This window comes from Nyctibius grandis, chromosome 3, assembly GCF_013368605.1.
Source record: "Nyctibius grandis isolate bNycGra1 chromosome 3, bNycGra1.pri, whole genome shotgun sequence".
Lineage (NCBI taxonomy): Eukaryota > Metazoa > Chordata > Aves > Nyctibiiformes > Nyctibiidae > Nyctibius > Nyctibius grandis.
Window position 1 is genome coordinate 108,947,821 of NC_090660.1, and position 288,358 is coordinate 109,236,178.

General features: G+C 41.4%; 1 protein-coding gene across 1 annotated transcript; it reads right to left on the reverse strand.

Annotated features, from left to right (window-relative positions):
- Positions 1–76,377: 76,377 nt before the first annotated feature.
- FAM135B (family with sequence similarity 135 member B) lies at positions 76,378–235,375 on the reverse strand. Its single transcript, XM_068396461.1, has 19 exons — positions 235,299–235,375; positions 200,243–200,322; positions 162,977–163,116; positions 155,049–155,119; positions 152,998–153,171; positions 142,413–142,539; positions 108,589–108,742; positions 105,050–105,099; positions 101,553–101,708; positions 99,383–99,456; positions 95,794–95,948; positions 92,674–94,747; positions 90,772–90,938; positions 89,424–89,515; positions 81,970–82,067; positions 81,521–81,672; positions 80,617–80,727; positions 78,084–78,197; positions 76,378–76,734 (listed from the first exon to the last, which is right to left on the reverse strand). Exons 1-19 carry the CDS (start codon positions 235,373–235,375, stop codon positions 76,529–76,531), a joined length of 4,272 nt encoding a protein of 1,423 aa, XP_068252562.1. The 3' UTR covers positions 76,378–76,528.
- Positions 235,376–288,358: the final 52,983 nt, after the last annotated feature.

The following is a 288,358-nucleotide window of genomic DNA, read 5'->3' on the forward strand; positions in this document are numbered from 1 at the left end:
GGACTTCCCAGTTTAACTGGAAAATTTCACTGTTGTCAGGCTTGTGCTTGAGTTTTTTTGTATGAGTTGAAGCACTGCTTACCTTTGCAGTGAAGTCATATCCCATGACCTCTGATAGATTTTTCTGAGGACCACTGGAAATAAGATTAGGAAAGTCTGTCCCCAAGAAAGAACAGGCTCTAGTAACACCTTACACAAACATTTGCACAGATTTCATACTGGAATTCTGTCTCGGTGTATTATTTTGTATGAAAGAGCGTGGGAAAAGTGCAGGACTGATTGACTCTCCAAAGTTAGTGTATTCACTAATGGAAGCAATACATGCCATTGTGAGTAATGTAATAACCTGTTTCCCAGCTGGATCTAAATAAAATGGAAGAATGGATGAACTGTGGTTCATAAAGCACACCAATTACTAGCAACTTCCTGCTCAAAATCAAAGAGTTAGGACTAGTCCAAGTCCAACTCTTCCTCAGGAAAGACAGAGAGACAGGAACCACAACATTCCAGAAATACAGAGGTTTCTTCAATAGAGAAAACAACAACGCAGAAAGAGCGCTCACTTATAGAAATGTCCAATATAGGTAAAGAAGTAGGTGGACTCGAGAAGCAGAGTCAACTGAAAATGTGCAGTAAGTTCTGAGAAATGATTCAGAGGTAGAGTCAGGGATTGATAATTAAGTGCTGTAGTACAATAATAAGCTCAGGAGTTTGGGTTTTGTTGGGGTTTTGGGCAGGTTTTTTTTGACCACCATTTAGAATATGTACAATTGTGCAAATAATAACTTCACAGTTTAATATTCCAGACTGTGGCTCAGCCAGAACTATCACTGAAGAACCTTTGAAATTCAAGCTGTTCTCCTGAGAGGCTAGAATTATATATCAAACTGAATCTGCTAAAATTAATATGAGATTGCTTGCATATTTCTTTCCTTTAATATATATATCTCCCAGAATTTCAGATCAATTGCTGACTTGCTTTACTTCCTTCTTTTTTTTTCCCCAAGAACTTGTGTCCACCAGTTTGAATACACAAATGTTCTCTTGTTGATCCAAATACATCCCTTCACTTGTTAATAGATTTAAACACTTATGCTCCTGATGTTTTTTGTTTGCTCTTGATTCAGTCCCAGAAATTCATGTGTAGCAAGGAGTCTGAACAGAACATGTAGCTGTTTGCCAGGCAGATAAACTGACACATCATAATTTTATGCTTTTGGCATCCTCCTTTGATTTAATAGTAATGTGGATACCATGGCTTTATAAACAAGTACTCGAAGGGCTCGAAGTCCATTTCACTATTGACTTTCCCATTTTTTTTCTTTTTTTTCCCCTTTTTTTTTTTTGTCTGTAGACATATTTGTGGTCTTTGGAACAACCTAGTGCTGTAGCAATCATATCACTTTCAATTTGCACAGGGTTCTTTTGCTGTAAGACTTGGTAGTGGCTCTTCTTTATACCATGGCTGAAATGTGCTAGAAGCTTTACAAGCAAATAAACAAAACCTAGCCTTGGCTGTTAAACTGGAATCAGTCCCGTACATAATCACTCTAACTGAGCACATAATAATAGCCCGTAATTGCACTGTCTTGTTGGTAGTGTTTAGGTGCCAGCAGGCTGAATTCTGATTTGGTTACTCTGGACTGTGGTGGTGTAACTAAGAGCAGAATTCTGCTCTTGGGCCTAAGAGTTTAGAAATCTGCCAAGCTCCTGGCTTTTTCAGTAATTCCTATGGATTTATTTATCTTAACAGAAAATACAGTTTACAAATTGGTTTTGTTGCAGCTGCATGGCAAATATTTTATATACAAGAAAATAGTCTAAATGCTAGCTGACAATGAAATGAGAAGTTACTAACCTGTATTTGGAAGTACCAAAATGCTTCCCAGAAGTAACACCTTTGCACCTAGGGCTGGGGTGAAAGAGGGCCCTGTACAAAACAGTCTTCACATTGTGCATCAGTACTAAGCAAAGGAATAGGCTGCATATGAAATTGTAGGCACATCAGCATTGCTTGGTCTTTGTGACCACAACTGTGCTCCTCTATTTGGTGATCCAAGGGCTATCAGTAAGGACTGAGTCATGTCCTTCACCTCCCTCCTTTTTGCAATGCCCCTTTCACTTCGTAAGTAGTATCTCACATACATTTGATTCTGTGAGATTCTCAAGATATGACCAAATTCCAGCATACAGGAGTCCTGAATTTAGCAGTCCAAAGATCTACTGATTTCTTGAGCAGGATAATCTTGTATTATCCTGGGATACTATCAGTCAACTCAAGAGGTTGTAGATTTGAGCAAAAATCTAAAGACGTGCACTGCTTCCATGGTTAAACTTATAACCTGTAGGAAATCACTCCAATGCCATGCTATTTCTAGAAATGTTTGCAAGGGATACAATTAAAAAACAATAAGAAGCAACATGTGCTGGCTTTTCTTGAGTTTGCTTTGTGTTTTTTAGATTTGTCCAAAGATTAAACTAGAATGAAATAGTTTCCTAACTGAATCAACAAAAGGGTTTTTCTTGAAGGAGTCTATCTGCTGATCCATCTCTAACTGCAACCACACCCTCAAATGGCAAGCACAAGAGGTGGTAATCTGCTTTCTCAGTTTCCTTTCATGCAATTTTTCAGTACCAATAGGGGAGTAAATATTGCCTTTTAGTGTATAGCATATCAGTCCCTCCATCTCCACTCAAGCACAATCAGAATAAATAATTACCGATGCAATATCGTAACAGAGCTGTGCTGTGCCTCACATCCCGTAATTGTTTAAATATCTCCAAACAGTAAGAACTCTCTCCAGAAAGCATCAGCAAATTGCAGTCTCACTGTGAAAACTGAGCACACAATTTCCTGTAATTTTATCAGCTTGTCAGTCTCAACAGTAAATGAACATTGGCACCAAGCTGTCCCCAGTCCGTTAGGGTCATATTCTGTCTCTAGATGTTTCAGCTCTCCATTCCTCCTCACTGAGAGCTGCATGCCTGAATACTACAGAAATCACAGTGGCTAATAGTAAGACATCTGTTCTTCATGTCTAGAGAGGGAAAATGAAGGTAGAGCTTTCAAGGTGCTATATTTCTGCTCGTTTGGAAGGAGCGTATGGTTTTTATTAGTTTGAAGGCACAAGAGTGGTGTCATTCCTGTGTCTGAAGTGGCTGCCTAACTTTCCAAGGAAATACAGGATTTCAAAGAAATGCAGAAATACAGGTTCAATCTGTTGTAGAATAAATTAATGCCTTCAAAATGTTGGGGTTTATACTCCTTATATAATTGATGGAAAGAGTTGGACACCTCCACTATATGACTCAGAGCACACAATTTAGGAAAAGCCACACATACAACCAGGGCTCCTGAGGCTCAGACAACTTTAAGGCTAAGACAACTTTGTCAAGTCCCTGAAGCTAAGCAGAGTGAATATCCCAACCCTCATCTTCTTCCCAGGTTCAAAACCTCCTTACATAAGCCAAGCAATCTCAGAAAGTTACTCTTGTAAATAAGAATTTACCCGACCTCTTCCAAAGCATGGATTTCCACCTATTCTGATCATGATCATCTAACAATTTTTCATGACTGATAAGATATAACTACAATCCAAAAGCTGGACTTCCTTGAAATACTAGTAAGCACCCAAAGGATGATGATGAACTGAGGGCTGTATCTGCCTCAGTCAAGCAAACGATGAAAACACATTTAATGCAAGTAAGATGCTGTTGTAGTGAAAGGAACCGTACAGCTTCCAGTTAAAACATTTTAACTTCTGGGTCCAGTTTAGAGCTCAGCATGTCTCTAGATTCAACTAACAACTGACTTCCTAGATTAAAACCTGCATCAGTTCATCCCACTGAAATACTATTTAGGCTTGGATGGAGCCTTGTGTAAATGACCTCCTACACAGCAGCACAAGGTCAGTGAGGAGTGCTCTAGCCACTAGTTTGGTTCCTTCAGGAATGCACATTTACCCATTTGGGAAAGAAGGGAGATATCAAGTGATTATAGGATTAAATTCAGTTGATGAGCAGGATTTAAACTTTAAAAATCCAGCTCAGTCTTCACGGAAGTGGGAGAAAAGCATCTAAAGATCATACATATGTCTGAGGAGTTGTACACCCAGGCTGGGGATGCCCATGCCGTGATTCAAAAGACTTGTGGGAATTACCTTGGTAATCGGTTGTTCCCATTGGGAACAGAAGAACGTACAAATCTAAGGGGGAAGCTCCCCAGTCATTGAGCTGCAACTGTCTGACCTTCCCAGGGAGTGCACAGGGCATGGGACGTGGCATTGCCCCGGCTCCGCACATTGCATGCAATGGCACCACACAGTAACAAAACCATGAGCCTAATGCTGCTCATTTCTTTTGTACAATTTTATAGCATTAGCTCATTTTTCTGTGTTCCTCTCAAGTATCTATATCAGTTCATGAATGTCTATACTTCAGCAATAGCCATAAATAACTAAACCTGCACAACGATGAAGAGTTTATGGAGTGAATTCAGTCCCTGTGAATTATTCACATATACCATCAAAAGAGAAAATGAGTTAGTTGGTTTTAAGTCCTTAATATTAAGGATAACAGTAAATGATTAGCTTTAAACATGCAGTTTCCTGAAAAAAGGTTCGCTCTGTTATCAAGATGACATTAAAAGTGGCCATGGGTATTTGAAAGCCTTACCACCAGATCAATTTAGATTACTTACTGTAGTTAAAGAAGTGTGAGAGTTTCTGACATGGCCACACATTTTGTGTATCTGTCTTTGCATGCCATATACACATCTGCCCGCATGAAATAAAGTTTGAATCAGTAGCCACACAAATTACTCCAAACCTTTATTTTCATCACCAGAGTAAGGAATACTGAAGCATCCTGTTTCTTGCTGATTTCAAGCAGTACAAATAATGGCTATTTGTTTTGTCTTTAAAGAGAGTATAACTTTTAATTTCTCCTGGAGCAGTGTCATATACCTATTAAACATAGAGCCTATATGCTTGTTCTACAGAAAATAAAAAATGAACCATGGGATTGTTCTGGGAGTTTTCACTGTATTTTCCATATCCACAAAACAAATAAATACAGGAAAGACAGAAAGTGTCATGATGAGATAACTACTTGTACTACAAAATTAGCTCTCTTACTCCCAGTGAATAGCTTCTTTACAAGAGTAGTTTATTTCAATCTCCTCATCTTCCTGAAATGAACCTGTAGTGAAAAGCAATTATAGTGACTATTTCTCTATTCTCAGTGCCTCTAAATGTACCTATATTAATTTGATGAAGCTATATTAGTTAATATATAGTTTTTTCTCATATATTTTCTTGTATATATGTTTGTGTGCCTGTGAGTATGTGTGTTTGTGCACGAAAATTCCCCAGCCAGGGCCAGATTTGTCTATCAGGATGATTGCCACTGACAGAATCTGGGAAAGCGGTTGCAAAGACGTCTAGTCCCATTTCTGGAGCTGCATTGACTGCTCTCCATGGAATTAGACTGGGAATATTGACATTTCCATCCTGGCCATCACAGAGCTACTCAGGAGATCAAAACATATCATTGAAACCATCCTCACCGTTCTGAGGATGCTGTTGTCTCAAGGTGTTCCTGAAGAGGGTCCATTGCTGCATCAGCTGCTGAATAAAGAGATTTTACACAGTGGATGCAGATTGAGTTAAATTTAAGAATCCTCTAAGGATTTACCGAAAGCAGCTTGACTGAAACTGCATGAAGGGAGAATTATGCATAAGTGCTTAAATTCTGACTCTCATCTGGAGGACCACAGAGTAAGATGTGGCATTAGAAAAGGAAAGATTTAACTTACAAGTGCTAAATGAGCATGAAGGTAGTGAAAATTTCCCCAACTTCTTTGAATATTTCTCTCATATCTATGTGTGGTTTAAATGGAGGTTTTTAGGTGTACGACGACAGCACCCAGGCTCATATAGCCCCAATGTAAAGGGCATGCGTGGCTTCAATCTCATATCAGCAATAACATTAAAAGTAATGGCTGAAGGCATCTGAATTGTCTGAAGGGGTAAATGATACATATAAGACTGTAGTCCTACAGATCTTATAGACAGATGGGTATAAAAGACAAAAATTTCTAAATGCCCCTATGGAAAGTAAAGATTTGGTCGGAGTTCATACCTCCTTAGTCACCAGAAAATGCAAGTAAAGTGTGTAGGAGAAACAATATTTTTGATTATGTTGTATGGGGCAACATTACTTTTGCATGAGCAAAGCTGTTGAGTGAAAAGACTGAAGAAAAAAACAGGGGAAGGATCTGACCTCTCCTATCACTTACCTCATCAATATTTACAAAACATAGTAGAAAAGGGCTTTCTAAGCCCTGTGAGAGGTCTAGAAATGTCAAAAAACAATGTTACCCCAGGAATAGCACTGACAAGGATTTGCTTATGTTAGGAAATGCTGTCAGGGCTCGGTCACGCGAGTAGCCCATGTCCCTGCTCTGATCCTCAGAGCTTTTTTACCTCCTCAATAGCATATGGGTATCTCACTGCTACTCTTTGCTCTCTCACCAGATTTGCAAGTCCCTTCTCTGGAGGTAGTTTGCCTCATTCTTAAGCATCCTCACCTCACTGTGTTCTGCAGAACAAGAGCAAAACTTTTCTTGTCTGCAATCAGGCGAATCTAACAGAGACGCAGAGAGCACAAAGATAATTACTTTCCTACAAGTTTCACAAAAACAGCAATCTGAGTAGAGAAGGCAGTTCAAATGTTCATAACTTTGTTTCTAAAAACTTTCCTGGGCTAACTTCTGTAATCAAACATGGCAGCCTGCATTTCACCATCAAACTCTACATTAAGAGACTGAGATATATAAAAAACTCTTTAAACAGTTGATCAGCTCAGAAACACAAGTCTATACAAACCAGGCTTCATTAACTCTGCCTCTCACAAACTACTGAAGTTCAGTTTGCTTTATTTTTTTGCTTTTAAAGCAGCATTATTAGAGCATGATGTTTCTTCATTTTGCTCTTGTCTTTTTTCTGGTGAATGTGGTAAAAAGGAAAATGAAATAAATAGAAGTTAAAAAGTATAAGGGAAAGGAATTTATCTTCTCCTGTGAGAAAAACTCAGAACTGATGCCCATTTATTTCTGATAATTTTGTTGTTTGTTGTTAAATATAGTGCTTTTAAAATCAGCCGTCATGGAGCCCACTCTACCTCCACGCAGCTGCCAAAAATATTCCTGTTCAATCTGCTTTTGCGTATTTTGAATGTTTGCTCTAACCCACCAATTTTCCTTCACAGAGCTATGCACTGGCAGTATTCTGCAAAAACTTATGAGGAAAACAGGGGCATCTGAGACTGGATTTTTGCTATTTGTTTGGGGGGTTTTTCAGGGACAGAGCAGTCAATTGCTCATTTCTTTTTAAGCACACTCTCTGTAATGACTGTCCTTTTCATATAAGGCAGCCACACATAAGGGGAAGTAATAGAAAGTGCAGAATTAATCCCACTGGAGTCCAGCCAAGAGCCAGCTGTACAGTAGGTTCTGTACCTGGGAAATACCAGATGTCTATACATTCAGGAGGGCAGAAAATACTGTCGAAATTACGTCTGTCCAGCTACACGGATCAGAGGCAGAAGTGACAATTGCAGGGGGGTATTAGATACATGGAGTGGTCCCAACTCCAGCCAGGGGAAGAGAAAGCATCCATGCAGCTCTGTACCGACTGGTCCCTTTGTCCCTGACTCCAAAGGACTTGCACACAGCCCAAATCTGTTGCAATTTAGCTCTCCCTTTTTTTTTGACCCACTTATTTCTAAAAACTCTGCAGGTGTGATAGAGGGAAAAGCTGAAACTAACAGCACCATCTACTGGGTATATGACATTATTGCCTAATGGAGCTAATTTTGAGCATTAATGAACAGAGAAAAACAAGAGTAACAGATCCTCAGAGGTATAGGTTGTTCAAAGTCTCTTTCCCATAGGCTGGGATTTTTTTTCGAGGGAATATGAAATACGAAAGGAAACTCATTTATCTCTGTTATTTCTCTGAGAACAGCCTGGACTGCTCAGCATTGCTGCATTTTGGACAATTATTCTTGTTGGCACTAGTAATATAGATCAAAATTACTTTTGAAAATGGGGAATGAACAGCTGGGTCAGGTTCGTTCAAAGCTTTGTTTTCAAATCCAGATTGCTTCAAAAATGAAGCAAACAAACAAACTAAACCCAAGCAAAACCAATCAGAAGTTGCCTCTATTGTATGGTCTTGATCTAGTTCCATTAGAAAGATGAGGAAGCTGTGAAAAAACAAAAGCTGTTTACAATGAAAAAACTCTTGGAAACACTGGACTCCATGCTCCTCTTACCTGGGTTTGCAACATGAGCTTGGGAGGCTACTTGAAGACATCTATTTTCAAGAGAGGCTTTTGTCTGTATTTTTTAGCCATATATGATCAGTATCTCTTAATTGGAAGGCCATGGGTAGGCATAAATTGAAGCAGTGGAGAAGTAGCGTTCATTTTTAAATACTCATTACCAGTCAGTTGACTGTCTCAAAAATGCAGTTTTGTGAACTTCCTTACAAGGGGCTTTGCAGACATCAGAATATTTTTCTCAGTGCAGATTCATACATCTAAAAGTTGTTGCTCCACTAGGCTTTTTTTTTGCAACAGCCTACTTGTGTGGTAAATGCCTGTTATCATCAAAATAAGTCACTGAGCATTTTATTCCCTGTTGGTGCCTTCTAAGATGCAGACCTGGAAATGCAGACTGACTTCTGCCATCTCAAACCCTTTCACTGAAAGGCATGTTTCTTCACATCACACCCACTAAACTCACTATGCCAGCAATTTGCTACAATTGCATCCCTACCACAACGAGATGAAACCAAATTAATTTTATATGCCATTTCTAAATGTTAATGATATTATGGTACTGGAGGTATAGTAGTGTAGATACAGAAAACAGCAAACAACTAGTGTGCATAACATGAAATTGCACAATACAAATTAAACTCCCATCTGCCTTTGGCTAGAGGCAAAACATCAGAGCAGAAAAATGAGATCTGAGGAAGCTCTGATGCTCCACTGGCAGACAAGATCTTCCTCTAGAGGAGATGAGGCATCTTCTGAACATACAGAAAAGCTTTTCTGACAAAGTAAATGAAGACACAGATCAGATTCTTCTTGTTCAGCCTTCTGGAAAAATATATTTTATACCAGCTCATTTAGCTCTTCGTACTTCTAAAATGAAAACCATCAACTGTTAAGTCCTTACATTAGTACGAAAACATCCCTCAACCTGGCTTCCTTTAGCAGGTTGTATGTAAGAACAGCCAACCCTCCCTTGTTTCTGCCCCAAAGAGCTTATGTTTTAAAGAACAAACAGGTTGCCTTCCTCTTTCCTAATTCAAAACCAGCCAGCTGTCTTAATTACAACAAAGTGTATTGTAATTTAGAAAGGTTTAGAAAGAAGGGCCGCAAAGATGATCAGAGGGCTGGAGCACCTCTCCTATGAAGGCAGGCTGAGAGAGTTGGGGTTGTTCAGCCTGGAGAAGAGAAGGCTCTGGGGACACCTAGTAGCAGCCTTCCAGTACATGAAGGGGGCCTACAGGAAAGCTGGAGAGGGACTTCTTACAAGGGCACGTAGTGATAGGACAAGGGGCAACAGTTTTAAACGGAAAGAGGGTAGATTTATGTTAGATATTAGGAAGAAAGTCTTGACTGTGAGGGTGGTGAGACACTAGAGCAGGTTGCCCAGAGAAGTTGTGGATGCCCCCTCCCTGGCAGTGTTTAAGGCCAGGTTGGATGGGGCTTTGAGCAACTGGTCTAGTGGAAGGTGTCCCTGCCCATGGCAGGGGGGTTGGAACTAGGTGATCTTTAAGATCCCTTCCAACCCAAACCATTCTATGATTCTACAGTTCTATGAAGAGTTTCCCACCTGCACAGGGCCAGACCCTGGGGCAAGTATAGAGGACACTGGACACTGATTATAGGACTCTTCAAAGAGAGGATTTTGAGACACTGGGCTCAGTCTATCATATCCTAAGACAGCACTGACTTCCAAATTGAGAGCAGGGTGGAGTACCAGAGTCATAGAGGTGGTGATCATTCATGTAGCTTCATGCTTGTTTTTTCTGTTTTGATTTTGTTTTGCTGTTTCCATTGAAGTTGCTGTCATTGCCTGTAATCAATTTAACTTTTCTCTTTCCTGGATTTCAAGGCAGGAAATTATACTAACACCCCTTGGAGACGGTGATGTGATTTTCACTCTACAGTCCTCAGTCTTTCTCCCAGATTCAGCTTCGTTCACAGGGGAAATCGACACTGAAGTGATATTTTAGTGATTTAAATAGTATCAGATCAGTTTTGCTGGAGAAAAAAAAAATCACAAGCAACAATTTACCCTCCACAAGAACAAATCTGTTCTGTGTAAACAATAGCTTATTTCAGGATTTTATATACACTGATGCCTGGTTAAAAGGATTTCCCAGGTGGCCACAGTGAATGTAGATCCTTCCATTAGCACTCCTGGTGTGGTGGGAGACTTTTTGTAATGTGAGAGGAACATGTATTTTGTTGAATCACCTCTTTTCTATCCTTATCTGCATGGCATCTTGCCCTGACATAGCTAACAAACGTTAAAAGTAATTCACGTTTTTGAATATCAGTTGGAGTAGGTGTCTGCAGCAGAATCTGTTACTGCACACAAGCATGGAGCTTTCATTAAAAAACACCAAAAACTCAGTGACAAGATAAAATCAAGCTTCTACTTTGGAAAAGCTTTAAAAATCCTTTTGAGAAATGTTCTTATTCACAAAGCTCTATGTAAAGAACTTCCCATCCTGGGGAGACTGGAAGGGCAACATGAGGGAGTCATGCAGGTTACTGACACATATGCTGGTTTCTACCTCCTGAAGAATGAGCCTGCAACTTCTCCCAGTCCTCCTACAATAACTGTTGATTTTGTGTTTACGAAGGAGCTGCTTACTATCAATCCATTCATGAATCCAACAGGGAATGTTTAAGCCAGAAGTATAAAGCCAAAGTGATATTTCAGATATTTGGTGATGGTCTTGATCTCACCTAAAACTATTTCTATTCATTGGAAAAGATGAAACAACTCTAATGCCCAAAACTGTGGTCTTGAAAGTCCAAATGACATACTGAGCAGAGCACTCATCAAGAAACGGTTCAATAGGAACGTTATCATGTTATAAAAGTTCTGAAGTTGTATACCTAACACCTGGATTTTGAGGGGGAGGAACTGGTCTCTGAAACAGATCTGTGGTTATAGTGGATGAGTTCTAATGCTCAGATACAGCTGATTGTCCCTTGTGACCCTGAAGTCTCAATGAGTCTCTGAAGTTTGGACACAGATAACATCTCTGTTATAAAAATAGAAGAGGGAATGAGCATATTGTTGTGTGTGAGAAAACTGTCCTTATCTACAGCAGCACAGCCCATGTCTAAAGCTGGAAATGAAAAACAAGAGAGGCATTCTCCTTATCCTTCTTCCTTTTCCCAGCTCCAGCACCAATCCTTTTTCAGAGATGATCCTTGAACAAGGAAATAGGGAGAAGGAGGACTGAAGCCAAGCCAGGGTCTCTTCTCTGCCTCCAAAACCCTCTCAGCAATGCTGGACAAGAAGAGTGGGCAACTTAACCAGGGCCCCAAGGATTCAGGCCTGACCTTAAAATCCTCTGTGAACACTACACATAGGGCAATGCGTCACTGAGAACCTCACAGCCTCTTTTGGTTCTTCCATGACTCTGTTAAGTCATGTTCTTTGTTAATCACAGAATCACAGAATGTTAGGGATTGGAAGGGACCTCGAAAGATCATCTAGTCCAATCCCCCAATTAATGCCATTGCTTTAATTCAACTGGTAAGCACATGCTGAATTTCAAGCCATCTGCTGGACATGGGGTTGTCTTCCATGCCTCTGAGGTGGGCACCATCCTTTAAAATAGTGCCTTTAACAAAGCTATTCTTCAATTTTTAACCCTATCTTTAACCCAGTTGGATTGATCACTTACTTGATCTAATTCTGTTCTGCTCTTTGAGGTCATTCTGCCTTTCACGGTGCAATTAGTATTTCTTATTTGAATATATGATTCAGACATGTTGCTTGAAGGGTTGCTGGCACCTGCCCTCAATGATCCCACCACACTCTCTCTTATTAAAACTGCCATCACTCTCATTCTGCTGTTTTCAGGTGTTTCTTTCAGCTTTGTTCAAGTATCAGACTCCCCCGATATGGATTTAATCCATAGGATACACATCAGCATCTGTCAGTCCTGATCTAGATGGTGGCTCAGAGATGCCTCCAAATTAAGGGAAATCTGTACATATTCACTGACGTGCTGCAACTCCATTCCCAAACTTCTGCACATTGTATTCATTATTCTGGTGGATAGCTGAAAAATAATCACCAATGACTAGTTTTGGCAGTGAACCATAAAGAGTATCATTTGAGAGCCATTACAGGATATCTGAGTCACAGCTACACTGTTTTGTGACTCTGCTTGTGTTAAGCTAATCAATCAATATGGTGTTCATAAACCTAGAAGGAGCTCACTCTTTTTCTCAGTATACGTCAAAGGCAAAGTGTGTGGAAACCTGCTCTCTTTTCCAACACTATTTCAGTCTTAGTAAGATGTTGAAGCAGGAGATCAGAAAAGAAGAGTTAAGAATCAAGTTGGACAGGGTTTACAAGTATGTTAGAAAGTGAGGACAACGTAATGAAATTTGAATTTCATTTAGGAAAATCTGGGATGTATGAGTTGTCCAATAGACCAAGTGCTGTAAGTAGGATTCAGGGTTGGTCCCGGTGGACTGGTGGAATTCAGGACATTGCTGGCAAGCGCAGAGATGTAATCGCACTCCTTTCCTAGATGAATTACAGCAACCCAGGGTTGAGGTCATTCACAAGACAGTATCTGGGACACTTCTGCTTGGTGAATAAAACCAGTACATCTGTTTCCTGCAATGATAATTCCCTAATCTTGCATTAGATGTTTTATGCTATTAAAAAAAAAAAAAACAAAACTCTCACAAAATTCTCAAAGTATAAGCAGTCATTTCATTTAGAAATAGAAAGAAATCTATTCAGTCATTTCTGTTCTTAAATAACCCCCAGCCAACTGAACAAAACCCATCTGATACAATTCAAATAATTTACATGCAAAGGTTTATCAAGGTAATTCTGGATGTTGCCTATCCTGAAGGTAAAAGCTACACTTTGCAATGTGGCTTTATTTCACCTTCCCCTTCTCTCCCCATCCTTCCCTTTCCCCTCCTCATCCTCTCTCCACCATGCTATGGAAGTGGGCTCTGATTTATCTTGTCAGAAGAACCACTGGAATGGGAGTACAATGCTGGGCCTTCTTTTCCTGTTAATAATAACATAAGAAAATGTGAAAATACAACTAAAGGCAGGTTAGCTTGGCTTTGGGTCTTTTCTCTTTCATGCAGATCAGGGTTTAACTAGGAGGTTTCCAAAACCTGGTCTGAAGTATAGTCTGTACCATGTTTCCCTCTGAGGAAATGCGGGAGAGATGGTGCCTTGCAGTGGCAGAGTTTTCTGTGTGTCTATGACTTGAACATCAGTGTTTTGCACTAATAGACTGGTCCAGCAAACAGCCATAACAACCCCAGAAGACTTCACATCATCCCTGTAGTATGCTTGCTCCAAAGGAACATTAGATACTAGATGTCCACCTGGAGTGGAAGTCCAGGCCACAATTCAAGACTGATCCCGTCCCAATGGGATGTCCCATCCCACCTTTGTGCTGGGCCCTGTTTTGTGACACTTGTCCCAGAACTGCCATCATCTTGGCTGAGCTGAGCATCCCTGGGCTGTTCCCAGCTCTGGAACTTGGATTAATAAACTAGGCATCCCCGGCAAGATTCCTTCCCAAGAAATTTCCAGTTAATTTTAATTCGAAAATACCTTATGTACTCAAGGGATGGCTTTCACGCATGCTCTTGTCAGTACTTCCTATTAGCTGACTTAGTTCTTCCCTCACTGTGGAGCAATTTTAGGCCTCTCATGCCTAGTTCACGCATTCCCCTACATGGCAAGAAACATAAAAGTTAAGCTTTTACATGGTTCAGTGAACCTCACTGCTAGAACATTAGGCGTACTAACTCTGAAAAGGTTGCTCTGGTGCTTTCTTTTAACATAAAAACCAGAGCACGTTGAACACTTATTGCTACAGTGGATTTTAGTGTTGTGGGTGGAAATAAAAGCTTTGCTACAAGCTTAAGCACGGTGAGAAACCTCTACTGTCGCTGCACTGTATCCTCTGGGCACACTTTCTCTATGGCTATTCCCTTCTATTTTCCACAGGGTTTGTGCCAGTCCTATCACCATAGCATCTGGATGCCTTCCAGTAGAGGATTAACAGCTGTCACACAGCTGCTTTCTATCTTGTTCTCATGTCTAAGAAAAAACAGGCTGTCACCCTTGCACAAGTACCAGATCTGACTTAAATCATCATTTCCCAGAAACAAGATCACTACTTTTGTATTTAAATTAGTGAACAGAAAATTATACTCTACTAAATAAAACAGTCTTTCTTTCTTCCTTTCTCTTCCTCCCCCTCTTCCCTCCCTCCCTCACTTCAATCCCTCCGTCCCACATGTACAGGTATGAACTGCATTGTCTATTCTGTCTGCAAAACCTTTTGTAAGCTATCACCTGTATAGAAAGAAACAGCCACATAGTTATTATATGTTTAGTGATATCAGTGACAAAGTAATTACACACAACCCTAAACAGAGAAATTCCTAAATTTGCTAAAAGATGCTGCAGGACTGGGATGGGAATCTGGACATGCAGCTGTGTTTTTTTCCTCTTTTTCGGTTTTCCCCCTGAAGTCTTTCTGTGAAGACTGAGAGAAAATAGACTGCTCCATTCACAGATGTAGCTGTTTTATTAAGTCAATCTTCAATCAGCCACGGAAGTGAAATGAATTCGCCCTTCTAAGATAGACTTGGCAGTTCAAGAAAATATTCAGGGCTGACTACCGACCCAGGACATTCATGCATTCCACCTTCTGCAATACGCTCTTTATTCTTGAAAGTCGCCACCCCTGACCTAACCCAATTTGTAGAAAAACATACCCAAAAGTCAGCCTAATCTGGAAAGGAGGCATCATCACAGAATCACAGAATGTTAGGGATTGGAAAGGACCTCGAAAGATCATCTAGTCCAATCCCCCTGCCGGGGCAGGATTGCCTAGACCATATCACACAGGAACGCGTCCAGGTGGGTTTTGAATGTCTCCAGAGAAGGAGACTCCACAACCTCTCTGGGCAGCCTGTTCCAGTGTTCAGTCACCCTCACCGTAAAGAAGTTTTTCCTCAAATTTAAGTGGAACCTCCTGTGTTCCAGCTTGCACCCATTGCCCCTTGTCCTGTCAAGGGATGTCACTGAGAAGAGCCTGGCTCCGTCCTCTTGACACTTGCCCTTTACATATTTATAAACATTAATGAGGTCACCCCTCAGTCTTCTCTTCTCCAAGCTGAAGAGACCCAGCTCCCTCAGCCTCTCCTCATAAGGGAGATGGTCCACTCCCTTAATCATCTTCGTGGCTCTGCGCTGGACTCTCTCTAGCAGTTCCCTGTCCTTCTTGAACTGAGGGGCCCAGAACTGGACACAATATTCCAGATGCGGCCTCACCAGGGCAGAGTAGAGGGGGAGGAGAACCTCTCTCGACCTGCTGACCACACCCCTTCTAATCCACCCCAGGATGCCATTGGCCTTCTTGGCCACAAGGGCACACTGCTGGCTCATGGTCATCCTGTTGTCCACTAGGACCCCCAGGTCCCTTTCCCCTACACTGCTCTCCAACAGGTCTGTCCCCAACTTGTACTGGTACATGGGGTTGTTCTTGCCCAGATGCAGGACTCTACACTTGCCCTTGTTATATTTCATTAAATTTCTCCCCGCCCAACTCTCCAGCCTGTCCAGGTCTCTCTGAATGGCTGCACAGCCTTCCGGCACGTCAGCCACTCCTCCCAGTTTTGTGTCATCAGCGAACTTGCTGACAGTGCACTCTATTCCCTCATCCAAGTCATTAATGAATATATTGAATAGAACTGGTCCCAGAACCGACCCTTGCGGGACTCCGCTAGACACAGACCTCCAACTGGACTCTGTCCCATTGACCACCACTCTCTGGCTTCTTTCCTTCAGCCAGTTCACAATCCACCTCACTACCCGATCATCCAGACCACACTTCCCCAGTTTAGCTGCGAGGATGCTGTGGGAGACCGTGTCAAACGCTTTACTGAAATCGAGATAGACCACATCCACAGCTTTACCATCATCTATCCACTGGCTAACAACCTCATAAAAGGCTATCAAGTTGGTTGAGCATGACTTCCCCTTGGTGAAGCCATGCTGAGTGCCCCTAATGATCCCCCTATCCTTGATGTGCCTAGAGACAGCACCAAGAACAAGCTGTTCCATCCCCTTTCCGGGGATGGAGGTGAGGCTGACCGGTCTATAGTTCCCCGGGTCCTCCTTCTTGCCCTTTTTGAAGACTGGAGTGACATTCGCTTTCCTCCAGTCCTCAGGCACCTCTCCCGTTGCCCACGACTTAGCAAAGATGATGGAGAGTGGCCTAGCAATGACTTCCGCCAGCTCCCTCAGCACCCGCGGGTGCATCCCATCAGGGCCCATGGATTTATGGACATCCAGATTGCTTAATTGGTCCCTGACCCAGCCCTCATCAACCAAGACGGATTCCTCCTCTATCCTGACTTCTTCTGAGGCCTCAGGGGTCCAGGGCTCCTCAGGACAGCCTCCAACAGTATAGACAGAGGCAAAGAAGGCATTCAGTAACTCCGCCTTCTTTTTATCCTCTGTCTCCAGGACCCCCACCTCATTCATCAGTGGGCCTACATTGCCTCTAGTGTTGGCTTTACCTGCAATGTATTTGAAGAAGCCCTTTCTGTTGTCCTTGACCTCTCTTGCAAGGTTTAATTCCAAGGAGGCCTTAGCTTTCCTAGTTGCCTCCCTACATCCTCTGACAACAGACTTATATTCCTCCCAAGTGGCCAGCCCCTCCTTCTACGATCTGTACACCCTCTTCTTCCACTTGAGTTTGCCCAGCAGTTCCCTGTTCAACCATGCAGGTCTCCTGGTACCCTTCCTTGACTTCCTACCTGTTGGGATGCTCTGATCTTGAGCTCGGAAGAAGCAGTCCTTGAATGCTAACCAACTATCTTGGGCCCCCTTACCTTCTAGTACCCTGTCCCATGGGATTTCCCCTAGCAATTGCTTGAAAAGGCCAAAGTTGGCCCTCCTGAAGTTCAGGGTTGTGATTCTGCTAGCTATTCTGTTCCTGCCACATGAGATCCTGAACTCTACCATCTCATGGTCACTACAACCAAGGCTGCCCTCAACCTTCACCTCTTCAACCAGACCCTCCTTGTTAGTGAGGATAAGATCCAGCAGTGCTCCTCTCCTAGTTGTCTCATCCACCATTTGCATCAGAAAGTTATCATCAATGCACTGGAGGAACCTCCTGGACTGGGGATGGCTGGCTGAGTAGGTCTCCCAGAAAATATCAGGGTAGTTGAAATCCCCCACGACAACCAGGCCCTGTAATTGCGAGACTGCTCTCAGCTGCCTGTAGAAGGCCTCATCACCCTCCTCATCCTGATCCGGTGACCTGTAATAGACACCCACAACAGTATCACCCCTGCCAGCCTGCCCCTTAATTCGCACCCACAAACTCTCAACTCGCTCCTGATCCGCCTCTGGACAGAACTCAATACATTCTAGCTGCTCACTCACATAGAGAGCAACTCCACCACCTCTCCTTAGCGGCCTGTCTTTCCTGAACAGGACATAGCCATCCATGACCACATTCCAGTCATGCGAGGCATCCCACCAAGTCTCTGTAATTGCCACTAGATCATAGCCCCCCGACCGAACACGGATCATGTCTCTGATGAGGACGACGACTTCTCAGGGAGGAAGGAAAAACAGGCTGACTTGTCCTGCCACATGAGCAGCAGTTGCACATTCCTTAAGCAACAACTGACATTAGATGTGTGGAAGGGAAACACAGGATTTGTTCCCTGTCTCCCCTCTCCTGACAGGTGTCACAGCAAAGTGTCAGAAGACTTTGGCTGCAACAACATCTGAAAGAGAAGTGGGAAAAATCTGTCAAGGAATTAGAAATGGGAGGATAACAGATATTTTTTGGTTTTGCCACAGCTTTGTGCATGTGTCTGTGTCTGTGTACAAGGGACTGACAGAAACAAAAAAAAAAAAAAAGGAAAAGAAGAGACACTTTCTTCTGCTTAAAGCTTTTCTAAAACATGCCTCTTGAAAACCCACCCCCGCACACACCTGGTATCTTGTAAGAAAAGTGTTTTTCCCTCACAGTGTGATCTCAGAATTAGTGCTTACCAACACAGCACTCATCATCAATCATGTATTGTCCATTCTTTATTGAGCTAGTGCCTTTACCACGCCAATATTTTCACATTTTATTAATCCCTGTTGATGTTTTATTATTCATCCCCTCACACACTCATTTCCCCACAGTTTTGCACTGGTTGTGGTCCGCAGCATTCAACAGAAATAGCACAAAACCTCCAGCATGTCACAACCAAAGAGCTTTCTTTGAAAAAAAAAAAACAACGCACAAATAAAGCCCTTCATACAATACCTTTTATATTCCCCCCATAAGAAATTCACTGTCATATAGTGTTCTTCACTCACAAATTATTGTAGTTTGGATGGAGAAGGACCAAGCGTACTTCAATATCCCAACTTTAATCTCCTAAGATTAAGCCTTAATCATCAGGCAATGAAGTATCCTAGAGGCAAGGGAGGGGGAGAGAGGAGGAGGACACGGGCAGCTCAGTTGTTTCCTTGAAACTCTTGCATTTTGTATTAAAATATTTACATAGTAATTGAATCTCCATTCTCTGTTTCACGAGATGAGTCTTAACCACATCGTAAAGGTCTTTCTCTCTCCATGAAGAGGCACAGCAGGACCTTGGCATTACTGGTATCCTGTATCTGCTGGACATGGGAAGGGGGGGAATTGAGCCTTCCTTGCAGTTTGTTAGAGGGTTTTGGACATTAAATTGCCAAAATTAGTGAATCCTGAGAAGAGATGGATGTGTCTGGGAAGCCCGGAGCTAAATTCCCATGGCTTTGAAAGAATGATATTTTCAGCTGCCTTCTCAGCACTTGGCTTTTGCTACTCTCTGTTCAGGTTAATGTCTTTTGCAGGTCCCATTTTTACATTCCTACCTGTTCATCTTCACTGTGCAGGGAGTCCAAGTACCTCATTCAGGGTCATGGTTTAATTTAGGAACTGGGGAACCTGAATGTCTTAGGTGCCTCATGTTCATTTCCTCATGCTGAAGACTAGTTCACCTTTGCTCTGTCCTCGCCAGGAATACGCACCAATTTAATTATGTCTAAGACTTCAGAGTGTACCAGAAGTATTTGGAGTCATGCAATATATTAGCTCATCCATAATTTCTGACAGAATTTTACTGGTTTGTGGCAGTGACAAGAAAAGAGAAGACATACCTGATACTGGTGTCTGTCTAGAAGAGGGCAGTGAACACTGGACTCAACCCAAAGCTTCTCAGAAATATAGGTCAAACCTATATTCCCACCACCACATCCACCACCACCATTATAAAGAAGTACCAGCATCCAGCCTGACTTTCCTGGGCTCCCACAGGGAAGCAATGCTCCCAGCAGTTTGCTGTTGACTGTAGCTGATGTGCCTGGAGCACTCCTCAGTGCTGAGAAACTGCCAGCCCAGGGGGTAGGACAGGACTTCACACCCACTTCACAAGTACACTGACCCCAGCACCAGTCCAATTGTACAGAGTGGGCACAGAGAGACTAAATGTGCACATAGATTTGGCTTATGAAGGCAGAGGCAGAGCACAGTCAGCCAGAAGGAGAGTAGCAGCACATGTAATTACACGAACAAATTGATGCATCCTCTTGCTTTTTGACCCAAACTGGCAAGGATCCTGCAACAACTAGCACGTAATTTCTCCCACTAACCGACCATAAGAGGCAGATAATATCAGCTCATGAAAGACAGGATACTGCTGCTTCTTTCAGATCATAATTTAATTAACTGTGATTTTCCTAACAAACGCTTTTTTCTTTTTCATTGCTACAAAGGAAAGGACCCAGGGCTGATCCCACAGTCTTCCAGGCTTTAAGGACGACAGCGATTTAATGAGATGACTTATGTTGTGTTTATCCTCCTGCCACAGGCACGAACACTCCACAGGCTCATGGGCACGAGTGGAGAATGGAGCTAGCCCACCTAGGACTCGAGATGCAACTCAGACCTTTTCTGTGAGTGACGTCCAAATCAGAGACAAATTAGCCTGGGGCTTTTTTCTGTTGTGGTTTTAACAGTTTTGGACATTTTTCAGACATGTAACTGTTTAAGAACCTGGCAAAATTAAAAATGTAGATTATTTGCCATTGGCCTCCACTCTGCCTCCCTTTCTTCTCCCCAAAGAGACCCTCTGCTATTTCTTTTCTATGTTTGAGGCTTGAAGGGAGGCTCCTGAGAAAGCGTGCCATCATTTTAAGTTAATAGTGCCATCTAGTGATGTAAGGGACACATGTGCCTCTGAGCCACCAGGCAGAGCTGCAACGCACAGGGCCTTCCCCAGGAATTAACCATCTCGTATAATATTTAATAACGTCTCTGTGGCATCAGGGTTACTTGTCCCAGAGGCAGGCAGAGTCCGCACACGCTCCTGACAGCTGCCCTGGAGATGGAAGCAAAAGTGAGGAGACAGGATCCAGAAAATGGGAAAAAAGGAAACCCACTCAGATGTGTATGTGAGGTTTTAGGAAACTCACACCTACAGGAGTGGGAGAAAGGAACAAATCTGGTCCTGTGATGCCCTTGAATATCCCTGGTACATATATACACCTATATTCCACACATATATATAGTATTTGTGAATATATATATCTATATCTCCCCAGCAGCATATATAAATGTCTGTTGAATCCTCAACATTTAGCAGCCTGATTCCCAGAGGTTGTATTTTGTTGCTTTATTTACAAATAGGAGAAAAAAGTGCACTCACACACACAGAGGAACCAATCCCCAGTGACAGCCGTATATGTATATGCATGATCATTTGAAATATTTTACTATGGCAACATAAGCAAATGTATGTAAAATCTCAAAGACTCTTTCATACACTCCAGAATTTGCATTTTCAAGAGCAGGTACAATGAAAGTTTATTCTCACTCCCATTGTGAAGCTTTTTCTCTATACTCTCTCCATGTGCCATTCAGAGTTTGCCTTCGTGCCTGTCCGTTAAGATATGAATAACTACCGGAGGACTTATTTTTGAGCTGTGAGCATGCAGTGACAACACTTTCTGTGATTTATTTTAATGAGAAGGCAAAGTACTATTATGAAGCCGGACTCCAAGCAAATCATTCATTCCAGCTGCTGAAGGAGTACGCTGGATGACACATTTCGGTGCCTTCTTATAGCCGAGGGAATGAAATGGAGTACAAAGGTGTTTTCATTTGCCTGAATAAAAAATAGGAAAAGTGAGTCTTGAAAGAAGGTCTGCAGGGGTTTGTACCAGTATGCTTGTGTCAAAGGTCTGAAAGGAGACCTGGCTGCTCTTTGCTTGGCTTGTATTTATTCTGTTCCTCATGTTTTGCAGTTTCCCTTAATGACTTCCAACAGTTGAGGCAAAAAAAAAATCTGTCTCTTTTCCTTTCCCTGCTCATAATTTCTTTCTGTTTTTAATTATTGGTGGGGTTTGTTTGTTTGTTTCCCTCTGACACTTCAGGGTTTACCCAAGGGTGCAGGGTGGGTTGTGCTTATGACAGGAGCAATACAGAAATTCCTCCAGTATCTGGATGGCATTTCTTCAACACACACTCAGGGTTGAAATGATTTTCATGCTGCAGGCAGAAGGGAATTTGTGGGACAAAGCTCTGCAGACCTGCAAAGTATGGTCTGCTTCTAGAATCATATATGAATTTTTCCTAAATCATCACTGGCTTTTTCAGGAGGTGAGTATACTGGCAATGCCCAACCTCTCTCGCATTTTTTTCTTCTGACACATCATATTTATAGTGAAAGATTTTGGTCTTTCACTATAAAATTTAAGCTTCACATAGGCTGTTTGAAAGTATTTTATGCCCCAGGGCTTGAAGTATATGTTCTGTGCACCGAACATTAATTGCATTATTTCCCATGAGTTTGAGGACTGGACTTTATGACCCCAAAAGTCGCCTTGTACTCCTAATATAATTTTCCTTTCCTATTACTTTTTTTCAGCGTTGCTTTCTTTAAGTCTTAAAATAGCTACAAAATTTCTAACTTGAAATCAAGTTGAAAAACTAGGATACGATCAAAAAAAAAGCCTGGAGATATATATCCAGGGACTTGCTTTCTGTCTCTTCCCTCACCATTTGTTGCCCAAGACTGCAGAAAGTAAATGCACTTCTGGAAGACTCTGTCTGAAAGGCTTGTCTAAGAAATAGCACATGGCTACAGTGAGGAGCTACAGGGCCTCACTGTTTTTTGCATGATTCAGGCAGGGAAATGATGTCTATATGTGACTCACAAAGGCTAACAGCAGCCCTGCAGCCTCTAAAGATCCTGTGGAAGAACCTTCATACACCCTAGTGTGTATAATTTATTACACAGTGGGCTTGGGTTTAATGGCTATGTGTGTCTAAAAAAAAAAAAGCCTCTCAATTATACTCATCAGTGGGTCTGTTGGATGTAAAGATCAGTTTGAAAGCTCTGATGTTTTTTCAGAAGTGGGAGACAATTTCACACCATTCTGAGCGCCATTTGCCTGCAGGTAAAGTATGTCACCGTACCAATTAGACCCAATTATGAACGGACTGACCTGCTGTGACAAGGAGACGTCAGGCAGGATTTAGCTTGCCTTTGCAGAACAGAGAACGTAGAACCCACACTGGTGTTCAGGTATCTGGATTTTCTACAGCCTTTGGATATAGGTAGCCTGGCTTTGTCTTTACAGTGTCCTTATTTGCACCAGGTGAAAAAGTACCTGTGTGAGTGTCCTGGTTTGGCCCAAACCAGGCCAATTTTCCTTTCAGTGATTTTTACTTTCGGCTAAGTCTCTTCTAAGTAACTGCACTTTCTGAAAGTAACTGCATGTTTTGCAGACAGTGTCTGCTTCTAGGACTGATAACACTCGAAGTTTGTAGTTATCACTGAGGCACAGGTAGGGATGTTATGCAGAAAGGCTCTTGCTGTACTTGTTCTTAGAGAAACCAAGGTCACTGCTAAATTCCTCACTGCTTACAAGTGAAGAGCCGAAGGGGGGTCGCACCTGCAGGGAGGAGCGGACAGGGCAGGTGACCCAAAACTGACCAACGAAGGTATTGCATCCCATACACGTCATTCTCAGTATAAAGCGGGGGGATCACGAGGGTCTCGCGCCTTCTTCTGCCCGTTCCCTTTCCCTTGCTTCTTCTGCTGTGTTTGGGTGTTTTCTGCTGCTTCGGGCTACTTCTGCGGCTCGAGCCTTTGGCCAGTGTCCAAAGAGGACTCTGTGCGTTTTCCTGCTGCCCCCGATCCCGATCCGTGCATCCCTGAATCCAGCTCTCGACCATCGCTGGGCCCAGCCTGGTCCTTCCCGGAGCCTGCCCTGCAGTGCCGGTGGTGACGTGGCCGACAGCGGGGGAGCTCGATCTTGGTTTTGTATATATTTGTATATATTTGATTATTACAATATTATTATTATACCTTTTTTTTTCATTATTATAGTTTATTAAAACTGTTTTAACTTTCCAACCCGTAAGTCTCTCTCCCTTTTCCCTTTCCCTTTCCCTTCGGGTGGAGGGGAGGGTTAACAGAGAGCGTCTGCCACAGGTTTAATAGCCAGCCCAGCTTTAAACCGTGACAGTGAGATCTTGGGGAGGATCATATTTGCATCAGGTGTTGCAGTGCGTTGTGTTGTGGCCATGGCTGTGCAGCAACACACTAATTTCCTTCTCTTCCCCTTCCCAGTATGGATCAACACTGCGTCTGTCCCTGGTGAATAGACATATAAATGTCTGGCTGTATTTCCTGAATATTTTTACAGTTGATTTTCTATATAAAGTCTAAACTGAGAACCACGCCCTGTGCCCCACACAACCTCCAATCCCATATTCCAATCTATTTTGTCAAGATTAGTGGCAAATCCGTTATGTGAGGATTTGAGTGGGGGAGTTATCTAGATTATAAGGTCTCGGTACTTGGGGTTATCTCGGTTTTTTTGATGCGATGCCCCCTTCTGTTTGCTCTTCAGAAAGAAAGGCAGACTAATAGGTTGGTAGGGAAATGCCTGTAAGCATGTCAGCTCTGTGGCTGTGGCACACGTTGCTTATCCCTGAGTGTAACGTGTGTGCTCAGTAACTGTTGTTCCCTGCCTTTCACAAAGTACTCGTGTCAAGTTTCATAAGAGGAATGTGCTGTCACGGAACTGAGCGAGATAACACTTGTGTTTGGAGCAGTGGGTGTGAAACGTGTCTGCAGAGATGAAGTCACATCTCTAAGATACAGAGCACTTGATTCCTCTATGCCTGTGCTTTGGCTTGTTGATTTCTGTATTAATCAAAAGATAAGGGACTGAACATGGTCTTTCTGCACACCCTTGTACGTATAGCAATCCCCCATAGGCTGTAAGCGAGGGGGGCACTTAAAGTTGTGCTGTCAGAGCAAACTGGTGGTGGAGCAGTTTGAAGGCCAAGACAGATCCAGATATTTCCACTCCTATCTTAGCCTGGGGTTTTCCACCACTGCTCTGCACCCTGCAGGTTTCTCTGAGTGTAAGGCAGGCAGGGCCATGTCCAGGCTACCTTAGTCTCTTTTGGGAGAATCACACTAATTAGCATTCACAGGTCTGGGCAAGGACCCTTTCTCATGCTCACAGTTGACTAGTGGCCATTGTAGCTTGCAAGTCACGCTATCATGCCCCAATGAGAAAGAAAAATGTCTTTTCACAAAAAGTCTATTGGGTTCGGAGGGGTAGCATTTTATCTACTGCCTCCAACAGCATGGCTTAAAGAGTTAGATATCCATCTAAGATAGTAATTTAAGAGGGTGTTTTCAATATCAGTCTTAGGATGAGATGATTCACCTTTTGAAGGAGCATGTCTGTCTCTGACAGACTGCTGAGGAATATAGACACCTAGCTGGCATCTGCTGAATGAACATGTGTGTCTACTGTGCTGGTATCTCCATATGATCAAGTCACAGTATGCTCCCTGTGCGGTCAAAAGAGTCAGCAGAGTTTAGGGACCTCCTAAACTCCACAGATTGTATTAAGTTTTCTTTGTTAACTATAATAACAATGCAGATTCCTGATGCGGATGGAGATGCCTGCACTGTAGACACAGAGCACTGGATGAGATTAACCTTGCACTTATTTATACTAAATCCCACATCTTTAAATGGATAATGTTACGTGAGAAGAATCCCACTCTTCGCAATCACCCACCAACCATAACTAAGAGCCCAAATATTTAACACAGAAGGCTCTAAGCAGGACAATGGTCTTTAGTTCACATTTCTACTAGCCTGTGCAGTTGTTTCATATGCTTTATGGAGAGGGTGAGGTATATATAACACATGTATAAAGATGTCAAGAGTGCTATGACTCATATCTTTTCCCATTGACTTCAGTGGGAGCATGAATTGCAAAAAAAAAAAAGAAAAAAAAAGAAAGTGAAACTGTAAATAAGTAAAAAGCTGAGTGAACACAGAATCTGTTTCTATGACTGGAAAAATAACGGTCCTTTCAATAATGCAGTATCTTTGGATCATCAAGTCCATTTTTTGAAAAGAAACCCTCTTTGGAGCCATTTCAGATGAATGTTGTTAGTCTAATTAGCCATGGGTTTGTCACATTCCCAACTTATTCATGGGAGAATACATTCCAAAAGGCTGCTGCCTTTGTTTGAGCTCATTAAGACTGTATGTGCCATTACAGTTACAAAACTTATACTTTTGCTTATTTTTTGGAAAAAAAGGTAGACGTCAATTTGGAATAATCTCTGACACATTCAGACTGCATAAGTTCTTTTATGCATTCACACTATCAATAGCTTGTCTCATTTGTTCTACTCCTACCTACATTTGTAGGAAATACCTTCAGCCCAGAAACAACAAATACTACAAATGTAACAATTTCTTTACACTTTGATAGCTCATGAAAGAGAGCATTTACCAGCATGAGTCTTGCTTTTCATAAGACTCTTGTCTTCAGTTTCAGCTATGACGTCAGACTGAATTGCAGCTGAGCAGGGGTACAATTCTTCCTAATCCAAACTGTTTCCCAGCATCTTGGAACCAGTTATATAGAACATAATGGAAGGCAGCGGCATGAACTGATGTGGATCAAGAATGCAGCAAAAGACCTTAGTCTTTAGTCTCAGTGCTTTTTTGCCCTGTTGCAGACTAGTGATCTTTTTAGACCAAAGTATCTTCAAAATATCCATGTAAATCCAAATCAGCCATTTCTTTTTGTCATTTTCCTATCTTTACATTTTTTCAATCTTTTCCTCAAGAACAGTACAGTATGTACAGAACATTGCCACGGAGACCAGCTTCAGGGCAGGTAAGACTGTACTGGGGAAGGGATCTGCAGCAAAAAGGGCTGACGAAAAGCTCTTTTTGGGGCTTTTTTGAAGCCGGGAAAAGCTCTTTGCCTTTGCTGGGGGCTGTCTGTTGGTGGGCAGGTTGCTGAGATAGCGGAGCCAGCACCCACAGTTGACCAGGTGATAAGAAGCCTCTGGGAGGGCAGGGACTAGTCACAGGGCACAGGGCGAGCAAACAGTGATTGTGTGTGCCCCGGGGAGGAGGGGGGGCCACAGCTGTTTGCAGCTCGTTGGGCAGTTACAGCTGAGTTGCTGTTTTCAGCTCGTTGGGCAGGGCGCTGAGTCTCTGCCAGTGCACGAGGTGAGTTGGATTGCTCTAAGAGATCGGCCAGCGCAGGTGAGGGGAGAGGAGGAACAGCAGCCTGCAGGGACGAGTGAGCAGGGGTGTGTGAGCAGGGCGTGTGGGAAGCAGCAAACAGTGGTTGGTTCCCTCCTGGCCAGAGAGAAGAACATGGTCACAACACAGCCAAGAGCCACAATGAGGAAGAATGTGGGAACTCAGACTGAGCTCCTGCACAAACACGCAGCTGTGCAGGTCTCTGGCTGCGGCGAGTGCCTGAGCCAGGCACTCGAACTAGAGGGAGTCAGAGACATCGCTTGTGTGCCGTGTGATCAAGTAAATGACCTGCTCAGGCAGGTGGTTGAACTGAGAGAGGAGGTAGAAAGATTGAGAAGGATAAGAGAGCGTGAAAGCGAAATAGACTGGTGGAGCCACGCTCTGAGGCAAAGGCAGCAGGAAGAGACTCTACAAGAAGTGGAGAACCCCCTCCCATCCTGTCACCAGGCCAAAGGCGGGGACATAAGGGACAAGGGGGAATGGAGAGAGGTCCCTCCTCGGAGAGGCAAGAGAAAACCTTCCCAGTTGCCATTGTACAATAGGTATGGGGTTTTGGGACTTGACGGCCAGGTGAATGAAGATGGAGATAAAGATCCATCCAGTGAGTCGCCCACGGCTTGTCACTCATCCCCACATCTTATGACTTCTTCAACTAAGAAGAAAAGGAGGGTAATTGTAGTAGGTGACTCTCTTCTGAGGGGAACAGAGGGGCCCATTTGTTGACCAGACCCGTCCCACAGGGAAGTCTGCTGCCTCCCTGGGGCTCGGGTTAGAGATGTTAAAAGGAAGCTCACTGCTCTGCTGCAGCCCTCTGATTATTACCCTTTGTTAGTTATCCAGGTTGGTAATGATGAGGTTGTAGAGAGAAGTCTAAAGGCAATCAAAAAAGACTTCAAGGCACTGGGGCAACTAGTTGAAGGTTTGGGTGCACAGGTGGTGTTTTCATCAATACCTCAAGTGGCAGGGAAAAACACTGAAAGAGGCTGCGAAACACACCTGATTAACACATGGCTCAGAGACTGGTGCCACCATTGGAACTCTGGGTTCTTTGATCATGGGGAAGTTTATATGGAACCTGGTCTGCTGGTGACAGATGGAGTGCATCTGTCTCAAAGGGGAAAAAGGATCCTCGCACAGGAGTTGGCGGGCCTCATTGAAAGGGCTTTAAACCAGGCTCGAAGGGGGAAGGGGATAAAACCAGGCTCACTGGAGATGAGTCTAAGGACAGCCTTCACACTGCTATCCTACTTGAGGTGGATAATGGTGGTACATGGGGCAATAATATCACAGGGCTCACTAATAAGTTAGTAACCAAGGAAGTGGCCAGGAATGGTCAGATAGCAAGAGGGAAAAATGGTGGCTTAACTCCCTCTCTGAAGTGCTTATATACCAATGCACGGAGTATGGGAAATAAACAGGAGGAGTTGGAGATCTGCCTTAGATTGCATGACTATGATATAGTTGCGATCACTGAAACATGGTGGGACAGCTCCCATGACTGGAATGTTGTCATGGATGGCTATGTACTGTTTAGGAAAGACAGACCAACAAGGCGAGGAGGTGGTGTTGCTCTTTATGTGTGAGAGCAACTGAAATGTATTGAGTTCTATCCAGGGGGGGAGGTAGAACATGTTGAAAGCTTGTGGGTAAGAATTAAGGGACATGCAAAGGGGAGTGAAACTGTTGTGGGGGTCTACTATAGACCATCAAACCAAGAAGAAAATGTTGATAAGGCCTTCTACAGACAACTGGAGGTAGCCTCTAGAACACACTCCTTGGTACTCGTGGGTGACTTTAATCACCCTGATATTTGTTGGGAAACTCACACAGCTAGACATGTTCAGTCAAAAAGGCTCTTGCAGTGCATCAGTGATAACTTCTTAATGCAGGTAGTGGAGGAACCAACGAGAAGAGGTGCACTGCTGGACCTTGTATTAATGAATAAATAAGGACTAGTTGGGGACATTAAGGTTGGGAACAGCCTTGGCGACAGTGATCACGACATGGCGGAGTTTAGTATTTTACAAGGTAGAAGTAGGGTAATAAGTAGGATTACAACCCTGGACTTCCGCAGGACCAACTTTGTACTCTTCGAAGATCTAGGAGGGTAGGAAGGCCCTACAGAGGGATTTGGACAGGTTAGATAGATGGGCCGAGACCAATGGCATGAGGTTCAACAAGAACAAGTGCCGGGTCTTACACTTCGGCCACAACAACCCCATGCAGCGCTACAGGCTGGGGGAAGAGTGGTTAGAAAGCGGCCCAGCGGAAAGAGACCTGGGGGTGCTGATCGACAGACGGCTAAACATGAGCCAGCAGTGTGCCCAGGTGGCCAAGGCCAATGGCATCCTGGCTTCTATTAGGAATAGTGTAGCCAGCCGGTCTAGGGAAGTGATCGTCCCTCTCTACTCGGCATTGGTGAGGCTGCACCTTGACTACTGTGTCCAGTTCTGGGCCCCGCACTTCAAGAAAGATGTTGAGGTGTTGGAGCGAGTCCAGAGGAGGGTGACCAAGCTGGTGAAGGGTCTGGAGGGTATGACCTATGAGGAACGGCTGAGGGAGCTGGGGTTGTTTAGCCTGCAGAAGAGGAGGCTCCGAGGTGACCTTATTGCAGTCTACAACTACCTGAAGGGAGGTTGTAGTGAAGTGGGATTTGGCCCCTTCTCCCAGGCAACTAGTGATAGGACAAGAGGACATAGCCTCAAGCTTTGCCAGGGGAGGTTCAGGTTAGACATTAGGGAGAATTTCTTCTCAGAAAGGGTCATTAGACATTGGAACGGGCTGCCCAGGGAGGTGGTGGAGTCACCATCTCTGGATGTGTTTAAGAAAAGACTGGACATGGCACTTAGTGCCATGGTCTAGTTGCCATGGTGGTGTCAGGGCAATGGATCTCCAGAGGTCCCTTCCAACCCCTAACATTCTATGATTCTATGATTCTATGAACAGTGTATATACATACATGCATTTACAGTGACACCATATATTCTAAATCTACACATCTCTCCTAGAAAGCTGTGTTGGGATGATAAACACTCTTTATGCGTTGTGTCCTAAGACAGATAGTACAAAACGAAAGAGGAAGAGAAGGAAAGTGTGATAAAAAGACATCACCAAGAGCAAATTAATTCCCTAAAGAAAGCTGTTGATACAGGGAAACTGAAACCAAAGCACATGTAAAAGAAAAAAAAAAAATCACAAGCATGGCATGCTGTTTGTATTAAGTCCCAGGCAGAATTTATTTTCTATTTATTTGAGTGGAACTGGCATTTCAGAGCAGTCTGCTGCCACTGAAGTCACCAAGAAATCTCATAGCAAATGGGAATATAATTAAACAAGGTAAGGCATCATGGGTTAACGAGGACCATATTAGAGGACTCTACAAGGATGGATTTGCAAGCTCCTTTTAGAAGGAAGAGGTAGTAAGGTGACCATGACAGACAGCTAAACCAGACAGCAGGGTAGAGACGTGCATCTACATAAAGGTGTGAGCAGTACTGAGATGATGGTAATACCCTTCAACACATCCCTTGCTGGGCTAAAATTCTGTAGGTGGACAGGAAGCTTCCCAGAATTAGCAAATGAATGGCAGAGAAGGGAGGAATTATAATTATTTAGCTAAGTGTGAAAAAGAGAGAGAGAAAGAGAGAGAGAGATGAATACATAAAGTTTAAGAAGAAAGGAATTCCAGAGAGCATTTTTTTATTTAAAACTAAGGAAAGACCATATTGTGAACAAAGAAAAGGACACAATTAATGCAATTACAGATTTAGACTTGCGTTGTAGACAGAATTGGGCCAATTGTTACCAGAAGATCCAGCATTCATTATAATTCATTTAGAAAGGAAAATTGAGCTGCTGAAAACTCAGCAAGCCAGTGGAAAGGAATTAGGACCAATGAAAAATAGGAAAGGAAAGATAATCAAAGACCCTGTCAGGGCTTCATGTTCCTCTTCTTTTCTTCCCTGTCTTCAGATTCAGATTCCCAGGAAGAGACACCTTCTCTGATTAGTACTCACGTCCCCATCTTGTACCCTGGAAAATTAGGTAAAAGATTGCCACTGAGAGAGGGAAAGCAGGCATAATCTCTGTCAGTTCAAAGGAAAAGAACTGAAGATATCCATGATAAGTAAATACTTTATCAGCATTAAAACGGCTATCTCCGCCCTTTTCACCAGTGTCACGCAAGGATACACACAAATGCTCCTCTTCATGACAAGCATAACGATGGTTTTAAAGTCAAGAGCATTGTTTAGGCGGGAACTGGATAAAACTGGTCATGTGTTGCTTAGCGTGTGGAATAACAGGTCCCTACTACTGTTTTTTGGTTTGTGTTTGTGTGAATAAATGCAAAGAACCGCAAATGAGTCATGAAATGGAAAGGCTGACCAGATAATTTAGAGGAAAACTAGTTGATTTTTGTTTCTGTTTGTCTAAAACATGACTTTCTTTTTAAGTTTACATTATCCACTTATTTACTACTCATTCATGCTACCACACTGAAATCAGATCGAATAGGAATTTCTCTGCATATGATTACAACTCTTTTGCCAGGTGTTAGTGGCAGCAAAGACAACAAATATCACTCTCAGGGTGGGTATTTTATTTTTAAAATAAATATGATGAGAGGCCAGGCCATTATACAGCCAGGTTCCCTTTTTTTGTTCCAGAGAAACTGAAATTCCACTTTCTTGATAATGTTTGTGAGTCTCTCTTTCTCAGTCACTCACAGCCTTTGAAAACATGAGAAATAGTGATTTTTTTTTTCTTTTTTTTTTTTTTTTTTTTTTTCAGGGTGGGGGGAAAAAGATAAAAACAGGCAAGAGAAATAGGGAACCCATGTGGATGGATTTAGGGATGATTTCAGGCATGGACACCTCTGTTCTGCATTGATCAAAAGGCTTGCCTTCCATGAGCAGAAGGCAGGCAGAACTCTTGTTGACATGAATTCTTTGTATGGCATTATGGGACATTATTTGTGACACAATCATCAGAAATTATTAGAATTTCAATCATCTATGCTCAGTTGAGCATGGTAATTATTTCTCTTTTCACAGGCAAATTCTAATTTGAGTAAATTATTTTCCTTAAATTCTTCAGCCTATGTGTTTTCAGATAGCAACCGAAGTCTTTGCTTCCTTTCAGCCTTTTTTGCTAGAGAGCAACTGCTGTCAACTGAAAAATAACTGCAAATGCTCCAGAAAAAGAGAATGAACTCAAACTATGTGGGAGCCTGGTTGTCTGTGACTATGTTCATGGCTGTTTCTAAAAATGACCAGAGGCTCCATGCAGTATGACAGGTTTCAGCACTAAGCAGACCAATGTGTTTTGTGCTCCATGCTGTGCACGAGTGTGTGTCTGTGTGTGTGTATGAGTGTGTGTTTGCACACCTGTAAGAATGGTTTGGCTAAATTTGGGCTCCAACAATAGACCACAGAGTGGTGGTAGTAGTTCCATTTAGAGTTCCTTCAAGCCCTTCAGGAGGGTTTGTTCCCCCTTCACTACTTTGCACTGTGCGCAACCTCATACCAGCAGTACTGGTATCTTAGGGTCCTGGTATGGTCTACATCCTAACACTAAATACCTGGGGAAATCATAGCTTAACTTATCTAAAGCAACATGAGAAAGAACTACAGCTTTTTCACCTATATTTACCAGACGTGTTGATCCTTGTGTAGTAGATGCTGGATGGCTCATGCAGTTATCTACATCAGAGTACTCAGAGAGTTGGAGCCATTAGCCTCCTTTTGTGTAAACTGTCTTATTAAGTAAATTTGTGTTGCTATGAAAACACAATACCTAGCACATGAATTGTGTTGGTAAGGCAAAAAAAAAACATGCATTCCTTTAAAGTTTCTCAGGATTGACCATTCCCTTAGGGATGATCTGCTGTGGCAACATCTCTGACTCATTTATTTATGTCATTGAAATCCCTACAAGAATCACAGGACTGGATGCTCTGCTCCTGAGCACATTTTCCCCCCTACCAATTGTTTGTCCTTCCCCTGTTTTAGACTCACAGTTAGTTCTGAGAATTGGATCTTCTTGTTAGACGTGAAAGTCATTGACTACAGCTACTCTACCCTAAGGCATATTTCTTTTTATAAACTTAACAAGTCCACGGCAATGTTTCTTTTCAAAGGAAATTGAGGCAGAGACTTCCAAAGTATTTGTTTCCTCACAGTTATCAGATACTGTGGATGGAGTGAAAACATGGAAGAACTTGCAGACATCACCCCTTCATTATCATATCCACATCTCAGAACACACCCCTGTTTTGTTCCAGCAAGTAAAAAAATTGCCATACCTCCAGTCACCCACGCAGTACACAAAATATGCATCATGAGAGAGTACTTATCAAATCTGAACAGAAGTTAATGTAAAATTCTGGAGAAACAGTAACTGACTTCTTTTAGTGTAGCACAGAAATAGCACAGGCAGCACAATGCAAGCCTGGAATCCAGAAAGCTGCTGAGACATTAATGTAGCAGCAATGGCAATGAAAAGACTCTGCTTAAGTCTTCAAAACATAAGAAATTACCTTAATACTTATGTTTACACATTAGTAATGGATTAGAAAGTGAACTACTTCATTATTCATTATGACAGCTGCATGCATTTCTATTTATCATGTTTTATCAGTTGAGAGCAGACAGTGAAATAACTTAAGAAACTGTTTAAGAACGTGCAGCAAGCCAGTGGCATAGCCAGGAGCACAACTTGGTAACGATATTATGCTACCAGAGACCCAAGCTAGCAGCTGTATAGAAATATACATAGAATCATAGAATGTCCTGAGTTAGAAGGGACCTACAAGCACCATCGAGTCCAACTCCTGTCCCAGCATAGGACAACCCCAGAATTCACACTGTGTGTGATATGATGTGCTTTCTTCAAAGAGTTTGCACTGTGTCTTCCTTTAGCCTGCACCCACAGATGAACAATGACAGTTGCTCTCTCACCCAACGTCCCTTCCCTGACTGATGAAGGGAATTGGGAAAAGGAGGGAGACTCATTGTTTAAAGTTAAACAGATTCAGTAAAATAAAGAAACCAATATGAATTATAATACAAAACACACAAAATTATACTTAGCTACAGAGCACTGGCAAGTTGCTTCAGGAGTAGCAATCGTTGAGAACGCAAAAGAGAAAGGAGAGAAGAGAGGAGTGCAAAAATCTCCCCTCCTACCCCAGCAAGCCCTCCCTTTGTAGTGAACTTGATACATCTATGGGCCAGCCTGGGTCAGCTGCCCTGGGTTTAACTGCTAATGGCCTTGATCACCATGGCTGGCCACAAACTGAAACAAAATCTAACAGAGACTTGATTCTATAAATTTTATCCAAAAAAAACAATGATAGGTGAAGGAACAATAGTAACTTAATCAGTGAAAACCTAATCAGTGAAAACCAGAGCACTGAACCAGCTGCTCCTCAGACCATCAAAGGAGAAGGACCAGACCATTGTCGTGGTGTAGAACCTACCATGAGGAGCCAGCTAAAGACAGTCCGTCCCCAGAAAGCTATGCAGACTAGAGAGGTTATTGCCTAATGGGGTAATATCACATTGAGGAAATGTTGCTTTATCCAAGGTTTCCTGAGAACAGGTTGCCCAGAGAAGCTGTGGCTGCCCCCTCCCTGGCGGTGTTTAAGGCCAGATTGGACGAGGCTTTGAGCAACCTGGTCTAGTAGAAAGGTGTCCCTGCCTGTGGCAGGGGGGTTGGAACTTAGATGATCTTTAAGGTCCCTTCCAACCAAAACCATTCTATGATTCTATAAAAGTGCTGAAAATCTGTTATTTCCAAAATTTCTAATTGGCTTCATCAAATGGGACCAGGTGACTGCAATGACATAAATTTTAATGTATGATCAGATCATTCTCCACACCATGCAGTCAATACTGAAAATTTTTGATACATGGCTTGGAGCTCACTCAAATATGAACCCTTCCCCCCAGCTTCCCTATTTTTAGCTCTTAAGATTATCAATGGCAAATTTTGGAAAAGGCTGGTGATTCTGAGTTTCCCAGTTTTCTGGAGAGCCTGCCTTGCATCAGCAGACCCTCTTCAGCCTAGCTTCTGTTTTGAAGTTGTGCCTACAAAGTCATGAATGTACCCACACACAACTCAGGAAAAGACTAAATTCATTTTATATCAGCTGAGACTTCTGCATCCCAGTGCTGGAGTGACCACATCTATTTGGGATTGCCGTTGACTATGAAAGCATACATTTATGTCTACTGAGCAAAAGAATCATACTTTAAGTTGTAATGGACATTCAGCATCTTCCCTGTCCCCAGTAGCTACACTTAGCTCTCAGGGAATTGCCTATGCTGCAAAGATGAGCATCTATTTCCATCTCTGTTCTGGAGGCAGATGCTGATGGGGTAGAGCCTGGATTTGCATAGATGGTTTAGAGGAAAACCTAGGTTCTTGAGTCTTGTCCTTGTTTTATTAATATCCCGTACATTGCTGGTACACGTGTACTCTCAAAAATAAAAGCAAAATCACTAATTTTCTTCATAAAATATACATAAAACATTATTTCAAAAATAAGATTTTCAGATATTAAACTCAGGACTGCTTCCTCAAATAGTTCTTCAACAGCTTCTTCCACGAAAGTTTATCCTTAAGCATTTAATTTCAGATTCTGTGAAGCAGCACAATGTCATAATCACCATTTAATTGACGTTTTAATCCTTCTTTTTATCTGAGTGACAGTAAAGGGAATGTCAATTAAACAGCAGTTTTGTTGTGATGATAGTATTTAAAAGCCTAGTAAAAGAAAAAAAAAAGACTGACATTTAGCAGCACTGACGCATACCTGAAAATATAATATTTCATATTTTAGTGAAATATGCAGTGAAAATGCATTTTTGATGCATTATATGGTTCTCACTTGAATTGCAGATTTTTTTTGTCCTTTGAAAAGAAGATGCCAGGACCTGGTTGAATAGACCAGGGCTTAGGTCATAAGCTTAGTGCATGTTATTTGTCAAATGCATGGTTGAATTTTCTTGTATAAGTATGAGGAAACTTCTTTATTGCCTTTTTCCACATACTTTCCATGTATAAAATAGAGAAGAGACTGTCCTGGTGATGTAATCTAGTGACACATATTACAGAGAAGATAAATAATTTTTGGACGAGAGACTGAAGAACAGCCCCGTGAAAAGAGATCTGGGAGTTTGCGTTGATGGCAAGTTGAACATGAGTCAACAGTGTGCCCTGGCAGCCAAAAGGACCAATCATGTCCTGGGATGCCTCAAGCACAACATGGCTAGCTGGGTGAGGGAGGTGATAGTCCCACTCTACACTGCACTGGTGCGGCCCCACCTTGAGTACTGTGTGCAGTTTTAGGCACCTCAGTGTAAGAAGGACATCAAATTATTGTTTGAGTGTGTCCAGAGGCAGGTGACCAAGATGATGAAAGGCCTCAAGGGCAAGACTTACGAGGAGCAGATGAGGTCACTTGGTTTGTTCAGCTTGGAGAAGAGAAGGCTGAAGGATGACCTCAACGCAGTCTACAACTTCCTCAAGGAGGGCAGTGGAGGAGGAGGCACTGATCTCCTCTCTCTGGTGACCAGTAGTAGGACATGACGAAATGGAATGAATCTGCATCAGGAAAAGTTCAGATTGGACATATCCTCTTCATTGGAAGGATGGTCAGTCACTGGAACAGGCTCCCCAGGGAAGTGGTCACAGCACCAAGCCTGTCAAGTTCAAGGAGCATCTGGATGATGCTCTTAGTCATATAGTTTAGCTTTAGGTAGTCCTGCAAGGAGCAGGGAGTTGGACTCAATGATCCTTATGGGTCCCTTCCAACTTGAGATGTTCTATGATTCTATGTTTTTCCTGTAGGCAGCAACTGAAGTTTTTCCCTGATGTTAGCCTTGGCTCAGAAATTAACATATTCCAGTTATAAAACACTTCTACATATATATTTGTTAAAATCATCTGATTGTAGTGATATTTCAAAATAATCATTCTGCATTTGTTTTCTTTCTTGTCAGTGGAGTGCTACTCAATGTCATCTGGTTTCAGTTCAGACCATCCTGGTTGCTTCTATTTTATCAAAGAAGATTGAAGAAGATTTTTTTTTTGTCCCTGCAAAACATGGGATAAGAAAAGACATGATTAATGACTGAAGAAATGAATATGTAGTTAACTTTGAATTAATGTAGGATACTGTTTCTGATTATGAGACCAATATTGCCCTGGAACAGCCTTTAAGTCATTATAGGGAGGCAGGACATCTACCGAAGTAGAGCTCTCTACTCTGTTGTGGCCACTCTGTTTTGACTAAGTTGGAAAGGTATAATGTGAGAATTTGGGTAGGAGAAAGGCAGTCATAGTGATAAAATAATGACCCTAATGGTTTAACATAAAGACTAATACAGTCCCTGAACAAACTGCTGGTGGTTAGTGGGAACACTTAGTGTGGCCTAATCTGCAGTTAAGTCTTATCTCCTCTTTTAGATGAAGATGGTGACTGACAACACACTTTGAACCTTAGGGCACATAGAGGCAAAGAGGGATGAAAGACAGAAAGCAAAAGTGGAGAAAAGGAAGTGAAGGAAGATAGCTCCTACTGTTCTTTGAATATGTGCATCTCAATGGGATTGCTCTGACCTGTCTTTGAAGGTCCAGCTTGAGTTTCCCTAATTAATTTAATTTACTATTGTTGTTTCATTTTGTCCTTCTCCTTCACCTATCAAGATTTCCATTGACAGATTTTCACTTGAAGTTAAGATTAACAACAGAGAGAACTTCCTGGCTGCATAAAAAGAAGCATGTCCAGCAGATCGAGGGAGGTGATTCTCCACTGCTATTCAGCTCTTCTGAGACCCCATCTGGAGTACTGCACCCAGTCTGGGTTCCCCCACACAAGAAAGACATGGACCTGTTAAAGCCGGCCCAGAGGAGGGCTATGAAATTGATCAGAGGGATGGAGCACCACTCCTATGAGGAAAGGCTGAGACAGTTGGGGTTGTTCAGCCTGGAGAAGAGAAGGCTCTGGGTACACCTTATTGCAGCCTTTCAGTACTTAAAGGGGACTATAAGAAAGATGGGAACAAACTTTTTACTATGGCCTGTAGTGACAGGACAAGGGAAAATGGTTTTAAACTGAAAAAGGGTAGATTTAGATTGGACGTAAGGAAGAAATTTGTTACGATGAGGGTGGTGAGACACTAGAACAGTTGCCTAGAGAAGTTGTGGATGCCCCATCATTGGAAGGTCAGGTTGGATGGGGCTTTAAGCCACCTGATCTAGAGAAAGATGTCCCTGCACATGGCAAGGGAGTTGGACTAGAGGAACTTCGAAGATCCCTTCCAAATCAAACCATTCTATGATTTTATGATTCTGTGAAATATGATTTCCAGAGCTGCTTCCTTTAAGTCTTTCTTTAGCAAGTTTCTCTCTGCAATATTCACTAATTTATTTTAATCAGTGAGAATTCTGTAGCTCACCACAACAAACAAATAAACTAGGAAAAAAAAAACACCAACAACCTGGTCAACCTCTTTCTTGTAACTGCATTTTTTAACAATTTTCCCCCAGTCCCTCAGGAGATACAACATCCACAGCACCAGCCCACCTACTTGATTGACATATTTCAATTCTTCATTGCAGCTCTTCAGCTGACTTGCTAAAATAGTAGTTGATCAGGAAGCTGAGTCTCCAATAGAAGCAACCTCACTCCCCCCTCTTTTGTTCTGTATTAATTTATTATTATTCTCTGTCAAAAGGAAGGAATTACCATCTAGTAGTCTTTCGGTTTGCTTTCTTTTGGTTTATTTTTTTCTTAAGGTATGTTCTGGTGTGCGTAGCTCAACTCTCAGGTACATCTCGCATACCTATTTCTCATGTACATAGATGAGAGACTTTCAGACTCAGTGCACACTTCACTCAGTACAATTGATACCTCATCCTCAAGTAGGCTATTCAGTAAATCCATCAAAGTAATAAAAATAGGGATGACAGACCATTCTCAGGTTGACTCCTATTCCTAAGACAAAACAGAACTCCAGGATGCCTCTTAATGATCTTGACGAATGACAAATCAAATTTAGAGGTGATGAATTGCTATTGGTTTCACCAGCCCTGTAGGGGAATTTTCAGGAAAATAATGAATACCCACTGCTGTGTTTACACTCTGAAAGTCCTGCTGTTGTTTTTCTGAAGTTACTTGTGATGACATGTATGCTTCTTACAGAGTTGCAATTGATTATTTCTCTTTAGATATGACTTAGCAAATGGTAAGGAACACTTTCTATAAAAGATAGGCAGATTGCCCCAAAGCAATATGTAGAAAAGTAAGACATCATCTTAGACTTCCAGGACAGGAACAATGCTGGGAGAAGGGCATACAGGACCGAGGAAGTAATGAAAGAGAAAAGTTCACTGTCTGGCTGCCTGCTGTAGTGGACACAGATAAGCAGTGACCTGTTGCCTTTACTTTGCACAGAAAAATTATTGTCTTGGGCATAAGGGATGCAAAGAGCAGTGAAAGGGTTTATTCTGAGCTATAGCTCTCTGGAGCATAGGATGCTCCACTTGACCTTTTGGGTTCCCTGAGCTTCACATGTAGCTAAAGAGGAGGTACAAGTTGGGGGAAAAAAGGAAAAAAAAACCCTGAAAATAAAGGATAAATTAGGAGTGTATGGATAGGGTGACTTCAAGGATCAAAACTGATAGGGGCTTTGGGGAAGGCTATTGAACTGATATTTGCAAATCTGCAAAGAGACTGGACTACAATTCCCTGATAGCAATAAACATGAACATGTGAAGCTGGGTAAAAAGATACTGCTTCACTTCATTTTGGGCTGCTTGGTGACTCCAGTAATGCATATTACATTGAGATACATTATTGAATACTCAATACTTTGAAAAACTTGAAATGTACTTCCTGCTTATGAAAGAAACCTTGATCCAAGGTCCTTGCAAATTATGAAATGAAAACAAGTAGGTTTGTTCTTTGTTTTGAAATAAAGATCATTTGTTGAAATGTGAAAATGCAGGCTTATATCTCAACCTTTTATTTCATTTCTGAATGTAGACCACTCTCAGGCAGATAAAATGCAATGTACTTAATGTCTCCCTTTTCAATTTGTATTTAAAAATTTTGATACATTTTACTAACAAATGTGGTATTATTTAACCAATACAAACTTATTTTTTAATTAGTCATCTTGAATATCCCTCTCTCTTGAATGAATAATATAAGCCTAATGCCATCAGTAGGACTGCAGATTTATGAGTAGACTGACCGTGGGATGCATCCAATACAGTGGTTTTTCCTTTCGCATTTTTTGCAAGCTATTTTTTCCTTTATCTAAACCCCCAGTGTCAAGGTGAATCAGTGAAAGCTTCCTGATTTAAAAGATCAATTATTGTTAATAGTGTTTATATACAATTTTAATTGTTTTCCAGCTATCTATTCTTTCATGGTTAGCTTTTTTCATTGGGCTAGACCTTGAAATGCACTGGCATGATGCTTTTAAGATCCTCTGTGTGCTCAGCAGCCATGCAGAGAATAAGAGGATGGGCTTTTTTAGCAGAATTGGACATATGTAACTAAGACTACATCATTCATATTGGACAGAATGAGAACAGCAGTTTTCTTTTTTTTTTTTTTTTCTGAAAGAAATGTTCATGTAATGGGAAGTAAAAAAATGTACCAATTGAATGGACTTTCAGGATGTCTTGGTAAAAGTAGTCAAAACACTTTTCCATCCTCATAGTTCTTATTCCTTTTCTATCTCCCACTCCCTGAATCATACAGCAAATAATACTAACAATACCAATAACAAAATCAAAAAAGGCAGCCCTCTACAAAGATCATCCAAACCTCTCCCACACACTGCTGCCTACTCCTGCTCTCCCCTCACTCCAATAAACAATGTTGATCTCTTTATGTAAGCAAAGCCTTGTATCTCAGGAAATAGCCTGGCTTCTAAAAATCAGCTGAGCTACTTACAGCAAAGTGGATTTGACTTTATCACTAAATCGTAAAAAAAGCAGTATTAAGGATTGTTTCCTTTTCAATTTCTCAGGCTTGTGCTTCAAAGCATGTAGAAGCTTACCATAAAGCATGACTTCAGCTTTGAGAGCTAATCCCTTTCCTTCGTGCAGTGGTAGGGGATGTTTTTTGCTCCACTCTGAGATACTGCTCTGTATTTACCCATCTCCGCCAGTGTCACTAAACAAGTTTTGTTCCTCCTCTCATCCCTCACCACATTGATTGGAATCTTGTCCTCCACTTGCTTCATTAGGTACCAGATAGCTCCAGTTGGGGTGGTTTCTTTCAGGGGGGAAAAAAAAAAAAGAGAATGTCCTAGTGAATGAAGTAAGGAAAGAGTAATTCTGCTGTTCTGTCCCTGAGCAGGGGTTTGAGGGATGGGGGTGGCGGGGGGGAACAGAGGAAGAGCAGCCATTAGGGCCATTCAGAGCATGCAGACATCAAAGTCTCCCTACACGCTCACGAGCTCTCTGAGCCAGAGCATGCTGTTAGCTCTCTCGGCTTCATGTATTATGCAGACTGTGGAGACTGCTCTTTGATCAGGGGGAAACCGAGAAGAAAAAGCACAGGAAACAGCCCAAGAGGGTTGCTTTGCAAGTGAATAGCTGCCTTGCGTGCTCTTCTGCAGTTACCTTTGCTGTCAAGGCTCTCCCTTTTGTCTTACCAAGTTTCAAAGGATGGAGAGCAGCCTTGTGTTTGATTCCCAGGTAAGACCTCCTGGAAAAAAAAAAAAAAAAAGCAAGGAATAGGCAGGAGGCTGAAGGCCTACTTCTGTGAGAGGGTTTAGTTAGCTTCTTTGTTTATATGTAGTGTCCTAGTTTTTAGCCAAGGCCTTAACAACATGTAAAAACAGGCACAACATAGAGCAGAGGGGAGCAAAGTAACGTTTCCTGCAAGAATCACTGTGCTATTGTTTGTTGTTGCCCTACCTTATTGCCTTGCCTGGGCAAAGAGCAGGAGGATATATGGGGAGGGAACAAGACTCTTTTGAAGGATGAATCCCTTCTGTCCTCCTGTCATTTCAGCTCTGCATTTTCTATGGTGTGCCTATTGCAAGAGGAGGACTCCATCTGCAAAGGAAGATGCCTGTCTTTTGCTCAACACTGGTCTGATAAACCTCGTGAAGTCTAAGGATTGTTGAAGTTGGGTCCATTTAAGAGCCACCTCCACAGAGCTGGGTCCATTTAGGGCAGGAAAACTTCTGGTTGCCCCAGATACTTGGCAATCCTAAGAGCTACAACAGATAGTCAGGCCACCGGTGGGCAAATATATATCTGCTTTTTGGACCATTTGACTATGTCTGTATTCTACTTAGGCAGTGACAGCAACTTGCTGTATCATACTGTTAATTTGTTAAAATAGTGCCTGGCACAGTTTTGGTCAGGACCAGCTAGCACTCTCCAGACAATTCCCAGGCACTTAACCAGTCAACACAGGCTATGGACCATTTCCAAGAAGCATATTAGATGCAGCCATCCTGTTTTGGAAGGCAAAAGAGTTCAATAGTATAGATATTGACCACTCCATGCCAGTAGTATCAATGCCAGAGGAAAGTCCCAGAGCATTTAATTTAATAGTGTACATGTAGCCTTCACTTATTTCTGCTAAACAAGCATTGCTACAAATCTGAAATAATCCAGGAGCAGAGATGAAAACTGGATGCTCCCATACCAGCTGATTACCCTCCCTATGGGTTTGTTCTCTTTCATGACTGTTTTCCTCCCGCACCCATATACTTTGCATTCCCATGTCTGCAGTAGCCCAGATTCCTCCGCTGGAAGGATGGGAGCATCTCTGCCCAGGCTCTGTCCAGACTCTGGGATAGCTTTGGGATTCTCCCTTGGTATATGGGAGATCTCCAGGGAAAGAGGGCCTAGGACTCATGTCTTGCCCCTCTGAGCTTTCCCTTCTGAATTTTTTTGTACAGGGTCTGTCTGGGATGGAGTTAATTTTCTTCATAGTAGCTGGTATGGTGCTATGTTTTACACTTGTGACCAAAACAATGCTGATAACATGCTCATGTTTTATCTATTGCTGAACACTGTTTGCATAGCATCAAGGCATTCCCCGTTTTTCCCTCTGCCCCCACAATGTACCCATTGGGGATGCACAAAAGGTTGGGAGGCACAAAACCAAGCAGATGACCTGAGATAACTAAAGAGATATTTCATGCCATATAATGTCATGCTCAGCAATAAAAAGAGAGAGGAGGGAGTTCAGGGAAGTTAGTCATCTCTTGCTCGGGAACCGGATGGGCATCAGTCTACCCATGGAAGGTGGTGGATGACTGCCTTTACATCACTTGTTTTGTTTTGTTTTCTTTTTCTCTTCTTCCACTTCTCCTTTGCTTATTAAATTTTATCTTGACCCACAAGTTTTCTTGCTTTTACTTTTCCTTTCTTCTTTCCCTGTCGCACTGGGGGTTGGAGCGAGCAGCAGGCTGGTGTTTAGCTGCCACTGGGGATAACCCACAACAATTTTACAAAACACAGATGAAATCAACACCTGAAACCCTACTGCAGGCTCTGTACTGTGAATGCCACACTTGGAGCTGGGCTCATAATTCCTGACTGTTTGAACAGAGAATGACTTTTTCTTTAAATTCATCCATTCTTTTCTGAATTCAATCCCTTTTCTCTCAACTTCCCCCTCCTTTTTACAAGAGTAACCCTGCAGAACTGTGGCAGAAATAAAGCAAGTATGGGTTATGAAATTCTGAAAGCAAGGACTCTAGATATTCAACTTCTACCAACTTATAACATATCTTTCTTGGATTGTTTAGAAAATTCACCTTAATCAGATGTTCAGCTATGATAAGTAATAAAATGAGTAGAATAAATGCTATCCAACTCATCTGGAAGGCACTGATTGCAGCAAATAGCGTATGCCAACCTACCCCAATACTAATATGTAAATTTACAAAAATAAAAACCTCTATAATGTTATTTATGAGGCATATCTACAGGAAAAAAACGCGGTGTGTGCTCCCCACTTATTTATATTTTTAAAAGGACTTGGCGGCTTCTTTGCTTGCTGAGAATAGTCCCACAGCAGATGCTTAATGGCACTTACCGAGGTCCTGGAGACAGAGTCGATAATAACTAAGAAGTGTAATTACAATAATTTTCTCAGAGTGCCACCGGGTAAAATCCTCCCTTCCTGTTACTGTGCACATGCTTTTAAGCAATTTTCAATCTGTGCCTCATTACACAGTTAGCAACGTGTTCTTTCTCACCTCCAGCCATTTGGAAGGATAAGCAGGAGTGGAAGGGCTTTTACCTCAGCGCTATTTCCAGGGTTATTTTCCCATTTCATTGTGCTGATGAGGCTTTTCTCTCAACGACTACAGATTGCATCCTGTTTTGGTCCCAGTGAAGTGAAATCAAACTCAAGAAGTTAATTCAATTGCATGTCTAGCACATGAAAGCTGACAGTTTTCTCCTGCATAGATTGTTCCATTTCTGAAAGTTCCCAGTTACCTTTTGGTCATACTTTGAAATTGCAGGGACTCAAGGGCAGAAGCTGCCAGTTATTCTTTGTAACTTTGTTAAGTTGCAGTGTTTAGTACAATGTGGTACAAGGGTGGATGAAATCAGGACATAATGCATTTCAGCAGCAGATGAAATTCTGCTATTGGTAGAATATTCACTGTAAAGTCTCAGTGGTTCCTTCTGGGCATAATATTTGTCAGTGGGTCCAGAACTCAGCTCTTTGAGATTGATTTTGATGGTATTGCATGCATGACTGGGTGGTAAATTACATATCCTAGTTGATGACTGATTCAAAAGGGAAGTTAGACTTTCAGATCATGAGAAAAAGATTGAAACTTGAAAGTCCAGGGTGTCCATGTTAAGTGACAGATCAATAGCCACGGTACCATGTAGTCATACACATGTTTTTGGCAGGCATTGTGATTTTCTTCTTTGTATATTTTACTGCACTAGTGTAGGTTGAAATGACTGTAAATATGAATTTTTCTTAGTGGAAAAGGATTAGGAATATTTCAAGTCAGTATCTCATATTCTCAACTTTTATGCCCTGATACAAGGTGCTCTGAAAGACAGCAGCAGAAACGACAATTTCTTTTTAAAGTATTTGAACACATAGGTTTCTGGATCTTTTTTGCAGGCAAATGGAACTTTGATTTTCAAATAATTTCTTGAAGACAGGACTTAAGCTAAATCATTTGCAGACTTAAGCCATTAATATCTTTCCAGAAAAAAATCCTACTTTTCTCTTGAAGCAAATCTCATATTTCAACTTGCGAAATTTGTTATGTTTGCCAACTGTGAATGTTACTATTCTTTCTTCTTCAATTGTAGCTGACGATGACCATTTTTGTAAATAGTCAGTATTAGCTTCCACACTCACTCTTTTTCCCTATTCTTGACCTTTCTTTTAACGTCTGAAAAAAAGATTTGCTGGATGGAGAAAAGTCACCGCTCCGAGAAACGATGAGAATCAAACTGTGATTGGGAGACACAGGTCTGTTTAGCAGTATGATATTTGATTGAAAGGGATTTCTTAGCTCGCAGAGCTCATCTCACTTTTATTGCAGAAAATAGTGCCCTGGAACCTCAGTTATAAAATCACTGACCAACACCTTGGGGCAAGCTCACCAGAAGGCTGTTTCAGACCGTAGTGCTTGGTAGCTGGAAGCCTTTTATTTTCAGCCAAATTGCATTCATAGTTTATCAGAGTTTCTTTTTCACGTTGTATCATTTTTCCTTCAAAAAAAATTGCTATTCTTCTCCCTGTCACCTCAATGTTTACAGGCAGCATTCCTGCCCCTTATACCCCCCTTTACTGTACATTCAGTTTCAGATGAGATTTCACTAGTACCTAGTATGACAGATAAGGTCTATGATCTTTTCTCTTTTATATTAATTGTTGTGTCATTTTGTCTTGGCTTTTTGTTGACTTCTGTTGAATTTTATCTCAGTTTTGCAAGCTCCTCTATCTTTATTCTTAATCCTTCAAACACTGCATGTTAATCAGATGCAAGAAATTGATTTGTATCTATCCAGAGTTAATTCTTTGCCTCCAGACTCGCTTCTGTCCTGTGAAGACATTCATCAAAGATGTACAGTCTAGCACTCTGTGAGCAGCTATAAGTACTCCTCTGGAGCATGCCAGAAAAATGCTACAAGGGAGAAAAGCCAGGTGCTTCACACCCATTGCCTTTCTGTTCCCATAGGAAAAGGAGAACATAATGCTGCTACTAAACCTGCTCTTCTTCCTCCAACCTGAGAATTCAAAAGAGAATATTTTATAGCCCCATCGTCCTGGACTTTTTTATATGGCAATCTCAATAGAGTAGAAGCTGTCTTCCTTGGTTATCAGCTATCATCCTTTACCTGCTCCTTTTTCCTCCCTGCCTTCCTCTCTTCCTCTCCTTCCTTTTCTTCCTTCCTTCCCTCTGTGATTCCTTTTTCTCCTGCCAGAATCATATAAGTAGTTCTTCTAAACATGCATGAACCATGAGAAACCTTGACATTTTGATCAACTGCTTCTAATATATGAATCCTTACAATGAGAGGAATTGCAGAATCAGCCATCTGTTTGGGATCTGGTTGGCTTCCCAGTCACATCTTGTGTGGCCTCAGACACTGACTGACTTATGAACTTCCCGTTGTATTCAAAGATAAGTCTGCAGGAAGCCTGATAGCATGAGGACCAGGGCCAGCTGGGACTGTTGAACAGACTAGATGCTATAACTATTACATAGCCCTTGTAACAGCAGGGATGGGACAAAATAATTCTGCTTCCTGGTCAGAGGAGCAGGCGCAGACCAGGTAGAGTCGTATTCTGCTCTGCTGAAGCAAGCATGCTCTATAATTTAGATCTAGTGCTGGCCAACTTACAATCCTCCCCCAAATAACATTTCATTTGAGAGGAGTCCCAGCCAGCTCTGTCAGAAAGCACAGTTATTGCTAAGCATAAAAAGCCTCAGAAGAGAAAAAGATAACACGGACAATTTGCTATTCATCACACCACAGTATTTTAGAAAGTAACGGCCAGGAAAGCTGAACTAACTGCCCATTGTACAAACACCATGGTGCCCATGCTATGAGCTTATCAGGAGTCTTCTGCATCTGAGAGCTTTAGCAGACACAGGCACTTTGTCAAAAGCCATCAGTTACAGTTTGACAGCAATCAAATAACAAAGGAAGAGTGGGTTTTGTCACTTAGCTCTGGTTTGGCTCCAGGACAAAACCTCAGCCTGGTGGGGGAGACAGCAGGTCATGCTAAGAACCATAAATATATGTCTGACAGTACTGACCTGCCTGTGGTAACAGCAGAAGATGTGAAATGAGGTTTTGGTTTCCATCAGCCTTTCCAACACAAAGTAAACATTTTTATTGAAAACACAGAGTGAAGAGAGTTGGTACCCTGAAGGGACAAGTACCTTGGGAATAATTTTTCTCCTGTTTACATCTGATGTACTTGTTTACAAGCCCATGAAGTGCATGTGACACACTGATTAGTGAGGACATTATCCACCTTTGCCACTGGTGAAGATGGAGTGGATGAACAAGATATTTGGTGAATTTTGTAGCCTTTTTCTTTACTGCAGAGTGAGAACCAGCCACCTGTGAGCCCAGACTGAATGCAGCACTACAGGTCACCAACCTGAGACAAATTTTGGAGCTCATCTTTTGCCTATACCTTTTACCTCTTCTATCTTTCCTCATGGCACATAAATTTTAACTTCGTAGCATCACAAGGTTTTAATTCCCTCAATACATATAGCATAGGTTACGGTTGGTTTAGTGTTCAGATGAGCACAATGGCAACTCAGTTATTAATGCTAACTCCTTTCAGATGGAAAAAAAATATTGCCTGGTTACTAACAAAACAGAGCAGATGTGGTTTTAAAATTTAAGGGGAAAAAATGAGAAAAAGAGGAGCTTCTCACCACAGTTCACTTCATCATTTAAGAACCCCATCAACTACTCAATAAGTTTAGCTATCTTAATGTTAGTCCATTTCAAAAGGAATAAATAATCATTATAAACTTTAGTCTATACTAATGCTGAGACACTCTGCTGTTAAAAAGAAAATGAGCAGATCAACATATCTAACAAAGACCAAGCTCGCATTTCAGTATTTATTTATTTTTTTTTCTGATGGGTTCTCCTGCTTACAGGAGTGAGAACTTAATACCTTAGTGAATTCTATCCCCCCATCAAATTTAGATGAAATTGGACTCCTCCTGAAATGCTTAGCAGGACTATATGAACCTCATTTCCTCAAGAAAATAGTCTACAACGTAGCTGAGGGATTATTGAAACACTTTTACCCTGAGAGAACAAGTGGAGCATTAATACTTCTTCACCACCACACTACTCCTTTAGGATAGATTGCAAACCTCTCCTTCCAACATTGGCAATCAGAGTATGTGTTTAACTGATTCCACTTTTCCATCTTGTCATGTTCAAAGGAGGGGTCAATATTTGCACTGATTGGGGAACCATCGAAGAATTTCTGTGAAAAGCCTTTAAACTACAAAATGTATAAGCACTCTTGCCTAATAGGAACATTTAAACTACAAAATGTATAAGCACTCTTGCCTAATAGGAACATTGCTTCAAAACTGCCTCAGCGAAGATTAATCAGATGGTTAAAACATTGTGACTCATATGAGTGTTTTCAGGGTCTCTCAATTGTTTTTTTTGTTCCTACTTTACTTGTTTCTTTTAGCACTTCAGCCTAACAATGTGTCTTTCCTCTGTGAAGGGTTAGCACCGCAGAGATATCTGAAATAGTTTTGATTAATGTGTCTGAAGCTTTAAAAACCTCTGACAGAGTCTTGACTGAGTGCTCTATAAACAGACTTTTTTTTCCACATGAATATTCCTTATTAATTTCCCCTACTCCATGTATTTCATTCTGCATTAGGACTGTACTTGGTCTGGCCTCTAATATCTTCTCTCAGCCATTAGCCAATTTGCCATCTGAGTTGGAACAAGTAGGATGGTGCACCCGACCCTTGAGGACATTGCACTTGATTGGACCTACAAGAATATCCTGTTAAATAAAAGTTAAGGGAAGCAGAGCTTTCTCAGTGCAGATCTAAATTTGTACAACAAACTCTTGCAAGAGCCAAGGACCACCATGCAGAAATGGTACTCCTGGGATCTGCTTCTTCCCATAGTTCAGGATGGGAATAAAAATTATAAACCCCTTGACAGTGAAAAATATTCCTCTCAACATACTCAGTTCCCCTCTGGAGAATTAATATTAACAAGTAATTTGCACTCCTATGGGAAGTGCCCTGGACAGGAGGGCATTCAAAGACCTCAGTGTTTCTAACAGCCATTAATTTCCATCCATTTTAACAAAAAGAGAAGGAGACACATAGATAGCTGTTGTGATACCCTTAGAGAATAGCCAAGGTGGTGGTTGATGGCAGCAGAGGAACAGTGAAATTTGGCCCAATTGCTGCATCTCTTTTTCCAGAGAGGACTACACTAGAAGACTTTTAAAGAAATGTCATGCAAAAACCATCTAATATTAATCTAAAATAGAAACTTGTTGCTTAACTATAACAACTCCAACAGCTGGCTATGTACTAAAGGGATTTAAGAGGATTTCAGTATTTAACTATGATTTGGCTTTTCATTGTTGTTGTTTGTGTTTATACTGTCAAAAATATGGCAACAGAGAAAACATGAATTTATATAACATTAACAACACAGTTGTTCTAATGCAGTGCTAATCTTTCTCTGTGTATGAATCATCTTGTAGAAAAGGAAGTGTAGAACACCAGAAACCCAGAAACCTAAGAATGTTTACAGAATGTATCTAGCATATGCTTTGAGCTGAGCTTTGACATGTTACCAGTAGAATGGTAACATTTTCAGTACAAGCTCTCCAGCATCATTCCTTAAAAAGGTTAAGGGTGTTCAACCCTGAAGGAGAAATCCAGGAATGGAGTAGCCAAGTAACAGACCTGCTCCATTTCCCATTCAGTATGTGTATGTTCTCCAATGGAAAAATACATCCAAGCTTTTATAAAAAACTTCATGTCAGGCAAGTATTCCCTTCTGCTGGAGGACATGTCCATACCACAGATTCACTGACCATTTTAATGAAAGCCTGTAAGAAGCACAAAGGTGGTATTTGACTAATGCCTCATGGCAATTCCTGTGTTAAGAGCTTGATCCGTTGAAACCTTCCTCTTAAATTCCCCTCATGCTTTTTGATAGTACAGTAGACTAATCTGAGATCACCGTTTTGTTAATAAGAAGCAGTGAGTCCTGAACAGCCTGTAAAAGAAACCAGATTTGTAAGAATGCAATGGACAACTTCTAAGAAAGTCAGGAGGTAAAACACAAAGCAAGCCTGTGGGCACCAAGCCATGTGCTGGGTCTGAACCTCCAATTTATGTCACAGAATCACAGAATCACAGAATCAACCAGGTTGGAAGAGACCTCAGGGATCATCGAGTCCAACCATTGCCCTGACACCACCATGTCAACTAGACCATGGCACTAAGTGCCATGTCCAGTCTTTTCTTAAACACATCCAGAGATGGTGACTCCACCACATCCCTGGGCAGCTCATTCCAATGTCTAATAACCCTTTCTCTAAAGAAATTCTTCCTGATGTCCAACCTGAACCTCCCCTGGTGAAGCTTGAGGCTGTGCCCTCTTGTCCTATCGCTAGCTGCCTGGGAGAAGAGGCCAACTCCCACTTCACTACAACCTCCCTTCAGGTAGTTGTAGACTGCAATAAGGTCACCTCGGAGCCTCCTCTTCTCCAGGCTAAAAAACCCCAGCTCCCTCAGCCGTTCCTCGTAGGTCAGACCCTCCAGACCCTTCACCAGCTTGGTCGCCCTCCTCTGGACTCGCTCCAACACCTCAACATCTTTCTTGAAGTGCGGGGCCCAGAACTGAACACAGTACTCAAGATGCGGCCTCACCAGTGCCGAGTACAGAGGGACAATCACTTCCCTAGACAGGCTGGCTACACTATTCCTAATAGAAGCCAGGATGCCATTGGCCTTCTTGGCCACCTGGGCACACTGCTGGCTCATGTTTAGCCGGCTGTCGATCAGCACCCCCAGGTCTCTTTCCACCGGGCCGCTTTCTAACCACTCTTCCCCCAGCCTGTAGAGCTGCATGGGGTTATTGTGGCCGAAGTGTAAGACCCGGCACTTGTTCTTGTTGAACCTCATGCCGTTGGTCTCGGCCCATCTATCTAACCTGTCCAAATCCCTCTGTAGGGCCTTCCTACCCTCCAGCAGATCGACACTCCCACCCAGCTTGGTGTCATCTGCAAATTTACTGAGGGTGCACTCAATCCCTACGTCTAGATCATCTATAAAGATATTGAACAGCACCGGCCCCAGAATGTCATCTGCAATTGGAAAAACATAAGGAAACAGTGATTCATATACCCTCGGGATACATGATGGTAGTCTAGAAAAGAGAAATGATTTACCAGAGGCAAAACTGCACATCAGAAGAACACACAGCTTTGCCTTTATGGCCATCCCACTGTGTGCCTGGTTCTGTGCTTGGGCATGGTGTGTCACCTACCTGGAGTTGCTTCTAACTTCATATCCTTAGCCTGTCATCGTCCTGCCGGGGTGCACAACGACAATCAAGGAAATGCACAACCCATTGTATTTGTATGAATCAACACTGACATCATGTGGCTGCCTGGCAATGGGGGCAAGACCTCTTCCTCTGGCTTCTCTTGTGATTGTCCACTGACTGACTGTAGGACTAAAAATCTCTGTAATTTTTAAAAGCATCTGTTAGTGATTTGAAGCTTGGGAAGCCAACATAAATGTAAAAAAAAAAACCACACCCCTGAGTCTTTGTTTCTGATTTCCTTTTGAAAATTTCCAGTGGAAAGGGCAATCTTTCGTGTTATGCACAAAATGATGGCGAAGGTTATTCAGGGCTGGTAATGACACCCCACGGATTCACCTGTGTAGTCAGCCGCATTTCAGCTATGGAGGAAATGACAAGGGCATTTGGATTCAAAGTTTACTGTTGAGAATAGAAGCAAAGGTTTGCTTCCTGTTTAGTTCTGCCAAAGACATTGCTTGTCAAAGACATTCACAAAGAGACAAGGAGGCCTGCCAGCTTCACAATCACAACTCCATGTAGCACAAAACACTCTTGTGAAAGTTCACATCTAACCCAGACACGAAGAGTCTCCAGTTGCTATTACTGGTGATTCAAAATAGCTTTCATTTTGACTAGCTGTGTCTCCCTGCCATGTAGAGATTGCTTTTATGATTTATCAAAGCTTCTTAAGGATGTTCTTTCTGAGCTGCCTGCTGCTTCCTTACAGTTAGCACAGTAGTGTGCAGCACTAGAGAGTTATTGCTGTATATGTTCCACATTAAGGACCAGACAGGGTAATCCATAAATAACTCTGCAGCTAAAAAAGCTTGTGGCAGCTTTGGATTATACAAGCAGGCAAGATACATGTTTGTGGCAAGGGGTTGTACAATTTAAAGTGAGACGATTAGATGATTTTCATGTCCAAGTCTACCAAAATAATGTGAAATTTGGTAGAGAAATCACCAGATTTGTCTAAGAAATCGATGGAGCATAGTCAGTACTTCTTGAGCTAATCTATCCGTACTGCACAGTGCAAGGCAGACTTCCTGTATTTCTATAGAATAATACCACCACTCTGCAGTCCCTGCAATGAACATTGTTTTAAAACCCCACCTCATGATGCTTGTGGGATAAACTTGTTCGAAATGCCAGAGCAACAATTGCTGTTAATGATTAATTAATAGCCGAGTTTGAATACAAAATGCAGAAGACATGCAATGAGAGGGAGAAAAGGCAAGCAATGATGAAAGATAGCATTTCCGTTTTGGGTGTTGATTCTTATTTGTAATTTCATGGCTCAAGGAAGAAAAGCATAGCCCAAGTTTCATCTGCTTCTCCAAATGTGTGCAATTTGGTATGAATATGAAGCTGTTAGTTGTCCATTTGGACAAAGGCCTACAGCAGAATTAACTGCAAGTAAAGTAGATGCTAATGTTATCTCTGCGTGCATGTGTATTGGAGTGTGTGTGAATATATGTCTCACTCCTTCTCTGACTCAAATTAGAGAGGAAACCTCTTCGCAGCATGATAATGAAAACCTGATCGGGCCGGCATGAGCTCTCAGGAACCATCCAAGATGAAGAAGAGGTTACTAATACCACCACTCTGTACGTATCAGTGCCTGATCAATGACACCTGCAAGGACAAAATGCAGAAAGCCCAAACTCTGTCTTTTCTTGAGTAATTAGGCCTCAATTCCAGCACAGTAATGAACTCAAAGTCCAGCAGACCAGTTTTGGCTTATTTGTTTGCTAATTACAGTCTTAATTGTGTCAATAGATGTTTGGGTCTGCACTAATTCAGTCTTTTTAGTTTTAAATTTGCCTCCTGATTTTTACAGCCAATTGTCCATCATGATATGTACTCTCTTTGGTAACGGGAAGGGAAGAAGGATGTGTTTGTGTTGGGGGCACAGGTTAGAGGAAAAGGAGAAATGGGGATATCAAGATTATGGGAAGGGACACGGGTTGCCGTCACAGATACAAGTTACATCAGAGAGAACAGGTCTGAAGCCCAGCCGTATGAAGGCTGGTGCCATGCAGAATGAACTGTGCTTCCAGGTGTTTAAGAGGCTTTAGATCTGATTCACTTTGGGCTATATAGAGTAACATTTTACTAGCCTGCCTACTTGCTTTTAGCTCTCCATCCATAAAAGAAAATAAACACTGACTGGTCCTAGTCTTGAAAAGACAATAAAAGCTCGTGTGACCTGTTCTCTACTTCACATCACTCATGTCTGCCATGGAGTTATTTGTGATTCACCCTGTGTCTCAAGGGGATACATGACCTTTGCTGTTATACTCCCCTAAGGAGGTATCCAAAGGGCTGAGCAGAGCCTTTGCCCCCATACAGGCATCTAGCTATTGCCTTTTAGAAAATGGAGACCTGTCTTTCGAAGTATTGCTCTCATATTACTTTACTGATCTAGGAAACCTGTGTGTCTCTGAAATGTAGACCAAAATCTAAACAGGGTGTGGACTGCACCATAGACCTTTATGGAAAAGACCTACTTCATCTTGGACAGTCATGGCAACAAATCATGGCGTTTCTTCATTAGGAGTCCCCAGCACAACACGAGAGTCTGATGAGGATATAGTTTACCATATGATACTACAATTTGACTTACAATAATAATAGGTTGGATTTAGCATTTGTTTTTAATAATGGACTGAAAATATCAATTTGAACCAGACATAATAAAACTGGCATTGGTTTGGCTTTCCAGAATAGTTGTGCCAGTGAGTTTGTCCTGATATTGACAGGAGAATCTGCTTATCTGTTTATCCTGATTGCTTTGAGGTGCATTCTGCCAGATCCCAGAAAATATGCCAACTCCTGTAACATTTTGAGGATGGACAAATGACCTGTTTGGATTGAGGTGACAGCAATTCGTTTTCTGCCTGTGAGAGTGGAATGTAATGATAAACAAAAGTAAAATGGAAATGCATTTAACCGATGCACTAATTATCCCCTTCCTGCTGCTGGTCCCTTTGCCATTTGATATGATTGAGAAGTGAGTCAGAAAAAGACCTATCTATACAGACACAGGCACAACAACACAGCCCTTTGTTAGCTACTGTTCAGTTTGCAAAATGAAGGCAGCACTCCCTTCCTGCTTGTGGCCAGGCTTCCATCAGCTACTCCGTGTATTTACTGTCTTTTGGAGTTTCTGTGGAAGACACTGTTGAACATCTCTTTTTCCACAAGAATTGTCTTAAATAGCATAAAGATACACCATTTAGGGCCAGGAAAGGTCTTCTGGGACTGTACTTTGCTCTGCTTCACTTCCTTCCTTGCCATTTCCCAAGATAGATACCCACCAATGGATCCCATCATACCACACTATACCACTGATGCCATCAGCAGTCCGTAAATATCTCTTGGGTAAAATTAAACAAATAGAGAGGGATATATCCTTGCTACTAGATAAGAATAAACAGATGCTTGTGTTGTTGATGTACAGCTGTGACTAATTTTAAGTACAGACATATTTTTCTGGAAATCTTGTGGCTGAAGTCTCTGTTCATTTGACTACGCAAAAAGCAGAAATGTCCTTTCCTTGTTCTGTTAACTGGTATAGACATTGCCATAGAGGCATGAAGAAACAGCAAATGCCTCCAATCCCACCCCATCAATTTCTGTAACCTCCTGATGACAGTGTACAGCTGGATGTAAGGAAGTTCACAGTCTCAATATATGGGGCCAGAGGAACTCCAGTCTACTTATGAATTATATTCCTGAAATAAGTTCTTAAATATTAAACACAGAAAGACCTACAATAAAAGTGTTCAAGCATTCACTAATTGCTACCTTCAAGGTTTTGCTGCTTCAAGGTCTCATTCATTTGATCGGAGTTCCATGTTAAAGGGCTTTTAGGCCATGATTAGTTTATTTAATAACTACTGATTCAGTAAGTCAGAGCTGTTTTGCATTCTTCAAACAGAAGGATGGTCTGAAACAGCCACAGTCTTTCATATAGCTCATCTATTCTCTTGCTTCATACTTGAGAATATTTTATTCTACTTCTCTTTGTCACTGTCATCATGTTTGCCCCATACTACACGGGCAAAAGGAGTTGGGGAACCTCCTGTTTAAGTATCAAGAACCACACAAGTACAGACAAAAGAAAGCAGATTTTATTGACATTTCTTTACACAGAACACAAGCTACACAAAATGCCACAATAAAGCATATGTAGAAAAATAGTAGAATCATATTGGCACTGATGACTATTCATTATTGTTGTTATTATTATTATCATCATCTTATTATACAGGTTTCATCATAACCATAATAAATAAGCATTAAAATTTCACAGTGGCATTATAAGCTTTACATTCATGATCTTGTTTATACAAGGGACCATGTCAGATTTCTTCAGTTTTTTGTATGATCATGATTCAAAGTAGTAGATTTAAAAATTAAAAGCCCTTTCCCTTAACCTATAAGGATCTGTCCACATTAATCCATTGACTTGATCCCTTGGAGAGGTCTGCATTTGTCTAAAAAGACATTACTTTTAAAACACAATCGACCAACTGAAAAATTGGCCTTAAAAAGAACACAGGGTGTTTGCTGTCTTCTGGTGGTCCAACTGTGAGATGCCATGAATGCTACTGGCTGCCATTTGGCAAGATCCTTAGGCTGTACATCCTGCTTTATCAGGTTAATCCACTTGGGGATCTGGCCTATTATATCAAAAGTACATTTGAGCAGCATTTCTCAGGATCAGACCTTTAGTCAAGACCTTGTGAATACTGTTGAGTCAGAACCTACATTTTAGGAAAATTGATTTGCATCTGTGTTTTCCCTAAAATGTCATGGAATTGACTCAGCTTCATTTGTTTCCACTTTGTGAGATCAGTTTTGTTTTTTCAATATAAACCTCACTTAAATCTTGACAGACATAGTTAAAGAAAATTGAAGTGTATGGCAGTTAAAAAATGTTCATTAGGGAAAGGGAGGTAAATTAGAGAGAGGCAGAATGGAGCATGTGTGGTAAATCTTGCTATCTTAAAAATAAATAAAGAAACAGTACAGAGTTTCCAAGCTCACAGCCTCTAATTATTGCCTCTTCTGTCTGATTTGAAATGTAATTTGCGAGAAACATAACTGCCTCAATCAAACATCATAATGTTTCATTTAAAAGTACAACCTCTAGTGTCGCATGACAGAATCAGTTGTACTCCTATACAGACCACAAAAATGGTTATAACTAAAAAATACCATAGAGTACTCATCTGCAAAGTTCAGCCTCGGTATAAAGTTACTATCTTTGAATCCAGATTTGAGAAAGGTTGTACTTGCTGTTACATGCACCATTTATATCATGCATATTGCTTGCCCTGAACAATCAGAATTAAAGGAAGTTCTTGGAGAACAACATATCTCTGATGCATTGCTTTGCAGCTTGTGTGCACAAACATGGGCATGTATACCAGTGCTAGTATTTTACATCCACTATGCATGGATACAAATGGTTAGTAAGTCCAGGGGTCAGCCTCTTGAGTTTTTATAATTTTTTATGAAAAAAAAATTGAACCGCTTAAAGCTGAAATTAATTACTTGAAACTCAGTCCAATACTATTTGTCAGTTGATTATCTGAAAAAACATATTATTTCTTTTTAAAAATTTTCTAGCCTTATCCTTGTTAACTAAAAACTGTAAGAATATGCTTAAAGAAAATCTCTTTCAGAGCTAATTACTTACAGGAAATAGTAGGTTTCAATTCCAAGGGATATTTTCTTATCATTTAATACAATAAGTAAAACATAACTCTTTGAAACATAGGATAAGGATCTTCACAGACCTGTGCTCCTGTCCACTGAATTCTATTCCACATGTCAGTTGAGGAACAGTGAAGGTCCAATTTTAGGTGTTACTGTTGAGCTGAGAATTAATCCAGCAGTGTAAGGTGTTCCATTTGAATAGATACTGAACAACTGAGAAGTTATTTCTGATGGCCTTGCTAACTTTAACTATTGAAAGTTAGAGCCTAATTTTGACAGTTACAATTTGAGTACACTTTGAAGAGAGTTTCAAGATTTCCAAGACTCTCAAACAAAGATAATGCTCCCAGCGTCAAAAAGAGAGTAATTGTGTTTGTATATTGCATACAGGGAAAGAGATGACATCAGTCAAAACCTGCCTCACAGCTATGTTTTGTTTGGAATATAAACCAGAATTTTCTAATTTTAAGTGCCTGAGTGTAAATTTGCAGTGTGGAACAGAGGGATAAAAGAGAGGACGGGAATCACCTCTTTCCCTGATTTGCCTAGAGACCCATTACCATAAGCTCCCCCTAAACAAGAAAGAAGGTCTCCCAGCAGGCAAGTGTTTCCAGTTAAGGCATGTATTGTTCACTGAAGGTAATTCTGTCTATAGAGAAAGCTTAATTTTCTGATATTTCAGATGCTGTGCCTAATTATTTAAGCATAAGTGGAAAGATGGAGATTTAAGGTCACATTTTTAATTTTTTTAAAAAAGGACTTAAGTATATGTTAGGGGATTTATGAAGATGATTGAGGTCTTAGTTTAAGACTGTGGTTAAAAAAATCCCTCAATAATAGAGGGATTCATTGTTCAAGTTCAAGAAATTCAGTCCTGGGTTAAACTGTTCAGCATTTAAAAAGCTTATTACTAGAGACAAATCCAAGTAACAAAACATAGACATAAATTTCAGTTTATTACTTAACTTTTTGGTTTGGAATATACTTACCTATATTTTGATTTTGACCTGATACTTTTCCCAAACATACAATAATATTCTGGAATTATTTATTTCGATGAAGTGGATAGGGTTTGGGAAACTGTTCTTTTTGCTTTCTCCATCATTACTGCCATCTTGGTGGGGGTGTATTCTTGTCACATATCCTGAACCTTTGCCTTCTGCCATCCTTAGTCTACCAGAGCTATATCTGGACTCTTACTCACCTGGAGACCCTAAAAGCCATGGGACAAAACACCAGTGTATCTTCTTTCTTGGCAAAACAAACACGGTGGAAAATAAACCTAGAAAACACTACAGATTACTAGTGGTATTTTGGTGTGTTTTTTTTTCCCAGACATGCAGTCGCACAGGAATACCATGACTTGTCTAGATTGATCTCCCTCATACTTCATAAGAAGATTTAATGGCAGAAAAAGGAAATAGCTAATTTCCCAAACTGAATGCATAGTCAAATATACACAAGACTAAAATTAGTAAGAAGAGTGGCAAAGCTGATAAATCATTGGTCTATCAGCTTAAAAATGAACGCTTGTTTGAAGAGGATAGATGTCAAGGAAAACTAAAAAATGGCAACAAGCTTCCTGTCTCAGGAGATAGGGCAGCTCAGTTTGACATGTTGCATTGACCATGGAAACCATGGAGGTGGTAGATAACACACATCAAATTCGAGACTGCTTAGATAAGTCAACTAATAGTGTGCCAAGAGGTTGACAAATCACTGTGCAAAACAATCTGTCTCCTCTGCTGAGGTGGATGAAGCCAGCAAACTGCTCCTTTGCAGGAGCTATGGAGGATAACCAAAGAAAACTCCCCCCAAAGGAACAGAAATCTGTTAGACTCAACAATCACTACTAGCTTCCAAATACGGTATGACATACATACATTGTGCATGGGGACATACATTCATTACATATGTGAACATAACATACATTCTATAGGGAAAAAGACATTCTGTGTATACATATAGATGTAGGTTATACCACACATATGGTATATATGGATACAAGAACTACATTTTGTATTATCATTTTTACTGAAAGGGATGACTCAACTTAGATCAAAAAGGTTCCCAGAGTCTCTTCTTCAACCTTTCCTGTGCATGTAGCTGCATATATGATAGTATATCAGAAATGCCTTCACATCTTTCCACAATTGGGAATGATGCAGGTAGTCTTATCCATATAAAAATAACAGAGAGTAAGTGAGCATTTCTTCTGGATTGGGACAGGTAGATTTCTACTAGCACTTATGATTTCAGGAAGTAATGAAAAACTTCTTAAATCATTTGCTAGAAATTGCCATGAAAATTGAAATATTGGGGCTTTAGCACCGGAAGCTGTTACACTTATTAGCATAACCCTGTTTATGGGAAGTATGGAATAAGTGAGGCTGTCGCTTATTCCCTACCCACTCCAAAAAAAAAGAGTTCCTTGAGACTGGACTTTTATGTGGAGGAGGTTTTTTTGTTCCTTTGGATAAGCTGCTTGTGTTTGTAGCTGATAGCTTTCAAAGAGTGAAAGGCATGCTGGATTGCAGTAAGAGTAGTCCTGTTCACTGTGTCACAGTTTCATATTTTCAGATGCAGAAGCTACTTGAAGATGTGCAGCTCCATGCATATAGCCAATGGCTTCTGGCACGTATATGTATGTGTGCAAATCAGTTTCAGACAGATGTGGTTAGTTTGCTACGCAGGTAATAAGATCTTGCAGCACTTTGGGTGAAAGTAGAGTTTTGAATTTTCAGAAGTAGAGAAATCAAGTTTCAAGGTTGTAACAGAATTTAATTTAGTCTGACCTTTGCATAGGAAGAGTTTATACATATTTACATTTCCTATGCAGGAAAGTCCTGACTCATCTGCATTTAAAGTAGCTCTACACTGATTAAACTGTTTTCATATGCATTTCTGTTCAGTGCATGGATTTCTCTTAGGGAGGTGCATATGTATTATATAGTCTTATTAAAATAAAGAAGAAACAGCAGCAGCAGCTCTTTCAGACCAGAGACTGTCAGAAAGCAGCATACCATGGACCTGATGATCACAAGGTAAGTGATCATCCCTGTCTGTCATGGAAGGGTGGAGAAGGCTCACATCAGGCTTCCTCACTATTTGTGCCTAAAGCTTATCAATGACTCAGAAGCTGGACGCTTGCAAATTGTGGCAAACAGAGAACAGCTCCAGCTCCTCAGTTTAGCAGCTGAGTTAGGAAAAGGATATAATGAGAGCCAACAGTCAGGGAGCCCCTCCTGTGCAGGAAAATGGCACCAGTCTGCACCAGAGCTACCATCCAAGGAAGTCTGCCAGTACCCGGAGCCTCCTAAACTCAATTCAAGGTTGAGAAACAGGAAAGGGCCCAGCAAAGGGCTACGAAGCTGGTGAGGGGTCTAAGCACCTGGCTTCTGAGGAGAGGTTGAGACTTAGACTTGTTTAGTCTGGCACAAAGAAGACCAACTGACAATCTAAGAGCTGTTTGCAGGTATTGAAAAGGGAGTTACAAGTATATCAGAGACAAGAACTTCCTCATGGAATAAAAAGGTGGTATAATAAAAGGTAACAGCAAGAAGTTGCAGCTTGGAAAGTTCGAATTGGATTTTTTTCTTTATTTTAGTTTTTTCCTTAGGAGTGATGTACAGAAGGTGAAAGGGTAATCCAGAGTAGTTGTAGTATATCCAGCATCAGACATTTTCAAGACTCAGCAAGACAAAGACATGGCTGACCTTACACGATGCTCGTGATAATCCTGCTTTGAACAGGAATTAGACTGTGAGACTTCCAGCTATTCCTTCTGAAACACAATATTCTGTCATCTGTAATATGTTCGGATAGGTGGGTAACAGTTCTGATATAAAGGGCTGAGAAAATTGACTGGAATGAATGTGTGAACACAATGTACCACTCCTGGATAAACAGAATGGCAGCGCTGAATATATTTGTGAATGCACATCCGCACTGATTTCACAGTCTCTGGAGCAAACCCTATCAACTGAATATTCACTGTGGCAAGAAGCTCTGTGTCTGGCTATATGTGGCACTCTTAAAGGTACTGAGAGCTTTTGATTTATTTCAGAATGAGCTGGACCAGGCCTATAGTATATTTTAAGTACAAATAATTATCTTTTTCTTTTTTTCTTTAAAAGGGCATATCCCTCACTTAGTTGTCTTGTTAAAGAGATGCTAATCACCTACGTGACACTTTTTTCTTTAATTTCAAGAGTTCTGTTCTGAGGAAGGAAGGAAGGAAGGAAGGAAGGAAGGAAGGAAGGAAGGAAGGAAGGAAGGAAGGAAGGAAAAGTAGACTGGAGTAAACCAGTATGAATTGAGTACAACACCTATCCAGAATCAGCAAAATATCTTCTGTCCATCACAAAGCCCAAATTAACCAGGAGATCTGTATTTCAGCTTCCCACTAAGGATTCATGAAGGATAAGCCTGAATTCTGGGGAAAGTTCTGTTGGGTCACTTAATCAAAACCTCACACCGCACACATAAAATGCAGTTTGAAGGACTGGATTTGTACAAATCTGTCATGGTTTAACCCCTGTAGGCAGCTAAGCACCACACAGTTGCTCACTCACACCCCCTCTCAGTGGGACAGGGGAGAGAATAGGAAAGGTAAAAGTGCAAAAACTCATATGTGTTGAGATAAAGACAATTTAATAATGAAAAAAAAAGAGGGGAAAAAACAACAGAGGGAAAAAAAAAAACCTAAACTAACAAAAAAAACCCCAAACAATAAGAAAAACAAGTAATGCAAAAAACCCCAGTGGCTCATCACCAACTGACTGATGCCCAGCCAGTCCCTGAGCAATAGCAGGCCCGTCCAACCTCCACACACACCCCCCACCCATGTTTATTGCTGAGTACAATGTCATATGGTATGGAATATCCCTTTGGTAGGTTGGGGTCAGCTGTCCCAGCTGTGTCCTCTCCCAGCTTCTTGTGCACCCCCAGCCTACTCGCTGGTGGGGTGGTGTGAGAAGCAGAAAAGGCCTTGACTCTGTGTAAGCACTGCTCAGCAATAACTGAAATATGCCTGTGTTATCAACACTGTTTTCATCACAAATCGAAAACATAGCCCCATACAACCTACTGTGAAGAAATTTAACTGTACCCCAGTCAAAATCGGTACAAAATCTAAAACCACTGACAGTACTTCAGAGGATGGGAGAACGTAACTGCCTTTTTGGGATAGTTAGACTATTTGGTAGGTTTGCATGATGGTAAGGACTGAGGGATAAAGAGAAAAGGAACTCATGGAAGACAGAGGCAAAAGAAAAGCAGGACTTGTAGTCAGATCATAGAAATGTGACCATGTAAACTTGGGAATGTCTGGGCAAAGCAGAACAGTAGCTTAGGGCAATTCAGGCTACTCAAAGGAGAGAAAATCAGGGGAACCATGAAGAAACAGAGCAAAAGGTACAATCTTGCTGTGGTCGCATTTGATCCAAAAGGCAAAACCAAACCTGAGAAAAGTGAGCTTCTATGTATTTTATGACTCCAAACATTAATGGGCTATTATCCAGTCTATATATTTTATGACTCCAAACATTAATGGACTAATTTTTACTTCAGTAATTATCTGTGCACAGAGTTGTGCTATATTTCATTAAGTTCCTGAGGCTCTGGTACTAGAGCTTGCCATAAAGCAACTGCATTGAAGAGTGAGAATGGGTAGGCTGAACTCTTGACTTCAACAGACCTTGATTTATACTGATTTATACCTCAAAACAATTCAATGATTAAATACACATTGGAAATTGGAGGAGTGGGTAAATAAATATTGAAGACTGAGCTAGAAATTGTCAATTACTTAACAACATTCAACACCAAAATTGCTGAATTTATGTATTGAAATAAAGCAAAACACTCCATAAGAGTTCTCCATGGACATGACCTTTAGCATCTAAATGACCAGCTGGAGTGAAATATGTTAGGCTGTTCTGATGATAATTTTTAAATGGAAATTCAAGTCCACAAAGAAAATAATCATTCAGCTAGGCTGACACATATTGGCATGCTGAGACTGCTGCAGAAGTGCCCCATGACTATTCATTATATATAAAGTTTCATGGGATATTTGCATAAACCCTCACAAGGGTCTAACCCTGTTATTAGAAGTTTCTCCTGCATCACCACTTAGTTATTTCAAATGCAGAGGCAGAAAGGAAGAGATATTTTTTTAACATGCAGAAAGTACCAGAGGAACCTAAAAATTCTAATGAAAGCTTTGGCTTGAATTCCCAGTTTTCACATAGTCTTGTGATAGCTTTCTCTCTCAAGCATGGCTCTCCTCTGGCAAGAGAACAGTGAAGAGGATCGGTCAGTGGATATTTATGAAATGCTCTGAAGAAAAATAGTGCTCAGCATTCCTGTTAGCAATTTTCAAAGCTCTGTGCTAAGGTTTCAAGCCTTTAGAACACAATCCTTTAAAGCTAAGCAATTTCAACTTCCTTTACTGTCAGTGGACAGACCTGACTTTGAAATCAAACTAACAATTTAGTTAAAGAGAAAATGAGCATTCATTAGAGGCTAGGAAAAGACACATTTCCTGCCAAATTTTAAAGGAGCCTGATTAATCTTTTCAGTGTTTGCTTTTTATCAAGCTGTACAGTGAAAACTTGCATCTAAGTATGAAAAAACGAAGAGCTAACTGATGTCGTCCAGTCCACGAATGCTGGGCTGCTACTTTTTGCCTACATCTTAGGCATTCAAAAAGTGAGTCTTATATAATAAGTTCCCTGGTCAGGGAAGAGAGGTAAGTAACCCTGAAGGCCACCAAAGCAGAAGGATCACTCTTGCAGACTTTCAGTAGCACCTACCTCTCTTCTTTGACTACCTAGAGAAATTCAGGTTTTATTTTAGCAGAACAAATTCATTTTGCAACTAATTTTTAAGCAGAAATTAGCCAATGAAATTAGACAGGCTAAATTCTGCCCTTGAAGTAGAAACATCTCCAGAGGTTTCTCTAGGTTTTAGGCATGTCAGCATGCAACTATTATCAGGAGATTGAAAACCACCCTCTTGAAAATCCTCAGACCAGCTGCAGAAAGAACTAGCTCTTCTGTCCCTCATCTACTCACACTTAGTCACTACTGCAATTTATTTCCATCCGTATTCAAGAAACAAATCTTCCATTCCAGAAGAGATTAAATTCTTTCAAAAGTGGAGCTCAATGGGCTCTAGGAGCCCCAAAACTGTGGAAAAATTTAATCCAGCTATTAATAAAGGCATGGTACCCACTGAATTGTTGTAACCACACTGTTTTAAGTGCTTCAAATTTTTAAAAATAGTTAATGTCAATCCTTTTAAATAATATACTGCTTATACATAATTTTTACTTAAGGATGAAATAGAGATTGAAAACAAGTCAAGATATCTTTCTGTCTTTTCACCATGTCCTCTATGAACTTGTCAATAAAACTGGGTAAGTTTTATTCTTCTTTCTTCCAGAATTACTGTGCCATTCCAAGCTAGATAACTGTCACTGAAAAGGAAATGGCTTCAAGGGCCAGGTGCTATTTCGAAGTACAATATTCCTTCTTTGGGCCTTTGGGGTGGGAATAGAGTCCCATAAGAGAGATCGGGGGCTGATCTACTGGAGAGCATCTCTGCAGAGAAGGACCTGGGTGTTCTGGTGGACAACAAGTTCACCATGAGCCAACAATGTGCCCTTGTAGCCAAGAAGGCCAATGGTATCCTGGGGTGCATTAGGAAGAGTGTGGCCAACAGGTCAAGGGAGGTTATCCTGCCCCTCTACACGGCCCTGGTAAGGCCACATCTGGAGTACTGTGTCCAGTTCTGGGCCCCCCAGTTCAAGAAAAGTAAGGAATTACTGGAGAGAGTCCAGCGAAGGGCTACAAAGATGATCAGAGGACTGAAGCATCTCTCTTATGAGGAGAGGCTGAGAAAGCTGGGTCTGTTTAGCCTGGAGAAGAGAAGACTGAGAGGGGATCTTATCAACACTTACAAATACCTTAGGGGTAGGTGTCAAGAGGAGGGGGCCAGACTCTTCTCAGTGGTGCCCAGTGACAGGACAAGGGGCAATGGGCACAAGCTGAAACATGGGAAGTTCCATCTGAATATGAGGAGGAACGTCTTTACTTTGAGGGTGGCAGAGCACTGGAACAGGCTGCCCAGGGAGGTTGTGGAGTCTCCTTCTCTGGAGATATTCAAAACCCGCCTGGACGCGACCCTGTGCAACGTGCTGTAGGTGACCCTGCTTTGGCAGGGGGTTGGACTAGATGATCTCCAGAGGTCCCTTCCAACCCTTATCCATTCTGTGATTCTGTGAAGAGTTCCAGCACTGTGCGGGATTCATCTGATCAAATGTGGATGTCAAGTAAATAGGTAGTTAAATCTGATATCCTGCACAGTCAGTGGAAAAGAACAGGCTTAGCGAAAATTAGACCAGAAAAGTAAAATATACCTGTCAAATCATACCCAAGTGCATCTTTCCTTCCCCTGATCATAAATGGAGTTAAACTCCCCCTATTAGGCCATAAACAGACATCTATACCACAATTGCCTAAAGTTAAGGGAGATGATACTACTCTGTGTTGAGTTTTTCAATTCTTTATAGGTTATTTTTTTTATGATGAGAGTGGTGAGACACTAGAACATGTTGCCCAGAGAAGTTATGGATGCCCCATCATTGGAAGTGCTCAAGGTCAAGTTGGATGGGGCTTTGATCAGCCTGATGATTGATCATGGCAGGGGGTTTGGAGTAGATGATCTTTATAGGTCCCTTCCAATGCAAAAACCCAAACCATTCTATGATTCTATGAAATTAACCCTTGCTGGTGCACCTTCCTGTCTTCCTTCCTCCCTCCTGTCTTTGCCCCTGTCTTTCAAAGCCCTGAGATCCTCTGTCTTTGCTGCTCTTTTCCTACATGTGGGCTATCATCTTTCCTATAGCCCATTCTTCATCTTTAACACTGGAAAACCTCAACAGCCACATGCACTTTACCTGTTGGAGTCAGGAGATCCTCCATGCTGGTTGTAAGACTTCTAGATGCTGAAGAAACAACCATGCATTGCTGGCTTTGTTTTTTCTTAACTAAATAATCCCATAGAAGTGAAGGGAGTTTCACTTCAAATACAGCTAACACTAAGCCCAGAGCTGGCTCTGGGCATTGACAAGCTACAAAAATTTCATGGTTGTCCCTTCTCTGTCCAAGTTCTTGAAAAACTATCTTATTCTCTGTGAATATGAGAGCTTCACTTAGGATTTTAAGCGCTGCCCCCATAGATATATCAAGGCAAGAGGAGCTTGTGCAGTTTGAAGGGAAATCCTTGTAGCAACACTGCTAATGTACTTAAATGTATTTAAAAAGGCTTTATGTGAAAGGCAATACATTAAAATTCCTAAGGTCAAGACAGAAACAAAAGATGCTAACTGTGCAGTTATTTGTTATGAAGGTAATTCTTAATATATATTTCTCTCTATATAAATAAAAAAAATCTGAAAATAAGTGCATGTTGTTGCTATAGTTTGATGAAGTCCAACCCCTTAGACGTTATTTATATTATAATGACAATGAGGATTTCTTTGCAATATAGTCTACACAATTAGAGTGGGTTTACCATATTGAGAGTCACTATCAAGGCAACATCCAACTAAAAAGAATAAAAGAAGAAGAAGAGGGGGGAGGCTGTTCTGAGAACCTTACAATGAATGCTCAACTAGACCGTTACCGCCAATATTTCCCACAATATTCTGCCAGCATAAGGAAGATAAAATCTGTGTCTCATCATTTCACAGGAAAGACATCTCCCAGATTTTTCTGAGGCTCCATAGAAGCTCTCTGACATACCCCACAAGGAGCAAGTCGTATGGAGCTAATCCAACTCCACGTACAATTCATCTGCAATTCTGAAATCAGACTCTGAGCAATGGAAGAATATTTTATGTATAGGAACACAAAAACCTTTAGGTATATTTATCCATCATCCAGAGCACTGGTAGCAGTACAGAATGTGAAAGTGAACATACTGAAAGGCCCACCACTGTCTGCAGCAATACAAGAGACCTTTTCATATTTCCCTTCTCTCACAGTCATGCAAACAGAAGGCTGGGAATGCTGTCTAATGTACAAGGCAAGGCAAGAAACGACCAATCTGAATGTAAGAACAGCTACACTGGTATGTTGTCAGACTCAGTATACTCAGGATTGAAAAAGCTGGTGCGTGAGACCTTGAAATAAGCACACTTTTTTGTACAGACTGTACACATATACACACACACATACATTAGGCATGTAGATATGTGTAAACTAACCTCTCTCTTAATGTTTTTCAAAATTTTCTGTTGGCAGACTCCTGAACATTTTCTAAAAGAGGAGCAGACCCACATACAGCACACTGAAGTCCATGTCTGTGGCTCAAAACCACTGCACTGTATAACAGCTTAACCTACGTGTCCCATGATATTTGAAATTCTGTAAACAATTTCCCAAGGAAGAATTAAGCTGTGATATGTAAGTGTAGCTGGCACTAAAACGTTGAGGCCGAAAAGTGATAAAGACTTCCCAAACAAGAAGCAGGAACAAAAAGTTCTTGATTCCTGACAGAATTTATTTGTTAACTGGGTAAATCTGGCTTTTAGCTTTAAACTGTCAATTTATAAAAAGAAAAACAAGAGAAAATATTATATACCTGTAGAGGCTTGGCTAAGTGAGAAGGGGCACAATCTTGTGCCACTGAGCAGTCTGAGCAACCCAGGCTTTGAGCATGAGTTAAGTCCAGAGCTAGCGACCTTGGACTCCCCTTCAACGGTGCAAAACAAGGAACTCCACGGTGCCTGCATCCGCAAGAAACAGAACTGCGTCCGGGGGGGGGGCGGTCATGGCTCTGAGTATGTAAATCTATAGACCAATCACAAGTGTGATCGGGACGCGTGATCAGCATGTACTCAGCTTACAGCCTATATACCCGCTGCATGCTTAGCAAATAAACGGAGAACTTCCATACTCACATTGAGATTGTGTCGTTACTCTGGACCGTCGCCCAGCACCCGCGAGCCACACCCCCGTTTTCCCCTTCTTCAACTGGTAGCAGAGGATGGTTCCCTTCGGCGTGCTCTCTCTGAGACTGCGGTAAGCAGCGATCAGGAGGGTGTTGGGAAAAGGACGGCTGGGAGTGGTGCTGCTTGGGTCAAAGAAGGCAGAGCAGACACTGGTTGAGTTGGCCACTCAGCTCCCAGGGTAAAAAAGGGCAGCCATGGAGACAGAGGCTGCAGCCGCGTTACTCGCAAGTATCCTCTCTAAGAGAGGAAGCGAGACAGCAGGAAAACAGCTAATTAAGCTGATAAAGTTGGGCCAGCGCTGGGGACATTTTAAAGACACAGCGCTTGTATTTTCCGTGGAGGAATGGAGAGAAATGGGAGACACTATGTGGGAAAAGACTATTGAGAGTGACCCTGAGGAAAAAGAAATTAAGGAGGTGCATGGACTCTGGCAAAAATTGATAGAGACTTTAAAAACTATGAGGGCAGAAAGAGAGGTCGCCCGCGCGGCTGCTCAGATGCTGGCGGCTCCGGCGTCCACCCCCACTGCTAAAAAGGAAAAAACTTCTGGGGCTCTGGCTCGTTTCTTCGGGTTACCAGCAGTTAAGGGCATGTCGGCGCCAATACAACCGTCTGTAGCCGAGGCCCGTGCTGTGGTGGAGGCGGCAGCCTCTCGGGAGCAGTGGCGCAGCAAGAATTTAAAGGAGGAAGTTACAAGCAAAGAGGAACTTGGCCCTCGGAGAGCCACGCGGCAAAGGGAGCGGAAGGCGGAAGAGGAGGAGGAGAAGGAGGAGTGGTCAGCTCCTCCCGACCCTGCCCAGTTGGTGGGCGGAGAGGGGGGCCGGCCCCCTCCCTCGGCACTACCAGCGTACCCACCCCTTCCGCCCTTGCCCTGCCCATCAAGATTGACGTCATCTACCCCACCTGACCGTGAGAACCCGGAAGCCGACCCCACCGGCCTCTTACAGCAGGTCTTGCGAGAATTAAAGGATTTAAAGGTACAGCAACTACAGCCAAGAGCATCCGCTCATGGATTACAAAACAGAGACAACGCCAGGGATGCTCTGCTTCCACCTGCACCTCGGGCACCGAGGTGGAGTGGGGTGATTCGTGGTGCCATATTAGAAGGACACTGGGGTGCTGCTGCTGATCTAGGTGGAGTGGGAGCTTTTCCAGTGCTACAACAGAATGGAGTAGCTACTTGGGAACCACATGATTGGAAAATTCTTCAACAAGCAAAAGCTGCAGTTACACAGTATGGAGTAAAATCAGATGCTACGAGGAATATAGTCTCCTGGATTTTTTCTGCTGATCTCCTATGCCCGCATGACTCCCGGAATTTAATGAAACTGTTGCTGACACCTACTCAATTCCTTTTGTGGGGTTCAGAATGGGCACAACGAGCAGCCAATGAAGCTGTGCGAAGAATGAACAATCCAAATGATCCTTTACATGGAATTACTATGGACATTCTCACAGGACAAGGAGCTTATTCTACGGTGCAAGCACAGTTACAGTTACCGGCATTAGTCCTACAAAAATCTGCACAGCTTGCATTTGAAGCATTCCAAGCCTTGCCTGGCTCCGCGATCCCGTCATTCGGATCGGTGGTTCAAGGAGCTACGGAGAAATATGAGAACTTTATTAATAGACTATGGGAAGCCGTAATGAATCATCCTGATCTTGATGATGATAACAGGCAGCAGATGTTAAAGATTTTGGCTTTTGATAACGCGAACAAACTAAACAGTTGCTCGCTAGCTTACCTAAAGGTGCAGGGGTGGAGGAAATGGTGAAGCGAGTCGAACGTGCTGATGTGCAAAGGGCTAGCAATACCGTTGCTGCTGCCGTACAAAGTGCTGTTAAGGAAGTGGTTCAACCTTTGGCAGCGATGGTACAACAAAGAGGGACATGACGACCAACACGAGCGGGACAATCCTTTCAAGGAAATTGCTATCGATGTGAAGAGAACGGACATGCCAGAAAAGATTGCCGAGCTGCTGTCTGGTGTGATACCTGCCAGAAGAATAATCATACAACTAAGGCGTGTCAGGGAAACTTCCGAAGGAGCGCGGAGAGGGGCCGCATGAGGAGACAAGTCAACCCATCATGCGAACCAAACGCTTTTTACAACAACACCAACCAGCAACCCGAGGAAGCCTGGGGTTCGACGTGGAAATCACAGTAGATGTCACCTTGCGGAGTCAAGAAGTACAGAAGGTCCCTACTAATGTGCAGGGTCCGCTAAGCGGGGATCTCAATCCCATGGGAGGACTTTTGGTAGGACGATCTTCTGCCGGTAGAAAAGGACTTATAATACTTCCAGGAGTCATAGATGCAGACTATACCGGCATCGTATATATTATGATGTATACACTTAATCCACCTATGTTTGTACCAAAAGGTAGTCGAATTGGACAAATAATCCCCCTTTCTGCTTACCGACAAGGTGCTAATACGACTACCTACAGTGGAGATCATGGATTTGGCTCCACAGGACCAGCGGTATGTTTTACCACGAGAATGGATGACAGACCAAATATGTCTATCACAATGTCTCAGAAAAACACTTGTATAAAGGTACAGGCCTTGCTGGATACAGGTGCCGACATCACCATTGTCAGTCGACACGTCTGGCCAAGGAATTGGACACTAGAAACACCTGATTCACATATTGCTGGCGTTGGCGGGAATTCTATGACAGCTGTTAGTCGTCACCCTGTGACCTTACACTTTCCAGAGGGACAGCGTGTAACTTTGAAAGTTTATGTCTTGTCCTTACCTGGGGTTTTGGAAGCACTCATAGGGCGAGATGTCTTAAGTCAGATTGGTGCGATTCTTACAACCACCCATTTTTGATAATGGCCGCTGGAGAGCAGTCGCCCAATCCATCTTTGACTTGGTTATCAGATGAGCCTGTGTGGGTTGACCAGTGGCCTATGACTGAAGAGTGACTGCAGATTACTAAGGGACTAGTAGAGTTAAAAGCAGGACATATCAAACCCTCAGTTAGTCCTTGGAATACACCCATTTTTGTCATCCCTAAGAAAAGTGGAAAGTGGAGATTATTACATGATTTACGGAAAATTAATGAGCAAATGCAAGCAATGGGAGCATTGCAACCAGGTATTCCGTCACCTAACATGTTACCAGCAGGATGGCATATATTGATTGTAGACTTGAAGGACTGTTTTTTCACCATATCTTTACATCCTCAGGACACCATGAGGTTTGCCTTTTCTATTCCTGTTATCAACAAAGCGGAACCAGCTCAAAGGTATGAATGGGTAGTTCTACCGCAGGGCATGAAAAATTCACCTACGTTATGTCAGCTCTATGTAGCATGGGCGCTGAAACCATTGCGCCAGCTATGGCCACAGACTATCATCTATCATTATATGGATGATATTTTGTTATGCCAGGCCGATCCTTTTTCAGAAGAAAGTCTCCACAAACTAACAACAACGTTGGTGGAGAAAGGTCTCGTGATTGCACCAGAAAAGATTCAACGAACTGATCCCTGGAAATATTTAGGATGGACAATTTCGGATGCTCAAATCCGACCTCAAAAGGTGGAGCTACATACAGATTTGAAGAACCTGAAGGATGTACAAACACTTCTCGGAGATATTCAGTGGGTCCGTAACTGTGTCGGTATCTCGAACACCGAGATTGCCCCCCTGCCACCGAACTGCTGCGATGATCACACCCCGCTGACACCATACAGCTGTCTGAGACTCAACAAAGTGCGTTGCAGTCAATCATCGCCAAATTACAAACTGCATGGTCATCGCGACGCATTCGTGAACTACCTGTGTCCCTACTTGTCATTAACTGCGAAAACATGGTTTGTGGTGTCATTTGTCAGTGGCAACACAAAGCGGGGGAACTCCCCCAAGGCTGCAACCGATGCCACTACAAATGCCACGATAAAGATGAAGCTTTTTGGGTGTTGGAATGGGTATTCCTTAGTGTACAACCAAAGACAAGCATACAGACTAGACCAGAAGCCATAAGGGAACTAGTGAGAAAGGGTAGATCTAGGATTATAGAATTAATGGGACTGGACCCAGCGGATATTAGTATTCCTGTTAATGCTGCAGACCTAGAATGGTGGTTCTGCAATTCTCGACCCATTCAGGAGGCGTTTTTGGGGTATGAAGGAAGAGTCCATTCACAGCAACCGAAAGGCAAATTATGGCAGATATTATAGAAAAATCAATGGATAGAAAAATCTAAAGTACAGAAAACACCAGTAGTGGAAGGGTTAACGGTCTATACAGATGCAGGAAAGAAACAGCGCAAAGCGGTGTGTGTGTGGCAGGAAAAAGGGGATTGGGTACACCACATGCTGTATGGTCAGACCGATGATACCTTACAGACTCTGGAACTATCTGCCGTAGGCTGGGCCTTAACAAATTGGCTGGATGGGGCTATAAATATAGTCACAGATTCTATGTACGTAGCAGGTGTCATCCCACGCTTGGAGGAGGCATTGCTCCGAAACACACAAAATCCCCGCCTTGGGCAGTTATTCTTGCAATTACAGTCTATTATGCGACAACGCAGTGCGCCTTGTTGCATAATACATGTGCGGAGTCATCAATGGGATCTTGGTCTGGGGAAGGGCAATCAGGTGGCAGACTCCCTGGTTAGTCCTGCTTGCCATATTCCTCCTTTAGACAAATTTCAACAAGCCAGACAAAGCCATGAACATTTCCATCAAAATGCAAAAGGAATACAGAGACAATTTGGAATAACAGAAAATGAGGCAAAATCTATTGTTCAAGCATGTTCGAGGTGTGGGGCTCAGGGACCAGGCATTGGTATTGGTGTAAACCCGAAGGGTTTGGCAGCACTTGAGCTATGGCAGATGGATGTAACACATATTCCGGAGTTTGGGAGACAAAAATATGTACATGTCACAGTAGATACTTTTTCGAAGTTAACCTGGGCATCCGCGATGTCCGAAGAAAAGGCGCAACAGGTTTGTAAACATTTGTTGGCGTGTTTTGCCGTTATGGGGGTGCCAGAACAGATCAAAAACAGATAATGGACCAGCATACACCAGCCAAAAGTTTCGTCTATTTTTAACACGCTGGGGAGTGAAACATGTTACTGGTATATCACACTCCCCGACAGGTCAAGGGATCATCGAACATACCCACAGAACCTTAAAGGAATATTTGAGGAGACAGAAGGAAGTAGATACTGATCCAACATCGCGGTTGCATAAAGTGTTGTTTACTCTGAATTTTCTGTGTTTGACAGGGGACCGAGAAGAACCACCGGTTGTAGTACATCACCAGCAGTTGAAATTTAATAATAACACCATTATACCTCAGTTACAGGTGGTTTATCGGGAACCTGCTACAGGGGAGTGAAAAGGACCAGTGCCAGTGATCCTTAGTGGACGGGGATATATGTGCGTGGCCACCGACCAGGGACCACTTTGGGTGCCGAGCCGATCAGTAAAACCACACCTCCCCGAGAAATCGGAGGGGCGAGGAAACGCGACAGATGTAAATGACTGCCCATGAATGAGCCAAAGGAAACTTCTATTCTAGGAATCAAGTGTCCACTATGCCGAGGGTGTGACCCCTGGGTATTGTGCACGTGTCTTACATGTGGTAGAAGGCTCTGGAGACGCGCAAGCCTCTCTGGGCAGTGGTGTGGTAGCTGTATACAACAGGAATTAGAAGTATCTAGGGTATTACTGGTGACGGGGCATGTCGCATTTGATGAGGAGTGTGAGGATGAGGTAGAACTATGGTCAAAAATTGAGACAATCTTCGCATCTATCTTTGCCCCCAGGGTTGCTTCGGCACATGTGATCTCGCAGATACGAAGGTTGGCCTGCCGGAGTGGAAAAAGCGTCAATAAAACATCCCGGGTATTAGAAGCTTTAGCAAATGATGTAGACAGTGGTAGGCATGCAACTTTGCAAAATAGAGCTGCTATAAACTTTTTTGCTTATGCATGGACATGGGTGCCAAGACTTTGATGGGATGTGTTGTATGGATTTAAACGATTCTTCTCAGTCTATTCATAAGCAGATCCAGGATTTGATAAAATCCACAAACCGGTTACGTGAACACCATGGATTCCTGGATGACTGGGTTGGAGACCTGGGAATTGGCGGATGGGTGATGGAACTGGTAAAAATGGCTCTTACGGGAGTTTTTGTGATTGCAGTTATCTTATTGGTGTTACCATGTCTATTTTCGTGCCTGCAGAAAGCTTTAATGAAACTTGTAAATCAGGCCTGGCTTGCTCACAAACAAGAAGGGGGAATTGTAGAGGCTTGCTTAAGTGAAAAGGGGCACGATCTTGTGCCACTGAGCAGTCTGAGCAACCCAGGCTTTGAGCAAGAGTTAAGTCCAGAGCTAGCGACCTTGGACTCCCCTTCAACGGTGCAAAACAAGGAACTCCGCGGGGCCTGCATCTGCAAGAAACAGAACTGCGTCCGGGGGGGGGGGGCGCTCACGACTCTGAGTATGTAAATCTATAGACCAATCACAAGTGCGATCGGGACGCGTGATCAGCATGTACTCAGCTTACAGCCTATATACCCGCTGCGTGCTTAGCAAATAAACGGAGAACTTCCATACTCACATTGAGATTGTATCGTTACTCTGGACCGTCGCCCAGCACCTGCGAGCCGTGCCCCCGTTTTCCCCTTCTTCATCTACCTATTTAATTCAAGTACTGAGGTAATATTTAATGTTTAAAAAACTTGAAACACTCCATGTAACTGTTTCTATATAATTTCCGCCCCTTTGAGGGGCAGACGATTTTTAAGTGCAATATATCTTCCTACCTTCAGGTGAACTTAATCTCACCTTCTTGTATATTCCTTCTTGCGCCCTTTTATTTTAAAAACATGCCCACAATATCAAACCAGCTTTGTTCTTTAGTGGCCTTTACCAGTCTGCTAGCAACTCTTTTCTTGAACTAATTCTGTGTAAGTTTTCCACTTTTCTTCTTTTGAAAAAAACAAGTTTTACAATTTTAATGAAAAGTTGAAAAAAAAAACCTGAAAAACCGAAAAACGGGTTATCTTCCAAACCCTTAAAAACAACTTGGATATCTTTGTATGAATAAAGTTTTAAATGTTTCAACCAGCTGTAACCATATAATAATTAGGACTGTATATAGCACTGCAAATGGGCATTAGTAAAACATTAACAGAGCATTGCAGAGGAGCCTAAGAAGACATCCTTATATTTTTTAAGGTTTCCACAATCCTTACCACTCTATGTCTCCAGCCTGTTTTCATCGGAGTGGTTTATTTAGGGGTATTGCTGGCTAGATTTTGAATTTCATATCAGAGTAACAAACCTAAAAAAAATAAAAATCTGTAGGGGTAAATGTGCTTAGAAATGTAAAAGTAAAAATTTTACCTCTAAGATTATAACAAGCACAATAATGATCCTCTATAAATGTAAACAGAAGAAATGTTAACAGATGTCACTGATATTTTACAAGTAATCCAACAGAGTCCTCTTGGTTTGGCAGCTTCTAACCTGAACAAAATTCTTTCCAACTTAAAGTTGGGGTTTTTTTAAAAGAAAAATATCAAGATTTCTTCTTTCTATGTTAAACATTTCACTCCTTTCCATTATTTGAATGTACTTATGTTAGAAATTATTACCAGTAAACGGAACCATTCAAATATTTTCTTTCAACAAATGGAAACATTGAAACTTTCATAAATGTTTTTCAGACTTCTCAGTTCATCACAAAGGAGATTTTAACCTGAGTTCATACCTGCTTCTTTTCTCTTCTGTTAAGTACCCCGAAAGTGCTACAAATGTATAGCTTTGTTAATACATGTACAAGCATTAAATCAAGGACAACCAAGTTCCTGGGTTGATATTCAGGAGAAATGGGAATCATATTGCTCCAATCACATTTAGAGAATTAGTTTTCTTATTCTGATTCTGTACTTCAGAAGTGGCTCATGCCTTTATGTGGACAAAGAACATAGAAACTGAAGAGGAATATTTATTTCTTCCAAAAGCACCAATATTTGGAAGCTTGAATGCCTTCTAGCCATAGCACTTTATTCTTTGAAACAGAAATGGAAATTGAGAGTTTGAAAGTCCCACCTGATCTCATTTCTAACGCTGAACTCTTTTGGCTAAGGGATTCTCCTCCACTCATGAAAAGGTTTGCCTCTGTTACCCCATGCTTCAGGCACTATTTGAAGTAGTTGAGTCCTGCCACCAGGAAAAACTTCTCCAGGAAAAGTTCAGAGTCCAGCACAGCAATGTGGGCAGCCCGGCCTATCAACGTGTTGGCGGTGTTTGGCAGAGCATGGAACACGTTGTGTCTGATCAAAGTGCAGTCCTTCGCCCCAATCAAAGGCTGGAGCAGGTTGTTAATCATTTCTGCATAAACAGGACCTGCAAAAGAGTTTAGATGTCACATCTACATGCCAAAGCTGCCAGATCCCTTCTTTCCTTCCAGTATTGTTTAATTACAGTTGCAATGAGAAGGAAAATAGAAGCAAGGCCAAAATGCAAGAGATAGCAGTCCATTTCAAGGATTTGCCAAGTGCCCAGATGCTGTTCATCTAACAGAGGCACTGGCCATCTGAAGAGGTCTGCTGAAGCTGCTAGCATGAAGAGTGGGACACTCCTCAGCATTTAGCCTCATTTCCTCTGGGGTGGAAGGAAATGCTCTTGTTTCCTTCAGGGGAAAAGGATTGGACTCATGCTGCCTGTAAATGCAAATTCAAAAGCACCTGGCAAGACACAGAGGTCCATTTGGGTTTCCCTGGGGAATCTAATGCAGGAAGGACATCATGCAGATAGTTGAGGAGTTTATAGGGCAAAAGCAATGGTTCAGGAAACTTGTACTCATAAATGAACTACACTGAATGTAGATCCGGCTCCTGCTATGTCAAACATCTCCCTGAGAAACAACCACTGGAAGAGAGAGTTAGAAAATTACCTTTTAATTTATAACTGAAGTAGGATAGAAAGAGCTGTAATTTAGGTAAGAAGTGTGAAGGCAACCATGTTGATTATTGGGACTGGGTGTCTCTTTCTATTCCCAAAGAGTACCTCCATTTCTAGGTCATCACATATGTGAAACGAGTATGAAATTCCACTGAACATTATTTCTGGAAGTGGTATCAAACTGAAGTCACGAAACATTTTATAAATGAGGGAGACTGCTAATAACAAAGGCAATACTTGGGAGAATACACAGCGTGAGCTCACAGGAGGGCTAGGCCTCTGATGGCATTAGTCCTAATGTGCTTTACAGATTTTATTATAAACCAATATGATTTTAGATCTGTCTCTTAAATTACCTAGCAATCATCCAAACACCATTGAAAAAAAGGGAAAATCCCCTGACTTTGGATGTGCTAAGAGAGATTTCATTATGTGAAATAAAGGTGAGACAATACTAGTAAATCAGTAGACTACAGAAAAAACATTGTCAAGAGCTAGTTCTATTATCATCACTTTAAAAAGAAAAAATTGGAGGGAAGGGGAAGAAGCAGCAAGAAACCTTTGATTATGACTTGATTGAAATTTGTTTTCATCAGGCAAAGAGCTTTGTAAAAAGCTTCTTTTGTTGATTTCAATGATTTCCTGTGGGAAGTGAACACTTTCTTCCTTATCAAATAAACATTTGAGTTTTCATCATGCTGATGAAAAACGCTTCTAATGCAATGACCTCAGTTACACAAAAACACAATTCCTCGACAGATTTGTAAATATAGAAAGGATCTTAAACATACCTGTGTGTCTGTCCTTAAGTGCATTTTTGCACATTTCTATTCTTGCTGAATGAAAGGGTACATATCTGTCTTGGGGTGAGGCCACTAACACAACATTTTTAAAGTACTGAAGACCTGTGGCAAATGCATTAAATACATTTATCACAATGATTCACAGCAATGAAAATACATACAGTGTCAGCATGACTACTTCGTGTTCAAACACATTTGAAAATCTACAGTGCAAACTAGATGATAACTAGAACATGCAACACAAACTTAGATTTGTAACTTCTTAAACCCATTTCTGCTGCTTCTGCAAACTATTTGTTACTTATCAACACTCATACAGGTTAATTGTATGTCAACAGAAAAAGTAAGAACTGTCTCTGTTCAAAAAAAAAAGTGTTTGATTAAAAACTTAATCTTGGAAATATTTATGCCTCTAAACATTGGAAACACACGTACAGCCCTACCACTGTCAATGAGTGGTTTTGGATAAGAGAGTCTTCACAGAAATGGGGATCACATTCAAAAATAACACAACAAATCAGTACAATTTTCGAACAAAATAGAGAGAGGTAGGAGAAGAGGAACCAACTTCACTGCTATGATGTCATATAATTACATCAGTGTTGAGGGAGCCTTGGGATCCAGTCCCTGCATTCAGCAGTCCCTTGATAAATGCACACTGCTGGTACATGGACTGGAAACCAGGAATCCTCCCTCTTCCCTGGAGGCAATGGGGCCACTGATGGACCACAGAAACAGGCTCCCGCTGTTTGCCCTGACTGTGGTCTCTTGAGTCCCCCATATCCTCATTCAGCAGAAAAGTAGGAAAATGGACACAGATGATCTAATCTACTAGTCCAGAGAGTACCCTGAACACAGAAGAGCTGTGGGTTTGACCTTCATCTTTCCCTCCTCCTTAGGGGAAAGGGGCCCAGAACCAAGTCCTTTGATTTCTAGATTTTCATGGAAAAGTTGATCACCACCACAAAGAAGAGTCCTGGTGGCTGCCTTTACTAAGCCTGGCTGAAGCTGTCTGTCTTCTTGTACAAACAAACCAACTGAGTTTGTGACTTCAGTTTGAGGTAAAAGGTAGGAGAAGCAACAGTGAGGGTTAGCATATCTAAAATTTTACATGAAGAGGTTCAATAGGGAATAATGTTTATTTTTTTCTTTCAAGACAAGCACAAAGAACTTAGATTAAAAAGTAGCAGGGACTTCTACTTTAAGAAGAAAGTAAAAAATTGCTTGAGGCTTAAAGAGTTATCTGGGAAAGTAGGCACAACACTGCTTCCGATATTTCTCCTTCTGCAGGTTCTCTCAACTACTTTTGGGAGCAGGGTGCTAGACTAGGGGCACCTCTATTTCGACTCAGTATAGCAGCTCATATGTTCACATCTGGACCTACCTACTTCAGATTTTTCACCTACGCATCTATCTGGATCGCATTTAAATTTCTGCTTTCTGCTTTTGCAGGGACAACACCTTCATCTATAGCCTATTAGATCTCCCGTATACCAAGCTAACAACCAACCAATCGCTTTGACTCACAACACATGCTTGGGAATTCTTTGCTTTGGAAGTTACAATGTGAGCGTCCTGTGTAGACCCATTTTATTTGAACATGAAAATAGTAGAGCAGACATCAACTGTACTCCACAGAAATGAGAGCCAGGGAATCAAAGGGAAAAATCAAATAAGGAAATTCAGATAATGCCAAGATACAGCAGCTTCCTGTCATCAGTTATGTCATGTAGTGTGTTCATAAAATTATGAAACAGCTCTATGTCTGTCAGGCTAAGAACTAAGAAGTTATATTCATCTTAATATAGTCTTTGTTTCCTATTAGCAATGTACTAAAGTATGAGAAAAAAATTAAATATCAAGTAGTGACCTTGTGACTATATACTTAGCACGAGTTTGCTCACTCACAATATTAAAAATAACTCTTAAAAGAAAACAGAAGGATCATGCTTGCTTTCTTTTCTTAAGAAAAGTGTGATTCATTTCATTTATTCATGACAGACCAAGGAAGGGGTAAAAAGATCTCTATTTAGACATCGTTTTTCCAGTGTGAGGCCATACATCTCTCTCTGCAATACAAAGGTGTCACAACAGACATGAATAAAATTTGCTTTTCATCTCACAGAGTCATATTTCCTAGAGACAAGAGATGTTAAAAAAATAATAAAAAAGGAAAAATGGTTTTCATGTAGTAGCATAAATTAAGCAATGGTGGCCTGTCAAGTATGATATTTCTTGCTTGCAGAATATAAACTTAGGTGAATGTTTCCTACAGAATGCAGGTCTTATTTGGTGCCAACAGTTTCGCAAATATATTCGCTGATAACTGCCACAGAAAAAATGCACAGATAAAATAGATATTAGATTTTAGACAGAGCAGCCCTTCTCGAAAGCAAGAGTGTTTAAGGAAAGATCATTAACAAAATGCAGATTTCCTTTACTCACTGGAGGACATGGTAATCCAGCACAATCCTTTGGAACAGTCCTTGATATTTACATAGCCACATCAAGCCCTACTCACCTGTTTTTTGGCTGAGCTGATAGAGGAAACACTTGCGCAGATCTGCATTGTCCCTGAAGGTCAGTTGCAAAAGTGACCCTGACTTTTTCAACTTCTGCATGAGCCATAGACCTGGAATGAAAATTGGTTCATATTTTTATCCTGTTTGCTAATTATCAACCAAGAGGATTAAAGACGTGCCTACAGTAAGGGTACCACTGTAACTGAATATATAAGTCTCTGTTTCCTCTTGTATTGCTGTTCAACAAGGAGAAAAGTCTAAGGGTCTCACTGGATAGGGGTAATGGTTTTAAACTAAAAGAGGGTAGATTTAGACTAGATATAAGGAAGAAATTTTTTATGATGAGGGTGGTGAAACACTGGAACAGGTTGCCCAGAGATGTGGTAGATGCCCCATTCCTGGAAACATTCAAGGTCAGGTTGGACGGGGCTCTGAGCAACCTGATCTTGTTGAAGATGTCCCTGCTTATTGCAGGAGGGTTGCACTAGATGACCTTTAAAGGTCCCTCCCAACCCAAACTATTCTACGATTCTACGATTATCCATGTCATGGTAGCATAAACACTCAGGAAGGCTGAACTGTGGGACTTCTTCAGCCTTGGAGATGCCTCTCTTTATTGGCAGTATACAGTAAAATGGAAGAACACAGTGGAAGCAAGGTCACCTCTCACTGCTGCACACCTTTGGGTTTTCCAGTGAGCACTGTGCTGGACCTTGTAGTAGATACTGAAATCCCCTCTCATTGCAGTTTTTTTCTGTGTGGGTTTGAACTCTCCAGCAAATATTCTCCACAAGTTCAGTGTACAGGTCATGTTGTTACGATTTATTGCTACCTCCATACGTTGCTCTCTCATGCACTCTGCCATGGACTGCAGCCAGTCATAGCTTTCCCATCAACTCTTACCTGTACTAACCAAAGTACTGTTGTTGTAAAGGGTTCCCAGGTGAGGCCCAGAGAGGGACAGGAAGGTGTGTAGCTTGTTGAGGTAATAGCGAAACCTGGGGCGAGTTAGTACAGATCGAATGATGACGTTACCAAGGGAATGTCCAATAAAACTGTTGGGAAAGAAAGAATTACATTAACACAAAAACCATCTGTATTTTATTTAAATTAAGCATAAGGGTGGCATAAATTGCTCTTGAGGGGACTCTATCAGGGCTTTCAGTAACATTCTTTAGTTACCATTTCTCATTTTTTTCAGCCTAGTAGATACTCTTCCATCTATAACAATGTAAAAATTCATCTCCGATTCAATGGCTTTTGACACAGGGTACTTTTGGAAAAGCTAATTTCACTGAATGTTGCTCACGTAACTCAAACAGTCACAGACTATTAACTATCAGAACACTTACCTTATTCGGGATACGGAGAGGTTGTACAACTGGATATGCTGAATAATTTCATCCAATAATCGGTCAGTCATTGTATCAAAATCAGCAAAAGTATCAGTCTGGTGAAAAATTGAATGAGTTGGCGAATTAAAATATATTGCACTTACTGAAGACTGATGTTATTTTCAAAGTAAAATGCAAGCAGAAACTTAATAATCAGTCCAAATTTTCTTTATACATGCTCAAGTGGGGAGAGGGGGGAATTTTTCTCAGTCTCCAGGTCCTCTAAATATTGAAGTTCTCCTTTGAAAACGGTCATAAAGTTTTACTTCCATTTTATTAGCAAATAGCTTCCAACTAATATTGCAAACTTAATCAAGACAGGTGTTTTCTTTCTCTCATATTATCAACAGTAACAACAAAACCATGGGTCAGTGTGGGTCACACAGCTACTGTTAAAGTCCATGTGGAAATTCACTGTCCTCAGTGAGCTCATAGGTAAGGCAAGGCAAGATTTTCTGTCATAGAGTCTCTTTGACTCTATATTGTATCTTTTAGCTTCAAGAACACAACCTGAAAATTCAAGTTAAGACTAGAGTATTCCTATACTTACTAGAGCGTGGAAACAGGGCCCTCTAGAAGACAATTCATACTTTAAAGAAATTAATTTACCTCCTGTGGTTGCTTCTCCTTCTCTACTGACTGTGCCTCTAACTTTGTCATGTGTCATGACAGGATAAACCCAGACCTACAATTTAACTAACAGTAAGATTAACAATATTAGGCTGACGGATTCCAGAGTCATAAGTATGATCTTAAAGCAGCCTGACTTGACACTTGTGAGAACTGCTAATGCTCAGCTGCTCTAGATACCATACTGTGCACATGGAGGAAAAGCTTTTGGCAACCCCCGGACCTGGACCCGGAGGTTCCCGGCAACGAATCAGGAGAGGAGGGGGCGTAGCCGGAGGCACCGCGGGCGATTTAAATGCGGTGAAACCAGAACAAACAGCTGACAGCGGCGGCAGCAGCGAAAGCGGCGGCAGCGACTTGAGGTTAGTGCGGGGGCGAGGGCGACATTGGGCTTAACCGGGCGGTTTTTCGTTCTCTGGGCCCCCCCTGAGCCCCCCGCGAGCATCAGCCCCGAGCTGCTTCCTCCTGACCCCGGACCCGGACCCGGAGGTTCCCGGCAACGAATCAGGAGAGGAGGGGGCGTAGCCGGAGGCACCGCGGAGGCACCGCGGGTGATTTAAACGCACCACCCCCTGTTGACTGGGTGATAAAAAGCCTCCTGGAGGGCAGGGACTAGTCCCTGGCCAGAGGGGAGAGGGAGATTCAGCTGTGACTGTGTGAGTAAGCAGTGACTGGGCGTGTCCCAGGGCAGGAGAGGTTGCAGTTGTTTGCAGCTCGTTGGGGAGGGCACTGACTCCCTCCCAGTGCACAAGGCGAGGAAGGTGCCAAGGAGCTGTGAACCAGGGGTGGCACCAACAGGTATTTCCCAGCTCAGAGGAAGAACAATGGTATCTACCCGGTGGAAGAAGACCAAAATGGATGTGGGAACCCAGACAGAGCTCCCACGGAAGGAGGCGATGGTGCAGGTTGCCGGCTGCAGGGAATGCTACACCATCTCTGTGGTGTCAGGGGGCTGTGTGCGCTGTGAGCAAGTAGATGATCTGCTCGGCCGAGCGGCACAGCTGCAAAGCCAGGTTGAAAGGCTTCAAGCCGAAGTAGAAAGGCTTAGGAGCATTCGGGAGGCTGAGATGGAGATAGACTGGTGGAGCCAGGCTCTGCCCTCCCTGCAACAAAAATGGGAGCACCTGCCAGAGAGCTCCCAGGATCGAGGGACCCCTGTACTCTGCCCCTCTCAGGTGGAAAACGATAACCAGGATCGAGGGACTCCTGTACTCTGCCCCTCTCAGGTGGAAAACGATAACCTAGAGGAGAGGAGTGAGTGGAGGCAAGTCTATGGCCGTGGCAAAAGGCGAGTGCCCTCCTTGCCTACCTTGCCTCCACAGGTGCCTCTGAGCAATAGATATGAAGCCCTAGTGGAATACAGCCGGTCCAACGGGGATGTGGTGGAGAGGCAACCTATATCAGAGGTCCCACCACAGTCAGAAAAACCTGACGGGCGTATAGCTACCTCCTCCACAAGGAAGAAGAGAAGAGTTTTAGTGGTTGGAGACTCCTTCCTAAAGGGATCTGAGGGCCCAATATGCAGAGCTGACCCCCATCACAGGGAGGTCTGCAGCCTGCCTGGAGCCCGAATCAGGGATATCACCAGGCAACTCCCCAACCTGGTGAAGGCCACAGATTACTACCCCCTGCTGATCTTCCAGACAGGTGGGGAAGAAGCTGCATCCCGTAGTCTGAGGGGGATGAAGAAAGACTACAAGGCCCTAGGACGGTTGGTGAAAGAGTCTGGGGCACAAGTTGTTTTATCCTCCCTCCTTCCATTTTCAGGTGATGACGTGGGATGGAACAGTAGGATTCTCTCTATTAACGCCTGGCTACGAGACTGGTGCTACAGGCAGGGCTTTGGGTTCTTTGATAATGGCTGGTTTTATAAGACAACAGGTGTGACAGTGATACATGGGAAAGGTTTATGTCGTAGGGGCAAAAGGGTTCTGGGACAGGAATTAGCAGGGCTCATTCGGAGAGCTTTAAACTAGATTCGAAGGGGGATGGGGTGGTAGCTGGGCTTGCACCACTGGGGCAACGCTCTAGTGTTGAGGTAGACCAGGAGGCCTCCCATCCCCCTGGGGTGAAATCGGTGTGCCCAGCTCGCTCCCTGAAATGCCTGTACACCAATGCACGCAGCATGGGGAATAAGCAGGAGGAGTTAGAAATCCGTGTTCGGTCGGGGGGCTATGATCTAGTGGCAATTACAGAGACTTGGTGGGACGCCTCGCATGACTGGAATGTGGTCATGGATGGCTATGTCCTGTTCAGGAAAGACAGGCCGCTAAGGAGAGGTGGTGGAGTTGCTCTTTATGTGAGTGAGCAGCTAGAATGTATTGAGTTCTGTCCAGGGGCGGATCAGGAGCGAGTTGAGAGTTTGTGGGTGCGAATTAAGGGGCAGGCTGGCAGGGGTGATACTGTTGTGGGTGTCTATTACAGGCCACCGGATCAGGATGAGGACGGTGATGAGGCCTTCTACAGGCAGCTGAGAGCAGTCTCTCAATTACAGGGCCTGGTTGTTGTGGGGGATTTCAACTACCCTGATATTTGCTGGGAGGCCTACTCAGCCAGCCATCCCCAGTCCAGGAGGTTCCTCCAGTGCGTTGATGATAACTTTCTGATGCAAATAGTGGATGAGCCAACTAGGAGAGGAGCGCTGCTGGATCTGATCCTCACTAACAAGGAGGGTCTGGTTGAAGAGGTGAAGGTTGAGGGCAGCCTTGGTTGTAGTGACCATGAGATGGTAGAGTTCAGGATCTCAGGTGGCAGGAACAGAATAGCTAGCAGAATCACAACCCTGAACTTCAGGAGGGCCAACTTTGGCCTTTTCAAGCAATTGCTAGGGGAAATCCCATGGGACAGGGTACTAGAAGGTAAGGGGGCCCAAGATAGTTGGTTAGCATTCAAGGACTGCTTCTTCCGAGCTCAAGATCAGAGCATCCCAACAGGTAGGAAGTCAAGGAAGGGTACCAGGAGACCTGCATGGCTGAACAGGGAACTGCTGGGCAAACTCAAGTGGAAGAAGAGGGTGTACAGATCGTGGAAGGAGGGGCTGGCCACTTGGGAGGAATATAAGTCTGTTGTCAGAGGATGTAGGGAGGCAACTAGGAAAGCTAAGGCCTCCTTGGAATTAAACCTTGCAAGAGAGGTCATGGACAACAGAAAGGGCTTCTTCAAATACATTGCAGGTAAAGCCAACACTAGAGGCAATGTAGGCCCACTGATGAATGAGGTGGGGGTCCTGGAGACAGAGGATAGAAAGAAGGCGGAGTTACTGAATGCCTTCTTTGCCTCTGTCTATACTGTTGGAGGCTGTCCTGAGGAGCCCTGGACCCCTGAGGCCTCAGAAGATAGAGGAGGAATCTGTCTTGGTTGATGAGGGCTGGGTCAGGGACCAATTAAGCAACCTGGACTTCCATAAATCCATGGGCCCTGATGGGATGCACCCGCGGGTGCTGAGGGAGCTGGCGGAAGTCATTGCTAGGCCACTCTCCATCATCTTTGCTAAGTCGTGGGCAACGGGAGAGGTGCCTGAGGACTGGAGGAAAGCGAATGTCACTCCAGTCTTCAAAAAGGGCAAGAAGGAGGACCCGGGGAACTATAGACTGGTCAGCCTCACCTCCATCCCCGGAAAGGTGATGGAGCAACTTGTTCTTGGTGCTGTCTCTAGGCACATCAAGGATAGGGGGATCATTAAGGGCACTCAGCATGGCTTCACCAACGGGAAGTCATGCTCAACCAACTTGATAGCCTTTTATGAGGATGTTACCCGGTGGATAGATGATGGTAAAGCTGTGGATGTGGTCTATCTCGATTTCAGTAAAGCGTTTGACACGGTCTCCCACAGCATCCTCGCAGCTAAACTGGGGAAGTGTGGTCTGGATGATCGGGTAGTGAGGTGGATTGTGAACTGGCTGAAGGAAAGAAGCCAGAGAGTAGTGGTCAGTGGGACAGAGTCCAGTTGGAGGTCTGTGTCTAGCGGAGTCCCGCAAGGGTCGGTTCTGGGACCAGTTCTATTCAATATATTCATTAATGACTTGGATGAGGGATTAGAGTGCGCTGTCAGCAAGTTCGCTGATGACACAAAACTGGGAGGAGTGGCTGACACATGGGAAGGCTGCGCAGCCATTCAGAGAGACCTGGACAGGCTGGAGAGTTGGGCGGGGAGAAATTTAATGAAATATAACAAGGGCAAGTGTAGAATCCTGCATCTGGGCAAGAACAACCCCATGTACCAGTACAAGTTGGGGGCAGAGCTGTTGGAGACCAGTGTAGGGGAAAGGGACCTGGGGGTCCTAGTGGACAGCAGGATGACCATGAGCCAGCAATGTGCCCTTGTGGCCAAGAAGGCCAATGGCATCCTGGGGTGTATTAGAAGGGGTGTGGTTAGTAGGTCAAGAGAGGTTCTCCTCCCCCTCTACTCTGTCCTGGTGAGGCTGCATCTGGAGTATTGTGTCCAGTTCTGGGCCCCTCAGTTCAAGAAGGACAGGGAACTGCTAGAGAGAGTCCAGCGCAGAGCCACAAAGATGATTAAGGGAGTGGAACATCTCCCTTATGAGGAGAGGCTGAGGGAGCTGGGTCTCTTTAGCTTGGAGAAGAGGAGACTGAGGGGTGACCTCATCAATGTTTATAAATATGGAAAGGGCAAGTGTCAAGAGGATGGAGCCAGGCTCTTCTCAGTGACATCCCTTGACAGGACAAGGGGCAATGGGTGCAAGCTGGAACACAGGAGGTTCCACTTAAATTTGAGGAAAAACTTCTTTACGGTGAGGGTGACCGAACACTGGAACAGGCTGCCCAGAGAGGTTGTGGAGTCTCCTTCTCTGGAGACATTCAAAACCCGCCTGGACGCGTTACTGTGTGATGTGGTCTAGGCAATCCTGCCCCGGCAGGGGGATTGGACTAGATGATCTTTCGAGGTCCCTTCCAATCCCTAACATTCTGTGATTCTGTGATTTAGGATTTAACAGATGATTACTACGATAAAATAGTTTACAGCATTATACACTGACACATAGGTTATACTGATACTAAGGATGTAATCACACAATTATTTGACCATCTTAATGAAATGCTGTGTGTTTGTTATTCAACAATTATCAGTAAGAGAATGAGTACTACAGAGAGACAAACAATTTGTTGCTTGCAACAGTACTGCCAGTTGCGATACAATAAACAAATAATATATTGTCCAGTCTATGTAATTGCAGGAAGATCTTATTCAGAATTGTGTCATTTGGCAATCCAACAGGACTCTAAATCAAATTCATAACTAATGAGATGCCACAAAAACAATCATCAAATGTTGGAACAGCTATTCAGAGCAAACATATCAGTAATTAATGCTTTTGTGACACAACTCATCTTGCTAATTGAAGCTCTTGCAAAGGAAAAGATGAGCATATTCACTTTGCAATACAGCCTTAAAATAAATGTTCTCATAAACTACAAACAGTTCACTAACCTTCTGCTTGTTTGTTTTGTCTGCATTGATAATTAATGATTTCCTCCTAGGCTCATTATCCCAAATCTTTCAGGTTGTTTAAAAGTGGAAGAATACCAGCCTGAACATTAATCATAAACAAAACACATCAAGCGTCCTATTTCACCTGGTTATATCTCCATCCTTTCGTATCATCTTAGCCTGATTGAGCTTGTCAAATGTATCAATATGAATGCCTAAAAAAAGTTATTTGCATTTTCCTCTATAAGGCAAACTTAAGCTAAATGACTGATTTCTTGGGTCATTTCCAGTGTGGTTCTCAGAGCAGGGAAAAAAGGGTGACAGGATACTTTACAGCATCCAGATAGTCATCAAACCACGAGTTCTATTTCCAGTGCCATGGGAAATTCCTCACCTTCCCAGACTAGAGGAGCACTAAAAGTTCCCACTATGGGCTCTGGATAATGTTAAACAGAGATGTAAGATGTTTCATTCTCTGAAAACAGGAGAAGAGCCTTTGATGCAAGTCTGAAGTGGTGTCCTCATTATTTTCATCTTGCTTACGGTCACTGTGCAGGTCTGCTGCTGACAGAGATGTGCACTGGAAGGTGGCAAGTTCACATACTAAGACCAACTGGCCACTTCAAAATATAAAAGTTGTTAAACAAAGAAGGTTGGAAAGTTTTGACTCAAGTTTCTCAGTTGCTCATAAATCAGAATAACGTTTCTGACTGGGCACTGGAAATCCTTATCTTGCGCATAAAGTTAGGCTTCTGCATCATAAATATGGGTTCATTGCAGAGCAAAGCACAGAATTCATTTCTGTTTCTCTGCCTAGACTAGAAATGAATTTTTCTGGAAGACATTTCTTTATCATTCAAGGAAATAAATCTCGCAAACATTGCAACAGGAGAAACAATGGTTGATGTGGCAAAGGAAGCTGACAACACCTGCTGGATATTCCACATCATCCAGAGAATTTAGCATCACTAAACTTGCTGCTTTCTGTCAGTGCTGTGTTCCTTGGCATCCAACAGGCAGAGGAACCAGGCTGCTAAGTTTGCAAACTGACAGGATAAATCAATTTGCTTCTTCTAAGGTCTAGTCCTGTAAGTGCTAATGTCATTGCCTTTGACTTTAATGCTAGGAATACTTTCTGGAGGGTTTGAACACCCTATCAAATCACACAGGAACGGGACCAGGCCTTTGCACTAAATACTACATAAAATTCCCTGAATTACCCAGTGCTTTTACTTCATTTAGCTGGTGAAAAGGCTTTGCTAAAGGCCCTGTTTCAGCAATGTCAACAGCTTGTAGCAGATCTAAAGGAAGACATAAATCAGCTCTGTACTACCTGATTTCTTTCAGACATTAGGAAGTCCAGTTTTCCACCAGGGAGTCCCAGTTCTATAAAAGTCTTCACCAGTCGCAGATCTGCACTGTTACCTAGAAATAAATGGTACTTTATAAGATGTAATTTAACAGAAAAATAACTAATATAGAGTAAATTTAATACATTCATCTTCCTATAAACCTTGACACCAGGGAGCTCTTGCTAGAGTGCTGCTAAGACAGCTCACCACACCATAGGATCATGCATTGATTCAGCGGGAGAGCAATACCCACAGCCTGCACAAGGTAGGGCTGGACCTCAACTGCTGCTGGGGACTGCATAAATGGTGGGGAAGAAAGGGCAAAGATCAGGCCCAGAATAACTCTGTCCCTTATTTGCTGAGCAGCAGAGGTAAGACAAAAAAACAAAAAGCTGAGGTCTGTCCTTCCACCTTCACAGCTGATGAGGCTCCCAGGGTGCCTGCAGCCCTGCCAGGGACCTTAGCACATGTGCTAGGGTATAGGGCTGCACCTTCAGATGTAGAGTAGCCTGCCTCTGTATATTCACAACTAGAGATGGTGCTGAAATGCTCTCAGGCTCCTAATATTTTGGAGGATTCCCCATTCCATACTAGGAAGTTCCAAAGTCTTCTGAAATGTTTTGTTGGAAAAGGAGGCACCTCCACCTTGTACGAAGGACATTACTGCCACTGAGATATTGAACAGCAAATGGTCCTTGCTCAAGCCAGGAACTGTTTGTTTTCCACCTTTCTGAGAATGCCTGAGATTTCAGACTCTCTACTCTCTCCTTCTCTGTAGTTTCAAGGTTAACATCTACACCTTTCCCGTTGATACCACTAATTTGTCAAGAGAAGTTTCAAGTTTAACGTATCTGTTTTCTGCTCTAGAAAGCATACATGTAAAGGACCATGCTTCTTCTGCAGTGAATAATGATTTTTATTCTCTCACTTTCTAAAGCCGGCCACTATCTACCCTGTAACAGTGTTGAGGGGGTTTAAATAACGTTTTTATCCTGGTGACATACTGCAAAACAACCAAGCATCTGCGGAAAGACAAGAAGAGTTACTGTAATGCACTCCTCCTCCATGTAGGAGGACTGATATACTTCGGTGTAGAATTCTGTTTAAACAAAAACAAAAAAAGTTGCAGCACACATTTCTTAGAGCAAATATTTAATATTCTCCTAGATCCTTAATTACAACGGACTGAATAACATAATAAGCACTAAATACTTAGCTAAGTTAAATACTTTCCTTAGACTCTTCATTCTTTCATACTTGCTGAACATCTGCCCTTTTGTTTTGTTTACACCAAAATCACTTGCAAACAGCGATTCCTCCTGCCCTTACCATCCAATCCATGGACACAGACAACCAAGTGAATTCCATCTTCCAAATTTTCTTCCTCTTCCTCTGGTGGAAAATATGGGACATCAGAAGCTAGTACAGATAAGTCACTGTACAGAAATCCTTCAATCTTCATTTCTTTTTTAAATTTTTCTTTGGCCTGATAAAAACTGGAGAATACATTAATTAATCACAATAGAACTCGGTGTTCAACAACAAACCTTCAAACTAGAAATGAGGAGGCTGGTATTTGCAAAAAGTTCTGTTTGCAGCTTTCAAGTAGAGACCTGGATACTATTCCTTATCTATTCTGATTGAGAGAAATCAGAATACAGGGAAGAAAATCTGTTTCTGAGTGATTTGGCTACATACAGGGAATCGCTAAAGCCCGTTAGCACCTCAAATCTGCCAGAGGCATGAAGGATTTACAAAAAATAATTTTCTGGTGGCCCATAACAATGAGACTAAGATACAGAATTAGCAATTTTGCATCTTAACAATGATGTCATCAGCCTTATAGATACTGAAATGCAAAATGTATCATTTTGCTAGAACCAGATGCATTTACAGGCAGGTAGAAGGTGTTCTCCCCATTCCTAAGACTGTGGAGTTAAAGTATGCACCTCGTATGGTTGCTATTTTTGGTTTGGTTTGGTTTCGGGTTCTTTTGAAAACATTTAGTAGCTAAGAGGAAGAGCAGCTCAGTGCTGAAAGAATTAAGCTAACCCCTTCTCTACTCAAGGCCTAAAATTTGACACAGGAATTCACCTTGAAGCATTCTGCTGGCTAAAGATGCCAAGCTCTTCAGTGTTTTTTTGACTTGGCAAAACTTATCCAGAGCTTTTAGGAATTAATAATCACAATGTAAGTGTAGAATTAGGTAGAAAACTGGGAAGGACTAGGTTAGGAGACAGAAACCGTTAAAGCTTGGGGATAGCATAAGGCCACTTGGTATAATGGTGATCAATTACTTACTACTGTAAAGGGACACAAGAAGGAAAAATCTAGTATTCGGGCCATGGACCTGGCAGCCCTGGATTCATGTGCATGAATACATGCTTAAACATTTTGCTTCACAAAGAAGGAACAAATTTTGTGCTTAGATTAAGCAGGACTTACAGCAGGGTCTATAAAATGAACCTCGAGATGCTTTCAAAAAAATAAAAATAAAGCCTTGGGTCACAAATGAATGCAGATGCAGAGAGCCAACATTTTGGGCAGTTGAATGGGATGAGAAATTCCCATGCTACTGTTCTCTCTCAGCACAGCAGAGACACCAAAATATAATGGAAGTACACATGTGCTAGTGGGTCATTCTGTGAAAGGAGCCACTGTGACATCAAGGCCATAATGTGGCACTTTTGCCATGGGCAATGAAGCAAGAAAAAAAAATAATGCCTCTTCATCAGCTACTCATGATGCCAATTATCCCATTTTTCCAGTTTGAGAAGCTGAAGCTGAGACTGTACCAGCCAATCTGTGCTCCTGTTTCGTAGTTTAGCTAATGAGTGCAATTTTTTAAGCAGAAGAAAAAAACAAGCTATAGCACTGCCATAGTGAACTAACTATCTGGGATCAATACTCAGTTCTGGGTAACTGACTTCATGAAGGAGGGCCAGATCTTAAAGATTCTTTAGACACCTAAATCCCACTGTTTTTCATGAGGATTAGGGACCTACCATCTTTGACAATCTCAGTCTCTCTGTTTTCATCCTTCCTGTCTATTTAGATTATTTATTCTATGTAAACATTTGTCTATTTGGATTATTTATACTGTAATTCCTCAGGCAGCAACTGTCTCTGAATGCAAGCTTACAGTACACTACTGTATTAGGTCTCTGAACTTTGTCAGGGTCTCTTGGCATTACAGTAACATTAATGAAGAAAGTAATTAGACATTCTTACTTCAACATCCTTTCATTGGTCTCTTCATCCATCTCGTTTGAATTAGAAGAGACAACTCCGAAAGAGCCCAGAGGCTGGCGTGTGATGGGGAATGCAGCCTGCTTTGCAGAGAAGCCAACCATAGCAGGGGTCTCTTTGAGGACAGAAGAAAAGGGAAGACATGTGGCTGTGCAAGAGACAGACAGGTTAACAACATCAACAGCCTTTCTGCTTTCCAGGGCTACTCCCTCCGTTGTCACCAAATGAAACCCCGTGCCATTAGCTACAAGGTTATGCTCTTGGCTGTTGGGTTCCTGAGGACATTCAGCCTGGTAGGACCCTGCAGCAGGGTCTGCTGAGGCAGGTAAGTCGTTGAGCTCAATTTCTTGTAACCCCTGCATTTCTGCATACACTGCTGGGCTCTCATCAGCAAGAGAGCTACCACACTCTCCTTGCATTGAGCCAAATTCAGTTGAGGTCTCTGAAGGAGCTAGAACAGGATAGCAAAAATCTGGTACCAGCTTTATGCTTTGTGAGAAACCCTCCTCTCCTGAAATTCTGCTATTGGAGTAAAAGTCTTGTTGCATTTTTAAACTGTCCGGCTTAAGTTTATTCTTTGGATCCTCAATGCATGTATCAAACTTATTTGTATTTTTGTCCAAGTAATTAGAAGCCCTTGGTGTTTTTAAGCTGCATTCACCATTGCTCTCCAGTGACTGCCACTCAGAGACATTATCTCGGAGCTGCTTTGGACAAATGAGTGGTCTTGCATTTTCCAAATTACAGTAAGTGTCTGGAAAACCTTCCTTCTCCTCCTCTCCTTGTAACTCAGTGTTACTGCTACAGTGTTTGACACAGGGTTTGGGATGTCCTCTTGGTTCTAGTTGTCCACTTTCAGTGGTGATTGGACACTCAGAAAAGTCCACGATTAATTTTCCATCTCCACCCTCTGCTTCCGTGCAACTTTTTAAGTTTCCTACTGCATCTCTTGAGGTTGCTTCACTGTGTTTGGATATATCCACTTCCTCTGCAGGCTCTTCTGGGCTACTGATCTGAGGAGCTGAGACAGATTTTGTCAGTTTGGTAAGCTCCACTTCCCTCTCCTCTTCCTCAAAGGGCAAAGAGCTGATGGATGTGAGCGACGCTTGGATCCCACTGGGCAAGCTGGTATTGCTTTCAGTGTGGCCACCCTCCAGGGAATTTCGGTGGATGGCATGCCTTCGTACCAAGTGGTGCAGGATCTCTCGATCGCTGGGCAGCTCCAGTGCCCGACTACGAGCATCAGACCACGCCACTGAACTTGGTTCGCTTTCAATGCCTGAATCGGATATTAGAGAGGAGGATCTTTTTATAACCCCTGACATCAGGGTAAATTCTTCACACTCCTCACCTCGTTGCTCCTTTTTAAACAATTTCACCTCAAAGCTGTGTGTGGGCAAAGCTTTCAAAACAGGGAGTAGAGCCTTGGCTTCTGGATCTCCGTTTTTTTCAAGACTGGTTAATTCATTCAGTGCAAGCTCAGACGAAGTGAAATTATTCTCGGGATGACTAGATTCATCTGTTCTATGTATTTCAGTCCTGTCTTCCAAGCCATCAGTTCCACATGCTCCACACTCATATTGAGCACTGACAATTAACACAGGCTCACTTTTGTGGGAATCCTTTTTGCTAGGTTTCATATCTCCATAGGTAACGTCCGCCACAGGTCTACTGTCTTTTATTAAAACTTCCTTGGGTGTTTTAAAGTCTTCTGATGTGTATTCTGTATTGCCTGGCTCTGAGTCAGAAGCAGTTTCCTTACTTGAAACAAAAATATTTTCAGGTTTCCTTTGGCCTTCTTTGTTCACTGTACATACCTGAGACATGGAGTGCTGGTTTAAACCCTTAGCTGTATAAGCAGCACCTTCAGTACCGCTGTATATGCAGGAGGGATTCCCGTTTATCCTGTCTGTGTGTATTAGCAGAGTACCTTTCCCAAAGTCTCCTTTCATTACTGCAGTGGCATCATTTGATGCAAAATCTTCGTTGTCATCAATTACATCCATTTGAGTATTTGCAGGAACCTCAAAATCTGGGAAAACTTCCAAATTCTGATCTGAAAGAAAGAAAGCAAGAAAAAAAGAAGTAGTACATGCAAGAACACAAAAAATTACCCCAAGGTCATGAGGGACTTTGAAAAATGATTGTAAGGCCTAAAAAAGTATGTATACTTATATTATATAAATCATACATACATTAGAGACATATTACAAATGCAAATGTCAGAGTGCATTTAACTAGAATTATACTTACTAAACAGTTATAGTTAGGCCAAAGAAGACAATATCAATAAAATATACCTTCCTCAGTATAATTGTATCTAAACTACTAGTTTTTATAGCATAGGTAAGTGAAACAAAGCTGACGCTTCTTTGTATTCCTGCTGTCACACGACATTCTTCATAGTACTGCTCTTGCTTGTGAGTCAGTTTAATACTCAGTTTAATAGTTTAAATATCCGTATTGAGCATTGTCAAAATTCAGGCGGCTGGATAATTCTGGAAGAGTGGAGATTTTGGATCACAGACCATATTTACTAGACTATGGTCAACTATAATATTAATATATATTGCTTCCTTGCTAATCTTAATAGTTGAGTAAAAAGAAAAGGGAACGAAGGGCTATGAGGTTTTACTACAAATCTATCGAATTTTGATTTGGGTACTCAAGGGGAAAATACTTTTTTGGAAAGCAATGCTGCCTTTCAGGGACAGTGTTGGGCTTTATGCTGAAATGTGTTTTTTGTTCTGAGTTTTCGTACCACTAGATGTCACACTGGGGATGAAATTCATAGTGCTCTTTTTCCTTTAAATTTGTACTGTAGCAAAAATCCAAAAGATTTTGTTTTCTTTCTAGATTTTGCCTCCAGCTCTTGTAACTAAACAGCTTAATTTGAAGATGAAAAATACAAAGCTACAGGCAATACTCTAGTTTTCTACTAGGGAAAACAGAAGAATTCAGCTATATTACATAGTGGATCATGCTCTGGTCCAAGCCAGAGTCAGCCCAAGGGATTTGAGATCGCTTACCTTGGGCTGGGGAAGTGAGCCTCCCTCAGTTCAAGCTGCCTCATGAAGCTATACCTTGTAGTGTTTCACTCACCTTTGCAAGGCATATCCATGTACCTATCTTCAAAGATAACTGGGAGCGTGTTCCAGTCCCCATCTATGTCGAGACATTCTGCTGGAAGCGGGGGCATGCTGGTGAAGTACTCTGAATTACGAATTTCTGTAGAAATCTGTCCATGACTTTGGATCCTGGTAGCAAAGTACAAAAGATATTGATTGTTTGAGTAGTTACCGTGCTGTTTCTCCATCTCTCCTGCAAGCCTGGCAGCAAAGCTGGATGTGTAGGCAGAGGACAGAGGCAATGTGCTTAAAAGGAGAGGAGGCAGTACTGCATGATGAGGGGGTACCCAGCACTCCTAGGAGGTTTCCCTTGGGTTGTTTTCTGTCTCTCGGTTAGAGATACCTACAAGTTGCACACCCCCTCACTGCAAAACCTCTGTCTTTTTGAAATTGTTCCAGCTGCTACTGCCACAGGCTCCTGTTAGCTACCATAACACATTACTGTCCTTCCAGGGGTCACTGCAGCTGACTGAGACGGGATCCCTCAGCTGGCTTTCTGGTCAGGAAAAGACGTCTGTCACTCTGTCTGTGGCAAGAGTTTCAAAACCCAGCTGCAGGAAGCAATAATCAAAAATTTGGTTGAGTAACACAGGGAAGAACAAGGCCAAGAAGGATACATGGCAGACCCTCCATCTCACTTATACCAGTCCTCAGTGCACTGTGATATCTCACATACATATGCATCTGGAAGAGCTAAGACACATCAATTCAGCCACTGCCTGTTGGCAGAACCAGAAGAACTGTCTGTTTCTATCTTTTGGGTCATGTAAAATGCTACCTGGCTTTCACCAGTGAATGTGACATTAAACTGGCCCATGAATGTGGGTTCACCTATAACAAATACAATAATTTTTAGTTCTGATGAGCCTTCCTATGTAAGTATCTTCCTCAAAAAATGAGGAAAACATCAAATACAAAGTTTGTTTATTTGTGTTGACTCTTTGATGAATTAGTCTGTTTGTCCTAAGGAATAAAGATGAAGGCAACAAGCTTTTCATAGATGGCCAGCGGAAAGCAATTCTGCACAGATCCCATAGGACAGCAGAACGGCAATTTCAGATAATCATTGGCAAAAGACAGGTAATCATCATGTGGCAGTTAACTGGAAAAAACACACTTTACACATTATGAAACAAAACTCAAACAGCAGGTTTGTAATTCATGCCAGCATGGAAGATTCCTATGTCCAGACACAAATAACTTGTTCAGACCAGCATATCAGCTTCAACTTCAGAACATAATTGTTGCTGTCTATCACTTGCTCTTACCTGTAGGCCAGTTATTTTTTCCTCAAAGATAAACAAGTTATTGGTTGCTAAAACATGACTCAGAGAGAAGTCACAAACAGCTAACTGCTCATTCTTGCCTGCAGCAACACCTGGGTGTTTAGAGTTAACTCTTAGCACCATAATAAAGATCTCACTGAGATATTAATTAATATCTCCAACATTTTACTAAAGACCACATGTAAAAATAATAAACTAACCTTGCTTTGAGACCAATCTCTGGCACAAAAGATGAACCATTGATATTGAAAGGTGTGAGAAAAAATATTTTTTCTGTAAAATATTGGGAGGATATGTCACCTGCTACAGGCTCCCACCCTGTGTGATACCCAGCCTCTTGAAAATGGCATGTCCTCTTCTGTCTAAGCAGTCAAATTCTGCCAGGCATGTAGGTGTATGGCCTCACACAGAACTCACAACAATAAAAAAAAAGCTCTTGTCTGGTAAGAAAGAAGAAAGAACTGGGGAAAAAACTGTTACTGTTGGAGGTAGTTGTACAGCACCTGGCACACTGAGAGCTGATCTCACCTGGAGACTCTGTGAACCCAATTAATACTCCCTGCTGCCTCTCCCAACGTTAGTGATACTCTGTCAGTCAAGACTCTGTTTTTCCAAATACATCATCTAGCAACATCAAAAAGAAAACATGACTCTGACATGAGGCCTGTACAGATTGAATTTACTACATAGAACAACTTTTGAAGTTTGTAAACTATTTACTTTTTTTTTACTCAGTCTCCTTGATAGTCTCAAGGAAAAACTGTGTTTATCTGTAGGAAATGGGCTAGTGCTGCGGCTGCCTGGAGAAATAAAAGCACTTCATGCATTTAGGCTTCACCCTGTGCAGGGTTATATTTGCTTGAATGGGGCCACAAGTGTCTGTGCCCTCACCCCAGGATCTTGACATAAGGTTTTCCTTGTACATAGTTCACTTAAAACCTGACATGGGGGGACTAAGTGAGCACTGCTAGGCCCCTGCAGCCATGGTGCTGCTCTAATTTGGCACAACAAGGTAGCCTTGTACAACCCATCCACTATTGAAGTCATGGCCCTTTTCATCAACACTGAATCAGCCCTAACGTCCCCAGTGACAGCTCTGAGAAAGTAATTTTCTTCTTTGCACTAGGTCAAAAGCAAGTGTCTCACTTAAGCCTCATCATCTTGACAGGACCTGACACCATGACCTTTAAGCCCTTTCTGAAAAATGGGTTTCCACACTGGTAATGCTGTGGTCCTCCCATGGTGACAGGCTATTTCAGTGGAAAAATAGTCTGGACATCTCTCATTATTCAGAAATTCAAATCTGATCATCTTTCTTTGAACTCTGCCTTCAGGAGTCAGGTCCTGAGTATTATCCATGTGCTCCACTTGGGATCATTGGCTAAAACTGAAGGCAGGATTTGCCCTGGCATAGCTTTAAAACTGGCTCCTCATATTGACCAGCTTGGTTCCAAGCAAGAATTGTCAAGCAGAAAGAAATACTTACCTTGCCAATATTTTATAGCATATTTTTATGAATGTAGCCCAGTGCAACGTTTGTTTTCCCAGACTGTTTTGCACTGTTGATTCTCGGTCAGTTAATTATCAGTCCTGAGCTCACATCACTCCCATGGTTCCTCCAGCTAATGTGGTTGTATTCCCCATTCCTGTCCTCCACTGCTGCATCTAGTGAACATCTGTAGTTTGCATTGACTGCTTAATGCTCCTGTCTGCATTTAAAGATCCTTTCTGCTATAGAAAGTAGGGCTGGACTAAACACCAAAAGAAATCCATGACTCCCTACCCCCAGAAATGTATATTAGGGATGGTAAAAAACAAATTTTTAAATGTTAAGCTTTTGTTGCTTGTCAGCAGTTATTTCCCATTAAAAGTACCAGTACTGGATCCAATGTAGTGAGTTTAGGAAGTTAATTGAAGAAAGATATAAATAAATATTTCTGCCTGCCCTGAGGCTGGTGGTGTTGGTGCAGATACAATCTGAAGAGAAATGCATGCAACTGCGACTGAGAAAAAAGGCGGGGAAAGAGGATCTCCTGCATCGTATCCCTAGAGTATAGGAATTTTGAAATGAATACTTTCTGGGGTCTGAGCAGAGTCACTTACTTTTGACACTGATGTCAATGGTTTTACAATATGGAGCTGGAACAGACCCAGTGACTTCTCTCAAACCAAACTCCTCCATATCCAGAGGAAAAAGACCTCAGTCTTGATTGTAAAATGTTCTAAACTACACTTTCAGTTATTCCAGTGACAGGGAAGGGTCCATGGGCTACTTACAGGCTTTCCTGGAACGAGAGCACAGCAAGTTTCTGGTGCTCGGTGTAGAAGAAGGCCTCTGAGAATCTCCTCACCTGAGGGAGAAACACACAAGTTAAACCTAAGATCTGCTGAAAGGCGCCAACTACCATCAGGCTAATAACAGAGCAGTGACTGTCAGGACCAGATTCCTTAGTATGGTTCGTCTGTGTTGCACCGCTCTGGTGACAGAAAAAAAACAAAGAGCTCAATTCTGCTTCACTTTCCCAGTCCAGCACAAAGCAGCTGGTGATGTGTACTTTACTGGGATGTGAAGCAGTGTCCCTTGACAGTAAATCAAGTTTTGCTTACGTGCATCTTCTGACTACTATTCTAGAAGTTGTTCAATTTACCATTTTCCCCCTTATTCTTAAAGTGGGGAAGATTTCTTCCTTTCCCACCACACAAACCGTACAGCAGTAGTGGAGTGAGTTACTAAATTAGAACAATTCATAATTGATCATCTCTTCTATGGCCACATCCACAGTGACTCCCAAGAGAGTAAAGGAAGTCTTATATATCAGCCCAGAGGAGAATAAGTCTTATCATGATAGAAACACATCTGCCTATGTCATGATACTTACAAATGAGAGCTCTTCAAATCTCTTCGTGGACATTAGATCTCTTCAGTGTTGGATAATCAGTTACAAAAGAGCCACAGATCTGAAGTGGCTGGCAGAGCACAGAGTGTGAAATAAGCTATAAAAAATTCAGTGCTGCTGTCTGCCCTGGAATACGCTTTGAGTTTAAATGAATCAAGCATAATATGCAATCATACGTACTAAGCTGTTAAACTGCAGACCATACATTACTAATAATATTTGTAAAAGTGACGTCTGTTACAGTGTCAGAAAATGGCAGTGAAAAGCATGTGTCATAGCATCTCAGCATCTCCCTAAATCCCAGCTGCGCTTTAACAAATGGCCTTTCTCAAAAAAGGACTAGTATCCCTTCAAAAAGACTGTATCTTAATAGCATGACTTTTCATCTGGGGCTCTCAAGCTGTTTTCCAGAGCTGGGAAAGTATCATTACACACAGTTTATGTGAGGAGGAACTGAAACACGCAGAGGTATGATTACCAAAGGTCAAGCAGGCAGTTGGCATCAGTCAAGGTTGGAACAAACCACAGGCTGGGATTCACCTTGCTGGAGCTGGGAGCATACAGAGTTGGGCCCTTTGGCTGAAAGCCACCCAGATCCTCTCAGAGTCAAGGCAGATCTAATCAAACTAACCAGGGGAGTCTCAGCATCAGTCACTTCTTCCTGAATTTTATGCCTCCTTTTTGCAAGCTCAACCATGCTCTTGGGGAGAGCAACCTGACAGTTGTTCTGGTCATTCTGGAGAGTAATAGGACCTCCACTGACTTTGACAGGAACCAGAACATAAGCTGAGATGTCAATACCTACACTGTACACTTCTAAAGCTAAGCAAGGTGAATCCTATCCCTTTCTCTCTGTCCCTACTCTAATGATTAGATCAGACTATGAGTTCAGTTCAGGTGATGTACTGAACTGATGTGTGGTCAATAACCAAAAACGTCCTAAGGGAAGACACAGCACTTGCTGAACTAATCAGATAAGCAGATCTGCCAAAGTTAGCTCAAAAGACAAGTGCTTTTATGCCTTCTTTATTATTAAGTACAAGAAACAATTCCCACATGAACAATATTAACATTTTGCTGTGTGCACCTCACTAGGAGAAAGGCAAGAACTAGCTATATATACATATGACATAGTGAAGAGAGCAAATGTATATTTCTCATGGTAGTTTTGTGAAAGAAGTTGAGATAAAATCATCTTTTCGGTTATTTGTCATTGTGATCCTTGTGCTTTTTAAAACAAATGTTTATGATTTGTGGATATCTAGCAAGTATAGGCAATATCTACCTCTTCTCACCCACCTCCTGTTCCATGTCTGATCCTGGTGGTCAAAGTGCACTCATTTTACACAAGATCCTGGGTCCCATAAAAGCAACAGCCTTCATTCCAGAAATTGAAATGTGTAATTTCAAATCCTGGGCTCCACCTCTTCTTCACCTCTTGTCCTGCTCACCCCATTTCAAGTAAATACTCATATGGGCAGAATAGTATTGGAAATATAAATCCAGATAAATCATTAATGTCTATCAGGAGTTTTAACTTCTAACATTACCCTTAGCATGTGATGTTCCTGAGTCAGATAAGCTGTGACTTCTGGATGGAGTGTTGCCACCTCCAGGAACTGGGTCCACAGGGCCAGGAGGTGGGAGCAAAGCCAGGCGAGGTCCTTGCTTATCTGTTCTGCTATCTTCTCTGGATTGCTCAGCAGCTGGAGGAGAGAAAGGACATTCTGAGATCAAGACAGTGTCATGAAGGACAATCGGTTCGTATGTTAGATTACATCCTTTTAGGAAAAACAACAACAAAAAAAATCCTCTTGATTTAGAATTATTATTAAAGCTACCATTTTCAGTTATTTTATCCCAAATAAAGCTGGTTAGACTTTCACTTTTACTCTTTAAAAGCCACATAATTTAGCACAAAGGATCTCAGCTACACAACTGGAGAGCAAGAAGTGGGAACAGCCTCAGTTTTTGCAGATGCTTTACTGCAGATGTAATTGGGGAAAAAAACAAAGACTGTGGGTTCCATATTATCCACCAGATGGTGCTGGATGCTCTGAAATAATAAACCATGGCCTGTCGTCTCCTTTCTGATAGCAAAAGAAACCTTCTTAGCCATGTCACACTAGAATAACAGATGGGTGAGGGAATGAACAACAAAACCAAAACTCGGTGTCCTCAACACATGGTGAAAACAGACATCCTGGTGTCTGCTGTTGCTTCTCTCCCACACCAGGACATGCCAGGGTCACTCCATGTCCTCCAGCTCTAGGCTGCAATTCTGCACTAAAGCTCTGCAGCCCAGGAAGTGCTCGTCAGCAGCAAAATCTCTGCATATCAATCTCCCTGGTTTCACAATTTCTTTAACAAGAGACAGACATTGCATTTTGCCTCCACGTTTTCACACAAAGAGTACAGAACTGAGCCTTCATCTATTCCTAGGGTCCCTACCTGCTTCCATGAAACTGGTAACTCTACCAGAAATACCACAGAAATAATATCAGTTCTTGGCCAGCTCTTTTTTTTTTTTTTTTGATTAGGACTGCAGTCTAGATGAAAGCCTTCTTATTTTTCACATTTCATTATGCAGGTGGTTTCTACACTGGTGACACTGAAAACTAAGACATGATTAAAAGCAACTTGTCTGTGTAAGAGAGAGAAACAGAGAAAATGCGTATATGGATAACACAGATATTGTCACTGAGTTTACACTGTTTGGGTGTTATTCTGTTCTAACGACTTGTCCAAGATGGCACAAGCTCCAGTTCCCATTCTGATAATGGAAAAATCACAGGGATACTGGTAGGCAAAAGATCCTGCCCAAACATTTATCTTTGCAGAGTCAGGGCACTACTTTATTATACTGCACTCAATTTTACATGCTGTATGTCAATTTTTATTTTTTTTATTTAGTCAGTAATCTGCCTCTTACATCACAAACTGAAAGCAGAGTCTTCAAAGAAAATGTATTATTAACGCAAGCCATACTAGGAATAAGTGTATGATGCCTGGTTTTTTAGTTTATTGGTTCTTAACTGTTTGAACATATTAGAGGGGAGAGGGGGGAGGGGGAGGGAGGGAGGGAGGGAGGGTGGGAGGGAGGGAGGAAGGAAGGAAGGAAGGAAGGAAGGAAGGAAGGAAGGAGGGAAGGAAGGGACAACGCCTACTTCTAATTGCGAGTCTTACTGCACTGCCACACACAGGACAAGAGCTTAGCAACACTAGCGACACAGGTCAAATCCCAGGGTCTCAGTTCCACAGAGCAAAACCCAGCAATTAAAATCATCACTGGCTACTCCATTCACATACCTGCTGCTGGGCTGTTCCCTGTGACTGCACCTTTCAAGCCCCACTTGGGGTAGTCTGGCTTTGACAATACTGTCATGCAAAACAAATCGAGAGGGTTTTTCCCTTCCACTTTCTCCTGCATTGAGTCTCTGCTGTGTTCTTTGGTTGAATACAAAGCTACGGCAGGTTAAACTCACTTTTTTCCTTCTTTTGTTTGTATTTAATTTTAAAAATGGATCTGGCTTTGGTAACACAGTTATAATGGGAAACTAACCCCACAGGCTTCTCTCTGTATGGATTTAATAGCATTTTCTTCCTTTATAAATGACTGGTTTTCGTAGGTTCTGCTGAAAAGAAATGGTTTCAGTTCACATACTCCTAGAGGCATAATACTGAGAGAGCACTGCCAATACTAATCTGTACATCATACAGAGGTACATATGACTTTAGCACTTACACTGCAGGGATGGCCAGCGCTGCGCCTATGTCCCACCAATATTGTACAAGATCTCAACATTTATGTCTTGAGAGTCTCTGAAAATTCACTGTCATTATCATGAAATTATGCATAGATGGATAGAAAGCTATCATCATCCCAGCATGCTAAGGCAAAACATTTTCATGGCATATAGGAAAAACAAAGTTTTTATAACACCCCAGAGAACCAGCTGTTCTAGCTGTTGTGTTCACCTGTCTATTGTTACTCTGTTTCCAGCAGCCTTCAAACAACAGTCAGAGCATGGCTTTATTAATATTGCCATACAAAACAAGTCAATAAGCTTTTCGGGAAAACAAGAATTGGACATGAATTAGAAACTACAGAGAAATTAATGCTGGCATTTTCTGATTTATGCCAAGCCAATTTGGACTTTCCTAGACTCATAGAAAATAAGTCCAAAGCAGACTCTAGATTGTGCTGTCTGACCTCTTATACCCTTAGAGCTTCTAAATCTAGTAGAGCTGAACCCAATAACTTATGTTTCTCTAAATCAAATTTATATGAAATCAGATTTCTTGCAAAGTATCCAAGTTCATGACTCAAATTAAGAAATTTACCATTTCAAACATTTTTCACCCATGGCTGACAAACATTAGCCCACCATTCGTAACTGGAGTGCGAATGTACTTCCAGTTTGGTTTGGCTTCAATTTCTCTCCATTAATTGTTATTTTGTCATTCTTCCCTATGCTATCCCTCTTCTAATAAACTGAGCAAATAAAATTTATTAAATCTCTGACTATAAATCATTTTCCCCAGTGATCAGCTGACACTTGCATTTCTTTCTGGTACCCTTGACAACTTGTCTGTGTCTCACTTGAAATAAACATGGCAGAAGCAAGTTGAAGAGAGTTCAGTCACTTCTGTGCCAAAATCACTTTTTACTCCCATAAGCCTCCCTACACATTTAGGCATTTTTATTTGAAAAGATATGTAGAAGCTGCCAAAGTATCTTTTCTCCTGTCAGCATAAAAGGTGTAATTGCAACCTAGCCCCAAATATTTTTTTTCTGATACTCAAGGCTAGGCTTACTGAAGGATGTTAAAGCAATCCAGCTGGTGATTCCTTAAAAGTGAAAGAAACATCTTGTAAGCGACTAATCAAAATTATGTGAAATTGATGGTGGAAGAAAAACATTCAACAAACTTTCTGATGGCACCAAATTCCCTTTCGTCCCGTTCTGATACATGACTGGGCTGTCTCAGTGCACATGAAAAATGGACTTGAAAAACGTATGGGCAGATGCTGTTGAATAAAATACCTGCAGCTCCGTACAAAGCTGAGATAACGCCTCTTCCACAGATAGCTCCTCTAGGGAAAAAACACAAAGAAAGAGATCAAGTTTGAGAACGGTATATGTGAAATGTTAATGTTCTGCTGTTTATTCATGTGAGAAATAGGTCATATTCTTCCCTGACAGACAAGTTTCTGTTTGGATGTGGACACTCCACAACCCACCTTGTACTGCTGCAGATACAACTTCCGCTTGTGTAACCTGGACCACCAAACCTGTACAAGGTCTGGCATGTTGTTGTCAGGACAAACACAACAGAATTTGGCTTTTGGTTGTCTACCCTCTCTTTTACTAGAAGTTTCTTTATTAGCCTTTGGTATTTATGGCCAACTCCAGAACTGAATGCAAAGTCTCACCATTGCAAAGTCTGAGCAAATGACGTGCAAGAAGTGGTTCTCCCTATTGTGCTACACAGGACTGTGTAAGCGATACCAGGTGTCTGACTAGTAAAAGATTTACTGACTAGTAAGAGTCTGTACTGCCTTGTGGAGTGTGAAGTACCTCTCCACTCCCACAGCAAGTAGCAGTGCTTTGATGTAGCCCTGAGAGAATCCAGCACAGAGATACTCCACTTTAAATCACAGACTATAAGGCAAAGGACATAAATCAACTCTCCAACTTTGGCAGCTTGATTTTGCAATGCAGAACTTTTCTAATAGTATCTGTAAAGAAACAAAGCAGAACAACCAACAGGTCAATCCCCTCCCCAGTCCTCAAATGACTCTTCTTAAATAGTACTAAGGAATGGGAAAGGACAGACTAAGATGGGTAGCGCCTTGAAAAGACCCATCCTCAGCTGGTAAAATCTGGGAAACAAACATTCTCAGTTTTAACGTCTAAACTAGGCTACTATTTTTTTAATATACTACTGAGAGAGCTAAAAAAAAAGAATTAAGAAAGTCAGCAATTTATAATTTATACAGCAATTTATAATCTTGGATTTATCTTAACTATCTTTAGAAACCTATGACAAGATTAATCTGACCAACATAGATGTTTACAACTGAATGAGTCATTTACATTCTCCCCCTGGTCAGTGGAGAAAAATGAGCTAAGTACAAGATGCAGTTCATGCCATCCCAAGGTAGAAAGCATTACTTGTCAGATAATAAATATTATTGTCCTAAATGGGCCTGTTTCTCCCCAATGATGGTAAGGAAACAGATACAAAAATTTGCTTCATATTCATCACACTGGGTGAATCTTACACCCCATGATTCTGCTGAGTTTTGCAACAGGCATAAGAAGATTAGCCTTAAAATCAAATCTTCAGTAGATTTTCAGACTGTGAATAAGATGATGCAAATAGCACTCTGCTCAAGAGGCTAAAAAGGATATTTGCATTTAGCAAATTTGCATGTGTTACAAGAAGTACATTTGCAAATTAAGTGCCTGCTTCAGTACCAGTAGTCATTTAAAAAACAAGCTAATTGTATTTAGAAAACCAATATGTGCTCTGGGATAGTTCTCAAGTTGTGGTCAATCAACCATACATGACTCTGCCATCTCCCAACCTATAAGCCTGTCCAGGTGAGGCATAAATCATCTATTATATGTGCCTGATAACCAAGATGCCTGAAACATGAGTTCTGTTGCATGTTGGAACCTGTCTGAGAGCTCATAAGTTGCAAATAAAAATGCTGTAATTTTTTTTTTTCTCGTAGCTGGATTGAATAACACAGTATGTGCTCTTTCCACTCTATGAGCTTTAGGCTGCCTTGAAGGGAAATATATGTTGGGGAACAAGACTGTGGCAGATGCACCTGCCCGGACAAAGACCTGACAAAGACCAGGGCTTTCCAAAGACCTCATAAAGACCAGGGCTTTCTGACTCCTGAAGCCTGATTGCTTTGTTTTTCACACATTTTCCTTGCTTTTTTTGCACGCTTACCTTGCTTTTCGCGTGCTTATGGTGACTGTTGCCAGGATCACAGCCACTGGAAGATGGGGTACCCAGCCAATTAGAATTGGTCAGAAATCAGACTTGACTAGGGTATAAATGAGGTCCTGCTGGAGGTCAAGTTGAGTCAGTCCTCCTCAGAGCAGCGGGTCTGCAGTCAGGGGCTCTCCCCTTGGATCAGGAGGTCGTCCAAGGTAACTTCCCTGGGATTGAGAGCCCTCATGACATGGGTGAGTGATTGTGCATTTTGGGTCATCATTCTAAATGATTGTTCACGAAAACTTAGGAATTCTGAAGTCGACTGTGTAGTATTATTCCTGCCTGGCATCGGAACTTGTGGTTCACGATTGTTCATTGGAGTGCTGAGTAATTTTGGTTAGAATAAATCTCATTTTGAGTGCTTGCTCTGTCTATTTTGTGGGTGCCTCCGTGACAAAGACATGAAGTGGAAAGTAGGAGCTATCAAGCCCATTGGTCTGTAGAGTATAATGTATTATATTTGATAGTTCTTGTATACAAGCACTATACATTGAAACTGGAAAATGTTTTTTGCTCCCTTTTTAAATCTGCTGGCCAATGCAATCGACTCTCCTAATATACTTATCTCCGCAACATAACAAACTAATAACTTCAAAACCTGTATACAGAAATACAAGTATACAAAAACACAGGTGTGAAATCATGAGCCACATTCCTTGAATTCAAAGAAACAGGTGGGAGAGCAGGAATTAGTCAGGGATGCACCACATTTTCACAGGAGCTCATGCTATCATTACAAACATGACTAAACACAAATTACAGAGCTCCATCCCTCAAATCCAGCCAGCCAGCACTTGCACATTGGACCTAACAGGCCTGACCAGCCAAAAAAATCTTCTGCCAAAACCATAAAATCTATTAAACAATTGAATTAGGAAGCAAAGCAGAATCATTTTAAAAAGCAAGTTGTAATTATGTAATTGGCAGGAAGAAATACATTGCAAATTCTAAATGAGGGAGTATGTTTCAAAAACACTCATATCACCTTTCAGCTTTCTCTTTTCAGTTTTAAATAAATGTTTGCTCAAGAGGAAAAAAATATGCTAGAGTCTTCCCCAGATTTCATGGCAATTCAGAACTGGAAGTTCAAGTCTTCAAAAAGCAACTGAGGAAAAATCACTGAAAGGCAAATATTTTGATAAATTTATCAAAACATTTTACCCCTCTACACATCAGGCCACATCCTATAAAAGGATTTCACAGAGTCGCAGAACCACAGAATGGTTAGGGTTGGAAGGGACCTCTGGAGATCATCTAGTCCAACCCCCTGCCAAAGCAGGTTCACCTAGAGCATGTTGTACAGGGTCATGTCCAGATGGGTTTTGAATATCTCCAGAGAAGGAGACTCCACAGTGTCCCTGGGCAGCCTGTTCCAGTGCTCTGTCACTCTTTGCAGAAGCTGAGAAGGCAGTCATCTTTAACGGTGTGCCAAAATAAACACTTATCAGAAAACAGGGATAAAAATCCTCTAAAATCTCTGAACAGCCCAAGAATTTTGGTACTAAAATATGTATTGAAGATGAGGCACTGTAAAATATTCAGTGATTTTAAATGTCTGTTCACTTACCCAACTTCAGCTGTGGTAAATCAGGAATCTCCTTCATTATGAGGGTGTAGTACATGTGAATTCCTCTTTGAGCATTCAAGAGCAGAAGACAGAGGTCCTTATGCCATTTGTATGCATGCTGCATGCAGTTTTCAGATGGGACGTAAAAGCTGCCCTGTGTAACAAAAGTATCAAGAATAAAATACAGAGGTTAAAATTCATGGTCTCCATTTGTCCTAGAGTTTTCCACAAAAATCCAGTTGCGAGAAGTCTTTCATTTCTAATCAAGCAGTTGGCACCAAAGAGAGATTTAACCATCTCTACCTCCTAGCCACCTAACTACCTAGATGTGTACTCATTATAGTATCTCATTCTACAGGTACATTTTGCCCAAACCATACCAAAACTCTTCGGTCCCAGCAATGCTGTCACATGTAGAAAGATCCTCAGTCCAAACAGTCCAACAAAGAAGTCCATCTCTGTCCTTCACACATGTCCCACTGTGGAGCCAATGTCTCCCCACAACATAGATAGTGCTGTGCAAAACACCCCCTCTCTGCTATAGGAGGAGGAGTGGAAAGGACTATAAAGATGATTACATTCACTTTCCTTTTTCCTCATATCCTCTTATCCCCTTCTGCAAAGGTTGTAACTTGATGGTATCGTGTTATGTTTTATTATGCATATTAGTGAAAAAAAAAATGCAGATGGCATTGTAATTCTATCAACAAGTATAAGCCACTTTGTACTCCAGGATCAATGTCTGGATTAGTATATCTCTTGTGGGAGGAGATGTAATTGAATAGATCACAGCATGTTTAATACAAAAATTTCCCAAACAACACATTTACACTTAGAACATAAGCTGAGTTTGCATTAGGGCACCATAAATCAAAAGTTTTTGCTTCTGTCAAAAAAAACCACTTGTATAAATTACTTGTGTTTGAAATTTGCACTGCTCAGATTTGAAATAGAACTGTGGTTTTGTGCCCAGGATTTCATGGAGAGTTGCAAGGACTAGCAAGACAACTATCAGTAACAGCTCGTATTTCTGAGGTCTCTGCAGGCATTTTACAATTTTTATCCAACGATGCAGTGGAAAAGTGTGTGAGCACTTGCAACCAATTATTGTATCTGAATGTTGTTCCCCCAAACAGAAGTTAGTCGTATTGCAGGAGAATAAAGGGTTATGAAAACAGAGAAGTGAGAAAGTCACCTAGGCACTCTATCCTTGAACTCTATGAAACATCAGGTAAATTGAGAATATATCTAGATCTGCTTTTTACAGCATATGGGCTGCACAAAGACACCAGGATAGGACTCTCACTGTTGCATGGCTATGGAGAAACATGAACAACTTGCAACTTAGCCCACTGCTTATCACTGATGGGTTAAGAATACAATTCCTACATGCCAACTAGGTACTGATTGCCTTTTTGGACACTGACAGTCCCAACAGCTATGCATCTCCAGGAGCAACAGTGAAGACTCACCAACCACACACCAGTGCATCATCTCCTGTGTTTTCCTCCCTTTGACTTCCCTAAAGCCTGTATTTCATGCCTCTTAGCTTGAGCTGGAATGTTTCCCTTGGCTTTCTCATGCAAATCTTCAAGATGTTAACTAGCATTCTGTGGTAGACACAAAGGAGACTACTCATCTTGACCCACAGAGAAATGGCTGATGATAATTGATGGAGTTGGTTGTTCTTGGAAGGTTTCAAAACCTCCAGCCTTGGCATGAATCTATTTTATTCTCATCATGGAATATAGAAAAAGGGAGCATAAAGAAATGCTGATGGAAACAATAGCAAATTGAAAGTGGATTGATACAGAATGTCATGACAAAATGTCCTCTTTTAAAATCCATTGCTGTTTTTTTTTTTTTTTTTTGCAAAAATTACTCTGGCATTTAAATGTTACACTGATGAGCAGAAGGAAAAATGTGAGATAATTTCATAGATCATATCAATACTGTAACGTGGTATTGTTGTGCAAGACTACACTTTAATAGGTCTATTTTCAGCCTTTCTTGGCATAGATTACTGTTTAAAACTAAAAATAAAAAGTAATAGGAAAATGCAACTGCAGGTTGGCTCAAAAATGTGTGAATTAAAGATGTTGAGAACCTTTATAATTTAGCTCTAAGTTCTTTAGCGTTTACTCGCTTCTCTGATGCTGCTTTTTGAAATTTGTCCTCAGCTGAATTAATAAAAATTCTTAGAGATCAGATAATTCAACTTACTGAAGCACAGGGTTTAGGAGAGTATACTTTGTAAAGATTTACACAGTGGCAAAACATAGAATGGTGAATAAAAGTAATAAAATAAATCCTGTTCATTAAGCATTGTATGTTAGCAGCATAACTTGATCATTAGTGTAGAAATTTTGAATAATTTAGGGTGGAAGGAACCTCTGGACATCATCTAGTCTAACTGTCTGCTTAAAACAGATCTAATCAGATCAAGTCGCTCCGTGCTGTGTCCTGCTGAGTCTTGAACATCTCTGCAGGCGTAGATTCCACCATCTCCCTGGGCAATATGTTCCAGTGTCTTATCTCCTTCACAGTATTTTTTTTTCCTTCTATCAAGTCAGAATTTCCCAGGTTTCAACTTGTGTGTATTGCCTCCCATCCTATTGCCATGCACCATCAAGAAGAATATGGCTTAATCTTCTCTTTGTTCTTTAATCAGGTAGTTGCAAACGGCAGTAATATTCTCCCCTGAATCTTCTCTTCTCCAGACTGAACAAGCCCATTTTCTTGGCTTTCCCTTGCACATCATGTGCTCTAGCCCCTCAATATGTTGGTGTCTTTTCCTGGACTGGCTCCAGTAAGTCCGTACTTCTCTTGTACTGGGAAGCACAGAACTGGACCCACTACTCCAGATGTGTCTCACCAGTGCTGAGGAGAGAGAGGAATGATCACCTCCCTCAAACTGCTGGCAATACTCTCAGGGATGCTGCCAAAACTTCGCTTTTTTTTGGCAGCACTGTTACCTATATCAGAGAGCTCGAAATGTATCTGCTTTTGTTGAGAAGGACCTCAATTTACTTTCTCTTTTGTAGACACAAGAATGAGAAGAATTTACCTGCTTTGTGTCCTCTTTCAAATGTTTCTGACAAATAACTCTATAGATTTACTCAGGATTTCAGGAAATAAATTATATTAGTATGAATCCAAAAATCAAAAAAAGGTCAAATATTTCTGAAGATCCTTTAACAATTGGTCCCAAACCAATTATTTTCAGAGACACTGCCACGAAAAAAGCAAACAGCACCTAGAATCATTGCCCTACTAATCTGTCACATGAAGATTTTAAATGCCAACCTAATTTGATTATTTACTCTAAAGACAACTCTAGGATTGATGACACTGTGGGGTTTTTTAATGCATGAATAGCAAGAGTGTATGTATGGGGGACTAGGTTGTTTCTTTACTAACAGAGACAAGTCGCCTCTTGATTAAGCATTTCTAGGGTCCTCTGGAATGAAGAGAAAGAGAAGAGCGTTTGTCACCATTTCAGCCATACCCTATACAATTCAGTCTGGATCCTCATTTTGGAAAAGGAGATGCTTTAGGATGGAAGAAGTACAGCTAGCAAATGCTGCAGTCCTCCAAAGTAATGTTGGTTTTCTGCATAAGTAGGATCATGCTGAGTCCACACAAGCTATTCTTCCTGCTCCCTCCTTAAAGGAGTGCCATCTTCTAATATTAAGCACTAAGTGAATAAAGACTAACTGTTGCATTTCAGAGGGCTAATTTGGCAGAAGCTAAACCCCTTGAGTTCCAGCTTGTCCTCAGATATCAGAGGGGCTGGAGGCAGCTGAGCTTAGCCTCTGAGTGATGCCTGATTTGACACCTTAAATTTTGTCTGAGATAGGCCAAAGTCAGCGCTATCAGTCCAGCTACATTCAACAGCTGATACTTTGAACTAACACAGGTCCGGATGCGCTCATAGTGCTGGGCCCAGTCGCAGTCAATGAACTAACACTGTTACCAGATTAATGTCATAAATTTGGCGCATCCACTGAAATAGAATCCTTGCGACCAGTTCCAGAGTTAATGTAATTTATTTGAGCAACAGATACAGATTCTTTTAGATTGCCGGTGATGAATACGCTGTCTGCAAAGCACCCTTAGGTACCTGTGAATATATGTATGTTGCAGGATGACTATATAGCGCTACTAATACGATTACAAATACAGGCTTGATTTCTAAGTTTCCCGGGGAAACATCTGGTATAACCAAGTGTACCAGTCTTACCCTAAGGGGCCCCTGAGGGTGGGGAAGAGAGGTTCAGCCCGTCGACTGATCCCAGAAGTCCGTAGTGATGTCTTCCTGATTTCTCAGTGATGGTATCTTCCCCCCCCCTTGCCTCTTTGTTAAAGGCATTTTATATTATTTTCCTGTTTAGGTGGAGCTTGAGTGTCTCTAGTCATACATACCTTTATTATTGATTGGTGCAAAATTCTCTCGCTTCAATTTTAAAGGTATAGACTAAGAAAAAATCAGAGACCATGCTCAGGGGCAAGGGAGGCAGGTAGCTTTTGGGATGGAGGTGTGTTTTGGTATTATAATGAGATTATAATGTGTAAAGTTCATCCACAGGACACGATTTCACCAGAATCGCTGGCTCAGTGACCGACATTCTGGATGGAACAGGGTATTATCTCTTATTTGACAGTAGCTATGTGATTTATCCGCTACGAGGTACCATTGAGTTCCCGTACCCGCCTCGTTAGTACAGAGGTTGGCCACGGTTATCTCCACACCGTTCCACCCTCCGTTCTCTCAGAGTCAGCCCACCAATCTCCCTTGGTGCCGAACATCTGAGAATGCAGGCCAGGTTGCCTGGGGAGCCATCACAGAGCAGATTCCTTACATGCTGACCACGTCCCATCCTAGACGCTTTCTTAGTTCTATAGGATGTGGATATAACTTTACTTATTCACTCTCAATAAGTGTGCCTCCAACAAATAGTTTCAATAAGTTGCCCCCGGTAGTTACTCCACACTAACTCAGTGTATTTCTCACAGAAAAAGCTTCCACTTTTATACCTTCCACTTTAAAAGAAAACATATAAGGAGAAAGGTTATCAAATATCTTCATTAGAAGCAGCCCAGAAAATTCTGGACTCTGAGAGAAGGATGCACACACACAAACTTAGACACCTATTTCCGAGCTACCACCTCTGTTGAAAGATGGAGAACTGATAAAGAAAAACACATCGCTGGGGAATTATTGTTTTCATCATAAAGCTGACAACTAAAATCAAGGAGCTGAACTGTGGCCACATCTTCCCATTAATTAAGAAGGAAGCATAGGACAACTGACCACGTGTTCTACACTGTAGACACAGAACCAGGAGCACTGAGTACAACCACAACAGACAAGTCAAATTTCCTCTAGCATTGCTGTCCATTGAAATGTAAACTTCTTCAAAGTACTGTAAGATATGGATGATATACATGTATGCATAGAAGGCTGAAAAGATTGCACCCAGATCTCCTTTCTCTTCCTGTCCCAGATTTCTGGGAGGAATATCTGTGCCAAAGAAAGGTGCTGTGCTTTGATAATACCATTGCATGGGAGGAACAGCACTGCACAGTCACAATTCCAGGCAATGCCAAGAAACCACAGTCCAGGCCAAATCGCGCATGACTAAGGGACCACATCATTAAGCTGAAGCATTTTGATGAAACTCTATTAAATGGCAACTGACTTTGGAACCCTGTTGTTTAATGGGAACATTCACCCTAATCTGAAAGATCATCTTGTCAAGGTGGAAAGTGAGCATGATAGAAAAAAGATGTCAAGCTCCAAATCTCTGGTCATTCAGTAACTTAAAGACATTACTGCTCTCACAGCATTGCTTCTTTTGAAAGTTGTCACACACGTACAGGATGCAGAGCAGGACATAACAGCGATTATTAAACCCACCTAAGGGACAGTTTAAGCTAATGTGAACTAAGGTCTGTGCATCTTTGTCTGCGGGGACCCCAGCAGGGCAGGCATCTGTCAGATGATGCCATTATAAACCGCTGCAGCTAAATCAGCTTACCCCTCACTGTTCAGTAAGCTGAGAAGAGGCAGCCAGGAAAACAATGCAAACAACTGCAAACAGATTCATAGAATCATAGAATGGTTTGGGTTGGAAGGGACCTTAAAGATCATCTAGTTCCAACACCCCTGCCATAGGCAGGGACACCTTTCCTCTAGACCAGGTTGCTCAAAGCCTCATCCAACCTGGCCTTGAACACTGCCAGGGAGGGGGCACCCACAGATTCTCTGGGACACCTGGGCCAGTGTCTCACCACCCTCACAGTAAAGAATTTCTTCCTAATATCTAATCTAAATCCACCCTCTTGCAGTTTAAAACTATTCTCCCTTGTCCTATCACTACATGCCCTTGTAAAAAGCCCCTCTCCACCTTCCTTGTAGGCTCCCTTCAGGTACTGGAAGGCTGCTAGAAGGTCTCCCCAGAGCCTTCTCTTCTCCAGGCTGAACAGCCTCAACTCTCTCAGCCTGTCTTCATAGGAGAGGTGCTCCAGCCCTCTGACCATCTTCGTGGCCCTCCTCTGGACTTGCTCCAACAGCTCCATGTCCTTCTTATGTTGGGGGCCCCAGAGCTGAACGCAGTACTCCAGGTGTGGTCTCACGAGAGCGGAGTAGAGAGGGAGAATCACCTCCCTCAACCTGCTGGCCACGCTGCTTTTGATGCAGCCCAGGATACAGCTGGCTTCTGGGCTGCAAGCACACATTGCCGGCTCATGTTGAGCTTCTCATTAACAATCACCCCCAAGTCCTTGTCCTCAGGGCTGCTCTCAATTCGTTCTCCTCACAGCCTGTATTTGTGCTTGGGATTACCCCGACCCATCATCTGCGAACTTACCGACGGCGCACTCCAGTCTCTTGTCCAGATCATTGATAAAGATGTTAAAGAGAACTAGTCCCAGTACTGAGCCCTGGGGAACACCACTTGTGACTGGCTGCCAACTGGATTTAATTCGATTCACCACAGCTCTTTGGGTCTGGCCATACAGCCAGTTTTTTACCCAGCGAAGCGTATGCCCATCCAAGCCTTGAGCAGCCAGTTTCTCCATGGAAACAGTGTCAAAGGCTTTACTAAAGTCGAGGTCAACAACATCCACAGCCTTTCCCTCATCCAGTAAGTGGGTCACCTTGTCATAGAAGGAGATCAGGTTAGTCAAGCAGGACCGGCCTTTCATAAACCCATGCTGACTGAGCCTGATCGCCTGGTTGTCCTGTATGTGCTGTGTGATGGCACTCAAGATGAGTTGCTCCATAACCTTCCCTGGCCAGACTGACAGGCCTATAGTACCCAGAGGAAGTTCCTCTGCCTGAGCGCACCTTCCACAGGTGTGCTCACTGCTACCGTCCGGTACTGGCATAAGAGTAGCGTACACTCTGCAGCCTGACACTTGGGTGGCAGCATGTTCCCACCAGAGTTCTGTCAGGGAAGCTGTGTCAGTCATTGCAGGTGCAGAGTTTAGATGGAACGTGGACTTCTGTCAGGTAGATACCATTGCTCCCTGGTTGAGCCGGCAGAATTATAGCACCCTTCCTGCAGGCCCTTCTGCGCAAACTGGAGCTGCCCGCCTCAGCGACAGGTCTCATCAGACACTGTCGCGTGAGCTGCCAACTCCTGGCAGCTCCATCAGCTCCCCTGAGGTTCCCCTGGTTCAGGAAGCCTTCCTGCACACTGTGCTAGAGCGCTGTGCTGCTGATTGTTTCAGCACTGGAGCTGCTCACCTCAGTGACTGAGTAAATGTAAAATACTTCATAGTTCCTTGCTTCTCAGTGATGAAACAGAGAAACTAATTTTCCTAAGTGTCAGGTGAGCACCTAAGTGTATCCATTATATGAAGAAGGGTACATCACTTAAGGTACATTTGCAGGGTGTCATGAAGAATCATGTACACCTAGCCTTAATTTCTCCGTTTCTCAGTTTACTGAGGAGTGATGACATAAAGAAAAACCTAGCCAAATGCCAGATAAAAACAACTGCCTAGTGGTGTGGAAATGTAAAGGCTTCAATTCAATTCGATCATCTTCTGCAAGCTAGATCCCGACACTGGACTGTCACTGTCCCTTGTCCACCTGTCCTCTAAGATGTTCTTCTAGATTTACCCATCCAAGTAAAATAGCCTACAAAATCAACAACCCCAAGTGAACTAAACATTCTTGACAATATCCCTGCTGAATACATTTAAATAAATCAACCTTTTAAATGAATAGGTTTCCTGTGTAATGCTCTTTTCAGTCAACAGATTTCTCCTATAATTAGAGTGTATTACTTTATGAATGTACTTTTCCTTTATAACAAGACAAAGGAAAATTACTTGAGAAAAGCAAACATTGTAATTAAATAAGGTTCATGCCAATTCGTTATTCAAATGCAGAGAATAATTTGTGAATATCCACTTCCAGTGTACTAAATCTATCTAATATCAAAAGGCATCAATTAGATTTTACACTTTATAATATACAGTAAGTCACTTGTATTTGTTTTGTATCAAAGTAATTTCACAAGCTATGTTAACTATGTGCAACGTTCAACAATAGCACTAACAGTCGGTAAATTAGACCCTTTACGTTTGATTTAATTCAAAACAGCATTTCACAATTCAGATTCAAATTCAAATTGCTTGTCAAGAATTTTAAGATACTAAAAAGCCATTCCAACCTAAATAGACAAGTTTAGCAGTCTCCAGCAGTATTTCATAAGAAGACAGAACTAGCCTACCTTGCCTATTTCTGGCATAGGTCGAGAACTGCTTGAAACAGAGGAATAACTCTCAGCATCCCAAGATGAATGCGGTTTCTGAGAGCACAGTGTCTCCCCATTTGTCTGCATGCCCATATTAATCACCTAATATATAAATTTTATTCTAGCTTCAAACTCACTGACCAAGGAAATTCTTCGTCTCTACTTTGGAGACTGTTTTCTAAGACAGATTTCCTGTTACTTGGTGGTTGGAAATGAAATTATAGTTATGGCTTAAGCTAATACATTAGCGTTTACATCTCATTATCATTTTTTGAAAAAAAGAAAGGATTAAGGGATAACAGTCATGGAAAATTGGGAAAATTAAGTACCTTCCATCAAACAAAGAGAAACCTAGAACCAAACATGTAAGATGATAAACATATATTGAACTAGGATGCAGTTAAACGTGCACATGCTATCAGCTTAATAAATTGCCTTGCTTGTATTGCTTTACTAGTCTGCTATATATGATAGTTCATTACCCAAAGCTCTAAAATAAAAGAAAAATAAAACCACTGTATTATATTTACCTTTGATTTATATGACACTAGTAACACTAATCAAAAGCATCAATAAAGGACAATAGTTAGAAAGACATTGACAGTATATGGAACTATTTATGTTTTGCCTCTCACTAAATCTGTTATGTAAGAAAATATAGGTTGATATTTCACAAATACGAGATATAACTTGGCATTTATATTAACTCTTAGAGCAACTTTGTCAGTTACTGGGATGATAATGCAGTAGAAAAAATATTTGAGATTGGAGTCAGATTTAGTGATAATTTATACTTTGTACAAAATTAGCAGGAGGAAAGTATTTGACTTGAGACCCTTGAAAAACAGGGACCATCAGGCTTGAAAAACAGCCATCCTCTGAACAGGTAGAAGAGAATTATCCCCATCAGCTCTAATGGTTGTGTCTCAGGGTTTCAATGCGATAAGTTACTGTTCAAAACACAAGCTGTAGGTTTCTTAATTACAAGTGGCTGAGAACAAATTTGATAGGAAAACTTCCATCTAAACATACTATTCTAGTAAAGTGAAAATACTTCACAGGTCTCACTGATTTCCCTTAAATTTCTTCTAGGAGAAAAATCTGGTAAAACACTGACAAAGTTCCAAATGTCTCATATTGACACTCTTAGAACAAAACATTTTGATTTTTCATTTCAAATAAAACTTGTGCGTTTTTTTTTTAATTTTCTTTTTTGTCAAGATCATGTTCAGATAGTAGGATATCATACCATTTAAAGGTCCAAAAAAACCCAAAAAACCTTTCTTCCATGCACAGGTGTTTTGATTTGTTGTGGGTTTTTTCCAGATTTTTCTTCTAGAGGACATTCCAAAATTTTTTAATTTCTATTCAATAGAAATTAAGCCAAATTCTGAAATCTCCTCAACTTGTCTGAAGTCTATTTCCCACATCACTTTGAAAACTGAACCTGATGTCTGGAGGTCAAGTTACATCCTATATATCATCACAAGTGTCTACAATCATGATGGCTCTTCATGTAAAAACACACATCGGTGTCTTCAAACAATTCTGCTGATGATGAATAAGGTGGGAAAACATTCCGTTTCCTGTATGGTGATGTATGGTTATACTTCACCACAGGGAAAATTAAAGCCATAAAAACATTTCTTTAGCAGTAAATTAAGCACTGGGGAAGATATCTCATGAAAGTTAGAGCAGGTGTCTGACAGGAGGCATACTTCTTCCAAGATGAGCACTGAATCATCTGGCACAAGAAAAGTCATATGCCTTCCTTTCCCTCTGTTGGATATATGTATGAAAATGACACATATTAGTTCATATCTTCATCTTGTTATTATTGAGTCTGTATAGCAAACATTCACAAAGCACCCTGAAGTATCCTTTGGCTAAGAGATGATACAGCAATACTGAGTAATTATTTTATGGGAAAAAACAGTGGCTGATTATCAAACTGTTTGAAAATAATTGTTTATTCAAAAAAGGGGCCAGCTCAGATGCATAGATATAGATAGATAGATAGATAGATAGATATATATATATAAAGCTGGTCTTTACATGTAATTTTAAATTTAATATTTATAAATACACACACATACACATATGGTGTAAATTCTGACTTCCTAAACAAAATAACACAGTGGAGACACAGAAAAGGGCCTTAGTACCTTGTTCTTTCTGATTAAAGAGAGTCCATGCTGCTTACTCACAGATAAGGAAAGCAAATTCACTCCTGTTGCTGTGATCAAACAAGGACCCCTAAGCTGAAGAACTGCCTTGTTATTACACATCGCTGCAGGCAGCAGGCATAAAACCAGCCAAGTTTTAAAAGGACACTTGTTAACATTTTTTTTGTCTCTCCCACCTGTATGTTCACATTCACACACAGAAAAGGAGATCCTGTTCAGTGGCGTAATGCAATTGTACCGTTAGAAATGGCATTCAGGACAACAAAAAAATACCAAAAATGTTTTTATTCAACTTTTATACACAGCAACAGGGAAGGATACTTTCAGCTGCTGCTCTGGCTGGGGTGTAGATGGCTTTATGCTATGTAATCATGCAGGTTAGCAGCTGGCAGAGGAATTTTGTTCTTTGCATCAATGCTATGTACTGTCTGATACATGAATGAATAAAATACATGAATACGTGAATGAGTAAATAAATTAATTAATACGCGCTTCCCAGGATTGTACAGTGTCCTAATAGTTTTGTTTTAAAAAGTTTGCAGTTCATTACATAGGTGGCAATGATCAAAGCTCTAACACAAATCCCAGGTTGCTCACATAGGAATGCTGAGATTAGTATCTAGCAAAACTTTTATATTTGGACTGCAAACATGTCCAGCTCAGCTTATCACCCTGGACCCCCTTCATAGCACATAGAGAGAAACAGACATTTTTGGAGTATAGTTCATCCCCTCTACTTCAAATACTGATGTTATAATGTGTTATTCCCTAGAAACGCTCCTTGCTTTCCACAGACTGTGTATGAAGGAAAATTAAACTAGAAGTTCGGATGCAGACAATTCAGAGATGGGCAGAGAAGTTCCACCCTGGCATCTACTAAAAAAAAAATGAAAGTAATTCATACAGTTTGGAACTCTCCTTTCCTAGTGAACTGTGACATTTTAGGGCTTAGAGGTAACAGAGTTTCTAATTTAATTTACTTTTTTAATTCTCCAGCTTTTGGAGCAAGAATCAGGATTTAATTGGGGGTTATATTTATGTCAGACTGGAAATACTGAAATATCAATGGCAATAAAAACAGCACACAAAGATTAACAGGCTCTGTTTTTATATAGCGGTTGTCATTTATAAAATCTGAAGTGCATCATAAATAAGTCAGTACCATTTTCCTTGTTTTACATTTAAGAAAACTAATGCTCAGAAAGTTCATCTGAGCAACTCTTTTCTCAGAGGGAGAGAACTGTGGGGCATCCCAAATTTGAATAGATATTTTCTCCCCTCAAACAGTATGAATGTTTCAGATGTAATGATTTGGATTCTTCACCCAGCGGTAACCACTGGCTCCAAGGAGGTGACAACCAGTCCCAGGGCATGTATTTGTCTGGGTCTAGTGTGAGCTTGGAAATCCTCTAACTTAGAGAAAAAGCAAGAACTGGAGGGACCTGAGATGGAAGTGGTGTGTAGGGAAGCGAAGGTTCCATGTTGTGTTGTCCTCACAGTGTTCCCTGCAGGGGGGTATGGCCATGGCTGATACAAGAGCCAACTGAAGATACTTTGCCAGAGCATGTGGGCTAGTTTGGACCTGACAAATTAGTTAAAATCAGTTCTCCTGCAGATGCCATTTCTCTCATAGTGTTTGGCACAATATGCTATTCAACACAGTGAACTTCTATCATACTGCATGTGCTGAACTCCTTGGCTCAGTGTTGCTTTCTGATGCACAGACCCAGAAATGCTCTTTATTTAATAAAAGCAACAGTGAGGACCACGGCTTCCTATTTAGAAATGCCAGGCTCTATTAAATACTGCCAGTCACTGCCGGAAAGAAAGTGACTTCACGCTTGGATCTCTGTTCACGTAGGACTAGAGCTACAGGAATAATTTTACAGTTCGATGCCCAAACTGGGAAAAAAAGAACATGTTAGGTCGACTTAAAAAGAAAGTATTTCCTTGTTCAGAATGAAATGAAACACACTTCTTTCTTTTCTTTTTTTCTTAAAGACATTTTTAATAGTGATTACAAGTTAACTAATTACTGTGGCTTCACATTTCAAGACTTGTGACTTAAGCACCATAACAGACCTTGCACAGCCTCTTCATGCACTACAGATATAAATTAAAACATACTTTAACCTCATCTGTACGTTGTGAAGCTAGATAAATTGCCACGTGCTGAATCATGTAACATAGCACAGGATGCCATAACAATTTTTTAAGCTGGTGAACAGTAAACAGTAGGATGCATAGAGGATGTTCGTATGGAAGATATATTCCAACCTACTATAATACATGCCTGCCTCACAGTTTCCTACAAAGGCTGTGGACTGAACTACGATCACATCACCCCTTCCTATCACGGACCACAGTATTTGGGGCATCCTGGCCTCTATTAGGAATAGTGTAGCCAGCCGGTCTAGGGAAGTCATCGTCCCTCTGTACTCAGCACTGGTGAGGCCGCACCTTGAATACTGTGTCCAGTTCTGGGCCCCGCACTTCAAGAAAGATGTTGAGGTGTTGGAGCGAGTCCAGAGGAGGGCGACCAAGCTGGTGAAGGGTCTGGAGGGTCTGACCTACGAGGAACGGCTGAGGGAGCTGGGGGTGTTTAGCCTGGAGAAGAGGAGGCTCAGAGGTGACCTTACTGCAGTCTAAACTACCTGAAGGGAGGTTGTAGCGGAGTGGGAGTTGGCCTCTTCTCCCACGCAACTAGCGATAGGACAAGAGGACACAGCCTCAGGCTTCGCCAGGGGAGGTTCAGGTTGGCATTAGGAAGAATTTCTTCTCAGAAAGGTTTATTAGACTTTGGAATGGGCTGCCCAGGGAGGTGGTGGAGTCACCATCTCTGGAGGTGTTTAAGAAAACACTGGACATGGCACTTAGTGCCATGGTCTAGTTGACATGGTGGTGTCAGGGCAATGGTTGGACTTGATGATCCCAGAGGTCTCTTCCAACCTGACTGATTCTGTGATTCTGTGATTCTGTGTTAGGAAAATGGCATACCAAGGGGCTACAACATGTAAGAGGAGAACTAGGCTGACACTGCATACTCTGCACGTCGATCAGTTCTGTGTAATAACCCAATTCGCACTGCACTTGTCCCACTGCTACTCCATCTGGGTTTTCTGAAATTTTGTTCCTTTTTTGCCCTTCCAAAATATTCACAGAAATTGCCTCAAAATTCAATATCACAGTGATCAAACGTTTGATGAGTTCTATTTTTAAGGTGAAGTATTATCACTGGAATCAGAGGAAGAGGGTTCTGACTAATATTCTGCCACTAAGCACAGGATCAACTCAGCAGTCTCATTAAAGAAATGTACCTATAGCAACCAAGCTCGCTTTGTTTATGCAGCAGATCATGACAATGATAACTTAGCTTGGGCCTAGTGAAATTTCCCAACAAACTGTGCTTGAGTTGTGTGAAGATCTTGAGATGGCAGCACACAAAGATGCCATTTTAAGCCTAAAAAGTCCAACCACTTTACACCCTGCTACTCTCTTAAAATAAAACTATACTCAGCTACAAATATGTCCATATATGGAGGAAGAGTTAATTACTTCAAACACTGGAGCACCAACTTGTCATAAGATAAAGGATGGATTTTTAGTGTTACTGTAGCCTGAAAAAAATTGTTTATTTTGAAGACTATGTTCCAAATCTGGAGGCTGAGTAAAAGATATTATCCAGGAAGTTCTCATACTTATGACCCTGGTGATGATACACAAATCATGCCCAAGTTATACACAGCAGTAACTTCATTTAGAGAAAAGTATTTGAATTGAAAGGTGACCTCATTGGTGCAGCCTATTGACTATATATCAGCATTACCTATAAGCTGAGCAGAGGTAAAAAGAGCACACACAGCTAGCAAGTGGAGAATTTGGTGACAAAGTGGACATGGATCCTGATCTAAGGGGAAGGAGAACGAGAAATTAGATGGAGACATAAGACCTGAGTCTTATTTTGGAAGATGTGTAATAAGAAATGGGAGGAAATGGATTGCTGGTGACTCCAAGAAGTAGTGTTCTGTTTCTGTATCTCTTCTTTCACGACTGGTGACTTACTTAGAAGTAGAAATAGAATTTGCTTCTCAGATATCATTGAGATGAGTGTATTTGACATTTGTACAGAAGGAAAGATTCAAAGGCAAAGACAGGGAACCTCCTGTCCAAAGAAAGGAATATATAAGAACCAGGCAGAACAAAAGTGCAGAAAGGATACTAAAAAGATTATCAAAAAACAAGTCCCACTTAAATGAGGTGATGAATTTCCTCATTTCCAGTTCTCATGTTGCAGAACAGACCTTTAAGTTTGATGCTGCCACAAGCAAAATCTGAAGACCTTTATTCAAGCATCGTGCAACACAAAATAAGAGATATTTCCTTTTCTTGGGGAACCAGAATTCAAAGAGGCTAGAGAAAAAGGAAAAAAAAAAGAAAGACGACACAGGATCTCTGTGCATTATAGCATTTTTCCATATTCCGTACCAGTCTAACGGCCTGAGCCTTTGCTCTAATCAAGGCCCACTGATATTAGCTGTGGGGAACACATATATATTAACTTGCAACATGGCATGGTGATATCAAGAAACCAAGAAGTCTTGTGAATTATTTTAATAGAAAGGGTATATGGGCATGAACCTCTTGGGATTTGTGATGTCATTCCTGCCTATGAGCAGGATGTTTATGAATTGCACCGTTTGCTTTTCAGACTACTTCTGCAGGTGGCCGAGATCACTGAATCCTGCCATTCTACTCGCACTGGCCTGGTGTCTGAAATGACTTTTACAATGTTTTATCGGAAAATAGCTTCCCAGTGGGTCATTTTAGTTCTTGATCACAGAGTACCCTAGGAGAGAAGGGATATGGTGCCAACCATGCCTACCCAAATCTATTCATTTGAGAGCTTTGCCCACAGTTCAGTGTGAAGTTCTCTGTAATCAGAGCAGTTGCTGCATGCTGGTTAATTAGCTTTGTCTTCAAAAATGGAGATAAAAATTAGAACAATCATAACACTATTTCTGATCTCTTCCTTTAGCTTGGTAAATTTAAACATTAGTAACACTATCAAACAATGTCTAAAGAGGAAATATTTAGTTGTCTTTTGGCAGTGATGAATTACTTCAACCTTTATGGGTTCATTTTTTTAAGCAGTTTGACATTTCGTTACTAAGGCAGATTTTTTTATTTTATTGTTTCTCTATCTGTTACACAACCACAGTGTTACCAAGTAGGTTCCTATGAGTCATATGCAGGTGGGAAGAAATCATGTCTTTATTGATAGCACTATTATTTTTTATTATTATTTGCAAATGTTCTTGCATATCCCCCTCTTTCTACTTGGTTCGTGATTGACTTCTCATTTTTCCCCAAAGACGTGAGCAAAATGGGCTGATTTGTATAGGTTCTGTCAAACTGGATCAGAACAGAAGTCCAACAAGTCTTGTGTTTTGCAACTGATGACAGTTAAGTTTCAAATACTCACTGAGGAGACAGAGGTAAGCAAAGAAAACAAAATCCAAACTAAGCCCTGACATTGCATGCCTTCAGGCAAAGTCTTCCTCAAATTGCCCAAATATTGGTTTATGCCGCAGCCCTCACAGTTCCTGTCCTCTCTGAACAAGGACTGTAGGAATTGTCAGTGCTGGCATTTTGCACAGTTGTGGCAAATCATACAAAGCTCACAGAAGCACCTTCCGGCAATGTGTTATACCAGCTATCTTATGGTCTATTAAAATGCAGAAAAAAATAATCCTTTCATTGGTTCTAAATATGCTACTTTTCAGTTTACCTGAATTTTGTCCGTTATTGTATTGTGAAAAATAATCAACAGAAGATCTTTTGCAAGATCCTACTACAAGGTTTGTTGTAAAACCAAGTAAGACAAACCAATTTCCATTCCTTTCCCAGTTATTTTGCTGAAGATAATTCTGCAGCTCAGAGAGTTCCATCACTCAGATAATTCAAGTTTTCAAAGTGACCAAATGACATCCATTGGATTTTTCTCTTAGCAGTGTTTCAAAATCTGTTTTTTTTTCTGGAATATTACTTTATTTCAACCAATCAGACCCCAAATTAATCATTTACAGCCCTGGTTACAGGCACCTTCCTTCTCTCAAACAATCAGTCTGCACAAGAAATGCTCTGCTTTGGCCTAGGTGCTATAATGCTGGTTTGTTTTCTTTGATGTGGGGGGATGTGGTTTCTATGCCTTTTGCTGCCAGGAAACAGCTCAATGTCTAATGCTGTCATTATGCTGCACTCCTGAAGTCTTCACTTACGATACTCTCAGGCAATGAATCATTTATAGCTCTTTCACATGCATGCAAACATACATCCAATTGCAAAGCCAATTATAAAACAGAATATAGTCCTTTTTACCACTTCAGAAATCCACAATTTCTATTTTAACACTGAAACAGAAGCAATGGCTAATCAGAAACTTTCCTGGGCATGTTACTTTAAGGCAATTACATTAATTTGCTATAATTTACTGCAACAAAATGGGAAACTTTTGAATAGCTGGAGCTGTATAAATTTGCATAAGTATTAAATTTTCACAGGTTCATTTTCCTAGCCCAGTAGTGTCCTGGTTTGGCTCAAACCAGGCCAAATAGCCTTAGAGAACCCAAGGTCACTGCTTACGAGTAAAGAGCCGAAGGGGGTTGTACCTGCAGGGAGGAGTGGACGGGGCAGGTGACCCAGGATTGACCAGCAAGGTATTCCATCCCATACATGTCATTCTCACTTTCCTGTTTATCACTAACCCACTGCCTCCTGGAGGTGGGGCCCAGGAGGGAGGGGCCCTCCTGTCTCCCACTGATTGGTACCAGCTTTGCCAAATCTCCAGTTAAAAGCCTGCAGGTGTGATGGCAGTGGAGCTATTGCATTTTGCCCTCTGCCCGTGCTGGGTGGAGCTACTGCCTTTTCCCCTCTGCCTGTGCTGGGGGGAGGTACTGCCTTTTTCCCCTCTGCCTGTACTGGGGGGAGCAACTCTGCCTGAGGAGGATTTCCAAGCTCTTGATCTTGGTTTTGTACATATTTGTATATATTTGGTTATTTCTATTATTATTGTTATTATATTCTTTTTCATTATTCTAGTTTATTAAAACTGTTTTAACTTTCCAACCCATAAGTCTCTCTCCCTTTTCCCTTTCCCTTTCCCTTGGCGGGGGGGGGGAGAGGGTTAACAGAGAGCATCTGCCACCTGGTTAATAGCTGGCCCAGCTTTAAACCGTGACAGATTTATTGGAGCCCAACGTGGGGCTCGAGAGAAGCTCCAACAGGTTGCTCTGATAAGTTGAATCCTGGCTCTGGTGGGAGGAGACCTGGAGAGCTCAGCTGAGAGAATATCAGATTTCTTCCTTTGAGATTTACAAGGGGTTGGAAAGTTAAAACAGATAGTGAAGATGGTGATGTCATTTTTGAATGCTGTGTTATCTCATCTTTTTATGGAGTTTCTTTCACAATTGAGTATTGCAATGATGCCTTACCTGCCGTGGGCACTGTGTTATTGCTTGCTTCTTATGAATGTTTACATGCAGTTTAGCAGTGGGCGCTGGTCGAAATGTATTGTTTTGGTATGGGGTTTGATACTGATTTATGCTGTGATAAACTGGGCAGTTAATATTCCGATCTCTTATCTCTATGACACAATGATGGGCAGCTTTAATCGCGAATCAGTAGCAGCGACTTCATCTGCACGCTCCAGGCGTCCTTTAGCTGATTCTGTTAATGATTACACTTCCAGTTTTACTTTGGGAAATAGTACCTTCTCCTTTTCTGCCAAGCTGATTCCACTAGATTTTGCGAAATTAGGATGGTGCTGTCTAGGTGGCATGTTTTTATTTTTGGTTGTCCTGAATGTGTTTCTGATGTGGGATAAGATTAAATATCGGTGCAGGGACAGTTGTAAGTGTTATGCAGCCACCTCAGATCCTACAGTGTGTACTGCCGCTAACAGCCTCAGATCCTACAGTGTGTACTGCCGCTACAGCCTCAGAACCCACTGAAACCTCGGCAGCCTGTACCACAGCTGCTACACCCCCCAAGATGGCCACTGCAGCTACTCAGACTCTCAGCACTCCCACAACAGCCACTGCATCTACTCAGACCCCAGCATCTATCGAATCTGTACCAATTGCTCCTGTAACCAGGAAGAAATACCAGAAGAAATCAGCTCGTGAAGAGAAGGATGATGACTCGGAGCTTTCTAAGGCAGAGCCATCATATGACCCAGGTGAGGGCCCTTCTCAGGCAGAGTTAGGGCCTGACACAGATGGGGGTTTCCTCGATCGTCCTTTTAAAGCAGACCCATCACAGAAGAAAGGCCCTTCTAAAGCAGAACTATCACAAGAGGACTCGGACGTAGAGATAACCTACCACTCCTTATCCCTGAAGGACCTGAGAAATATAAGGAAAGACTTCAGCCGTTATGACAGTGAACCTATTATTACCTGGCTGCTCCGATGCTGGGATAATGGGGCAGACAGCATGCAATTAGATGGCAGAGAAGCCAGACAGTTGGGATCCCTGTCCAGAGATGGTGGTATTGATAAGGCGCTCGCAAGAAAGTCAAACACTATCAGCCTCTGGAGGCGACTCTTGTCAGCTGTAAAGAGCAGGTATCCCTATAAAGATGATGTTATGAGTCACCTAAGCAAATGGACCACTATAGAAAAAGGTATTAACTACCTTAGAGAACTGGCTGTGCAAGAGATCATTTATAGACACCCACGGGACATTGTAGATCCTGTAGATCCTGATGAAGTGGAATGCAACCGATCCATGTTCCGGAAGGTTGTGAGAATGCTCCACCGACATATACCCATACATTGTCAATATTAGTATGGGGAGAAGATGATATGGCACATTCTACTGTGGGCAAAATGGCTAACTGTATGCGACAGTATGAAGATAGTATTTCTTCCCCACTGCAGACACGCATCTCGGCTGTGGAAAAACTGACTAAGGAGAACAAGGACTCATTTAAACAACTGTCAGACAAACTGTCCAAGATCGAGAATAAACTTGACTCTCTACCTACGCAGGCGCGCGTTGCAGCCGTTAGGAGAAAACGCTCTCCTACAGGACCAGCTCAAAGGAAACAGAACACATCACGAGGTATCCTGTGGTTTGCCCTGCGTGGTTATGGGGAGGACATGAGCAGATGGCATGGACAACCTACCAGTACCCTACAGGCACGAGTACGTGAGTTGCAAGCTAAAAGAAATACAGAGAGAATTTTCTAGGAGGATGGCTGCTCCAGTTACAGTGAGCAGGACCCCAGTCAGGGGAGATGGGCCTCAAATCACTTTTTCCCAAGTGTGAATAGGAGAAATGAAGGTCCAGTCCCTGTGAGCAGCATGAATCCATTTCTTAATTAGGGGGGCCCTGCCTCCAGCCAGGTGGAGGAGAGGGACAACCGGATTTATTGGACTTTGTGGATTCGATGGCCTGGCACATTAAAACCACAAAGGTATCGAGCCCTGGTAGACACTGGTGCACAGTGCACCCTAATGCCATCGGATCATAAAGGGGCAGAATCTATCAGCATTTCAGGAGTAACAGGAGGATCTCAAGTGTTATCTGTATTGGAGGCCGAAGTGAGCTAACTAAAAATGAATGGAAAAAGCACCCCATTGTGACTGGCCCAGATGCTCCGTGCATCCTTGGCATAGACTACCTCAAGAGAGGGTATTTTAAGGACCCAAAAGGGTACAGATGGGCCTTTGGTATAGCAGCTGTAGAGACTGAGGACATTAAACAGCTGTCTACCTTGCCTGGCCTCTCAGAAGATCCTTCTGTTGTGGGATTGCTGAAGGTTGAAGAACAACAGGTGCCAATTGCTACTACCACGGTGCACCGACGACAATATCGCACCAATCGAGACTCCCTGATCCCCATTCATAAACTGATTAGACAATTAGAAAATCAAGGAGTGATTACCAAGACTCGCTCACCCTTTAATAGTCCCATATGGCCAGTGCGAAAGTCTAATGGAGAATGGAGATTAACTGTGGACTATCGTGGCCTAAATGAAGTTACGCCACCGCTGAGTGCTGCTGTGCCAGACATGCTAGAACTTCAATACGAACTGGAGTCAAAGGCAGCCAAGTGGTACGCCACCATAGACATTGCTAATGCCTTTTTCTCTATTCCTTTGGCACCAAAGTGCAGGCCACAGTTTGCTTTTACCTGGAGAGGTATCCAGTACACCTGGAATCGACTGCCCCAGGGGTGGAAACACAGTCCTACTATTTGCCATGGACTGATCCAGACTGCACTAGAAAAGGGTGGAGCTCCAGAACATTTGCAATACATTGATGACATCATTGTGTGGGGTGATACAGCAGCAGAAGTTTTGACAAAGGGGAGAAAATCATCCAAATTCTTCTGCAAGCTGGTTTTGCCATAAAAAGGGGCAAGGTCAAGGGACCTGCCCGGGAGATCCAGTTTTTAGGGATTAAATGGCAAGATGGCGTCGCCAGATCCCGATAGAGGTGATCAACAAAATAACAGCTATGTCCCCACCAACTAACAAAAAGGAAACACAAGCCTTCTTAGGCATTGTGGGTTTCTGGAGAATGCATATTCCAGATTACAGCCAGATTGTACGCCTCTTTATCAAGTGACCAGAAAAGAAGAATGATTTTCAGTGGGGCCCTGAACAACGACAGGCTTTTGAACAGATTAAACAAGAGATTGTGCATGCAGTAGCCCTTGGACCAGTCCGTACGGGACAAGATGTTAAAAATGTGCTCTACACCACAGCTGGGACAATGGTCCTACTTGGAGCCTCTGGCAGAAAGTGCCAGGGGAGACTCGAGGTCGACCCCTAGGATTTTGGAGTCGAGGATACAAGGGCTCCGAGGCCAATTACACTCCAACTGAAAAGAGATACTGGCAGCGTATGAAGGAGTTAGAGCCGCTTCAGAGGTAATTGGTACTGAAGCACAACTTCTCCTAGCACCTCGATTACCAGTACTAGGCTGGATGTTCAAGGGTAAGGTTCCTACTACCCATCATGCAACTGATGCTACATGGAGTAAATGGATTGCATTAATTACGCAGAGGGCTCGAATAGGAAACCCTAATCGCCCAGGAATCTTAGAAGTAATCATGGACTGGCCAGAAGGCAAAGACTTCGGAATGCCACCAGAAAAGGAGGTGACACGTGCTGAAGAAGCCCCACCATTAATGAACTACCAGAGGATGAGAAGCAGTATGCGCTGTTCACCGATGGATCCTGCCGTCTTGTAGGAAAGCATCGGAAGTGGAAAGCTGCTGTATGGAGTCCTATACGACGAGTCACAGAAGCCACAGAAGGACAAGGTGAATCAAGTCAATTTGCAGAAGTAAAAGCCATCCAGCTGGCTTTAGACATTGCTGAACGAGAAAAGTGGCCAAGGGCTGTATCTTTATACTGACTCATGGATGGTGGCAAATGCCTTTGGGGGTGGTTAAAGCAGTGGAAGCAAAGCAACTGGCAGCGCAAAGGGAAACCTATTTGGGCTGCTAAATTGTGGCAAGATATTGCTGCTCGGCTAGAGAAACTAGTCGTGAAGGCACGTCATGTAGATGCTCACGTACCTAAAAGTCGGGCAACTGAGGAACATCGAAACAACCAACAAGCGGATCAAGCTGCTAAAGTGTTCCAAATAGATTTGGACTGGGAACACAAAGGTGAACTATTTTTAGCTCGGTGGGCTCATGACACTTCAGGTCATCAAGGAGAGATGCAACATACAGATGGGCTCGTGACCGAGGGGTGGACTTAACTATGGACTCTATTGCACAGGTATCCATGATTGTGAAACATGCGCCGCAATTAAGCAAGCCAAACGGTTAAACCTTTGTGGTATGGGGGACGGTGGTTGAAATATAAATATGGGGAGGCCTGGCAAATTGACTATATCACACTCCCTCAAACCCGCCAGGGTAAACGTTATGTGCTTACCATGGTGGAGGCGACCACCGGATGGTTGGAAACATACGCTGTGCCCCATACATATCATACAAAGCTCACAGAAGCACCTTCCGGCAATGTGTTATACCAGCTATCTTATGGTCTATTAAAATGCAGAAAAAAATAATCCTTTCATTGGTTCTAAATATGCTACTTTTCAGTTTACCTGAATTTTGTCCGTTATTGTATTGTGAAAAATAATCAACAGAAGATCTTTTGCAAGATCCTACTACAAGGTTTGTTGTAAAACCAAGTAAGACAAACCAATTTCCATTCCTTTCCCAGTTATTTTGCTGAAGATAATTCTGCAGCTCAGAGAGTTCCATCACTCAGATAATTCATGTTTTCAAAGTGACCAAATGACATCCATTGGATTTTTCTCTTAGCAGTGTTTCAAAATCTGTTTTTTTTTCTGGAATATTACTTTATTTCAACCAATCAGACCCCAAATTAATCATTTACAGCCCTGGTTACAGGTACCTTCCTTCTCTCAAACAATCAGTCTGCACAAGAAATGCTCTGCTTTGGCCTAGGTGCTATAATGCTGGTTTGTTTTCTTTGATGTGGGGGGATGTGGTTTCTATGCCTTTTGCTGCCAGGAAACAGCTCAATGTCTAATGCTGTCATTATGCTGCACTCCTGAAGTCTTCACTTACGATACTCTCAGGCAATGAATCATTTATAGCTCTTTCACATGCATGCAAACATACATCCAATTGCAAAGCCAATTATAAAACAGAATATAGTCCTTTTTACCTCTTCAGAAATCCACAATTTCTATTTTAACACTGAAACAGAAGCAATGGCTAATCAGAAACTTTCCTGGGCATGTTACTTTAAGGCAATTACATTAATTTGCTATAATTTACTGCAACAAAATGGGAAACTTTTGAATAGCTGGAGCTGTATAAATTTGCATAAGTATTACATTTTCACAGGTTCATTTTCCTAGACCAGTAGATACCTCCTGTATTATGCATAGCACATATACCAGCCCTCAAGTAATTTACACTCAAAGACAATCAAATTTCATGAGCCTTGAGTAGCTTACCATTTATTCTGCAGGCCATCATTCTATGGTTTTAAATAAAATACTTCTCGTGAGTTCAGTAGAGGAGAAAGAGGGCTTGGCTGACAGCTCTGGAGAGTCAAACTGTATTTGTTTACAATAGAAACACAACACGTAGAGTGTTTTACCACCCCCAGGAACATGACTTAACGCTGCTTTGGAGGTACCCCTCTGTCCTGTTCAGGCTTTCACCCTTGCTTCTCTTCAGTCAACTCTGTTTACGAATGCCAGGTAGACCTAATTCCAGCAGAGATGTTGAAGATATTGCTTCAAGACCTAACAAAAACCTGTGAGATTACAGTAACTTTTGCTTTGGGTCATCAAAGAGCAGACATATAGTCCCTTCAGCTAACTTTATGGCTTTCTCTTGCACATGGAAAGAGTTTGGGAACATCTTGGGAGACCTTATTGCAGCCTTTCAATACTTAAAGGGGGCTTATAAGAAAGATGGGGACAGACTTTTTAACAGGGCCTGTAGCGATAGGACAAGGGGTAATAGTTTTAAACTAAAAGAGGTTAGATTCGGACTAGATATAAGGAAGAAATTTTTTACGATGAGGGTGGTGAAACACTGGAACGGGTTGCCCGTATAGGTCGTAGATGCCCCATACCTGGAAACATTCAAGGTCAGGTTGGATGGGGCTCTGAGCAACCTGATCTAGTTGAAGAAATCCCTGCTCTTTGCAGAGGGCTTGGACTAGACGATCTTTAAAGGTCCCTTCCAACACAAACTATTCTACGATTCTATGAACATAACAAGGAAGAAAAGTGATGGGAATAGGCTGTTGGCCTTATCTGACTTACTGGAAACCAGAGGCTACAGATGAATGATACTGCAGCTCTTTCACACTTCATGACACACCCAGCTGTCATGGGATCGTATAGTGACTGAGTGCACAGACAGCATCAATGCACCAGACCCTATTCAAATACCACACTAAGAAGCTGGGAACAGCAGAGGTAAATACTATTGTAAAACCAGACTGACTGGAAGCTTGATTTCTCAAGGCTTATGCCAGTCAAAGAAGTAGTGTAGTCTCGTATGCATCTGTGTTGAGTTTACCCTAAATAAATCTTTAGATCCAGATTCTCACCTGAATACTCATAAGTCTAACTGCCTGAATACTCACACACCTTTTTTGGTTATGCAAAGAGCTTCCTTGAAGCATTACCCAATTCTGCCCAAAAATTTCTTTTTTTGCCACTCATCAAAACACTCCAGTACAGACTCTGAACATATGATTAAGTCAAATCAACTTCAGGAGAAGTTATTCCTGTACTGAAGAGCTTCTAACATTATTCTTAACTTGCCATGAAGCTTCAAAAAATGCTTTATCGATATTGGCTAAACTTTTGTCTAATGTTATTCACCTCTGTCTGGCAATGTTTTTGAGAATCATAACACATTGACCCATCTCTATTCTCTTAGCTCATTTTTTTTCTGTTTGTCAGAGTGCTGAAACGTGTCTGATCCGCAGAGAACTCATGAGATCATTGGAGCAGGGGCAGTCATTTGTGCACAAGCTGATGTCGTGGGGACTGCACTTCTAAGTGTTCCTCCAAAGCACCACACCAAAATTTATAATTCATATTAGCTGTGAAACTGATTCATGGGTCACTATGACTGGCATGATGGCTTTGAACAGAGGTACAGGCTCTTGTTGTCACTTGAAGATTTGTTTCCACAAAACAAGACAAAGTGGTTGGAAAAAGAGGGAATCTCTTTTCTCAATCCCCAGTCCCCGAGCTGCTGTCTGGGACACTTGCCAGTAGCAAAGGGCTAGCTTCCAGATGATGGATCTTGACTGTGCTGTTGTTGGCATCTGTGCTCCTGTTGGGAAGGCCATCAGCTCAGAAGCTATGAGAGTTGATTAGGTCTCCTTTCAACAACTCTCATCATCAGTCAGTGGGAATTATTGTAGTGTTCTTTAGGGCATATGAAGATAATTTTTCAACAAAGTACCACTGGGGAAAAAATACTGAGAAGAAAGAAAAACAATCATAGAGCACTCTATCAAAAGGTAGAGAGCAGCTAAGTCCACTTTCTAAAGTGAAGAGTAGAAAGGCTGTTCCTGCTGCTCATGCACTCCCATTTCAGGGAAGAAAGAAACATCTGTCCCAAGCCCCCTCCTATAAAGTCCTCAAAAATCAATGCCAAAATCTGTAGAAAGGGAAAACTTTAATTGAAAGAACTTCAGTCAAGTGAATGACTGTAAAAAACACAACAGTGGATTTCAGCCCCAAAGTGAGAAATTATGGTGATGGGAGCCAAGTAAGTTCTTCAGTATATACCTGTGGTAGTAGCTGTGAAAGTGAAATAAATTCTCCATGCTCAGTCTGCCTTTTACCACCCTACTCACAACTACTCTAAATTAGCCATAAAAAACTTGTTTTCAGTTATACAAGTCTAGGTGTGATTGACTTTTTCACGGTGGTATGCAAAGAAACAGGGAGATTTGTAAAGAGAATGCAGCAGTCTGATTCTTTCCAATACATAAGCATTGCACAAAAATAGCAAAAAAATAGATATGAAAAGTGGAACTTTCTATGCAAATTCTATTGAATTTCAAAAGGAACCAATTATCAGTCCAACATGAGCAATTCCTGAGGATTTTCTCCAGAAAGAGACTCCATCGCTGTCCTGTCTGGAGTCTCACAAGAATCTCCAGACAATTTCATGATGTTTTCATTGAACACCCACAGTGAAAAGATTGCAAAGCTTTTACAACACCGTTTTTTAGGACTAATCCCAAATTAATCTCAGTTTTGAACTCTATCATAATGCAAATCATTGCCTTCTGTACCCTGCATATGCCAGATCAAAAATTAAGAGCCACAGAAAAGAAGTATTCCAATGATTAAAGAAACCAGTTATTCTCACATTATTAGTTACCATGTTTTCCGTTACTGTTAGGAAATCATTTAGCTCTATTTAGCTCTTCCTAAAGATCAGCCATTTATCTTCAGGCAACTGCAGATTAAAGGCTTCATCAGTAATTATCACAAATGGCGCCCTGAACACACTGATTGAAGATACTTGTCATTATACCTTATGAAGAACAGTATATGAGCTCTCTTACTATTTCAGAATAATTATGCTTTGGACATCTACTCGAGTCCAAATTACAACTAATCACCATTTGCATAAGCAAGACACTGAGAGAATCCTGTTCCTTTAAAATCACCCAGTACAAACACATGCTAACACATGAAAGGTGTGCTTTTCATACCACACTCACACCAAAGCAGAGAAGTCTGCGACCAAAAATAAATCTGTTTCCATGTAAAATTAACAATTTCAGATGAAATTCTGGTGTGAACCACACTTCTGCAGACTGGATTAGTTATATGGAGTAATTATAAGTAACAGCTATTTTAAATACTGGGGGTTTTTAAAATTTGAGTTTGTTAAAATGTTGAATAATATATATCAGCTATCTTACATACTCAAGTTCCAAATTGGTAAAATCATAATCTTAACTATGCCGTAAGTTTGTAAATAATCAGGCATTGTTTGTAAAACATCTCACTTGGTACATAGTTAAGACAAAGAAAAAAAAAATTAAAAAAAGCTTGGCAACTTCACAGCCCTCTAGACACATCAGGTCCCTTTTCTCCCAGCAGGAGATAAAGAACCTCTGCTAGTTTCAAAGGGAAGAGATGAGAAAAATACACATTGCCCTTCCTTGAAAAGGAAACAGCAGAGTTTTAGTCTTTTGCAAAGTTTTAGTTCTTTTGCAAAGCTAACACCTTTTTTTTTCCTTGTCTTGCCTTGCCTCGCCTTGCCTCGCCTCACCTGTACCCCTCTCCCTCAACCTTCCCCTTTCCCCTCACCCTTTTTCTGTGTCTTTCTCAAACAATTTGGTTTTGGGGCCAGGGCACAGCAGGTGCCCTACAAAAAAAAAAAAAAAAAAGGAACAATGGAATTAAGTTACAAAGACGACTGCTGCGCAAATCAATACAAAAAGGATAACAGGACTCCCTGCTTCCTATGTCTGAAGAGCAATGAAGTTTGCAGCTATGCATTCCTCCTCTTCCAGCTAAACTGGGATTTCAGGGCATACTACGATTCCCACAATGGATCCTACATAGGCTATTCTCTGATGCACAACCTTCCTTTTTCAAGGGCTGAAAAAGTGAAGTATTGTGGTCGAAGAGCCATAACTATACAGAAGAAAAGAAGAATAAAACACAGATGACTCCTATGCGACATAAAAATGTGGGTTTGAATAATGTTTTGGTGTTAGGCTGAAACAGACTAAGTTTTTCAGATGTTGCTGAAAAGATAAAAATATTAGCAAACTGTCTGTGGAAAAGAACACTTATCATCAACACAATTTTATTTGAATGACACTCCTGCTCTGTATTATGCCAAGCATAAACTTTATGTCTTTTGGGATAGCTACATCAATGCTAGATGGAAGAAGAACACTTCTTATCAAACGCCAGTGCCTTATTAATGGGAAGTCATATGATTAATCAATCTGATTACTTAGAAGTGAATTTATCTGCAGTACAACTGCTATCCAAACAAAAATGAGATTACTGTGAGTACAGTTTATTAATAACCCCCAGTATGTCATTGACTCAACTTGATTATAACACAGCAGGCATGTGATGCACAATATTACAAAGACATTAAAACAGTCTGACAACAGTGGATACAGAAGCGGTGTATGGTACAGGGTAAGGCATAAAACTCCTGAAGTGTAAGTGACCATTCAATTTTCAGTTCTACAAGGAACATTTTGTTTTATTGTAGATGTAGGATCTGTAGATATTTTTCAGTGCCCAGCTCTTATGGCTGCTGAGATCACCTGAAAGCATGAGTCAGTATGACATTCAGACACGGACCTTCTAACACCCGAAACAGCCCCTTGAACCTATAACCTACACTCACAGGGAAAAGAAGTTTAGCAGACCCAAAGGGGAATTCAGATGCCCCTGAAGGAAGCCAGTCACACACAGTTCATGAGTCTATTTCATCCCACTAGATCTCCCAAGCCTGCAGTAGATGTGATCCTATTTTGAACATACTGTTAATCTACTGTGATATATATTCCCTGTGAGTATAGGTTATGGGCTGAAGAGAGCTTAAGAAAGTACTAGCACATTTGCTTATTCTGTAGGTTGTTCTCTACTAGTTTTTTGACCACTGTCCTGGTTTGGGCAAGGACAGAATTTTCAGTTAAGTTTCTTTTAAGTGACTTTACTTTCTAAAGTTGACTACACGCGCTTGTTGCCGTGGAAACTAGGGTCCCTGTTGGGTCTTTGTCCCACAAAGGAAAGGACTGTAAAAGTGTCAGAGCTGCGAGAGGAGCAGACAGGACAGGTGACCCAAACCTGACCAATGGGCTATTGCATCCCACCCACATGATACACAGTTTAAAGCTGAGAGATCACGAGGGTCACACTCTCTTCCCCTATGGCTGACACCCTGGGAGGGCTCTGCCTGTGCCTCTGCCTTTGCTCCTGAGTCTGGTTCCCACCTGCTGCCGCATCTGGTTTGAGACTCCTCAGCGCCTGCCCTGAAGCATCAGTGATGACGTGGTCATCATCGAGGGGAGCTCAGTAGTGGTTTTGTATACAGTTCATTATTTATTATACTCTTTTTATTAAAACTCTTTTAACTTTCCAACCCGTAAGTCTCTCACCCTTTTCTCTTTTCCTCTTCCCCTCTGGGGAAGGAAAGGGTCAATAGAGAGCGTCTGTTGTCCACTTAACAGCCCACCCAGCCTTAAACGGTGACAACCACAAAAGCATCTTCCTTCATATTTATCTGACAACAAGAAATTCTTATTTCAATAAGAAATATCTTCGTTGTCTTAATTGTGCTTGAAAGGAAAAGTGTAGTATAGATAGAAAATATTAGAGAGGGAGGGAAGGAGGAATGGAGAAAGGGAAGATGCCTGTTTGCTGGGTAGATGACTGAGAAGAGAGTGGAAGACTTTAAAAAAAAATCACCACGGCTTACATAGGATTAATTATTATAACTACTCTGCTAAGCCAGGAGATGAGGAAACCGTCAGTGGTGTTCAGAAGCTGCTTGGGGAGAGCTAGGGAAAATGCACATGTACAGTCCAAAGCTAACGGCATTTAATTAGTTTCAGTACTGAGAAGTCAGAAGTGCAGAACAAGGAGCCTTCAGGATCTATCATTAAGCAGTGACACCTCAGCAGCCCAAATGCAGAAGATTAGCTCAGGAAGTGGCAAGAAGAGATGATGATTAATACAGACTTTCTTTAGAAATGAAGGCAGTCACTCGCATTTTCAGTAAGGAAAAAGCAAATCAACTACATAAACTAGATGAGAACTTCCACAGTCAATCTATAGGCCTAAAAAGAAAATGAGCTGTCTGATGCACCCACGGTTTATGAGGAAGAAAGCGGTAAAATGGATGTATGACCTAGAGATGATATGTCAAGATACGAGTCCTCTACTTTATATTCAAGAGATGTCTGGTAGTATTAACATCAGATTTCAGCACAATTCTGACTTTCCTGAGTGCTTAGCTCTGCTGTAAAACCAGCCACTACTCTACAGCAGCTATGTGTTGAAATCTTGTTTGAACCATGTGTGGTGGTTTGACCTTGGCTGAATGCCAGGTGCCCACCAAGCCACTCTATCACTCCCCTTCCTCAACAGGACAGAGGGAGAAAAATACAACAAAAAGCTCATGGGTCAAGATAAGGACAGGGAGAACATTTACCAATTGCCATCACAACCAAAACAGACTCTACTTGGGGAAATGAGTCTAATTTATTACCAATTAAATGGACTAGAAAGAGAAATAAGAACAAATCTAAGAACACCTTCCTTCAGGGCACAGCCACCTGCTCTGGTGTGGTGTCCTCTAGAGGCTGTGGTGGGACAACCTGCCTCACCATGTTCTTCACCACAGGCTGAAGGGGAATCTCTCTTCTGGCACCTGGAGCACCTCCCCTCTTCCTTCTTCACTGACCTTGGTGCCTGCATAGTTGTTTCTCTCACATTTTCTCTTCTTTCTCACAGCTGCTGCACAGCATTTTTTACCCTTTCTGAAATATGTTATCACAAAGGTGCCACTAGTCCATCTGCCCAGTATGATGACACTTGTGAGGGCAAAGTTTATTTTTGTGAACCAGCCTGCTTCATGACTTTGTAGAACTTATGCTAAACCTATAGCATTTAATAAATTGCGGAGTTAGGAAGTGCCTCAGACACAGTGAACAAGTAATTTGCTGGGGTTTTAAGACATGCATCTCCTAGACTTGAGGAAGAGGGTGCAATAGGAATCATTTAGAGTTCTTATCCATTACAAGCTTCCGCTCCGATTGAAGTATTCTGGAAAAATAATCTGGCTGCAACTGTGGGGAAAAAAAGCTCTTTTTGGTTTACTCACAATAGGTAAACTTCAAATAAATAAAGTCTCAATTGTTCGCAGTCTTACAGAGAACTGAATAATCAGATTTAGTCCCCTAGAAAAGATATCAGACAGAAGATACTTGCCCAGGAGTTGCATCTTAAGAGCTTAAGCCTGGAGACTTCTCAGATCAAGGAAAACACAGAAATATAAATGAAAAGTAGAAGGGTCCAAACTCAGCTTTGCAGAGATCAAAACAAAACAAAACAGGATAGACCAACATTAACTGTTTTACAGCACTTTATGACATAAAAAGTAACTAACCAAAGTCTCTTTAAAACTCATTTTCCCATGTCCTGCTGCCCAGTGAAGCTTTGTCTGCCTTGAAAGACAAGATATATTAATTGTTCTAGCCTAGATGTAGCTAGTTGCATCAAATCAGAGTAGCTTACAAACAAACAAAAAAAAAGTGTGGTATATCTTGAGTTAAGATATTCAACAGTTATTAATTTGGACATGCAATAGGCAAGGTACAACCAAAAATATACATAAAGTGAGTAGAGAGGTCTGCAGTTTTCATGTAATGAAAAGGGTAGGATCCATTCTCATGCTCACCGACAGTGATTACGAAATTCCCCAAACCTTGACGTTTCTATAGTCCAGCTGAAGTTACATTTAACAAGCACATTCAAACAACCTGTACTGGAATCTACACGTTTGTAAAGGGAAGTAACCTCGACCCAGTGCAAAGCATTGCAGCACTGTAAGAAATGGTATTACTCCTTTTCTTTCAATCCCTTATGGCTTGATATAAGCTTCCACATAAACCAGCAGTCAGTCACAAGGCCCTCACTTGGACTTAGGTTTACTCCCACAGCAATTTCTTTTCTAGCTCTGAATTTTTATTTTTTATGTTAAACCAAGAGAAATAGCCTTTGCTCATTATCATACATCATGGATAGCACATGCAAAAAGGCCATCACAGTCTATTAAATTAAAATGTTCAGATCAAGAACAGATGTCATGACTTACAGAGGTTTCTGAAGCTAAGCAAATGCCCATCTGACCACGTGGAGATAGAGTGTGCAGCATTATATTTGTGATTGCTTGGTGTGTGAAGTTCTGATGACCTGCAAGGCAGCAGAATGCTAAAGCTGGTTCACTATAGAGTGCTTTCATTTTTGTATTTAATAGGTCACCTGCTAGGATAATAATTATGCTGTCATTTAAAAAAAAAAAAAAGAAAAAAAAAAGCCTATAATCAAAGACGATTAGTCAACAGAGATAGATAGAAAATCGAGTTTGCAGCTAAGGAAAACATTTGGGAAGGAAATAATGTTCCCTAATCACAGCAGACTAAGGTTTTTCCATGGAGACTAAAAAGGAAAAATGGGAGTGGAGAGTTAGCCTTTCCATTTACAATAGAAATTTGTCCAGAGGATAATGAAAAGTTGGAACCACTCCCCAAAGAAACCTCTCTCTTCTGTGATGTACAGAGATGTACAGAGATTAGTCTACAAAGACAAACACTTGAATCAATTATTTAAATTTATATGATGTGACTGTCTATTAAAGAGGCAGAGGTTGAGGTCAGTCTGTTTGCCAAAAGCATACAATGACCCAATGGTTCGGATAGCAGCCTCAGGCCAAACACTCTCTCAGCCTGAGTTAATTCCCTGGTAGTTCCCTCTGCATCAGCCACTCTAGGCTAGCATATTTTTAATATTTATACAGAACAGAACAGCTTCGACAGGAAAGGCTGAGGGAAGCTGAGGGCAGCATGTTAATCAGAACCCTTGAATCGGGGTTTCCTAACAAGTTAATGATTCCAATACGCTGGGTTGAGTTTCTAGAGGTGAGGAAACATTTCTGACAAAAAACACTTCAAAGTTAGCACTTAAAAAAAACCCAAACAAACCCAAACTCAAAACCTCCTAATTAATCATTATTTCACAAACAACTTTGCACTAAAAATTGCACAACAAGCTTTCCTCTTCACCTGTGGTAAGTAATAAGATCAAGGGCATACATTAACTGTGGGACTTCCCTTGAGTAAGTCCCACACCCCATCACCAACACACACAATACTCCATACTCCAGACACAAACCCTTCCTTCACAACACCCTTAATAATCACACAAGTCCTCTGGCTGTCGAACATAAGACCTGAAAGCAAGGATCTTTTACTGAATAATTAATTTCCCTTACAGCAGATACCTGGTCAGATGAATCCTGCCTTAAAAGTGTCATTGGCACTCAGGGGCATATCCATACATCTTGAACTTTTCTAAAATGGTTCATACAGGTGGGAGCTGAACACCCAAGAACTGTTTATCCAAGTGCCAAATGGTTCATGCAGAAATGTTTGAAGGGTTCTTCTTCCAACAAAATCCTTCTACTAGCAATATAAACAAGGGCACACTCTTCACAGATAACGTGGACACTTTGTGTGACCAAATGGAAGTAAGACATCATCGTTCATCCTTCTTACCTCTGAAGAAGTGGGTTTGCAGTAGCCAGCTCCAAACACTAGATTTTCTAATGATATACTGGACTGGTCTGGTCCTGCCTCCAGATTGCCTTTACCAAGCCATGAACCTTTCCCTGGACGAGCAAAACTAAAAGAAGAAAAATTGAGAAGAAAAATAATCAGAGTTGTATTTTTGGAGAAGAGTCATTGTTGTCCCAGTTGTTTCTAAGGACGTTGTTTCCTTTCTTAGAAAAGGTTTGCAGTATTGGTTTTGGTGGTGGTGTTTTTTGCTTTTATTATTTCAAGCTGACACTGTAAGTCCACATGATTCCCTTTCTGAATGAACATTGTCCAGTATGCACTAGCTGAAATGATGCAAAAGGAGTTTGCTCTCTTGGTGTTCAGTCCAGTGGCTTGAGTGTTCTCTTTCACTCAGTCCTTTCTCTTCTGTCTTACAGATCGTTTTCCAGCATAACATCTCAACAATACAACCTTTTCATCTATCCACACAGATAATACCCTTATCCAGCTTCTCATCAGCTTGCATCTTGACTGATGCAACGTCTTTCTCTCTGGCTTCAACCATATCAACCTTCCTCTTTGAATTGTGCACAATCTCTCCTCACTGTCAATATCCTTTGTAGCTTATTCCAATCTTTTATTACAGAATGGAAGTTTAGTTCCCACTTCTCACTGTCCCATGACATGAGCTTCCAGCACCAAAATGACAAGACTTCAGCCCAAAAACTGCATTTCCTTTTGCTGGGTGCAGTCCTTTCATTTGGGATGTCTTCTCCCATACCCATGTGCAATATGAATTTGCTGTTATCCAAATGCTTCCTCAAAAAACTTATAGAATTTAAGTTGGTTTAGTGCTGAGATCATTACCTCTCAGTGCTGACTATTACGGTCACAATGTTCCCTTCTGACTGTATCTGTATGTCTCCTATCTTATAGCACGAACCCATTAAGAGTGGAACATCTTGTTTGGAGTTTACTCAGCACTGAGCCCACTGGAGTCCTGATGCATAGCTAGGGCTCTTGCTCTGGATTACTCTGAGCAAATGTCTAAATCCCAGTTAATGATGCAGGCTGCCTTTATGTTTGCTGGAGAGGAATCGACATTTCCAGGGTATGAGTAATCTCTTTTTGAAGTAGTGATATCAAATAGGTCCCATGAATCTCACCCTCAAACTGCTTATTTCTTATTGCAGACTATAAAGAGAGGCTAGGATGACTGCCTCATAAACAACTGAAGTTAGGTGAAATAAACCCCACTCTTCATCCTGTGATAACATGTGCTGTACACAAACTTCATCAAGATTTCAAGAGAGAAATCAGGTTACTTGTGGCGAATAGAAGAGTCTGGAGAAAAGGAGGCTGAGGGGAGACCTTATTGCTCTCTACAACTACCTGAAAGGAGGTTGTAGCGAGGAGGGTGTTAGTCTCTTCTCCCAAGTAACAAGTGATAGGAGAAGAGGAAACAGCCTTAAGTTGTGCCAGGGGAGGTTTAGATTGGATATCAGGAAAAATTTCTTCACGGAAAGGGTTATCAAGCATTGGAACAGGCTGTGCAGGGAAGTGGTGGAGTCTCCATCCCTGAAGGTATTTAAAAGATGAGTAGATGTGGTGCTTAGGGACATATTTTAGTGGTGGACTTGGCAGTGCTGGGTTAATGGTCGGACTCCATGATCTTAAATGTCCTTTCCAATCAAAACAATTCTATGATTCTATGACTATGAATAAAATGATCCAAATTACTGAGTCTAAATGGTGATGCAAGCCACCATAAGTGCTTTTTAAAAACATGTAGACAAAGGTGGAATTGGAATAATAAACTGCAGAGAAAAAAGAAAAACACGTTTTCTGTTTATACTCAGTGCCGAGGTAATGTCACTGAGTTTGTGCTACAGCTTTCAGACACGAATCATCATCCACAGGCATCTGATGTCCATCCAGGCACCCAAATTACATCGTACCCAGGAGAAGTGGTCTCCTTGAAAGAATAAAAGCTTCCGAGATGGGGAGCACAAAAAACATTTTAAAACCATAATGTGCCAGAACTAAAAGCCACAGGGCAGTGCCATTCGTTCTGCCAAAACTTTCCAATCTGAGGTTATTCCTCTATGTAGACGAGTGGCCACATCAGCTCAGATCAGCCACAATTCATGGATATCTATGGTTAAAAGACAAAAGAGAGGTGCAGCAATACTTGTTATCTCCCAAATAACAGGCGAGGTTCTGATGTGCAGAGAAACTCAGTGGTGTGTGCAACATCAGAAAAAGCAGCTCAAGAAAAATTAGGAATTGGACCAGTTTCAGAAGGTTAAGCACAAACCCCTGCCTCACCTTTAAGTCAAAATTGCTGTTTGTTATATATCACCTAGCATTCATATACTGACAAAAAGGATATCTCATAAGGGGGAGGATGGTGTAGAAGACCTTAGCATATATCTGGCCTTGCTTATGTATTAATTTATGTGATCCAAGAAAATTCCAGCTGGCTTTTTCTAAGCGGCATGAAGTCTTTCCATGTATTTCCTATATTAAACATTTCGGATAAAAATAAATAAATAAACTAAAGCAATTTCAAACAGCCAAGAGATAAACACTGCTCTGAATAATTTCAGCTGTTATTGGATGATGTTGTCTGTCCTGGTCTGCTGGAAAGGCTCAAGAAGCAGAAATAAAAAACGATTGTTGTGGTATCAGAGAGAGAAGCTTAAACAAATGTTGCCTGCACACAAAAAACTCCTCATTTGAATATTAGCAAAGCTTTCAAAGGTTTTAAGGGAGAGGAAAGCACTTTTTAATGCCTTTTTTATTTATTTATCTTTTGCTTTTAGAGCAGAGAAGGGATTTTAATCTGTTGGTTTTATGGAAATTGATTTCACTGTAAAACAAAAACCTTTTTTGGGAAACCGGCCAAAATGTCGTCTGGGAAAGACAACTGGAAGGCTTACAAATCGTTGAGATTCCCCTAATGCTTTCTGAAGTACATAATACTTGAAGACAATTTTCATTAGCAATAACATGTTAAGTTGCTACATCAAATTTTGTTTTCTGCATTTATTTTTTCCAATTATTCCTGCATGCTGATTTATATGAAACTTGAACCTTGGTTATTTACATATCCATTTGGACTATCTATTTAATAGCATTGATTTAATATCAACATTTAGATCCTCATCCTATATGTTAACTTTGATTTTATTTGGAGTCAGGATAAAAAAGGTCAAAAGAGGTAATGTGTGCATGTCTGAGAGAATGAACATGTGTGCAGAATTATTAATATTTTCAGTGAAAGAGAAAAATTCTTTTTGCTTTTTTTTGAGCTATTCTTTTGATAATCTTATCCATGAGATGTCTTTATCCTTCAGAGGAGTCTCATATTTCTTATAGCAGCCATCTATGGACACATACTACAGTAAGCTGCCTTGAAAAGTCCATTTTTTTCCTGTGGTACAGACTGCACGATACCAGCAATCAAAATTTAAGAACTTTCTGACCCAGAGGTTATATTCAGGCAATTATTTCCAGCAGTCATGGTTATCTTCTATGAATTTTTGTCCATGCCTTTTTGACTTATACTTTTTGCCTCTGTAACATCTTTTGGAATGAATTCCACATTGTAATATGTGCAGGACTTTCTGTTTGTTTTGAACCTGCTGTTGGAGAATTGAATGTGGCACCTCTTAGTTCTTGCATGGCACAAAATATTACATAATCGTTCCCTGTTTTTTATCTTCTGTGGACAATTCTCTAACATATAAATGAGATTACAGTTCCCTAGCATAAGAAATGGATTGGACTTGATAAATGTTAATTCAGATGTGCTATTGAAGTAATTCAGAATAAATGTTTTAGGCCAGTATAACAAAACATAATATTCCCTTTGAGATTAAACTGCCCCAAAATGAAACAACCTTTTTCAATTTTTCATTCACTTTTTTTCAAAATGAAGACCTTTTGGGTTTTCTGGTAAGCAAAACTTGATTTTTCATGAATTGTTGTTTTCAGCAGAATAGGGCAAAAAAAATTAACAGATTGGGATCTGAATCTTGCACTATATTAAATGACCAAACTGTGAAAAAACAAACAAAAAAACCCCCACACAATCATCGCATTTCTAATTACAAGAAATTATAATCTTGTGACCGAACCATGAGTAGAAGTTCAGGAAATGAACTTTTATCCCATTTAGGCCAGATCCTATGGAGAAATAACTTATTTTTCCCTCAGTCCTTTATGTATAAAATGTCACTGATGATTGAAAAAAATGAAAAATATAAGTCACATAGAACTGTTTTGGTTGGAAAGGACCTTTAAGATTGTCGAGTCCAACTGTTAACCTAGCACTACCAAGTCCACCATTAAACCTTGACCCTAAGCACCACATCTACACATCTTTTAAATACCTTCAGGGATGGTGACTCCACCACTCCCCTGGGCAGCCTGTTCCAATGCTTGATAACCCTTTCCGTGAAGAAATTTTTCCTGATATCCAATCTAAATCTCCCTAGGCACAACTTGAGGCCTTTTCCTCTTGTCCTGTCACTTGTTACTTAGGAGAAGAGACCAACACCTACCTCACCACAACCTCCTTTCAGGTAGTTGTAGAGAGCAATAAGGTCTCCCTTCAGCCTCCTTTTCTCCAGGCTGAACAACCCCAGGTCCCTCAGCCGTTCTCATAAGACTTGTTCTCCAGACCCTTCACCAGCTTCCTTGCCCTTCTTTGGATGCGTAAATAACACACCTCAGAATCAAACCCTCACATCTTCCACTGACAGTATTGTTTGCATTTCACCACGAATGTCCTTCTAACTTCCACAGATCAGGAAAGATGCAATGCATAGTACTGATTTCCCTCAGTTTTTTAACTCAAAACTTTAATATAGCTTTTGGCAAATTACTACTGACATGTGGCCATAGGGTACATGGATGACCTATTACTTATTTTTGAGAATAATATTTGGATATTTACAGATTGTGCTTCTCTAGACATGTTTGTCTCTTACACAAGGAGTTTCACTAAGGTTATAATCAGTGACTGTAAAATGTTCTGAGCTTCTTGGGTAAAACTGGTAAGATTTATTAAAATAAAATCTGTAATGGAAATAGATATCTCTCCCTAGATCCCAAACAGTGTCGGGGGGAAATCTGGTTTGAAATCTCTAGTGATTTTGGTTGCTAGAAATGATGGTTTATCCTGAACTCAACCTTAGTTGCTATAAAGCTTGAAAGCAGGTAAAGTCATGTGGTGATATTTATTCAGTGTTGGGTGAGGGTTTTTTACTTTTTGGTTTTGGGGGTTTTTTTGAAAGTTTGACTCAGACATAGTCAGGTTTTTCTTACGTGACTTCTCGACTGGTAGCTCAGGAGAATGGCATGTCAAAGTGGAGGTTTGTCTTTGCAGATACATAACAAACAGGAACAAATAAAAGAAAATTCAAAGGAAAAATCATCCAGTTATTATGCAAGAGTTCTCAGAGGAAAAAAATATAAAACAATATTCTTTTAATAAACATTACGGAAGCAATAGCTCTTTAGTGCATAAATATTCCATTTTCTTTCTACAGATTAATTTGCCAACAGGATGCAGAGGGAAAACAAGTCACAAACTTTAGTACCCAGGATTACATCTGTGGCAGTTGCAGACACAAGCTACCCATAAATAGGTGCCAGCTACCCTTACAATTGTAGAAAAATGGACCTGCATAGTCTGCACCCAGAAGGTGTACAGGGTAGTACAGTGTGTGTATCACATATAGATGTATCAGTCGTGCTTTTGAGGAACAGGAGGATGCCTGGGAATAAAAGAATTTAGGCGAGATAAAATGGCTCATGGATGGCCAGGGTTGGCCTGATTCCTCAGAGCAGTGGAGCAGAGCAGAACTAGGTCAGGGCTGAAACCTTTAAATACTCTTTGTCTCTTCGATTCTCTTTCCTCTTCCCAAAGCAGAACAAGCTCAAGGCACTGAAAAATTCAGCATCTGTGTCTTGGTTTCTCCATCTGCAAAATCTGTATTATATTATTTCCCCACCTCAGATGCTACCAAGATTTCTTGTTTCTCATACAGTGGTTTGGATGTGGTCAATTAAAAATTCAATGTTAACAAGTAAAAGCCTGAAAGTCTACTTTGTTATTCACATAGATGTATGTATGAAAGTGGGGAAGAGAACAGAAAGTTGAGGAGAATCCAGAAAGCTGAGGAAATTAAACCCCTTTCTTGTGCAAACAAGAGGAAACAGGTTTGCCAGCTGCCTGTGATGAATGATCTTGCCTACCTGCAGCAATTTCAAGTCTTGCTTTTTTTTTCCTTTGCTGAGTTTTTTTTGTTTGTTTGTTTGTTTGTTTTTCAGACAGAAAATGTTTTCAGCTGAAGCCCAAGAGCCAAAGTAAGACTTCAGATCTTGAGGCCATCAAGTGAGCCGGATTCTGCACAGTCCTTAGAAAAAGCACGGCTTTGGGGAGACCAGTCTGTACAGACAGTAGCAGTCTGGTGCTGAAACACAGCTCTCACATTTCCAGAAAGCTTTCAGGGGAAGAAAGTATAAATCATCCAAAGCCACCGGATAAACTTTCAGTAGAAGACATGCAACCAGATCCTATCATCCATGCTGCTTAACAGGAAATACAACACACAGGGCATCGTTTCCAGCTTGGGAAACTATGTGTGTGTGGGAAACTATGTATTCGGGTACTTGTTTCAGAGATTATTTATGAGTTGTATTTTTACTTACATCCAGTAGCATACGCTAACTCTTCTCGGGAAGGAGTGGTGCAGAGGTCTATGAAATTAATGAAGCAGGTAACCATGTTTCTTGCTGTTTGCTTCCTAAATGGGTCCAATATAAGAAAAGCACTGCGCCTGCAGGATGCCTGAGACTAAGCAGACCTGTACACCATAGACATGGATGTACCCCTTTGGGAAAAGCAGAAATATTTCTAGAAGTCTGAACTATGCTGGAGCAAAGCGCCTTTTATAACAGCTGATGCTGGCCTAATAACTGGTGGTTCTGCTTATAGGCTGGGCCAGTTGTGAAGCCAGTGACAGGGGGCTAAGGGAGAAGTCAATGCCTCAGGCCAGAAACCAAACTGATCTATACAAAACAGAAAACTGGAGTCCCAAAGCCCTAACTCTTCCTCACCTTCTTCCTGCAACTCTCTACTCACATTTAGCTTCTGGAGCTTAGGTAAGAGAATAAAAAAGGTATTTAAGCAGCTTGTGGAGACCAGTGCATTCAGTAGCAGAGTACTTTCAAGCCTGAACGTCGTTCACTTTTTCTGTTTATCTTTTGACAAACTTGCTGGGATCATCTTCTGTCATCCTGGGTAAAATAAGGTCAGCAAAGGCAAGCCCTTTACCTTCCAAAGAGAACTGTCATTTCTGTGATGTTAGGAGAGACGTGCCAGCCAACTCCTTCCTGCTCTAGATTCTCCTCTATTTCTCACACATCCCAAAAGTCTGAAAATACTGCTCCATGACCTGCAGCTGCCAAAAGCATTCAGTGCAGACACCACTGCCCTGCACAGCAGCTGTCACTGCGGGAAAGCAAGGGGCCTGGGGTCTGCAGCAGCACAGTTCGAGCACTGTGGTTTGCAAGCAGTGGTGTGTCAATGTCCTGCTGTGCCTGGCGGAAGGGTTTAAGAGCAGGACAAGATGCAGGTGAGGGGAGCAGTGTTTCGGGTGGAGACAATAGCTTTCGCAACCACTGCACCGTGCATCCCTGTTCTCCCCTATTATTGCACTCCTGCCCAGAAAACCAAAGTTTTGGACTTGGCCCTGAGCAGTCCAGCTTCCCCAGCCACTTCTTGGGTACTTTTTAAAGAAGTCAAAGAAGTCTAAAGGTCAAAGTGAGAATTTTTAACCAAGTCTGGCTCAGTGCTCTGCAAGGACAAGTCAAAGCCACCCAGCCCCTTCCCTGCTGCTCAGAGTCCCCTCTGCAGCAGCGTTTCAGAGGGATGTGGCTGCCCCAGGAGCCAAGAGGGGAGGTGATCCAAGCCCCAAAGCATCCCACCATGCTCCTGGTCATCCCACATCTAGACCAAATATGATTGTTGTAGAGGTAACAGAGCTGGAGGTAAGTTGACTGCAAGTCTGCCTCATTACCTTCCTAACAAGCATCTCGCCTCCTTAGTAAATGTATAAAGTCATTAGCAGCTGCCATGAATTGGGACCCCATTAAAAAGCTGAGGGTTACCCTCTTTAGAAAAGCTTTATCACAAAATTTCCATCCAGAATCCTGCAAAGGATCCCAGAAACATGAATTTCACTCATTCTCAGTTTGGTAAGAGGTGAGGGCTTCAAAGTATCAAACCTAATGTAATATTTATTATATAAGAATTATTAACCAGGACAAACATCAATATCAAAGTATTCACTTGTCAAAACCCAGGAGGTAATGAAGGCACCCTGGCAAGGTTTGCCCAACAGGAGCTATTTGTGGGTGTACGTTACCCTGCAGGGAAATGCCCGAATCAGTCTTGCTGGTTTCCCTACTGGTTTCACTGTTTAAGTACAGGCAACAGGGAAGAACTTTGGGGAAGAGTATTTCATTTGCCAACAGAGCTAACAAAATCAAGGCATATGTGAGCAGATAGCTGTGTTTCAGGCAAAGTTGTTTTCCAGGACAACTTCAGGACAGCAGTGAATTTCAATTTTGCCTAACGCATGATCCTTATTTTCAGGGTAGGTCTAGAACTGTTGTTGTTTTACATTTAAGTGTATACATCTGTATAGAAATAATATGTGTATAGATGTAAAGTATGTGCTATAATGGGCCAGTTCAACGTAGCAAACCAAACCACAGTGAAGTACTGCATAGATACTTTTCCCAGACAATGTAACTGTCTGGTGTTTATTTTTTCTATACTATGACAAAAAAAGACTTTCCAGGCATTCAGGTTCTGTTGTGTTACAAAAATAAAGATCTGGTTTTACAACTAAACCTTTTTTTCTACGTTCCTAGTAAACTCCAATGATAAGTGACAAGCAGGAAAGCTCTGAGCTGTGAGAAAAACAAATACGTTTTATTTGGCTGGTTTTGCTTCACAATGCTTGAAACTGGCATTTCTTCTACACTAATGTCTTTACCCTGAATTATCTTTAGAGAATGCATGATGTAAAAGCTCTTCGGGTTTTGAATATTGATCAAGAAGATAAATCCTCAGTATCACACTTCAGAATTATTTTACTAGCTTAAGCAAATGAGACTCTATATTGTGTTGTCAAAAATCTTCATTCCACTGCGTTAAGTAAAAATATTGTATACTTCATAAATGTCCACAAGATCATATTTTAAAAGCTATAATAATCTCACTATGGAACAATTGCTCATCATGCGATTTGTGCCTAATAACAGTAACGAGTCTCTGCAGCCCCATTCATTAGGGGATAACAAAGCACTGAAAGCACTCATTAAGCCTGATAACTATTGTTCTTTCATCCTTTTATACAGTAGAACAATGGGCAAATTATCTGAGCATAATTATCTGGTTAGAAGTAGTCTGTTACAATCTAATTCACTATTTAAAAAGTCAACACATAGCAGAAGGGAGATCCAGCAGTTACCTGTATCTCAGCAGCGGAAGAAAAGACAGATACGTCAGGCTGATCTACTAATACGACTCGCATCCCTGTCACAATTCCAACTCTTACAATCTGAATTCATCCTATGGCATTGCGTACAAGCAATGCCTGTATACAAATGGAGAACTGAAGCAAACATGTATTAAGTAAGTCAAAACGTGAAACCTGAGAAAAAGAGTCTACAGGTTCAACTTTTCATTCTGACACAGTGCCCTCTGCACAATATCTGACAAACTTAAGAGTCTCCTGGTCATTTGGTAAACAGCAAGGCCTTGCTGGAGTAAGGGAAGCTGAACAACACTGAACACTGCATTCTGCTTCAGGACCAAAGGAGTTCCCTCCCTCTCAGCACTCTTTATCTCACACGATGACAAGATTGGACACAAAGTAAATTGCCAGCAAGACCTTTGCTTCCCTTCACCTGCTCTAAATATTAGAGGATATTGACCTCCAGCCCTGTTTTATTTGAAGGACTTCTGAATTATTTTCTTGTCATCATGAATCAGATAACATAAATCACACCTAGACCCCACGGTAGCGAGTATTATACTGCTGCACAGTTAAATTAGATGCTGCTGCCTCCTTCTAGCCATGTTATGAATTATGCTAATACACAGAGGTCACAGATGAGATTGGAGCCCAACTGTCCTAAAAACAGGGGAAAAAAATGTAAATGCTCTTAGTTGCTTTTAGACTAAAGAGGTAAAACAGCCAAGGAGAAGACAATTTTCACTTTCCTCATGTTACAGGTGGGGAACAGAGAGATCAAATTTAATCAAAATTTCTGAACGTCTTCCCAAAGATTTTGGTAGTTTTTGATCAGATCTCTAGCGTCTTATGAAGGGAAGGAGCCTGTGTCAGAGGCTAGCTCTAACCCCCAATCTCCAGAATCCTAGCCCAGGAACAAAAAACTTGAAATTAAATTTTCCTCTCTGCTTCTCCTATACAATAAGCAAATTAACGCAGAAAAGGAATATCCTCTGCCTTTCAACAGACATTTCTGTGTCCTTTACCTGATCAGAGGCTGGTGTAATGCTACCAGTGACGCATGCACAGTGACAGATATCACTGACAGGTGGAAATAGTCAAACATGACAGGAACATGGTGGTGCAGACCTCTCCGGGGGTGGAAGTGAAGACACAGTGTACGGCTGCTGATCATGGGGATCGCTGGAACGTCTCTCAGCCTGGAAGAGAAAGAGGTTTACAAGGGTTAGTGAAAGCTTGAGTTGTAACAGCCTGTAACATGCTAGAGGCAGCAGGCTGGGAGATGGCTTGAGGTGAATTTTTATCACTTCCCAGCTTCGTAAGGGTTTACATAACTGATGAGTATGTTGTGTTGTACTGTGCCTAGCATAAATATAAATATAAATATAAATATAAATATAAATATAAATATAAATAATAACACGTATAGAGATATATAAAAATATACTGTATAAAAGAAAAATTGTGATGCAATTCTGGTTTCCCCTGGTGATTGCCTTGATGTCCACCTATACACTAGTTCTGGTGATATCAAGAATTAAGTAGCAGAAGGAAATGCTCAGTTTATTTGAGTGTTTATAACCAGGACAGCTCACTACTTGTGATTTTCACTGTAAGAACAACCAACTCGGGCAATCTGTAAGAGTTAGAAGCAGTCCTGTGTCAGAGAGAGCTGAAAATATTCAGAGTACCTTTCCAGACAGTTGATCTTCTGAAAAAACTTCTTGCAAGAGGACAAAAAAAAGAGTAGGTGAAGTAATGGCAGAGAAACAATACAACTTGGATTGGCTTCTTCTTTTTTTCAGTAAATAAAAACCAATACTTTAATTTGAAGCTTAATTATAATTATTTCAGGATAACTTTCCTAGTGTGCAGTCAACCACATGACATTTGAGTCACCTACAGGGCAGGAGACTGAGATGTAAACCTGGAGCATGCCTAACCACATCCTCCCAATGCAAGTGAAACCCACTTCTAAAGAAGAATTGTTTTACAGTGTTAAAGACCCTTTTGAAGCCAATTGCTTCCCAGAGCTAAGAAAACCTATGATAAGGTGGTTGAGTATGGTGCATGGTTAGTCCCAAGAAGTGTTTCAGTGAGATTTGCAAAATATCCTTTTCTGAAAATCACTGCTTTTCTTTATAGTAAATCGGATTAATCATTCAGATGATAACAGAAACTAAATGTATGTGTTAGAGCACAATTTGATAACTTGAATGTTTCAGTTCTTTTTATTCTTGGCTGTCACTTAATTTTTGTTTTTTCTCTCTTCTAGATCCTTCAGCATCATAGCTGATGACTGATGGCCCAGTCCCACATGCCTGAGAGAACAAGTTTTCACTTCTTGTATCTTGAAGATAAAGGCAACATGTTCCTGAAATTTGTTTAGAAGCCCTGTGGATATGAATAAAAACACATGGGGACAGTCTTACCATGAAACACAGCTCAGATGATTTCTCTGCACCCCCTCCCACAGCCCATAAATGCTGCTGAAGTCATTGGAAGCCTTTTCTGTGATTCAGTGAGGCTGAATAACGTCTGGGATCACACTTTATGCTATGTCTCAGGGAGGGATGCTTCTCCCACTTCACCTAAGATTATGGAATCAAATGCAGTTGGAAGAAATCAAATTCACTGGGAAGACTCTTTCCTCCTAAAATATAGAGGCAGCTTTCGTTTTTAACACAAGAAAAGTGCTTAACATCTTCATACACTCATCTTCAGCCAGAAAATACTTTGTTGTCTCCTCAGATAAATGCATTCCTGCACCACAACCCCTGCTCATGTGGAGGTCAGTGATGATATTCCCTTTGACTTTAATGGCAGCAGAGATAGAGCAACACTTAACACCTTTGAAAACCTCACACTTAAAGGAGAAAAAATGTTGTTCCTTTAAAGAGGAGCATGAGATACACTCTCCAAATACAGGAAGGAGAAACAGAAAGACTTCAACACTGAGGCAAAGGAAAGACTTATCAAAGCCATTCCTTTTTCCAAAGGACTCTCACTTCACCAAAGTAATTTCCCAATTGAACAAACCCCTGCATCACCAATTGAGCTTTAAAACAGCACTTACTGTTGTTCACTATCAGTAAAGTGCAGGTCCAACTTGAGCTGAAAATCTGCCTCACTCAATGCATCTTCCACCTACAAAAAGAGAAAGAAAATGTTACCTTTATAAGTTGGCACCCACCACACTGAAGGCAAAGATGGATGGGTTTGTCTGATAAGAGCAAAGGCAAAAATACGCAGCAACAGCAGCACCCCACCACAGTGGCAGAAAGGAGCAAATGTGACAGCAAGTTGAGGTAATCGCTGAAGGAGTCACAGAATCACAGAATCACAGAATCAACCAGGTTGGAAGAGACCTCTGGGATCATTGAGTCCAGCCGTTGCCCTTACACCACCCTGTCAACTAGACCATGGCACTAAGTGCCATGTCCAGTCTTTTCTTAAACACATCCAGAGATGGTGACTCCACCACCTCCCTGGGCAGCCCATTCCAATGTCTAATAACCCTTTCTGAAAAGAAATTCTTCCTAATGCCCAACCTGAACCTCCCCTGGCGAAGCCTGAGGCTATGTCCTCTTGTCCTGTCGCTAGTTGCCCGGGAGAAGAGGCCAACTCCCACTTCACTACAACCTCCCTTCAGGTAGCTGTAGACTGCAATAAGGTCACCTCGGAGCCTCCTCTTCTCCAGGCTAAACAACCCCAGCTCCCTCAGCCATTCCTCATAGGTCAGACCCTCCAGACCCTTCACCAGCTTGGTCGCCCTCCTCTGGACTCGCTCCAACACCTCAACATCTTTCTTGAAGTGCGGGGCCCAGAACTGGACACAGTACTCAAGGTGCGGCCTCACCAGTGCTGAGTACAGAGGGACGATCACTTCCCTAGACCGGCTGGCTACACTATTCCTAATAGAGGCCAGGATGCCATTGGCCTTCTTGGCCACCTGGGCACACTGCTGGCTCATGTTTAGCCGGCTGTCGATCAGCACCCCCAGGTCTCTTTCCGCTGGGCTGCTTTCTAACCACTCTTCCCCCAGCCTGTAGCGCTGCATGGGGTTGTTGTGGCCAAAGTGTAAGAGTCAGAGGGACCCAGAGCAGTCAGAGGTGTTACCTGCTCCCAGGTGTCCTGTCATGTCAAAAAAATCAGTCCAGACAAAAGAAACCAGGGTTCATACAGCACTGCAATTGTTGGATGCTTGCTCTTTGCACACTGAGAGTCAGTGGAGTATTTCAGAGCTGCGCTCCCTCATTGAGCGAGTATTCATTTGGGTTATCTTGCCAACTGAATGAGAACAAGGACTAGGTTTTCTTGGTTGAGAAATAGCCATGAATCCTTCTGGTTATCTAATGCAAGGTTCAAAATTTACAGCTTAAAACAATCAGAAATGGGTCAAATAATTCTGACGATTTCTGACCTCTCATTATTAACCTTTTAGTTTGTTTCTCAGCAAACTGAGGCTTTCCTGCCTCCCAGTCACTCTTTCTGGCCACTGACAGATTCATGGAGGAAGTTTGTCACTGATTCTCATCTAGACCATTTTCTTTGCAAAATCCAAAGGCTTTTGTTGTTTTTAAAGCTTCAATTAATGGAAGTTTAACTGTTCACTTTGTTGCAGGGTGCTGAGCATGCTTATACATGGTAATATTCAGCTCACCAAAAAACCTGAAGATACCATGTGTGACTCACAGGTACCTTCATCTAATAGGTCCCACCGGCAAGATTACCCATCTTTTGTTGTCAATAAAATACTTTAATTGGATTTTCTGAAACTGTACGTGAAGGGAGCTGTCAGATTATCACCTTCACCTGGAAAGGACTACATTGGATAACACATCCCAGCTTGACACAGTTAAAGCAAATATAATCAATGGAAATAAATAAATTAGAATGGAAGAAGGATTAAGCTACCCAGCGCTTTCTCCCTCACTCCTTTGAAATGTTTTTTCTTCCTCAGCAATGTAGGTTTAATAGACTAAAAAAAAGTTTTTATTTCTATCAACCTAAATGGAAATATGAAGAAAAAATTACTCATTTTATTACCAAAATAGCCTTTCCTGTGAGTGTAAGCATCCTTTATTGTATACCAGAGTACAACAGAAGATGCACAGGAATGCAGGTGGAAAAGTGGAGTTGTTCACTGAGGACAGGGTATTACAAATACAACTTCTTTTTACGCAATTTTTGCCACAAAAAGGTGAGGTGAGACATCTAGGTTGTGTCTTTTGTCAGTGGAGAACAACAAGCAGATGCATACAGTGAGCTGACCCCTCCTGAGGTATACATTCAAAAAGGACAATTGATTTCTGTTTGTGCCTATCTCTTTCCATTTAGAGTGCAGAGAAATATCTCAGTCTAGCTACACTTGAATTTTAGATGGTTTGAATTAGGCAAGATGAATTCTACTTTCTCAAGCTGATTAGCACCTTCTTAACAACGGACTATACCAAAAATGCACTGAAGGCAATGTCAGAGACATCTAGCCTGCTCTGACAGGTAGGATTCATAAAATATATAACATAAACCATGTTTAGCTAGGTTTTCCAAAGGTGAAACTCCATCTACAGTGTACCTTTTTCTGTTGAAGCAAGAAAATTGAGAGTTAAGGATTGATTATACTTTGACAAAATTATCAAAGATGTAAAATTTAAACCCTTCTGAAGTAATACGGTATTTCTTCTAGCATGACCACAGGCACAGAGATGCGAGGAGAAAATTCCAGCTTCTGTTTACTGAAAATGTGCTTTCTCTTTCGTGTTTGTCTCAAAACACCTGGAAGTATGTCTTTAGGAAAAAAAAATACTTTTTCAGCAATTGCAAAGGAAATAATCATGATTGAAGCTACAGTCTGAATTTAAACTAGGAATTCAACTCAAGAGTAGTGCTTCAGACAAAGCAAACCTCATCCTCCAACAGAGGGGATGAAATTTTGGATCTGTGCCTGATACTGCTGAGCACCTGCAACTGTCACTGAAATCTGAGTTTGTGTTTAAAACAAGTTCAATAGCTAGTGACACCAGCTCAAACACCTTGAGGCAATGAGCAGATGTCTGAGAGACTTTGAGATACCAGTCACTGCATGGGGTCACGCATTAAGGTGCAAGTATAGGATACTTTGAATCCCAAAACTGTATTGAAGTCAGACTGCTCGCAATAGTGCAAAAACCCACATAAAATCAAATCACAGTTCTCACTACAGAGATTACATGTTTTCCTTTGTATATTGGAGGTGTAAATATTAAGACAAGTGAAAACTGGACAGTTGTTCGAAAGTCATTGGACTCTTCATGGGAAAATATCATTAAAAGGCTTATGCACAGGTTGAGACACAGCAGAATTACACACAGTAATTACATGACACAAGCTACTATACAGCTTTGATACCTGCTGGACTTCCCTGTGTTTTACTTTTTTTGACTTATTAGAACCACAAGTGCATAAGATCCTTTACGTGGGAAAAAAACAAAATGGCCTTTCCATAGCTCATACAGTACTGGCACTGAAATTTCTATCATCCCTCAGTCTCCTGTATGAAATGATATTGCCCTTAAATTAAATATTGGTTGCTTATTTTAACACTACTAGGACTATTATGGTGTTTTCCACAGTTATCATTTACAGACTTTATCATTTTCCAAAAGTCTGATAGACTGTGAGATTTTTTTTTTCTCCTGAAGAGAAGTTTTAGATTTTCACACCAATTTACTTAAGAAATTAGCCTGAAATATTTCTCTGGAATATAATTAGTGTTTGACTGGCTAAGCCAAGCAGTGTCCTCCCAGATACTCTGTGAAGAGTCTTCCAGGGTTTTTTACAAAGATCTTTGACTCCTCAGCTGTGTTAATGATTAAAATCACAACTCACAAAAGAGAAAATAAAGATCTGTGTTTGTGGAAATACATTCACACTAAACATGGAATATTATTCTGTTCTGTAATATTCCATACACCCAAATAAAAACAAGGGAAGTTGCCTCCAGTCAAAAATAAATAAGTAAAGACAGTTCTGAACAGAAATTTTGAAAGCTTTCTTCGAGATAGTACATGCATTTCATTCTGTTTTTTTCATCTAAAATCAAATAAGGCTGAAACTAATTTTGTCATTTCTCATTTGATTAATTCTTCATTGTTTGCATCAGCTTAATATCACTCTCCATTTTTTTTGTTATATCATCTTGTGTCTTGTGGCAAGTAAGTCTGCAAACTCAGTATCCTGTTCTCCGTTGCTGGGGGGTGCCTACGTTTCCTCTAGTGCTCCCACCTTGGGCCCCATAGCATGTGCAAAAAGACCCCGTATTCATCTGTGAGCACACACAATTTTCCAGAATGTGCTGTCCAGAGTTCAGGCTGTTTTCTAACCTCTGTCTCACTTGCCAACGGACTGCACTGATAGGGAAATGGATTTTATTAAACATTGTTTGGAATCTGTACAATAGAAAGTATTTGAATATGAAAAGTAAAAGTATTTTATACAACAAAAATATATACAGAGTACTCCAATTTCTGTTGAACCAGCCTGGAATCAAGTGCATCATTTCACTTTTGAATTCTAATTGTTCAGGTTTACATTTACACCTTTGGTTTAGCTCTTAAGCGCTCTGATAATACTTATAACTGAAGTTTCCAGCATTCTTGTGATGTACTTCCATCATATTTAACCGTTTAGCCAGAATGTCAGAGTGAATGATCTGGATGTCCCATCTCACTTAAATGTCTCTGGAAAGTACAAAATCTAATATACTGTGATATCCCAGCTTGCCTCACTCTGTCCTCTCCCTGCTACTAAATTGTCCCTGAATGGAGCCAGCAAGCAAGGAGACAGACAAGTTACCTGTTTTATTGCTTGATGAAAGAGGCAGAGCTCCTTCTCTAATAAGAATGGAAGCAAAAGCTTATGAAAATAAATTAGACTTCTTTGTAACACTAAAGGCTGCCTCAGCCCTGCAACATTATTTCCTATGAATTCAAAGAATGCTGCATTCTGGGATAATACAGGAAAAGGCATCTAATAAACCAGAGTTTTCAAGCACAATTTATATGGTGAAAGGTATTCTCAGTGCCACTTCTAGGTGAATAATTGAGGCTTTTTCCATTTAATGTCAGACAAAAAAGATGTATTTCCATATTTAAACTTATCTAGGGTTACGCAAGAGGAGGGGGAAAAAAAAACCAGTAACAAATAATCTAATCTGGAAATGCACATTGAGTTTTCTTTGGGTTTTTTTTTTTGTACTGAGCCTATCTCATCAACAAAACTACCCTGGCACCATGAAGAGAAAGCACACTGCGCCCTTGTTATAATATTTGATAACTCCAGCTCTGACAGCAGAAACTACATGGAGCATATGAACTCAATACTTCCATTACCCCGTCTAACTTCCTTGTCTAATTATCATAACTTCCATTTACAGAAACAGCAGCAAACAGATCCTTCACCCTCAGCTACAACATCTCACCAGAGCACACAATTGGCACAAAAAGGACTTGCATCTGTTGTGTGCTAAATACGTTAAGAAATTATGAAGAGACAATATTTAAAACACTTCACAAATCTCTGGGTGTTTTGCCAATGCCACATTGCAAGAATCGCATCCAACATACAAGACTACGTGACAGAGATGCAAAACCGTCTCTGAACAATAGTTGCGGATATAGTAGGTTTTTTCTGAGCATGGTGCCCAGTGGAGTGGCACACTTTGGTCTCTCCCATATTTATGTCAAATTGGTAAAGTTGTAGAGGAAAAGACACCAAAGCAGAAAAAAAAAAGCCCAGGAGCACCAAGCAGAAGTGAATTGTGCTAATCTGCTCAACACGCAAGAAGTTTTACAGACCTTTATTTTTCGCATATGATTCTTTAGAGCATCTTCAGCAGCTCATCCGGGACCAACAGACCTGTTTATCATCTTATTCAACACCCATGAAAACCCAAAGCAACTTCATCATACACAGATAATGGAGTTTTCTCTGTGCAAAACAGATTCTGTAAGCACAGAATTGGGCAGCTGCCCTTTTCCCAGGGGACCTGCTATGAAAAGACAAGTGTGATGCACACAGCACATCAAGAGTCAGAATGAGTTTTAGCTGTGAGGAATGTCGTGGGTTTTTTTTTTTTTTTTTCATTTTGTGAGGTGCAGAACTTTCTTGAATATTAATGCAAAAATCATCAGAAGTCATCCCAGCTCAACACAGTGGAAACTGCTGTAATTTGAAGGGAGGGACTTTTAATCAGAGATGTTCCACTGAGGAAGGATAAAATTAATATTCAATGAAGCGTGTTGGAAGATTTTCCTAACGAATATTCATAAACATGCATTTAGTAATTTTTCATATAAGCATGAAACAACAATTCTAGGGAGGAATAAATTGAAGACACTATGTTAAAAAACAAAACAAAACACCAAGAAAAAAGTGGGAGGGAAAGGGAAGCATGCAAAATAAGCTTAAATTAGGTTCTCCAGCTGCTTTAATTTAGATCTATATATAACCCATGTATATATGGGTTGAAATAGGACAAAATAGAAATTTTAAATCCCTTCATGCTCAAATACGAAGCTATACAAGGAAGGACAGGTGCGTATCTCTGGTCCCAAGTTCAAATTTCTTCACGGAAAGGGTTATCAAGCACTGGAACATGATGCCCAGGGAAGTTCTTGAGTCACCGTCCCTAGAGGTATTTAAAATACATGTAGATGTGGTGCTTATGGACATGGTTTAGTGGTGGACTTGGCAGTGCTGGGTTAACGGTTGGACTTGATGATCTTAAAGGTCCTTTCCAGCCAAAATGATCCTGTGATTCTGTGAACACACAGCATTTGATTCACATTGGCTGCGTGACTTACAGGACCTATTTTTGATGGCATGCTGATTTTGCACAAACAGCTGATGTCATGTGTCTCTCATCACTGAGAGCAAGTACCAATGCCATATATTTTGTACCAATCTTTGTGCTGGCAAAGCACAGTGATGACACATTGGGCCAGACCTGACCGCCATTCTACTATGACACTTTCTCCCCTTTCTGTTTAAGAGTCCAGTAAAACAGTACTCTCCAAACTCTAAGATTGCTCCTCTCTTTTAGCTCCTGGGAACAGGAGTTATCACTGGAAGACATTAGTTTCACCAAGGAAGCCAAAGGTGCCCTACAAGATGAGTGGTTCAGATCATGTACTTCCCCTGTGTGGATGCTCATGTTGGCTGAAGAAGTGGATGCTGAATGGGGAGAAGGATATCCGTATGAACCCATTCTAGCTGAGACACGATGGAAAGCAAAGGGGTTGAGTGTGGACTACAGGGAGGGTAAGCTCCAGCAACTCTGCCATGCACTCCTGAAATCAGGACCACTAAGGAGAAGGGTGAGGAGATCTCTGAGTGGTGGAAAGGGACTGGGTAACTCGGTCACAGTATTGTCATTGCTGTAGCAAAAAACAGACACAAGGAGAGGAGGAGGAGGAGATAGTAGTAATGGACAGTAGGAGCAGAAGCTGGTCCTAGCAAGATGCAGAAGATTCCTAGTTTTCTCAGGTGAGGTTGACCTACACAGATATATAGAATGAGTGATCTAGTACACAAATGACAAATTATGGTTGATACACTTGATACACTCTGATGTACTGATTCACCAGTATGTCAACATCTTATTCCACTGGAAAGCCAAGCTGTAGACTACACTTCATAACAGGCACAGTGTGGTGGGTCTATCCGACCTAAGGCAGATGTTTATGGTGTCAGCAATTACAAATAAACAAATCACCCCAGGCATCCCTGTCAGCATGATAAGATGGGTACAGGACAGTCAATCTCCTTCTAATGCAGATGCTGGTATTTGGTCAGATAAATCATGCTTTTACCTCCACCAGCTACATTTATGAGACCTGTAACAGCGCAGGGACCCCATGACAACTTCTCAAACAGAGGTATCATCTGTGCAATGGATGCCTAAAGTTAGGCAAGAGGAATCCCAGCCCTCCTGGTTTATATGTGCATCCCAAGATAACTCACCCTTTCGCCATCCAGAAGCAGGTGCACTCTGAAGTTCATTGATTCATTAAGAATGATCTCTTCATTTCGGTACAAAATCTGAAATATTCTGCTGTAAACGTTGTTTTCATGAACACAGGCTGAGCAAAGGCTGGAATCACCTGCACAAAACAGACAGACTCCTGGTGTGATTTCTGCAGGGAGATTGTTTTTTCTCCTACGTTTTCACTTCAGGATTATCTAGGCTGGTTGTATTAGTACTTGAGTTAAACACTTGCATTCTCAACAATTAATGGTAATGGAGCAGATAGTTATTGTGGGTTGCAGGTTTCTAAACATGGTATTTAAAGAAAATAAATGTTAAACTGTAGGCAGGCTGGATTTCAAAATGAGAATAGCTGACCCTGTGACAGCACTTACCATTACCTTTATTTCTAATGAAAGCTAAAGCATCAAATATCTTCTAGGGAGGTTTGCTACCCAGCACCATGAGGACTGTAGGTGTTCACATAAGAAATTTCATCTTTTATCTACAATGGGCATCCTTCAGAAGAGGGAGTTTTCTTGTCATCTCTGGTGCTCCCAGAAGTTACTATCTGGCAGGGGAGACAATAGCCAATAGCAGATCACGAATGTAGAGCCTGGAAGTGCAGAGGCATCTTAAGCTAAAATACAGAATAAGAAAAAAGTAGCCATTTTTTCAAGATGCCAAAAGTCCTGTGTAATCCTCCAGGCCCTTGATCCATGTGAGAGCTGGCAATTTGGCCCATACAATTGGGATTAATCTGAGGAACTCAAGAACCAAAACCCTAAGATTGTCCACATTGAATTCAGACAGTCAATAGCTTCATCTGTGTGCTGACTTATCGCATCATCACAAATGAACTTCACACAAACTCAGGTGGGATTTGTCCTTCCTAACTTTTAGGTGCTTCCAGTGTATGTATTTTGTTTTGGTTACAATGGAGCCTATGGAATTTAAGACATCATTCAACTGACAAAAGAAAAAGTGCATACTTTAGATTGAGGCAAATTTTTGCTTGAAGTCCACTGCTTATTAAGTAATTCTTTTTTCTCTAAGAGGAAAACAGTGTGACTTGCTTAGACGTACAAATGCACATTGGAGGCAACAACATTTACTGCAGTGAATTCCTTCCACAGGAGCCTAAAATGACTGTGTGACTATTTAATGAACAACTGAGCACCAGAGTTAGATATTTTCAAGTTGTGTCTTGGCTGTTAATCAGAATCCTCTGCTAATTCTACCTCCATAGCCCCTGAGCAACAACTTCTTGCAAAATTTACTCAGAGCTAGTTTTGACCCATTCCAGCACTCAGTGCTGTAGGAATCAGAGCTTTTGAAATACAGTCCTTTAGCAAATGGTATTCTGGAACTCTTCTGACAAGGCATGCTTAAAAAAGGTGTACCAGTATCAGTCCTTCAAAGAGAGAAAGATCTGCGATCATCACCAGGAAGCCAGCAGGCATATGCTCTTTACAAAGAACAGTTTTTCAGAAGGTACTTCTGGGAGTTTGGTCCTTTGCAGAGTTGTTTTGAGTCCATGAGCTGTGATGAGATAAAAGTCCAGGTCAGAAAGTCTCGGGGACTGCTGACTTGTCAATAGTTTCAAATCAGGACAGGTCTATTCTGCTGTGATAAAGCTACTGCTTTGCTTTTTAGTGCAAGAATTGTACATAATTTGCAACCAGAAGCCGGTGAGTCGAGACTGACAGAAGACTAAAGATTTCCTGAGCTAAAGTTTGGTTAGGGGGAAAAAAATAAAAAAAGCGAAAAGACTTTAAAAAAAAGGACTAAAGGCCCCAGCAGACAAGTGAATGGAGTTTTGTCATTACAATGATTAGTTTTTGTGGCGCCAGTCTGCTGGAACTGGCATAGTGCAAAGAAGTATCCTTTAAAAAAAAAAAAAATCATATGGGGCAGGGGGAAGAGTTGATCAAATACCAACAAGACCAATAAGACTTGAGCTAATTAATTAGCAGGACTTGAGCTAATTCATTAGCTATTGTTCTGGAAGGAATTCACTGCAGTAAATGTTGTTGCCTCCAATGTGGGTTTGTACAGCTAAGCAAGTCACACTTTTCCTGTTAGTAAAAGAATTGCTCAATAAGCAGTGGATTTCAAGCAAAAATTTGCCTCAATCCAAAGCACGCACTTTTTTTTTTTGTCAGATGAATGATGTCTTAAATTCCATAAGCTCCACCCTGAGTCTGTCATCCAGACATTCAAATCGTTTTCCTATTACTGACTTTTACTAAGCACACCCAGGAACAGCCCAAGTGCTTCACCCTGCTATTGTCTTCCCATCACATATCCTGCACAATAGTTATGCATAAGTCCAGGCAGCCTAGATAAATACACATTTATTTCCTTGTGCTACACCAGTTACGCTAGAATGTTTCGTCCTTATTAGCTCTTCAAAAGCATGCAGTCATATTTATTTTAATTTAAACCTCATAATATTAGAGACACTGCAAAAATCATATTAGAGGTATAATGCATTCTTATTTCTAGCTGGCAGACAAAGGAAGCTTTATGTTATTTGATTTGGATATTGATATACTGATACTCTTCTAGGATGGAAAGTTTAATGCCATTTTCTTTTCAAACACACACGTATGTAGACCACTCCTAGTGTGGAATTGCTTCAGGAGCTAGATTTGCAAGGTGGCATAAAGAGTCATTTCTCTTGTTGGAAAGGTTGAAGTCAAAGACATGCTAAAATGTTTAGGGTTGTCTCGAATCAGTGTGAGTGAATATGACGCTACAGGGCCAAAAATGGCTCAGTTTTAAGCAGAGACATCTGCATCTGGCAGAGAACTACAGCAAATGAGTGCCTGATCATCTTCTAAACACAACCCATCGCTGCCTATTTCAATGGCCGCAGACTGCTTCTTTCACTCTTAAAGTATGACATAAGCCTGTGGCAGGAGTTTTCTCAGAAGAGCAGTTGGCAGCATGAAGACATCTTAGTAACGCTGACAGCAATGCAGGCATCCTGCCTCTCAAAGCAAAGGGGAACAACATCTCCACAGATATTGTCCTTCAGGTGGTAGCACTGGTGTATTCAGTGCTTTGAGGTACAGACAGGGACCAGGCTGTATGACTGTACTTGAGCTTCTCTTACTAACAAGAAGTGGTACCTGCACCAAACATACTCTTCCTTATTCTACTCTGTGAAAACATCATCATCCTGGTAACCTTTACAAACTTCCCCTTGCTCCTGGGAGACTTTCTGACACTCATGTCTCTCTAAACCCACAGACTTGTCTGCTTACAAAGAGTGGCAATAAGGTTGGCGTTTGCCGTGGCTGACAATGGATATGGTTTAGGGATGTGGTTTAGTGGTGGACTTGGTAATGTTAGGTCAACGATTGGACTCAATGATCCTAAAGGTCCTTTCCAACCAAAACAACTTTATGACTCTATTCTATGATTCTATGACATTGTTCAGAGAGGGTTGCTGGCAGGACACATAGCAGATGAAACCCCGTGTTCACACAAGTACCTCCGTCCTTTGGCACAAAGCACAGGATGGTGTGAAAGAGAAGCTTGAAACTATAGGCTTTCCCAAATCTCTTTCTAATATAACCTTGGTTACGCAAACAGCTCTGAGCTATGCCTGTACTGCTCAGCAGACACATGCAGTCCAAGGAAGACAGACATAGTGCGTGGAAACTGCTGGGAGCTCTCACTCCCTGGTGAGAGCAGGAGTTAAGACTGTATTAACCTGCATTTAGCTCTTTATTCCACAGTTTCAAAGGCTTGAGCTTTGGTGAACTCAACAAGGAAAGTCTAATTTTGTGGTAATGAGCTTTTGCTCAGTAAATTTCCTTGTTAGGAGTTTTATTTGTGATACTTGGAGTTTCCTTTAATCTAGAAGGAATTCTATTTTCCTGTCTCCTTTTCCTAAGTGTCTATTCCAGTTATTGCTTATCTTCTTTGGGTTGAATAGCACTTCAAATTATCTGGAAAGTGAAAGAGCTCTCAGGGCTGTAAGAATCATCACAAGCACGAACAGGACAGTTTTGCTCCACAACCATTCCTTTAAGAATGTTGACACACCTCTCTCTTTCTAGTCTTTCCACAGGAAATATAGTGCCACACCACCACCACCCCTAGTGATCCCTTTACAGGCTACTGAGTAATGGCATTATGAAAAAAGGAAGGGAAAAAAGGCTCTTTGTAGTTGTGCATGTTTTCATACACATAGCATAGGCTACCTGCACAGACCAGTCAGTATATCATGTCCTGCTTTCTCACTGTCTCCACATCCAATTTACCAAGCTCTCCAAGATACCCTCTAGTCTACCTAAACTTCCCATTTGGCAGTTTCTATAGATGGAGATTTCTAAATGTTATTGCAGCACATTGTACCAAATTTATTCATCCCTTTAAAGAATCAGAGAGAGGCTTTGCTATTTAGATCCTGGAGGCCCCTGAAAACATCTGTCTAGATAGTCTTACAAGGACGGAACTGATGGATAGGTGACCTGTAAACAAATTTGTTACTTAGCTTCAGCCTAATTATTGAGAACAGAAACTATATTTTTTTGATCACTACTGTCAGTAGGAAGGCCCTGTGGGCGTGGTGCTGGGTGTCTGTGGCAGATGTGTAAAAGCCCCTGAAGAATAGAATATAATCTAATAGAAACATATAGAACAGAACAGGAATAGAATAGAATAGAATAGAATAGAATAGAATAGAATAGAATAGAATAGAATAGAATAGAACAGAATAGTTTTGCATAATGCCTCAGAGTGTATGATGAGAGCTGGGACAGGAAAGTAGAAAGAAGTAAGCAATGGGTAAGAAAACCTGGTTTAACATCTTCAAGAAAAAGCACTGGAACCTGAAGGACACCACTAGAGACCATAGTCCCCTACAGAGACATGTGACATCTGGTTAAATTCACATAACCATAGTTTTGCTGTTAGTAGTAGGTATAATTTGATTAAGTCGATAATGAAAAGAACTTTATCTCCCTAATGTGCTACTCTATTTGTGTTTTGGAGGGGTGTGGTATGCCAGAATAACTTGCCATTCTACTTGAGGAACCCACTGGTACATCAACTGGAAGTATTGCCTGGCCAGACCGTCAGAATCCTTCAGCTGGTGCAAAGCTGTGACAGAGACCTAAGTTTTCCTGATTTTCAAATGTTCTCATTTCTGTTATTTCCCCTGGCAGCACCCTCACACCACTTCTGTTCACGTAAGGACAGGAAGACATTTCTAGGGAAAAGTAATCAAGGACGTTGATAATATTCTGCAGGTCAGAACTGTTTTTTCTGACATTTCTGAGATCCTAATACACACACCAGATAGATTAGCACTCCTTCTCCCAAACTCCACTGGCCAATTACCCCAATAGTCCTCTCCAGATGTCAGACTTTCTTCATTTTTCAACTCTGAGCTTTTATAGCATCCTTCCTCTGCTTTCACCATGCCTAATTTTTTCCCCTTCTTCCCTTTAAATCTCCTTTATTTGAACCATCCTTTACTCACTTTTTTTTTAACCTCTATAAAAACGGTTTGAGATATTTCATAGTTGTTCTGTGTCAATAATATTTCCATGGAGCAAACAAACAATGAACTCACCTTGGCAGAATCAACAGACAATGACACATGCATATATCTCAGCCTCTGATTTTTGTCAAGGAGAGACTTTGAAATGGCAATGTCTTGGTGTAGCTGAGACTTGATGATGGATGATTTCCCCAGAGCCACCTAAGGCACATGAACCCTTGCTGTTTGCAATGCGATTGGCTGGGTTTTATGCCCTCCGCAATCTGCTTGGCATGTAAGTGATTAGCACGCTCCAATCTCAACAGCTAGATTTTCTCTGTAATTACATTTTTTGTTGTGCTTCCCCCTAACATCTATAACTGCCAAAGACAACTGGAATAGATGTTAACCAACAAACCTTCTCAAGGATGGTAGGCATCCTGGTCTGGGATCCAGATTTGACCAAGAGTATTGGTATAATCTGACCTTTGAGAAAGGCTGGAGTTGTTTGTATTTATTTTTTCAGGGCTTTAAAACATGTCAATGCCTAATTGCACAGCCCCTAACTCAGAACTCTTGCATGAGGAAATGTTCCTATGATAGAAGGGTACCTTCACCATGAGTGAAAGGCAGTACGTTTTAGAGAGTTTCTGAAGAAAAAACAACAGTTAGAAAGGAAGAGGTTCTCAGTTGTACCACAGAGACCATGCACAGAGAGAGTGATCATCATTGCACCACTTTGCATTACTTTTTAACTCTGCTTCCAACAGGTACCAGAAGCATGAAGAAAGCCTTGAAATTAGGTCCTTGGTTTATTTTAAAATAGGTAAAAAAAATTTTTACCTTGCTAAGAATAAATTTAAATAACATTAGATTTCCCTACACAACAAGGAGCATGAGACCTAAATGAAATATGAAAAACTATGTTCTCCAGAGGAAACACATTAAAACCTCCTTCACAGCAAATTTTATCCTATACAACTTTTGTGTTAAACTTGTAGGACTTGACTACAGCTTTGCTAAGTATTACAGGGGAAAACATTACACTTATACCCCTCTGTCACCTCTGCTTTTAGTATACTTCAGTTTCTGGGTTTGACAAATAAAGAAAGAGCAGTGATAGGATTTACCCTGACTCTGTCTTCTATTCAGTAGCCCGGAGAAGTAAGATTAATTACTACTTTTTCAAAATAAGGAAGGAGGTAATGTGACGACTCAGTCCTGACACTCTGCTGCTGGTGGAATTACATTGCTTCCTATCCCCCCACGCAAGACAGAGAACAAAGTAATATTTTTTTTTATTCTAAATATAAAATTACAACTCTAGGGAATATAGCTTTTAGAAAGATGACTTCAGGTTTACCTCCTGCTTTCTCCAGAATTATCTCTCTACATGTTATTGAGTATTGTGTGAGAGGTCTAAAATGAACAGGGAGTGATTACACAGTCAGGAAAAAAATCCATATGGAAAATAGATCTAACTTCAGATTTAGCCTCTTTAATGCCTTTACTACTATAGCACTGGAAACAATAATTACTCAGTTGCTGGCAACTTCTTGAATCTCTCTTGCTGTCTGAGAAAAGCAGTATTATTCTGCTGCTGTGCAGATAAATGGAAAAGCAGGGTTCTGCTAAGTTTTGCTTTAATGAAAGAGATAATCTTCAATAATGCAGGGAAATCAAGACGCTGCAGTTGTAAACAGAGCTTTACTGTAAATATTTCTTTATGAATAACAGTGCACACTTAAACATTTGTATTTCAGATTAATTCAGAGCCACAAGAAGCATATCACAGCCTCTATACTTGGGTTCCCACACAAGAAAATCTCAGAGACATATGATACCTTTAAATGTAGATCGGTTCATTCTCCCAGGTCACTCGTGCACAGACGGATGAAGAGCACTGCAACGCGCTCAGTTGAGAAAGAGCTACAAGCATTTTGAAACCTTCCTGCCCACAAACCTTATGTTACTACCCACACAGACATGCTGTGTCAGCGGTTCATGTGATCTTTCCTAATCGGCTTCAGTGGATAGTCGACTGTTGGTAAATCACAGCAGAAGGCAGTTTAAACTGAGCTAGATGTCCTTGCCCTGAAGCAAATTGGAAGCAATCACATAGTCTATTGACACAGGTGAACAGGGAGAGTGATAGTAAGTGGGTATAGATAGTACTGCCTTTAAAATCTGTCTGGACTAGCTGTAGCCTACCTACCTGTAACCTCTGTGATCTCTACAGCACACATCGTCCTGTTCGATACTGTCATAAACATAACCCAAATCTATCTGGTGGATGACTACCTCCCTCACACATCCAGACACGCTTTGGGCTGTCCTGTCTCTTGTTCTTCGGCATCCAAAATTCCCACTAGCCTCACAAGGAGAGTTGGTTCTTGTTCAGAGTCCCTACAATATAGGTATGGATTTTCTAAGTTTCTGTCATCTAATTTCTTCTACTATTGACAAGATACTTAAACGCTTGCGGGCCATACTCATTTTGCTATTTTTTAGAGAAAATTAAGGCATGTGGGCATTCCTCAAGCGAACAGTATGCCATCTTGCTAGAACCTAAGCCCCGTACTGCAAAATATAACCAAAGGAGACTAGAAAATCTTGTGCAAATATCCTTGTTTATCTAACTTGCTTTTTTTCCCTTTACCATCTGTTGGAGCCATATGCCTTCTTAAATAAGAGCTAATTATAGGTCTCCACCGCAACTAATCAAATAGTGGTAACTGTTGCAAACTTCAGCTGGAAATTTCATTTCTTCTTTATAAAAATTCCCCCCAAACCAGACACTGGGATGGTTGCCTTTCTCTGGTTTTCTGGACTTAGGTACACAGTAGTTACAGCTGATGCACACATGTCTGTGTTAACATATGGGGGAAATTCATAACAAGCTGGAGAAATAATAAGAGCCAAAGTACAGTTCCCGCAGAGTACATTAGGAGGGGTGACTTTGGGACAGAAAGTGACTGTGTCTAATCAATATCCACTGACACGTACTGTAGCAGAGCTCTTAGTGTTCCGAGTATTCCTTCACTGCCCCTGTGCTATTGTACTGAGTGAAAGAGAGAAAAGAAACAGCCCTGTCACAAAATTATCTGGCTTTTAGCACCAAATAACTGGAGCAAAGAAGACTCTCATACTAAAATTAAATTTTGGAAGAGAGATTCCAGCCCATTTAGAGAAAAATAAATCTCCTAATGAGCTCAGAAAAAGACAAGATTTCCCTTTCACATCCAATGGACATTTATACATTGTATAAATGTCAATTTACACCATTCAGGCAAATGTTTTATAACTGCCTCCAGTGTCAATGTCACTTTGCATTGCTGTGTAATGTGAAAGGACTGAAGGAAAAAAATTAATCCAGTCCTAAATATGGCAAATGAAGAGTTGAAGTGCCTTTTAAAAACCCCAAACACTAGATAGCTCTTTCAGCATCACAAGACTGTGGCAATTTCAGGCTGTCATACTGACCTTCCAGCAAGTTTAGAAATGTTCTGGCAGCAAGTAGAGGGTTTTTTTTAAAAAAAGGGAAAATGGAAATAGTGTGTTTTAAGGTAATTCATTCCAGCCATCAGGCAGGTAGTTGTTTCTCATTATAACCGCCACAACCTCTTTGTGTAAATGAGTGGTTCACAGAGAAGAAATAGAACACTTCCAGGATTTCATTTCAGCTAGTCTTTTTCTCTAGCCACCAATGGGAAGATTTCCTTCCACTTTTCTCACCACTTCTCAAATGATGTTTTGACAGCTGGAACACCGCAAATGTTTAAAGATCCATAGAATCATAGAATTGTTTTGGTTGGAAAGGGCCTTTAAGATCATCGAGTCCAAGCATTAACCTAACACTACCAAGTCCACCACTAAACCATGTCCCTAAGCACCACATCAACTCGTCTTTTAAATACCTCCAGGGATGGTGACTCCACCACTCCCCTGGGCAGCCTGTTCCAGTGCTTGAGAACCCTTTCAGTGAAGAAATTTTTCCTGATATCTAATCTAAACCTCCCCTGGTGCAACTTGAGGCCATTTCCTCTCATCCTATCAACTTGTTACTTGGGACAAGAGACCAACACCCACCTCACCACAACCTCCCTTCAGGTAGTTGTAGAGAGCAATAAGGTCTCCCCTCAGCCTCTGCTTCTCCAACCCCAGTTCCCTCAGCTGCTCCTCATAAGACTTGTTCTCCAGATATGTAAGAGTTGAAATACATATTAAAAATGTGAATATATGTACTTTACAGAAGTGGATATAACATTAAGACCCACTGTTACTCCCTCAGTGCCACACAGCATATCTGGCATCATCTCAGCAACACAACAGCAACTGAATCAGAAAAGTCAAACTGGAAACGAAAGATTTCCCAGATAGGGCTGTAACACTTTCAAGTCTTCTGATCAATGGTATGGATTGGGTACTAAATGCTCTCCTAATGTACTATTGCAATGCCTGCTGTGTTCACGAAGGTGATGGATGAAGGTGGTACATTTACCAAACTTTTATCTTCAGCATTATGGCCAGCTGCACTTTACTCAGAGGGTAAATTACTGTGAATTAAATATGTAAAACATTTTGTGACAGTCTAATAAAAACTCTGACAATAAATCTAATTTGTCAGATGTAAGAGGCAGTCCCTAGTAGCCCAGTGTAAAATAAAAAGCCTGAGGATTCAGAGTGAAGGACCTCAGACTCCCATTGGAAGAAGCCACCACTGCTGATTAGTGTTTCTGAAAAGCCAGGCGAGTTATCTAGGTATTTAAATACAGGTTTCTGAACTCCACTCTGGATTACAAAAGCAAACACACACAAAAAAGCTTCAAGGTCCTACAGTTTTCTTCCTCTTTGTGTACAATACCAGTCAGGTCTTTCATTTCCTTTCTATGATCAATCTTCAGAGTTAAGTTAGATACAAGAGACTTGATTCCTCAGCTGCAGCTGCTGCAGCTGCGGATCTTTGATTCTACAGGCTGTAGGTTCAATTTCTAGTGTGATATTCAAGGTGGGTTTGTCACATCCACATTTGCAAGGTCATCCCTCCACATGATGCTCTTCCTCCACCTTCAAGTGGACCTGATCAAATCTCTTGCTCATTCAGGAGAGACCTGATCCTAGTGCCCAGGTGGTCTGTGATTCTGACCACTAGATTTGGTATTTGTACACAGCGGGAGAAAGTGTAGAAACACATATACCTCCTTGCCTGCCCATGAAACGGATGGAAGAACTCACTGAGTTCCCAGGGCAAGATAATGAGCTATAAATCAGATGTTCCTCTTCTGACCCCAATTTTTTCCACAAATTATTGTACAACCTTTATTCTAGAGATATTTCACATGTACAGCACTAGTTTCTCAAGTCGAAGAAATAGAAACCAGCCTCCAGAAGGGCAGTCAACATGATGGAGACTGGCAGAATCAGACCACAGGTAAGTTATGTCAAGGCCTCATATTTTCAACACAAGTGTCATCACAACCCTTGAAGCAGACAGGTGGCACTTAGATACTCAGGCAAAACTGTACAAAGACAATTTTATCTGCTTATTAAAGAGGCTAAAAGAATAAAAATTTCACCTAAATACTAATGCACGTGCACCCAAAAATAAATTGCCGTTCCATTTGCTGATAAACAGTTTCTGTTAAAAATAAAACCAATATCATTATAAAGTAGCTTCCAAATAAGCAAACTATATTGCTAATCTGTAAGAGGAACTGTTTCCATACAAGCCATAAGCTTAATTGAAACCCAAAATGTTCTTCTGCATGTTTTGTATCTTTTAAACATTTATTTGAGCAGATATTTTAAAACTTCCCATTCAGCTGAGATGTGAGATTGCTCCTTTCCTAGGTCAGCCAGCTCTTGTGTGATTAGTGATTTAATTGCTGAACTGTCTATACAGCTCAGAACAAAAAATGCAATAGAATTATTTTTTCGTATTCATTTGCTTCTCCAACTAGATTCCATCAACTTCTGCCACTGCACCGGTAAATTTTTTTTTTTTTTGCTTTTTAATTATACACATTATCTCAATTGAAATCCTGTAGCTTCATTTCAATCACACACGCACATAAATCAGCAAGAGACCAATCATACTTTGTCAATGCATGTCAGGCACAAGCCATTTGGCTTTCTGTCTGCAATTTCATTAAGCTGCATTAATGTTCTCTCTCTCTGTGATGTGCCAAGAGTATCATTAGCTGTTCTCTTCCTTTGGGCTGTTTTCTGGTAAGGCTATTCATTGCCCTCAGTCTGAGTTAAGGGTCATTCAAGAAAAAAAATCTGTTATCACCTTCTGAACAGTCTTTTTATTTGGCATAAACTTTGCATACATATCATGGTCCTGCAATAAGCTCTTAAATAGACTAAGCAACGTTAAGACAAAGGGTCCTGAATCTTATCCTACCTACCTTCCTCAACAAAACCTGTCTAAGACTTTGAAACTGAAATGGGCCAAATCCTGTCTATCCAAAAAATCTCATATAAACTCCCCTATACTCAAAATTTAAAATGCCTTTACCTCTCCAAGACAAATAACGGTGCCCAAAAAGTCCTATTACCACCACACTACAGAGAGTAAACTTGCACAAAGTTATGGTAGATTGCTCAAGATAATCCTGCAAATCAATGGCAAAGCTGGTAATGAACACACACCTAGTGTGAAGAAAATCCTTTATTTATTACCAAACACACATATGCACTGCCATTGTATTAGACATCACATTGCAGGGGTATGTGGCTACACTAACACTATTCACACAGTACTCAGGAGATCTGGATTCCAATGCTATCACTGTCTTCTTGAGAGACATTAGGCAAACTGTGAGGCATCTCCGTGCCTCAGTTTCCCACATATTAATTTCTCCTTTGTTTTTGTCTCCCATTTAACCAGTCTGCAGCTGCCATTTTGAGCTCTGAGTTTTATTACAATAATTACCACACTGCTCTCAGCTGTTATCTCTAACTCGACTGAGAAATACTGCTGAACCTGGGATGCAAGTCTTTAACGGCTTCCACAATAGATAAAAATCATGCAGATATTTCCCTAGATATTTTTTTGCCTAGTGACAATAATATTCACAAGTTTTTCTAAAGATATAATAAAATCGTGGCTCTTTTTCTTCATCCTCTAAACTTATCCATCAACATTCCTAATAATTTTGGAATTAACGATCCCAAGTGCAGTCCATGGAAACAAATACACTTCCCTGATGTAAACCGACAATACTCAGGACACATGATTTGCAAGATTTGAATTGAAGTCCATGAGGCGGTTTCCTGAAGGTATTATAACTTCTTACGAAGTTCACGGAAGACGACAGATCAGGCCTGTGTTGCAGATGCTTACAGCTCCCTTCCTAGCCTTTAAACTCTTTCCCAAAGAATAATAAAATGAATAGTATATATCCAAGTGACATAACTTTGGAAACAACCCATCATTTCTGCTGCTACATTTGAATTAAGAGCAGGAACACATAAGCACATTGTTCCTCTGTATTTTGGTGGTAGGAAAGCCTCAGAGAAGAACAAATACTGGAGATCCCAACTAGCAAATACTGCACTAATCAGAAAAGTATCTATAAAGTAGGGCAAGAAGTCTCAAAACTAGTAGAAACGGACTCTTCTCACCTGAATACATTTACAAATGCTGGAAACCAAGGAGATGTTGTTTTCCATTACCCAGGGAATAGTGATTTAGGTTAAGATTGTTGTACAGATATTAAGAAGGAGAAAAAAATTACAGTGCATTTGCATAAGGCTTTTCTACGTGCCCATGTCCTTGTAAGGATGGCTGTCCCTGAAAATGACAGCATTGGGATATCATATAAGAGGCTGTGGATATAAATCATGGGGAAAAGACTAAGAGTTAGCTTGTTCTTCTTTAAAATTAACAGAGGGAATTTAAAGACTTGATGGGAACTTTTCACACAGTAAAAAGAATTAAACACTGTGGGGAAATTGGAAAGCATCCAAAACAGGCTTGGCAAGAACCTTTAGCAGAAATGGTAGAAAACTTTCATAAATAATGAGAATAAAAAAGAAAAAAAAAAAAAAGAGGAAAGGAAGATTATAGGTTTTCTCAGGACTAAATAATCACTATTGTATAACAATGCAACTTTTTACAGATAGCTCTTCAAGAATTTCCATCACGTTGACTCTCCACCAATTAGATGGTAACGATGTCATAGCTGGAATAATCTTATCTTTGGAAGGTGACAGTGGGAGTTATTGTGAAACCTCTTAACAAAATAAGCTTGAAATAGGAGACATGCACAGTCTGACAGGTCTTCAATAGTGTTTTGTGAAGAGTTTGTGCTCCTCCCTTATTTACTACAAAGAACACAGTTAAGAAGGACAAAATAAAACAATGGCACAAATGCTAATCCTGTTCAAATGACCCCAACATTGAGCTTGAAACTAGAAACTCCTGTTTCCAGCTTTATCAGACACTCCATCTGTGGTACTAAGTAAATTACATGTGAAAATCCTGGCTCCATATTCCTAAAGCTGAATCATTAATACACACCTTCTCACCCAATACTGTTCTATACCCAAGTCTGGGCAAAGACAAAGAAACCCGGTTCTCTGAAGCATTATGCAGCCAGCAGACCTTTCTGGAGCCTGAGATGGTTGTTAGAAGCTCAGAACTTTTGGAAAAGTGGTCAGTTCAGTAAACCAGCCCCAAAATAAAACAATTAGGCTCTGTTTTTCTTTGAAAAAGAAAAACATTCTTTCTCTGTTTTTTCTTAGTTGCAGCTGAAGTTCTGCAGAGGATAAAGGCAAGAAGGCTCTTTGCAGGATTGAATCCTACAGAAACTGTGTCTAAATCAGACAGAATTAGGGCTGAGCAGCTGAATGTTAATTTCTACAACCAAATGAATAATTTAAAGCACACTAACATCAACACCTGGTAAATGTTTCTTTAATATCTTGTTGCCATTTTCTTAATTTCTATATTTCTCTGGCTGAAATTACTCAAATTCAACCAGTTTTCCTTCACCCTTTTAATATGGACTTCGATGTCTTTTTGAGAAAATACTCTGGCAGGAAAAGAAATATAAGTGCACCAGTTTCAAGCAAAATTTCATCTAAAGCTAGGTCAGCACCTCTGAACAGAGCTCGTATTGGAACAGCAGTGCTTTCTTCAGTGCAGCTGTGATTTTCCTGCTTGAGAACACTGTCAAATCATTTACCATGGGGTCATTTCTGGGAACTCTCTCAAAATATAAGAAAAAGAGATGGTTTTCAACTCAGGCCTGCGGGCTTTAAAGAGTAATCCCTACTGGAGTGTTTTTGTTTCTTTTCTGCTACAATGTACCAAGATGTTTCATAAGGTTGAACTCTTCCAGGCTGAGGATGGCTTTTCCCTTCATGCTGTTCCCTTTCAGCAACGGTTGTGTACCAAGGTCTACCTTGTACTTAAATTGTCACAAACCTGCAACAACAAGGAGTCCCTGATCATCTGGTGAAAAAGAGGAGACACTTTGATCAACTAATCCAGTCACATCTGTTACTCATCCTTTAGCTTTTCACTTGTTAACTCACAGAACCACAGAATGGTTAGGATTGGAAGGGATCTCTAGAGACCATCTAGTCCAACTATGTGAGCCTTATGACTAATCCCCACAGAGGCATTGCTTCTTCTTGAATACTTTTAGGGAAATGGGATGGAATTCAGTAATTTCTTGTTTTCACAAAAGCACCACAAACATACTGTTTACCCTTCCCCTAGTGATGGATCAACCACTTGTATCAAGAAGTATAAGAGAATGCAATCAACTTCTGTGCAGGAACAGGCTGGCTACCTCAGGTATCTGCATTCCCCGTTTTCCCCAGGCTGCTGATAGACCTAAAGGCTTAAAGAACAAGGAGGGTTTTTTATCCTTTTTATCCATGATTATATTCTACATCACAACTCAGACTACAAAGCACATATTTAGTCTATGGTGATCACACTGTATGAAATAGAAGTACCTCTTCCCATACCTACCCGACTGTGTATTCACCATCTTGTTTTGCTGTATGAGTATAGTCATCAGGCTTTTGTTTGCAATCACCAGGCAAGCAACCTCACAGACACAGGCAAGCACTAAATTCAGTTCAATTCACTTGTGTTTTCATTAATTGGCTGGCTAATGAGAAATGTATCCCCTAAGACCACCCACATCCTGCAACTGAACACTGTGTCAGGGAGCACTCTCCCTTCTGAAGATGCTCATCGCTAATGAGCCTCAGATTCCTTCTTTGCATATGCCAATTTCCCATTCCACATAGCAATTATGCAAATGAAGGTGAAGTTCCTGATAAATTCCATTGGTTCCTCTCAGCTCACGATTAAAAAGATGAAAAACATTAAATAACTTTCATTTCAGTCTGGGGAAAGGGCTGCCTACCCAAACTAAAAACTAAAAATAATTTTTAAAAAAGGACATTTTAAAATGGGCTTTCCTCTTTATCCCAAAAGGACAATAAATGGATGAAAACCCACCTCCAGATGATATTGTTCGAAGAGTTTACTTCATTGTTTGTAGTCACTCAATTTCCTGTTGCAGCTAACTGCTGCCAAAACCAGCCACTGTGCAATGTAAACAGTGAGCAACATTCTAGATTAAATTTATTTGATATGACATGAAAGCCTTCAACATTGTTTGAATGGCTTAGAGGCAATCCATCACGTGACCATTTTTATGGCCTTCACCACATCCTCACAGTGTGAGTTCTTCACCTTTATCACTCACCATGCTGATTGTAGATATTGTTCATGCCCCTTTTACAGGTGGGAACCAGAGGCAGAGCATGACTTGGGCCAGTCTCCTCAGGAATATTCAATATAAACAAATGTAAATTAGCCCTTAGAGGGACTTGGAAGATCTGAATCTACATGTCTTGCCTAACATTGGAGAGAAAGCCTGTTGGAGAGTAGGAAATTGAAGCCAGATCTCACAATTCAGCAACAGTCTAGGCTCCCTGTTCTCTTCCTCTCTTCCTGATATTGTAGAAACTTCTATTACTGGAAATCAAAAGATGCAACAATTTGCAATTTAATTTGGTTTCATTAAAACCTAAAACCCAATTCAACAAAAAAAACCAACCCTGTAGCCTTCCTATTATAATCCACAAACAAAAGAAATTCATTATAGAAGTCTAAAACTCTGCTTTTGATTCCTGTGTGCAACACTAGTACGAAAACACATGGTAATCCCTTGGATCCTGTCAGGGGTCCTTTGTAGTCTCTTCTAATCTAAATTTTGATATTCTGAGCTCTGGTGAGTGTATTTTCAGTCAAATATTATTATGTCTAGTAACACAGAGATCCCTATTGTGTTATTTGTACAAAAGATTTTTCATCTCCCACAAATATAATACCTACTTTATTAGTAGTCAAACGGAGTTATTACACTACTTCCCACTACTTAAAAGGGAGGGAATTAAACTTTGCTATTTCTGAGTAGGTCACATGGTGAAAACTCAAATCATAACTTCCACATACTTCTTAGAACAGAGCCTACTGATAAGGCTTCCCAGATTCACGTCATACCAGTACTACCAAATCAGTTGCACCCACTAGCCTTGAATAAAATTTTTAGCATGGAATCTGTCATGTCTCATTTTAGTCACAGAAAAGGCAGGCAACTAATTTAAGTTGATTTTTTTTTATGATCAGTGGAGAGAAAACAAGACCTAATAGGAGAAAATCACTGTAACCTAAACCTCATCCTTCAGATATGTGGAGTGAAATCCTTCCAGTGTTACTTATGAAGGAATCTTAGGCTACTCAATCTGACTCTAAGATTATTCAAGTCTATAAGTATTGTTAAGATCGTGTAAGAAACTTCCTTTCCTCCTCCTGAGATTGTGAGTTGAAGTCCAATGCTAAGACCAGCAGACAGAGATGCAAGAGATGATTTGACCCTATCAGGGGTATGGTAGAAACTGTAGACATATGTGTAAAAGTCAAATCCAAAGCAAAGTGATATTCACTTTTGTAAATGGTTTATAGGTGAAGTGTAAGATGGGAGGTAACAGATGGATAGACATAAACAGACAAATCAGGAAATTATGAGACAATATTAGTCACCATGACTGGAAGTACTCTCAGCACGACAGTAGGCTGGACTTGGATGAAGCCTTCACCTTCACCAAAGCACCGTTACTGTAGGAAAACCTCATACTGTTCAGTGGAAAGAGAGGAGGTTCAGGGAGAGTTGCATTAAAAAACCTCATTCAGTACTTTTATTTCCATGGATAAAACTTGACCGACAGTTTTCCAGCTCCTGGGACAGCTTGCATACAAAACACAAAATTTTTGGCCTACATCTGTGCAGGGCTTAGGGTGGGTTTTTTTGCTGAAAAATATGGGAAAAAAATGGGCATGATACCAACAACTGCACAACAGACCATGGTGCAAATACACCTGAGCTAACAGCCAGCAAACTTCTACAGAGCAAGAGGCAGGATGAGTAATGTACTATGTGCAGACGAGGAAACATTCAGCACAAGTACACTGCCCTCAGGTAAGCTGGTTTAGAGAAGGTGGTGTATTAGGTCACAGAATGTACCAGGACAAAGCTAGGCTAAAGATCTTCAATATGTTTTTGTGCTTGACAGTACAGACATAAGCTCTTGTTTACCTCATAAGAACTTGGCCTTAGAGCTGAGTTAACTTACAGTAATAAGGCATGCTGAGATGTGCAGATGGAAAGTGCTACACAGAAGTGGAAAGACCTAGTAGCTGTTAATGAGCAAATACCAAAAATCATTAATCAATGTATCTGTTTAAAATGAAATAGCTCTTTTTCCCCACATTTTTAATTTGTTTGCTCTGTTGCTTCTGCAGATATAAATATGCATCTTCCTCCATATACATGCAGGCATTAAGCTTAAGTCTCCCAGAAAGTGAAAGAACATTGCCCAGCAAACAGGAAGATGTCATCTGCCTAAGAGCAGCCCTCAAGTGAAGAAGTTGTTAAAGAGAAAATTTCCACCAAGGTAGTATCTGGCTGCATACATTATGCTACTCAGGCAGAAGGGATGTAGCTAAGCTGGTGAGGGAAGTGATTTTTGCTGTTTGAGGCTTAAGTCTCCCTCCCTATGGACAGCCTTTAACTGCACACTCATTCCAGCTGGTCTCTGTTTCATATTCACAAAAAATTGTCTCCCTTCAGCTCCAAGCTTTGATGAGCACAGAGGGTCATGAAGCAAGTGAAGTAGTCCGTCTCCTGCAATGGGGTGGCAGCCCGAGCTCCAAGGAAGCTCTGCATTCAGCTCTGTGCTCAGCACGTGATTCACCTCCTGGACCTGGATCCAGAGGCGTCCATCACGCACAACAAAGCACCAGACACTCTGAGAGGAGTCTCCCATGTTGGAGTTCGGTGAATTGACAATAGTTTTGATGAGCATATAAAAGAAGTAGTTTTATATTTTCCTTTGCACGTTATAAAAGAACAGGTCCAGGACACCCCTACACTCCCTTACTATGTCACCTACACTGGAGTGCTTAGGGCCAACACCTTCCACAAAACTAACCCTTGTTTCTTGCCATGAAGGATGACACTACAGAGCCACTGGCTGTGTTCAGATTTTGAAAAGCAGAAGCTGGTCCACTGCTGCAGATTTTTGAAATGCATATTAGTTATTTCTGTCAGGTTAATGTGTAGAGGTGGGGGAGAAATATTCTCATTAGCAAAATTATTCTCCTAATTTTGGATGTGGTACAGCAGCTATGATGATGTTGCAGCATACTTCCATTTAGGATATAAGCCATATTCAAAAACCTCTCACCTAGAAGAAAAGTCAGTGTTTTTAATTACATTAACAGACTCCCAGATTACTGTTATTGCAAGCCATTACACAGTGCATGGTAGAAATAGTAGGTCAAACATTTTCCTCTTTGGATCCACTGTATTCTCTAAAATGTGAACCAACCATAAAAAGTTTCAAGACCATGAATAATTCTCTGCTCTCCTACACTGCCACATATCCAAGAATATCAAAGCTCTTTATATTAAGTAATTAAATTTCACAATACCCTTATGATACAGATACCATTAACCCCATTACACATATGGGGAAACTAAAACAGAGGGAGGCTGATTGCTCAAGATCAGAGCTAGAAAAAAGAGCCCAGCAATCACAGGAACTAAAGACTAGTAAAATCCTCCTGGGTCCTCAAATCCTCCAGCTATCATATGCCACACAGGCACATTTATAACTTCAACATATCTCAGTGCCACAGACACTCAGGGGTTTTTGTTTCTGTTAAGCTCTGTCCTGAGGTTTTGCTTCTGGTATTCACTGGCTTGAGTGAGTGAGTATATTGGATGTGGAGTATCGGACATACACGTTGGTTACTACCCATATGTGTCATAGTCTCATTTTTGTGTCTTTCTTTGTTTAACAAGGTGAAATGTCAGTAAAACAAAGATCTTCTTTACACTATGCTTTCAACTGAGTTTCTTTTGTAAAAGCAACAAATGCTGAAATAAGGTTCTCTGAACTAAATATGAGTAACACAATTTCATGACTGTTTCTTCTAACACAGCTTTGTTCTTACTCTTAAGGGATACTGTGTTTAGTACCTAGATTTTTTTCTAATTTACTTTTGTTCTTTTTTTTCTTTTTTTTTAAATATCAGCTTTTGGTACTAACATGTGATGCTTATTAGGTAATGTGCAATATCATTTTTTTAAGAAGAAAAAAGAGAAGGTAGAGTACCATCCCTCAGCTATATGCTTTTTTTTAATAATACATTTTATTTTACTCCTCAAACATCATTCACAGCATTTATAAAATACTCTTGTGAAACAGATCTCTCAAAGTTATAGTCTGCAATCCTAGAGTAAAAAATTATGGCCCATAGTGTCTGGAGACTCACTTTATCACTTTCTACTGTGACACTGGAAGATGTCGTGAGTCGACTACTCTGCTGATCTACCCACTTTACGCAGTCCTTGGAGGCACATTTAAATGGACACAGTGCAATTTCAAGGAGTTTATGATCTCACCATTGGAGGGTGTTGTGGTAGCAAATTTTTAATATGCATTATGACTTCCCACACACGTATGCAAGGGGAAGACTAAGTTACTTGGTACCTGCAGTAGGAGGTGAGTTTTTACCACCTGTCTGTAAAAGCCAAGCCTGCCATTTTGACCTTTCTCAGTTTCTAAAGAATGAATGTTATTGCACCATATATTTTTATGCCACCACTATATAATTCAAAATCAAGGTGAAATCAGTTTTCCTAACATTCATCCCCAGTCTCCAAACCTTTAACCAAGTGCTTATCTAATAAACGAGCAGGATCTATTTAAGCCAACAGGATTGTTCATAAGCTTCAAGTCACAAACCAGCATTTTACTACACAGAATTTTACAGCAGCCACCAGAGAAGGTGTCTGCTTCTGACAGATCAGGCCACATTAAGAGGCTCCCTGTAGTGTGGAGGGAGTTGTTTGTTCATGGAACATGAAAGAGGACCCAAATTTACATGACCCTAGACACAGAAAAGAAGAAAACCCAAAACAAAGTGTGGGTTTTTCCCCACATAGCTTGCACTTGTTTGAGCCATTTGTTTGTTATTCTGCTTCAAGTGCTTCCTAATTATTCATGCAGGTCCAAAGAAAATGTAAATTGTTCGCTGTTCAGGATACACATTGCTTTTAATCTTCAGCAAAGTTTTGCATGAAATGCAAGACAAAAAGGGTATTTAAGTAAATTTATAAACATACACACAACACTACTTCTGCATGTGGAAATCTGTAGGAAAGGAAGTGTTGAGTTCCAGCATTACCTGCAGGCTCTGTGGTGTCACACTAGGAGGGAATCCAAGTCTAAAGAAGGAAGAAGGTTTGAATTGTTCTCCTGTTCTTCAGTATGTTATGCAAACCTGAGTTCTCATTCTCCTCAGGCCTCTACCTTCTTCCTCAGTTTGTTGTAGTTGCCTTGATTTCCTGACTCCCTCTCAAATTTTTTGTCAGAGAGAGCAAGATCAGGCCTTGTAGGCAGCAAATGGTTCAAGGCTGCAGTTCAAACAGATTCACTTTCCATGCAAATGGATGTTGGCAAGCAAAGTCTAAAGCAAAACTGAGGTTTTCCCACGAGGACATATGTTCCAATCCCAGGACTGATCAGTGCGTCACCAGCATTGCTGTAGCAGGTTGTTAGGCACTGCTGGATGGGCTGCCTACAGCATGTCTCAAAGGTCTCGCTACAGATGGGAAATTGAAAGATATGAGAGCACCTACACAATAAGGCCTTTCTTTAAGGGCAGTACACACATCATCAGTGAGAAAGCGATTTGACTCTAGGCACGATTTTATACCATCACACACATCCCGTCTGTGCAGCTTAAACATCAAAATGAAAAGTAATCACTTAAAGGACAATCTCAGTCCAGCAAAAGTGCTTATGCCTAAATGAACCATTTACTCATTTCTTCTCACACTTAATGGATATATAAGGCAACTGTAAAAAGAAAATTGAAATTGCTGCATTCAAACCCATACTCTTTGTTCATGCTGGTCATAGCAATTCATACTTAAAATCATAGAATTATAGAAAGGCTTGGGTTGGAAAGGACCTTTGGAGTTTACCTAGTTCCAATTCCTCTGCCACGGGCAAGGACATCTTTCACTAGATTATGCTGCTCAAAGCCCTGTCCAACATATTGTATCTGATTTTTTTAGCTTCTTTCAGCAATAAGAGCACAAAGAAGATGAAGATGAACAAAAACTACAAGAAAAGGAGACATCAAATCTCTCTGATTACAGCTGCTAGAAAGGCAATGGGTGTTCCACTTGTTTCTACTATAAAAACTTATTTGTAGAAAGCAGGACAACCCTTTCTCTCAAGTGGAAATGGAAAAAAAAAAAACAAAACAACAAGCCAAACCCAAAAACAATGCCCCAAAAAGCACCCCTCTCTCTTAAAAAATAACATTGAACATCCTGCTACAAAGACATGCCACAGTTCAAACACCACAGTTGGGCTTTGTGCACAAACACTGGCTAAAGTTCTATGGCTTAGGTTCGAAGGGTATCAGACTAGCTATAAAAATGGTCCTTTCTGGCCATAAAAGAATCCATGAAAAAATCCCGCAGAACTTTTCCCTCTCATTGTGACATCATTATCCTACCTGGGACATAGCTTTTCTGCTGAGGGAAGATTTTGAATCACCTGCTAGAAGGTATATCTCTCCAGCTATTTTTATTCCTGTTTTTTTATCTTACACATTTGGAAAGTTACTAAATTATATATATATTTGCATCTTTGAAGGAGTAGCATCATTTTACAGATAAGACAGACACAAGAAGACACAGTTTGTCCTGCTGTTTATGTTCTCTGTTTTAATCTGTAGGCTACAAGATTTTTCAGAGCAGTCCCTGTCAGTGTTATCGATGGGAAATTAAACCAACCAGCATTCCTTGGCTGGAATAGTAAGTTAAGCAAATACTTCTTAAAGGCCCACCTGTACACTTGAATGCACAGAAAATTCTCTCATTTTTCTAATTTATGGTCACATCTAATACATAATGTTAAGCTTCAGAGCTTCAGACCACAGAGTACTGTCCTAGAGAACTGTAAATAGCACAGAATGCTTTGCTGAACCTCAAATTCAATTCCTGGTTCCACAAAATTCAAGCCTGGCTTCTATTCCCCAGTATATTTTCTGTCCATCTACAAAATTGATGGTGAAAATGTAATCACAGTTTTAGTCTTACAAAATACAAATAAACAAACTATACCATTTTCATAATTTAATTTTCAATTAATAAATCACTGTGCCATTCCAGAAGGAAAATGTGAATTCATTTTTTACATAATACAGCTTTTTCTTCCTGTTAGTGGCAGAATGAAGTCCAAAGAAAAGAATAAGAAAGTTGTTCTCACACTGGAGTCTTCTCCTTGCTCTTATTTTTCACCCTGAGAAACCATTCAGAAACATTATGCAAAATCCTCAATCAAGCCATCATCTTTGATTATTTGCTCAGAAAGACAAGGGTACCATTTGCTCTCTCTGTTGACTGTGTCACCTTTCCTACTTTTCATTATTACTTGCCTAATTTGCATACATACATGAAGGCATAAACTGCAATCACAGCCTTTTTGTGTCAGGTCTTTTACAAACAAAATGGAAATGCTTCTCTCTGCAGAAGTTCCTGCAAATTCTTTTATAGTAAATGGACAGAAATAGGTGTGATTCAACTCATCTTAAAATAGATATGTTAAATTACGCCCTCAAATTACCTGTTTCTCTCCTCTGACTATGAAGGGAGACCGGTCGATTAGCTTAGTAGGAGACACTCACAGCATAGATATCAGCAGTGAGATAAGATGATTTTTACCCTTAGTCACAGGTTCCCAGGGCTTCTTCCATCTCACAGCCATAACTCAGGTTACAGATGATTTATTGCCTGATCTTAGAATATAGCTTAACACATCATTACAAGACAACTGTTTCCTGCTAGTACAGAAAACTTGGCGAAGGAAGGTTTGTTAGAAAGTTTGTATACAAATCATGTAAGATACCGTGCCCAGGGAAGAACCACATTACCTGTAACTGTTAAGAGTATATACATACATTTTAACTAATGAATATCTACTTCTTACATAGCAACTGTCTTCTATATATCTCAGGCTATTTAAATACTAATTTTTTATGATCTTCTATGTCCCATAGTCACTAGAACATCCTGAGGACCTCAAGATCTCAAGAAGCCATTACTCCCTGTGGCATGTCTAATGATTTGCCAAGCAGAACACTGGGACATAATCCACCACCCATAAGTATTTTTAGAGAAAGACTTAGAAACACTTCTGGTCCCCATATAAAAATACAGTTGCACCTTCCTGAAATTTAGTCATTTAGTTCCTGCTAATTTAGACCCCAAAGTCTTTCCGCTCAGATGACTGATGAGACTTCATATTTATCACCTTGGTTGCGTAGCAAAGTCTTCAACCCAGAATTACCTGCTAAATCTGAAGGCAAAACATATGAAGAGGCTGAGGTGATCGAGAATGTAATCATGCTAAATGAGCTCCTTACTGGGGAGCCCCTTTAACACATGGCTACAGACATGCAGCCATGCTGCATGCTCCTCCATATAATCCCTCACTCCCTTTTGCATTTTGGATGCATAGAAGATCCTCCCTTGCCTGGTGTTTCACAGCCTTCAACAAAAGTGTCTATGCCCTTTCTTTTAGGAAATGAACTACCTAAAAACTGTAGAAAACAGTTTTTAGAAAAACAGAAAGACAACAGCAGAAAACAGCAGATGACACCAAGCTGGGTGGGAGTGTTGATCTGTTTGAGTCTAGAAAGGCTCTACAGAGGGATCTGGACAGGCTGGATCGACGGGCTGAGGCCTGCTGTATGAGGTTCAACAAGCCCAAGTGTCGGGTCCTGCACTTGGGTCACAACAACCCCATGCACCGCTACAGGCTTGGGGAAGAGTGGCTGGAAAGCTGCCTGGCAGAAAAAGACCTGGGGGTGCTGGTGGACAGCCAGCTGAATATGAGCCAGCAGTGTGCCCAGGTGGCCACGAAGGCCAACAGCATCCTGGCTTGTATCAGAAATAGTGTGGCCAGCAGGACTAGGGAAGTGATTGACCCCCTGTACTCAGCACTGGTGAGGCTGCACCTCGAATACTGTGTTCAGTTTTGGGCCCCTCACTGCAAGAAAGACATTGAGGTGCTGGAGAGAGTCCAGAGAAGGTCAACGAAGCTGGTGAAGGGTCTGGAGCACGTCTTATGAAGAGCAGCTGAGGGAACTGAGATTATTTAGTCTGGAGAAAAGGAGGCTCAGGGGAGACCTTATCACTCTCTACAACTACCTGAAAGGAGATTGTAGCGAGGTGGGTGACAGTCCGTTTTCCCAAGTATTAAGTGACAGGACGAGAAGAAATGGCCTCAGGTTGTGCCAGGGGAGGCTTAGATTGGATATGAGGAACAATTTCTTCACCGAAAGGGTTGTCAAAGATTGGAACAGGCTGCCCAGGGAAGTGGTGGAGTCACCGTCCCTGGAGGCATTTAAAAGACGTGTAGATGTGGTGCTTAGGGACATGGTTTAGTGGTGGGCTTGGCAGTGTTAGGTTAACGGTTGGACTTGATGATCTTAAAGGTCCTTTCCAAACAAGACGATTCTACGATTCTATGAAAACACTCAGGTGTGATGTCTGCCTATTTCTTAGCTAACATAAATCCAGCACAGTACCATCTTCTGCAGAATTTTCTAGTATTTTTATAGACCTCTGTTCAGTATGTTGTATCCCTTCTGATGTACCTTTCCTAGAGGGAATACAAAGTTATTACAGCTATCTGTTACACATGACACTGCCCCAAGTTCACACTGAATTCAAGAGATGCAGGACAAACTTTCAGCTTTATCTGTTATATCTGTAGAAAGACAACATACATGTTATTCAATCTTAGCACTAACTCTGCTGTACCATCTTTTCAGGTACTTGGAGCTCACAGGAATTTATAGCTCAAATGAGCAGCTAAGGCAAACCCATTCTGGTTTTGGCTCTGATGACAGACTTGAAGGAGCTTTGCTGGTAGAACAGGGTTGTTTCTTGCATAGAATTCTGGGTACGTTCTGTGTTTTTTTTCTCCTGTGATGTATATAAAATTGCTATATGCTAGTTTGTAACGCTCAGTTGTCAAGATGTTCATAATTTGTTGCAAGCTATCCTTTTCTTAATGCAACTTTACCTTTTTGTCACTCAGTGAACAGGAAATACTAGATCATATTGCAGATTTTAAACTGTGATATGTTATTTTGACATCCCAGTTCCAGAAGTACCTTTCTACTGAAACTTTAATGTTTCAGGCTGGATGAAAATAAAAGGGGAAAAAAAAGACTGAAGCAATACAAATAACCAGTGACTTTTGAAAATTTAGGCTCTAAAGGCACCAAACCAGGCTGGAACCTGCCACATTTATTTGCCTATACTGAGTTCCATATCTGAGTTTTAGAAGGCTTGAAACTCAATCGCTGAAGCTTGAAAATACACATTCTTTAGCAGAGTAATGCTTGTGCAGACACTCCATTTTTACAATCGAGCTAAAATAAGCCTCCTTTGAAAGTGCAAAGACAACATTTTTTCAGGCAAAAACTCTTTCAATGCATCATCACTTTCCTCTTTAAATATTTGAAGAGACTTGTTTCAGTTTTGAAGTATTATGTTTAGCACATTTATATTTGGAATAAATGCAGCTTTTATATTTAGCATAAATAATTGCTTAAGGGGACACCATTAATTTTAAACTGCTTGGTCAAAAAGTTCAGAATGTTTTCTCCCTCAGCGTGACTTTTGATTAAAGCTGCATATTTCTGAGATGAATCCTTTATCTTAAACTTGCCTTTTGACATTTTGAATTATCCTCATGGAAAGAATTACATAAAACTACCTCTCTACCCATACATAGATTCAATGATGATAAAAAGCAAGATGTCCCATTAATTTCCTTGTATGAAAGATCCTAACATAAATGCAGTCTCTTATCGCTGTATTGCTCTATAAACCAAGGTTCATTTCTCAGACACGCTGAAATGTGAGATGATAGAATAGCTGACCCACTGAGGATCAGCAGAAAGTTTTCTCTTTTCTTCCTTAAATACTTCATGTTTTGTTAAAACAAACACAATCTATGCTTTTTGTAATGTTTGTTTCTAAACTCACTGCCAGTTCCCTAAGAGCCTTGTTCACATCTGAAAGTAATTCTGTGCTTCAGAAACTTAAGTGAGCAGATATTCATTTTCTGTGTCACCTAACTGTGTAGCTGACACTCCATATATTAATTCCAAATATTAATTCAGATGAGAAAATTCCCTGAGTAAAGTACGAGATACCTCAATAGGACACCACATAGTTTTTCATCAGTGCAGAGCAGGAGGAAACAGTTGTCTGGATGCAATTTACCTATTGAATTGGTGTAAATGACTATTTAATGTTTAGAGCAGTGGTGGATTTTAAAAGACTTGCAAGACTGAACCTTACATCAGACTGAAGGCAGCAAGGATCACTGTGTGGGGAAATCAGAAACATGTAAGTAAACCTGGAAGAGAAAAGAGCTCTGTGACGGTCCAATTCACACCGGAGTGGTAGGTCTGAAAAAGCTGTATGGCCTATTTAACCAGAAAGCTGAAGCTCATTCTTGGCCTCAAGCAGCAGGAATACTGTGCTGGCTCTCTTCATCTGAACAATTGGATTCTGTTTCTGCCGGACCTTCAGGTGGCCACTGATGATGAAGTTTTGTGTCTCAGACTCACTGCCTACGGGAAGAGACTTGTGGCATGTGTCGGTGCTTACAGGCCCTTCCTAGTTCTGGCTTTCTCACTGACCAGGTCTCAATTTTGGGTTGGGATTCTGTTCAGCGTCTCCAAGACTGTGCCTACTCCACTGCCACCTGCATGACCTGCCCCAGCTTCCGGAAAGGGGAAGGGATGGTGTTCTGCATAGTTCAGGGTCTGCAATGGAAAATCTCCCAGACACAAATACATCTTTTCAGCTTCCATCCTTTGAGCCATTTATGAAATGCCTTGACTGGAAGAGGATTGAGACACACACACAGAACTAGCACATCAGTCAGATATATCTTCAGTTTACTCTTTTTCATCTTTTTTCTCTGTTTCTTTCTTCACAGAATCACAGAATCACAGCATGGTTGGAGTGGGAAGGGACCTCTGGAGATCATCTAGTCCAACCTGCTGCCAAAGCAGGTTCACCTAGAGCATGTTGCACAGGGTCGTGTCCAGTCGGGTTTTGAATATCTCCAGAGAAGGAGACTCCACAGCCTCCCTGGGCAGCGTGTTCCAGTGCTCTGGCACCCTCAAAGTAAAGAAGGTTTTCCTCATCTTGAGATGGAACTTCCCGTGTTTCAGTTTGTGCCCCTTGTCCTGACATTCTTGTCCTATATTCTTCTTTTCTCTTGGAATATCATAGAATTAGTTTTGTTTAGATTGTGGATTGACAATTCTTACAATGTCTGACCATCTCTTATGATCTCACAGCTAATGAGGTTTTCTAAGACAACTCATCCCCTAAATAACTTCTCTCACAGTAAGGTCCTCTCCAGATATAATTTGCATTTGTCAGGTATGTTTTATTTTATATATAAAATACATACTTATTTTCAGATTATTTTCATGAGCTTTGAAAAAAACCCCATGTGTTTACTGAAGCATGAATCTATCCCCCCTTTTCTCATACTTCAAAAGCAGTAAGCTTATCTTCACTTAATGAAGGCAGAAATTACCTTTCAAAAAGTTATTGAAATTAATGACTGCAATTTCATACTGTTCCACAAGTCATGGTGCTGTTTCTTCTTGCTCTAATGAGCAACTAACTGCAAATGCTTGTTTTGACTGCATTAAGAAGTCATTTACAAGAAAAGGTTTTTCTTTAGTAATCAAAGTAGAATTCCTTCACCAGGAACTTCTTTGAGATATACAAATACTAATAAAAAAGATTAGGATTACTAATTGTTTATTAAAAACAGGCACAAACAGTTTCTTAAGGAGCATGTCAGAAACGTAAATAACCCTTCAAATTAGGTCTTAGGTGCAACGTAGTCACAGATCAACATTTAATTCATAGGAAAAGACATTCAGTGTGGGTAATCATGAACTTGTATAGCACAATGCAGACACAAGTTACAGCAATGCTTTTCACTTTCTGATACTCTCTCCTACTTTCCTTTTTGCACATCACAATTTAAATCATGTTAATTTTTTGTCACCTTATGTCAGATATTCCATTTTATGAGAAAGCATCAAACTGTGTGTGCATGAAACGCCTCCACATTGCCATTACTGGAACTCTAGTTGCATTACTCAAACTTGGTGGGATGAATCCCACGACTGGAGTGTGGCTATTGATGGCTACAGACTGTTTGGAAGGGACAGGCAAGGAAGGAGGGGTGGAGGGCTTGCCCTCTACATCAAGAAATGAATAGAGTGTGAAGAGCTGTCTCTGAAGAATAGCCACGAGCAGGTTGAAAGCTTGTGGGTAAGAATAAGAGACCACGGCAACAAAGGGAACCTTGTGGTTGGTGTCTACTACAGGCAACCCGATCAAGGGGAGCCTATTGATGAAGCCTTCTTACTCCAGCTACAAGAGGCATCACACTCACAGGCTCTCATCCTGCTGGGGGACTTCAACCCCCCCTGATATCTGCTGGAAAAGTAGCACGGCGAGCTGTAGGCAATCCAGGAGACTCCTGGAGTACATTGAGGATAACTTCTTAAGCCAGGTAATAGACAGCCTTACCAGGGGGGATGCGATACTGGATCTGATGGTCATCAACACAAGTGAGCTAATCGGTGATGTCAAGATTAGAGAGAGCCTGGGCTGCAGTGATCACGCACTGATGGAGTTTGCAGTCCTGATGGATATGGGTCAGGCAAAGAGTAACGTCAGGACCCAGAATTTTAGGAAAGCAAAATCTAACTGTTCAAGGAGTTAGCCAATAGGACCCCCTAGGGAACTGCCCTCAGGGACAAGGTAGCAGAACAGAGCTGGCAGATCTTTAAGGACGCTTTCCATAGAGCGCAAGAGCTCTCGATCCCCAGGTGTAAGAAATCAGGCAAGGAAGGCAAGAGACCAGCATGGCTGAGTTGAGACCTGCTGGTCAAACAAAAGGGCAAGAAGGAAATGCACAGGCAGTGGAAGTAGGGATAGGTAACCTGGGAAGAATATAGGAATGCTGCCCGGTTGAGTAGGGATGGGGTCAGGAAGGCCAAGCCACGGATGGAGGTGAACTTGGCATGGCATGCAAAGAATAATAATAATAATAAGGGCTTCTACAGGTATGTCAGCCAAAGGTCAAAGAAAGTGTACCCCCCTGATAAGCAAGACTGGCAAACTGGTAAAAACAGACAAGGAGAAGACTGAGGTACTCAAGAAATTTTTTTCCTCAGTCTTCATTGGCAACCTCTCTTCCCACACCTCTCGAGTGGATAGACCACATGGCAGAGAATGGGGGAGCAAAGTCCCTCCTACTGCGAGAGAAGATCAGGCTCGTGACCACCTGAGGAACCTGAACATACAAACGTCTATGGGACCTGATGAGATGCATCCCAGATTCCTGAGGGAATTGGCTGATGTAGTTGCCAAACCACTCACCATGATATCGGAAAAGTCATGGTGGTCAGGTGAAGTCCCCAGTGACTGGAAAAAAGGAAACATTTCACCCATTTCTAAAAAGGGTTGAAAGGAGGACCCTGAGAACTACCGACCTGTCAGCCTCACCTCTGCACCTGGGAAGATCATGGAACAGATCCTCCTAGAAGCTATGCTAAGGCACACGGAGGACAGGGAGGTGATTCGAGACAGCCAGCATGGCTTCACCAAGGGCAAGTCCTGCCTGAACAACCTAGTGGCCTTCTATGATGGAGTGACTAAATCAGTGGACAAGAGAAGAGCTATGGATGTGCCTATCTGGACTTCAGTAAGGCCTTTGACACGGTCACCCACAATATCCTTCTCTCTAAATTGGAGAGATACGGATTTGATGGGTGGACTGTTTGGTGGATGAGGAATTGGTAGGATGGTCACATCCAGAGGGTAGTGGTCAACAACTCAATGTCCAGATGGAAATCAGTGACAAGTGGTGTCCCTCAGGGGTCCATATGGGTACCAGCACTGTTTAATATCTTCATCAATGACACAGACAGAGGGATTGAGTGCACCCTCAGCAAGTTTGCAGATGACACCAAGCTGAGTGGTGCAGCTGACAAGCCTGAGGGAAGGGATGCCATCCAGAAAGACCTTGACAAGCTGGAGAAGTGGGTCCATGTGAACCTCATGAGGTTCCATAAGGGCAAGTGCAAGGTCCTGCACCTGGGTCAGGGCAATCCCCAGCATCAATACAGTCTGGGGGATGAAGGAATTGAGAGCAGCCCTGCAGAGAAGGACTTGGGGGTACTGGTGGATGAAAAGCTGGACGTGAGCCGGCAATGTGCGCTTGCAGCCCAGAAAGCCAACCGTATCCTGGGCTGCATCAGAAGAAGCGTGCCCAGCAGGTTGAGGGAGGTGATTCTGCCCCTCTGCTCTCATGAGACCCCACCTGGAGTACTGCATCCAGCTCTGGTGCCCCCAACATAAGAAGAACATGGACCTGTTGGACAGAGTCCAGAGGAGGGCCACAAAGATGATCAGAGGGCTGGAGCACCTCTCCTATGAAGTAAGTCTGAGAAAGTTGGGCTTGTTCAGCCTGGAGAAGAGAAAGCTCCAAGGAGACCTCATTGCAGTCTTTCAGTTCTTAAAGATGGCTTATAAGAAAGATGGAGACAAACTTTTCAGCAGGGCCTGTTGCGATAAGACAAGGGGTAATGGTTTTAAACTAAAAGAGGGTAGATTTAGACTAATTATAAGAAGAGATTTTTTACAATGAGGGTGGTGGGACACTGGAACAGGTTGCCCAGGAGGTGGTACATGCCCCATCCCTGGAAACATTCAACGTCAGGTTGGATGGGGCTCTGAGCAACCTGATCTAGTTGAAGATGTCCCTGCTCACTGCAGGGGGTTTGGACTAGATGACCTTTAAAGGTCCCTTCCAACCAAAACTGTTCTGTGATTCTATCATTCTATGGTATCTACACATCACTAATCAAAAGAGTTAAGGTGCAATGCATTCACAGCTACTTTTTCTTGACTTGTCTGGAACAAATATTGCATCTTATCTCCCCTGCCTTATATGAGATAGATGAAGAAAGAACCACATTCCTTGACTGTCTTTGGCTTTCTACACTCTTAGACAATAACCCAACTCAATTGCCTAAATTAGGTGGAACACTGCTACAATGTAATAAAGATTAGCCTGGCAGATAATACTTCTTCTTAAATACTTTATATTACTTGCTATTAGATTTTCAGCCAAGTTTTCAAAAATATTTGTCTATTTGAAACGTTTTGAAAATTGGTAATGTAGTACTTCTGGATGGGAGAAACAAAGGAAATCTGGACACAAACCAAAGTCCTAACTAATTTCTCCAGTCATATGCCATGCAAAACCATTTTTTTCTTAATGTTCACTCACCAAAACATTTCCTTGACCTGTAAGGTAAACAGCTAGGCAAGCTGATAGGCAAGCAGCTATCCATGGTTGCAGTATCTGAGAATGAGCCATAGTGGGTCTAAAACCAGAACTTATAAAAAAACCTGACAGCAACTTTCACTAATAAAGAATAATTCTCTCTCAAAACAGTAATGCATCCAGGTGGTGCGTAGACTACTGCAAAACACAGCAGAGGAAATTAAAATTTATACTTTTCCTGAGATTTGGCTTAGCTGGCATCTTAAACAACATAATTCACCTTCATATTCTTTGTAGGCAATAATGCTGCTAAGATTTACCCCATGCATACCATCTTCCTTAAATATCCTCACCTAGCCTGTTCTCCTGGTCTCCACGATTCTCCACTCTTTCAGGTTGTGCAGGAAATCAAGATAAAACAGCTAATCCTAACTGTTTCTGACCAGTGTTGTTTCTCCCAGTGTTCTGACCAATGATCTTGTGTGCTTACAGGTAAACCTTAAAATAAAAATGTTTTAAAGATATGTTTTTAAGGTAAGCTCCTGCAGTCTTTCACCTTGTATCTATAGCCTGGAAATCACTGAATGGCTGCGTATTCATAACTTCTGTGAATCCTTGTCCCAAAATTTATATGATAGCCTAAAAACTTATGGAAGATACTTAGTGGATCATAAAACAACTCGGCCAAGGAGCTAGTTATACAAATGTGCCACTGCAAGATGGCATATTCACTTTCCCCAGATTCAGCTCACTGTATGCTGCAGGTGGACACCATCCCATGGCAACTTTAACAAGCTATGCTGCTGAAGAACACCGGAGGCAAAAGCCCCATAAATCCACTTAGAAAGGCATTTCTAGAGTTTAGCTTTAAGATATGTCTGCATTAGCTCAGTCCTGCAGAACTGATGCTGAGGCCAAAGAAGTATGTGTTGTTATGAGCTGCACAAGAACAAGGAGAGAGCATAATTTGTTCTTTATAAGCCAAAAGCAGGCTGCATCAGTCATGATATCTATTCAAAAGCAGGAAGCTAAATTTTGTGGGGCCTGAAAATCTGCATGAGAGCAACCTATGCACAACAAGCCTTGTTCCCTTTGGGTGGTAGAACACTGGAACAGGCTGCCCAGGGACGCTGTGGAGTCTCCTTCTCTGGAGATATTCAAAACCCACCTGGACACAACCCTGTGCAACATGCTCTAGGTGAACCTGCTTTGGTAGGGGGTTGGACTAGATGATCTCCAGAGGTCCCTCCCAACCCTAACCATTCTGTGATGCTGTGATTCTGTGATTCTCCTTTTCATTGCTGAAAAAGTCACCAGCCACCAGTCTTCTCTTGTCTTTAAGGAAATCCACCTTGCTAAAAATGCTTAGGAGTATGAATGAAATGTATATATTTTTATGAATATATATATGTGCATATATATATATATATGCGCTACATGGCATATTTATGTTCATACAGCCCAACTCAATACAAGCTAATATGCAGTCTTGATGACCTAAGTGACCAAACCACAGGGGCTACTGGGCTCTAGCAGAGCTTCCCTTTGCTTCGAAAGGGGCAGATAGCCCATTTTCTTCCCACAATGTAGAAAGCATGAGGCCAACATGTGAACCATGTAGTAGGTCATCAAGGCTTCCTGTACAAACTATCAGTCCTACGCCATGGATGGAGTCCTTGCTGCTCAGATTTGGGAGCAGGGAATGCCTGATACAGGCTTCAGCTTCCCCTCTGCTGAATTCTTGAAAACTACTTTTTTTTTGGCCTCAGTTGCTGAAAACATCTAGTGGGAAGCAAACATCGCTAATGTTGTCAGTTCCCACGTTTTATTGTAAATCCTGCAAAATTTAATAAAAATAAAAGGCCACATGCACTGAAATATAAATACTACCTCTTATTTATTTTTTACATTTACATATTTTATAGATTTTATTACTGCATATATTCACAGATTTTACTTTATAAATTTACATAATTGTTTTCAAAATATATTCTCAGTTCTCATAGATCTTACAAACCTGGTAAGGAAAAGATTAAAAATATTTCCTTTAAACCAAACTCATGAATCCCACCTACTTTGTTTTCATTCTTGTTGGTGAGGTAGGAGTTTATGCACTATTTTATAACACCCTTGTTTTGCTGCAATACTACTTTAATAGTTGTGTCTTATTGAAACATGCACAGCAATTTAATTAGTCTTATCCCAGCTATCCCCATACAGAGAGAGATCAGTGGCATGAGAACAAAAAGAACATTATGGCCTGTTTGCCTTTAAGTTCAGTCCCATTAAACGATGTCCTCTCGCAGGCCTAGGAAATCAATTAGGAAGTACTTGCAAAGACAGCCAAGGAAAAACCGTTTAAAGCCTTAACAGCTTAAATACACCCTGTCTTGATGTGAGCCCTACAAAGCTATTAGACCCCAGTCTGGATTGCATTAGCACTATGAAAGTCAGCTGCTAATCCTGTAACCACAGCGCCTGCCTCGCCTCTCTCCTGCCCATGCTTTTACATTAATTGTTTCTAGTAGAGGTGAAAGAAGGTGGGACAATGAAGATGTATCAGGCAGAAGAAAATACTAACCTGAATAAAAAGTAAATATAGAAAATAGTTGAGTTTCTTCCTTAAATAATACAGCCATTCCTGGTTCAATGTAGAATAGGAGTAGTTTGGGTTTTTTGTTGTTTGTTGTTTACGGTTTTTTGCCCCTAGAAAGTAAAATTCTAGCTATCTATCTTCATACTGAGAGTATTTCATTAGTTCAAGACTACTTATGCCAGAAACTATTGTAATTTGAGGACATTTCCAGAGAGCAAAGGAACTCCAAGGGATTCTGGATATGCTAAGGGTGAAATACACTGGAATGTGATGAAAAATAATTTTCTTTTTTTCCTTGGGGATTTTTCACACTAAAAGGTTTTCCAAACCTGGACTACATTAATTCATTCATTTATTTATTTATTTCCCAAAGAAATGTCTTTATTCATATTTTGACTTTGGGAATTCTTTTTCATATGATTTCTTCATATTTTTGTATAACTCTTCATTTTACACAAACACAATTTGTCTAATAATTTTGTACTTTAACGTATCTTAGTTAATTGAACAAGACTTCCAAATTGAAAAATACATTGTTACTTAAAGAAAAGAGAACCTTTAATCCACAAAAGAATGTTAAACTGGAAAATTTTCAAATGTGAAAAGTAAAAAAACCAAAAATGTGACATCCAAGATCAGGAATTCATTAATCCTGCACTCACATTTTTTCTTCCTCTATGCATGACATTGAGTCAAAAGGACTCTACAAGTTATTCTCTAAAAGTTATTGTTAACACCGTGTATTGGGTTTGCATGGCAAGGTTTTGGTAGCAGGGGGGCTACAGAGGTGGATTCTGTGAGAAGCTGCTAGAAGCTTCCCCTATGTCTGATACAGCCAATGCCAGCCGGCTCCAAGACAGACCTCCAGCTGGGCAGGGCTGAGCCCATCAGGGGCGGTGGAAGTGCCTCTGTGATAACATATTTAAGACGGGGAAAAACCAGCTGTGGAACAGCAGCCAAGAGAGAGGAGGGAGAATATGTGAGAGAAACAACTCTGCAGACACTAAGGTCAGTGAAGAAGGGGAAGGAGGTGTTCCAGTCACCAGACCAGAGATTCCCCTGCAGCCCATGGTGAAGACACCATGGTGAGGAAGGCTGTCCCCCTGCAGCCCATGGATGTTAAAAGTGGAGCAGAATCCACCTGCAGCCCGTGGAGGACCCCATGCTGGAGCAGTTAGATGCGCCTGAAGGAGGCTGTGACCCTCTGTGGAGCCCACGCTAGAGCAGGCTCCTGGAAGGACGTGCCACTCCATGGCAGACCCATGCTGGAGCAGTCTATTCCTGAAGGACTGCACCCCATGGAAAGGCCCCGCACTGGAGAAGTTCATGGAGAACTGCAGCCTGTGGGAAAGACCCATGTTGGAGAAGTTCATGGTGAACTGTCTCCCATGGGAGGGACCCCACACTGGAACAGGAGAAGAGTGTGAGGAGGAAGAAGTAGCAGAGACAACATGTGATGAACTGACCATAACCTCCATTCCCCATCCCCCTGTGCGACTTGGGAGGAAGAGGTAGAGAAATTGGGAGTGAAGTTGGGTCAGTGAAGAAGGGAGGGGTGGGGGGAAGGTGTTTGAAGATTTGTTTTTATTTCTCATCACCCTACTCTTATTTCATTGGTAATAAATTAAATTAATTTCCCCACGCCAAGTCTGTTTTGTCCATGATGGTAATTGCTGAGTGATCTCCTGTCCTTATCTCAACCCATGAGCCTTTCGTTATATTTTCTCTCCACTGTCCAGCTGAGGAGGGGGAGCAATATATTGGCTTGATGGGCACCTGGTGTCCAGCCAGGGTCAACCCACTACACAATGAAATAGTTTCCATCCAGAAATCACTTAGAATAGTAAACCAGCTCTTTCCATTGTCAGCAAGGAAAGCCACATATAAGAGAGACAGCTTGCAGACAAGATGGTGAGAATTTCCTCTGCTTTTCTGACAGACACAAGCACCAAAACTCAAGCACAACTCAGCCCAAACCCATACCAGAACAGAGAGCTAAACAGCCACTGATCATTAGGGAAATCCAGGTTTGGATCCAAATCCAGGCTCACCCATTCCCCACACCAACTATCCTCCTCCATGCTGCCCCACCTCCAGTCATGTCACATCCCTCTGGGACCTGCTTACCTGTCTGTCCTGCAATCGTAGCAAACAGCCTGTGGGGAATCCTGGATGGGATCTTCAGTCCAGCTCTTATCTGGTAATACCTGAGGAGAAGGAATTAAAAATGATGTGTTGTTAGATAAGTGACCACTTGATCCAACCTAAAATTCTGTGAGAACATATCCTGAGCATCTGCACTCAAACAGAAGTGCTCAAGAGAACAGTCATGCTCAGAAATACTGAGTCTTTTCTTCTGGTTTTTAGTTTTAATTAAAGTTGGTTTATACTGACTTTAACCAGGCCCCTCCTATTTTACAGCAGGCAGAGCGGACATAATGGCCTGATGTGTGACTAACGAGGAAAGTTTGTGAAAAGTTCTTGGCTTCTTGCAGGGAAAAGAGACATAGAGAAATACCTACGATAAAAGGCAGTGAGATCAAACCATGAGTGACAAAAATTTAATACAAAACAAAGAAAGAGGAAACTTCTGTGGAGAGACAACAAACGTGCTAATCTCACATCTAGAAAGATTCGATTTATACATAGTGATTATCATTCTGCTGTTCCGCGTTGAGGCTACCGTATCATGAAAATGTTAGCATTAATCACATCTATATCCTCTGTATTCTAGTTATTTGCTATCTCACAGGTGATCACTGTGAACTACTGTATAAATAACAGCTCATACAGGTTACACTTACCAATAAAATCTTTGCTAGGGATGTAATAGCAGATAAACCATATCTGTCTCTGCCAGGTTAAAAGCTGAAGAAAGGGGTTTGCTGGGGAAAAAAAAAAACTTCAGAGGTAATTGTGTCACGGTCCTTCACAGCTGAAAGCTCATGTTACCCTACATACTCCAGCTGGCAAATCCTTGCCAACTTGGATAATAATTCCAGCACAACCTTTGTCATTTTTAGGTATCTGTTTTAGACAAGAATTTGGGCATGAAAACTCTCCATTTACATTTCAGTTTTCAGGAAAGAAAGTAAAAAAAAGCCCAGATTCTAAATACACACGGTATGTAGTTAAAAATAACAGCAATCAAATCTAAACTGCCTGATCTTTCTCTCCCTTATGCTGTCCTTGCACTATGGTAGGAGTTTTTAATTAATGCTATTGCTCCTGATTTCTTCAGAGAAAGTGCAAGAATTATGCCTTAAGACCCTCTGTATTTTCATTACAATTATATGCAATGCAATTTTTAACTGACAAAAATACCCTCTCTGGACTACCCACACAGTCTAATCATTTCCAAATAACAGCAACAGGGTATTAACTGAGGATTGCCACATTAGTGTAATGGGACACTCCTCAGTATGCAGATATTAATGTTTTACTATGTGTCCATTCCACTAGACTTATTCCTGAGAACAACATCCTATAACTGTCTGGCTGCCTCTTTTAGATTTTTGCTGCTTGAGACTGTGGTGGGTTATCCTCAGCTAGGGGCCAAATTCCCACCCAGATGTTCTCTCACTCCCCCTCATCAACAGGACAGTGGGAGAAAATAGGATGAAAAATAGGATGAGATAAAGACAGGGAGATCTCTTACCAGTTACTATCACAAGCAAAACAGACTCAACTTGGGGAAAATTAATTTAATTTATTCACAGTTGGTTAGTAAGAAACAAAACCAAACATTAAAACAACACCACCCCCACCCCACCCGCTTCTTCCCAGGCTCAGCTTCACTCTTTCTGACTTCTCTCCTCCCAAGCAGCTCAGGAGGATGTGGATGGAAGTTACAGTCTGTCCATAACAGCCCCTCTCTGCCACTCTGTCCTCCTCACACATTCCCTGCTCCAATGTGGACCCTTCCACAGGCTGCAGTTCCTTCAGGAACTGGCTACCTACTGCCACACTATGATAACGTCTGCCTTCCCTCACCACGTGTCTCTTGTTCAGAAGCATCTCAAGCAGCCCTAAATACTTTCATTCGGAAACCGATTTCCATTGGCTTGATTGGTGCTCCAGATTAAGTCACCTAAAGCTGGGGAGACTATATATCGGTGTCTAAGGTGCCAGCTTCAGTGAGCATGCAGTTAAAACTCTCAGTAGACTTAGAGACATTTGGCTCCTAAAAGAGGATGCTGAGCAGACATTGGCTTCACTCATTGTCCAGACCAGAACTGCTGACTACAATACAGCCTTGAATATCAAAACCACATGAAGATACCTCAATACTGGTGAATTCATAACAAGGTTATTTCCACCCTTTATTATTTCCTTTGCAAAATGGAGTCAGTGTAATGACATAAAGGAGCTAGATCTTCATCTTATTTTAACCTTTCCCTGTTCATCCCCTTAATTTTGGCAAATTCATTTGAATGTCAGAGATATTCTAGAAGTCATAAATAGACATTTTCCTGTGTATTCACCAAGTTTAACTGCTCATAACAAAAAGTGCATAAAAAAGTCATAGAAACCTAAGGAACTCTCAGATTAACGTTAAAATCTAAGGTTAAAGGTTCAGATGTAAAGAAAATCTGGAGACTACTAAGGTCTGCAATACTAAGGAATGCAGACAAAAATGCCACTCGTATTTTATAAGCAACCAATGTTTTCATTCTTAATAAAAGGAATGACACTAATCAGTTACTAATGAAGGATTTATTGCAGATTGTCTGGCATCTGATGCCAAAAGGTCTGGCCTTGATAATGCAATGGCATAAACCAATTCTGGTATAAACCATCATGGAATTAAATACATTCTTCCTAAAGAAAGACTTTAGAGAATGGTCCTATGCCTAGAAGACACAAGAGGCTTCTGAATATTCTATTGTTTCAAGATTTGTGCAATTGTGCATAAGTGTGCATTGCAATGCCTTGGACCTCAAAGTATTGACACTGTTGGTCAATTAAATTAATCATAGAATCATAGAATGGTTTGGGTTGGAAGGGACCTTAAAGATCATCTAGTTCCAATGCCAGAGAAGGACAATGATGTAGAAGACCTCAGATTGAAGTCCCCCAACACCTCAGTGGCATTCATGGAAATTAACACACAGGGCAGTGAAAGCGTTAAAGGCTCAAACCCAAAGACTAAATTAAAAAATAAATAGAAATAGAAATGTTCACAATTTATCAGTTTATTTCTTTTAAAATTGAATAGTTTCCCTGAAAATCTTTGAGAACAAGTCATTTTTCAATGAAAGTTTCAGGCAAAATGTTAACAACAGCTCCAAAAGACGTTAGAAATATCACAAGCAGAATATGAGCAAAGAACAGCTTCACCTTGGGTGGACAGAAAAAGCTAAGACATCCTCATTTGAGTTTCACCAGACCTCTTGTTGTCCAGTTAAAATAAACAACCACCATACAGGAAACTGAATAAAACCCATTACTTGGGGTTTTTTTTTCTATTTTTAAGCCACATATCAATACTTAAATCATAAGACAGGCAAATATTATCCCTTCCTCCTCAGAGCTTCCTCTGAGTCTTTGCAGGCAGGGAGGAATTGTGAGACAGTGGCTTTACGCCTAAGCAAAAACATAAAAATTAAGGTTCCTGCTCCCACACTGCGAAGTTGGATGTTGCTTCACAATAGTTCGTGCATTGTGAGGAGGTTTTTCCTGATCAAAATACAGGCTACTGCAAGATGCAGAGTCCCACACATTTTCTTCATCAGCAAACACAGATAAATATCTCCATTTCCCCACCCCGCTGCCCTATACAGCTTTGGCTGTGGCAGTACAAGTAGCAGTGAGACCAAGATGTAAAACAGAACAACGTTAATGTGAGCACAAATAACAAATAAAACAATCTTTTTGTCAGTACCTCTACAAAAATCCACACTGTTGTATAACTGAATACTGTGCTCAGTCCCTGCTAACAGGACAGTAGATGGAAAATTGTTTTAACATGCTAAGACCACTCATTCTGTTACAGTGAGGTACTGTCTGAACTAGAAATGGCATAAATCATACTGAGAAGCAACAGGTACAGCTGGCCATACAGGTTTCTGGTCTTCCTCAGAATGAAGTGAACCATCTCCAGCTGGCTCTAAATACTCTTATCAGGAAGTGGCCTCATAGGCTGGGCATCCTCACCAGCCTCTTCCAATCCACCCAAGAAAAAGAGGGATCAATTTAGTGGCCTGAGCTCTCCTAGAGTCTGCATGACCTTTTCTCACATGAGTGGAACGTTTGCTGTGGACACTGCGGCAGCAGAGCCTTGAGAGTGGGCTGCTGTCTAGGTGGAGGCAATTGCACAGACATGGCTTCTCCTTCTTTGTGTAAGTAGCTGCTGTCTGCATTTCAGGCTTGGGAAGAAATCCTACAGACAAGGGCTTTATCTCTGTCCAGCTGAGTGAACCTCTCCAAAATGATACGAGGCATGAACAGAAAAACTACAAAGAATAGAAACAGGACCTGAAGGTGAAAAACTGCATCTAAAACTGGAAAATTAGGCTGAGGTAAACATTGCAAAAGCCACCAAAATAGTTACAGCAGGTCCTCCACGACACATGTGCAGGAAAGAACTGCCTGATAGTGATATGGGGCTGACAGTAATGAGAAATTGCCTCCAAAAATAACAAGCTATTTTGCCCTCCTCCTTAGCTTTTTTTATGAAGAGCACAGATAGGAAGGCTAAAGGAAAGGAGTACAAAGCTTTGAAAAAGATCACAGAGATCGCATGCTTGGTGAAGATAAAGCTGGAGAACCTTGGCAGAAGTCGCATGTGAACCAGACACTCGGTAATACAGGTTTACAGCAAATCCAAGAAATCGACAAAGGTACAGAAAGGCTGGTGATGAGCAGAAGCTAAACAGTCATTCTGCAAAGGGGCTGAAATGGAGAGCACTGTGGGCCCTGAGTGTGGTCCCAGAAACACATAAGACTTTACGGTAGATTTTGAAGGAAAGAATAATTAGGAAACAAATGAGAAACTGCAGTACAATTCCTGTTTTATTACAATTAGGCTCAGTCTGGCTCATCAGAATTAGGCTAGGTAGCACCTCTCTTCGAGTAAACAGCTAGTTTATGGGGCTTTTTTTTTTTTTTAAGACAAGAGCAGTGCAGAAAAGCTTATTTAGACTTCAGTGAAATAGGGAGGCCATGGAAAATTGCCAGCTAATGTGGAACAGGTGCTGTGAAGGGAAGAGAAGGAAACAGCAAGCTGATTTTATGAAAAGAAGTAAAGGAACTTGGCACACTTAACACAGCAAAACACAGAGCAATCAGATCCCCTTCTCAATCTATAAATACACTGGAAGGAAAAACATCAGGAAGGAAGTAGAAGAGTGAGGTACAAGAAAGTACAACATTGGCACAAGAAAAACCACATATAAACTGCCCATGAATAAATGCAATTTAGAAATAAGTTGTAGCTGGCAAAGGAGCAAGACTGTGAAACAGCCTCCTAACAGAAGAAGGAATGAAAAAGCCAATTTACTTGTAAGGAAAGTTTGGTAAATTTCCTAAAGATTCACAGGACATGGATCCTTCTTATTCGCAGGACCAATGGTATTTATGCAGGCAGTGCACAGCAGTCCAAGTCCCTCCTCTCCTGCAAGACAGCCTGCGTGGGCACCCCAGTAGCAATGAATTTGCCATCACCACCTTCACTGGCCATTTGTGAATTATTCATCTTTACAATTAAATAGAAAATTTGAATATCAACTTTGTCTTTCTGTGCCTGGACAAACATTAATCCCTGATGACTTGTACTGACCCACCTAGGGTGCTGATGTTAAAACCTCCCGCGGGAGCCTGACTCCACTAACAGATGTGTTGGGTGACACTGCCTCCCCTTGCCTCCCACTCTCACCACTGCGGTGGTCAGATCTCCTCTCAACAACACCAAGACCACTCTCAGATGTTAAGTGCTCAATGATCAAGCAGGGTGCAGAGGGTTGGGGTTTTTGCTATCTTCTTTAGCTATTACATTGCACTCAAATACACAGAGGAAATATTTACTTTTAAGAGAATAAAATGTTTCTGCTTCAGAACAACTCATTGTACCATCTCTAGTGATCTAATCGTACCACAGGGCAGTACCTAACCCCGAAGGATTTACATTAAAAAGAGAAGAGAGACATGTCAAGGGAGGAGGCTGGTACCAGCCCTGTTACTGGCACTTTGGACTCCATCTTCCCCTTGCTTCCTCTTCTCCGATCAATGCCAGAGCTTCTCAGCTCTCATCTAGTCCTACAAGCTGCTGCCTACTTGTCTTCCCCTGTCATTGACTGGTAATGGCATTGTCGAGCCTAGGTTAAGAAGGGATGATTAGTTTGAGAGAGGCAATTTGTTGGGTAATATTGATGCATCACACTACCACACCAGATCACTCCCACCAGGAGCCCTGACAGACCAGGCTGCTCCTCCCTGATCATAACTGCAGCATGGAAATCAAAAACATTGGCTTAGTAACAGTGCCATAGGAGCCAGACAAGTTCAAAACCGCATAGCTTCCACCTGATTTGAATTGTACCTGACCAGCTCCAAGGCTTAAAATTTCATCCCAAGTTAGGTTATATTTTAATAAACAACCCTTAAGCTAATACATACTGCAAACAAATCAGCTGTATGCTTTAACCTGATCAGTCAGCCTGGAGTTTCTGTTGCTCCTCAGACCAGTGTTGGAGTTGTCCTTCAGCAGACCCTGTCAGCAAAACTTCTCTGTTTAATTACTGCTGCTGGCAAGCCAAGGCAGCACACTGTTTTGGAAGTCAATGAGGAAAAGCCTTACAGGCAAGGAAAAAAGACAGACTTCTTCATGAAAACAGCATGAGAACAGACCTCAAATCTCTATGCAAGATGTAACTTCATTGGCCATATGGGAAGTTTGAACTCGGGGGTTTTCAGCTGGAAAAAGCACATTCCCTCTCCAGAAACATTAACAGACCTTTTTGTCCTGTGCTGATGATCCCCAGAAGAGGATTCCCAAGTGTGTTACCATCTGAGAGCTACCTGCTACATATTGCAGAAGTTTATGTAGGACAGAGGAAACATCTGTGATCATCCAGGCTGATTCCCAGGAAAATACAGTAATCAATAATCACCCAAACAAACTATTATTTCCTATACAGACATTGGGGTCTGAAACAAACAAACAAAAAAATCTCCCATCCAGTTAGCTTCATGCTGAGAAAGTAAGTGAAAAGCAATATTTGTCTTGGAGGTACAGGGAGAAAGCACGGGTAAAGGAGGCAACACGCAGAACTGTTGTTTATTTCTTTTCCCTTCAATGAGACAAATCAGAGGTGTAGCCATGAAAGATTCTGTAACTTTGCATCAAACAACGGAGGATTTTCCTTGCTTGTGGCAATAATGCTTTAGGTTACATATCTGACAGAGTCAATAATATTTCACAGATCTATAAAGTGCGTGAGTCAAACAGCAGTGCACTGTATGAATCCATCCCCTGTTCCTTTGCTATTTTGTTTATAAATATTTTGATGGACTCTTTGGTTATGCAAAGACAGGAATGCATAGGAACAGGTGATGATTTTACACCTAAGACTGAAGACAGACAGATAAATCAGACCACGCTGCATATCAGAAAAATTATCATACTGCTATATAAGTACAGAGTACAATACCCAGACACTTGAGGAAGCCCTACAATAGGACAATAAAATGTTTCAGACAAACCGTTTGATGCCTTTATGCTAACAAACAGCCACTGTCAGTGTTTCTCAAACACCTCCACAGAAGCAGTTTGCTGGCACGTTTTTCCTTCATGATCACCCTCCAAACTGTGACAGCACCGTGCTCACAGCAGCTGCGCAAGATGCCTGGGAAAACAAGTATCAGTACAGAACAATGCTTATAAAACACATACTGATCACTGATATAGCCTACTTACAGCCTTCCATAATGTACTGTCTGTCCGTGCCCAGGCACTGGCAGGGGCCGCAGGGTGCCTCTGTGGGGAGAGGCCGGGGCTGCCCCGTGCCGGACACAGCCGGTCCCAGCCGGCTCCAGCGGCCCCACCGCAGGACACAGCTGAGCCCCTCAGCCAAGATGGGGGCGCTGAGGGGAAAACAGGTTTCCCAAAGGGCCCGAGGCGGCACAGGCAGAGCAGGAGGAAGCCAAGGAGGGAGCAGCAGCAGAGGGAGCCCGAGGGCGGAGGAGGAGGAGGGCAGGAGGTGCTGCAGGCCCGGAGCAGGGATCCCCTGCAGCCCTGGAGAGACCCCGCTGGAGCAGAGACCCCCCTGCAGCCCGGGGAGGGCCCCACGCCGCAGCAGGGGGGTATTTCCTGCAGGAGCTGCGGCCGTGGAGAGCCCAGGCGGGAGCAGGGTGTCCCTGAAGGGCTGCAGCTGGGGAAGGGCCCGCGCTGGAGCAGGGAGACGGGTGAGGAGGGAGGAGCGGCCCGGAGGGGCTGGGAGGGACTGACCGCAGCCCCCATCCCCACCCCTGCGCCTTGGCAGGGGCAGGGAGATGGAGGAGCTGGGAATGGAGGAGTGAGGTTGAGACTGGGGAAAAGGCAGAGAGAGGAGTCGGGAGTGAAGGAGCGCGGCTGGCTGAGCCTCATAAAAATGAGTTGATGGGGAAAGTGTTTTATTTTTTGTTTCTCAGCATCATACTCCCTCTTTAAATATCAATAAATTAATTTTCTCCAGATCAAGTTTGTTTTGCCTGTGATGGTAACTAGGCAGTTATCCCCCTGTCTTTATCTTGACGCAAGAGCTTTTTTGCCTTATTTTCTCCCCCTGTCCTGTTGAGGAGGGGGAGAGAGTGAGCGGCTGAGTGGGCTCTGGCAGCTGGGCCAGGTCAACCCACAACGCTCAGCTCCACATTCAGGTGCGCATTCTCTGACTGAAACTGAGTAATGCTGGAAGTCCTGTGGTTTTCCTGCATCTCTAACTGCAAGTTCAGCTGTGATATCTCCTAATTTTTACTAATCAAATTATCTTTATATTCTTGGTCTAATAAGGCTGCAATCTCTTTTTCACAAGTGCTTCCTGTTCTGCCTCTACCTGTTCCTTTATCACTTGATCAGAACTGCCTTCTGTAGGTACACCATGCCTTGTATCATCCAATTTAAACGGTAGAGCAGACATCTGAATCAGGTTATTGTACTGTTGCTGTTGTAATTCTTCTTCATTTTGTTTTAATTCTGTTTCCATTTTCTTCATTTTGTTGCTCCAACTGGTTTACATTCTTCAAGACTTCAGTACCTCTGTTCTCCAGTTCTTGTATCTGTGCCATCAGTTTCTCTATCTCTATGTCACAAGCTGTAAATTCTTGATGGCTTTGCTCCTTTTCTAATAAAACCTTACTGTAATCATCCATCTTCTATTTTATTTCTGCTTGCAAAAAGTCTACCTCATATTCTTTGAGCATTCCAGAAGTCTTTGATGTTTCTCTAAGTTTTAACTGTTCTTCCAGTTCCTTTATTTTTTGTATCCCATTAACTTTTCCTTTCTATAACTTATCCATCAGTTGCCACTGGTTTTCAAGCTGTTTTTCAAGGACTGGAATTTTCTTGTTTAGATATACAACCTCCAATAAATACTTAGCCAAGTCCTGATTACTATGCAGTTGTTTTTCATGTTCTACATCCTATTTTTTCATTTTAGAGGGCAAGCTCAAACGGTTCTTTCCTGCCTGACACTGAAGCTCTAATTTCTCCATTGCTAAAAATTCCTACAAAGTGTTTATAACAGGAGCCAAGGGGTTGTATTATTTCTTTTACAGTTTTGTGGCATATCACTTTCTTTTTGTCTTAGATTGTTGTACAGGATATGTGAAACTTGTCAAACTAATGCTCTGTACAAAAACTGTACAGTTTTTGCTCCATGTTTGACTCATGAAACACTGAAAAGTGTCCACATTTCCTAGCTCTTGTTTGTTTCTTATTCTGTACTGAGATCTTTAGTCTTTTATGATAGGGAATGCTGCCTTTCTTTGTGTTTTATTTCTTTATTTGTACCAGGTAGGACACAGTCATGTCTTAATCTGTGTTTACATCTCATGGGAGTTATACTCATAAATAAGGCTGCCTCTCTGAATTAAGAACCTCATTTTGAGAAGAGCTGAACCATTGCAACCCCATTCTCTTTAATGGGAGAAAATCGAGTTGTAGTGAGTTCTAGGAACCAGGCTCCAAAAGAGAACAGGATGAAATTCCTCTCTTAAAACCACCTGAGACATCTTAGGAAATGGCTCATAGTTTTTCCATTGTTTCTTCTCAAGGAAAATGTAGCTTTCAAAAAAAATATTTTTTTCTTTTTTAGGAAAACCTGTATTTTCCTCCTTCTATTTCCTTAGTGACTGTCTTCAAAGAAACTGGAAATTTAAAACTAATTTTGGATAAATTACAAAAGTAATAATTTTCCTTTTATGGAGGCATAGTAGAGACTCATGTGAGTCAACGTCTTTCTAAATCAAACGGTATATGTGGGTTCCGCTAGTTTAGACTGTTTTTCAGAAGAATTTCTCCAGGCAGTATAGGCCACAAAGTGTAAGGCATCTATAACCTACAACTTCCAAGGTAATGCATGAGAGAAATGTAGCCTATGTTAAGCTAGTGCAAAAGAAAATATTTCGGATAAATTAAACATTTCACAGAATCACAGAATCACAGAATGTTAGGGATTGGAAGGGACCTCGAAAGATCATCTAGTCCAATCCCCCTGTCGGAGCAGGATTGCCTAGACCATATCACACAGGAACGCGTCCAGGTGGGTTTTGAATGTCTCCAGAGAAGGAGGCTCCACAACCTCTCTGGGCAGCCTGTTGCAGTGTTCGGTCACCCTCACCGTAAAGAAGTTTTTCCTCATATTTAAGTGGAACCTCCTGTGCTCCAGCTTGCACCCATTGCCCCTTGTCCTGTCAAGGGATGTCACTGAGAAGAGCCTGGCTCCATCCTCATGACACTTGCCCTTTACATATTTATAAACATTAATGAGGTCACCCCTCAGTCTCCTCTTCTCCAAGCTAAAGAGACCCAGCTCCCTCAGCCTCTCCTCATAAGGGAGATGTTCCACTCCCTTAATCATCTTCGTGGCTCTGCGCTGGACTCTCTCTAGCAGTTCCCTGTCCTTCTTGAACTGCGGGGCCCAGAACTGGACACAATACTCCAGATGCGGCCTCACCAGGGCAGAGTAGAGGGGGAGGAGAACCTCTCTCGACCTGCTGACCACACCCCTTCTAATACACCCCAGGATGCCATTGGCCTTCTTGGCCACAAGGACACACTGCTGGCTCATGGTCATCCTGCTGTCCACTAGGACCCCCAGGTCCCTTTCCCCTACACTGCTCTCCAACAGCTCTGCCCCCATCTTGTACTGGTACATGGGGTTGTTCTTGCCCAGATGCAGGACTCTACACTTGCCCTTGTTATATTTCATTAAATTTCTCCCCGCCCAACTCTCCAGCCTGTCCAGGTCTCTCTGAATGGCTGCGCAGCCTTCCCGTGTGTCAGCCACTCCTCCCAGTTTTGTGTCATCAGCGAACTTGCTGACAGCGCTCTCTAATCCCTCATCCAAGTCATTAATGAATATATTGAATAGAACTGGTCCCAGTACCGACCCTTGCGGGACTCCGCTAGACACAGACCTCCAACTGGACTCTGTCCCATTGACCACCACTCTCTGGCTTCTTTCCTTCAGCCAGTTCACAATCCACCTCACTACCTGATCATCCAGACCACACTTCCCCAGTTTAGCTGCGAGGATGCTGTGGGAGACCGTGTCAAACGCTTTACTGAAATCGAGATAGACCACATCCACAGCTTTACCATCATCTATCCACCGGGTTACATCCTCATAAAAGGCTATCAAGTTGGTTGAGCATGATTTCCCCTTGGTGAAGCCATGCTGAGTGCCCCTAATGATCGCCCTATCCTTGATGTGCCTAGAGACAGCACCAAGGACAAGTTGCTCCATCACCTTTCCGGGGATGGAGGTGAGGCTGACCGGTCTATAGTTACCCGGGTCCTCCTTCCTGCCCTTTTTGAAGACTGGAGTGACATTCGCTTTCCTCCAGTCCTCAGGCACCTCTCCCGTTGCCCACGACTTAGCAAAGATGATGGACAGTGGCCTAGCAATGACTTCCGCCAGCTCCCTCAGCACCCGCGGGTGCATCCCATCAGGGCCCATGGATTTATGGACGTCCAGATTGCTTAATTGGTCCCTGACCCAGCCCTCATCAACCAAGACAGATTCTTCCTCTATCCTGACTTCTTCTGAGGCCTCAGGGGTCCGGGGCTCCTCAGGACAGCCTCCAACAGTATAGACAGAGGCAAAGAAGGCATTCAGTAACTCCGCCTTCCTTTTATCCTCTGTCTCCAGGGCCCCCACCTCATTCATCAGTGGGCCTACATTGCCTCTAGTGTTGGCTTTACCTGCAATGTATTTGAAGAAGCCCTTTCTGTTGTCCTTGACCTCTCTTGCAAGGTTTAATTCCAAGGAGGCCTTAGCTTTCCTAGTTGCCTCCCTACATCCTCTGACAACAGACTTATATTCCTCCCAAGTGGCCAGCCCCACCTTCCATGATCTGTACACCCTCTTCTTCCACTTGAGTTTGCCCAGCAGTTCCCTGTTTAACCATGCAGGTCTCCTGGTACCCTTCCTTGACTTCCTACTTGTTGGGATGCTCTGATCTTGAGCTCGGAAGAAGCAGTCCTTGAATGCTAACCAGCTATCTTGGGCCCCCTTACCTTCTAGTACCCTGTCCCATGGGATTTCCCCTAGCAATTGCTTGAAAAGGCCAAAGTTGGCCCTCCTGAAGTTCAGGGTTGCGATTCTGCTAGCTATTCTGTTCCTGCCACATGAGATCCTGAACTCTACCATCTCATGGTAGATCTCATTTGAATGCAAAGAATATACTACCCCCAAAAATATGCAACAAGAACAAATAAAGCTTCATTTCAGCAGAAACCACTGAAACAGTGGTTTTGCACTTCTGAGATAAATCTATCTGGACCCAGATAGAAATGCTGAATTCTCTGAATTTATGATGAGTGGCTGTTTTGAATTTCTTTTTGCTCTGGTACCAATCTGCCATCACTGGGCTTGGTTTTATGCACCTCTGCATTACCCTTGGGAAGTGCGCTGTGTGCTACTGGCAGATGCTTCAACCTTTTTGAACCCTGATTCATGAGGATCCACGTGCTGATGCACCTGAGCAGAGTGGAGACCTGATGTGTTGGGTCAGTGATGTGAAGCAGGGACTGTAACACCAAATTGCTATGGAAAGAAGAGGCATTGAGTGAGAATTCCCTCTGGGCTCCTGTAAATGTCAGGCCTTGGTGGGAGGCACTTTCCAAGTGTGGTATGGTAATGTGTCTCCTCTCCTTTCCTTGTTCTGCCAGCCAGCCAGCAAGCAATGGCTGAAACTGAGCCCAGTGATGGCAGATAGGTACCAGAGCAATGGATGTGTGGGATTATGGACCAGGAGACCATCCTGAAATTGCCAGAGATACAGGCATAACCATGGAACAAAGCAAGTCTTAGGCTGAGACCATGCAACTTAACCTATCTGCATGACATTCTTCCATCATAAGAAGTGTTCATCTTGTATGGGACTTCCAGGACTCCCAGGTATTTGAACTGACCAATTTAGTGACAGCAGAATTTAGGGATCTGCTAGATCAGGGGCAATGGCTGGAACATAACTCAGGTTTTGTATTCACTTTGGATTAGACAATTGCCAGGCTGTGAACGAAGTAAAAATCTCTCCTTAGTCTGCTGGGTTAGACATACCCATTTTACCCCCAACCAGTTTGTATCTCTGTTTCATGGTCACTTTGACTTTCAATCTTCTGGGAAGTTTTGAGAATCAGAATATGAAAAGATTTGTATACTTTTAAAGCAGCGGCCTCTGAGAAGCTATTTCCTGGCTATCATTTTCTGTTGTCTCCTGTTTCCAGGAGTGGGATCCAAATCCTAATAAAATTTAGTGTAAATAACCACTTCTCCAAACCTATTTATCCATTTCAGTCTATAAACATTACAGAAACACTTTAGAACTCTCATGAGACACCATATTTGTCTTATAAAAAGATATAACAGCATGAATTAAGAAAGAAAAAGAATGACCTTCAGGAGCAGTCAGCTCCTTTTATATCTATTAAATGATTGCTATAGAGTGTCTCTTGTTTGCACTCAGAACAGTTAAGCGTTACTTAACACTGAGATTATGACAGTGTAAGATTTTTCAGGTGCTTCAGTTAGAACAGCACAAAATCTCTCAGTCTCTAGCTGTTCGTATAATGTAAGAGCAGATTGAAAAAGGTTACTACTTGACTGTGAGACTAAATTAAGCTGTATTTTCAAGGTTTCTCATTGCCTTTGAGAGAAGGATACAAGTGCTCATACCCTTATTAGGGTCCTAATTTTTCTGCCCTTTCCTTTCCCTGTCTCTCTTTTCCAACAATAAAGCACATTCCTTTCATTTTACTTTGCTCTTCACCACTCTGTGGCCTACTCCTCTTCACCCCTACTTTACTATGCTGTCTGAAAGGGAAGTAAAGGGCAAATTGCTTTAAGAGTAAGAATATGGGACCAAATAAAAGGCAGCATTGCTCTCTTGGAGAGCATAAAAGGGCAAGAGCCCCTGAGGTGAACATAAAAGAAGATGTAAAGAGTACTGGTTGGTGTAATTGTCAGAGAGCTGCAGTGATGCAAGGGCTGGAGCTTTTATGGCCTGTAGGGTTGCAAGTTTCTGCAGAGAAGAGATGATCTGATGAAAAGCTACAAGAAGCTAGAAGTATAAAAATGACCAAGGTTGTGGCTTACCTGGATCCAAATGAAAGCCTTGCCTCAAAAGTATCAAGTGCCAAGTGTAGGCTCTGATTCACTAATGCACTGAAAGATGGGAGCTCTCCTGTAACACTAGTGCTATTTTGCCAATAGTTGTTCATATCTTCTCCACATCGTACCCAGAGCACTCATCTATTGAGAACTTCCAGCTCTAAATCTTAGACTTAAAACATATCTACCTGTGTTTGATCTTGGGACATGCTAAGCACCTCCAGAAGATGCTGAGAACCCTTGCATACTGTTTGCTTGAGTGAGAATGAATCGCACTAAGTACCTCTCAGGTCTGCAGAACTGGACAGCATTTGTTGTTAGAACAAGCTTTTCTGTCAAAATAAAAAATCAAAAAAGAGGGCTGCCCTACATTTAGGATGAAACAATTTCCTCATTTTGAATGCACAGCTCCTTTTGGCATGCTTCCTTGTGTCTGCATGCTACAGCCTCCTCATAGGTGAGAAGTTTGCTTTCAGTAGACCCACTATGCCTTCTAGCTTGAGACAAGGGCTACATTACTTTACTGCAAGAAGGGTATGGATTGCCCTTCTCTTTCCCTATTAATTTTAGACCTACCTTCATCAAAAGTTAAAGAACATGAGAATAAATCTAGGGTGAGAATCGTAGAAACTTGATGTGATAAATGGCTGTGGAGTCTGGATAGGAGTGCCACAGTCATGTTTGACTAACCTGCTGTCATGCCCTGGCACAGCAGCTGTGGGCATCACAGAGGAAGCTGCCAGACAGACCTGTCACCTTATTCAATGTTTGTGTAAGACTGAGCATTGAGGGCTGAGGAAAGCCTTCCCCTTGCCACCTCCAATGGCTTCCCAAGTGAGGGAAAGGTTCCCTGGGCTGTCAGAGGTGATCCTCCTACTGCCAAAAGGGTGGGAAGGAAATGCTGATGGTGGGAATGGTGATAGCTGCTGCAAACAAGCACCTTCTGCCTACTAGTAGCTCCTGTGCCACACACTCTCACTCCTTTTTTCTGGGGCTCTTCTATACCCTACCAGGAACCCGTGGTAGAACTAGGTCAGAAAGGCTTCTTGAAACAGCATTTAATTGAGGAAGTGTCTGGATTGGTGTTTGTAGATGTGTGTAAGTTCTCAGGAAACATCACACAAATGAAAAGTTTTGAAATAAGTTTGCAATTTAGTTTGAAAGTTTACATTTGAGTCCTATGCCCTTTTTTTGATCACTTTAGAATGCAACAGAATAGGAATTATCTTCTATTTTTTTTAAAATTTAATAGTACATTTAAAATAATTAAGACCTTTATGCTGATCCACCATGTATTCTCTTCTGAGGCAGTTTACTTCCAGCTCCTGTAACAATGGAGTTTGAGATCAAAATGTCCCTGTTTGTATCTGATTCTTTGTGGCATAGTGGCAAACTCTTTGGTTGCAAAATGAAATATTCTGCCCTTTTATGTAAAGAAAAATATTTTTGTGATTGGAAACGTTGTGTATCTGTGGTGGGCCACAGCTAAGGGCCAAATTCCCACCCAGCTGCTCACTCACTCCTCATCAACAGGACAGGGAAAGAAAATAGGATTAAAAAGCTCATGGGTCAAGATAAAGACAGGGAGATGACTTACCAATTATCATCATGGGCAAAAGACTCAAACTGGGGAAAATTAATTTTTTGCCAATTAAAAGAGATTTGAGCAGTAAGAAACAAAGACCTATCGGGTGTCCCTACACCCGATACACTGGATAACAGTGACTTCAGCTTTCATTTTCCCACGAACAGTGTTTCAAGAGATAAATTGAGAAATTGACCATTTCAAAGAGTAGATGAAGAAACTGCAGACTTTCAGACACAGGTGCATTTCTCCCACGCCAGGACTGCGGGTGACCAAATCAGTGCACCCCAAGGAAATCATCCTCCTCCTCCTCCCTTTCTCCTTATTTTCCTCGGTTTTACTTTCTGCATCAGATTTTCTTTCCTGCTCTTTCTCAGGAAATGGGTCATCTCCATTTCCACCCACTCACTCCATATGAATAAAACTAATTGCTAAATGTGGGATCTTACCCAAATTTACCTATTTTTCTCACTGAATTGTTGGGAGCACAGAAAGGACTTTTCCCCCTCTTACAAGAAGGATGAATAGTCTCTTCTAAAAGTACACTCGGTGCTGGCACAAGCCTGACAGCTCTAGAGATGGAAATCCCATTTTCTGCAGAACGGAATCAGCACTAACAACTGCATCGCAGCTTCTCTTCACAATGTTTTTGTCAATATGAGTCCGCTCTCCTTTACAGAAAATCTGTACAGAGAGGTGAAAAGACTTTTAATTCCCAACTGAATCATGAATCAGTCCCCTCTGCTAAAGCTCTGACCTCATTTTTGAGCTACTCCTAAAAATATTAATATTAATCATGTAACAATTCACAAAAGCTTTTTCTCCCAGGAGAAATTTTTCACAGAAGACAAAATAGAACCAGAGCAGTACTGAACAACACAACAGTAGAGATAAATGATGTGCCCACCTGAGCTGCCACCAAATCCTGGAAATGCCAAGTTTGTAGCCACTTAGCCTTACACTAGTAAAGTCTCCAGGTTAGTTGCAAATTTGCTCTTTGTATGAGTACGACTTATTTCCAAAACAGCTAGAAGCGAAACCCACACTTATCTTCCATCAGGATCCACAAATCAAATACTGTTCATAGAGTCATAGAGTAGCCTAGGATGGAAGGGACCTCAAAAGATCATCCAGTTCAGCCTTTCATGGGAAAGAGAGCCTCGATGAAATTATCTAGCAGTCTGTCCAATCATATCTTGAAAACCTCCAGCAATGGGAACTCTACCATATCCCTGAGGAGGTTATTCCAGGGAATGATTGTTCTCACTGTAAAAACTTTCTTTCTTACACAGGGATGAAATGTCTTCTGGTGTAAATTGTACCAATTGCCCTTTGCCTTCTCCATGTGGCTCCTCGTGAAGAGAGAGCCCATCCTCTTTGTAGCTGCCCTTTAAATACTGCAATACTGTGATGAGGTCTCCCCTGAGTCTGCTCTTCTCCAGGGAGAAAAGACCTAATTCCTTCAGTTGTTCCTTGTAGAGTAGGTTCTCCAGCCCTGCTTTAATCACCTTCATGGCTCTTCTTTGGACCTTCTCCAGTCTGTCTGTGTCTTTCTTGAATTGTGGGGACCACAACTGGACAGAGTATTCCAAATGTGGCCTGACAAGCACTGAGTAGAGTGAGGTGATCACATCTCTGTCTCTGCTAGTAATGCCCCTGTAGATGCAGCCCAGGATCCGATTCACCTTTGCTGCTGCAGTGGTGCACTGCTGACTCCTGTTCAGCTGGTTGTCCACCAGGACCCCCAGGTCCCTTTCAGCAAGGCTGCTCCCCAGCCACACAGAGCCTAGCCTGTACTGGGCCCTTTGGTTATGTCAGCCCAGGTGCAGGACGTTGCACTTGTCTTTGTTAAACTTCATACGGTTCTTGCTTGGCCACTGTTCCAGCCTGTCCAGGTATCTCTGTAAGAGGGCTCTCCCTTCTGATGTGTCCACCTCAACACCCAGTTTGGTGTCATTAGCAAACTTGGTGAGGGTGATTTCAGTCTGATCATCCAGATAATTTATGAAGACGTTGAACAGCGTGGGGCCCAGTATGAATCCCTGGGGGACCCCACTTGTGACAGGCTGTGAACCTGAGTAAAAAACATTGAGCACCACCCTCTGAGTGCTGCCTGTCAGCAGATTTCCTACCCATCTCGCATACCACCCATCCAGTCTGTATCTTGCCAGTTTGTCTAGGCAGAGGCTGTGCGGAACACTGGTGAACACTTTGCTGAAGTTCAGTATCCCATCTGCTCAGTCAAGGTCTGTGCAGACTCCTATCAGAGGAGAGAGTGCTGCCACACTTTTTGCAGTTTTTCTGTAACCTAAGTCAAACAATAGCTAGGTCCAGTTCCCTCACATATCTGAGATCATCTGCATCTTCTATCTTTTCTGTGCTTATCCATATGGTATTGTTTTCATTCCTGCTGAGGCTGTTCCTGTTTTCATCGAAAAAAAATATTACACAGAATCACAGAATCACAGAATCACAGAATGGTTAGGGCTGGAAGGGACCTCTGGAGATCATCTAGTCCTACCCCTAAATTAATTGGATCTCAAATCAGCATTGTACATTAGGCATTAGCAGACGCAAGAATGAAAACTGAGGTCTCTGCTGACATAAGTGAATTCATTGTGATGCAGCTACACGTTCTTATTTCTCTAGCGCTTCATCCTGTTTCAGAATACAGCAGCTCACTTAACTTGTTCTGTCCATTCACTATGCATCAGATAAACATGTCTAAACTGGACTTGTGAATTTCAGTCTGGAAAGCAAATCATTTAAGCATTTGGTCTCATAACACTAAACACCATCAAACACTAAACACGGTCTCCCACAGCATCCTCGCAGCTAAACTGAGGAAGTGTGGTCTGGATGATCAGGTAGTGAGGTGGATTGTGAACTGGCTGAAGGAAAGAAGCCAGAGAGTGGTGGTCAATGGGACAGAGTCCAGTTGGAGGCCTGTGTCTAGCGGAGTCCCTCAAGGGTCGGTACTGGGACCAGTACTGTTCAATATATTCATTAATGACTTGGATGAGGGATTAGAGTGCACTGTCAGCAAGTTCGCTGATGACACAAAACTGGGAGGAGTGGCTGACACACGGGAAGGCTGCGCAGCCATTCAGAGAGACCTGGACAGGCTGGAGAGTTGGGCGGGGAGAAATTTAATGAAATATAACAAGGGCAAGTGTAGAGTCCTGCATCTGGGCAAGAACAACCCCATGTACCAGTACAAGTTGGGGGCAGACCTGTTGGAGAGCAGCGTAGGGGAAAGGGACCTGGGGGTCCTAGTGGACAACAGGATGACCATGAGCCAGCAGTGTGCCCTTGTGGCCAAGAAGGCCAATGGCATCCTGGGGTGGATTAGAAGGGGTGTGGTTAGCAGGTCGAGAGAGGTTCTCCTCCCCCTCTACTCTGCCCTGGTGAGGCCGCATCTGGAATATTGTGTCCAGTTCTGGGCCCCTCAGTTCAAGAAAGACAGGGAACTGCTAGAGAGAGTCCAGCGCAGAGCCACGAAGATGATTAAGGGAGTGGAACATCTCCCTTATGAGGAGAGGCTGAGGGAGCTGGGTCTCTTTAGCTTGGAGAAGAGGAGACTGAGGGGTGACCTCCTTAATGTTTATAAATATGTAAAGGGCAAGTGTCAAGAGGATGGAGCCAGGCTCTTCTCAGTGACATCCCTTGACAGGACAAGGGGCAATGGGTGCAAGCTGGAACACAGGAGGTTCCACTTAAATATGAGGAAAAACTTCTTTACGGTGAGGGTGACCGAACACTGGAACAGGCTGCCCAGAGAGGTTGTGGAGTCTCCTTCTCTGGAGACATTCAAAACGCGCCTGGACGCGTTTCTGTGTGATATGGTCTAGGCAATCCTGCTCCGGCAGGGGGACTGGACTAGATGATCTTTCGAGGTCCCTTCCAATCCCTAACATTCTGTGATTCTGTGATTCTGTGAAACTCAAGCCTCTCTGTGGATCTGGTTCTTCATGCCAGCATTTAAGATACTAATGACAGATCTGTCAATTTTTGATCGAACATATGAAATCCTCCGCAGGGAGCCAGGACTCCTCAAACCTATCACAGGCAAGTCTAAAAAGAATCTCAGATGATGCCTCAGTCTGTAAACTTGGTGTTTCATTATAGTGGAATAAATGTTAATTTCATCTAGATAACGATTTTGGCAATAGCCTCATCTTAATAATATTTTCTTTGCATCAGGAGCACCACAAGAGTATGGAAAGACATTGATGAAGTAATCCTAATTTGTTTATTCTTCCTCTCTCCAACCAACAAAATAGGCCATCTACCTGAGAGAATAAAAGACTCACTGGCTCCCTTTAAGCATTTTCCTACTCTTATTAATCTTTGCTAGGACTTTCACTGACTAAATTCAGTGAATTTTGTGCCTTGCTAGTTTGGCTAGCAGAGAATCCTGTAAAATATAGGATGCCACCTAACACTGGGCTAATCTTTGGATGGGACCATCCTAAAAGTGTCTATCCACAGGTAGCAGATAGACTTGACCATCAACTAAGTTCTGGAGAACCAAGAAGCAGTGCAACAGGTCAAGAATAACCTAGCATTGATTTCAAGGAGGGAATAATTAGGGGCTTAGAATAGGGTCAAATTTTTATGACTTCTTACTGGCAGAAAGATGCAACAAAAAGGTAAAATTTCAGCCATCAGCTGAAAGAGACCATGAAAGTAATCTAGGTGCTACAAAAGTTCGAGTGAGATAGCAGAATTTCTCTGAGAGATCATCATAAATGATGGCAATGTTAACAGAGGAAAGCAGAGTCAGCATGTAGGACATAAAACTTCTGATATGATGATGCATATAGGGCTGTGGACAACAAACCTTGAAAGAGGAAACTATATTCACACTGAAATACAATATTCTCCTGTGAAACAGAACAGAGACAGATGTCCAAAAGGAATGAATGTTAGATCCTTAGAGAGATCTCACCAACTCAACAAATAGGCTGATTTGGGTTTAGAGAGGTGCCATTTTCATCAGTTAGGACATGTAACACAGTAAAATTGGTCACTGTCCCAGTGGGTGCTCATTGGGAGATACTGAGTTCTGCATCACAGCGCACAGTGGAGGAGAAAACACTCCAGTTTGATTTTTCAGAAAAAATGCTCAAATGGTAGCTAAAAGAATAGCACAATACAACATTTAAGATGAGAATTCAAGTGTTCCTAGAGCCAAAAGAGAACGGATGTTATTCAAATCAGTGTCACAAGGACAAATGATCTTATTGACTATAGAATTTGTGAAAAGTCATGGAAGTTAAAAGAGACAGCACTGCTATGGGAACTCAAACCACGGAGCAGGGACTTCCAGAAGCTTGCATCATTTGCATGTTATCTGAAATAGCATACAATATATTTTGCATCACAGATTACTAGTACTCTTGATCGTTTACTGGGATGCCACATCGTCACAGACAGCGCAGGTGAAGGAAGACAGCGCTAACATTCAGCTTTTTCCAATAGCTTTTTTCTACTTCGAAAAAGGTTCTTAAAGCAAAAATTTGTATCCAGAGTGCTACCACATCAATGAAAGATGTTTTTTCTTGCTATCAGAAGGCAGAATATTGTTGATGAGATCTGCTAGAAGATCATATATATCCGTATCTTTTGGCAAACACCAAATCCCAAACTGATGGGAAAGCTGGTTGTCTGTTTTGACTTTTAATGCAATTTTAATTCAATTTTGAGCTGAAATATATATCAGAGACTAGGGATTTTCAGAGAATCGCTGTGTAGAATTGGGTATGACAGCTTTAAGTAAGGGAACAAAAATTGTCAGAAGCTCTGGTTAGATAAAAGTTCTTAGGTTTCAATGTTTACAGACCTCCTATCCACTTTATTCTCTGAAATATTTCCTACTGTTTTATTTTCTAAAAATGACAATGTATTTACCCTTTCAATAACTCCATAAGGTAGGGGAGCACAGGTGTATTTTCTTTATCTGAACATAGTTAGGACAAGCCCTAAATAGGTTTATTCATCCCAAACTGGTAATTTGACCTACTGACTTAAATAGAATTATCTGTTTCCTAAAATCTGAATGCTTATGTATTGTGCCAATTGCCAAAAGTAAGAACTTGAGCCTAGTATGTTTTCTGTGAAAGGATTTAGCCTTCTTTCTTTATCCAGTGTTTGAACAAGCCAGGGCTGCTCTTATCTGAGAATCTTCACACCCAGTTACTTTCCTTAAGCTCTAGTAGGTCTATTACATCAATTTATTTCTCTCCACTGCTCCACAAACTTTGTCTTGTGAGGAGGATGTGTGAGTCCTGGCAATATCTAAACCAAAGAGAATATGTTATACTGATGAGCAAAAAAAAAAAAAAAAAAAAAATCATAAAATAAATTAAAAATCTACAGCTTTCTCAGCATTTTTGGTGTTGACTGGTTGCAGACATCACTCCAAACAGTCACATTATAAACTGACTTCTCATTTGTTGTAGGACATCATTACAAAGATTTATCATGCATAGCCAAATGGGAACAAGAGATTACTAAAGAACAGTTCATTTTTCAGCTGCATTTTATTTGTAATACCTTTTCTTGGCAGATGTTATCCCCACAAATGAGTGAATGTTCTGAAGTAACAAAGTGGACATGGATTGATGGGAGAAATTGATCTTCATTTGTTAATGTACTTTTACTGCAGCAAGCACATTAAGTAATTAAAGTGCTAAAAAAGATCTTCCCATCCAAAAACACAATACACTGAACTCCATTAATGCAAAGACAAAGGCCAATTGTTTTTTCCATTGCATCTCAAGTGCACCTTGTCTGCAGAATACACACCATATAGTTTGATTGCATCCATAGAATTAAACTATGCAGTTGCACAAACAGTTATTATCTCCAGGCAAGTCTAAAGGATGAAGTGTCAAAAAAGAGTAATGATTTTGAGTTCCCGACATAAACGATCTTAAAAGGATATGATCGGGAGATAGTGTACAGTTTCCCATTCTGAAAATTAGACTTTGGGATGTTTTAAGCTGAATACAAAAATATCTGGAAAATAAAAGTCAGAGACACTCTGGAACAAACTTTTCCCATCCACGATGATGTTTTCTACTATCACAACATCTGAGTGTTTGTGATTGTACCTTGTTAAGAACAATCTTCTGAGATATTATTACTACTTCCATATTTTTAGATAATAGCTGATGAGCTAAAAGGTCGTTCAAGTCCACCTCAAGAAATTTTCCAAATTCATTACTCACTTCAACAAATAACAGTCATAGATCATTTGGGTTTAGAACAGTTACATTAAAATGCATCTTACAAAACTGTGCAGAAGTGTGTGGACAGTATTGCCAAGAGACAGGATTTCTTCAAACACAGAGCAGGGAAACAGAGCTGAACCACATCTCCTAGACACTAGGCAGTGCCTCCTCTCTGAAAATGATGGGCATGGGGCACTAAGTTAGGGACATAACAGTGAGAGAAATTACTGGTGTGGGTTTTTTTCTTCAACCCTAGTTTGCATGGCAATGTGAAATTTTTCACATAGAGTTCCCAGCAATCATTAATACAGAGTTGAAACCAGGCATGTGCAATATCAGATGGAAAATTCTGGACAACATGGTTATTTAAAACAAACACATGTTGGAGAGCCCAGGAATGTTATATTAATTTGAGAGCTCAGGAGAACTCCAAATGTCGTCTTATCGCTTCTCAGTCCATATGGACCAGATTCACCATGTGTTCTGCTCCCATTTGGTGCCCATGTAGCACAACAAGAACTGGCTGAGTCATATGTCAAGAAAGAGTGTGCTCACTTCAGTCACCTTTCACACATGGGATGGCAGCTGATTTTTCTTGGTCGTGAACACTAGAATGATAATTAGTCATTAAAACAAATTATTTAAAAGTATACATTGCACAACATTCCACAAATTGGCCTCTGTTTAGTCATAAGTATCAGGGAAAAAAAAAGTTCAAGTGTAATCTAGTGAATCACAACATTCACTACCTAGCTTTCTTTCTAATCCTAGTCTTGTTACAGTTGTCTCATCTTTTTCCCACCTGCAGAATATAAACAACTGGGACTTAAGAAAGACATTTTGAAGGATAAGTAAAGGTTGTAAAGTGATTTCTGATCCAAAGATAAAAGGTGGTGATACTTAAGCAGAGCACAGTTTAGTATAGATACTCTGGCTACCCAGGTGGAAAGTTTTGTACACGTCAGGAAAATTCAGAAGAGGTAAGGATACAGACAGAGAAGGCATTCTGCTTGCTCCTGGAAGACAAATATTAAAATATACCATACAGACCATGCTAGTCAAGGGGAATGTCATGCAAACAGATGGGATCCACTCTGTTAGGAAATAAAGTGGAAGGTGTGATGTTAGATTAAAATCTTGGGTAAAAAAATATAGTTAAAAAGAGAAGAAACTAAAATGAAACTTTTGGAATTTAGCCAGCTTTGAATGCTCATCAGTCATTAACCTGGAAGACAGTTCATTCTATCATCTATAACATTAAAAACTGACCACCATAAGATTTTTTTCAAAGCTCTTGGAGCGTAATTGGGCAGTGCTTTGCCCATTTTTATGAATCCAATTAATAAAATAAAAATATTTCTACAAGCAGAGATTTAAATTTAAAGTATTATCCTCTGGAGTATCATAGAGTGGCTTTGATCACCCTTGAGAAAGTTAATTAAGTTTTAAGTTCGGCAAAGCAAAGGTTTTCATTCAATGGGCTAAACCCATGTCTTTGAGGGGAATTTCTACTTGAACGAATAAACTTTATAGAGTAAGTGGTTGCTTTTCATTCGTGGGTCTTCTAGAGACAGCTGTGATCTTCACTGATGTACTCAGGTCTAACTGTTTTACCCTCTGAGTATTTGTGCTTAATGATATCATGGAGAATTGATGACACAAAAATCCCCATAAATTCTTAGGATCCTGTTTGCATTAAGTGCAGCATTGAAAATTGGGCTTCTTCAGGATGTGACGCATTTGTTGAGGAACTGGACGCAATAACATCAAGAGTTAAAGTGTGGAGCATTGCATATAGATGAGAAGCAGAACTTTTAATTTTATTTGTAAACTACATTTCTCAGCTAAAATCACTTTTTAATGTTAATCAAATAAACCTATTTTGTGCTGTAAGCTAAACAGCTAGACTAATTACTGGAGACCACGGTGCTGACGATAAATCACTAAAACATAGTGTCTACTGCATGCGCTGAAACAGCGATGCAGAAGGAAGCTGCAGAGGATTGTTTCAGTGCTAAGGAAGGCTATGGTCATACTCATCCTATGGTCAGGGAATCATTGAGGCTGGAAGGGAACTTGAGTGGTCTCCAGTCCAATGCCTGCTCAAAGCAGGACCAATTGTTGAATTTGGATCAAATTGCTCAGGGCCATGTCCAATCAGGTCTTGAAAACTTGGATGGAGATTCCCCGGCCTCTCTGGACAAATTCCAGAGCTTGACTATCCTCATAGGATTTTTTTTTCCCTTGTAACCAGGAACTGTAGGAAGGGACCAGGTCTAGCTGTTCTCTCAACAGCGTGTCCTATATTTAAAGACAGGATTTGCCGCTGGTAATTTTGCCATGCTTCCTCTAGGGATATGCACAATGTGTAACAACGTGATAACACATTCTGAACACAGATAACTTCATCTGCCTCAATTAGTTGCTGTTTGCAAAGTGCTTTAGAGAGGAAAAGTACCCAAAGAGCTGCAAAGCACCACAATCACCTCACATGAAAACTTGTAGAATAACTTCCCATTCCCTAAAAATTACACACAAGGAACACTGTGGTTTTTTGAAGGATCTCATAGTTATTTTATTACCAGAGCTACTCATTCAGTAATTTCTGGCACCTTCTCTTGTTTAGAATAATTGCACTGACACAGACTATGCTAGTGTCATGTTTCTGGCTTGTTCTCATTAAGTTCAGTGCTTTAAAAATGTGTCACTTCACTTGTTCTTAAGTAATAAAATGTTGCAGCACATACACATATATCCTTTCACAAGCCTGAGAGATTAGACTCCCTTCCCCTACACACATACATACACAGAGCTGAGTGATTCCCAGCAGTAAATGCGAGTCCATGTGTAACTATGAATTAAGAACTGCAGTCAACGTTTGAAGTGTAGCTCTGTATAAATGTAAATCATGTCAGGTGAAATTGAAGCTGCTTTCTGACATAACTCACTCAGAAAGTCATCAAAGCAGAAATGTAAATGTCACTTGGATTGGGGTGATGTTTGTTTTCTTTGGAGGAGATAGTATCCAGATGTTAAGGGAGCAAAGGCTTATTTTTTGGTCAATCAAATACAAGAGTTAGCCAAATCATGGGGGTTTTTTTGGGTTTGTTTTGGTTTGGTTTGGTTTGGTTTGTTTTTTTTAAAAAAAAAAGGCTTGCAAGGAACACACTTCTTTTCCACTCTTCCAGCACTGTTACCAACACGGTATTATTTAACAAGTGAATGGAACATGAAGTTAATATTTTAAAAATATATTTTTTAAACCGATATATACTAAATTTTTTTTTTTAAGCTTTGGGATACAACCTTTCATGGTTTTCATAGCAGTCATGAGCATTAAAATATTAATTTTAAATAGTACAGGAACTTCTTGTCTAACTGCCTGACTCCAGGAAACACAACTTTAAAAAAAAGGAGTAGGACCTGCATCAAAAGCATAGACATGGCCAAAGGCTCAGCTACAAACTCTGGCACAGAAAACTTACTAGAAATGTCCTTGCTTAATATTGGGTATCACAAATAAGGTTTTTCGAAGCCGTAAGTTACAGAGGTGCATTGCTTGCCAGCCTCTAAATCAGAGAAGATACAATCCAACAAGCCGATGGAGAGACTCCCATCAATGTCAGTGGTTTTGAAGAAGGCTATAGAAGCCTGGTTAACATAAAATGCCACATGGTTTTAATTGATTTCCTGAGTACTTAGCAGTCTTGAAAACTGAGGCTGGAAGAACAGTGAAACACCTGTATTTTCTGAGATGTAGAGGTTTCTATTATTCTATTCAGCTATCACAAGCCATTGCTGACAAGATCACTACAACATGTCCATTCTGCTGTGGTACTGGCTTTGTCTAACCATCCAAAACTTTATAGCTTTCTTTGGTTACAAACATGTACATAAACACACCAGCTGACAAGCTTTTTCTTTTTTTTTTTAAATCTCATTTTGTGTGAGATTCTTATATGATACTCATCACTAACATCTGAGCAACCCTCAGTGGCGTTTCCATGAGGACCAGTGTTTGTCATATAATTTTACTTTTATTCTCTCCCCTTGGGTAGAAACTTGAGCAGTAGAGTGCTTTCTATTTTAACTTTACTCTTTGCACACTCAAACACACTATTGTGTGCTCATGTCAGAAATGCCACATCAGTTCTAAGACGCCTGACCCTTGGAGATGATCCCCTGTCCCGTAGGGGTTCACTGCATTACTCTAGTGAGGTCCCAGAGAATGAAAGATTCTTCATGCAGGTGCATTTTTCATTTCTGACATAAAGTTCTACTTTGCTAAAAAAAAAATAAAATAAAATAAAGAAAATTGCTGATCACCATGTTCAATACTGAGCTTAAGAACCTTTGTCTAGATTCTGGTCACAGGCTGCAAAGCACTCTGAAAACAGAAAGTAAGCTAACCTCTGCTTTCTACACCAGCTTCTTATATGATCTGGTGTCCAACATGCTCGCAGTAACCTGTGGGGCTGAGGAGATAATGTGCAGTGTTTAGGAGCAATTCCCTCATGATGACATTTCTGCAGTTCAGAACAATTGGCATTAGGGCATCAGAGAAAGAGGTTATCTCCTATGCAAACAGAGATGGTAGGAATATCAGTCATACCTGTTATGGTTATTATCAGCAAGCAGCCTACGGACAGTCCCAAGCTGCAGGCCAGACAGACCAGTTAAGGATACCTCTTTCTCTCTTTCATCAAAGGATATTGAGCCATACTCTACAAGAAGCTGTCGTCTAACTGCTAACTCATGTCTTGCTAAGGTTCACCTCTCCTTTCTCTGTTATTCACTGAACCATTGTAGTGTGACACACTTACATGCAGCAGATGGATATGCATATTCTCTGCATAATGTAGTCACTTGATTTTACACCATGTTGTTAATTGTACAATCAGCAATTATTGCACAAAAATGGCTGAAAAGACACAAAGGCAACTGGCACAGGAGGCCACAGAAGAAGGGGCACCAGCAGGCAAGGCACATTTTTTGTCACTGTACACTGGCTGCATTTCAGAGAGGACACACAAAGGTTCTCTGCCACATCTAGCATGTGAAACATTATCTCAGGGTCCAGAGTATTATCTATCCAGGCCCCTTATTTCTGAATCTAGACTGTACTAATTCTGTGATTGTGCCTTAGTTGGCCAACCTATTAGATGAGCATGGTGAGTTGACCCTGGCTGGACACCAGGTGCCCACCAAGCCAATATATCACTCCCCCTCCTCAGCTGGACAGGAGAGAGAAAATATAATGAAAGGCTCATGGGTCAAGATAAGGACAGGGAGATCACTCAGCAGTTACCACCATGGGCAAAACAGGCTTGACCTGGGGAAACTAGTTTAATTTATTATCAATCAAAATCAGAGTAGGGTAATGAGAAAATAAAAACTAAATCCTAAAACACCTTACCCTCACCCCTCCCTTCTTCCTGGGCTTAACTTTAATCCTGAATTGTCTACCTCCTCCCACTCAGCGGTGCAGGAAGATGGGGAATGGGTGTTGCGGTCAGTTCATCACACGTCTCTGCCGCTCCTTCCTCCTCAGGGGGAGGGCTCCTCACTCTCTTCTCCTGTTCCATCATGGGATCCCTCACACGGGAGACAGTCCTCCATGAACTTCTCCAACATGAGTCCTTCCCACGGGCTACATTTCTTCACAAACTGCTCCAGCATGGGTCCCTTCGACAGGGTGCAGTCCTTCAGGAACACACTGCTCTGGTGTGGGTTCCCCACAGAGTGACAGCTCCTGCCAGGAGACTGGTCCAGCATGGGCTTCCCACAGGGTCACAGCCTCCTTTGGGCATCCACCTGCCCTGGCGTGAGGTCCTCCACAAGCTGCAAGTGGATATCTGTTCCACATTTAACCTCCATCTGCTACAGGGGCACAGCCTGCCTGACCATGGTCTTCACCATGGGCTGCAGGGGAATCTCTGCTCCGGTGCCTGGAGCACATCCTCCCCCTCCTTCCTCACCGACTTTAGTGTCTGCAGAATTGTTTCTCTCACATATTCTCAATCCTTTCTCCAGCTGCAGTTGCGCAGGTTTTGCTTTCACCCCTTTGAGTTGAGATGCTGCTCTTTACCTGCAGAAGGGTGTCATCTTAGGCTTGATGCTATTTAGTTTCAATCTTTTGCCCCTACCACTGGCACTGGAGATCCCACCTCTCTTCAGCAGACACAGAGTCCCTGAAAATTAAAGATAGCTACCCTAACTAATCAAATGACAGAACTGTCTTCAGCAACTGTCATGAGAATAACTCATTATACCTGATTCTGCTGGAGTTGGACATTTGCTACACTTCAGGACACGGATGTTTAGCTCACTGAACACCGGCACCTCAGCTGCTTTCATGATTACAGGTTTGTGCTACACTATTTTCAATCCTATCAGTTCAGCGCAGCAGGTTCTCAACTATCACTGCATGACCACATAGACAGGCTTTGCCTTCTTACTCCTGAACTTTTTTTCTTTTTTTTTTTTTTGGAAGGTATCTGATGCTGCCTTAAAGTGGACGCCTGTTCAAAAGTCACAGAAATAACATGTCTTCATGCCAAGAAAAAAGTCAGTTCTGTCAATACATCTGTTCCATTATTGCAGAAAGGCATCACTTCAGCATGCCTGTTAGCCCCCTTCTTTTTCTTTTCTTTTTTTTCTTTTTTATTTCATTTATATTAAAGAGAATCCTTGCATCATAAATGCACTGGGTAAGTGTTTTCAAAATGACATGGATTTACAGTCTAAAAGTGATTTGCATTTCATTACAGGTGAGAAGTTTGAAGAAATGCATATTGTTATGAACAAAATAACAAGATTTGCCTCTGTCGTAGAATTTTAAAAGATTTTTTTTTTTTCATATCTTGACACTGTACCTCAAAGACTCTGGGAAATAAGGTCTGAACCTCTGAATACAATGTGTATTTCCCAGGTACGCATCCTGACAAGAAAGGCATTGGTTCATTGCCCAACCCCAGTTTGCTGAGGAAAGGAGCTACTGCATTGTGTCTCTGAAGGGGATGATTTCATAACTAAGTACACTGAAATGCTGTTGTCTGTCTGGTAGGCAACAGGGATGTTTTGCCACATAAAGTCTTGTGTTAAGGCAGAATATCATGTTTTCAGAATCTCTGATGCTGCTAATACTTGGTCTGATACTTGTAGGGTTTTGGAGACTCCGAGACCGCTGATCTTTTTGCCAGGGTAATGCTGCATTCATTTTAGAAGAAGCTGGACTTCATTTTTCCACTAATTTTTAATCACCACCACCCTTTACACAGACAAACCACCAGTGTGTTAGACACTTACAAATTGCAGCCTGGAATTTGAGGAGTGAAAAGACTGACAAGTAGTTGATTCAGTCTTGTGAATGGTAACTAATGACTTACCTTGATCCTTGTTTCATAATACATCATTGCCAGAATCCCAGCATTATTAAGTCCCTATTTCACCTTCTTTGTGCCCTCTATTCCCTCACAGACTCCAGAAGTTACTTACCCTGTGAACGCAGTAGTTGGGGGTGTGGTTTTTTTCTCTGTCAAATAGATTTTGAAAAACTTTTAAGAAAAAAAGGTGCAGAAGGATTGCTTCTGACAGAAACAGACAAATCAATTAATTGATCTCTGGCAGTCAGGGATAATTTTATTTCCTACTTTCTTAAGGAAAATCAGAATCAGTTCGCTAATTTCACTAGAGAAAATATCTGTCACCAGTTATTAAGCAGCACATGATGGAGAGAAATAAGGATGGAAAACTTAAAAATGTTTTTTCTTCCAGAAATTGCATTACTTATTACTCAACCTTTAGAACTCTGGCATCAAACAGCATTGCAAATCCTTTGCTTTGACCAAAGACAAGGTTCTTTCTTCCCCTGTAGCAGCACTTAGAGCATTTAAACTTTGATGTCTATAAATGCTGACACTGTTATGTTTGTGCTTCAGAAGAAGATAAATTTAACACTAACTGACCAAAGTAAACTACCTGCAAGACATAATTTACTGATGACTGTTCCTATTATATATGCTGGAAACATAGAACCGTAACAAATATTTACAAAAAAAAACTTTGATTGATTTTATATCAGAGTCTTGTTTCAATATTAACCATTCGTACAGGTTAAGAAATATGATTCAAACATCACAGGGTGCAATTCAGATAGATTAAGAAGTTTCCATTTCTCATGGGGAGGGAGAGGTGGCAAATGGCTGTGTGTGCATACAGAATTCAAAATAGCTTCCAGTGCAATCAAAAATAGAACAGGACCATTACTGAAGGCCTAACATTTTAAAGCACTTTGACTCTGTGGCTTGCAGCCAGCAGATCATGTCCTTAATCAAGTTTGATTATTAACCATCACCTAACGGCTCCAGAAGGGCTGGTTCTCCCAGGATTCTCTTGCTAAACCTTGTTGATATAGTCTTTCCTTTATTTCCATGGAGTGCTCCTCTCCAAAGGGCTCGCTGTTGGCTAGCCATGCTCTCCCTAAAGGTACTATCTTTAGAAGGACTGTTAGCCAAGACTAAGTATTTTTGGAAAATACTGTCCTTATTTCTGCAGAGTTAACAGTTCTAACCCAGGAACTTCAACCTTATGTCAATGAGGCATACAGTAGCAGGACTGCTATGTATTAGTGGAGACACATAATCAGGTTTTTTATTATGTTTTTTTTAATTTTGTTTTTGTACCAAAATCCTAAGAGGAAAAGTAGGCAACATAAATTATTATTAATACTCTGCATTGCTGTTCTTGCTTTTGTTGCTAAAAAACAGCATGTTTGCTTCCCACAGAAATTAAGATTCATTTCAGCTCCACTGCCATCCTGATGGACAACCTTTCCTAAATCACCTTTCTGGCCTTCATCAGGACAGAATGATATTGACTCAATTTACAAGGCACTCAAAAAAGAAATACATTAGTTAAATAGAAAATTCTCATCGTTATTACTTCTACCACCCTCTCATCTGGGGAGACCATATGTCAATCCAAGGTATCCTAGATGTTTGTAATGAATATCAACAATGGCAATAGGGGAAAAAATGAGACGTTTGCCCAAGTTACAATGAAATTTGGCAAGCTCATCTACTCCTTTTCTTCACACTTTCATGCTACAGTGATAGGGGCTGCTGAGTAGATAAAGCCAGCCAGAGGATACTGATCAGCATATATGAGACACAATAAAGGATATTGTTGGAAATGTGAAGGTTAAAACTATGGAAGGAAAGCAAATGCAATACTATGTAGGATACACAGAAAGAAAAATTACTGTAAACAAATTAATGCAGTATAACCTATAGTACCGTGTGTCTGGAATATTAATCAGTAAAGCAAGGTAAGCACCAGTGGGGAAAAAAGCAAGCGTAATTAGGAACTCATTAGTGTGACAGCAGAATATATCATCTGTATTAGTGCTGGTTTACCCCCACACTAGAGATTTGATCTCACTGTCAAAGCCGGAGAAAGTATTTTACAGAAATTATTGAATGCAAAAGCAGACCAATATGACAAAAACCAGGCAGCTTGTCATACAGTAGCATGAGAAGTAAGGCCAGGTTGGATGAGGCTTTGAGCAACCTGGTCTAGAGGAAAGGTGTCCCTGCCTGTGGCCGGGGGGTTGGAACTAGATGATCTTTAAGGTCCCTTCCAACCCAAACTGTTCTATGATTCTATGATTCTAAGTAGGAAGATTCCTGGCTATCCTCTGAACATCCTACTAAATCCAAAAAAATCACTGAACCCCAGGTGGGTGTGGATTTTCAAAACTGAGGAAGATCAAAGACATTATTACACTGATCACCGGAAGCCAAGAAAAAAGTCTATAGCTAGGACTGTCTTCTAAGGTCATAAGGACTGGAATACACAGGAGACTTCTTTTATAACTTAGATAAACCAAACACCTCAAGCACAGAGGATTTTTTGGTTTTTTTTTATTTAACACAACTACTTGGTATAGTCAGAATGCTTTCCAACATAAAGTTGGAGGATATTTGCTTGGAGACATGAACAGAATGACATATGTCAACTGTTAAAACAAAATAGAGCTGTGTTTCCTTCGTTCAAGTTCACAGCATCTTTTCCACATAGTTCATCACAGTAAAAACAAATAACGTAAAGCCTGTATACAGATGGAAATAGCTCTACCTAATCCATCCCAATACCTGAAACAATTCCATAGTTTTCTTGCTTGAAATGGTACTCGAGATGGACAAATCATCTGTGAACCACCCCTGTGCCAAGCTAAGGCTTGAAAGAGAATATTTAGTGTGCCGTACACATCAATCATAGAATCATAGAATCATTTTGGTTAGAAGGACCTTTAAGATCATCGAGTGCAACCATTGACCTAACACAATCCTCGTAGATGAAAGAAAATAATATTCCACTAGACCCACTATTGTCCATGAAGTACATTCTTTTGACCCATCTAGGTCTTCTGGTCTCCTCAGAAAGTGTTTCAGTATCTTATCTTTTCCTCACTGAAAAACACCTGTGGGGTCCAATATGCAAACAGAGTAACAACTCGCACTTGGTTAGGCTTCTCCACTTCACAGCCACAGGGTTGTTATAAGAGCTATTAGAAAGAGGACACTCCACAACCTCTCTGGGCAGCCTGTTCCAGTGTTCAGTTACCCTCACTGTAAAGAAGTTTTTCCTCATATTTATGTGGAGCCTCCTGTGTTCCAGCTTGCACCCATTGCCCCTTGTCCTGTCAATGGATGTCACTGAGAAGAGCCTGGCTCCATCCTCATGACACTTGCCCTTTACATATTTATAAACATTAATGAGGTCACCCCTCAGTCTCCTCTTCTCCAAGCTAAAGAGACCCAGCTCCCTCAGCCTCTCCTCATAAGGGAGATGTTCCACTCCCTTAATCATCTTTGTGGCTCTGCGCCGCGTTCCTATGTGATATGATCTAGGTAATCCTGCTCCGGCAGGGGGATTGGACTACATGATCTTTCAAGGTCCCTTCCAATCCCTAACATTCTGTGATTCTGTGATTCTGTGAAGAGAGGTGCAAAAGAATAGTGGCAAATTTTCAGTAAACCGGAAGTTGTACATGTTCTTCTAACTTACAGGGACATGAAAAACTCATGTGACCACCAGAACCAGAGCTTTAGTCAAGCATGAGTACTCATGTTCCTTTCTGTAAAGGTGAGATTCAGCTAAATTTCATTAAAAGAATGTACTCATTAGAGTTATGACCCTAAAATGAACATGTTTTCATTATAGTTCAATGCAGCTATTATTTAGCATAGAAGCTCAACACCAGTCCAGAAGCATTTAAAACAGCGGTTTTACTTATATCTGAACAGATGCTTAAAATAATTTGGAGCATTACAACATTGTCAGTCAGTCAGTCCAATTTTATAGTGAAAGTAATGTACATCTATCTTCCTTGACAGCAATGAAAGCCCAATGACATCCTTCCCTGCCCTGGAGATTGCATGAAATATAACTGCATTTGGCAGAAAAGAACCTGTTTTGGAGTTTAACTCTTTTCTGTAAACTACTGCTCTGTAATCAGCTGCAATTTAATGGAAACGTCAACTCACCCTCTCTGGAAGAGGTCCACATTATGGAATTTGTGTAGCTCCACAGAAAACTCGACTGTTCCCTGGACCTCAGACATGATTTTTTCAGGTCATCACCTAAACAACACATATATACAGGCATTATAAACACAGGAAGTATTTTGCTTAACAAATCCATGAATGGATTACTGCTTTTTATTCGGCATCTTGGGGTTCATGCAAAGCTTGAAATCCACTGAAATCATCTGAAATCTTTCCAATAACAGCATTGGGCTCCATCTTCAGGAAGATTTGCTAGAAGTCAGATCAAAGCAGTAATTAAGAGAGGTAAAAAGTCTAATTAAGCCTGAGGAGAGAATGATAATATTATGGAAAGTATAAGAAGCAAAAAGTAAATAACATACTATGTGCAAGAATCTCAAAGCAAATTTTAATTAACTTTCTTGCTACTCTTGTACAGGAAATTGATTTTTTAATTCCCGTTTTACCAAATGGCAGATATCCAGGGTCAGCACAGCTCATTTCTGTAAAAGCACAGACAAAAACCCTAGAGAGATGAGAGCAGAATTCAGAATCCTCTTACTTTTGACCCCTCCTATGACTTCACCAAAGTCCCGGAAGGGAAGCTTCGGAGGGAATATGAATAATTTGAAGATTAATGAATGGAAGACATTCTTCTAGGGAAAATGCTGACAATCAAAGCACCTAATAGGCCCCGACAGCCAGATCAAGATTTTGAAGTATTACAGCCATTTAAAGATAATATCTCTTACATTCATTGAGTCATAGAATAATTGAGGTTGGAAGGGACCTCAGGACCTCATACCTTACTCTAGGAAGCTTTGCAAAAGTAAGCTTCCAAACCAGCACTATTTAATACACCAGTGTAAACCCTTAACATTAATTGCAGCAGAGGCAAGCCAAGGGCTTTTACAGCTTTTGGACAGATTTGCTATTTACCCTTTCCTTCTTTTCTCCCTGCAAGTCTACTTCTGGCAATCTACAAGCTCTCTGGATATTGTCTATAGCATCACCGAAAAGATAGAGATCAGATTTGTTTAATTAACATGTTCATAACCATGAACAGCAGCCAAGTACAATCTCTGAGGAAGCCCCATATCAAGGCTATGAATAATTCCCCTATCTGAGACATACAGGGCTTTAAGGGGACATCCAGCTCAGACAGCAAAGTGGAGAATTTCTCCGTATATGCTAACCAGTAATTTCCATGGTGCTCAAAGATTTGACCATTTTCTCCAATGAAGCAGGAATGAAGAGGATTTTGATACATGAGGTCCTCAGATAGGCATTAGGCTGTAGCTTTCTGATAAGTTTCAATGCTCACTCATGATTAGTAATTTTCCAACTGACTGGCTTATTACACCGATTATTTTAAAGTATGTTTTCTTTCTGGCTATCCTCTCAAGCACCACCATTTTTCAAAAAGAGCTCATTCCAGAGTTAAAAGGGTGTTGATTTTTCATTCACCCTCCTCACAAACAAACATTGCAGATGTTTACTCTGGAATGACAAGAATGGGACATAAGATGTACACAATATGTGTAACATGTCTATAAATGTGAGAAATAAAAAAAAAAAGACAATTGCTAAGCTACCCATCTGATATACCTCCAAGGTAAGAAACTCTACATTAGCTCAGGTCAGGCCATGATTTAGGAGCAAGGTAAGGTAAGGAAGGTAAACTCAAATGCTATTACAAGTACTTTTCTTTTTTTTTTCCTTCCCCCCCTATTTCAACAGGAATTAGACTAATCCTTTCTCCTTTTGCCTTTCTGCACAGCCTAACGAGTTGTATACTGTTTATAATGCATGTATATCACATATCCACCTGGATATGTGTGTGATGATAGTCTTGGCTGAGTGCACAGCACCAAAGCAAAGCAGACTGTGTGTGGGAAGCCAAGAGAAAACCACACAATACAACAAAGCGATACTCTGACAAGGTATTTAGCCTTGAGGAGAGTGCTAATTGGAAGAATTGCCTCTGGATAAATCTGCATGTTGTGCTGAGACATATTTCCCTAGACCAAAAGTTCAGGATCAAAGGGAACTCCACTCTTTTGAAGACACTGTTTGAAAGAGGAGAGGTGTGAATGCATGGCCAGCCAGTTCAGACCAGCACCAATAATGTCAAAGACAGAAAAAGTGATATGAAGCTAAGGTCAGCTAAGGTGAATGAAAATGGAAATACACACATAGCTTTTCACTGTATGTACATTTTATTTTGCATGCTTTGACCTTCTCAAAACAAAAAAAACCTGTTTGTATAACTTTATTTCCCTCACCAATCACCACAATGAAAGAGTAAATAGCTACTACACCAGGCTGGATTTCCATCCACCCCACTGGTACACCAGAGGATCAGAGCACATAAATCCATGTCATAGAAACATACAGCCATATAATGGTTTGGGTTGGAAGGGAACTTAAAGATCATCTAGTTCCAACCCCACTGCCATGGGCAGGGACACCTTCCACTAGACCATGTTTCTCAAAGCCCCATCCAACCTGGCCTTGAACACTGCCAGGGAGGGGGCAGCCACAACTTCTCTGGGCAACCTGGGCCAGTGTCTCACCACCCTCACAGTCAAGAATTTCTTCCTAATCTAAATCTACCCGCTTTCAGTTTAAAACTGTTCCTGCTCGTCCTATCACTACACGCCCTTGTACAAAGTCCCTCTCCAGCTTTTCTGTAGCCCGTTCAGAAGGAAGGCTGAACAAGCCCAACTCTCTCAGCCTGTCTTCATAGGAGAGGTGTTCCAGCCCCCTCATCATCTTTGTGGCCCTCCTCTGGACTAGCTCCAACAGCTCCATGTCCTCCTTATGTTGGGGGCCCCAGAGCTGGATGCAGTACTCCAGGTGGGGTCTCACAAGAGTGGAGTAAAGGGGCAGAATCACCTCCCTCGACCTGCTGGCCACGCTGCTTGTGATGCAGCCCAGGATATGGCTGGCTTTCTGGGCTGCAAGCGCACATTGCCGGCTAATGTTGAGCTTCTCATCAACCATCTCCTCAGGTGGCTGTAGGGGGCTAAGCCGCCAGCAGCAGAGCCTGGTACTTCAGGGAACACCTGACAAGTACTAAAAGGGGCCTCTGGTGCACCTTATCATCGTGGCACTTAGCAAGGTTCAAAGAAGAATTGCTCAGAGACATGGGCATCATGCTTCGATGAAAGAAGCTACGAAATTTGGCAAAACAGCTGCAGGCATCCCTGGATCAAGAAAACAACTGCTTAAAATGATGCACTAAGTTTTGACTTCTGTACCAGGTGCCTCCTTAAAGGAACCTGATCACAGCCCTTCAAAATCCAGGGTTTGTGAAGGATCTCTGACCACTCCTTACTCACTAATCACTATGTGGGACAACCTTGGGTTATAAATAGAGGAATAGTTGGTAAAAATAATACTAAAGTGAAGGATACCATTACATCAGCACTGTAAACACAATAAGGAGTGTTGCCAGTCCTGAAGTATCATCAATTTCTCTAATAAACAGTTTCAATAAAAATATAAAGGTGATTCTTGAGGGAGATTTAGTACTTTCGTTTTTCTAAAAAGTCTGTTTTTAAGTCAAACCCTTTGCATTTTCCAGAAGAGAACTGAAGACAACACTAGTAAATAGTCATGGGAAGTATTAAAGCAACATGGGATGTGTTTTGGTCATACACTTCTGTAAAAGCAGTGCCCATGATCATTCTCATCACTTCCAGAGAACTGGATTGCTTTGTAAGGTGCTGCCATCATCACTGGTTGTACTGTGCTGTCTTACAGACACCGACATCATGCATCAGATCACCACTTTGACAGTTTGTCCTTACAACTAGAGTTGGTGTCCTAGCAAGACACAGTCAAACTTGTCATTTTACTTGTAGCAAGGAGACACTAACTGAAAATCAGAATGCTTTATACAAATACAGCCCTATGAAAATCTATATGTTTAAAGATTGGAGACTGTCTCACTTGCATTTTTAAAGGAAGGCTTCATTTTACTCCCCACATCTCCATTGTTGTCAGTGGAGATGCCTTCTGGATTGGAGATTGTTCAACATACGATACTGGCCAAACTGTATCTTTATCCTCCATTGCTCTCTTCACTCTTTTTGACTCACAATATTTGTGCTAATGGCATTTTAGAGATGCAGTCAACAGACAGAGCCCTCTGACAAGGGTGATTTTTTGGTTATGATGTCCCCCCCACACACAACTATTAAACACCTTGAAGCTACAAACGAGTCTTACAATTGCCTGCTGAGATAGGAATCAGCATCAAGCCAGCCAAAGGGAGTAGAGAAAGGTGAGATGGGGACAGAGCAGGGTGGAAATAAGGACAAGACACTGCATACTCTGACAGTTCATGAACTTCCTAATTAGTGTAATTACATCTGAGTGAAAAATAAACCAGATATTTATTTAGTGCTTTCACCATTCTTTTCCATCTCAGAAGACAGAAAAAAAAAAGAAAAAAAAGGAAAAAACCACCAAGGACAAAAGAAAAAAACACCATGTGATAAAGGGCAATGACTCACAAACCTAGAAACATTAATTTAGGAGAATAAAGCTGCCCCTCAGGAAACACAGCATATACTCTCTTCAGGGTAGCACCACTGTCCTTACTGCTTTTAAAGCCGCTTTTATTTTATTGTGAATTTCTTCAGAAGCTGGTGTCTCTTGCTAGCTGGGCATTTTTATTTGTTGTTTATTTATTTATTTATTAAGAATTCCTTGGTTAAACATGTAGAATAAAGTCACAGTGAGATAACCTTATTCTTCTCTCCACAAAGGCCTTCACCTACTGCAAAATTCTAAGTAAGGAACAGAGGAACACAGTAGAAGGAACACGATAAACACACACAAATATGCTCTGAGACTCAAGCATTTGGACAAGAAGCACACTCATTAGCCCCAGTTTCTTTTTCTTTTTGTGTTGTTTTTCTTTATTAATTAAATTACTCCAACGTTCACCTTCATGCAGCTGAACTGGATCCCAGTTCTTATGGCAGTGATTGCACCTCAGTATCCTTTTCTGAGCATACATCAATTGCTAGAGTCAAAGCAGTGACGAATGTCAGTAAGTCCTTTCACTACAACATTGTCATTAACCATTCTCCCTAAAATCTCCAGAACCTGTCATTTTCTTCTGCCAGCACACCAGTAAAATGGGAGAGGTGAGATCTTCCACAAAACAATGATTTCAAAATTTCACACCTCATTTTGTTAAAATAAATCAAGCCAGTAATTCTCTTCTAAGATTTTGGGTGACAGCAAGATATCTCCTTTACATTTTTAAGAGGAGCCAATCTAAATACAATAGTACAGATTGTACTAAACAAGTACAACAAGCCAAGGCTTGTTTAGCAAAATTATTAAATAAGTAGTTAGAATATTTCATATTTTACCCTTTCTCAGTAGAAATCACTGACATAACAGGGCCTAGAACCTGGATCTCCCATGAGTAATATATTTTTAGGCTATTCTAGGGTAAAGGTGGCATTGAATTTTATTCAGAATACCTCTTCTTTTGTTTGTTTCCCCAGCACTGCTGAGACTAAAGAATTACTGGAATGTGAACTTTTTACTTGAATTATTATAAAGCTTCCTTTTTCTTGAGACATGTGTGTCAACCCTGGGGAAACTACCAAAGATTATAGTTTTACTTCAGCAAAGTGATTTAAGCATGAGTTTATGTCCCTTTGACTTGTTGAATTATATTATAGCACAGTCAACAAGCTAGAGCATTTATCCTGAGTCATGGAAAACCAATGAAGTATGCGATCCCTCAAGACTCGCCTTTTGCCACACCTTTAACTGTAACAAAAAAGGTCTGCCTAGTATCCAGTTTCTCACGTTCAAGGACTAGAACTTCAACAGATTGATAAATCAAAATATCTACACTCAGCAGAAAACAGATATCATCTCAGTCAATATTTGGCCTGACTCAACAATATGTAATGAAGTTGAAAGCAAGGAATATATGCAATAAAATTTGCATAGATGATGCACATATACAATTTAGAACTCAGCCAGAAAGCTTGTTAGTTTGTTTCCTAAATGCACTTACAAAGTCCACAACATTCAGGTCACTGCTTGTTTGTGATTTTTGTTTATTTTAACATGTATTGCCATTTAAGACTTCAGTCTCAAGTCTTCTTCAGAAATCATGTTATTTTTAGCCATGAGAAACCTTCTAATGCTCTGTTTAGTCACAGAACTTTGAGGGATTACTGTGCAAGATCTCCAGTCTTTACAATCACCTAACATTACCCAGTGTAGTTTACAGAATGTGATAGTATCACAGCATAGGATAGCAATAATCTCTTGCAGCTATTTTGCTAAGGTTTTTAGGTTTCCAGTCCGTTGTAATCCTTTGAATTTTTTCTTCAATGTGAAAGCCAAAATAAAGACTTGTGATACAGGTAAAAATAAATGCAAGGCACATAGTCTTATTCAATAGTATATATTAAATATGTTTTTTTTCCACTGCATAAGCATTTAGCCTAGTTTAAAATGTTAAAGACTAATTTGTTTTTCATACTTGAAAGAGCTAACTCAGTTTGGATGCAAGACCTGAAAATAATCTTCCAACATTTAAAAAAAAAAAAAGGCTTCGGTTTAATATTCTTGGGAAAATCAATATCTACATTTTTGTCAGGTACTTTAGACATATGTTCATAAGGAGTGTAACACCATGAATTACTTCTCCCCAGGTTCATTGATTGCTATGCCAAAATGTTATGAGTTAGAGACACAAGACAAATAATAAATCATCCTTTAAAAAATTACTTATAACCCAAAGAGTATTCAGAGTGGAGCAAATAAGAAAGAAGCTGGTTTATTTTATGTAATTCTTTTTTCACTTAGAAACTCCACTGTGCTTTGTCTGTTGTCAGCACAGCTGGAATCCACAAAGTACCAGTGGTACCTAGTTCAATAGGGGTAGATGATACCCATTCAACTTCCAGCAACAAAATTAGTGTTATGAGTAAAAGCACTTCCACCTCACACTTGAGAACCTTCACTCTAGATCAATAGCTTCAAATATATGGTCCAGATACTCATGAGTGAAAACAGAGTGTGCCTAATGGATCCAAAGAAAGTCACTTAGGAAAACAAGTCAACAACTTACTTCTATTCTTCTCATATTCTGTTTGTGGGACCAATCCACATTGGAGAATTTGTACAGGTCACCAAATCCAAGAAGGCTAAAAACCAATGGTATAGATTATACCCTTCATAGACTGATCATTTCAAGGGTATTTAGATGGAGGAATACATCTACTAGGGAAAAAAAAGCAAAAATACCAGGTTGTGACAGAGAATTTGTAGGGCAGAACTGAACGAGGTCAGAATAAATGTCAGGTGCCAGTAGGCTGCTCTTACAAGATATAAAGCCTTTGAGCTATTAGGCAGGATTAAATGTGAACACAGCTGTGCAAATTTAGGTCAGATCACTGGAAAAAAAGAATGAAGAGCAACCTCGATTTGTCCTCTGTTAGCATGTGCCTGTCAGGACACCAGTTCTGAGTTCAGCTCAGCACAAATCACTATCTGCTTACCCAGTTAATAATAACCCGCTGTTGGTACTGTGCACAAAATGAAACAGCAGGGATAATTCAGACAGAAGAGGAGGGAGAGCAAAACAGAAGGATAAATGAGATAATACAAACTTTCACCTGGACTAGCTTCCCACTGCTACATAATCCTCTCTTCCTCACACGTTCCCCACCTCTTCCTTCCCCAAGTTGTTTTACTTCTTTATGACCTTCAAAAGAAAAAGAGACTTTAAAGTTTTATACACAACTGAGAGCTAAAACTCCGGACTCCTAAGAACATCATCATCTTCGATCTTCAGCAGTTTCTGTGTCTTATTCACACTGTTCACCTGAATCTTTTTTTTCTGATACTCCCGTTGTCAGTCTTAGAAACGCAAAATGCATCAAAAAGCAGCAAGTTATTTGAAGCCTGTTTAAGACACTCAGACAGAATTATCCATCGTTCTCACATTTGACTGAGCTACTCTCACCAATAAAAGGAGCTGTATTCTTCTCAGTCTGAGCTCTTCTGTTAGTTTCATACAGGAAATCAGAGCTCCTTAGGACATGGAACATATATTATTTTCCTGTATTCATAAAAGTGCCCTGCATTTTTTTTAAATTCTACTCAGGTCCATACACAACTGATATCCAAACTGCATGGACATAGGTCTATCATAAGTCCTTGGGAGTGTAGCAGGATGTTTGACCTCATTCAAATCCTTAGCAACAACTAAAGTTCAATTCTGTCTGTCTTCTGAATAGGCCACATCTGGATGTGACAGCCAGTTGACCAAGAAAAGCTAGTTGGTCCTCCTTGGAAAGATTCCAGCATGAGGTATTGTAGGGCTGGAAAGGAGATATAAGAAGATGGATGAGATACATTCTCTTGTAAGAGCCATGTGGCTGCCTGATGCATGAGTGAAGGAGCTAACTGCTTTTGAGCACAAACTGTCATGTCAATAGAGACATTGCCAAAGAATCCAAGTACGTAACAGAGGGACTTGAACTTCACCATGATGCTACTAACTAGTGGCTACTAGCTAGTGAGCTAGTGACAGCTAAGACAGTGAAAGGCTAATGGATGGTGTGGTTTTTGGCACTGTTCTGACTGCATTTCCATTTCTGGTCATGAAAAATTTTATGGTACTGTCTAACTCCACTGTAAGCTCAGCTGTCCTTGTCACATTTCAAATGCTTATTTTGCATTTTGCCTGATCAAATTCATTACAGAGTTTCACTTGGATAAGTTATAGTCTCCTTCAGGTGTTCTGAGGACATTCTAAGTAAGCACATAGTTTACATTAATCATTAAATTAAGATTACATATTCAGTGATTATCCCTGTCTGTGAAAAATTTAAAACACAGACACTTGCCCATGAGATTCATCTCACTAACTAGAAATGCCTTCATATGTATGAGATGTTTAGAGTCCCACTATAGTCAATTGAGATCTAGTAAATACACTCAACAAGATTCACCTGGCCATTGACACGTCTTTCTATGCTGACACGTCTCAGTGACATCCCTTGACAGGACAAGGGGCAATGGGTGCAAGCTGGAACACAGGAGGTTCCGCATAAATATGAGGAGAAACTTCTTTACGGTGAGGGTGACCGAACACTGGAACAGGCTGCCCAGAGAGGTTGTGGAGTCTCCTTCTCTGGAGACATTCAAAACCCGCCTGGACGCGTTCCTGTGTGATATGGTCTAGGCAATCCTGCCCCGGCAGGGGGATTGGACTAGATGATCTTTCGAGGTCCCTTCCAATCCCTAACATTCTGTGATTCTGTGATTCTGTGAGTACCAAGGGAGCTGAAGGTAACTTGCTTGAGTGTAGCCATATGAGCCAAGTCCACATCTAGTTAGATGTATGTCATTCATAGCAGAATTGCACATATAAACAGGATTTTGAATGTGTCTGCAGAATCGCAAATGAAAAGGGTGAGAGAGGCAGGATGTGTGTGTCTGTGTAGATATTATTGCCTTATATATTTAAAAAGGATAAAGGAAAGCAACAAGCAAATCCTCAAAACTTAATGATACCACATTTTGCCTTCTTTTGCCCTCCAACATTTTGCCTTTTATGATACAGATGTAGACATCTAGCTGGAATCAACATTCAGACTATCACTAGACTGAAAGGCATTCAGCACTCAGAAGATAGGAAATTCCAAATATAAGGTTGGCCATGGAGTCTCCATTCTCTCCTTAGTTTATGAACATGCATCATGTTATGATCAGACACTGGTCTACAAAACCACTTCTGCCTCTTGCAGTGCTCAGGACAGACGAGTTCTGGGAATGAATCTGGGCTTTTTAGAAGAGTCTCTTCCCTTTTTCAGATTTCAGAAGATATAAGGGAGATAATGAGATAAGAGAGGACTCTGCTGGTTCAAGAAACTATGTGCATATTTAGCAAGTCAGGTTCTCTGATGTCTTGATCGCTTGATCCAAGTTTTGAGCAAGTTGAAGGCTCAACACAGCTGGTTTTGTTTAATAAAATTATCTGAAATTGCTAACAAAGTAAACACTGTCAGCAGCTGCGTTAAGGTTTCATGTGGAATCAGTGGAGCTACTGATGCTCGTAAGGAGCTGGTGTGTGTGCTGTGCTGGGCCCAAAGAGAACGGCACAGCAAGCAGTGTCATACTTTCATACACTGAGCAAGACAAGAGCTTAGAGCATTGAAAGCTTGACAAGCAGTTGTGGGTTGGATTATTACCACCGAAAATATTCACCGGCTGGGACAGTGCAGGAAGAGGATAAGGATGTTGGGGAGAGAACTTGACAGAGAGGGACTGTCAGAACAGCATCATCAGAAGTAGGACCTTGGTACTACCGGTAGAGGGAATATTTGCAATACAGAAATTAATACAGCATGCTCTTTACTTTCAGGCTCACAAAAAAAAGAAAATTACAGTCATCTTCAGCTGCAAAATATTTAACAAATTGCACACAAACTTTGAAACAAATGTTTATTCCAAGGGGCATTGACTACTATAGAAAGTAAAGACCATTTTCTATCATGATGGCTCTTTAGACAGGCAGTAACTATTCAACTGGAATGCAGTAACAAAGGAACAGGTGCCGGTTTAGAGCAGCATGATTTAAATATAGGCAACAAAATATGCAGAGCCATAATCAGAATGTTGACTTGTTTTAAGTGTTTGGGGCCATGTTGATATAAATAACTGCACCAGGTTTTGCTGTAGAGCAAGAGCTAAATTAAGTGGTTTACAAACAGAGAAAGAGGCTGACTTATTTGTCATGGCATTGATTGATCTGTGACAAAAAAAAAGAAAGGGGCAAGTAAGCCTCTGCTAGACATGGAGCCAACACAACAGGGCCTGAGGTACAGCTGCTGAATAAAACGAAGCTAGCAGAGTCTATCAAAACAACAGGAAAAATATTACTTTTTCAAATTCAGGCCAGCAACTTAGTAAACTTCACTGGAAGGATGGCTTTGCACAGGTACAAAATTTGCATCGCAGAAGGGCTATAATTTTTCCTGGAGGCCTTGGCTCTTATTTTAGTCTCAGAGCAGCTGTCCCTCAAGTTTTGCCTGAGAAACCTGTCATGCTGCAAGCATGCTGCTTGGTCATCTCATGGAACTAATAACCCTTCTCAAATGAGTAAGGGCTTGCAGGATGGATATTAAACAGGGACCTGGAGTTTCCTGTGGAGAGCTGGGGGCACTGGCAACCCATCACATGGCATGAATTACTGATTCTCCAAAGCATCTAAATGTTGGCTTTGGTGTTCTCCTTAACACACTTGAGTTGCAAAGCAAAGAGTGCCTGAAGAGGAAGGAGATATGCTAACAAGATCACAGAATCACAGCTTCGTTTTAGTTGGAAAGGACCTTTAAGATCATCGAGTCCAACCATTACCTAACACTGCCAAGTCTACCACTGAACCATATCCCTAAGCACCACATCTACTAGTCTTTTAAATACCTTCAGGGATGGTGACTCCACCATTTCCCTGGGCAGCCTGTTCCACTGCTTGGCAACCCTTTCAGTGAAGAAATTTTTCCCAATATCCAATCTAAACCTCCCCTGGCACAACTTGAGGTCATTTACTCTTGTGCTATCGCTTGTTACCTGGGAGAAGAGACTAGCACCCTTCTTGCTACAACCTCCTTTCGGGTAGTTGTAGAGAGCAATAAGGTCTCCCGTGAGCCTCCTTTTCTCCAGACTAAACAACCCCAGTTCCCTCAGCCGTTCCTCATAAGACTTGTTCTCCAGACCCTTCACCAGCTTTGTTGCCCTTCTTTGGACTCTTTCCAGCACCTCAGTGTCTTTCTTGCAGTGAGGGGCCCAAAACTGAACACAGTATTCAAGGTGCGGCCTCACCAGTGCTGAGTACAGGGGGACGATCACTTCCCTAGTCCTGCTGGCCACACTATTTCTGATACAGGCCAGGATGCTGTTGGCCTTCTTGGCCACCTGGGCACACTGCTGGCTCATATTCAGCCGGCCATCAATCAGCACCCCCAGGTCCTTTTCGACCACGCAGCTTTCCAACCACTCCACACTTTCTGGATAAAGATATCCAACCTGAGGCTATTTCCCTGAAATCCTCTTTGCTTGTGCCCAAATACTTCCAGCCAAACAAACTTGGGCAACACAGACAGGGAGCTTTCTAGAAAGGCAGCTGCTGAGGCACCAGTACCACCATCGTGCCATGCCACTTCCATGGCCCTTGAAGTTCTGCTTTCCTAGCACTGCTTAAGCGTGAGCAGACTCAATGTCCATAGCATGCTGCAGATGTACATAAACCAGCAATAAACTGCACACTTCTGATGCAGATAACAGCCTGGTGGTAGCAGCATGGTATGCACATCAAGAAAACGCCCTCTTTCTGCAGTCGTTTTGCAGCCTGTAATGAACTACATACTTTGCCACAATTTATGTTGACACCAGGGCCCAAACAGGCTAGTTTAAGGCAAGCAGGGTACTCATACCCTGAAGTTATAGAGACCACTATTTAGTCATAGCCCTCAGTTTGTAAGGTCTAAGCAGATGGCTGCAGGAGATGCTTCTTGCCAAAATCAGACAGAACTGTGTTGCTAAGTGCTCTACACCAGGAAATACTCACCTGCTGAGGCATGGGCAGCAGAGAAACTTTCCCCTTCCAAATGGGGCTTCTGAGGCCATGCTGCTTTCTCATGGAGTCTGACTGCACTCATGCTGGCTCCTCCTAGATACCAGATCTGTTATTCTGCCATTGCAAGCACAGACCAGATCCTGAAATCTTATGAGCACTGTCCTTCCTCATAGTTTTCGGTGGGGTTAATAATGAAGTGATGGAAAGAATTAGATTTTGGATTGAAATGGTCGCTGTGGCCTTTTGTGGGAACTGATCATCTTTACAAGAAATGGAAAGGCCTGTTATGTACGAACTTCCTCCTTCCGTCAATTACTGAGTGCCTTATAAGCAAAGTCTTGAAGGCTTCTTCAATATTTTCTTATTCTAGGTAAGTGTCTAAACTCTCTCCTAACTCCTCTCTTTCACAGACAAAACTATGCACAGGACAATCCTGTCAGAAGATGCCAGTAGCAAAGCTGGAAGCTGGAAGCAGCAGAGTTTTAACTTCCTGATCACTCCAAAAGCTGAGGCAGAGAGGAATTACATCAAAGGCTTTTAATCTTTTCATTACAACATCCACACTATTGCAAAATATAAAAATTATGGGCAGCAGTTACAGTAACAGTCATTGGAGAATGAAGGCAATACAGAAACATACATAGCAAAACCATAGTGGGTTCTTCCTCACCCAGTATCCTATCTCTAGTAAGTCGCAGAAGAAAGTTAGGGAAAGAATGTAGTTGGTAGAAGAAATATGGTCATTCATATGAGAAACCCCAACAGGTACAGAAATCTGAAGACTTTGTGAGAACAAGGCTGTCCAAACATCATATCTTCAAAATGCTGCGGTGAATTTCTCCCTCATAGATCCACTCGACTGTCCTTCCTAATTTTGTCGTCAGACTAGTGTTTCCGACAAGAAAAATAAAGGATGGGTAACTTTTTTGCCTGTATTTTTTAATTAATTTTTTAAGCCTCCTTTTTCAAAGCTCTGTGTCCATAAGTACACTGTATGCCATATTGCAGAAATACTTAGAAAAACTAAGGAACATTTCATTGTTGTTCTTGATCACTGCCATACGGCAGTACTAAGTGTGTTTTGCGTACTGAACTATTTACAATATAGCAGTGACGACTGTTTTTAATAGTTTGCCATGGCTTACAGCTAGTTATCTCGGAGCTCTATTTAATTTTTTGCTGGTTTAGGTACTGCAGACACACAATTTCAACCGGCAGCCAGAACTAGACTGTGAAGACACCAAATACTGTAATTCTGCAGAAAGTCCAACATTTCCCATATAAATATTTATACTCAAAGAGACATAACATGGGGAAAGATTCTACGAAACCATCACACGGGAACTCTTCCCAAGGCAAAATATTGCAAATTTGGAAATTATGGAGGAATTCTCCCAGTTACATGCCTTTCCCACCCTAAAGTCCTGCTTTGTCACTTCAGTAAGGACAGAAAGTTTACTATCACTCTTTCTTATGTCTTTAGAACATTAGATATGCATCCAATAAAAATACACTGGATGAAGTTACTACTTGGTATCAATCGGTCCAGCTGGATATTTCCATAAAGTTTCAGAAAAAAAACACATGGAAAGGTGTAACTCTGCTCGAAAAAAAACGAAATGAAAATGTTTCCTGCTAGACCTTTTCATATTGTGTGGGATAATCTCAGCAAAATGCAGCAATGTACCCAACACCACATACTCCCTGTGATCAATTTGCAGCCAACAAAGGTGTCATTTTGATTATTTTGCTCCCATAGGCACATCAACATCTAAACAAAAGACCCCATCATATGAACATCCCTGTTCAGGGCAGGCATATTTAGCACAAATGTCTGCTCTGTTCCTGTGGGTCTTTCATAGCCTAATTCTTGGTGACAGATTGATCATTCCTGGTGTCCCACAATCAAATGCTTAACCCCCATTGCTTTTGATTTTTGTGTTAGAAATACAATCAGTACGTAGAACATCAGGAGAACTTACAGCGCGCTCAGTGCTATATGCAGCTTAACAAAACATGAAAACCCAGAAAATTTCTTGGATTTCTTATGACCTCATTTTACCACTGTAGAGGGTCTAGCTGATTAAAAAATTCACTATGGCTTTTGTCAGAAGCATAATTTTATCTCCAGAACTTACAATAGAAGTGATGATGGGCCTGCAGGCTGTAACTTCATGTCTGCATCTCACTCTGAATTTTAGACACTAGATTGTTGTGCAAGCAAACATTTCAGATTTGATCTGAAACAACAAGATTCAATGAACACAGGGCCTCTAAGGTCTTTTTATTGCCTTCTTAGAAGCAATGGCATTTTCGCTTCTCATTTTGACCTCTGTGAATGTTTATATCTACGTAAGATACTTTGGGAAAAGGGTAATTTTGGACATCTTGCAGACTCAAATGCATAGCCAGAAAGTCAAACCACTGCTATTTTCACCCATGACACTAGATATGAAATTATTAAAGCTCTATTTTCAGTAGCAATTAGACACCTAGGGAGAAATTCGAATGCCTAAACATAGAGATCTAGTGCCATTTTATACCCCCTAAGGAATAAAATAAGACCTCTATTCACAACTGGCAGTTTACCCACAATGCAGGGCAGTCCTGTTTCCTTTTGAAGCAGCAGCTAAATATCAGGTGAGGCATCCTAACACCTCTCAAATGGCATCACACACTTATAATAAGGCAACTGAATCTTTCCTCTAAAGTCTACAAACAAATAAAGCCTAGAAAGTGGTTGAACTTAGCCTGAAAGAGTCACCCAGCTAAACTAATCCAGCATCCAGTGACTGCATATCTTTTGGATGTAGTGGAAACTTAAACGCTTTGATCTCTACGTATAATGTGTGCATTAACAACTAAATGTAGGTGTCTCAATGTGGGAATGCATCCCATTCTCAAACTGAAATTCATCTCACCTATTTTAGGTATATACATTGTCTATCTGTACATATGGGCTGTTTGTCTAGCAAAGAGAAAAAAAAGTAGGCACCTTTAGAAAGAGATTCCTCTGACCTATTTTTCTACATCCATTTTATACTGAAATGAGTCACATCCTTTCTCTTCACAGATTAGCAGGGGAATCTTGGTGCTTAACTGATCTAGACTTCTTAAAGACAGATGAGCAATCCCACTTCTAGAAAAGTGGGACTGATCGAGAACTAGATACCTGCCTCTCAGAAATACTGCTAGACATCCACACATATCTTTAGACACCAAAGAGGAATTTGAAACTCTAAATTTTAAATTGCTAGATTTCACTGCTCTCCGAAACACAACTCAAAACAATCCCCTTAAAGGAAACAGAATTTTCAATTCACAGAAGCACAGAATCAACAAGGTTGGAAGAGACCTCTGGGATCATCGAGTCCAACCATTGCCCTGACACCACCATGTCAACTAGACCATGGCACTAAGTGCCATGTCCAGTCTTTTCTTAAACACATCCAGAGATGGTGACTCCACCACCTCCCTGCGCAGCCCTTTCCAATGTCTAATGACCCTTTCTGAAAAGAAATTCTTCCTAATGTCCAACCTGAACCTCCCCTGGCGAAGCTTGAGGCTGTGTCCTCTTGTCCTGTCGCTAGCTGCCTGGGAGAAGAAGCCGACTCCCACTCCACTACAACCTCCCTTATACTTATCAGACAAAAAACTATTGCTAGTCATCTAAATGCAACTTTGACCTACAGACTGTATACCTCAAACAGAAAAATAAATCACAAGTTTAAAAATAGATCCAAAACTTTAAAGTAGGGACTTCATGTATGAACAACAGACTAATCATTTGCAGTAATTTAAAATGGAATTTTTTTTGTTTATATTCTTTATATTTTCCTAATTTCTAATGTCTCCATGGAAAGCAAAGGTAAGATTAAATAATAGCAAAAAAAAAGATCCTAGATGCAACAGGAATTATACTATGAAACTAAGTTCTGTCCACTCACAGGTAGAAGTTCCATTGCCCTTCATCTAACTCCCAATATAGGGAATTACATTTTCTGGCTAATAAATTTTCCACTGACATATTGTCTGTTTCAAACCAATTTCCAGTTTTGATGCTATAAAATAGCTGCTTTCTTCAGCTCATAGAAAGAAATGAAATATATGTATGCTGAAAAGCACTTTGGTGCTCCTCTGGGTTAAAGAAATGTGAATTATTGTTAGAACAAAGTAACACAGCAGCAAGCCACTTCTTCCCCAGGAGTGATGGCCTGTCATTCTGAGCCAGAAAATATAAAGGGCTATTTTTTCCAACTCATGTTATCATCATCAACATCAGTTTTCAGTGCCTTACAAGATCCCTTGTGAGGGATGCCTCTCTTTAAAAAAAGCTTAAAATCTGAAAAAAAGTTGTGATATCAAGTGGCAAAATCTCAACAAGTCTTCAAAGTTGTAATCACAATCGTGAACTTCTTGTATTGAATAAACCTTCATCTTGGATTTCTGATTTCACCCTCCTATTAGCAGCCAGACATCCATGAAATGTAATTCTCACACAGCACTGAAAATTAGGAAAACAGACAGAACACACGACTATGGAAGGCACGTGATTTCATCAGGCCATAAATAGCAAGTTGTGACATGTTCTGTTCTTCTGCATTTGAATAAATATCACTATGAAGCAGATGAAGGCAGGCGACTCAAGCTATTTACAACTTCTGTGATAAGGAAAATACAGTCATGTTTCCATAATGTTCTGGTAGTAGAAATAGAAGATGGCAGAGCATCTCCTCAGTGTGCATTTCATGCTTTAGAGCAGCTGACCAACACACAGGCTGCTAGGTAATAAAATCAAATGTGTGCCAGGATATACATTTCACCTGGTCTAGAATCTCACTCTGATCCTGCAAAGGAAAGTCAGTGCTGGCTGAGTCGGAGTCCTGTTTGTAGGACCTAACTCCTGCAGCATGAATATGTTTTAGGCTGCTTCAGCACTTTTTACTTTGTGTTTATATGCAGAAACATGCCATCTGTGCGTTTTCTGAGATAAAATCTTGGCAGCAAAGACAACATCACACTGAATAATAGCCCAGTGATTCCTGGAATATACTGATTGCAATAAGAGTAACGATGTTGGGTAAAATTCTAGTCATGCTGGCATCAACAGAATAGCTTTGTACTCTGTCTATGAGTGTTAAACACCTATTCGAGGATATCAGAAAAATGAGAAAATAAGAATCACTATATCCATCTTCTTACTCCAAAGTTGCATCTGAAGTCACTGTTAAGACTTCATCAATAGCAACACTATGTGCACTAGAGAGTGCAAAAGACTATTATTTTAGTGATCCAGATTCTCAGACAAATTTGGTGTTGAGCATCTGAAACATCAAGTGAACTTTGATACCATATCTGTTAAATCCAAAAGCATACTCAGTATTGTAGAAGAAAAATCTTTGCACGCTAAATAACACATTTAACACTGTACACCCTTCTGGCACAGTGTAGACTTGGACATTTACCCCTCTTTCTAGATGTCTCTCCTTTAGATAGATAGAACAACTTGCAATAACTTGTGTGGGAATTGCTTTTTTTCATTTTTAAGGATAGTGAAAGAAGTTTGTTTCTACTTGCGTGGTCAAAGTAAGGATATACTAAGCCATAAGACGCGGTTCTACTGAAATCTTCTCATTGCACATAATCTTATTTCATGCACATGCTAAGCCAGAAAAAAATGTCTGTGTCTGTAGAAGTGAAAAATTACTTAGATTCTGCTCACATTTCTGAAACATTCCAAATTTGGCCATCAATAAAACTTTCTCCAAAAAAGGTCCCACTCCCATCCAAAGCAGTAAAATGGCAGTTTTCAAAATTTTTGCATATGACTACATGTCACTATTAAGAACATGAGATCCCAACGACTCTGAAAATTACAAAAAGTGTTCTCACGAATCTGTCAAGCTGAATGGGTTTGTGGGCTGATACTGTACAAAGAACGTTAATTATCAAACAGCATGGAATCTGAACAACATGATATCTGGAATATTTCTCATCATAGATGCTCAGTCAGTGACTACCATTACAGTTTCACTGAGATCAAGGGGTCTTTTTGCCTACTTATACCATGGGAGGATATTTCCCACTCTATATTTGAAATATCTCGTCCTTTTCTGTTCTTGTATAATAAGCCATTATTTCTGCAGCCAAGGCTTCTGAAAAACATGATTGCTGTGTCAGAGGGGTAAAAATATCCTTGACAAAATGCTGGATTTCATTTAGAAAAGCATCATAAGATTCACAGTTTGATCTGGAATTTATTATTGATCCTTTCAGCTCAATGTAAATTTGAAACTGTGCTCTGAAACAAACAATACACTTTCTTTAGTCAAATCCTTACAGCAGCATAAAGAAAAAGATCAAAACAGTTCTAAAACTAACCACTGCTTTTTAAAGTATTTTATGGATTAGACATATAGATGAAAAAAGGGCAGGAATCTGTTTTGGATCAGAACTTGTAAAACTTGCATTTTCTTCCTTTAGGTTTGTATTTCTCTAATATGATTGTAATTTGTGTCCTGAGAGCACCAGGCTGAGACAGGAGACCCATTTTAATAAGACCTATAGAGACAGAGTAACAATACGTAATTAACCCTTGGAACTTGACAAAACACTGCTTTAAATCCGAAGCAACCCCTTTTGAAGAAAAATCAATGATTCAACTTCTTTTCCCTCCAGGTTGGGCTGTACCCGTAGAATCTTCTGCACAAAAACTAAACTCCAATTTGGTATTTATGGGGGTTTTTAAGGCATAATAAAATGCCCAAATTTCTCAAACATTTAAAATCCAGAAGCACAAAACGGCCTGGGTATTTATAGCCCTACTATGCCAAAATTAAGCTTAGTAACCAGTCTTCTCACTACCCTTCTTTCACCCCATCCAGTGCCTTATCTGAGTTTTACCGGCACAGCTCTCTTGGTACCTGCAAATCTGTATAAGGCCCAATTGACACAATTTTGGCTAGGCTGAGAAGCTTTGTTCCCATTCCCCAGCTGAATGGGACAGGGCAGCTTCAAAACATTCACCTTTTTGATGCACCCTTGAGTGGCCCCGTTGAAAAGGCATCTTTCTGGACATGCTTAAAGCATACAGTAAAGAGCAAACTGCACCTCAAATACAATGTCTAGGAGTGCTTTCACTCCAAACCCTAAATGCTCGTTGCAAAGGCTGTAAAGGGAGAGGGTTTAGGGACTGAAGGAAGCACTCTAAGGATCAGAGTGGAGATACATGGCTTAAACATGGTCAACACTCATTTACTACTATATGTCCCTGCCTTGTGCCTTGCCTGGCAACTCCTACATTTAAATTCCTGTCTTTGGCTTCGACAATTTCAGTCTTGATGCTCCCCGTAGTCCTTGTCTGTCACTCTCAGCCTTCCACCAGAAGTTTGTCTGCTGGAGCACAGGCTGCAGAAGATATGTATGCTGTGAGTTTCCAACACGCTTCTTTAGCAAGCGACCACTTTCATCAGTATTTCATCTAATAAGCTGAATTCTGAAGTGAACCTCAGATACCTCCCACTCTTTCTCTCCTTGGCTGGTGGGGCAAAAACTTCCCATAGAGGGACAGAGGAGACATGAGCGTGACAGCGTCCTTAGCCTTCAGAGATTTAACTATAGTCATTCATCTGTCAGGGACCTCATCATCTGAAACTCCATGACTTTAGAAGCCAACAAAAATCCTTACTGGTGTCCTTTATTTTCAAGCTTTCTAAAATCTGAGTATTTTAAAAGAAAAACCATAAATGTGGAGAGAGTAGGACTTTCCTGGGCAGTATCATTTTTGGCAGCAGGCACAGTTAGCAAGCTGCAGCTGGAACTTTCAGTCTTTGAACACCTCATTTACGACACGGTCTTTCTCCGGAATAAGCCTTTTAGTGATGTTACAGCTGTTAAGCTTGTAATTCTACAGAACCAGCACATCACAGACTCCCTCTGAAATCACCAACTATTTGATAGGTATAAAAGAACGCAATGGATTTCAGTGGGAATTCAGTGTGCTAGAAAGCTTGTGAGGAAGCCTGCTTTTTAACAAGCAGGTTTTCAAAGAGACTGCTTTTACAAGACTCGTTTGTGAACTGCTGGCTAAGCAGCCAGGTGCTGGAGCTGATTCCAGATATAGCAGGTCTTAAAAATTACAACAGAGCTGTATAAAAATAAGATGGAGAGAGTATAAACTCTGAAGAGGAGAAAAATTTGTTTCCATGCTTCAGAAAATTTTGGGGCTTGGCTAAAAGGTTTCTGGGATATGTCAGTAGCAACTGACCATGTGTGGCTTCTTCTGAGCAAACTTATGAACATTTATGCATGAAGACTTCGGTATAAACCACTGTATTTCATTACTATTCCTAATAGTAGGGAAAATACAGCAGTGGCAAAACTTAGTGGTTCTACAAAACCCATTGTATGGGAACTTCAGCAGTGCTTCACCTCCATATTCCCCTGGGAAGTAAGCTTACATTATCCTTATTCTATAACTACACGTAGGCAGTGAAATGTTTGCTAAGAGCAGATCAGGAGACAAGTGCTGAAAAGAGAATGCCATAAGCACATTCACAAACGGTCAAACTAAAGGTCCCTCGAGGCCTGCAATATATTTTTAGAGACCAAGAGAGTCAGAAAAAACAAGGAGTCATCCTCCTTACAGATCCTTGAGCCCTCCGCAGTAACGCCCTGGCTCCCAGGCAGTTCCTCCCCAAGCTGAATACACCAGACTATTTGCCTCTTTCATTACAGAAACTATTCTGTGTTTGAGATGACTTGTGCCCCACTCTCTACATTTTCAGAAACAAAGACAGAAATATAAACTATTTAAAGTGCATAATCACTGTTGATGGCATACAACACAATGGCAATGGCATAACAAATTTCTGAGCTTGTTCACTACTAATTTCCTACTACTTCCTACCTCTGATTTGCCTTTTTGTTTGCTCAGTAGTGAGCTGCTTGCAAGAATTTTTCACTGTCTTTCCAATATCTCTTTGTGCTCTAAGCAGCTACTTTAGAGCCTTAGTTTTGTTTGACTATTGAGGATTTCAGGATTTTCTTCCTTGGGAATTTTTGCTCATCAATTGACACTGAAATTCTGCTTCTACAGAAAAGTTCATCTGGGCTTGACTTGACTTTCACTGAAATCAAGGACAGGTTGAACGCTAAACACAGCTTGTGTTTTGATGGTTGGCATGTCAAACCAGGTGTCAGCAGAAGGGTAAATCCTTCTCTCTTATACTACAAGGAAGATGACAGAGAAGCCAATATACAGCTGGGAAGTTCATATTGGGCAGATGATGATACTACAGTGATAACAACAACAATAACAAAGTATAATAATCTTTTCGAATCTAAAGGTAAGTACCTCTCTAAGAGCCATTTAGTGGATAATCCTAAAATCCTCAATATCAGCATGTAAATCAGTTAATCCAGGGTTGGGGAAAGTCCCCAGGCAAAAAAAGAAAAAGAACTATCACCACAAAAAAAAAAAGGGAAAAAAAATAGAGTAACAGAACTGTAGAGGCACAGCTGTGAGTACATAAGCACACACAGGGACATGCATCTCCTCTCTGCTCACAGAGCAAAACGACTTCACCTCTCACCTTATTTGAACCAACAAAAGCAAATCTGATCTGAGAAGCATTTTGCAGTAGGAGTATAAAAATGATAATTGAAAGTTTATTACTTAACACTTGGCAAAGCTATTTCCCATGGCAATTTGATAAATACCTTGACTTTTCTGCCCGTCATAACCTCAGACGTTTATTGCCTCATTTGCTATAACAAACGTTCAGTTATCTTCCAACTACCCAGCCTATATTTAACAGACTGTACAGCAGGAATGTTGCCATGGGAGAAAAAAGCCGAGAGATGAGACTGGAAGTTCAGGTGGTGGGAGAGACAACAGATTTCCAGAGAACAGCACCCATCTTACACAAGAAAAGCACTTAATTTAAGCAGAAATCCTGCTTCAACAGGCTTGGGGAAGCAGAGGGTCCTTCCTGCTGGTGGAGTCTCTCCTCACTCTTTCCCAGCTACAGGGGGAGCAGAGACCCACATCTCCACAAAACGCCATAGGGCAGCCAGAAGAAATCATCGTGGGTCAAGTCACTTGGACTGTTGAAATTAAGTATTTATTGCTTTATTTACTGCAAGGCAGTTCTTGCTTAGGCAAGGTGATCTCAGACAGCAGGGCTTTGCAACCACAAAAGAATTAGGGGCGGGGGGGGTGTGTGTGAAAATCCAGTATCGGAGTGGATTGTAAGCCTCCATAGCAGTGGGATTTTTATGGCCAAAAGGATAACCAGAACTCTTGTAGCAACTCACTACGCGTCCTCCCTTTGGTTAATGCGCGCTGACACTGCCACCAGTTTGAGCTCTCTCTGCTGTGATTAATTAATTGCTTGGGGGCACAGGGCTATGGGGAGCACTGCCACGGTGGAGCAGGACAGGGTTCTCCTCCTCCCTGTGGGGCACCGGGGCGAGTGTGTCCCCAGCCAGCAGTGCAAAATATGTACTAAAACGCTGTGGGCATTTTGGAGAAGAGATGGAAAGATATCCTGATGGTCACTTGAGAACGATGGGGAAAATACTGCCATGAGAGGACAGATTGAGCTTCAGTGAGCTTGGGTACCTCACTCATTGCAACTCACTCCAGTTGCCAGGTATTTGTGATCACCAGGTGTATGTGCCACCTGCATGGCGAGGCACAACCTGCGCTCCTTGCAGAGTGTGTGTGCATGTGGGTGGCAATTATGAGGCAAACCTGTCCCAAGTCATCTCCTATTGACACTAAGTGACACCTGTGGCACTCATCCGGGCTCACCCACAACTATTGCATCCTTCACATATGGACAGATTTTCTCTTTTGCATAAGGAACTGAAATAGAGCAAATTCCCAAGCCAATAAAAAAGAACCTGATATTTCCAACAGAAAGCAGATAATACTCACGAAAGGGGGGAAAAAATACACAGAAGATGATTGCAGCGTAAAACGTCAGTCCTGTTGCTTTCAGTGTCTCCTTTGGTGGTTGGGTACTTACAGCAGTTGAGGAAAGATCAAAGCACCCCAAACAGACCAATGGATTATAATGTCCTATGGAGCCAATATTAGAAGTTTATTCTTTGGTCCACATTTCTCTGATATTATTCTAATTAGCTGTATTATGATGGTGGTGCCTAGAGGCTCAATTATTTCATTTCGCCAGGGATGGCTGCTGTATTAATTTTTAAACAGTATGCTTTAAATATTTACCGAAGTTGTTAAGAACCTGCAATGAGATGCCAAGACCCTTCTTACCAATAGGAAGGATTCAACTGTTTTTAGCAAAGTTCTGCTTGTTTTGTCATTCAGCCAAACTCTAAAACTTAAAGGGAAATATTAACCTGTCTTACTTTGTAATAACTCTCCAACCTGAAAGAATTTGTGATGTGGGTTTTTTTCCATTTATTTTATTTACACATTTAACCTGGAGATATTTTCTGCAAAAGTCTGAATTCTGCTGGAGGGTAGGAAGGCCCTACAGAGGGATCTGGACAGGTTAGATAGATGGGCCGAGACCAACGGCATAAGGTTCAAAAAGAACAAGTGCCGGGTCTTACACTTCGGCCACAACAACCCCATGCAGCTCTACAGGCTGGGGGAAGAGTGGTTAGAAAGCGGCCCGGCGGAAAGAGACCTGGGGGTGCTGATCGACAGACGGCTAAACATGAGCCAGCAGTGTGCCCAGGTGGCCAAGAAGAACAAAGGCATCCTGGCCTCTATTAGGAATAGTGTAGCCAGCCGGTCTAGGGAAGTGATTGTCCCTCTGTACTCGGCACTGGTGAGGCCGCATCTTGAGTACTGTGTCCGGTTCTGGGTCCCGCACTTCAAGAAAGATGTTGAGGTGTTGGAGCAAGTCCAGAGGAGGGCGACCAAGTTGGTGAAGGGTCTGGAGGGTATGACCTATGAGGAACAGCTGAGGGAGCTGGGGTTGTTTAGCCTGGAGAAGAGGAGGCTCCGAGGTGACCTTATTGCAGTCTACAACTACCTGAAGGGAGGTTGTAGTGCAGTGGGAGTTGGCCTCTTCTCCCAGGCAACTAGCGATAGGACAAGAGGACACAGCCTCAAGCTTCACCAGGGGAGGTTCAGGTTGGACATTAGGAAGAATTTCTTTTCAGAAAGGGTCATTAGACATTGGAACAGGCTGCCTGTGGAGGTGGTAGAGTCACCATCTCTGGATGTGTTTAAGAAAAGACTGGACGTGGCACTTAGTGCCATGGTCTAGTTGACATGGTGGTGTCAGGGCAATGGTTGGACTTGATGATCCCAGAGGTCTCTTCCAACCTGATTGATTGATTCTGTGATTCTTTCTAGTGACAAATTCTGCACTTTGGATTAAGAGAAGGGAGAGGACAAAGACAAAAAAGATGAAATGGTGAAGATGTGATTTATTTCCAAATATTTGGCTCTTTTCTTGAAATTCCAGATCTCAGATGCAACAGGATACAGAAATGTTCATCTTCGGTTACACAAAGGCAAAATAGGGAAAAAAAATACTTTTAAAGGAAAATTACAAAAACCACAGAATTATTTAATTCTGAAGTTCAAAAACAAGTTGACAAATAACAGAAATGTTTATATACTTATGTGTATATACTTCGCTCAAACATTTGAACAGGTGCCCAGAGAGGCTGTGGGATCTCCATCTGTGGAGATACTCAGACATCACCTGGACAAGGCCCTGAGCAATCTGACCTAACTTTGAAGGTGGCTCTGCTTTAAGCAGGGGCTTTGTCTATGTGGCTTAGTCATCTTAAATCAGTCTATAATTCCATGCATATAAATGATAAAGTATTTTGAAGGACCTTCAATGAAATTACAAAGCATGGAGTAAATCTCCAGGAAGGAGACCCATTTGGTCAATCCTTCCTGCAGGCCCAAATTTCTCTGTATATTTGGAGATGCAAGCAGAGAAAGAAAAAGATGCAAGCACATGGCTGAATGGGGACCCTGAGCAGTCCCCCTGACCACATTGTTCATAGACTAGATCCAAACAAAGCAATATTTGGTCCTTCTTCAGAGATAAAGGTTGAATTTTGAATCAGAACCAATACTGAATTTTCAAGTTTCCTTAGCAGACTTTCAGTGGAACAATCTTGGGAGAGGTTTTTTTCTTCTTCCTCTTCTTCCTCTTCTTCCTCTTCTTTCTTCCTCTTCTTCTTTCTTGTTGTTCTTGTTCTTGTTCTTGTTCTTGTTCTTCTTCTTCTTCTTCTTCTTCTTCTTCTTCTTCTTCTTCTTTTTGAGAAGTACAGAATATTTTTTGTTGTTGTTTTGGAGTGAAAAGAAACATCTAATACCCATTTTTTTTTTAAACAGATGATTTTGGCATTGCTGATGTGTTTCAGTGTGTTTCAATTCTGTTGTTTATTTTCCCCCTCAAAACAAAATTTCATCACAATCAACACCTTCCTGTAAAATGACTACCTTTTTTTTTGATAAAAGCAGAATTTTCTGATAGGAAAATATGTCATCAGAATTTTTTCCTCCAGCTTGATCTGTGATATTTGTTCAGCACATTCTATTCCCTGCACAGTAACTGTGATATCACTGTGCCATGGGCACTAAATAAAATGAAAATAAGGACAAAATGCTCATCTAGCCTGAAGCAATGGAGATAAAGGGAAGTCAATAGAACTATGCTCAGTTACACAGATGAAGGGCCAAACCTGCAATATAATATCCAGGATTTGTAGGGACACCTCAAAACATGTCACTTTCATTTATTAAAGAACTTCCATCTTGACCATTCACAGGAAAGACTTCTCATCTTACTCAGCTCTGCCGAGTCATACCTCAATTCCCTCTCCACTTATCTAAGTATTTCTGTTCATATGCTGTTTTAACATCAATATCCTCAAGCTAATTTATTGGGCATTCTTGGTTCACAGATGAGGAATTAGGTGGGTCTGGTAGGACTGAGCATTCAACAGTTGAAGTGATTCTTCATGGTGCTAACCTCTGTGTTATCCTGATTGATGTGGGCAAAACCAAGGACCTGCACCTGCTGCTGGAAGCTATGGGTCCAGTACGATTTTAGCCTAACAAAGGTGTCACTGAGAACACCCAGGATTTACACAAAAGCCAGGTTAAATCTTTGCCTCTGTCTATACTGTTGGAGGCTGTCCTGAGGAGCCCCGGACCCCTGAGGCCTCAGAAGAAGTCAGGATAGAGGAGGAATCTGTCTTGGTTGATGAGGGCTGGGTCAGGGACCAATTAAGCAACCTGGATGTCCATAAATCCATGGGCCCTGATGGGATGCACCCGCGGGTGCTGAGGGAGCTGGCGGAAGTCATTGCTAGGCCACTCTCCATCATCTTTGCTAAGTCGTGGGCAACGGGAGAGGTGCCTGAGGACTGGAGGAAAGCAAATGTCACTCCAGTCTTCAAAAAGGGCAAGAAGGAGGACCCGGGGAACTATAGACCGGTCAGCCTCACCTCCATCCCTGGAAAGGTGATGGAACAACTTGTTCTTGGTGCTGTCTCTAGGCACATCAAGGATAGGGCGATCATTAGGGGCACTCAGCATGGCTTCACCAAGGGGAAGTCATGCTCAACCAACTTGATAGCCTTTTATGAGGATGTTACCCAGTGGACAGATGATGGTAAAGCTGTGGATGTGGTCTATCTCGATTTCAGTAAAGCGTTTGACACGGTCTCCCACAGCATCCTCGCAGCTAAACTGGGGAAGTGTGGTCTGGATGATCGGGTAGTGAGGTGGATTGTGAACTGGCTGAAGGAAAGAAGCCAGAGAGTGGTGGTCAGTGGGACAGAGTCCAGATGGAGGCCTGTGTCTAGCGGAGTCCCGCAAGGGTCGGTTCTGGGACCAGTTCTATTCAATATATTCATTAATGACTTGGATGAGGGATTAGAGTGCACTGTCAGCAAGTTCGCTGATGACACAAAACTGGGAGGAGTGGCTGACACACAGGAAGGCTGCGCAGCCATTCAGAGAGACCTGGACAGGCTGGAGAGTTGGCGGGGAGAAATTTAATGAAATATAACAAGGGCAAGTGTAGAGTCCTGCATCTGGGCAAGAACAACCCCATGTACCAGTACAAGTTGGGGGCAGACCTGTTGGAGAGCAGCGTAGGGGAAAGGGACCTGGGGGTCCTAGTGGACAGCAGGATGACCATGAGCCAGCAGTGTGCCCGTGTGGCCAAGAAGGCCAATGGCATCCTGGGGTGTATTAGAAGGGGTGTGGTTAGCAGGTCAAGAGAGGTTCTCCTCCCCCTCTACTCTACCCTGGTGAGGCCGCATCTGGAATATTGTGTCCAGTTCTGGGCCCCTCAGTTCAAGAAGGACAGGGAACTGCTAGAGAGAGTCCAGCGCAGAGCCACGAAGGTGATTAAGGGAGTGGAACATCTCCCTTATGAGGAGAGGCTGAGGGAGCTGGGTCTCTTTAGCTTGGAGAAGAGGAGGCTGAGGGGTGACCTCATTAATGTTTATAAATATGTAAAGGGCAAGTGTCAAGAGGATGGAGCCAGGCTCTTCTCAGTGACATCCCTTGACAGGACAAGGGGCAATGGGTGCAAGCTGGAACACAGGAGGTTCCACTTAAATTTGAGGAAAAACTTCTTTACGGTGAGGGTGACTGAACACTGGAACAGGCTGCCCAGAGAGGTTGTGGAGTCTCCTTCTCTGGAGACATTCAATACCCGCCTGGACGCGTTCCTGTGTGATATGGTCTAGGCAATCCTGCTCCGGCAGGGGGATTGGACTAGATGATCTTTTGAGGTCCCTTCCAATCCCTAACATTCTGTGATTCTGTGATTCTGTAATCCTTGACATCAAAGTTCTGTCCTCTTTTTCTGCAATAAGGAACTTGTCTACAACAATATTCTTTGTCCACTGAGAGTCTGCATAAATATCCAAGGATCACCTTATATATGAAATAGAGTTGATTGCATCAACCAAAATATTTAACTTAGATGACAATGGGCATAAGTTGCAGCAAAGGAAATTATGATCAGAGATGAGGGAAATATTTTTCACTCTGCGGGTGGTTGCACACTGGGAACTTGCCCAGAGAGGTGATGGAATCTCCATCCCTGGAGATATATAAAACTCACCAAGACATGGCCCTGTGCAACCTCGTGTACCTTCAGAGGCACCCCTGCTTTGGGCAGGAGTTGTTGGACCAGATCATCTCCAGAGGTCCCTTCCAACCCAAAGTAGTCTTCAATTATATGACCAAGTTTTGCAGTCCTTTGCAGCCGTACCGTGCTGACAGACAGCTTAATCTACTCATGATGCCTGTTTAAACTGACTGTAAATCTACAGCATAAGGATGATCCCCTCACAAGAGGCATAGCTAAATCAGGACATTTAAGACTACACATCTATATTGTTACAACAGGGAGGATAAAAGGGGAAAGGGTGCCGTGAAGTGCCATATTTGCTGGCATATGTAGAGAAATGTCATCAGCTGTAGAGAAACTTGTCAGCTGTAGAGAAAGTCATCAACAGAGCTATTGTGGCCCTTTCTTCAGGAGTGAGAATATTTCAGAGCAAAAATGCAACGCATAACTCAGCAGTCATAACTGTAAGAAAAACATCTTCAAGCGTTACACAAAGGCTATCAGGTCCACCTCCTTAATGTCCTTTCTTTATACCCCAGGACTCTGCAACGTCAAGATTACAACCTGAGAACAATCAGACAAACAAGACGGGCTGTAGGTACTATCTCAAGAGGGAAGTAGGTGGAAGCTCTGCAGCTCTCTGAGCTTTCATAGCAGGCCCCTGGCAAACACCTACACAGAATTGCTCATGACTGTGAGACTCCCAGCTTGTACCAACCCTCCCAAATCTCTCCATGCTTCTCAATCTTGCAGGCCTGGGTGCAGAAGAGTAACTGAAGCAGTGCACATGCAGAGAGCAGAGGGAAGAGATGAGGGGAGCCCAGGATGGAGATGAGCTCTGTAGGCTGATGGTACAACAAGCACAGGGGTCTTTGGCCTGGGAGGTCCAGGGGTCAAGATATAAAGGTGCTGGATTGGAGGATGCACAAGTTGAGGTGCCGCTCTCATTCCTTGCTTCATATTGCCCATGTCAGCCACACGTAAGTGGTTGTGTAAGAGTAGGAGTGGAAGAAATGATTCTGAAAGACCTGATTACATCAGTATGAGGCAGACGAGAGAAGACGACTGTCAGGGCTGCAAACTTACTTGCATACCTGTGCTCATACACTGCAGCAATATGTGAAGAAATTAATAGTCAGACAGGGTCAGCCCCATCTGAAAAGCTTGTCTATAGTATTAAATCACTTTCTGTATTTACATTTTGAGCCTAATTTAAATATTGAGAGAAGGTGAGATCTGAAAATACTGAGTAGTAGCTACCATCTCCTTACTCAGCAGAACTTTGTTTTAAATCTGTAGGAGAACATTAGCTACTGCTCATGCTCTGAAATCAAAACAAAAGAAAGAGTACATGTGTTAATTGTGAATTTACTGTATTCTCCACTGCTAACATCCATAGGCTGGCCTTTGCAACAGAAAGATTGAGACCTTTTTTCTGGGTTCCCCCTAATGCTGGTGTTGTGAAATAGCTGAACAGGGACAAAGATCCTAAAGGAGAATGAATGAGAAAACTGGAAGAGGATGTAAGTTTACTGACGGGATAATATAAAGACCAACCTGAATGAAAATGTCACCCTATTCTTCCCTACAATAAATGCATATATGAATAAATATAAAACATATAGCAATATTTAAAAGAATGCTAGGTGAAACTTCTTTCTCTTCCCTGGAACAGTTTTATTAAAAGCAAGAGCTTTATTTCATAAAAAAGAGGAGAGAAGAAAATGAGATCATTGTCACTCCTCATTCCGGTGGCTATGTCACTCCGAAGAGGCAGGGTGACAACTTTATATCCTCCATCTTCGCAAACCAGAATGGGGAGTACGGTACTCGCCATCCTCACAGTCCTGTAATTAGGGGGAAGTTCTAGGATGGTTCATCCTGGCTTTTGCACAGTGGATGTGTTCCAATTTGTAGAAATAATTAAAAACTTGATTAGTCAGAAAAAAAATTGTCTTCAAGTGAGAGCTAAAGAATTTGGAGAGGTTGCAAGAGACATTGGGTCCAACCACACTGTCATTAATGTTTAATTTTTTTAAACACAAAATAGTACAATTTAAATAAATCAAGAAAGACCTATTCTAAAACTGAAAACCCTCTACAACACTGGCAAAGCTCTCTCCTGGGAAATGGGAGATTAATTTCTGCTTCGGGTACTCTTCTCCAGTGATCAAACCACCCAAACAAAGGATTTAAAATTCCTAAAATCTCATGGATGGCACTTGAGCTTTGATGTTACTTAACTCTCAATGTGAGGGGAGGTATGAGGGCTGCAGCTGCAACAGCACTGCAGGCAAATCAGAGGTTTTCTGAACTCTCTTTGCACACCTCTTCTCTTTAGAGTTTCTGAACACCTGCAGCTCCCATTAACTTCAATTTGTGGAAGCCCAGCTAGTCTGGGAATCAGCCCCTATGCCCACACCACAAAGTACATTTAAATGACGCACACTGGTACTCCAGCATCAGCAAGTCACTAATAATCTAAGTAACCAACAATTACTGAAAACCACCTGTATGCAGCCTGCCTGAAAGTTGTCTGTTACTGAAGTATGCATGTGCCAAGCAAGCAGATGCCTAACCCTTTCAACACCTTATTTAGCTCAATACACTATCTGCACATCTGCTTTTTCAAATAGCTATTAAGCAAATTATATTGTGCTACATCCCTTTTTTTTTGAAACAACCCACCAATTCAGAATTCACTCCCATCCCTCTGTATAATTTTTGTGCCAGGAAGAGATTGAAATATCAATATATAGCCATTTTAGGTGCTGTTCAGTGTTGCTAAGAGGACATCACACAACTGTTAGCCAGCAGCAGTCATGGTAGAGATTAACGTTTCAATGGATTTTTGTCTAGCTTCATAGTCTTAATCAAGGGAACAATAGAAGCTATTTTCTTTTATTGTAAAAATCTCCCATTAGTAATTCAAAGTCATTTAGTCAGTTGAACTGGCATTTGTTCCAAACACATCCACCAGTGAGCTGTTTTAGTGCAGTCAATATATCACCATTAGTCTCATTTAAGGAAATAAAATATGATTTTCACAACAGAACACAACCACTCATGTTCATTATAACAGGCATGTAACTACCTGCCTAACAAATGTCTGATCACATAAACTCTAACATACACAAGACTACTCTGCGTGCAGAGGAATAGTATGGTGCATAAATTTCTGTTCCAACTAGTCTGTACCTGCACATGACAAATTTTCAAAGTTTCATCACATAAATTTACTTGTTGCATGTATCTCCAGCTGCCAAGGTCATTCAGCAATGCCTTTTGATACTGCTTTAAGGAGAACACTTTGCAACTTTAGATTTGTACAGTAAAGCATTTATTCATTTACCTGAAGTGAAAGCATCTATGATTTGGTCAGGGTGCAATAACCTTTCCCCAGGATTTTTAAGAGCACTGGTGTTGTCCTATCAACACTAATCACTGGACACTGAAGTGCTAAGAACTGTAGACTGCAGAGTGAAGTGTTGAACTTGCCTTTTCTTGCACAAAGCAAACACCATGTGGCTCACTGATATGTGAAAGCTTCTCTTTCAATACAGTCATGATCTATGATATATAAAAACTTTTTGCTTAGTGAATTACTTACCTTGCCCCCTAGTTGGGCAGCATTTATTTAAAAATAGAGTTTTTTTAGAAAAAAAAAAAAAGGACAAAGAGAAATTTCTTTCTTTTATTAAAAGTGGAGAAAGAAAAAGGAAAAATGGAAAATGCACAAGGAGTCATCTGACATGTGGATGATTCCCCCATTCATGAGCTTAGGTCTATAACCTGCAGCCACCTATTCAATAATATTACTACTGAGGTCAAATGAGAGCAATGCAAGTCAGAGTAGGATATGAAGCTCGGAATATACAAAGTCTCAAATTCTTCTATTATGAGAAAATTACTACAAACAGGATTATAGGAGCATCTTTTTGTCTCCTTGTTCTGAGGTGTTGAGTCTGCTGTTATTATTGTTTCTTTATTTTTTAATTGTCATCTGCAGATTTAACAACCAGACATTTGTTTCAATGGGAAACATAAAAGAAGTCAAAAAAAAAAAAAAAAAAAGAAAAAGAAATTATTTCCATGGTGAACACAATGCCTAGGAAAATGCTGTTGATTTTGGAGGGTTTGCAATAAAAGCGTTTCAATTTTTATGTCCTATTTCGTTTTTTCTGTTGCTGCATGAAAGACTGTAATAAGAGCACAAGGCTTATGAGGAGCGGCTGAGGAAACTGGGGTTGTTTAGTCTGGAGAAAAGGAGGCTGAGGGGAGACCTTATCGCTCTCTACAACTACCTGAAAGGAGATTGTAGCGAGGCAGGTGTAGGTCTCTTCTCCCGAGTAACAAATTATAGGACGAGAGGAAATGGCCTCAAGTTGCACCAGGGGAGGTTTAGATTGGATATTAGGAAAAATTGCTTCACTGAAAGGGTTGTCAAGCACTGGAACAGGCTGCCCAGGGCAGTGGTGGAGTCACCATCCCTGGAGGTATTTAAAAGAGATGTAGATGTGGTGTTTAGGGACACGGTTTATTGGTGGACTTGGCAGTGTTAGGTTAATGATTGGACTTGATGATCTTAAAGGTCCTTTTCAACCAAAGCAATTCTACGGTTCTATGAAACAAGCAACCACTTCACTATAATAATAGAATATAAACACAAAATACTGGAAAGTTATGTTTAAAAAAAATACATGATGTAATCAAACTTTAAGAAACTGATTTTTCTTCCCTTCTTGACTTTCAGTTCAGAGCACTTTTATACTTTTCTTACCACCATGGCAGAAATATTCTTGCGAAGTTGTATGACTTCAGAGGGCAAGGAGAGCGCCAGCGCAAAAGAGAGAGAAGGTTGCACATCCAACATAGACAAACTGGTGTCACACAGTAAAGGTACCACAGCAAAACTGAATATTTTAGAGGAACTGACTCAAGTCCTTTCAACCTTTCCCTTACATATGAAAATGATATTTTAAATTACAGAAAAATTGCTAGTCATCCACTTCAAAATTCCAAGACCAACAAGCCATGTCAGCAGACTACAGGAAATGCGAATATTGTCCCAGCCTGAGCTGCAGGAACAAGATGTGAAAGACATCATCCTCCTTCAACCCTGGTACACATACAAATTGACTTTAGGAGCTGTATTTGTTGGCCTGCATGCATGTATATGGCACAACCTGGGTGAACAGGGTTCTTTACAGGGTGAGAAACCAGTTGTTGTTTCCCTCTTTCCTCATGCTAAAATTCTCCCTCCACCCTGAGGAAACGCTGCCTCTTGGTTTGAGGAGTCACAAAGACAAAAAAGAAATTAAGGTGAATTCTTCCTTTCCAGTGCATTATTTCAGATGCAAGAAATCAATATTCAGCCATAGACTGCATACAATCCAGCAACCTCAAAACCAATAATCCACTACTGATGCTTCAATCAGGACTTCAGTAAAGAAAGCTCAGGTTTAGCCCAGACACTAGGTACTGTGACAACGTGGCGTACAAATGTGGTGAAATACATCTAGACATTTAATCAGCAAAGATGAGAGCTAAAATACCAAGGAGTTATCTTGAATTTGAAGTACCCAGTGTAATTCAGTTTTAGGTAAATTCATAATTAAACTCTTAATTTTGCTATATTCAGTCAACAGCTGAAAGCAATGAAGCAACTCCCATCCCTCCTTCCCAGGGATTTTCACACTAAAATGCATAAAGTTCTTATATTTTGAAACATATAAAATTCCAGCTGAGTGGAGTGAGTGGATTATTGCACTTTACTGCAGCAAGAGTGCACATGGGAGGTATCTACATGCTGTACTTCGTGAAGTCTGCCTTTATTCCTCTCTGCCTGTCAACAGTCCAGAATGTTTTGTCAGTACACAAAGGTAGCTAAATGTTTTAATAAGAAATGGTATTTTCTTTTTCAGACCTCAGGAAGGAGAGGGAATAGCTGGGTACTTAAAGACTGCAAGTAAGATATGAAGATGTATTACCATTGAAGGATTTGGAGAATGGATTGAGAGCAGCCCTGAGGAGAAGGACTTGGGGGTGATGGTTGACAAGAAGCTCAACATGAGCTGGCAATGTGCGCTTGCAGCCCAGAAGGCCGACTGTATCCTGGGCTGCATCAAAAGAAGCGTGGCCAGCAGGTCGAGGGAGGTGATTCTGCCCCTCTACTCTGCTTTCGTGAGACCCCACCTGCAGTACTGCGTCCAGCTCTGGGGTCCCCAACAGAAGAAGGTCATGGAGCTGTTGGAGCGAGTCCAGAGGAGGGCCACAAAGATGACCAGACGGCTGGAGCACCTCTCCTATGAAGACAGGCTGAGAAAGTTGGGGTTGTTTCAGCCTGGAGAAGAGAAGGCTCCAGGGAGACCTTCTAGCAGCCTTCCAGTACCTGAATGGGGCCTGCATGAAATCTGGAGAGGGACTTTTTACAAGGGCAAGTAGTGACAGGACGAGGGGTAACGGTTTTAAACTGAGAGAGGGGAGATTTAGATTAGATATTAGGAAGAAATTCTCTGCTGTGAGGGTGGTGAGACACTGGCACAGGTTCCCAGAGAAGCTGTGGATGTCCCCTCCCTGGCAGTGTTCAAGGCCAGATTGGATGGGGCTTGGAGCAACCTGGTCTAGTGGAAGGTGTCCCTGCCTGTAGGTCCCTTCCAACCGAAACCATTCTATAATTCTATGATTTCCTTAGTCAACAGACCACAGACACTGAAAGACAAGAAACCCCATGGCTGAGGCTGACGCTTATTGAAAATACATTTAATACAGACTGAAAGAAGACATATGCCTACCAACACATGAGCATGCATACACAAAGACACATGCACAAAATCATACACACACATTGAATTACATAATGTGAATGCAGGACAATTCTTTATATTCTTTCCATGCTTGTTGCTTGGATGATGATATCTAATGGGAAAATATAAATGTTTAGAAGACTGTATTCCTCTTGTTTGTGAGCATGGCTAGCACTCTCCGCATCAGGCATGATAATAGTAGGGGTTTGTTCCATATCTGAGCACATCCTCTGCCACAGAATATCTGAAAATATCCTGAGTGCTTATTCGAAGCATAGAGAGATGGTGAATGAAGACTTGTAAAAACATGCCAAGTGCATGTCAACACTGAAAAGCAGACCCTGCAGTTTTAAGGGTGTTTTTTGTCATTTGTGCTGAAAATGCTTCAAATTGCAGCCAGTCACTATGCTGTTGTCTCATCTCTCACTTCACCGAGCTTTAGTACTTGCTGCTGAGGGAGCACCCTCATAAATTGCTGGCTCAAATCCAAAATCAAAAAGGACACTCTCAAGTTTAATGATCCTGACAAAGATGAACAATGTTGAAACAATTTACAGAAGCAAAACCAGTCAGAAATGAAAGTACATCTCTACTAAAGCCTGGGCTTCTGCAGCAGGTCTAGTCAGAACTGGATTCAAAACCAGCAGAAATCTCACAACAATTCTGATTACTGTTCCAGAATCACAGAGGAATTTTCTGGCTTTGGACTTTTTTCTAATTTTTCAGTTTAATTGCTGTTAATAGGCATTCATGTCACTATCTGAATTAGAGAAAGAACATTAAAAAGAAAATATTTCTTACAGACAGAACAGTGAAACTTACGTCAGCCCTTTGCTGCTTCTCGAAGGTTACTTTGTGGTTTTCCACTCAAAAATTCTCCCCTTACACACATAAGAGCTTTTATTCCATAGAGCTCAAACAGATAAGAAGAGCTGTCTAACAAATTACATTTTTCATCATCATTAGATGGTCTCCAAGGTGTCATGTAGTCGTCTGAAGCTATTGAAGATTAAAATGTTTCAGCTATTCTTGGACAGAAGATAGAATGTATATGCATGGTGTTGGTTGCCAGATGTCTCTGAAGATACCTTTCACTATTCTGTATAATTTGGAGTTTCTAAGATTTATGTACAGAAATATCACATTTTTATAACTCAGCTGAGAATAAATGGAATTAATATCTGTCCATTGCCTGCCAGTATAGAGTGGATTTTCCTATATAGCCAGGGGTAACTGGTGGCATCCTTGGATGTTGCTAAGAACTCAGAAAGAATTAAATAACCAAATTTCCAACCACAGGAAACTACATAAAGGCTTAAAACTCCTATGAACTCTGAAATAATTTTATTCTCTGAATTTTGCTTCTGTTTTCCTCATAGTCACTTCAGCCAGTGTAACCGGTCAAGAGACAGAGTCACTTTAAGCATCATTTTTATTCACTAAACAATAGTGAATGTTCTATTCACTAAACATTTTGGTGACATTACCTGATCTAGTTAGCTCTTGGATCTCTTCAGCATTTGTTTCTTGGCTGGATCCACATCAAACATGATCAGCTCTTCAAATCTGTGCTTGCTGTGATGCCTGTATAATTTCCAAAACTTCATTTCACAGTCTCACTCTTGCATAGATATTTGTTCAATACAACATAGCCTGGCACCCTTATCCCATCTTGAGGTGGAAGAATGATTCAATGAACAATGTGCAACCTTGTGATATAAGAAATTTGAATTTGTTTCTGTGTTGCGACACATTTTATAGCTGATTTTGGATGAGTCATTTAGTTTGTTTATGTTTCTATTCCCTTTATGGAAAAAACAAAACCAAAACCACAAAAAAAACCAAGACCCACAGAATAAATAGCACTCACTTGGCTCAAAGGCTGCAATGAAATGCTCAGGCATGAGCGCTACACATCCCACAAAAGTACTTCAGATGATAGTGTTTTTCTCATGCTATTTCAAACACTTTCTTCTTCCTCCAGCACACTAGGCAATTTGTGCTCCAGCAGCTTGCTGGTATTGAACTGCTTTCCACAAATGCCAACCAACCATTCCTACTTTATGCTGTAAGTGTTTTCTTTAGTTCGTATTTAACAAGATAGCTTTGGAATTAGCAAAGTGGAAACCTGGCTGAAGGGCTTGGACAATGAGTACCAACCTGCATTTATCCCTACAATAGTCTCATGATATTTTTTCTAGACCTGGAATCTCTCCTTGAATACTTTTGAAACTTTTTTGCATAGCACTGATTACAGGCAGACAATGGGAGTCTTTCAAAATCTTTAATCAATCATCATCTCTCTTTTTAAGCTTTGGTGAAATATATACAAAACATTGCATACAGTATGACTGGTTTTGGGAGCAACTAGGACCTGGTCCATTTATCACTTCAGAGACAGATCTACACTGGGATCTTCATGCTATCCTCTGCTACAACTGTAGATTTTAAATAGCTTCTGTCTGACAGCAAAGCCAAACAGCAAGGAATTTTACAAAAAAAAAAGTTTCTAAATAAAACAGTGGAAGATCATTTTAAAGGTTAAATGTGGTAAATTTTAATCACGAATGAACAGCACAGAGTGGATTAATTCTGCACTGGTTGATTTATTTCCATACAACCTGACCAACTCTGGTAGGAAGGGACAAAGAGCAGAACTTGATTTTTTGAAAGATAGGGAACTGAGAGTGCCTTATGAAGAAGGCAGGTTCCCCCTGGGTCAGTGTCTCTGGCAACAATAGACAGAGTTTGAGCAGCAGTAGTTTCAAAGAAGGGTCACGATCTGCACTCCCATTAAGTGCTTTCAGCTATAAAAATGAATCAGCCTCTCAGAAAAAAAAATCTGAATATACACATGCAGTGCTGACTTTGTAGTGATCTTTACATGTAACAGAGTAGGATCTATATTAAAACAGAGTCCCTGTCTCAGGAAAGCTATGGTTCTCCGGTGGGGTACATCCAAGTCACATGAGGACTTCAGGAACTTGCTTTCTTTATAACATCTGTCACAGATCAAGGAGCCTTTGGGAGACAGAGTCACAGGAACGTTACGGGGCTTTGGATCAAACTATGAAAACCATAGGTACTACAGATAGATTGCCAACACTGCTGAAAAACAGCAAAACAATGGGACATGGAGATGTGGGAAAAAGTAGTCATGATATGACTACCGGTCACTCGATGGTATTAAGATTACATGTAACACCCACAAAATGGTGTTGAAAGTGAACATGGAAGACACAGTCAATAGCAACACTGAGACAAAGAGCAAGAGCTATCAAGCGCATACTACCATGCAATGATGGAGAATATTTAAAGAACCTCTTCATATGGGATTCAGCTCCATATTCAGACATATGAATTTAGGTGATTACATGTGCCCCTACGTACTCTCCCCATTGCAGTCAGTAGAATAGGTGGAGCCTGGAGGGTTTTCAGTGCACTCTAAGATAGGAAAATCAGAGTTGCAGACAGTTACCTGAGTAGACTATTTCTAAGTCTCTCATTATTGCCAAGAAGTTTAATAGTTTTGAAACTCTTTTTAACACCCTTCATTTCTCCAGTAACCTACTTGAAATCAGAATAAAGTATGCCAGTAGTAGTCTCTGAGCCTCAGTGAAGACTTAATACTCCTTTCCCATTGGTATTGGTAGTCCCCCTCATGCAAATTCCAACAGAATACAAAGCCACTTATTAAAGCCTGGATCTTTATATTCATATGTGAAAATATTTGGCTTTTTAAAATTATTATTATTAACTTCTTTCCTGAATGTATTCAAATATCATGTCAAAAAAGTTAGCAGGTAAAGTGCTTTTAAAGTTATATAAATCACAAATCATATTTGTTAACTTAGCTGACCCTAATATGGTAATTAACATAGAATTAATCTCTCTTGAGGAGATATAAAACATATGAAATCAAGACAATCTGGAATCCAGCCCAGCAAAAGGGTTATATAAAGAGGATGTACTGAACCATTTAGTCAACAACTCTGCACTAATCTTTTGAAAGACGGTTCTAAATGCTAAATTTTAAAGTGCTAGAATAAACTAAAAACTTGAGGACTTTATTCTTAATGCCACAAAGCAGAATATTAATTACATCTTCAGAATGAGATAATTTCATATGCATAAACATAGTTTGCAGGTTAACCATCCTTTTTGCTAGAGAGTTTTGTCGGCTGTGAAGATTCATTCCTCTAAATGGAAAAAAAAAAACCAGACACATGCTGTCAGTCTTACTGCAATGGCAAGGAACAAACCTGGCAAGAGTATCTAGTGGCCAAATCATTGACTCAGTCTCTCTAGCAAAAACTCCAGCTGAAAGTTGGAGAACAGAGACAAGCTATTGCAAAAAGAGTTGCATAACCTGGTTTTAAAAATAAAAACAACACGCATGTTCCAAGGAAGGGGAATAAATTTATCAAGAAATGAGAGCACTGAACAAAAGAAGGACTAAGGAGAGAAAGAGTCCTCTAAAGGAGGCCTCACAGCCTCACACAGAGAATCTGTAATCTCAAAAGTGATGAGCACTAAGCAGGTACTTGCTATTCTCCACTCTCCATAACTTCCAGATACATTTCTGTCAGGGAAGAGGGCTCATCCCTTGTTCCTTTGCAGACTTTGGATCTTCAATTTCTTTGAGGGTCCAAAAATGTTGAAATGTGATCCTGAGATGAGCATGAATAAGCTATGGAAGAAACTCAAATGAAGCTGAAGTCTAAAGTATCGCGCTGCAGGACTGTATTACCAGGAAGAATGCAATTGTGTGCACAGCATCAAATTGACAGGGCACCATCCAAACCCACTTGTCTTAGGAACCTTTGTAATTCAAAGCTGTGATTCACACAACACATGGCAGCCGTCCAAAAACAAGGGAGGGTAATTTGCAAACAGGAATGTATTGCTTTCTCCTGGTGCCTCAGAGGTCAAACAGACATAAAGGAAGTCTATTTCTTTCAAGAGATGTATGGTGCATCCTTCACAAGGCAACTGGTGACCTCTAATCCCCCCGTTTTATTAACCTAAATCAGCATGGACTCATTAGACAACACAGGATGGAAGCATAAGAAAGCTATTAGACAGAAAAGCTGCCTTTTCATGCCAACAGTCTAAATATCCTTCCGTCATCACCCACAAAGGCTAAACACATACCTCAATCACAAAAAAAGTCTAAGCAAAATTATCAAATGAAGCCCTAAAGGTACCTAATATGATAAATACATTTAAATAGGCGCATCTGTATTTTCAAACTTGCAGACTTTGTAAAGGGGGCGCAGAAATTGGAGCTTTATTAGGCACTGAACAATTCCCTTGTCATCTAGATCTCTCCTTTGCCCTCAGCAATCAACTCTTCCCCTTGCCTGTTCGTACAGCCTTGGCACTAGGAGTCCATCATTCCTAGCATTTAGCTCTCGAGGCTCTGACAGCCGAACATATTTAGTCTTATAAATAGAAAAACATTTGCGTCAGCCACTACACTATGTTAATTCCCTAAATTGCCATATTTTCATTACTCGTTATAAAACATCCCTTTTTCCCCCTCATCAGGGAATGATCTCTTGTGTAAAGGAGATAAATGTCGTTAACAGTCTAATTAATCCTCACGTTAGATAATATTTTCTTAGAAGGAAATACTTAAATTTGTAGAAGGCAAAGAAAGAATATCAATGAAATGGAAGCTCCCCTTTCCCAAAAAAAACAATTCAGATTTTCTGTCCACTTAGAGTCCCTCTAATTGCAATATTTCAGACATTATTCATTTCATCCATATAATTTCCATTCCCATTTCTCAGGAGGAGCTTGCAAAGATGATAGTCCTCTGTCTGTTAAGCCACACTCTCACTACAGTGGATACTCATATGAACAGAAAAAGCTTCTTTGCTTCCATGACTGGACAAGCTTCCCTTCGCTCTTCCTGCTCTCCTCAAGTCATCTGCCACAATAAAGGAATTATACTGTAGCATTGAATAACCTTTGCAGCAGAAGTATTCATAACGGGTGGCCTCAGTGTTCCCACTTAGCAAAAATTTCTTTGAATTTTCTACCATGTATGACCTAGTCTTATAACCAGCGTGGTTATTCTCATTTACTGGAGAACCAGATAATCAGATAACTATCATGATATTGCACAGAGCAATGAAGCAGCAATTAATTTGTTAATAATTGTACAGTGCTTTGAAGAAGTAAATAGCTGTAAGTGTTGGGTACTATAGTTAAAAAATTGCTAGATGAAAAAAAAATTCATATGTGAAATTGCTACAGAGCTATTCACCCTTCATCTGTGGACACTGTTCTTGCAGCAGCTATTGATTGCACAGCAGTAAGCTTGAGAAGGCTTCATTCTGACAAACTAGCAGGTGAAATGCTGGTCTTATTCAAGCCAATAAACACCTTGCCCCAACTTAAGATGGTCTCCGTCTCAAGAAACTCATCTTACTCTGCTGTGCCTGGAAACATTTTGGTAACAGCAATGGCAATGTGCCTGGGCTGGCGGATGGCCAGGGCATCACTGCTGTTTCTGTGCTGCTGTACCAGACAGGCTAGAACTCCAATGTGAACTCTAGTTGAAGGGACTGTGACCTGTGGATGAGACCACGCAGGAGCAGGACACCCCAAAGCGTCTGTGACCATGGATAAGCCCATGCCAGAGCAGGTACATCTCGAAGTGTCTGTGGCCGTGGTTACGTCTGTGCCGCAGCAGGTATACATCTGAAAGGATTGTGGCCCAAGGATAACTCCACGCTGGAGAAGGTCCACCTCGAAGCATCTGTGGCTGTGGATAAGTCCATGCTACAGCAGGTACACCATGAAGCATCAGTTGGTGTGCATGAGGTCATGCTGGAGCATCTCAAAGCATGTGGCCATGGATAAGCCCACAACAGAGCAGGTACTCCCCTGGAGGAACTGCAACCATGGGTAAGGCCATGTAGGAGCAAGTTTACTTCTGAAGAGACTGTGGCTGTGGGCCGTGTTGGAGCAGGTTTACTTCTGAAGGGACTGTGGCTGTCGGTAAGGCCACACTGCAACAGGTATATCTCTGAAGGCTTTGTGGCCCATGGAGAAGGCCATGCTGGAACAGGTACACCTCAAAGCAACTGTGGCTGTGGATAAGTCTACACCATAGCAGTTATACCCCTGGAGAGACTATGGCTCATAGATAAGGCTCCACTTGGAGCAGGTACACCCCTAAGTGACTGCAGCCTGTGGATAAGTCCAAGCCAGAGCAGGGGCAAGAGAAGGAGCTCACTGCAATGTTAAACCCTATGATCTGGTCCAAAGGGACCAGGGGTAGAGATTGGAATGGAAATACCTTTAAATTGTTGTAACCCATGATTTGAGTTGCATGTTATAGGAATTACTGTAGCAGGAACCACCTGAACCAATGGAGGACAAGCCCCACAAGCAGCAGTGCAAGTACAGCAGTGACCCAACCTGACTTGGCTTTGGTGCCCAATAACTCCACGTAACGCACCATCTCTCCTGTCCTGAGTGACCACCATAACAGATGGACCCCAAAGTCATGGACTAAATGAACTCAGTGAACACTTTTTGGACATTTGTGGGCATTTATGGACATTTTAGAGGGGTGGTCCATAGACTAGGGGAATGACACCTGTGTACTATATCAAAAGATGGGAACGGGGGTGGTTGTTAATGAGGATGTATTGCATAGTGTGGGATCTGAGTGTGACATAAATGGTATGGAATAAGGGGTGGAGAATGTGCTGGTTTGGGCTAGGATAAAGTTAATTTTCTTCATAGTAGCTAGTATGGGGCTATGTTTGGATTTGTGCTGAAAACCACATTGATAACACAGCGATGTTTTAGTTTTTGCTGAGCAGTGCTTACACAGAGTCAAGGCCTTTTCTGCTTCTAACACCACCCCACCAGTGAGTCGGCTGGGGGTGCACAAGAAGTTGTGAGGGGACACAGCTGGGACAGCTGACCCCAACTGACCAAAGGGGTATTCCAGCCCATATGATGTCATGCTCAGCATATAAAGCTGGGAGAAAAAGAAGGAAGGAGGGGACATTCGGAGTGATGGTGTTTGTCTTCCCAAGTAACCGTTACACGATGCAGCCCTGCTTTCCTGGAGATGGCTGAACAGCAGACTGCCCATGGGAAGCAGTGAATGAATTCCTCGTTTTGCTTTGCTTGCATGCACGGCTTCTGCTTTACCTATTAAACTGTCTTTATCTCAGCCCATGAGTTTTCTCACTTTTACTCTTCTGATTCTCTCCTCCGTCCCACCAGGGAGGAGTGAGTGAGCAGCTGTGTGGGGCTTAGTTGCCAGCTGGGGTTGAACCATGACACATGGTGAAATTTTTCTAGTTTAGGCACCAGCAGATCATTTTAAGTAAGGAGATTTTTTTCTCAAGAAGCCACCTTATCTGCATGCAATGATTGACTGGAATTGTTGGCTGTGTCTGTCTCAGGTGCTTTAGCAATATTACAGGTGGAAGGCAGGTATAAAGAAAAAGCTCCTCTGCTTCCATGCCTGGAGATCAGTTTCAATAGATTAAAATACCCAGAACTAGTGGAAACTCTTTAAATTTTCATTGTGCTCGTAGGTGGCAGTGAATATACTCATATTGCAAATCAGATTTAATTTTTGCTTCAAGGCAGGCCCTGAACTCTTTACTTTGTCTCATATTCACCAATATCATTAGAGTAATTTTGACAATTAATTGTCTGCAAAGTGCTGCCACCTCGTTCTGCATCGATCAACAGAGGAGAGTGACCTGCAACAAGGAGTGACTTGGGCAGGGATCAGCCTGGCTCACCACAGAATCATTAATTATTTGCATCACTGATGGAGGAAGAATAGCATTACTGTAGCTCAGACACTGTAAGAAAGTTATAAGGGAATTATCTACTGTGGTCTACTGCATTGAGAAATCCCAAAGAAATTCGTCTATTCTTTACGTCAAACCAGAGAGCTCAACTAAAGTGTTGTCTCTCTAGACAAGAAATCAAGTAAAACCATCCTTCCACTGATGAAAAAAATACTGAATTAAAAGCAATGACTCACTTTATATGTTCTCTTCTAGTACAATGTGCAAAAATTGGTCTCACTGTTTGTGTACAGAGGATTTGTACAGCGAACTTGTTTGCAACATCTAAGAAAACAAAATCTGCTTTTCCAGACAAAACTTGATACTGAGGTCAACCTGGATGCATAGCAGCTCAAGACCGCTTGCAGTCTAGCCTAATTTTGGAGGAACAGCACCCAGGGTAGAGAGAATGCAGGTTAATAGTGCAAACCTGTGCCTAAACCCAAGCAAGCAAATCTTCAGGGGATTAGACTTTTCTACCTACAATACGCTCCAAATCACTCTGCTTTGTTTTGTGATATTTCTTCATGTTGTCTGTCAAATACTGAGTTGGCACCACTAGATTGATTGCTCCCAAAACAAGTTTCCTCATGTTTCTAGTAAAATTAAACAAATTTAAGCAACAGTTCAGTTTGCTTTGAAAAAATATGCGCAGATCTACCAGTTTATTTGATTTTGTGGCAGTCAAAAAGATCTGCAGCCTCTCCCCCATCCCCAAAATAACTCACTGAGCTGAAAAACAGCATTTGAAGCATTATGGGTAAACAGTCACTTCTGGTAATACAAGCATGTGGAGTGCAGCCACAGAGCTTGGGTACATGGAAGCCCAAGGCTCCCCAAGGCTCATTACAGCACTAGGGAGCTTGCAGCAGTAAGAAGCAACTTCCAGTTTGCATGCAGATAGGTAGGCAAAAAAATAGACCTGGTTTGCTTAGCACAAGCTTTGTTTGTGTTGGGAGAAAGACACTAACATCTAGGAAAATGAAATGAAACAAAATAATCCTTTGCATAAAGAGATTCAGCCACATGAGACTGAAGAAACACTCTGAAATACAAAGAAAGATTCACCATTCCTCATTTTTTGGTCAGCTATCGTGATAAATTGGACTACCCTGAACAGAGTCAGATGAAGCAGAGTCTCAAGAAAACACAACTCAAACCTACACCACAGCGTCTTTGGAGACAGAGTGCAAAGGTCCTGATTCTGCAGGAAAACAGCAGCATGAAGAAGCCATTTTTTACATTGCAGATGCCCAAACAAAACAGAAGAAACTGGATTATGCAGATTCCCTACAGCTTTATGAAGACATCTGAAGCATAGAAACCAATCAGCAGGGTTTTTTTTCTATCAGTCTCACACTGCTGAAGGTATCCTATGTTTCTTTTTCAGTTTTGCACTGGAAGTTTCTTGCCTCAGTGCACTACAAAGACAGTAGACTGTTTTAAAGCTACATATGTTCATGTTCATGTTGCCATTCCAAGACAGAATTATCATCAACTTCACTTGGTAAAGGTTGTTAGCATTTCTGTGTCTTAACCAGTCTAATTAAGGCTGCTTTTTCCTGAGTGGAAAGATCACAGTAAAAAAATAAACATTTAGCAGCTACGCCTCATCTCCCAAATTTTCATATAGTTTTGAGAAACACACAATGCTGTGTAGCAGTTAATGCATTTGGACATGTTGGAGGGGTTGCAGGTGAAATATTGGCTGAAGCACAATCAAAGATGATAAACTATCTACCCTGAATCTTGGGTATTGGTACCAAAAAAAAAAATTAAATTGAACATGGATTCAAGGTGATTCTTGCTCAAAATATAACACTGCTACAAAATATAACAAGGTATTCTGTCCATCTTTCTTCCTCTGAAACTATTACCACCACATCCCTAGGTATTCAAAACAAACCTGCAGATCTAAGAATAAACAGATCCAAGACAGTGAATAACAGATTCCTCTTCTCCATTCAACACAGACCGTAGTAATGAGACCTTCGTTGAAAAATAAACAAGCTACATAATTAGTCTGCTATCCAGAGTCTCTTATATTCCTCATTTCAAGGAACATCAATCACTCACACCCCACATTACTTCCATTCCGCTCAGGCACAGCATCCTTCTTAGTGCTATCACAGAGCATTAATTCTGTTAGAAATGCCAAATCACATAAGCAAAGTGAAACAGAATATTGTTTACAACAGTGTAAGGAATCCCATAATGTTTTATATTTCCTGCCTAAATTATATATATGTTTCCACTTCACATCTGAGCCTTGGCAGGCTCAGAATTATGCTTAGCAGCTCAGTTAAGAGATCAGATCACACTCTCACGAGATGCTCGTATAACTCCAAGTGAACCAGTCAGGTGTTGGAACATAGCTTCCAGATCACAACTGCACAAGTCAAGGAACACAGCACACTTTATAAAAGCTGACTATTAAAGGATATCAGAGAGGAAAGGAAAGATGTAATCTCGAACCTTAAGGGAATGCACACCATTTAGCTATCACCGTCTCCTGGCTGGCTTGCTGACTGATGACAAGAGCTACAGATGGAAAAGGTGGGAGGGAGTTAAGTGGAAAGCTGTCCAGCTCTTACACTTTCCAGACTGTCAACAGCTCTTCTCTGTTACTTTTTGTGAAGTTTTTTCAATTTCCCTAGGAAGAATTGTTCATAGCTTTAATTACTCTCAATTTCTAAGAAACATTAAAACAAAAACCAAAGGCACAAGTTCTTCTCTGCTCCTGAATTCAGTAAGGACCATGTCATCGACCCCCACCAGCTTCACAGACACCCTCAGAGAACAATTACAACAGGTCAGCACAATTTAGGGACAGCTTCTTTCAGGGTTTGGCTGTCCAAAGCTCAATTATAAGCCAGAGGGCCCCATCGTTTTACAAGATCCACACACTTTCAAACTGATGCCTGTTTCTATGAGCTCCTCTGGTGACGTTTTGATCCCAGGCTGAAACTCAACAATTCCCTCAGATCAGCCTGTACAACTGGGGAAATCTCTCTAGAGCTAGATTTTAAATATGACATTGTTTTTCTTTCTTACCCTTTCCCCTTCTATCTTCAAAAGCCAGTTATATGCAAACCAGACTGAAAAGACAGTAATAAAGTTTGACAGAGATCTGAAGCCTAAATAATATCTCACCAAGGCATTAAGTCTCCCGAGCCTTTTGTAATAAATAAATGGCATACTGTAAAACACAAATGAGCATCACTGCGGCTGTGATTTCATTGTCCCAATGGGGGACCTGTGCCTGGCACGAGGCCAGCTACATAATTCAATACTGAGAGAGAGCGCACAAATGGACCTCGGGAGAAGAATCGATTTTAATGTAATCCCATCTACTAATCAAAAGAGACTGAGGGATTAACATTCACTAGGAAATGTCTGCTCAAAGTTGTCATAGCTTATTGATAAAGATAGCTTTGTTTTAATTAAGATACAAAATGCCAATTCCAGGTCTAATTTTAGCTGTAAATAATCAGTTATTGATGATGTGTCTGGCTGAATTGTTTTAACCTGCTCTAGAATGTTGTTTTTTTAACTAGATCAGCCAGTGTGGGTTGTTTCTTCATACTACAAGGAGACCACATTCTCATAGTGCCTTCATCCTCCAGGCATGAGTTGTCCATAGTTTCCTATTTTCCCAATATGAAATGTATTGTTGGCCCCATGCTAAACCTAACTCATGACTCTCCATCCATCACTGTCTAACCCACTGCAAGACTATCCCGCTTTGTCTATCCTATGACATGCTGAAAGAAGCAAGCCTATATGCACACCTCAAAAGGTCAGATGACATCTCAAAAACTCAAGCAAGATGTGCCCAGAAAGGTTATCTCCTGCATTATTTCCTCAGAGAGAGAAGAGAACATCATACCTGCTCTAGGCTGGATGAGTTTTCCAAGATAAGGAGAACTGACTTGCTTAAGACTACATTCAATGACAAAGCATAAGACTTATATCTTCTGAGCCCTGTGTCCCACCCTCCCCATCACTCTTGAACATTACCATCTGTAAACACTAATCCTGTAAATCCTTTTGGCTGCATTTATCTTTCAAGAATACAAATCACACAAACATCCATTTTCACGGGAACACGGCAGACTGACGCATGCTTTTGTGACCCATAAGAAGCTTCATCCATCAGTGGGGCAGTGCTTGCAGATGTTGTCCACACAGATGGTACTTCCCCCTGCATCTCGGAAAGAAACTACAGGCCAAGGCTTAGCTTCACAGAGCTGACAAACCTCTTCTGATCTAGTGCTGTAACACAAAACAGCAGTTAGGCTGAGCAGCGATATGTGGAAAGGCAGGGTGTTTTGCTGCAGTGGGGTGTACAAAATAATTTTCCCATTTTTTCCTTGGTTCTGGGTTTTTCTCACTCAGAAAAAGCTGCAGAGTTTTGCTGCAAATCAAACACAACACACCCTAGCCTGTGCAAGATCATGGTGGCAAGCGAGGACCCTCTGACATAATTTCACCAAATCTTAGGCTCAGACCCAGGTTCAGAATTGACTTTTGCACCTGGAGTCTCTGTAACATGTCATGGATGCAGATAGTTTCATCACATTGGTCTTAAACACTGAAACTTGAACGTGTTTTCTGATTTGACTCAAACCACAGTGCATTCCTATTCCAAATGTTGGTGTTCAGGGAGCTACATAGAAGCAGTCAGACCAAGGCACAGACACTAAATCCTACAACCACGTGCACTAAAACACATAGCCTCCCAGCCTGACCGATCCTCTGCTGATCTCCCGCTTCCATCGTTCCGACAGGTTGTTTTCAAGGTGTTATTTAACTTAAAAGCTCAGGCTTTACTTCTTTGACAAGCAATCAGTTGCCTCCATCTCCCTGCTGCAAAGCTGTCAGTCCAAACTCACCCCTACTCATTTCCCAGGCCTGCTGATAGCTCTTTATTCATACCTTGTCGGTACAAAGTACAGGGCCTGTTCCCCTCCCACCCATTTATTTGCAATCAGCTGGTGCAACTATGACTCATCCACTTCTAATACAGACTTCAGAGACCTGTTCAAGGAGTTTATTAGCTGATCTCACAGTAGCTGTTGCCTTCGTAATTAGTTGTGACCATTTAGAGAGGAACAATTTTAAAGACTGCCATTTTCTTTCTCTTCTTTCCCCGGGTTAGAAGAGGATAGGGTCCTTCCAAAGACAGATGGCAGCAGAGAGAAGAACATGGACCTAACTGGGAAAACTGGTCCCCTCCCCAGTACAGGGGGTCTGTGTGGTTAGAACTCTATAGCAGAAGAGAGAAAGATGGGAAAGGAAACCCCCTTCCTGTGGAAAGATGCTGAGATTTCAGAGAAACAGAGATTGGTTATAGGTTGGAAGGAAAAGGGATGAAGGTATGGAGAGAGAAGCCACTGAATGAAAGGAAGTACATGGATAATCCAGCTTCTTTTACTAGAAAACAGAGCTATCTCAAGCCCACCTAAGTTGAAGGGGCTACAGATACCAGTAAAAATATGATATTTATTTCTGCACCACTTCAGTTGCTTTCAGGGACCTGTTCAATACTGAGAGCTGAACAAGCTTCCAGGATGCAGAACTCACATTCTGCTTCCAGAGAAAGAGACACCAAGTCAATGGAGGGAAGGAGTTGAGCATCTCTTATGAGACAAAGTAGCACAAGGATAGACCCACCTCAAGATCATCCTTCCCAAACTGGACAAAAGAGGAGAAGAAAGAGATTTAATTTTGAGGGAAAGGGAGGAGCTACCCTCCAAAACCAGAGACAGGTCAGCACAGCTTTCTGTCTTGGCTAATGGGGAGAGGACAAAAGGGAAAGCAAATACCTGGGAGCCATGCCCTAGCAGTCACCATGGTGGTTTTCCGGGCTTAACACTGAGATGAAACAGAAATGTGGCAGGTTCCCAAGCAGGGACAACAGAGATGAGGAGAGAGGAGCCAAGGGCAAGTCAGCAGGAGGCAATGGTCAGCATGTGTCCATGAAACTGGAGATGAGCAGGCCAACCCTATTACGTGCTGAAGCATCACTGAAGCCAGGACTTGTTCCGCTCAGGGAATTATGCCTGAGCAGATTAGCATGAAGCAGTAGTGGCACAAGACAATTGCAGGGAAGGGACTATAAGATGATTTCCCTTGTTTCTGTGGCAATCTGTGGTATGGGGACATGGAGGTAAGAATGGGCCCAAGCATTACAAGAAGTCCGTTAATATTGAGAGCTATTTTACATAACTTTCCCTCCATCTTACATGTGACCTGGGGGAGGTCATAGAAGATGCTGGCAAAGAGGGAAAGAGAGGGTACAAACTGTGAAAGGGTGTTTCTAAGCTGGAAGAAACAAAAAGAAAGAAAAATGCCTATTGGAGCTTTCCTACCTTTAGCCTTCCTGTTTTAAACGTGCCATCATGAGCACTGCAGTTTTTAACAACTGCCTTTTATAATCACAGCTACACAGTAACGGCAAATATTAAATCCTAATATGGCACAACAGGGATTTTTCTTGAGAAAGAAACGGAATGTTTTAACCTACTGTGGTAAGGCAGATGGGTCTACTTTGAGCCCTGAAAAAGAGATTTCTAATAATCAGTTTATTATAGGACAACTTCACCATGCAGATGGAAGAGAAAAGATTATTTTCAGTTTTGTTTTCTGTTGTCAGAAGCATCTTATTTCTCTGTGTATATACTGAGCCCCAGCATTCTGCAGTGTCTTTATGTTTCCTCCACTCCATTTTTGGTATAGAGTTCATTATTCTTATTTTGTACACACTGAACAAATGGAATTTTCACTTTTATGAAAAAAAAATCGTGCTGAGAAAGTTAATTAACAGGTTTGGTTTGGTTTTTTTTTTTTACATTTTGCTTAACACAGTATGCAGCACCAAAACCAGGCTTTCTGAATGCTTTCAGCAAGGAAGGCACTGTGACATTTAAAAAGCAAAGCAAAATACAGATAGCATTCTGTGTGCTAAAGTCTAGTGTTATGTGCACTATGACCTAACAATTTCAGCACTGAAAAATAAAACAACCTACAAACATCTCTACATATGGACAGGGGCTTATGACCCAAGAAATAGATGTCGGAGTTGAACTTTTGACTTCAGAATACTGGAGACAAATACGGCACACAGATACGCAATAGCGAGACCAATGACAGAGGTTTCAATGAAAAGTAAAAATAATGCTGAAATGACAAACTAGAAAAAGTGTATCTATGAGACAAACTGGCAAGATACAGACTGGATGGGTGGTCTGCAAGATGGGTAGGAAATTTGCTGACAGGCTGCACTCAGAGGGTGGTGATCAATGGTTTTCACTCAAGCTCACAGCCTGTCACAAGTGGGGTCCGCCAGGGATTCACACTGGGCCCCACACTGTTCAACATCTTCATAAATGATCTGGACGATGGAATTGAAAGCACCCTCACCAAGTTTGCTAATGGCACCAAACTGGGTGGTGAGGTGGACACATCAGAAGGGAGAGCCATCTTACAGAGAGACCTGGACAGGTGGGAAGAGTGGGCTAGCAAGAACTGTATGAGGTTTAACAAAGACAAGTGCAACGTCCTGCACCTGGGCTGACATAACCAAAGAGCCCAGTACAGGCTAGGCTCTGTGTGGCTGGGGAGCATCCTTGCTGAAAGGGACCTGGAGGTCCTGGTGGACAACCAGTTGAACAGGAGTCAGCAGTGCACCGCTGCAGCAACAAAGGTGAATCAGATCCTGGGCTGCATCCACAGGGGCATTGCTAGCAGAGACAGAGATGTGATCGACCAACTCTACTCAGCACTTGTCAGGCCACAGCTAGAGTGCTGTGTCCAGTTCTGGTCCGCACAGTTCAATGAAGACACAGACAGACTGGAGAGGCCATGAAGGTGATCAGAGCAGGGCTGGAGAACCTGACCTGTAAGGAAAGACTGAAGGAGGTCTCTTCTGACTGAAGGTCTCTTCTCCCTGGAGAAAACTGGGCTCAGGGGGGACCTTATCACAGTATTGCAGTACTTAAGGGGCAGCAACAAAGAGGACGGAGGCTCCCTCTTCACAAGGAGCCGCATGGAGGAGACAAGGGGCAATCGTTACAATTTGCACTGGGAGAGGTTTCATCTCTGTCTAAGAAAGAAATTTTTTACTGTGAGAGCAATCAACCACTGGAATAACCTCCCCAGGGATGTGGTAGTGTCCCCATCTTTGGAGGTTTTCAAGATGTGACTGGACAGGCTGCTAGAGGATCTCATCTCGGCTCCCTTTCCCATGAAAGACTGGACCGAATGATCTTTTGAGATCTCTTCCAATCTGGGCTGTTCTATGACTCTATGATAATGAAAAGTTATAAAGTGTATTTCCCAGCGGGCAGGTTTTGTCATAACATCCCTCAGATATTGCTTCATGCAAAAATGAATCTGATGGGGATCTTTCCATTTTTTCAGCCTCTGTGTCAGCACCTGGGAGATTTTAAACTCATCTTGTAACTGCAAATATTTTACTTGGCTGTAAAAATGAGTAGTACTTTTCCCCCCTCTCCTCCATTTTCTTTCTTTATATTCTCCTAAGCCTTGGCCTCTGTTTTTTTGTTAGTTTGTTTTTTTGCAAGCTTCATGGTTTAAAAACATTTTTTAATCTACATTCAATGTACTGCCTTTCACTTTCACAGAATTGTCTCTTTCTCTTACATTT

Bases quoted from the DNA above. Each gene is read 5' to 3' on its own strand.
- FAM135B (XM_068396461.1), bottom strand. From the start codon at position 235,375: ATGTCTGAGGTCCAGGGAACAGTCGAGTTTTCTGTGGAGCTACACAAA. The intron at 108,743-142,412 runs GTAAGAAGGATG...TTTGTTACACAG, and splicing joins GCAAACCCACTTCTTCAGAG to GGCAGCTTTTACGTCCCATC. The intron at 105,100-108,588 runs GTAAGTGAACAG...TTTTTTCCCTAG, and splicing joins TTTACCACAGCTGAAGTTGG to AGGAGCTATCTGTGGAAGAG.